This window comes from Hylobates moloch, unplaced genomic scaffold (genome assembly GCF_009828535.3).
Source record: "Hylobates moloch isolate HMO894 unplaced genomic scaffold, HMol_V3 SCAFFOLD_6, whole genome shotgun sequence".
NCBI lineage: Eukaryota > Metazoa > Chordata > Mammalia > Primates > Hylobatidae > Hylobates > Hylobates moloch.
Window position 1 is genome coordinate 105,143,027 of NW_026652281.1, and position 288,358 is coordinate 105,431,384.

The 288,358-nt window shown below is 42.2% G+C and overlaps 5 protein-coding genes and 1 non-coding gene across 12 annotated transcripts in view; 2 read left to right on the forward strand and 4 right to left on the reverse strand.

The window, feature by feature from the left end:
* The first annotated feature begins 52,244 nt into the window (after positions 1-52,244).
* On the forward strand, positions 52,245-182,141 carry NFAT5 (nuclear factor of activated T cells 5). 6 transcript variants are annotated; one of them, XM_032157783.1, is made up of 15 exons: positions 52,245-52,653; positions 54,694-54,747; positions 108,785-108,910; positions 129,391-129,949; positions 135,654-135,846; positions 138,027-138,217; positions 142,125-142,297; positions 147,846-147,980; positions 148,108-148,160; positions 155,012-155,144; positions 162,774-162,857; positions 168,570-168,718; positions 169,388-171,875; positions 172,809-173,052; positions 173,870-182,141. In XM_032157783.1, exons 1-14 carry the CDS (start codon positions 52,581-52,583, stop codon positions 173,042-173,044), a joined length of 4,647 nt encoding a protein of 1,548 aa, XP_032013674.1. In that variant the 5' UTR covers positions 52,245-52,580; the 3' UTR covers positions 173,045-173,052; positions 173,870-182,141. The 6 variants fall into 6 exon arrangements, with proteins under 6 accessions (XP_032013674.1, XP_032013675.1, XP_032013676.1 ...); XM_032157784.2 differs by having other exon boundaries at positions 162,777-162,857; XM_032157785.2 differs by lacking the exon at positions 54,694-54,747.
* A 4,200-nt stretch (positions 182,142-186,341) lies between these two features.
* LOC116472103 (small nucleolar RNA U13) lies at positions 186,342-186,445 on the reverse strand. Its single transcript, XR_004249008.1, has one exon. It is a non-coding gene; the product is annotated as a small nucleolar RNA U13 (small nucleolar RNA).
* Positions 186,446-187,151: 706 nt separating this feature from the next.
* On the reverse strand, positions 187,152-204,349 carry NQO1 (NAD(P)H quinone dehydrogenase 1). Its single transcript, XM_032157788.2, has 6 exons — positions 203,892-204,349; positions 196,379-196,543; positions 196,135-196,265; positions 193,006-193,119; positions 191,080-191,181; positions 187,152-189,342 (listed from the first exon to the last, which is right to left on the reverse strand). The coding sequence occupies exons 1-6, from the start codon at positions 203,896-203,898 to the stop codon at positions 189,037-189,039; spliced, it is 825 nt and encodes a 274-aa protein (XP_032013679.1). The 5' UTR covers positions 203,899-204,349; the 3' UTR covers positions 187,152-189,036.
* A 16,881-nt stretch (positions 204,350-221,230) lies between these two features.
* Positions 221,231-234,277, reverse strand: NOB1 (NIN1 (RPN12) binding protein 1 homolog). The gene is made up of 9 exons (XM_032157789.2): positions 234,152-234,277; positions 233,898-234,030; positions 231,584-231,714; positions 228,839-228,910; positions 228,496-228,621; positions 228,201-228,401; positions 227,525-227,622; positions 224,197-224,341; positions 221,231-221,948 (listed from the first exon to the last, which is right to left on the reverse strand). The coding sequence occupies exons 1-9, from the start codon at positions 234,212-234,214 to the stop codon at positions 221,679-221,681; spliced, it is 1,239 nt and encodes a 412-aa protein (XP_032013680.1). The 5' UTR covers positions 234,215-234,277; the 3' UTR covers positions 221,231-221,678.
* Positions 234,278-236,041: 1,764 nt separating this feature from the next.
* Positions 236,042-237,665, reverse strand: LOC116471449 (non-POU domain-containing octamer-binding protein-like). The gene is given in 2 exon segments (XM_032756003.2): positions 236,042-237,170; positions 237,172-237,665. Coding segments are annotated over 2 exon segments (1,404 nt in total). The 5' UTR covers positions 237,543-237,665; the 3' UTR covers positions 236,042-236,137.
* Positions 237,666-241,426: 3,761 nt separating this feature from the next.
* Positions 241,427-288,358, forward strand: part of WWP2 (WW domain containing E3 ubiquitin protein ligase 2) — a 188,404-nt gene continuing 141,472 nt past the window's right edge. The window contains exons 1-5 of one of the 2 annotated variants that reach the window (XM_032157791.2): positions 241,438-241,497; positions 256,063-256,115; positions 266,759-266,843; positions 278,449-278,596; positions 278,941-279,062. In XM_032157791.2, coding sequence (XP_032013682.1) covers positions 266,774-266,843; positions 278,449-278,596; positions 278,941-279,062 — 340 coding nt within the window. In that variant the 5' untranslated portion in view covers positions 241,438-241,497; positions 256,063-256,115; positions 266,759-266,773. Of the gene's footprint in view, positions 241,498-256,062; positions 256,116-266,758; positions 266,844-278,448; positions 278,597-278,940; positions 279,063-288,358 lie in introns of both variants that reach the window. The other variant, XM_032157790.2, reaches the window with a different exon arrangement.

Sequence of the window (288,358 nt, forward strand, 5' to 3'; positions counted from 1 at the left end):
TGTTGGCATGGATATTGAACAATACTTTCCTATATTGTTGGTGGAAGTGCAAAATCATACAACTCACTTTGAAATAAAGTTCTGGAAGTTTCGTGTAAAACTAAACATACACTTATGACTTAGTGATTTCAGTCCAAGATATTTACCCAAGAGTAATGAAAGCATATGTCCACAAAAAGACTAGATTGAAAATGTTCATAGCATTTTTCTTCATAAGGCCCAAAAACCGGAAACCTTCCAGATGTTGGTCAACGGGGGATGGATAAAGAAATTGTGGTATATTCATACGAGAGAATATTACTCAGCAATAAAGAGGAACAAGTTGTTCATGCAACACCATAAATAAATTTCAAAAGCGCGCTGAGTGAAAGAAGCTGTTGACAAACAAGTGCATATTGTACGATAGTATTTATATGAAGTTCTAAATCTGGCAAAGCTAATCTATGGTGAAAAAAATGAGAACACAATGGTGGTGAGGGATATTGGGTAGGTGCCTGATGGAACTTTCTGGGTGATAATGTTTTATGTTTTGACAGGGGTATAGGTTACATAGGTACATATATTTCTCAAACTCATTGAATGGCACAGTTCACGTACACGCATTTCACTTTGTAGAAATTTTCCCTCAAAGAAAAACTTGTAAATAAATACTAAACCTTTGTGAATGATATTGAAATGTTTGAGGGTAAAGTGGACTGCTGTGTAGAGTTTACTCTACACATGCATTTATTTTTTATTTTTATTTTTGAGACAGAGTCTTGCTCTGTCGCCCAGGCTGGAGTGCAATGGCACGATCTTGGCCCACTGCAACCTCCGCCTCCAGGGTCCAAGTGATTCTTCTGCCTCAGCCTCTTGAGTAGCTGAGATTACACACACCTGCCACCACACTAGCTAATTTTTTGTATTTTTAGTAGAGTTGGGGTTTTAGCATGTTGGCCAGGCTGGTCTCAGACTCCTGACCTCAAGTGATCTGCCCGCCTTGGCCTCCCAAAGTGCTGGATTAAGGCATGAGCCACCGCGCTCTGCCAACACATGCATTTTAAAAATGCATTAAAAAAAAAAAAGATGAATTGGCCAGGCATGGTGGCTCACACCTGTAATCCTAGCACTTTGGGAGACTGAGGTGGCTGGATTGCTTGAGCTCACAGGTTTTGAGATCAGCGTGGGCAACATAGTGAGACCCCCATCTCTAAAAAAAATACAAAAATTCGTCAAATGTGGTTGCATGCACCTGTAGTCCCAGCTACTTAGGAGGCTGAGGTGGGAGGCTGGCTTGAACCTGGGAGGCAGAGGTTGCAGTGAGCTGAGATGGAGCCACTGTACTCCAGCTTGGGTGACAGAGCAGGGCTCTGTTTCAGAAAAAGAAAAAAAAAAGATGAATTGATAAATGGATATAGGATAGATAAGTGATAAAGCAAATATAAAATTTTAATTTAGAATATGAGTGGTTGGTTCATAATAGTTATTGACTGTACAATTATTTCAACATTTCTATATGTTTGAAAAATTTCAAAGTAAACTCTTCGGGGGAAATTGAGTATTAGACATGTCCAAATATGTTTATAGCAGCACCATTTGTAATGGCCCCAAAGTGGAAACCACTTATATGTCCATCAACAATACATTGTGGTATAATCATGTAATGGAAGAGTATATAATAATCAGAGTGAAAGATCTATGAGTATATGCAACAGCATGAATGAATCTCACAAATATAATGCTAAGTGAAAGAAGTCACTTAACATTAAATACAAGACTCATTCATATAAGGTGTAGAAACAGGCAAAACAAGTTCATGCCATTCAAAGTCTCAGGCTAGTGATTGCCCTTGGGCCAAATCATGGCTAGAAGAGGACATGGGGGGCTCCTGGGTGTCCTTGAGTAAGGTTCTGTTGCTTGACTTGGGTGCTGGTTATATGAGTCTGCACAGTTTGTGAAAATTCATTGAGTGGCACATACTTCTCCCTATTATCTATTATATGCTCCAGTGAAAAGTTTTTCAAAAATTAATGTTAGCCCTCACTCCTCCTAAAACAGGTTCCTCAGCCCAGCCCCACCCCTGGGAATTCTTTGCCAGCCGTCTTGCTCCCATCTCCCTTCTCCCAGTTCCCAGGCTCTGACACGCCTGTCTCCCTCACCTGCCAGGGAAAAACTCAGTGCAGAGGAATTTAGTTCTCAACCTCTACCCTCGTCTAGGCTGCAGGATGAATCCAGCTAGAAAAGACTTATTAATGACCTAAACCATGGAGCCATGCAGCCCAGGAGAAATTCCTTTGCTTCCTTACAACTACAAAAATTGCCACGGGCATTTTTATTTTAAAGCAAAATTTGTCTTCCCTTTACAGAGATGTCAGCATATTCCCCTTCTACCACCCTGAGTTATCCCTTCCATCTTCTTTGCTTGAAAGTGGTGGTTGCAGCTCACTTCCTTTGCCAAATCTGGGAAGCAGTGACTTGCCTAAGAGATTGTTCTAGTGCTTCAGCTCAGGCTTGAGGGTCCCTTGGCTGGTAAGCCAATCCTCAGACCTCAGCAAAGCCTGGATGGAGGTGTATGGGGGAATGGGGGTAAGAGGACAGGGGAGGAAGGAACAGAAGTATGGTGGTGAGATGAGAGTAAGATACAGAACTCAAGGACAAAATCCCTGCCCTGCCTAGTCTTACCGAGAAGTCTAGAGGAATCCACATCTAAACTAAGCAAGAGCACTATTTAATTAAGCATTTCTTATTTTCATCTGACGGATCAAGTTTCAGTCCTCTTGTTACTTGACCAATGAGAAGCATTTGACACAGTCAACCTTTCCCTCTATCTTGAAACACTCTTCAAGTAAGTTTCTTCTTACCTCCTTATTTTATTTTATTTTTTTGGTCTGCTCCTGCTGGTTCCTCCTCATCTAAATGTTGGAGTGCCCCAGGGCATGATCCTTAGACCTCTCTTCTTAAGCTACTTTCACTTCCTTGATGACTTCACCCACTTTTGTGACTTTAAAAAATACCATCTATACCCTCATAACTTCCGCATTGGCGTTTCCAGCCAGATCTCTCCCCTAAACTTCAGAACTGCTTATTGAACCACCTACTCATCTCCACCTAGGTCCCTAGTAGGCATCTCAAATGCATCATGTCCAACGCTGAGCTCCTGATCCCTCCTCCAAACCCATTCCTCCCACAGTTATCTCAGTAAATGGCAACTCCATTCTTCCTGACGCTCAGGCCAAAAACCTGGGTGTCATTCCTAACTCCTCCCTTTCTCTCACCTCCCACCTCCAAACTGTCAGGAAATTTTGTTGACTTAACTTCAAAACACAATCCGACTACTCTCGCCACCTTCACTCCCTCCATCCAAGCCACCATCAGCCTCCACCATTATTCACAGCATCCCTGCCTTGTGCTTCCTCAGCCTGCTCTCAACACAACGGCCATAGTCGTACTGTTTTTTTGTTTGTTTTGTTTTGTTTTCTTTGAGTTGGAGACTCGCTCTGTCACCTGGGCCAGAGTGCAATGGCGCGATCTCAGCTCACTGCAACCTCTGCCTCCCGGGTTCAAGTGATTCTCCTGCCTCAGCCTCCCAAGTAGGTGGGATTATACGCACCTGCCACCACACATGGCTAATTTTTGTATTTTTAATAGAGACAGTGTTTCCCGTGTTGGCCAGGCTGGTCTCAAAGTCCTGACCTCAGGTGATCCACCCGCCTCAGCCTCCCAAAGTGCTGGGATTACAGGCGTGACGCACCACACCTGGCCCAGAGTTGTACTTTTAAAATGCAAATGTTAGGGCTCAGAAAATGATACCCCAAAGTATGGTGCTTTGGCAGGCTCAGTACTTTGAACTAAAGGACATTAGAAGGCCTCAGTAGCAAAGTCTCCCTCTGACATTTTCTTGCCCTCCTATATCCTGCCCCTTTTTCTCAACTGAAGTGAGTCATAGGAACCAGAATTCCTCTTTCTCCAAGGCACATCATAAAAACTAGAAACCTGGGTGGGGTGCGGTGGTTCACGCCTATAATCCCAGCACTTTGGGAGGCCAAGGTGGGCGGATCACCTGAGGTCAGGAGTTTGAGACCAGCCTGATCAATATGGTGAAACCCTGTCGCTACACTAAAAATACAAAAATTAGCCAGGCGTGGTGGCACATGCCTGTAATCCCAGCTACTCGGGAGGCTGAGGCAGGAGAATGGCTTGAACTGGGAGGCAGAGGTTGCAGTAAGCCAAGATTGCGCCACTGCACTCCAGCCTGGGCGACAGAGTGAGACTCTATCTCAAAAAACAAAAACAAAACACCCAAAAATGTAGAACCCCTCTCCCCCAAAGCAAGCCATAAAACCTAGAAATATCACGCACTCTAACCTTCGCCCACCTTTCTGTGGAGGAGCTGGCCATTAAGAAATTCTCTGACCTCCCTCATCTGATAGTAAGTCATAAGGCCCTCTTTCCAGAAAGGTCCTACGCTATATCTGAGAGGAAGAAATGCTACACAGAAAGGCCAAGAAGAATTGGCACAGACAGGCCTTGCTAGGTTTCCCCCTCAGTCTGTTTCCATTAGATCATACTCCCCTTGACTAACCACATCTCTACACAGCTGCCCATTCTTCCTTGAATCTAAGCAGAAAAATGGACAGTTTTCCCTGGGTGTTTGGGTCTTCATTTCTGAGGTTCCCTGTGTCATGTAAGACTTTGATTAAATATCATGCTAAAAACTCTCAATAAACTAGGTATTGATGGGACATATCTCAAAATAATAAGAGCTATTTATGACAAACCCACAGCCAATATCATACTGAATGGGCAAAAACTGGAAGCATTCCCTTTGAAAACTGGCACAAGACAGGGATGCCCTCTCTCACCACTCCTATTCAACATAGTGTTGGAAGTTCTGGCCAGGGCAATCAGGCAAGAGAAATAAATAAAGGGTATTCAATTAGGAAAGGAGGAAGTCAAATTGTCCCTGTTCGCAGATGACATGATTGTATATTTAGAAAACTCCATTGTCTCAGCCCAAAATCTCCTTAAGCTGATAAGCAACTTCAGCAAAGTCTCAGGATACAAAATCAATGTGCAAAAATCACAAGCATTCTTATACACCAATAACAGACAAACAGCCAAATCATGAGTGAACTCCCATTCACAGTTGCTTCAAAGAGGGTAAAATACCTAGGAATCCAACTTACAAGGGATGTGAAGGACCTCTTCAAGAACTATAAACCACTGCTCAACAAAATAAAAGAGGACACAAACAAATGGAAGAACATTCCATGCTCATGGATAGGAAGAATCAATATTGTGAAAATGGCCATACTGTCCAAAGTAATTTATAGATTCAATGCCATCCCCATCAAGCTACCAATGACTTTCTTCACGGAATTGGAAAAAACTACTTTAAAATTCATATGGAACCAAAAAAGAGCCTGCATTGCCAAGACAATCCTAAGCCAAAAGAACAAAGCTGGAGGCATCACGCTACCTGACTTCAAACTATACTACAAGGCTACAGTAACCAAAACAGCATGGTACTGGTACCAAAACAGAGATATAGTTCAATGGAACAGAACAGAGCCCTAAGAAATAATACCATCTGATCTTTGACAAACCTGACAAAAACAAGAAATGGGGAAAGGATTCCCTATTTAATAAATGGTGCGGGAAAACTGGCTAGCCATATTTAGAAACCTGAAACTGGATCCGTTCCTTACACCTTATACAAAAATTAATTCAAGAGGGGTTAAAGACTTAAATGTTAGACCTAAAACCATAAAAGCCCTAGAAGAAAACCTAGGCCATACCATTAAGGCCATAGGCACGGGCAAGGACTTCATGACTAAAACACCAAAAGCAATGGCAACAAAAGCCAAAATTGACAAATGGGATCTAATTAAACTAAAGAGCTTCTGCACAGCAAAAGAAACTACCATCAGAGTGAACAGGCAACCTACAGAATGGGAGAAAATTTTTACAATCTACCCATCTGACAAAGGGCTAATATCCAGAATCTACAAAGAACTTAAACAAATATACAAGAAAAAAAATCAAACAACCCCATCAAAAAGTGGGCAAAGGATATGAACAGACATTTCTAAAAAGAAGACATTTATGCAGCCAACAGACACATGAAAACATGCTCATCATCACTGGCCATCAGAGAAATGCAAATCAAAACCACAATGAGATACCATCTCACACTAGTTAGAATGGTGATCATTAAAAAGTCAGGAAACAACAGGTGCTGGAGAGGATGTGGAGAAATAGGAACACTTTTACACTGTTGGTGGGACTGTAAACTAGTTCAACCATTGTGGAAGACAGTGTGGCAATTCCTCAAGGATCTAGAACTAGAAATACCATTTGACCCAGCCATCCCATTACTGGGCATATACCCAGATATAAATCATGCTGCTATAAAGACACATGCACACATATGTTTATTGCAGCACTATTCACAACAGCAAAGACTTGGAACCAACCCAAATGTCCATCAATGATAGACTGGATTAAGAAAATGTAGCACATATACACCATGGAATACTATGCAGCCATAAAAAAGGATGAGTTCATGTCCTTTGTAGGGACATGGATGAAGCTGGAAACCATCATTCTGAGCAAAGTATCACAAGGACAGAAAACCAAACACCACATGTCCTCACTCATGGGTGGGAATTGAACAATGAGAACACTTGGACACAGGGTGGGGAACATCACACACCGGGGCCTGTCATGGCGTGGGGGGAAGGGGGAGGGATAGCATTAGGAGATATACCTAATGTAAATGATGAGTTAATGGGTGCAGCACACCAACATGACACATGTATACATATGTAACAAACCTGCACATTGTGCACATGTACCCTAGAACTTAAAGTATTAAAAAAAAAAAACAACTTTGATTAAATTAATGTGTAAGGGCCAGTTGTGGTGTCTCATGCCTGTAATCCCAGCACTTTAGGAGGCCGAGACAGGCGGATCACTTGAGGTCAGGAGTTCAAGACCAGCCTGGCCAACATGGTGAAACCCCGTGTCTACTAAAAATACAAAGATTAGCTAGGCATGGTGGCGTGCGCCTGTAATCCCAGCTACTCAGGAGGCTGAGACAGGAGAATCGCTTGAACCCAGGAGGCAGAGGTTGCAGTGAGCCGAGATTGTGCCATTGCACTCCAGCCTGGGGGACAAGAACGAAACTCTGTCTCAAACAAACAAACAAACAAACAAACAAACAAACAAACAAACGTGTTATGCTTTTCTCTTGTTAACCTATCTTTTGTTATAGGAGTGTTGGCAGTGACCTTTATGATGGGTGAGGAAAGGCATCACACTTTCCCACCCCACACAAGTCTACTCAGAATCCTCTACGAGCTCCCCATTCCACTCAGAATAAACACCAACACCCTCACCAGGCTCTGCAGGCCTCCGCAGAGGCTGGTCTCCTCTTCTCACCTCTCTCACTGCATTCCTAACTATCCTTGCCTTCACTTGTACTACTCCCATCACACTGGTCCCCTCGTTGTTCCTTGAGTGCAGCATACACACTTTGGCCTCCGTGCCCTTGCAGTTTCCCTTCCCACCATTTCAAATGCCCTTCCCTTTCCATGCCTCAGTCTTCTCCTTAGCTCTGAAGTCTGGTATCACGTTCCCAGTAAGGCCTGCCCTGGCCACTCTGTGTGCAATTCTACCTTTTCTGACACATTCCCTATCTCCTTTCTCTGTCTTATTTCTTAATTTAGCACTTATTGCTAATACAGTTTTTTTTTTTGAGATGGAGTCTCGCTCTGTCGCCTAGGCTGGAGTTCATTGGCATGATCTTGGCTCACTACAACCTCTCCTCCGAGGTTCAAGCGATTCTCCTGCCTCGGCCTCCCAAGTAGGTGGGACAACAGGTGTGTGCTGCCACACCCAGCTAATTTTTGTATTTTTAGTTGAGATAGGGTTTCACCATGGTGGCCAGGCTGGTCTTGAACTCCTGACCTCAGGTGATACACTGCCTTGACCTCCCAAAGTGCTGGGATTACAAGCGTGAGCTACCACGCCTGGCCTTAATATAAATCTTTTATGTATTTATATATATATTTTTTGAGATGGGGTCTCATTCTGTTGTCCAGGCTGGAGTGCAGTGGCATCATCACAGCTCACTGCAGCCTCAAACTCCAGCTTCAGCCACCAGAGTAGCTGGGACTACAGGGACACAGCACCACTCCAGGTTAATTTTTATATTTTTTGTAGAGATGGGGTTTCACCCTGCTGCCCAGGCTGGTCTCTAACTCCTGGGCTCAAGCGATCTACCCGTCTCAGACTCCCAAAGTGTATTTGTATTTTTGCGTGTCGGTCTGCTTCCATAGAATGTAAAGTCCATGAGGGCAAGGACTTTTGTCTGTTCTATTCACAGCTGGGTCTCCTAGAACAGCGTCTGGCATGCATAGGTTCTCAATAATTATTGCACAAATGAATGATGATTTCAAAATGTCCTGTGTGGTGTTAACAGACTAGAGGAAGTCAGTCAGTTAAGGGAGAGCTCAGAGTGGGCTGCAGATATCTGGAAGGGGGTGGAATTTCCTTCAGTCTTTAGAGAATGGGGAGTCCTTGGAAAGGTGAGAAGCAAGGGAGACTCATTTGCACGGTGATTAAGGGTGTGGGCTTTTGGACTTGGTGGCTCACACTTGTAATCCCAGCACTTTGGGAGGCTGAGGCGGGCAGATCACCTGAGGTCAGGAATTTGAGATCAGCCTGATCAACATGGAGAAACCCCATCTCTACTAAAAATACAAAATTAGCTGGGCGTGGTGGCACATGCCTGGAATCCCAGCTACTTGCTTGAACCCGGGAGGTGGAGATTGCGGTGAGCCGAGATTGCACCACTGCACTCCAGCCTGGGCACCAAGAGCAACACTCTATCTCAAAAAAAAAGAAAAAAAAAAAAAAAAAGAGTGTGGGCTTTGTAGTCAGCAGCCTGGGTCCAAGTCCCGCCTCAACTATGCACAAGCCACCTAATTTCTCTGGGCCTCAGTTTTCATATCTATAAAATGGATCTAACCATAGCACCTACCTCATGGGGTGTTTGTTTTCTTAAAGGATCCAGTGAAATACTATATACATAATGTCTAGGCAAGGGCAGAGTACTTAGACTTTGCTCAAAAAGTTGTAGTTATCACTGCCTAGAACTTAGGATACTTAAGAGCTAGGACTTCATGTCAAAGGTATCATGGAACCTCTCAAACAGGGAACAGAGAGATGGAGCTAGTTTAGACTTAAGAGGAACAGCCCCTAATGGGTATAACAGTTTCTGTCTCAGAACTATCAGTTTCTGGCCTCAGCCACCTGGGTTGAACCCAATTCCCATCTCACATTAGTTAAGACGGCTTCGCTTACAAGAAAATAAGGAATCAAAATTAGGCACAAACATGGCATGAGGCCTTTTCTGGGGACCAAGTAGCTGCCTGTCGCTGATGCAATCAGAGTAAAGAGAAACGATTCACTTCAATCCTGCCACCAACCTCAGGATTTTGGCCAAGTGCAGGTTTGGGGTTGGTTGGTGAATTATTTTTTCCCTTCCTGATTTGAAAGACTGACTTTGTGTTCCAAAAAGGCACTTTCTTTATGCAGAGAAACTCTGTGGTGAGGTTTTGCTGAGCTCGGTCTGGGATAGACTACCTTTGCTTATGTCTGGGGAGAGAATGAAATCCAGTGCCCCTATTTTTTCTTTCCCTTCCACCCAGTAAAGACAGAGAGCTGAAAGGTGTCTTTCAGAAGGGCTGGAGACGAGGGAGCTGACTCCCAGGTGAAAGGACACTGTACAGGAGACTGCCAGAGAAGTGGCTTCTTGTTTGTTAGCATGGGTTTGTGGTGAAGAGGTCTGTGAAGCCTTCCCCCAGAGTACCCGGGACTAAACAGAACAAATACAACCTCTATTTGTTCATCTCTACCCTGGCTTTAGATGGTGCTTTATGGCCAGGGTTACGGGGATCAGCTGAAATCCAGGCTGATGTTTATTCCTGCGATTGCAAAGACGGACAAATACCTCTCTGTCCTTTCATTTACCAGGCCAGGAGGGCAGGAGACATTTTTGATCAAGCAGGCAGGCAGTGAAGAGTTATTTTTTAGGTGCCTACTGTGTCCCTGTTGCTGAGCCACGTAAGTATAAATAGAAAAAGTACAAGATTCAGGCTTCAGCCCTGAAGACACATAAAATCCAGTTAATAGGAGGAGGCTTGGTGGGCAAAACAAACTCAAGAGAAACTGTTAACAAACAGTGATGTGAGTTAGTAAGAATTAAACGAGGTAAGGGAGGAGGAAGATGAGCAGGAGATGGTGGGGGGTGGCGCAGCTCTTGGAGGAAGCTTCACAGAGAAGGTTTTTAAGACAATAAGCAACATAAACTCTGGTTTCTCTTCAAAACAAATACATCTTTCCCCTTTTACAATAAGCAACATGGCTACAGAAAGCACATCTGTTTTATTCCCCACAATATCCCAGAACTTAGCATAATGTCTGACACATAGTGGGCATTCAGTAAATGTCTGAAGGAGGGGGCTGATTTAAGAAGGATAAGTAGGTGAAGAAGAGGGAGGAGGGCATTCCAGCATGAGGAAAGGCCCAGAGAAATGAGCCGGATGCCTTGGTGAGACTGGTTTAACCACACTGGAGGGTGTGGAGTGAGGAGTAGGGGTAATGAGGTTAGATACGGGGCCAGATGGGGGAAGGCTGGAAAGCCAGGCAGAGAAATTTAGAGGAGATGAACATTCCTTCATTCTTTCATCAAGCTTTTATTGAGCACAGGCCACGCTCTAGGCACAGAGGCAAGGGAAAGTAGTGGAGACAGAAAGATGAACAAAAAGACAAGACCATCTGTTGGGGATAGGCAGAATATCTATCTTTTATTGTAATAACTGTGATAATCATAGTATGGACAAAATATTTTGATATTCTAATCAATTAAGTTGCATGAAACTGAGGCCATACCAAACTTGCTCAAATAAATTGGGAGTTTATTGAAAGGTGCACCAGACGCCCAAGGCTAAGACATGGATTCAAAAGACACCTGGTAAACTGGACACCGACCCTCCTCCCTCTCTCCTTTCCTCTCTTGCGATCATGCCTCATGGATGGTCTCTTACTTCTGCTCTTTTCTGTACATAGGCTTCATCCTCTGGTTTCTCTCTCGTTAGGATTTTACCTGGTGCAAGCTTGACATCTTAATGCCACAATACTCTCCTGCTCCAGGGCCAACCTTCCTCATTCACTCTCTGAACTATTTAAGTCAGACTCTCAAGGACAAAGAGGCCGATTGGCTCAGTTCGGCCTATGGGCTGGGTCAGGTGATCACTCAGAATCAATCAGCTGTGGCCAAGAAGAAAATCATGTGATTAAAATATGGCTGCCTAAGCCTACCAAGAACTCTGGATGAAGGTCAATTACAAAGAAGGGGTGTGGACCAGGAGACAACAATAGACAAGCTTAATTCCCACAGGTTAACAATGCAGGGAGCAAATCAATTCACTTGGGTTGGGTTACCCCAAGGTAAGGGAGAAGGCCTGATTTAAAGGTCCGATTTAGTCCTAGGGTGGGAGGAAAGACGTTCCTGCTGTCGATGAAAGCAGCATTCTACAGCCACTAGACTGGCTGCAGCTCTTTGAAAGAATTGAAAACATCGAGAAACTGAAGGGACCCAGACCATCAAGAAAGCTTTTGCCTAATCCAGAACGGAGAGTTTAGAGATAAGTCCTTTTTAAAAAATGTAGCGTTTTCGTTGTTAAGGGCAGAATCTGCTTCTCATTTGTTGCTATAACCCCTGGCCACATAGTCAGGCTCAGAGTAGAAACTCACCACACATTTGTTCAATTGAGCTTAAGTCCTCTAAAACCCAGACAATCAACAAACATGTTGCTATTTGTATTCTGTTAGAAACAGAGTCTAGACTAGGAACACAAAACAAAACAAAAGAAAAAATCAAAACATGATTTTTCTGATTACTGATGCAGGACTCGGGTCACTGGATGCAGATTTGATGAGAAGTAAAAATGCAGCAGCGGGAGAGTCTGAGGCAAGGTGCATGGCAGAGAGCTAGATAAACAGATAGTGCTGTGCCTGGTGGCTCCAGGGGCAGATCAAAGCCGGCTTTCCCAGCACAGGTAGCAAGCATGGCAGGAATCTGAGAGACCTCTCACCCAGCCCAACCCACGCTCACAGATGGAAAGCCACACCATTATTGGTCACACCTTTGCGCATTGCCAGCACGCAGGCGTTTGTGACAAATCTTTTATAGTCTAGTATATAGCTCTCTCAGATAGGCAGCTGTGATATGATTGGGCCCTATGATTTCTGGCTAGGCTGCCGGGGTTCAGTTCACAGCTGAAGTCGGGCCCACTTGGCAAGCGTCTCAACTACTTAACTGCTTTGTGTCTTAGTTTCTGAATTTGTAAAACCGGGAGAATAAACTCCCTTAGGGGGTTGTTGAGGGGATTAAATGAGATAATATGTATTTATGCACATGCATTTAATATGCAAAGCAATTAAAATAGTGTCTGGTGCATTGTAAGCAATTATGGTTACTATCACTGCTACCAAAAAAACTAGACTACAGAGAAGAGCTTCCAACCTGGAGGACTCTAAAGATCATTAACACCCACAGAGTGACCTGTTGGTAGATATGATTTGGGCCTGCCTGAAACCCAGCCCTCTTTTCTTCTGGGAACAGACCCTGGATAGGCCCAGGAACAGAAATTCTTGCCTAGGATTTTTCCAACTGGTAGAAAAAAGTGTACTCCCTCTCTCCACATTTCCACCTTTGGGGTTTCAAATAGTAAGGATGTCAGCTCAGAGCTGCCTTTGTTCATTTCCCCTTCCCTGTGGAGAAGCTGGCCTGAGAGAATGAAGCCGATTTGCAGAGAACCTGGAACAGAATTCTGGCTTGAGCAGAACCGGAGTTTCTGAATCCAGTTGACCGTGGATCCAGATACCCACTCCCACTGGTCTGTAATTTGATTACAGAAGTCATTAAATCAGTCTCTCTCCTGAAACTACTTTAGATTTGGTTTCTATTACTTGCAACTAGAATTTGTGCTTGAGGGTCAATTCAAGATGAAAACAGCGGAGTTTAATTTTTTTTTTAATATTGAACAACAACAACGCAAGTTTTATGGCAAACAGTGTAGAGTCTCACTGTTTACATTACTTTGTTTTTTAAGTAAGAACACAAGTAAGAAAATTGATGGTATTTTGCCCAGGCGCAGTGGCTCACATCTGTAATCCCAGCACTTTGGGAGGCCGAGGCGGGTGGATCGCCTGAGGTCAGGAGTTCGAGCCCAGCCTGGCCAACATGGCAAAACCCCGTCTCTACTAAAAATACAAAAATTAGCCAGGCATGGTGGTGTGCACCTGTAATCCCAGCTACTTGGGAGGCTGAGGCAGGAGAATTGCTTGAACCTGGGAGGTGGAGGTTGCAGTGAGCTGAGATTGCACCACTGCACTCCAGCCTGAGCAACAGAGCGAGATCTGTCTCAAAAAAAGAAAAAGAAAATTGATGGTGTTTTGTAGCCACTAAAATATTCCTATCTTGGAACATTTGGAAAGGAGTAACCCAGGGTCAGCTTTTAAAAGTTTCATCTCTTAAGTTTTTGTTTGTTTGTTTTTAGAGACGGGGGTCTCCCGCTGTTGCCCAGGCTGGCCTCTGGAGTAGCTGGGCCTATAGGCACATGCTGCCAAACCTGGATAATTTTAAGAAAATTTTTTTTATAGAGACAGGAGTCTCCCAATGTTGCCCACGCTGGTCTCAAACTCCTGGCCTCAAGCAATCCTTCCACCTTGGCCTCCCAAGTAGCTGGGATTACAGGTGAGAGCCATTGTGCATGGCCATCTCTTAAATTTGTAAGCTCTTCAAAGGCTAGAGTACATTTACCTTAAGGGTTGCAAACTCTAATGCTACAGGAGCCAAGCAGGTAATACCTGGAGTGAAGTGGATGGGTGGATGTAAGACAAGGAGTGATGGGGACTGTGGCAAAGCGGTGAGTGCTTGATCCATTTGGGAGAAGCTGCTACCACTCAACACCAGCCAATTGTTTCCATGTGCAAAATTTGGGTGCAGAGTTACCAAGTTGTCCAGTTTTTAAGAGATTCTGGACATTTGGAATATTTCATGAGAAATCCTCTCAGTTGTGAACGTTGGTTATGAATTTGGTTTTAATAAATGATCATGTAAGAAGGGTGACAAACCATCCCGGTTTGCCCAGGACTCAGTTGTTTCCTGGGATGTCCAGGATAAGGAGTTTCCTGGGATGTGGAACTTTCTTTCTTTTTCTTTTCTTTTCTTTTTTTTTTGAGTTGGAGTTTCACTCTTGTTGCCCAGGCTGGAGTGCAATGGCGCGATCTTGGCTCACCGCAACCTCTACCTCCCAGGCTCAAGCGATTCTCCTGCCTCAGCCTCCTGAGTAGCTGGGATTCCAGGCATGCGCCACCATGCCTGGCTAATTTTTTGTGTTTTTAGTAGAGACGGGGTTTCTCCATGTTGGTCAGGCCGGTCTCGAACTCCCGAGCTCAGGTGATGAGCCCACCTCGGCCTCCCAAAATGCTGGGATTACAGGCATGAGCCATTGCGACCGGCTGAGATGTGGAACTTCCACTGCAAATAAGGATGAGTTGGTCACCCTATGTATGGGCCAAATAGAATTGACGTGAGACTGCTGGCTCATACACAATGGTCTCATTTCACCCCAGTGAAGTATCTATGCCCTCTAGGTCACTATCCCCACAATCCGCTTTATAGAGACTTCTACAATGAGTGTGACACAGAGAATCTATTTATTCTATGACCCAGTGAAACACTCTTTCACGTCCCCTTGTGGGCCTGGCTTTGTGTGATCAATAAGATTCAGGTCTCTTCCAGCTGCGTCTGATAGCTTATCTATGGTTGTAAAATCTTTTCTCTGCTTGGGGTGGGCAAGGCCCTCTGGGTACCCAGGAGATTATAGAGTTTTTTTTTCCTTAATCCCTCCTCTTTTAGCTGAAAGAAAGGCTACATATATAATTATATGCCTTTAATGAACTTGGACCTGCTCCACGTTATGAATGTGGAAACTGCAAGCATTGGAGTAGGAGGTGACTTGCTTGTGGCACGCAGCACATTGGTTTAACCTCCAGTGTCTCGTTTGCTGGCATGGTACCTGACTCTTGTATTAAGCAAAGCGAAGGGGAAGAATATTTGCTGCCTGTCTCCTGGGTGCCAGGCCCCATTCTGGGTGCTCATAGGGCCCTCCTAATTCCTTACAAACTCCCAAGAGAAGGACTGGCGTTCCAGGCCACCACCCTGCCAATCCAGGCGTGCCAGGAGGGCGTATGGAATTGCCAGGTTGTCATTGCACAAGGGGAGGTGTGTGCGGCTCAGAATTGAGGGAAATGCTAAGGGTCATTCATAGGCTTGTGCACGAAGCTTACCAGGTATCCATGGCTCTGTGGGTGGGTTGCAGGGAGAGCCAGGTCCACCCCCCTGTGAAGTTGTTCTTTGATGAGATGATGCATATTAAGTGAACTATAAACTTTTAAGAGCACATTCCATACCCACTCAAAAACATTAGGAATCATTCCGTTTGGGAAAGTTGGTAGGCTCAAGGCGGTAGAGCGTGCTGCCAGCCTAGAGGGGCCCCTGTTAGTATTTCCTCTCACCACTAGTCTGAATTCTTGTAAGGGAGCCAAAATTAGAGAAGTTTGTGTTTTATTAATACCTTTAGCCCTTACAGCTTAGGTGTCTTTGGCTCCTTTGAACATAGTGGCAGGAAGACAGGATCACATCGCCGTTCCCAGCAGAAGGTTTTTTCCTGTCAAATCTGAATTCAGATCCCATCTCTGCCACTTACCCACTGAGTGATGTGGGAGGGCAGGCCACTGAACCTCTCCTGCCCTCAGATTTCCCCTCTAGGATGAGGCTAATGAGTCCAAGTCATGGGGCTATTATAAAGATTAAAAATGAGATGGCCAGGGGCAGTGATGTGTCTGTAATCCCAGCTATTAATACTTGAGAGGCTGAGGTGAGAGGATTGCTTGAGGCCAGAAGTTTCAGGCTACAATGAGCTATTATGGCACCAATGCACTCCAGTTTGGGCCACAGAGTGAGACCCTATCACCAAAAAAACAAACAAACAAACAAACAAACAAAAAACTAGAGAGATTGGCCAGGCAGGGTAGCTCAATGCCTGTAATCCAAGCACTTTGGGAGGCCGAGGCAGGTGAATCACCTGAGGTCAGGAGTTTGAGACCACCCTGGACAACATGGTGAAACCCCGTCTCTACTAAAAATACAAAAAAAAAAAAAAAAAAATCAGCTGGGCATGGTGGTGGGCGCCTGTTGTCCTAGATACTCAGGAGGTTGAGGCAGGAGAATCACTTGAACCCAGGAGGCAGAGGTTACAGTGAGCCGAGATCATGCCATTGCACTCCAGCCTGGGTGACAGAGTGAGACTCTGTCTCAAAAAAAAGAGAAGAGAAGTAATGGAAATGATATCCTCCACCTGCAAGCAACCCAAATGTCCAAATGTCCTTCAACTGATATACAGATAAACAAACTGTGGTACATCCAAATAATGGAATACAACTCGCCAATAACGAGAAACAGACTATTAACATGCACGACATATGCAACAACAACAGAGATGAATCTCAAATGCACTCTGCCAAGTGAGAAAAGCAAGACACAAAAGAGTGCATATTTTTATGGAATGATGTATGATTCCATTTATGAGACATTCTAGAAAACATAAAGCTAGAAGCACAGAGAACATACCAATGGTTGCTAGGGGTTGGGGGTGGCAATAGAGGAGACTGCAAAGGGGCATCAAAGAATTTGGTGGTGGGGGTGGGAGAAGTCTTTTTTATGTTTTTTTTTTTTTTTGAGATGGCGTCTCACTCTGTTGCCCAGGCTGGAGTGCAGTGGTGTGATCTTGGCTGACTGCAACCTCCACCTCCCGGGTTCAAGCAATTCTCCTGTCTCAGCCTCCCGAATAGCTGGGATTACAGGCATGTGCCACCACACCCGGCTAATTTTTGTATTTTTAGTAGAGACGGGGTTTCACCATGTTGGTCAGGCTGGTCTCAAATTCCTGGCGTCAAGTGACCCACCCACCTCAGCCTCCCAAAGTGCTGGGATTACAGGCCTGAGCCACCGCGCTGGGCCCTTTTGCATCTTGATCATACTAGTGGCTGTGAGGCTGTATACATTTGTGACAACTTGTAGAACTGCCCACTAAAAAGGATACATTTTACTGTATGTACATTATGCCTCATTAAACCTGACATTAAAAATGCAAAAGCTGAAAAAAACTGGGGCCTAGTTAGTGGCCCCAGAAAGAAAATACCTATAGATTCCTTTTTGTTTTCTTTTTTTTGAGACAGAGTTTCGCTCTTGTTGCCCATGCTGGAGTGCAGTGGTGCAATCTTGGCTCACAGCAACCTCTGCCTCCTGGGTTCGAGCAATTCTCCTGTGTCAGCCTCCCAAGTAGTTGGGATTACAGGCATGCGCCACCATGCCTGGCTAATTTTGTATTTTTAGTAGAGACAGGGTTTCTCCATGTTGGTCAGGCTGGTCTCCAACTCCCGACCTCAGGTGATCTGCCCGTCTCAGCCTCCCAAAGTGCTGGGATTACAGATGTGAGCCACTGTGCCTGGCTAGATTCCTTTTCATTCAGGTGTTTATAGCAATGTGTTCTTCCCTGTAGCATTTTTACTTTTGTAAAAAGAGCCTGAAACTTTTGTATAAAAAGAAGGGTGGCTGTGTGTGCATCTGTGCATTTATTGTATATGCATAAAGAAACTCTGGAAAGATACACAAGAAACTAATAACATCAGAGACAGTGGGAGTGGGATAAGAATTAGGGAGAAGGAGGACCTGGTAAGAGAAAAAGAAAGAAAATTTTGTGTGTGTGTGTGTAATGTATATAATTTTTGAACCATGTGAACAGATTACCTTTAAAAACATTAAATTACCAAAAAATCAAAAGGTTGAAAAGAAAGAGAAATGCTTAATCCCTAGGCGTGACTCTCCACTGGAGGAATCTGTAGGGGGTGGGATTCTTGTGGTAGCTACATCACATGAGCATCTGCTTCCTGGGCCTTGGCCCCACCCACCTGGTTTAGTAAACTGGAAGCAAGACTGGGTTCCTGAGAAGATGGCCCAGGGTAGCTCGTGGTCTGGTTCAACAGAGAGTAGCACTAAGCACATGCCCTTTCTTCCCCAGACATCTCCCCAGTGTGTCTTCCAGTGGTAGACATTCCTTTTAGTCTTTCACCCCACAATTGAAATAAGACTTCACATTACAGGTTTTCACCAAAGGAGTAATGATGGGCCTAAATTCATACTTTGTTGTAAATGTCTGATATCAGATTCTTAGACTCTTTCCCAGAGACCTGTTTTGTAAGAGAGAGATCAGACCTTATGAGGGTCTCAGGCACCTGAAATCTAGGGCAATGTAGGCTTGGAAGACACAAGTTAATTACTTCCCAGTCTTGGCCGGGCGCGATGGCTCATGGCTGTAATCCCAGCACTTTGGGAGGCCGAGGCGGGTGGATCACGAGGTCAGGAGATGGAGACCATCCTGGCTAACATGTGAAACCCTGTCTCTACTAAAAATACAAAAAAATTAGCCAGGCGTGGTGGCGGGCGCCTGTGGTCCCAGCTACTCGGGAGGCTGAGGCAGGAGAATGGCGTGAACCCAGGAGGCAGATCTTGCAGTGAGCCAAGATCGCGCCACTGCAGTCCAGCCTGGGTGATAGAGCAAGACTCCGTCTCAAAAAAAAAAAAAAAAAAAATTACTTCCCAGTCCTGTTTGTGGCAGACCTAGATGAAAGTTCTAGGAAACCCATGCTTTGGAATCAGCCTGAACTTGAAACTCAGGACCCAGTCTGTTCCTAGCTGTGAGCCCTTGGCCAAGTATTTCACCTCTCTCTGTCTTGTTTTCTCACCTGTGAAATGGGAATGCTAATAACACCTTTGGCGGATGAGTAGGCATGAGAGTAAGAGGTGAGCTTGTGGGTGACCGCAGACAGTGCCATGAATGACCCACTTTAGGTGCTGAGCACCCAGGAGCCCTTCTTAGTGCGATCTGCCTGGGCTGCCTTGAGACCACACATGTGATGCGGGGGTGAGGGGGGAAAGGGTAACAGAGAGGAGCAGTGACATGGAACAATCCCAAGAATGAAAGCAGGGCGGCGGGGCTGACTCACCGGATGACTCATTTCCTTGCCCAGGGATGTTCTGAGCATCCACGGAGCTGCTTCTCATAGTTCTCATACCCTTGGTTCCTTCTCTGTGGGGAAGGCAGGATGAAGATGCCCCTCCCTGCCCAGAGCAGGGATCAGAATGTGGGACCTTCTCCGTCATACCCAGAACCATGGAGACTAGCTAGCACCCCATTTTTTAATTCACAAAATAACAGTCCCTATAAGATGTAATCTTTTTAAGGAAGAATAGTTTTTGCCTCAAGAGTACAGGAGAGATTCTAGACTCCTTTTGCCCTTTTCCAGATTATCACAGGGAGATCTGGACCACACAGAATATTTGAAAGTGCAGAAAAATGCAAAGAAGCAGAAAAAATCACCTATAATCCTATTGTTTAAACTTTATCACAGTGATGAGTTTGGTATTTTTCCATTCTATTTTTTTCTCTGTATTTTTTCATTATATAGTCAAATTTCTGTAGTCTATATCAGCACTATTCAAAGGAAATATGCAAACCACAGGTGTGAACCATATATGTAATTTAAAATGCTTCAGAAGCCTCATTAAAGAAAAATTAAAACAGGTGAAATTGTGTATATATATATTACACATATATATTACACATATATATAACACATATATATTACACACATATATATTACACATATATATTACACATATATATATATTACACATATATATATATATATTTTTTTTTTTTCAAGATGGAGTCTCACCCAGGCTGGAGTGTAGTGGCGTGATCTCGGCTCACTGCAACCTCTGCCTCCTGGGTTCAAGCGATTCTCCTGCCTCAGCCTCCTGAGTAGCTGGGATGACAGGTGCCTGCCACCATGCCTGGATAAATTTTTGTATTTTTAGTGGAGACGGGGTTTCACCATGTTGGTCAGGCTGGTCTTAAACTCCTGACCTCAGGTGATCCGCCCGCCCTGGTCTCCCACAGTTCTGGGATTACAGGTGTGAGCCACCGCACAATATATTATATTTAACCAAATATTCCAAAAATATCATTTTATCATATAATCAATATAAACATTTAGCAATTTTTATGATTATTAAATTAAAAATGAGATATTTTATACGCTTGCACATCTCAATTCAGAGCTAGCCACATTCAAGTGTTCAGTAGGCACATGGGGCTGGTGACTACCATGTTGAACAGTGCAAGCCTGTGCAACCCTTTTTTTTTTTTTTTTTGAGGCAAGGTCTTACTCTGTCACCCAGGCTGAAGTGCAGTGGTATGATAATGGCTCACTGCAGCCTTGACCTTCTGGGCTCAAGTGATCCTCCAGCTTCAGCCTCCCAAGTAGCTGGATTATAGATGTATGCTGCCATACTTGGCTAATTTCTTTTTCATTTTTGGTAGAGGTGGGGTCTCACTGTGTTGTCCAGGCTGGTCTCGAACTCTGGCCTCAAGCAATCCTCCTTCCCAAAGTTCTGGGATTACAGGCATGAGCTTTGCCTGGCAAGTTCATGCAATTTCTATCTTGCTTTTGTTTTTGCTTAAATTGCATCCTAAGTACTTCTCACATCATAAAATCTCTTTTGAAAAAGATAACTTTTATGAGTTTCAATAACGTGTATTTATTATCTAATACCAAAGGTAATATATTGGTTTGTGTTTTGGTTTGGTTTTTGTTTCTGGCCACTCAAGAACAATTTATGTTAGCTGTTTGATATAATTACTTCCCGACTATTTTCTCAGCAGATATTCACATTGAATAAAAATTGGATGCATACAATATGTACTGCTTTATAACCACCCTTTTCATTTAATGATACGTTGTAAACATACAATATCAGAGTTACACATGAGCCTGTATCCAGAGCCAAGCAGTCCAAACACCTGTTCTCTTCTCAGCAGTGGGAGGGGTAGCATTTGCGTCCCTGCTTCTCAAAAGTGGGGACTGAGGCTTAGAAAAGTAAAATGATTTTCATGATTATGAAGTTGAGATTCAACCCAGGTCTTTTGATTTTATCTCCAGAGCCTTTCGTTTTTAACATATGGTCCCCTTCTGGAAGGAGGCAGGGAAGGGATCCAAGATATGCCAAAGAAGCAATTTACAAATTAACGTTTTGGAGTAGGATTCTCAGTAAATTGGGACTGTCTCCACCTATAGTTTTGCCTAACAAGCTTCATAATCACCCAGGTAAATCTTTTTCCCTCCTGCACTCAGGTCTCCGCAAGGCTGCCATCTCCTTGTGGGACACTCCCTCCCCATTCCCACCAAGAAAGGTAACTCTGTAACTTCCTGATAGTCTAAGTCAGAGTTTATCCATCTCAGCACTATTGATATTTGAGCCACATAATTCTTTGTTTTAAGAGGTGTTCTGTACTTTGTCGGATGTTTACTATCCTGACCTTTACCGCTAGGTGCCCGAAGCACTCCTCCCTCGCCCCCCAGATGTGACATTCAAAAATGTCTGCAGACATTGCCAAATGTCCCCTGTGGGGAACATCACCTCACTTGGAGAACCACCCCTCTAAGTATTATCAGATGGAGGAAATCTTTCCTAACTCAGTCATTTGATGCTACCCACAGACTAGATAGAACAATTACTTCTTTGTTTTTCTTTTTTTTCTGAGACAGAGTCTCACTTTGTTGTCCAGGCTGGAGTGCAATGGTGTGACTTCAGCTCACTGCAACCTCCACCTCCCAGGCTCAAGCGATTCCCCTGCCTCAGCCCCCCGAGTAGCTGGGATTACAGGTGTGCACCACCATGCCCAGCTATTTTTTTGTATTTTTGGTAGAGATGGGGTTTCATCATGTTGTCCAGGCTGGTCTTGAACTCCTGACCTCAAGTGATCGCCCACCTCTGCCTCCCAAAGTGCTGGGATTACAGGTGTGAGCCATCGTGCTGGCCAACAATGCCTTCTTATGCAGACTGCATTGCTCAGAAAGATAGGAACGTTTTCTCTCCGTCACTGAGTCTCCAGTGTCTGCGTATAGTAAGCACTCAACAAATGTGTACACAATTAAGGACGCTGGTGATTTTTTTTTTAATCTTACATCAAGCTTTTCAAGACTGAGCTAATTGCACACAAGACATGTCCTATATCATGATGCCCTTTAAAAAGCATTTCCATCTTTTCCTGGACTCCTTTTCTGCTGGAGTCCTGTGCCTTTCAGATTCTGATACTCAATCTATTATTTTCTTATACCAAAGAGAATGATATGGCAATCTTAGCAATTACATCCTTGAATGTCATATTACATTTGTATTGTGCACATATGCCGCATGCTAGATTGATAAATATTTCTATAAGGCAAAAGAAAGATGATTTTTAACATTTGTATCATATGCCATCTTTTGAACATACCGTGATCAATCATTTTCTAATTATGGGCATTTAAATTGTTTCCAATTTTCCACTGTAAATAATACTACAAGCCATGTGTGGTGGCTCATGCCTGTAATCCCAGAACTTTGGGAGGCCAAGGCGGGCAGATCACTTGAGGTCAGGAGTTCGAGACCAGCCAAGGCCAACATGGTGAAACCCCATCTCTACTAAAAATACAAAAATTGGCCAGGCATGGTGGTGCATGCCTGTAGTCCCAGCCACTCGGGAAGCTGAGGCAGGAGAATCACTTAAACCTGGGAGGTAGAAGTTGCAATGAGTGAGATTGAGCCACTGCACTCTAGCCTTGGCGATAGAGGAATACTCTCTGTCTCAAAAAAAGAAAAAAAAAAAAGCAAAGGATTTGGTATGAGCTGAATGTATTTTGTTTTGAATTTGATTTTTATTTTTTTTTATTTTTTTTAGACAGAGTTTCGCTCTTGTCGCCCAGGCTGGAGTGCAGTGGCATGATCTTGGCTCACTGCAACCTCTGCATCCCAGGTTCAAGCAATTCTCCTGCCTCAGCCTCCCGAGTACCTGGGATTACAGGCATGCACCACCACACCCAGCTAATTTTTTGTATTTAGTAGAGAGGGGGTTTCAGCATGTTGGTCAGGCTGGTTTTGAACTCCCAACCTCAGGTAATCTGCCCGCCTTGGCCTTCCAAAGTACTGGGATTACAGTTGTGCACCACCGCACGCAGTGATGTGGAATTGTTTCTTAGCTGGTTGTGGAATATGAACGGGTAAGATACCTCTCCTCTTTGGGCTCAGTTTCCTCATCTGTGAAATGGGCATGATAATTGTACTGAACATTCCTCACAAAGTGATGTGAGGAATAAGTGAGAGCACAGAAAAGTGCTTAATGCAGGGCTTGGCACAGAGTGAAGGACAGTAAGACAGACTGTAGTTTCCTCCTTTCTAAGGTGCAAAACTTAGTTTGTTTTTCTAGGGAATTATTCCGAACACCACTCTGCTATTGTATCCAAAGGTGATTTTTCTGTTGGGAAGGTCACACAGGGCTCAATATCCTGAATTGCCCAGAAGCCAGTGGTGAAAAACTCAGCATATTGTTGTCCTGATTTCCTCCCATTCAGAGGCCCCTGCAAGTGGTGACTGGCCAGATGATTCACAGATCCCTCCCAGAAATTTCATTTTGACCTTAAATGTGTGAAAATTCCATTCCTAGCAAGTGGAGCACATTGCTTTGAGAAAGACAGCTGAATGTATTTTGTTTGGAATCCTCTGCTATTGGTTCACACCAAAGGACCCAAACTGTGCACCCATCATCTGCAGAATATGAGTTTGCTAGAACATATTATGAGATCTCATACTCCTGTGTTTCCTGATATTTACGGAACATACCTCCGTTCGCATCCTTCACCGCTGACAACCTGAAACATTCTCAATCACACTCGTTATTTTCTACAACAATCATGGCCATGGCCAGCATCACCTTCCTCTTGGCATAGGATAGAGGAAAAAGGAGGGCTGGTGCTGTCTGTAGAGAGTGTTCATGCTAAGTAAAGGGTGGCACCTGTCCTTTAAGCAGACACAGCCCCTGCCGGAGTGTGTGGCTTGGAGAGCACAAACGGGCTCCCACTCATCCACTCCACAGTTCTAGTGGACCCTGCAAACGGCATGGCCTTTGGAGTTAGGTAGAGTCAGAGTCTGCTTTGAATCTAGTCCCTGACATTTACTGTTTACTAGCTGTGGCTCTGGGCCAGGTACTTAACCTCTCTGAGCCTCAGTTTCCTCATTGGATTGTCATGCCCATTTCATATAATTGTATCATATGATTATAGCTCATTGTTTAAATGAGATAGAATATTTTAAAACTCTGTCTGTGAATTTGAATTAACATAAATACACCCAAAGACACACTCTGCTATTAAAAGTGGTTGGAACTTAGGGGCAGCATCGTAAGGCAGAAAGAAAGAACTTTAATTCTTTTTTTGGTGGTGGTTTCTTAAAACACTTCTGTTTTGTTTGAACTTGTTTTTATGCACATTTATTACTTCTTTTTTAAATGATATTTTTATTTTGAAATAATTTTAGATGTACAGAACAGATACAAAAATAGTACAGAGATTCTGTATATTCCTCACCCAGTTCCCACTAATGTGATCATCTTATATAACCATGGAACACTTGTCAAAACTAAGAAGCCCTTATTAGTTTATTACTGCTAATTAAACACCAGACTTTATTAGGATTTCACTGGTTTATCCACTAACATCCTTTTTTTGTTCAGGATCCCCACATTGCATATATATCAATATATATGTAAAATATAAATTAATGTGTATATTACATTTTGTTGTTCTCAAATATAGAGGAAAGAGGAGATCAAGATGCTTGAGAATTACTCTGCCACAAATAACTGTGCAGTTTTGTTTTTGTTTATTTTTGTTTTGAGACAGGGTCTTGCTCTATCACCCAGGCTGGAGCGCAGTGGTGCGATCACAGCTCACAGCAGCCTCAGCTTCCTGGGCTTAAGTGATCCTCCTGCCTCAGCCTCCCAAAGTGCTGGAATTACAAGCATGAGCCACTATGCCCAGGCAGCTGTACAATTTTGAGCCAGATACTTCCTCTCTCTGGACCATAGTCTCCTCATCTATAAAAGAAGTGGGTACTGCCAGGCGTGGTGGCTCACGCCTGTAATCCCAGCACTTTGGGAAGTTAAGGCGGGCAGATCACGAGGTCAGGAGATCCAGATCATCCTGACTAACATGGTTAAACTCCGTCTTCACTAAAAATACAAAAAATTAGCCAGGCATGGTGGCACACGCCTGTAGTCCCAGCTACTCGGGAGGCTGAGGCAGGAGAATCACTTGAACCCGGGAGGCAGGGGTTCCAGTGAGCTGAGATCGCGCCACTGCACTCCAGCGTGGGCGACAGAGCGAGACTCTGTCAAAAAAAAAAAAAAAAAAGGGTAGGGCAAGAGATCATTAAGCTCCCTCTCTCACAGTCCAGGCCCACTGATTTTCGGGGGAGACAAAATGAGGAAGTCACAGTAGGATGCAAAGTCATTTAAAACAGAATTCTCAAAACATTAAAATAGATGCCCTAGCTCCAAGGAGTCCCTTTTGGCCTCATTAGGAAACAGTTAAAGATCTGACCACATCTTCCAACTGGGGACTCCTGAATCCCGTGACCACTGAGGATGGAGAGATTTGCTCATCTCACAGGTCTTTTCCCTTTCTCTCTACTAGGATTTATTGTGTTGTAAAAGGCTTGGTGCGAGGCAGAGGGAGCGTTTATCCAAATCCTTTGAGAAATCAGAGAAGGTGGTAAATCCTGATTCTCATTTTGCTCTGTTGTTTATGACGTCCAGATCTCTGGTGAGGAAGACAGCATCTACAGCTGGTCTCCATTTCTTACTAGCTGGTTTAGTCTTAAGTTCATGGCTGCCTGCCCAAGCTGTGCCAGCTGAGTGAGCTTTAGATAGCAGCATCTGAAATGGATAATTATGCATCAAAGCCAGCCTACCTTACCTCTCCTAAAGGAACCTGATGTCTCACTTCCTTTCTCCCAGATCATGGCATACACCTGTTTATGCAGAATTGTGTCCATGGCAGGCATGTTCTGTCCATGCTTGGCTAAAAGAGGAGGCAACATCGTCACATCCCCAGGGAAGCTTTTCTCATCTACCCCTGAAAGATTAGGTCAGGCCCCTTGTTAAAGCTTTCAAAGAATCCCACACATCCCTATCACAGCAGTCAGCACACTTGTCATCATTTAAATAATTTGTTATAATTTGATTAATGTCTGTCTTGTGGTTCTCAATAGGGACAATTTTGTCCCCAGGGAACATTTGCAATGTCTAAAGATATCTTTGGTTGTCACAACTGGAGGGAGGCAGGATGGAGGAATGTTTTTGGCATTTAGTGGATAGAGATCAGGGATTCTGCTAAACATTTAAAAATGTGCAAGACTAGGCCAGGCACAGTGGCTCACGCCTGTAATCCCAGCACGTTGGGAGGCTGAGGTGGGTGGATCACCTGAGGCCAGGAGTTTGAGACCAGCCTGGCCAACATGGTAAAACCCCGCCTCTACTAAAAATACAGAAATCAGCCAGGCATGGTGGCATGAACCTGTAATCCCAGCTACTCTGGAGACTGAGGCAGAAGAACTGCTTAAACCTGGGAGACAGAGGTTGCTGTGAGCCGAGATGGCGCCATTGCACTCCAGCCTGGGCAACAAGAGGGAAACTCCGTCTCAAAAAAAAAAAGAAAGAAAGAAAAGAAAAGAGAGGAAAAAATAGAATGTATAAGACAGCCCCCAGAAGAAAGAATGAGCCATCCAAAATGTCCACAGTGTTGAGAAACCCTACTGCAGATTGTGCATTCCACAAGAAGAGGGATTATGTCTTTTTGTTTGCCACTGAACCCAGTCCTCATACAGAGTCTGTGACAGAAAAGGTATTTGGTGCATAGATGATGACTGACACCTGCCTATTCTGTCCTCTGGGCTTGGGATGGCATCAGATTACATTTTGTTTCCCAAGGGCTGAAACCAGGGTTTAACATATAGTAAGCAAATGATTCCAAATGAATGAAGACTTTGTAAATGAATGAATGAATGAATGAATGAGTCCATCCATCCATCCATTCATTCATCCATCCGTTCATCCATGACCCAAATGGGCCCTCATGCCAAGAATACATCAATAGTAGTTTTCTGACACGAGCTCTGGTTTTACCACTATCCAGCTAAGTGATCTTATGAATTTGGCATGTATTTGTCTAGATCAGCATTGTCCAATAGAACATCCATGGAAATGTTATATATCTGTGTAGTCCGAAACAGAAGCCACTAGCCATAGTTACTAATGGACTCTCAAAATATGGCTAGTGTGCCTAATTCATTTAATTTAAATAGCCACATGTGGCTAGTAGCTACTGTGTTAGACAGCACAGGTCTAGACCTTTTAGAAGATTTTTACGTTCTAGATCATATTACATATATTATACCTATGTAAAATAGTTTTATTGCATGAGTTTTTATACAAATATATGTTTCACAGGTTCTGTAACTTGGCTGTTTCACTCATTCTGTTTTTGACATCTGTCCTGTTAGATCTAGCTCATTCCTTTTATCTACTGCATAGTGCTTCATGGTATGGCTATTTTATGTTTTGGTAGCCATTCTCCTACTGGTGGACATTTTGGCTGTTTCAGGTTTTTTTTTTTTTCATTACAAATAATGCTGCAATGAACATCTTTTTATTGTCTCCTTAGAGGTCTGAGTCCATTTTCTGTTGCTATAACAGGATACCACAGTCTGGGTAATTTATAAAGAAAAAAACTATTTAGCTCACAGTTCTGGAGGCCGGGAAGTTCAAGAGCATGGCTCCAGCCTCTGGTGATGCCTTCTTGCTTCTTCATAACATGGTAGAGGGCATCACATGGCAAGAAGAGAAGAGTGTGTGTGTGTGTGTGTATGTGTGTGTGTGTGTGTGTGTGTGTGTGCTCAGATCTTTCTTCCTCTTCTTATAAAATGACCAGTCCCACTCTGGGGACCCCACCCAGATAATCTTATCTTATCCTAACTACCTCACTAAAGCCCCAATCAACATGCAAATTTGGATTAAATTTTGAACACCTGAAATTTGGGGGGACAGTCAAACCATAGCATTAGGCTCCTCCTGGTTAGCTCTTAAGAGGGAAATTACGTTATAGTATATGCATAAGTGTAATTTTATTAGTTCATAGTATATGCATAAGTGTAATTTTATTAGTTCTGCCAGGAGGGTGCCATAATTTGTAAAACAAGAAGGATTCAGTGATTTCTAAGGTTTCTTCTTCCAGCATAAAACCCAATTATTCTGCAACAATAGAGGTGAGAGACTGACTTTAAACTTTTGGCAATTATCTAGTCTATGCTGTGCTCAATCAGATGCAATGGAAACAGATAATATCCAGGGTCATATGTTCCCAGTTGTCCCCTCTCTGGGTCCCTGGGAAGAGAAAGCTCTATAAAACGTCAGATCAAATTTTCTTTTAATCGTCTAAGTAATAAAGTGGATAAAAGTTTCTGGCAGTGGAAAACTCCAGTTATTTAATTACATTGAAATAAATCTGTCACTAAACTTGGAAACCCAAGCTTTGCTTGCCCAGATAGCAAAAAAGTAAAAAGGTTTCCATGCTACACAGTTTTTCTAACTTCCCCCATGTGGTTGTGACTGAGAGTCATTTTACCCATTCACACCTGCTGTTACCCAATTGTTAATATCAATGCAATGAATAATAATTGTAAGAGAAACTTTATCTAATTCCAGTAAATACCTAATTTCTACTAGTTTGAATGTGTCAGTTTTCTTTGGGCAGGAACCACAATTCAGTATCTTAGAATATACACACATGCAGGCAAATATATATTCTATTCTTTAGAAATTAAGTCTACAATAGACCTTGATGTTTTGTCCATTACTTATGTTCACATGATTTCAATCTTAGGAGAGGGCTTTAATCCACTTATCTGGGTGGGGAAATATTGTTAGAAAAATATGGGCTTGGCCAGGCATGGTGGCTCTTGCCTGTAATCCCAACACTTTGGGAGGCTGAGGTGGGCCGATCACTTGAGGCCAGGAGTTCGAGACCAGCCTGCCCAACATGGCGAAACCCTGTCTCTACTAAAAATACAAAAATTAGCTGGGCATGGCGGCATGTGCCTGTAATCCTAACTACTCCGGAGGCTGAGGTGAGATAATTGCTTAAACCTGGGATGCAGATATTGCAGTGAGTCGAGATCATGCCACTGCGCTCCAGCCTGGGTGACAGAGCGAGACTCCATCTCAAAAAAAAGAAAAAGAAAAAGAAAAATGTGGGCTTTTCCATCACCTATTTAATTGCAGATACTTGTTACTGAGTGTTGATTCTATACTGACGTTAACTAACCTCCAGGTATTAGGATTAAGTTTGCTAAAAACAAAACTTCCCAACAAAACAGAAAGATCTGGTGTTTTCCCTCCCATTACAGATTTGCTTATTATGAAAACTTTGGAAATTATAGAAAAGCAGAAGGAAGAATAAAAGGATGATCACTACTCTATTTTGGTGTAGTTCCTTCCCATTTTTTCTTTTTCTGCTTCTTGTCTTCGTCTCCGTCTCTGTCTCCTCCTTCTTCTTCTCTCTCTCTTTTTTTTTTTTTTTTTTTTTTTTTTTTTTAGAGACGGTTTTGCTCTGTTGTTCAGGCTGGAGTAATCACTGCTCATTGCAGCCTCCACCTCATGGGCTCAAGTGATCCTCCCGCCTCAGCTTCCTGAGTAGCTGGGACTACAGGAGTGTGCCACCATGCCTAGCATGAAAATAATTTTTTTTTATTTTTGAAGAGACAGGGTCTCCCTATGTTGTCCAGGCTGGTCTTGAACTCCTGGGCTTAAGCGATCCTCCCACTTCAGCCTCCCAAAATGCTGGGATTCCAGGTATGAGCCACCATACCCAGACCCATTTTTTCTTTAGAAAATCTTTTATATTTTGAGAATTTTTTTTTTTTGAGATGGAGTTTCGCTCTTGTCACCCAGGCTGAAGTGCAATGACGCGATCTCAGCTCACTGCAACCTCTATCTTCTGGGTTCAAGCGATTCTCCTGCCTCAGCCTCCTGAGTAGCTGGGATTCCAGGCGTGCGCCACCACACCCAGCTAATTTTTGTATGTTTGGTAGAGATGGGGTTTCACCACATTGGCCAGGCTGGTCTCAAACTCCTGACCTCAGGTGATCCACCCACCTCGGCCTCCCAAACTGCTGGGATTACAGGCATGAGCCATTGTGCCCGGCCTCAAGAAATTTTTAAAATACAGAAAAGCACAAAGACTTTAAAAAAAAAATTACACCCATATTCTCACCATCTAGAAATAATCATTAACATTTTGTCATATTTGCTACCAGTGTTTTATTTGTTTCTACCTTTGTAAAACAAAAAACAAAACAAAAAAACCCCCAAAATATTGCAGATAAATCCAAAGACAGATTTAACCACCATCCCCTACAATGAGGTTGAAATTTTTACTTCCATTTCTAAAAAAAAAAAAGTATGTGTAGAGTGTATATATATATATGTACATAAATCATAAACATTCATATAAAGATATATATATATATATATTTTTTTTTTGAGACGGAGTCTTGCTCTGTCGCCCAGGCTGGAGTGCAGTAGCGCAATCTCGGGTCACTGCAACCTCTGCCTCCTAGGTTCAAGCAATTCTCCTGCCTCAGCCTCCCGAGTAGCTGGGATTACAGGCGCCTGCCACTACACCCAGCTAATTTTTGTATTTTTAGTAGAGACAGGGTTTCGCCACGTTGGCCAGGCTTGTCTCAAACTCCTGACTTCAGGTGATCCACCCGCCTCAGCCTCCCAAACTGCTGGGATTACAGGCATGAGCCACAAGATACATATATTTTATATAAAACAGTATGTAGTATTCTTTTGAGTGCTTTTTTTTAAATTGCCCATATTTATAGGTTTGGTTTTTGATATGAGGTCTCACTATGCTGTCCAGGCTGTACATAAACTCCTGGGCTCAAGCAACTCTCCTGCCTCAACCTTCTGAGGACTGGGACTAAGGTTAGCACCACCATGCCCAGCTTATGTAGCTGTTGTTTCAATATATAGTGATCATATAGAGTTGTTTAGATGTATAATATATTGATAGTATACTTGTTGTTTTGCATCTTAATGTCCCTCTTGAGGAATGGGAATCCTGAGCTGTATAGGAGAATAAAACCTCAGTCCTCTCATCTGTAAGATTATAATAATAGTACTGTGATATTGTGAAATATGTGTTTGGTCTTCGTCCAATTTGCTAACATACAACTCCTAAAATCCTTCAAAGTGATGTGTGTTTTTGTGTGCTAGTAAGTTGACTGGTGGCTTGGCAGCCTCTAAGTAGCTTCAGGATGTGGGCTGGTCCCAGAAAGACCCAGGCATGATTGGAGGATTGGGACTTTCAGCCCCACCCTTCAACTTCTGGGGAGGGGTAAGGAGCTGAGGGTTAAATTGATCACCAATGTCCAATGGCTTAATCAATCATGCTTATGTAATGAAGCCTCCATAAAAACCCAAAAAGACAGGGTTCAGAGACCTTCTGATTAGCTGGACACATGGCGGTTCCTGGAGGGTGGCACCCCCAAGAGGACATGGAAACTCTGCCCTTTTCCCCATACCTCATCCAATGCATCTCTTCATCTGTATCCTTTGCAATACCCTTTACAATAAACCAGTAAATGTAAACATTTGTTTCCCTGAGTTCTGTGAGCTACTCTAGAAAATTAATCAAACCTGAGGAGGGGGTTGTGAGAACCCCTATTTATATCTGGTTGGTCAGAAGCACGAGAAAAACAACCTGGGACTTGCATTTGGCATCAGAAAGTGGGGGGCAGACTTGTGGGACTGAGCCCTCAACCTGTGGGATCTGACACTATCTCTAGGTAGACAGTGTTAGAATTGAATTGAATTAGAAGACACCTGACTTGAGGTCAGGAGTTCAAGACCAGCCTGGACAACATGGTGAAACCCTGTCTCTACTAAAAATACAAAAATTAGCTAGGTGTGGTGGCGCGCATCTGTAATCCCAGCTACTCAGGAGGCTGAGATGGAAGGACCACTTGACCCTGGGAGTTTGAGGCTGCAGTGAGCTATGACAGCACAAATGCACTCCAGTCTGGTTGAAAGGGTGAGAACTTATCCTTAAAAAGAAAAAAAAAAATTAAATTAAAAAAAAGGAAAAGGCTCAAATCAATAAGAAAAAAAGATAAAAATATCCTAAATGAAAAAATAAGCAAAGGAAACAAAGAGAAGAGGAAACTTAATGGTCAATAAACATCTGAAAAGATGTCCAGAGTAGTCATAGGAAAATGCAAATTTCAACAATGAGATATGTACATATGTAGTAAAAGTATGAAAACAACCAGATGACACATACCAACTTCAAAATAGTAGTTCCCTTTTTTTTTTTTTTTTGAGATGGAGTCTTGCTCTATTGCCCAGGCTAGAGTGCAGTGGCACGATGCCAGCTCACCACAACCCCCACCTCCTGGATTCAAGCGATTCTCGTGCCTCAGCCTCCCGAGTAGCTGGGACTACAGATGCCTGCTAATTTTTGTATTTTTAGTGGAGATGGGATTTCACCATGTTGGCCAGGCTGGTCTTGAACTCCTCACCTCAGGTGATCCACCTGCCTTGGCCTCCCAAAGTGCTGGGATTACAGGCGTGAGCCACGGTGCCTGACCTAGCATAGTAGTTTCTTAGGGGAAGGAGAAAGGAACAAAGAATAGGGAATGAGACTTAAGTGTTATGTATATATCTTTTTTCTTTCTAAAAAATGTGAAAACAATATGAAGAAATATACGGAACGTTGACATCCGTTAAATCTGGATTGGGGATATGTGGCATCTATTTTCTGTATATTTTAAATACTTACTATTTTATTTATTATTATTATTATTATTGAGACAGGGTCTATCTCTTTCTTTCAGGCTGGAGAGCAGTGACCATCATAGCTCACTGTAACCTTGAACTCCTAGGCTCAGGTGATCCTCCTGTCTCAGCCTCCTGAGTAGTTGGGACTACAGATGCACACCACCACACCCAGCTACTTTTTATTCTTATTTATTTATTTGAGATGGAGTTTCGCTCTGTAGCCCAGGCTGGAGTGCAGTGGCACGATCTCGGGCAACCTCTGCCTCCCGGGTTCGAGCAATTCTTCTGCTTTAGCTTCCAAAGTAACTGGGATTACAGGTGTGTGCCGCCACACCTGGCTACTTTTTAAATTTATTTTTTTTTTTATTTTTAGCAGAGACGGGGTTTCACTCTGTGAGCCAGGATGATCTTGATCTGACCTTCTGATCCGCCTGCCTTGGCCTCCCAAAGTGCTGGGATTGCAGGCGTGAGCCACCACAACCAGTCCTAATTTTTATTTTTTTATTTTTAGTAGGGTCAGGGTCTTGCTGTTGCCTCAGCTGGTCTTGAACTCTGGCCTCAAGCTATCCTTCTGCCTCCCAAAGTGTGGGGATTACAGGTGTGAGCCACTGGGCCCAGCTGAGATATTTCCTATTTTAGAATAAAACAGAAGGCTGGGCACGGTGGCTCATGCCTGTAATCCCCGCACTTTGGGAGGCCGAGGCAGGTGGATCAATGCCAAGGCGGGTGAATCACAAGGTCAGGAGTTCGAGACCAGCCTGGCAAAACCCTATCTCTACTAAAAATACAAAAAATTAGCTGGGCGTGGTGGCGCACACCTGTAGTCCCAGCTACTCAGGAGGATGACGCACAAGAATGGCTTGAACCCGGGAGGCGGAGGTTGCAGTGAGCTGAGATTGTGCCACTGCAGCCCAGCCTGGGTGACAGAGTGAGATTCCATCTCAAAAAAAAAAAAAAAAAATTGAAATAAAACAAAAGGAAAAACTTCACCTTGAGCTGATTTATATGAATATAGAGTTTGTAAGACATTGCTTTATAAAATATCTTCTTCTATTTTAAGCATTGCATTTCTTTCACTTCTTTCATTTGTTGATTTTGTGCTTTGATCAACAGACTTACCTGGAATAGTTTGTACATTGTAAACAGCAGAAATGTTGATTGTCGTGGTTTGATTGGCTTCTGGGGCCTTAAGTCTAGGCATTTTGGCTTTGCTTAATAGTTATGGCCTTTTTCCTTTTATAAAAAACTGAGTGTTGATTTAGATTAACTTGATGATAATTTCTAGATGGGTCAGTCAGGACTCAGTGAGGTTACAAATGACAGAAAAGTCACCTATGCTGGAGTGCAGTGGCTCAATCTCAGCTCACTGCAACCTCCGCCTCCCGGGTTCAAGCGATTCTCCTGGCTCAGCCTCCTGAGTAGCTGGAATTACAGGCATGCGCCACCATGCCCGGCTAATTTTTGTATTTTTAGTAGTGACAGCCTTTCCTTGTATTGGTTATGCTGGTCTCCAACTCCTAACCTCAGGTGATCTGCCCACCTCAGCCTCCCAAAGTGCTGGGATTACAGGCATGAGCCACTGTGCCTGGCTGGCAACAAAGGATTTAGACTATTATGTAAACTTCAGTGACAAAGCAGCAGCAAAATTAGAGATTGACTCCAATTTTCAAAGAAGTTGCACTGTGGGTAAAATGCTATCAAACAGCATCACAAGCTGGGTACAGTGGTGTCCACCTATTGTCTCAGCTACTCAGGAGGCTGAGGAGAAAGAATTGCTTGGGCCCAGGAGTTTGAGGCCAGCCTGGGCAACATAGAGAGACCCCCCCCCCATCTCTAAAACAAACAAACAAACTGTACCACTATGCCCAGCCAGCAATAAAGTATTTTTAAGTTAAAGTATGGGCCAGGCGTGGTGGCTCACACCTGTAATCCCAGCACTTTGGGAGGCTAAGGCAGGCGGATCATCTGAGGTCAGGAATTTGAGACCAGCCTGGCCAACATGACGAAACCCTGTCTCTACTAAAAATACAAAATTAGCCAGGCACAGTGGTGTGCACATGTAATTCCAGCTACTCAGGAGGCTGAGGCAGCAGAATCACTTGAACCGAGGAGGTGGAGGTTGCAGTGAGCCGAGATCGTGCCATTGCACTCTACCCTGGGCAAAAAGAGCAAAACTCTGTTTCAAAAAATAATAATAATAAATTAAATTAATTAAAGTATGTACATAAACTTTATTATGAGTCATAATGGAAATTCGAAAATAAAACAATTCATAAATCTTACAAATATGAAAATACTTTTGGCTGGGCACGGTGGCTTACGCCTGTAATCCCAGCACTTTGGGGGGTTGAGGCGGGAGGATCACCTGAGGTCAGAGCTTGAGACCAGCTTGGCCAACATGGTGAAACCCCATCTCTACTAAACATACAAAAATTAGCTGGGCATGGTGGTGGGCGCCTGTAATCCCAGCTACTTGGGAGGCTGAGGCAGGAGAATCACTTGAACCTGGGAGGCGGAGGTTGCAGTGAACCCAGATCGCACCACTGCACTCCAGCCTGGGAGACAAGAGTGAAACTCTGTCTCAAATAAATAAATAAATATAAAACGACTTTCGGCCAGGCACCGTGGCTCACACCATGGTGTAATCACAGCACTTTGGGAGGCTGAGGCGGTGTATCACCTGAGGTTAGGAGTTCAAGACCAGCCTGGCTAACATGGTGAAACCCTGTCTCTACTAAAAATACAAAAAAAAATTAGCTGGGCATGGTGGTGCATGCCTGTAATCCCAGCTACTCGGGAGGCTGAGGCAGGAGAATCACTTGAACCCGAAGGTGGAGGTAGCAGTGAGCTGAGACCATGCCGTTGCACTCCAGCCTGGGTGACAGAGAGACTCTGTCTCAAAAAAACAAAACAAAACAAAAACAGCTTTTATTTTTGCCTGCTACCTTTTAGTCCCTGTTCATATAACCCTCCCCCAACCAGCTTTTTTTTTTTTTTTTTTGACGGAGCCTCTCTGTCGCCCAGGCTGGGGTGCAGTGGTGCTGTCTCGGCTCACTGAAACCTCCGCCTCCCAGGTTCGAGCAATTCTCCTGCCTCAGCCTCCCAAGTAGCTAGGATGCAGGTGCCCGCCAACATGCCCTGATAATTTTTGTATTTTTAGTAGAGACGGGGGTTTCACCATGTTGGCCAGGCTGGTCTTGAACTTCTGACCTCAAGTGACCTGCCAGTCTCAGCCTCCCAAAGTGCTGGGATTACACGCGTGAGCCACGGCGCCTGGCCAGATCATTACATTCTTATATTTAGGATTTTATTTATGCTGTCAGATCTTTGTTAGAAACTCAGTTCCAATAAAGCCTAAATTTTTCTTTCTTTCTTTCTTTTTGGAGACAGGGTATCACTCTGTCACCCAGGCTGGAGCACAGTGGCACAATCATGGCTTACCACAGCCTCGATCTCCCGGGCTCAGGTGATTCTCCCACCTCAGCCTCCTGAGTAGCTAGGAATATAGGTGCCTGCCACCATACCAGGCTAATTTTTGTATTTTTTCTAGAGATGGGGTTTTGCCATGTTGCCCAGGCTAGTCTCGAACTCCTAGGTGGGGTCAGCCTGCCTCATCCTCCCAAAGTGCTAGGATTACAGTCAATCAAGCCTAAAGTTTTCAATACTTCCTCAACTACAATAACAACTACTGTTAACATTTGTGTCACAGTGTTACGCTTTACAAAGCATTTTCTCACACTTCAGCTCATTTTTTCCACCTATGACGCAGATATTGTTATTAAATCCTTTTGCACAAAGGAAGACTGAGGTTTTGAAGTGATTAGGAGATTTATGTATTTAATAAGTGGCAGAGGCCGGGTGTGGTGGGTCACGCCTGTAATCCCAGCACTTTGGGAGGCTGAATTGGGTGGATCACCTGAGGGTGGGAGTTCGAGACCAGACTGACCAACATGGAGAAGCCCTGTCTCTACTAAAAACACAAAATTAGCCGGGCATGGTGGCACATGCCTATAATCCCAGCTACTCGGGAGGCTGAGGCAGAAGAATTGCTTGAACCCGGGAGGTGGAGGTTGCAGTGAGCCGAGATCATGCCATTGCACTCCAGCCTGGGCAACAAGAGTGAAATTCCGTCTCTGTACCCTAAAACCTAAAGTATAATAATAAAAAATAAAAAAAAAAAGAATTTCAGAATAAGTTAAAATACTCCCTATGGATAATGTTGAGGTTATGTATTTTCTCATTAAGAAATGATAATTTTGAATACACGAAAAAATTCAGCAACTGTTATTGACTGAATTGTTCCCTGCCCACCTCGCCCCCACCCCCGCCAAGTTCATATGCTGAAGCCCTAACCCCCAAGGTGAATACATTTGAAAACAGGACCTTTAGGAGGTAATTAAGACTAAATGAGGTCATAAAGATGGCACCCTAACCTAACAGATTCAGAGTAAATACCATGTGAGGACAAAGTGGCCCACTGTAAGCCAGGAAGAGAGCCCTCACCAGAAGCTGAACTTGATCTTGGACTGCACAGCCTCCAGAGCTGCGAGAAAATAAATTTCTGTTGTTTAAAAAAAAAAAAAAAAAAAAGTGTCAGAGTAGAGACTAAAAATGAAATATTCTGCTTCTTACCACCTGGATTAGTGGTTTTTGAGCTCCACCATGTCAGATTGTACCAGCCGTTTTCTAGTTTAGAGTAGAAAAATAATTAATTAATGGGCCATACTTTCTATTTGTTTTCTTTTTTTTTTTCTTTAGAGATGTGGTTTTGCTCTGTTGCCCAGGCTGGAGTGCAGTGGTGTGATCACAGCTTACTGTAGCCTTGAACTCCCAGGTTTAACTGATCCTCCCACCTCAACCTCCCGTGTAGCTGGGACTACAAGTGAACACCCCCACGCCCAGCTTATTTTTTTATTATTATTTTTGTAGTGATGGGGGTCCCACGATGTTGCCCAGGCTGGTCTCAAACTCCTGGACACAAATAATCCTCCTACCTTGGCCTCTCAAAATGCTGGAATTATAGACCTGAGCCACCATGCCTGGCCATACTTTAGGCCCATTTATGCCTAGTGTTCCATTATTGGAACGCTAAGCATATGGGAGTTATTTATATCCTACTGCTCAAGATCATTGCCAAGGTCTGATTGCAAAAATTCAAAAAATAGAAACCTCAGGCATAAATGGGTTAATTGTTAATTTTTCTCTAACGTGTTTTTCTTAAATGGATACCTCATGCTTGTCTATACTAGATGCTGCAATAGGATGGTATCTGGTTTAGTATGATGTTATATGTTTTAAGATGTTTAAGTTTCCCTATGCAAATTTCTTCAGTGTTCTGCAGAAAGCTCAGATTTCCAGGTGTGGTGCCACGATAATAAATTTTAAAACCATTGCATTAGGTTATGCTGAGTAAGCCCTGGAGCCTGCAAGCCAAATACATTTTAGGTCCCAAAATAATGGTAAAGTACTACTGTGGGTTTGCTTCACTTTCTCCCATTTCATATGAAATGTGTATTGCTCCTCCTTATTGGTCATCAAAATAAATCTTATTGAGGAGCATATCTAAAGGAAATAATTAAGAAAAGGCCACAAGCATAGGTTTAGCTACAAGGATGTTCATTTCAGTGGTATTTACAAAGCTTTCTTCTTTTTTCCTTTTTTATGAGATGGAGTCTCACACTGTGGCCCAGGCTAGAGTGCAGTGGTGTGATCTCAGCTCACTGCAAACTCTGCCTCCCAGGTTCAAGTGATTCTCCTGCGTCAGCCTCCTGAGTAGCTGGGATTACAGGCGTGTGCCATCATGCCTGGGTGATTCTTGTATTTTTAGTAGAGATGGGGTTTCACCATGTTGGCCAGGCTGGTCTTAAACTCCTGACCTCAAGTGATCCACCCACCTTGGTCTCCCAAATTGCTGGGATTACAGGTGTGAACCACCACACCCAGCCTACAAAGGTTTCTGAAAAAGAAAATAAACTAAATGCCAAAAGTAGGAGATTAGCTAAATAAGGTATTTCCTGTAATGGAATAGTCTTCTGCCATCACACATTATTAAGAATATTGACTGATGTGGACTGATGTTCACAGTTAAATCAGGAAAGCAGGATAATAGTATACATAGTATAGCCAATTTTTGTAACACGTAATGCAAAATATACATGAAAAATTCCTGAAAGATATATACTAAATGATCTTCTCTATGTGATAGTTTATGAGTTTTTGAATTACTTATTTATATTTTCAGTGATTTTTGTTTGTTTGTTTGTTTGTTTTTTGAAACGGAGTCTTGCTCTGTCTCCCGGACTGGAGTGCAGTGGCGCGATCTCAGCTCACTGCGAGCTCCGCCTCCCGGGTTCACGCCATTCTCCTGCCTCAGCCTCCCGAGTAGCTGGGACTACAGGTGCCCACCACCACGCCCGGCTAATTTTTTGTATTTTTTTTAGTAGAGACGGGGTTTCACCGTGGTCTCGATCTCCTGACCTCGTGATCCACCCGCCTCGGCCTCCCAAAGTGCTGGGATTACAAGCGTGAGCCACCGCGCCCGGCCAGTGATTATTTTTTGTTTTTACAATGAACACCTATTGTTTTTGAAGTATAACCCCCCACACACCTTATTTTTTATTAGAAAAAACCACTCGGGCCTTTCTAAAGCATTGATAAACATATTACCTGCTGTGTTCTGTCAACTTAGAGAACAAAGGAAGAGGAAATAGCTGTGTACAGAATTTAATTTAAACATAAGGAGAATTTCCTGAAGGTAAGACCTTTAATCTGTTAAAATGGGAAGGGGCCTAGGTGAAACAATTAGGCAAAGGGAAGTGGTCAGGGCACACTTGTGGGGCCAGCTGAATGTATAATGGTGGAGAGGATTTGAGGGCAGAAAATAAAAGGCTTTCTGAAGCTGGCTGCCTAGGATACAAATTGCCTTGATAATGACTCTTAGAGGCGGTCAGTTCACAAGCATGCATGGAAGGCACAGTTCTGGGGAGAGAAAAGACATAGAAACTCAGATTTCAATTATTCATTCATTCATTCATTGCTGAAACATTATCGATTGCTCACTATGAATCCAGCATTGAGCTAAGTGTTGGGTCCTGCTCTAGACAAGTTTACAATCTAGTTGGAGAGATGAAACACAAGAGTATGAAATCATTTGAGAAGGACTGGAAAATTAGAAGGAAAACCCAGGTAACTGAGTTCACTTATTTATTTTATTTATTTATTTATTGAGACATAGTCTTGCTCTGTTCCCCAGGCTGGAGTGCAGCGGCGCAATCTTGGCTCACTGCAACGTCTGCCTCCCAGGCTCAAGCGATTCTCCTGCCTCAGCCTCCTGAGTAGCTGGGATTACAGGTGCGTGCCACCACACCCAACTAATTTTTGTATTTTTTAGTAGAGGTGGGGTTTCACCATGTTAGCCAGTCTGGTCTCCAACTCCTGACCTCAAGTGATCCACCTGCCTCGGCGTCCCAAAGTGTTAGGACTACAGGCGTGAGCCACTGCACCTGGCCAGGACTGGAAAATTAGAAGGAAAATTCAGGTAACTTAGTTCAACAAAAGAAGATATCTGAATAGCTGGGATTAGTGAGAGTAAGTTTCCTGAAGTTTGGAATTTAAAAGTTTAAGAACGTTTCAGGAAAAATATAATAAACGTGAAGCAATTTTGACAGTAATCTGATATCTCATACAAATGTACTGTCATTTAATATGTGAGACATATCTCTACTTCTCCAATACTTTGGATTTTAAAAATATGCTTTCCATAAAATACTTAGCTCTTTTCTATTAGGAAATGATTAAGTTAAATAAAATGGAAAGAAGACTAGAATTACAGAGTTTCTGAGAGAGAGATTACTTTTGGTATTATGTATTCTGTGGCAGATACTGTCATTGTCTACCCAACATCTATTCTCCCCCTACTTCCTTGCAAACTGACCCTCAATTTCGTTCAGAGTATCGATGTACCCATCTACACATTTACAACTTTTACAACACATTTACAGTGTACCCAACTTACACATTTCCCAGTCTCCCTTTCAGATAGTGACCATATGACACAGTCCTGGCCAATGAGATGCAAATCAAAGTCACTGTGTGGGTTAGCCCCTTTCTTCTTCCTTCCTCCTCCTGCCTAGCATGCAGACATGATGCCTAGAGGGGACAGCCATCTCCTGAGTATGAGAACAAATGCCACCTCTCAAGCTGGCTAACAGGGACGCCTATGTGCCTAATGGCATTGTGGGGCTGTGAGACTAGCCCTAGATTGCTGTATTAGTCCGTTTTCATGCTGCTGATAAAGACATACCTGAGACTGGGTAATTTATAAAGAAAAAGAGGTTTAATGGACTCATAGTTCTACATGGCTGGGGAGGAAGGTGAAAGGCACGTCTTACATGGTGGCAGACAAGTGAGAGTGACGACCAAGCAAAAGGGGTCTCCCTTTATAAAACCATCAGATCTCGTGAGACTTATTCACTTCTAGGAGAACAGAATGGGGGAAACCACCTCCATGATTCAATTATCTCCCACCAGGTCCCTCCCACAATACATGGGAATTATGGGAGCTACAATTCAAGATGAGATTTGGGTGGGGACACAGCCAAACCATATCAATTGCCTAGCTCCAGACGTCTTGCATGAGAAAAATAAAACCTCTAAGCCACTGGTGTTTGTTACTAGCAGCCAAACACAATCCTACCCTGATAAATAACCTAACCCGCTTATTTCACAGAGAGGGGACGGAGGCCCAAGGAAGTCCCATAAACCTGGGCAGGTTATGTTGTGCCTTCTGGGTTACTTTAAAATGACAGAAGACCCAATACAAACAACCTCTTAAGCAAAAAAAAAAAAAAAGAAAGAAAAGAAAAAAGGAATTTATCAATTCAGATAATTGAAATCAGGCATGGCTTCCTCCAGAGACTCCAGTGTTGTTTTCTATCAGGTTCTGGTTTTTCTCTCTCCCCATCTCTTGGCTCTTCTTCCTCATAATTAGTCTGCTTCTGGCTCTTTCCTCTTTGTGGCTAGGTGGTGCCAGCAGCTCCAGCCTTACCTCACCCAGCACGAAGTCCTGCAGAAAGCGAAAACTCCTCTCTGGAGGAAAGTCACACTACTCAGGAGAAGCCTCACTTCCTGTGCTCAATAGGGGCCAAAACAGAACTAGAATTTAGGACTCTGCACTCTAAGTCAGTTCACTTTCTTTTTAAATTTCATTTAATCAGTTATTTATTTAGAAACAGGGTCTCACTGTGTTGCCCAGGCTGGAGTGTGCAGTGGTGCAATCATAGCTCGCTGCAGCCTTGAACCCCTGGGCTCAAGGGGTCCTCCCACCTCAACTTCCTGAGTAGCTGGGACTATAGGTGTGCATCACTACACCTGGCTAACTTTTTGCTTTTTTTTTTTTTTTAAAGTGACAGGGTCTTGCTATGTTGCCCAGGCTGGTCTCAAACTCCTGGGCTCAAGAGATCCTCTTGCCTTGGCCTCCCAAAGCACTGGGATAATAGGTGTGAACCACTGTGCCTGGCCCCAAGTCAGTTCACCTTCTACTTTGTCAAATAGCCTCTGAAAAATGTATTCTAAATAGGTATGTGTAGCATCCATGAGAAATATCAGATATTTCCTTCGATCACATGGATGATCACATGTTCCTCTGGAAGCTTATCACCATTAATGTATGTGAGTACCATGGAGAAAATACCAAGTCTATCTAGAATAAATTAGAAATCACTGGGCACCATACCTTAAGATGGCCTCCAACAGTGAAGACCAAGTCTGATCTGAGGTTTAGGGTGGACCTGCTCATGAGTAGTAACACAGATTACATCTTCTCCTTTGCTTCTGGAGGAAAGCCTGCTGGAGCAACTCTCTACAGGCTTTTTCTCTTATTGAACGTTTCTCTCTGAATTTCTCTTTATTTTCAAATTCTGTTTGCACTCAAAAAAAGTATTCATTTGATAGCTCAGAAGCACAGATGATCTACTGATTCCTCCTGATCAGGTCAGGCTGTCAGAGCTGAGTTCAGATTACCCTCGGCCTGTACTGTATCTAGTTTTTAAATGTTTTGGTGCCTAGTCCAGGCCTTACAGAATAACCTTTAGGTCCATTATTACCCAAGTCTTCCATGAATGGAAGGTTTGCAAATTGATCCTCTTTAAAGACATTAGCCATATGGCTGCTTTATTTTTTTTCTACAAGCTTGTTTTCCCTTTCCTTAGAATTGTTGGCCTGTAGGATTCTTGAACTTCTTCCACACTTAGTTATAAAAGTGAGCGTATAAAGGCTTAAATATTAGTGCTCAAGTAGGTTTGGAGCAAAAACTGGGAATGCATGGTCATGCAGATTTGTTTCTTTTTGTTTCTTACCAGTTTACTCTTTCTCTGACTTTCAGCAAGTTATGTTCACTTAAATTTCCTACTGGCAAAGCGTAAGTCTAGGATGATTTCTGAGTAGAGTCTTTGCTGTTCCCAGTAACAAAGTATAAAGTCTTGCTGGGCACTGTGGCTCACGCCTGTAATTCCCAGCACTTTGGGAGGCCAAGGTGGGTGCATAACCTGAGGTCAGAGTTTGAGACCAGCCTGACCAAAGTGGTGAAACCCTGTCTCTACTGAAAATACAAAAATTAGCTGGGCATGGTGGCAGGTGCCTGTAATCCAGCTACTCAAGAGGCTGAGGCAAGAGAATCGCTTGAACCCGGGAGACAGAGGTTGTAGTGAACCGAGATCGGGCCATTGCACTCCAGCCTGGGCGACAGAGCAAGACTCCATCTCAAAAAAACAAAAAACAAACAAAAAAAACAAAGTATAAAGCCTCTCAAGTGATTTATATTTGGTGGTGTTTGCTTCTCTGTTAAATTTTCTTTTGGTGGATTAAGCTATTGGACTCTGCTAGTTTTGCATTGCTATAAAGAAGTATCTGAAACCCAGTGATTTATAAAGAAAAAGAGGTTTAATTGGCTCCAATTCTGCAGGATGTACAAGAAGCATGGTGCTAGCATCTGCTCAGCTTCTGGTGAGGCCTCAGGGAGCTTTTACTCATGGAGGAAGGTAAAGTGGGAGCAGGCATGTCACATGGCAAGAGGGAGCAAGAGAAAGAAGGAGGAGGTGCCAGGCTCTTTAAACAACCAGAGCTTGCATGAATTCAGAGCGAGGACTCACTCATTACCAGGAAGAAGGAGCCTAGCCATTCATGAGGGATCCACCCCCATGACCCAAACACCTCCCACCAGGCCTCACTTCCAACTTTGCAGATTCCATTTTTCTTACTTTTTTGAGACAAGAGTCTCACTCTGTTGCCCAGGCTGGAGTGCAGTGGTGGGATCATACCTCACTGCAGCCTCGAACTCCTGGGCTTAAGTGATTCTCCCACCTCAGCCTCCCAAGAAGCTGAGACTACAGGCATGGGCCACCACACCTAGCTAATCTTTTAATTTTTTTTTTTATAGAGGTGGGTCTTGCTATGTTGCCGAGGCTGGTCTTGAACTCTTGGCTTCAAGCAATCCTCCTGCCTCGGTCTCCCAAAATGCTGGGATTACAGGTATGAGCCGCCATGCCTGGTCTGAGGATTATATTTCAACCTAAGATTTGGAGGGAACAAACATTCAAACGATATCAGACTCCAACGATGAAGAACCTGTTGGTAGAAGTTTCAAACCTTTGACTCATCATCTCCTTTTTTAGACTTTTCTCTCTTCCTTATTCTCAACATTTGAGCAGTTCTGAGTTCTTCTGATTCTACTTGTATGTTTTACAAATACAATTCCTTCTTACATTTTGTTTCCTGCTCTACTCTTTCAGGCCTCATTGGCTCCTGGCTGGTTTCTCTTTCTAGGCTCTCAGCCGCCAGTTTATGCTAGCTCTGGTCAGGTCATTTCTTCTTAAAAAAATCTACACTGGTCCCCAGTGCCTTCAGGATAAAGAACAAAATCCTTGGCCTAATGTTTAAGATCTTTCACCTCTGCCCTTTTCTTACCTTTTGAGTTTCTTACTTCTTCTTCCATTCTCTTCATCTCTGTACCCAATGTCAAACTCTTATTAAAATGTCAACAGATGGCTATTGTAACATTTGTTTCATTCTGTCTGGGTGCTAAAGCTGTGTGCTGGCAATCAATTATAAGCTATTTAAGGCAAGAATTGTGTTTTATTTATTTTTACTTTCTCTGATACTATATGACCAAGTGTGTTCACAATATATCAGAGAGGGGACCAAGGAACTTTAATTCACTGTGATGATTGCTATGCCAGCAATTTGAACAAAATGCTATAGGAACACAGAAGACAGAATGATTAATATTGCTTGGAAAGGTTTGGGATGAATTCACAGAGGAGGTAATATCTGAGCTGGACTTTGAAAATAAAGTAAGATTTTTGCAGGTGGAGAAACTATATTCTCTGTAAGTCCATATTTTATAATTAGATTCTAACACCAGCAGGCAGATCAATCCCTTGTATGTCGCTTCCCATGTTTGGGGCAGTCCACATTTCCTTATGCAGCTGAAACAAATGCTTCTCAGGTGAAATATGTCATTTCTAAAATCAGTCTAGTTTATCCAGTAACTTCAGCTCAGCCCTTTAATTCTGGTGCTTAGTTGTGGATGATCAATTCAATTATTTTATCATTGCATCCTTAACCTGAGTGTTGAACCATAATCCTCCACAAAGCTGAAAAAAAGACACTCAATGTTTCTTTGACCATCCACTGACAAAGTCCAGTGAAGCCCAGGTATTTCATGGAATCTTTGCATCAACAAGTAATATCTGTGATGCATCACACTGTAAACATTTGTATGTCAGGACTTTGCCCTGCAACTGTTTAGCCTTATTTTTTTTGAGATGGAGCCTTGCTCTGTTGCCCTGGCTATAGTGCAGTGGTGCAATCTCGGCTACTGCGGCCTCTCTCTCTGCCTCTGGGGTTCAAGCGATTCTCCTGCGTCAGCCTCCCGAGTAGCTGGGATTACAGGTGCCCTCCACCACGACTGGCTAATTTTTGTATTTTTAGTAGAGACAGGGTTTTACCATGTTGGCCAGGCTGGTCTCAAACTCCTGACCTCGTGACCTGCCTGCCTCGGCCTCTCAAAGTGCTGGGATTACAGGCATGAGTCACCGTGCCCGGGCTGTCTAGCCTCTTTTGACCCCTGTAAGAAACTGCGGTTGAAGTGAAGAGATACCAGCTGTAGTAGTCGGGGGAGAAAAGAGTGTGGTGTGTGAGATGACATTCCTTCTCCTTCCCCTCTCGCAGGTCACTAAGAAAGCAAACTGATCATTTATTTCTAGATATCTGTACAGATTTCTAGCATAGCACCTATCACAATGCTAAGCGTACTTCTTATATTCATCTTTTAAAAATCTTCATATCCTTTTTAAAATTTATTTGAGACAGAGTCTCCCTCTGTCGCCCAGGCTGGAGTGCAGTGGCTCCATCTCGGCTCACTGCAACCTCCACCTCCCCAGTTCAAGCGATTCTCATGCCTCAGCCTCGCAAGTAGCTGGGACAGGCGCGCACCATCACACCTGGCTGATTTTTTTTTTTGTATTTTTAGTAGAGACGGGGTTTTGCCATGTTAGCCAGGCTGGTCTCGAATTCCTGGCCTCCAGTGATCCACCCACCTTGGCCTCTCAAAGTGCTGGGATTACAGGCATGAGCCACGGCCCCTGGCCGTGTAAAATGTTTGTATCTCTTATACCTAGCACAGCTCCCGGCACCCACTGTGGAACGAGAGAAGAATGATTCTGCTACATGTAGAGGAATAGTTTTTTCATCTTTTTTGGGTGATAAGTCTTTCTTTCAGAAAGCTTAAGAAGGCCAAAATTTTAACCTTTGTCCCAAGAAAAGAGATGTTTGTCAAAATTTGCATATAAGTTTAGGAAGATTACAGATGCCTTGAAGCAAACCCATGGACCTCAGAGTTAAAACTCCCTGAATTAAGAGAGAGGGTAATGAGAAATTGTACATTGTACAATCTTTACTAATTCATACTCTTGGTCAAACTAATATCACAGCTGAGGCGGGGTTACTATACATAATAGATACCATGATTACATGGAGGAAAGAGCATTGTAGCAAATGCAATGTGGTGGTCTCCACAATGGTGGTAGGCCAGTGTGAATAAGGACTTGCTTGTAGTTTTCATGTGTAACCTGCCTAGTGATGATCTGGAGACATTATCTTCCTTCCTTTCTTGGGTTAAACGGGATCAACTATTTCTCTTTTCCCATTAAGATTTCTCCTCCCTAATTATCCTTCATATTGCTCTGGCATTGGCTGGGTGTGGTGGTTCACACCTGTAATCCCAGCACTTTGGGAGGCTGAGGAGGGCGGATCACTTGATGTCAGGAGTTTGAGACCAGCCTGGCCACCAACATGGACAAACTCTGTCTCTACTTAAAAAAAAAAAAAAAGCTCTGGTATTTACCTCCTTTCTCCCTGCTCACTGAGTCCTTCAGATTCAAAATGATTGCGCTGTTTCTCAGGACTTGCAATTACTCTTGATCTTGAGAGACTTAATTGGTCTTTTTAAGACTTTAGATGCAAACTCTGACTGAGACCAACTCATAAACTAAAGAAGTATGCCATCAGAGTGAACAAAGTGAATTGGATGCCTGATGCTAAGATTTGGGCACTTTAGAAGATGCCAGGGGTGAGAATGTTTGAAACCTGATGCTAAGTAGTATATAAACTAATTTTGTCTTCACAAATATTTGCGAGGCTAGACACTGTGGCTCACACTTGTAATTCCAACATTTTTGGGAGGCCGAGGAGGGAGGACTGCTTGAACCTAGGAGTTTGAGACCAGCCTGGGCAACATGGTGAGACCCTGTCTCTACAAAAAAAAAAAAAAATTAGGCAGGCATGGCAGCACACACCTGTGGTCACAGCTACTCAGGAGGCTGAGGCAGGAGGATCACTTGAGCCTAGGAGGTTGAGGGTGTAGTGAGCTGTGTTCACACCACAGTACTGCAGCCTGGGCAACAGAGTGAGACCCTGTCTCAAAGAAAAAAAAAAGGAAATATTTGCTAGAACATGTTATATGGGTGGAAATTGACACTTAAACATATTCAAATAGGAATTTGATTACAATTCCAGCACAAATGCTGTCACTACTATTTCCCACCACTATCAATTCTCCATTATTATTAAGGAGTGCTCCCATGGTGGGGCAAAAGTAATTGTGGTCTAAACTTTTTTTTGGTTTTTGACTTGAATTACTCTGGAAATTTTCCTTCCAGATTTTGTGTTTGTTTAGTAGGTTCCTTACAATATATGTGTGACTAAAATTATTTTAACAGCCTTAATTGTATTACAATGACAAAGATTTGTAGATCTTGTGACAGCAAGATTAAATAAACACTGTTCTGTATGAGTTTATTTAATTCCTTTTCAGTGGCTGATATTTGAACCTCTTTCATTTAGAGTCAGTCCAGCTACACAATTCACAAAGTGCCTAAACAAGTCCAGGAGGGATTAAAGTACACACCACTAATACAAAAATTGCCATTCTATTGCATAATCTACAGTCTTGTAGTTGAATCTGGGTTCTTGTGAAATTTTAATCAAGTGACTAGGGAAGGTAATATACGATCGGGAAGTAATATAAAGGAATTCTATAAACTACTAAATCTGCTGTATGTTTTGCTCCATGGTCCCATTATAATTTTCAGTAAGAGGAAATTTCCAAATTTTACATGCTTAAAGTTTTACTTTTTGTTGTGTACAGAGGAAGTTTTATTTTATTTATATATATTTTTTGAGACAGGGTCTCACTCTTGTTGCCCAGGCTGGAGCCAGGGGTGTGATCTTGGCTCACTCAACCTCTGCCTCCCGGGTTCCAGCAATTCTCCTGCCTCAGCCTCCCAAGTAGCTGAGACTACAGGCGCGTGCCAACATGCCCAGCTAATTTTTTTTTTTTTGTTTGTATTTTTAGTAGAGACAGGGTTTCACCTTGTTGGCCAGGCTGGTCTCGAACTCCTGACCTCAAGTGATCTGCCTGCCTCAGCCTCCCAAAGTGCTGGGATTACAGGTGCGAGCCACTGCGGCCAGCCAGAGGAAGTTTTATAAAGGTATATAGTTGAAGGGGTAGTTTTAAAAATATATCATTAGACTATTTCAAATATCAAAGAAAAGGGGATGCAACTGAGATGTAAATGATCACAGAGGGAAATATCATTGGAACTAAAAATGGCGTATAATTTACTAATGACGCAGTGATCAGGTAGTTATTTCTGATAACCTTGAATATCATGCAGGTCACATTTTATTTTGTGATGAGAGGAGAACAAACACTATTTACTAATGAATTTATTTGTGTTTTCAGTCGCTGAAATTTGAAAGACAAAATGAAAATCTAGGTCTCTATGCTGTTGCAAAGTATGGCCAAGAAAACTAGCCATCTAAGCAGTTTTTCAAAGAAGGTGTCTTGGGCCAGGCTCAATGGCTCATGCTTCTAATCTCTGCATTTTGGGAGGTTGAGGAAGGAGGATCGCTTGAAGCCAGGAGTCCAAGACCAGCCTAGGCAATATAGTAAAATCATGTCTCTGCAAAAAAGGAGTTCAAGACTAGCCTGGGTAATATAGTTAAGACCATGTCTCTACAAAAAAAAAAAAATAAATAAATAAATAATAAAATGAATTAGCCAAGTGTGGTGGCACGTGCCTGTAGTCCCAGCTACTTGGGAGGCTGAGGTGGAAGGATCACTTTGAGCCCGGGAGGAGTTTCAGTCTGCAGCTACACTGAGCTATGACGCTGCCACTATACTCCAGCCTGGGCAACAGAACAAGACCCTGTCTCAAAAAAACAAACAAAAAAACCGAAAGAAAAGAAAAGAAAAAACAAAAGAAAAGAATATAGGCCGGGTGCAGTGGCTCATGCCTGTAATCCCACCATTTTGGGAGGCCAAGGCGGGTGGATCACCTGAGGTCAGGAGTTCAAGACCAGCCTGGCCAGTATGGTGAAACCCCATCTCTACTAAAAATACAAAAAATTAGCCGGACATGGTGGTGGGTGCCTGTAATCCCAGCTACTCAGGAGGCTGAAGCAGAAGAATCACTTGAACCGGGGAGGCAGAGATTGCACTGCTGCACTCCAGCCTGGACAACAAGAGTGAAATTCCGTCTTAAAAAAACAAACAAAAAAGACAATATATCTCTGTAAGAAGACAGGTGCAGGGGGTGGGAGTGGACACTGATTTTTCAAATACTGATTTAGATATAATCCATGCTTAATGCAAGACCTAATGAGGTGAGTGAGGCCTGAGCCCACAGAATCCCTCTCAGGGAACTCACAGTTTAGGTCAAGCCACACTTTGGTGGGCCTCTCTTCACTTTGCTCTTACCTAATCAGGGGAAATCTGATTAACATATACAACAAAGCCTCAATGGGGGAAAAAAAGGTCACAAAAGGGCAGAGAAGGATTCAGAGAAAAAGGAAGAGGCCTTGCCAGTTCTTGACTAGTTAATTAGGGTCAGAACTGTACTGGGGATTTCCTATACCCTAAGTTTGTTAAGTGATTACATCAGTCTGGGGAAAAGGGATCTGCTCAGAGCGATTCAGTTAACTTTCTTAGTATCGGGTGGTGAATTGCATTTCCTCTCTGCTACCCTATATACTGACTAATGGATGGGGTATGGGGGGTCTCCAAGAGATGTGTTTACTCCAATGCAGAAGCTATAGGATTTCAGTAGGCCTTGGCCTGTTGGGCAATGTGAGGTTTCAATCTTCCTCTCTCAGATGAATGGGGCTCTTATCAGTTATGAAGGGACTTCCCTTGGGACTTGTCACGACACCATACAGCGGAGATGGAAATTTGAGGGCAGTTTCTTGTTCTGCTTTGCCATCTTGGGGTGGCTCTGAAAAGCTTTCTGAACCTCTGACAAAAGAAAAATGTTCACAGGATTGATTACTACACAGAATTCAGTGAAGACAACTGGGCAACCTGAATCAAATGTTGAGATGAAAGATGGGTGAGCTCTGATGACACACGTTTAAATTCTAGGTCTACAGGTAAAACTTTACTGTAAAGGGCCTTGCCTCAGCGACATCTGTACTGGGCCCTCCTTTGCTGAGAGCTTCTTACCCTAACCCTAGCACTCCAAGTCCCGAGAACTGCTCAATTTCATGGGGAAAAAGCCTCTATAATTATATATATATGTGTGTGTATATATGCACACATATATATACACACACATATTACAACAGACTGATTTTCATGATTTGTAACTATCCTTGTAGATAAAAAACAAAGAAACCAATTCGAATAGCTTAAAAACCTTGCACACGTGGCTACTGGCATCAATATTCCACACAAGATTAAAATTACTTCCCAAGATGCACACCCTGCACTCCAGGTGATATTTCAATAACTTGGTTAAAAATTTCTCGGAAGTCTATTAGAATCAGGAAACGCTCTGCGGTGTGGGTGAGGATTTTAAATTTTTGCAACGGAAAGTTTTGGCTCCACGAACAGAAGAGCAAGAGCAAAAACTCAATTAAATGCGTTCTTCCTCCATCCTTGCCTAGTCCAAAAGTAAAAAAAAAAAAAAGAAAAAAGAAAAACTGTTTGGAAGAGTAGCGTTGAGGTTTGCTTCTTACTTTTTGTTTTTTCTCTAGAACAGCCAGGTGGATTTACATGATCCAATTTTTTAATTGTCTTCTATGTCCCATTCCGAATAACCCGGATGCCCCAGCACAATCAGAGAGATCGCTTCTTTAAAAAAATTTCAGCCTCCAAAGATAGGAGGGGAGTGTTAAGGGAAAGTACTTTAATTAAAAATCAATAACTCGAGGTTTTTGGGATACGGTTTGCCATTTCCCAATTAAGAAATGGGTTTGACAGTCCCTTTGTAGACACTGCTATGCAAACCCCAAAGGGTTGGTGGCTGTCCAGGCGATGACACTCCGGTCCCCTGCGAGACCCCGGGCCAGCCAGGCCCGTCCGCCGCCGGTCTCCGGGGTCCGTCCCCGGCTCGCGCAGACCCCTCTCTTCTCCCGGCTCTGTCTCCTGCGCTCAGCTCGGCTCAGGGGCCGGCCGCCTTAGGCTCGCCGCCACCAGGTCGTTGCAAATACCTTTTCCCTCCCCGGGGCCCCAGCGCGCGGCCACCTCCCAGCCTCCCTCCCTCCCACCCTGGCAGCTGGGCCCTTTCCCAGCTCAGGAACAGCAGCCCGGGCCGCGGCGGCAGGAAGCGAGGCCCTTGTTGCTGCTGTTCCCTGGCGCGCCTCCCCGCCCTCTGGGGGCCGCCGCGGCTCTTCCGCTCTCCCGGGCACCCCCCTCCGCGCCTGCGCTGTGCCCCACGAGGGGCGGGGCTCAGATTCCTGTCAGCGGCGGCGGCGGTGGCGGCGACCGTCAGTTTTCGCTGAGGAGAAACACGAAACGGACCCTTTGCCTCTCCCCCTTCCCCTTTCCCGTCCTGAACCCCTCTCCTGGCCACCGAGAATCAGTCCCCGTGGAGTTCCCCCTCCACCTCGCCATCGTTTCCTCGGTCCTCGGCCCGGTGGAAGTCACTACCCTCGAGGAGGAGGCAGCGGCAGCCGCCCTCGCGTCGCCGCCCCCGGTTCGGTGCCCGCGGTCCCGGAGAGGAGGTGCCGCCGCCACCGCCGCTCCCCCCCTCCCGCTGCCCTCGGGCCGGGCTGGGTCGAGCTGCGATGCCCTCGGACTTCATCTCATTGCTCAGCGCGGACCTAGACCTGGAATCGCCCAAGTCCCTGTACTCGCGAGGTGAGTCAGGCTGGGGGGTGGGGCGTGGGGGCGGGGAGACAGGGCCTGGGGAGGCGAGGGGTCCCTGTCGAGGCCGGGGGCGGCTGAGCCGCGACCCCCATGGCTTCTCTGGCCGGAGCGGGCAGAGGCCGAAAGGGTCAGGGTGACGGTGGAGGGGGCGGGCGGAGCAGTCGCGGCCCCTCCCCCGCGGAGCCGCCGGCCGCTCGGGGCCCAGATTCCGTCGGCCCCCGGGGCTCTGCGGCACCAGTCGCTCCTAGCCGCTCTCAGCCCGTCCGGCCCCGCCAGGCTCCGCGAGCCGCCGGCCCCGGCCTCCCGGGCTCGGGGATGGCCCCAGACTGGGCCCCGCGCTGGGGCCACCGCGATCGGGGCGCCGCGTCTTCTCTTACCGGGACCCTCCTCCCCAGCAAAGTTGCCCCCAAGCGGGCGGCGTGGCCTGGAGCCGGTTCTGGGTGCAGGGTCACCATTTTCCTCCCTTTCCAGCTTGTTTGTGCGCCGTCGTTCCACCCCCTCTCCCTCCGGCCTAGTCCACTCCCTCCCCATGTTGGGACAGCCCCCCTCGACCAGGCGTTCTTCCTTTCCTCGTCATCTTCTTGTTGGAAAGGGCCCGAATTTTCTTTCTTTTTTTTTTTTTCTCTTCCCACCTCCGTGGCATTCTAATTACTTCTCCCTTCTCCTTTGCAAAGATAGGGGTGCCCTCTCTGGATTGGTTTTATTCCTCTCCTCTCCCAGGAGGACCAGCCCAGGCACAGACGCTGTCCTTTGAGAATTTTCTCTGCTTTTCCGTTCAAGGGCTGGTTGCAGGGAGGGAGCTCAGGACAGAGACTTTTCATTTAAGAACTCTTTTGGCCAAGGCCTGCAGGGGATTCCCAGCATCTGAAATATTAGCACTGGAGCTGATCCCTACTCAGGTGAAATTCCTATACTGGACACCACAAGAATGTGTCAGAACAGGTTCCCTGTGCAAGGGGCATCAAAACCAAAATATTCCCACTGCGCTCTTTACCGCTTTTTAAACCGCCGGGAGGGGGCAAAAGACATAACCGGGTTGTTAACTATTCATTTCACCGTATATAAAAAAAAAATGTAGGTGTTTCTTCTGCTTTTGGTTTGATGTATCCATCTGTTTGCTTATTCCACCCCCTCCAAAAAAGGGACTTCACCTTCATACTAGTGTATCTAAATTGTTTAAGTGAATCAGAGTGAGATGGTTTACTCTGAAAGGTACTGGACTTTACAGACTGACCATTAATTTTGTACACAGAGTCCTACTTAGCAACTGTAGCCACTGTCTGTTGCTCCAATGACTTTACTTGGCAGCCACCATCCTGTAGGATGTTTTTCGGGCAACATTACCTGAAGTACTTTAGAAATATTGTAGTTTTGAATGTCAAAAAAAAAAAAAAAGACATATCAAGAGATGATTCTTAGAGCAGGGCTAATGTGTTAGAATTGAGTGCTAAAAATAGCCAAGACATTAACACCATTTGGGGAGTAATCATCAGATAATTTTCCATGAAACATACACGTTATGAAAATCTAAGTTTAGCTTCGAGACAAACGTAGAGACAATTCAGCCTCTTTTGCCGGGAATATATTCACAAATATGGGCTTTAGCCCTTAAAAATACATTGCACTTGGCCGGGCTCGGTGGCTCATGCCTGTATTCCCAGTACTTTGGGAGGCCAAGGCGGTTGGATCACCTGAGGTCGGGAGTTCCAGACCAGCCTGACCAACTTGGAGAAACCCCGTCACCCCGTCACTACTAAAAATACAAAATTAGCCGGGCGTGGTGGTGCATGCCTGTAATCCCAGCTACTCGGGAGGCTGAGGCAGGAGAACCGCTTGAATCCAGGAGGCGGAGGTTGCGGTGAGCCGAGATCGCACCATTGCACTCCAGCCTGGGCAACAAGAACGAAACTCCATCTCAAAAAATATATATATATACACACACATTGCAGTTATATAAGAGATGTATGCTATCCTTGGCATTTTTTTCCTCATTCAGCATAAAAAGTACCTAATGCTTTTTGTGTTTTTCAGATTCTCTGAAGTTACACCCATCACAGAATTTTCATAGAGCTGGACTATTGGAAGGTCAGCAAAGTACCATTTTAAAGCAGATTGTGTTAGTATGCAAAGGCTTTCTCTGAAATGGAGTTTAAATGGGAAAGTATGAAACTTTGCAAACTCACACAATGTAGTTTTCTCCTAAAGAGTCTGATCCTTCTTTTAGAGCAGCTGAATGTTTCAATGGGTTTTGTTGCTGCGTTTGATGTGCTTGTTGGCTGTTCTATCTGCTTTGAGAAACATTGAAAAAAAAATCATTTTAAATTATGTGTTGAGTGTTCTACTTTAGAATTCCAGACCTTCATTTTAGCTTTTTATACACAAAATAGAATGTGAAAAGGCCCAAACATTAGCATGAATATAAAAGAGTGACACCAAACACATAATTAGTTTGAAAATTCAGAATTTAGAACATTTATATGCTGAGCATTTCAAAATGATAATGTTAATTATTTATTGCAAAAGCATTGATGCCATTATTATTGCATTATACTTAAGGGTAAGGAAAGCCAAGTAATAGCGATGATGATTGAGCTATGCTTAGAAGAAAGGGTTTTAGGAAGTTCTGGAAATGTTAATAGAGTCTGTAGATTAGTTTAAACAGCTTACACTTACTTTAGAAAACTTTTGGCTTTGTGTGTGCGTGTTTTAACATTTTAAGACATAAAATATTCTGTGTTTTTGTAGATTTTGAAGTGATTTCACATATATCATCTTTAAATCTTTATAATTCTGGAATTGGACAGCAAAGATACTAATTTCCCCATTGTAGAGAAGAGAAACTAAGGCTGAAATTAAGAAACCAAAAAAAAAAAAAAAGAAAGAAAAAAAAGACCCACAGTAGAAGAAATAATACTTTCTGTGTTTCAGTTAGTGCTCTTTATCCAAAGCCAAGCGGCCACCATGAAATACACATGTAACCAGTAACAAACATTTTAAAAAGGCCCTAAATATTTAAGTTTGACTTGAGAAGATTTTTGCCTCCCTTGGAGGTAGTCTGGGATAGTGGGGGGAGAGTGGGTTTTGTAGTTGAGCTTAAATTTGAATACCAACTTAGCTACTTATTAGTTCTGTGACTTTGGGCAAGTGATTTTACCTTTCTAAACTTTAATATTCTTCCTGTTAAAATGTAGCTGTCTCTTAAATTTAGTGAACCAATGTGTATTAAATTGCCTAGTATAGCGTCTAGCTTAATAAATGTTAGTTTTTTTCCTTTAGTATCAGCTAAATTTTTTAACAGTATAATTTAGAGCATATAAAATGTTCTCAAATAATTGGTTATATTTGTTTTGTGCATATAAGAAGCCCATAGATATATATTAGTATGAAAATCAAGTATTTTTAAAACTACAATTGAAATTTTTAGCAGTGTTTCTTAGTGAAGCAGATTTCTCGTTTTTATTCATATTCAATTTGTGACCGTGTTGTAGAGACATATTTGTCTGTACAAACCCATCTCATTTCCTGGGCAACAAACCATAGAGTGTCATAATCATAGAGATGATCAGGGAGGAGAAAGACATGAAGAAAAAAATGAATGTTAATTATTTAAACAAATATTTTTAGTGAGCTGATGGAAATACAGACAACCATTTAGCATGTTTATTTACATGTTTATGCCTAAATACTTTCGTTAATTTTTCATTTTAGTTAACAGGATTCTCATTTAAAGTAAGCCTACCCTTTTAGAAATCATATATAAAATATAAAATGTATAAGTATCAATTATGTCATATCCTTTAAAATTTTTTGAGACAGGGTGTCTTAAAAAAGTTGTTTGCTTCTGTAATGAAGTGTCTAATCTGTGCCACCTTGTTGCTATTTCTTTTTTATTATTGGCATTTTAAAGAATATATAAAAGTAGAGAGAATAAAATAACCCCCATGTACCCATCACCACAGTTTAACCATTATCTAATCTTGCTTCTTTTATCCCTTCTTCTCTCTCAAGCTGGATTATTTTAAAACAAATATCAAACATCGTGTCACTTCATACATAAGTATTTCTGTATTACAGTGACTTATTATATTAATTATTAATTAATATATCAATATAATTATTGTATTAATTTTAATTACTCTGTATAGTTTATGAACTATTTCTTGGAATATTCTAGTTTATTTCAGCAAAGTCTCTTGTGACTCTCCTGCCCTCTTTTCAAGATAGAGTGCTGCAGGAGGCTACTGCTTCTAGTATATAGTGTATCCTATAACCTGTGTTGAAATTGTAGGCCATGCTGCTAGATTGGAGTTCATATTGTTGCTCTGACATTTACTTGTATGGACTTAGCCTAATAATTTAATCTTTTTTGCTTCAATTTTCTCATCTTTAAATGGGAGCAATAATAGTGCCTCATCCTAGGTTTTTATGAAGATTATTTGAGGCAAATTCATATAAAGCATTTAATTTAGCACATACTAAGTGCTCAGTAAATGTTAGCTAAAGTTAAACAATTTTAAATAACTAAATGCTAGCTATAGAGTGCTTACTGTGTGCCAAGAACTTTACAAATAAGAACTCCTGAGGCGGGCAGATCACTTGAGGTCAGGAGTTTGAGACCAGCCTGGCTAACACAGTGAAACCCCATCTCTACTAAAAAAAAAAAAAAAAAGAAAAAAAAAAAAAATTAGCCAGTCATGATGGCACACACCTGTAATACCAACTACTCGGGATGCTGAGGCAGGAGAATCCCTTGAACCTGGGAGACGGAGGTTGTGGTGAGCCGAGATTACTCCGCTGAACTCCAGCCTGGGTGACAGTGAGACTCTGTCTCAAAAAAAAAAACAAACAAACAAACAAAATAAGAACTCAGTGAATTCTCCTGACTACCCTTTGAGATGGTTATTATTATCCCACTTTAGAGATGAGCAATTGAAGGCATAGGGAGCTTCAATAACTCACCCAGAGTCACAAGCTAGTAAATTGTAGATCCAGGATTCCAACCCAGGTGGTCTAACTTTAGCCTAGCCTCTTGACTACTGTGCTGTACTAACTCCCAATGGTATATACTATCAAGTTCTGTCTAGTAATATTTATGTATGTATGTTTTACTTCAGTAGTCTAGATTTTCATCTATTAATAGTATTTAAAAACTTGGCCCAGAGTGAGGGGAATTTAAGTAACTGATGTGATATAATTTGTTAATTTTTTTATAGAACGTATGTTTTCCAAATTTAAATTTTTTTTTTTTTTTTGGGAAACAAGGTTGGAAAACCTGCACTTGGGTATTATTATTATTATTATTTATTGTTATTATTTTTTTGAGATGGAGTCTTCGTTCTGTCGCCCAGGTTGGAGTGCAGTGGCATGATCTCAACTCACTGAAAGCTCCACCTCCCAGGTTAACACCATTCTCCTGCCTCAGCCTCCTGAGTAGCTGGGACTACAGGCGACTGCCACCATGCCCGGCTAATTTTTTTTGTATTTTTTAGTAGAGACAGGGTTTCACCGTGTTAGCCAGGATGGTCTCGATCTCCTGACCTCGTGATCCGCCCGCCTCGGCCTCCCACAGTGCTGGGATTACAGGCGTGAGCCACCGTGCCCGGCCTGCACTTGGGTATTATTAAACTTTAGAAGTAGATTCAAAATGCCTACTATTCAACTGAGTTTGCATTTAACCTTCCTATCAAAACAGTGCTAGTCTTTCTTGCAACCACTTTTTAAATTTAATGCGATGATTGCCTGACAATGGGAACAGGGTCCTGGCTAATTAATTAATGTTATAATACATGGCCCTTAAATGATGTTTCTGGTAACCCCATAATTAACATGTGACACTCTTAATAAAATAAGTAAATAAAAATTATGCTGTTACAATTATATTCAAAGTAACTTGTATTACAAAAATCCTGAACAAAAGTATACATCACAGATTTTTTATTTTTCAATTCTATTTTTGTATTTTCCTTCTTTAAAGAACATGGTTTATATATATTTTTAAAATAAAATGGTTTGCCATTAATAAGTTCAAATTCGAAGGCTAGGGTTCCTTTTTGAAGTGCCTGGGGAAAAAATTCAGCTGCAGAGAAAAGGCACCATTTGTTATACATTCTATAATGAAAACTATTCATTTTGGCAAATGAAAAACTAAGATAGAAATGAAACTGAATGAATCATTCTAGAAATAGAGAAATATAAGATTATAGAAAAATTATAGATAAAACAGGAAAATAAGAATATAAACAAATTGGAAAAATAGATAAATATAAACAATAGATTGAACAATTTTAATGATTTTAAAAGCATGGAGTTAAGAGATTATATGATATATCAAACGAAAGAACTGGTTAAATAAGAGCTAAATGCTGATCTGATACAATCTTTGTTATTTATTTATTTATTTATTTATTTATTTATTTATTTATTTATTTTTGATACAGAGTCTCACTCTGTCGCCAGGCTGGAGTGCAGTGGCAGGATCTCAGCTCACTGCAACCTCCGCCTCCCGGGTTTAAGTGATTCTCCTGCCTCAGCCTCCTAAGTAGCTGGGACTACAGGCGCATGCCACCACACCCAGCTAATTTTCATATTTTTAGTAGAGACAGGGTTTCACCATATTGGCCAGGATGGTCTCGATCCCTTGACCTCATGATCCACCCTCCATGGCTTCCCAAAGTGCTAGGATTATGGGCATGTGCCACCGCATCCGGTCACAATCTTTGTTTAAATTAAACATATAAGACCAGAAGATTTTTAAAAGAAAATGTAAAATATGATAATGAGTTAAGAGAAAATAAACTATGATTTTTTTTTTAACTGCTGCTAATCTATTTGATATGGTACCATCCAGAATTATACCTTATAGTGCAAAAATGGAAAATCCTAAACATAATAGCAATGTTTTATTGACTTTATAGAATATTTCTGAATTGTATTTCTTCCTAGGGCCCTTGTTATATCATAGTTAGATAATAAATGCCTATAATATTTTATGTACAAAGATACCTTTTTGGAAAGGATTTTTTGAAAACATTTAACATGAAAAATAATCTGTTGAATTCTTTTCTTGTTTAGTATCTCATAATCTTTGTGGATCCATGTCTAGTAAACTAAAAGTATTATGGAAATAATGAAGTTCAAACATGTCAAAAGTCATACCTAGTTCATCCCAGCTTCTTGTCTTTAGATCCATCTCTTTCTGAAACATCTGTTTTTGTGTCCCTTCCTAAACTCTGCTTTCGTTATTTTCACTCAATACTGGAATTCTATTGCTTATTTAACATAAAAGGATATAAATTCATATTCTAATCCAGTGGTTCTTGGCCTGATTTTAATTTACTCTTGACTCTAGTTATTCCAGGAGTCCCCTAAAATTTCAAAGTGGTAGTACAGAAAAACATTTCCCAGTGTGATTAGTATTATATATAAAAAACAGCCACTTTTTTTTTTTTTTTGAGATAGAGTTTCACTCTTGTTGCCCAGGCCGGAGTGCAATGGTGCAATCTCAGCTTACCGCAACCTCCACCTCCAGGTTCAAGTGATTCCCCTGCCTCAGCCTCCCACGTAGCTGGGATTACAAGTGTGCACCACCACACCTGGCTAATATTGTATTTTTGTTAGAGATAGGGTTTCTCCATATTGGTCAGGCTGGTCTCAAACTCGCGACCTCAGGTGATCCACCTGCCTCGGCCCCCCAAAGTGCTGGGATTACAGGTGTGAGCCACTGCACCCGGCCAAAACAGCCACTTTTTATATGAAAAAGTTGACTCCTCAGATTATATTTTATATTAAGAGTAACAGGTAACTAGAAAAAAATAAAGATCAAATTAATCAGAGAGATCAGTTAGACCTGATTATTCAGTGGCATAGGATATAGACCTGTTAACTTTAGAGAGGTAAAAGACATTTTTCCATAGAAATGTTGCTTATTAATTTATATTATTGTCTTTTCTTGCTGTTGCTAAGATTTTATTTCAAGTTACGCAAAGAAGGTTCCTGTGTCTTCTGTTTGCTTTTGTGTTAATAAAAGTCAAGGTTAAATAAACTAACAGAGTATAAAACCAATGATAATTATGTACTTGAGTGAAAAGGTAGAGATTTCCTTTATGAGTTAACTACAGATAATGGATCTAGCTTTCAGAATAAATAAACTTGATGTTGTAATAAAGGATATATATATTTAATGATTTGAACTAAACATTTGTTACATGAGAGTTCAGTTACTTTTATTTGTTCTTAATAACTTTTGAAAAATATATACTTTTCTCTTTTTTATTTTTTTGGTTTTTGAAATGGGGTCATGCTCTGTTGCCCAGGCTGGAGTGCAGTGGCACAATTTTGGCTTATTGCAACCTCTGCCACCCAGGTTCAAGCAATTCTCCCACCAGAGCCTCCCAAGTAGCTGGGATTACAGGCACGCACCACCATGTCCAGCTAATTTTTTGTATTTTTTTTAGTAGAGATAGGGTTTCACCATGTTGTCCAGGATGGTCTCGAACTCCGGAGCTCGGGTGATCTACCTGCCTCAGCCTCCCAAAGTGCTGGGATTACAGGCATGAGCCACCGTGCCCGGCCCATTCTCTTTTATTTTTAATATTTATGTGGTAAATAGGTGATGATCATTATTGCTTCCCACCCATGAATGTTTATCACTTCTTTTTCATTCCGGAAACACTGTGATTAGTCTTTTACTGAATTCGGTATTTAGTTTTGAAGATGAGAGAAGAACAGAAAAGTTTCTAATAGTGAGCTAAGTTGTTGATTATGCTTATTTATTTATTTATTTATTTATTTATTTAGAGACAGAGTCTCTCTGTCGCTTAGGCTAGAGTGCAGTGGTGCGATCTTGGCTCACTGCAACCTCTGTCTATTGGGTTCAAGCAATTCTCCTGCCTAAGCCTCCTGAGTAGCTGGGGCTACAGGTGCACACCACCATGCCCAGCTAATTTTTGTGTTTTTAGTAGAGACAGGGTTTCACCTTACTGGTCAGGCTGGTCTTGAACTCCTGACCTCAGGTGATCTGCCCGAGTCAGCCTCCCAAAGTGCTGGGATTATAGGTGTGAGCCACTGGGCCTGGCTGATTATGCTTATCTTTATTAAATTAGTTTTACAGGAGGCGGAGGTGGGAGGATCATCTGAGCCCAGGAAGTCAAGGCTGCAGTAAGCCTGCATGATCATGGGATCGTGCCACTGCATTCCAGCCTGGGCAAGAGAGCAAGACCCTGTCTTAAAAAATAATAATAATAAAATAAATAAATAAATAAAGCAAGAGAAGAAAAAAATTAGTTTTAATAAAAAAACTGTACCTGAAGCAATCTTTGTAGGACATGCTAGTCAAAAGAATAAATTTAGTGTTAGTAATAATTGAAAACCTTTTTTGAGCAATTTATATGTCAAGCAGTTTATGTTTAACAGCATTTTACATATATTTTTCACATTTAATTCTTAGAAAAATCCTGCGATGTAGTACCAGTATCCCTGTTTCATAAATGAGCAAACTGAGGTACAGAGGGATCCACTAATTTTCCCAAGGACACATATCTCATGGATGAGGCTGGAATTTGAACTTCACCAGTTTTACCCCAGAACTGTGAGATTATACTGACTGTCTTACAGTCAGTAAGAACATTTGAGGCTGGGCGCGGTGGCTCACGGCTGTAATCCCAGCACTTTGGGAGGCCAAGGCGGGCAGACCACAAGGTCAGGAGATCGAGATCATCCTGGCCAACACGGTGAAACCCTGTCTCTACTAAAAAAATACAAAAAAATTAGCCGGGTGTGGTGGGCAGGCACCTGTAGTCCCCTGAGGCAGGAGAATGGCCCGAACCCAGGAGGCGGAGCTTGCAGGGAGCCGAGATGGCGCCTCTGCACTCCAGCCTGGGCGACAGAGTGAGACTCCATCTCAAAAAAAAAAAAAAAAAAAAAAGAACGTTCGAAATTGGCATTTATACTTATACTTGGGCCCTAATAAGATTACACCGTTGTCCAGGGTATAAAAAGAATAGTTTGTGTAGGATTCTTTAGCTAAGCAGCTTCCATAAAGTAATGAGACAAATTTTATAAGCTACATACAAAAATTCATAAAAAATATGATTATGACCCTTTTGGGGAAGATTTTAATACTCAAAACTAGCAAATCATTGCCTGGCTTTGGTGAGTGTCTTTAACATTTAGATGAAGTGATGGCTGATCAAAACACCTATGTTGGCCTAGCTCAGTGGCTTACACCTGTAATCCCAGCACTTTGGGAGGCTGAGGTGGGTGGATCACTTGAACTCAGGAGTTCGAGATCAGCCTGGGCAACGTAGCGATTTTTTCTACAAAAATTAGCCAGGGATGGTGTTACGCACCTGTAGTCCCAGCTACTTGGGAGGCAGGCTGAGGTGAGAGGATCACATGAGCCCAGGAGGTCAAGAAACACCTCTGTCCTGGCTGGTGATGGGACTCAGAAGTGAAAAGTAGGAGAAGGCTAAGCAGAATCCACCACCTAAGGATAATTACTTTAGAAATGAAGGTGCCATGGGGCTCTTGGTTTCTTTGGCAGTAGTTTTAGGGAAGCTGGATGCCATTGTTCCCTATTTCTGCTAGTATGTTTCAGAGACAAAGTAAATTCAAGAAGAGATGAGCAACAGAAGAAATAGTACTAATGTGAGCTATGTGAATAGTGGTATTTTGCATAGAGCCTTTATTAATTTACTTTGGTTCTTTCTGCTTTGTCTTTTTTAATCTGCCCCTTTCACCCCATGTATCCATTTTCTTACAATAGTCTATACATTTTGTTGTTCTGCTATGGCATCTTGTATCCTTTCTCTATTTCCCTTCTTCTGAAAAGCAAACGTCTATAAAGGAGGTTTGCTATTGTAAATTGTAGTTTAGAAGTTAACCCTCACCCTGTAATTTAGTCTCTTCTAATAAGCTATAAGCAACATGGGCCAGAACCTATGTGTAAATTCATCTTGAGTGAATGAATAAACAGCACTATTATGACTAAGTAATCTATACTTGCACATATACATGAAAAATACATGGTTGGCTATATTATGGAATAATATAGGAATCTATAAAAGAACAAAAAATTTAATACCTTTATACCCAGTTTTAAAAATACTGTGTTCCCTTTTAGAAGGTTGTGCTTGAACGACAACAAAAACGTAAAGAGTACGTACTGTATAGACCCATTTATGTGAAATTCTTTAAAAGACAAACCTATGGTAAGAAAAAGCAGATCAGTAGTTGCCTGGGGCTGGAGTGGGCAGGATTAACTACAAAGGACCAAAAGTAGCTTTACCGAATGATTGAAATGTTCTCTGTCTTGACCATGTGGTTATACAAACATACATACTTTTAAAAAAAACTCATGGAACATTTAAAATGAGTGTATTTCTATACTTCTATAAAGGACATGGGTTATACATATTCTGCCAGTGCACTCCAGCCTGGGCAACAGAAGAAATAGTATTAATGTAAGCTATATGAATAGTGATATTTTGCTATTTTGGGAAGCTGAGGTGGGAGGATCACTTGAACCCAGGAGGTAGAGGATGCAGTGAGCAGAGATGGTGCCACTGCCCTCCAGCCTGGGTGACAGTGAAACCCTGTCTCAAAAAAAAAAATTTTTTTTTTTTACCTGTACTGAACATGTACAGACTTCTTTTTCTTGTTGTTATTCCCTAAATGATGCAGTGTAACAGCTGTTTATGTAGCACTTACATTGTATTAGGTATAAGTAATCTAGAGATGATTTAAAGTATATAGGAGGATGTGCATAGGTTATATGCAAATACAAAGCCATTTTATATTAGGGACTTGAGCATCCGGAAATTTTGCGGGAAGTCCTGCAACCCATCTCCAACAGATACCAAGGGACGACTGTACTCTGATATATAGTTTCTATAGTTAAGCATAAAGGTGAAAACAGAATATGAGTTTTTAGTCCCTTACAAGTGAGTACTATCTTGTGCTTAACTATGTATCATAAATACTAATTTTGAGTAAAATTCAGATGTGCCCATAATCATATATATACTGTATTCTGAAAGCTAGTTTGAGACATTAGGCATTAAAATGCTTTTATTAGCAATGCAATAGAACACTTAAAATTTGTTGGTAGAAGACTGATTATATAACTCAAATTATTTGTTGCATTAAAGTTTTCATTACAGTCATCTAAGTCAATAAAACACGTGTTTAAGTGTGTCTTATGGCAGTGACCATAAGCCAAACATAGACTTAAGCCAACAAATAGCTATCCTTTACAATGGAGTTGTGAATTTGTTAATGTTTTTCTTTTCTCCAGTTTATAAGTAGCAACTTGTTGGATTATCATTCTGAAACACTGAAACAAAGATTTGACTTGAAAAAAAATACTGCAGTAAAATGGAATGAATAATTAATTTTCCCAAATGTCAATATTCAACTTATAAACACCTTGATAATTGACATTTGTAAGAACTTTAGAAACACTGTAAAAGTTTCATCTGAATAATATTTTTTTTTTTTTTTTGAGACGGAGTCTGGCTCTGTCACCCAGGCTGGAGTGCAGTGGCGCAATCTCGGCTCACTGCAAGCTCCGCCTCCCAGGCTCAAGTGATTCTCCTGCTTCAGCCTCCCAAGTAGCTGGGACTACAGGCCTGCGCCACCACACCTGGCTAACTTTTTATATTTTTAGTAGAGACGGGGTTTCACCATATTGGCCGGGCTGGTCTGGAACTCCTGACCTTGTGATCCGCCTGTCTCAGCCTCCCAAAGTACTGGGATTGCAGGCGCGAGCCACTGTGCCTGGCCATAAGTTTTAATAAAATTATACTGTGAACTCCAAGACATTTTTCCTGTTCTTTTTTGTGTCTGTTATTAAATTATATTCTCTAGAATATTGGGCTAACGTAGGGTGAATGGATGAGAAAATAAACACAGATGTAATTTTGTAATTATTTTTAAAGAACTTTTCATTTTCTTAGTTAATTTTTGCCTATAATATTGGGTACAGGATGAGAATTTATATGTAATATTTGAATTATAGATGCTTTGGATAAAATGACTACTTCATTCCTTAAAAAACTGATTACTGCTTTTTTTAAAAAAACTAGGTAATTAAGTAGTTGAAAGAATGTCATTAAATTAACTAAATTACCACTGTATTATAGTAAATACAAATAACATGCTTACAGTGTAAACTATGGTAAATAAAAACTAAAAAAACACTTCCTTGAAAGTATTTTTTAACCAAACTTCACAAGGATGGATAGAATTAACACTATAAATTCTGCACAGAAAAAAAATAGTGCATACTAAATTGAGAACAGATGCACAGAAGTGCCATTTTTAGAAATTAAAAATGGTAAAGATGATAATAGGCAGATCAAAAGTCCCACATATTTATCAGGGTTATAAATAAAAACCCAGTTCAAAAACATGCATTACTAACTGGCTGTGTGATTTTTAGGCAAGTTACTGAACCTTTCTGTGACTGTTTGTTCTTGTAAAATAGGAATAATAGATTTATAGAACTGTAACAAGGATTAGATGAGTTAATATTTCTAAACCATTTGGCATAGTGCTTGACACATAGTAAGTGCTATATGAGTGCTTCTTAAATAAGCAAAATAAAAGTATGTATCCAGAGGAAAATTACTTGGCAAACATACTTAGAATGTAGCAAGAAACCAGGATTTTATTAGCATAAGCTTCAGAACAACTCAAGTGTTGCTAAACTTACATTACATTACATATTAATGTAATAATAAGTATTTTAATGTAATATGTATTTTAATATGTAATTACATATTAAATATGTATGTATTACTTTTAATATGTAATGTAACTGTATTATATATTAAAAGTTTAGGGCTGGGCATGGTGGCTCCAGCCTGTAATCCCAGCACTTTGGGAGGCCAAGGTGGGTGGATCACCTGAGGTCAGGAGTTCAAGACCAGCCTGGGCAATACAGTGAAACTGCGTCTCTACTAAAAAATACAAAAAAATTAACCGGGCTTGGTGGCGTGTGCCTGTAGTCCCAGCTACTCAGGAGGCTGAGACAGGAGAAATGCTTGAACCCAGGAGGTGGAGGTTGCGGTGAGCCAAGATCTTGCCAGTGCACTCTAGCCTGGGCGACAAGAGCGAAACTAAAAAAAAAAAAAAAAAGTTTAGGCATGTATAGCACTGTGTTGCACAGGGTTTATCTTCCTAAAATACAAATCCAAACTGATCACTTGCTTAAATAATCCTTTAGTAGTATCCACGGGCTTTAGGATGAAATCCAAATTCTTTTTTCAAATTCTTTTTTTTTTTTTTTTGAGACGGAGTCTCGCTCTGTCACCCAGGGTGGAGCGCAGTGGCATGATCTCGGCTCACTGCAAGCTCTGCCTCCCGGGTTCATGCCATTCTCCTGCCTCAGCCTCCCGAGTAGCTGGGACTACAGGCGCCCACCACCACGCCTGGCTAATTTTCTGTGTTTTTAGTAGAGACAAGGTTTCACCGTGTTAGCCAGGATGGTCTGGATCTCCTGACCTCTTGATCCGCCCACCTTGGCCTCCCGAAGAGCTGGGATTACAGGCCTGAGCTGCTGCGCCCGGCCGAAATCCAAATTCTTAAAACCTGGGTCCTCATTATATTTCTTAAAAAAATTGAGAAAAAATTCAGTTAACAAAGTTCATTTTGTTTGTTTGTTTTGTTTTTGAGACAAGGTCTCACTCTGTCACCTAGGCTGAAATGCAGTGGTGCGATCCTGGCTCACTGCAACCTCCACCTCCCAGGTTCAAGTGATTCTCATGCCTCACCACCTGAGTAGCTGGGACTACAGGAGTGTGCCACCACACCAGGCTAATTTTTTGTATTTTTAGTAGAGGTGGGGTTTCGTTATGTTGACCAGGGTGGTCTCAAACTCCCAATCTCAAGTGATCCGCCTGCCTGTAATCCCTCCCAAAGTGCTGGGATTACAGGCATGAGCTACCGCGCCCAGCTAAAGTTTCTCATTTAACCATTTTAAAGTGTGCAATTCAGTGGTTTTTAGTATATTCAAATGTAGTGCAACCATCATCATTATCACATTCTAGAACATTTTTATCATCCCCACCAAAGAAATCTCTTACCCATTAAGTAGTCATTCTCCATTTGCCTCTTCCCTCAGGTCCTGGCAACCGTTTGTTAACTTTCTGCCTCTATGGATTTACCTGATTCTAGACATTTCATGTAAAAGGAATCCTACAACATGTGGTCCTTAGTGACTGGCTTGTTTGACTTAGCATGATATTTTCAAGTTCATCCATGTTGTAGTATGCATCAGTAATTCATTCCTTTTTTATTGCAGAATAGTATTCCATTTTATGGATATACCACATTTTGTTTATCTGTTCATTAGTTGATGGATATTTGTGTCATTTCCACATTTTGACTGTCATGAACAATGCTGCTGTGAACATTCGTGTACAAGTTTTTGTATAGACAGAGGCTTTCATTTCTCTTGGGTCTGTCTATACATAGGAGTGGAATTATTGGGTCATATGGTAACTCTATATTTAAGTTTTTAAGAAACTGCCAAACTGCTTTCCGTGATGGCTGCACCATTTTTTCATTTTTACCAGCAGTGTATGAGGGTTCTGATTTTTTCACTTTTTTTTGCCAGTACCTATCTGTCTTTTTAATAAAGCCATCCTAGTGGGTATGAATTGGTATTTCTTGTGATTTTGAGTAAATTTCTCTGATGACTAATGATATTGAGCATCCTTTCATGTGATTACTAGACAGTAGTATTAATATATCTTTGGAGAAATGCCTATTCAAGGCTTTTGTGAACTTTTTATGATGAAAAAATCTTAAAAATTATATATTTATCATGTACAACATGTTTTGAAATATGTATACATTGGCTAATTTGAGCTTATTAATATATGCATTTACTTTTTTGGTGAGAACACTTAAAATCTATTTTCTTAGTGATTTTCAAGAATGTAATACATTGTTATTAATTTTTCTCGCTTTAAAATTGGGTTATTAGGCCGGGTGGGCGCAGTGGCTCATGCCTGTAATCCTAGCACTTTGCGAGGCTGAGGAGGGCAGATCATTTGAGGTCAGGAGTTCAAGACCAGGCTGGGCAACATGGTGAAACCCCGTCTCTACTAAAAATACAAAAATTAGCCGGGTGTGGTGGTGCATGCCTGTAATCCCAGCTGCTCAGGAGGCTGAGGCAGGAGAATTGTTTGAACCTGGGAGGGGGATGTTGCAGTGAGTTGAGATCGTGCACCTGTACTCCAGCCTGAGCAACAGAGTGAGACTCTGTCTCAAATAAATAAAATAAAATAAAATTGGGTTGTCGTCTTATTCTTGAATTGTAAGAGTTCTTTATATATCCTGGATATAAGTCTCTTATCAGATACTTGATTTGCAAAAACTTTCTCCCATTCTGTGGGTTGGCTTCACATTCTTGGTAGCGTCATTTGATGCACAAATAATTTTGATAAAAGCCAATTTATTTTTTCTTTGTTGCTCATGCTTTGGTGTCATATTTTAAAAACTATTGCCTAGCCCAGGGTCACAGAGGTATACCTATGTTTTTTCTAAGAACTTTAGAATCTTAGTCTTACATTTAGGTATTTGATCCATTTTGAGCTAAATTTGTATATTGTGTGAGGTAAGAGCCTAACAGCTTCATTGTTTTGCATGTGCATATCTAGTTGCCTGAGCCCTATTTGTTGAAAAGACTTGTTTCCCCATTGAATGGTCTGGGCACTCTTGTCAAAAATTAATTGGGCATAGATGTATGGCTTGTTTTTGTTTTTTTCTTCTGGAGTCTCAGTTCTATTCCATTTATCTCTATGTCTATCCTGCATCAATACCATATTGTCTTAATTACTGTAGCTTTGTAGAAGTTTTGAAATTAGGAAGCGTGAGCCTTCCAACTTTTTTTCTTCTTTTATAGGATTGTTTTGGCTATTTAATGTCTCTTGAATTTTTATGTAAATTTTGGGAACAGCTTCTCAATTTCTGCAAATAAGTCAGCTGTGATTTTAATAAGAATTCTGTTGAATCTGTAGGCTAATCTGAGGAGTATTACCATCTTAATAATATTAAATATTTTTGTCCATGAACATGGGATGTCTTTTTATGTTTTTTTAGATCTTTATTTCAACGATTATTTTAAAAATTTATAAGTATTCCATTCTTTTTTAATCATTGTTTTTTAAGTGTTAATAAAATTATGGAAATAATTTGAAGAAAGGTTTGTCAAAATTTAGGAAAGCCCTTGTATTTATAATTTTCTGTTTTTAAGAGATGGGGTCTCATTCTGTCATCCTGGCTGCTGGAGTGCAGTGGCATAAGCATGAATCACTATAGTCTTGAACTCCTGGGCTAAAGCAATCCTCCTGCCTCAGCCTCCTGAGTAGCTGGGACTACTCAGTGTTTACAGGTGCAAAACACCATGCCCAGCTAATTGAAAAAAAAAAAAAAATTGTAGGGACGGGTTCTTGCTCTGTTGCCCAGGCTGATCTTGAATTCTTGGCCTCAAGTGATCCTCCCATCTCATTCTTCCATTATTCCATTATTATAATTATATAATAATTATATAATATATAATTGTAATATAATTAATATACATATTAATTTGGAGGAAGCTGTTTAGTAAGGGGAAAAGTACAGAATTTCTAGTTAGGAAACATAATCAAATATCTGTTTTAAACTTTGCTAGTTTTATTTCTTTTCCTCTTTTTATCCTCATTTCCTTTTTATCTAGCAAGGTTATCGTGAAGCTTCTATGAACAATTTTTTACATTATGCTAGTGGCTTTAAACATTGTTTGAATATGAATCTCTAACTTGCTCTGAATATTTTGAGAAAAAAGTTGAATCTTTGTTTGAAGAAAAAAGTTGATTTTTCAGGATAAGTAATTCTTTTTGGGTGTTCAAGATATTTTTAACAAAAAAATTTTCAAAAACTGAAAGTTGACTTGACACAGTAGCTCACACCTGTAATTTCAGCACTTCATGGGGCCAAGGCAGTTGACTTAAGGCCAGGAGTTCAAGACCAGCGTGAGCAACATAGCAAGACCCCTTCCTACACAGCCCAGGAGTTTGAGGCTGCAGTGAGCTGTGATTGTGCCACTGCATTTCAGCCTGGGTGACAGAATGAGACCCTGTCTTGATTTAAAAAAAAATTCCAAAAAGTCTTTCCAAAGCTATAAACACTTTAAGCTTTATTCTTTCTCTTTTTCCATGATACTTATTGGCTCTTTTAGGTTTAGTGGTAACTCCTACCAATAATCCTTAAAAGGAAAATGATAATTACTTTTTCTTTTTTTTTTTTTTTGAGAAGGAGGCTCACTCTGTCACCCAGGCTGGAGTGCAGTGACATGATCTCGGCTTACCGCAACCTCTGCCTCCTGAGTTTAAGCGATTTTCATGCCTCAGCCTCCCAAGTAGCTGGGATTACAGGCGCCCACCACCACGCCTGGATAATTTTTGTATTTTTAGTAGAGACGGGGTTTCACCATGTTGGCCAGGCTGGTCTCGAACTCATGACCTCAAGTGATCCACCTGCCTTGGCCTCCAGAGTGCTGGGATTATAGGCGTGAGCCACCATGCTCGGTGGTAATTACTTTTTAGGGATGATACATGGTACTTAGTTGTCATTAATTTTTTTGTTGTTATTGTTCAAAAATTATAGTATCTAAAATCTTGTGAACATGGGAACAGATTGTGAGGAGAAAAATAAATAAATGCTTGTGATTATTTCAAATTCTTATGATCTCAAGTCTTGACTAAAACGTGTGCTTTACAGGGATTAAGATTAAAGTGAAGCTGTTTTTTTCCCTCATGTTTCTAACTTAAATCTTTAAGGGGCATTAATACTTATGAAATTGATAAGTTTTCTCATCTTTTGATTATGCCCCTCAATTCATGCTTCGAAAAATGCATTCTAGTTAAAAATATAAGAATACTTATTAATCATAAAATATATTGGTACTTGTTTAATGTAGAACTAAGGGATTTAGATACATCCTTTAAAGGCAAATAATACATTTGATCATTAAATAGAATAAGTTACATTCAGAGTCGAGTAGGGTTTATTCTTGGGAGTTTGAAGTTGAGCACAGAGGCATGGATATAAGAGTGGATTCACATCTATTTCCTGTCTGGGTGCTTTAGGAATTTAATCCTTTTTAAAACTGGAACTATTGGGAATTTTTTTTTTTTTTTTTTGTGAGGAATCATGAAAATCCCAGGTTTAAGTACATATTGTTTCTAGTTAGATTAGTTGCATTAGTGTCAAAAATGAATAAACTAGTTTTAGGTTTCCTATGTGTTCTGAATATTATATATATATATATATATATACACACACATATATACATATATACACACATACTCTTACTATGAATACATAAATTAGCCAACAGATATTAGTCAATTTTATTTTGATTGGTCAACTTTTAAAACTGTGACTTTTACTGAGTTTCTGTCTTTGTCTTTCTAGATGTTATAGTGAAATGTCTAAGGAGGGAAACTGAAATGAAGTGGTGTCTGCCAAATGAATAACTTTACTTGTGGTATTGTAGCACAGTTACTTCTTTTTAAAAAAATTTTTTTTTTAATTTTAAGACAGGGTCTCACTCTGTCACCCAGGCTGCAGCCTCCACCTCCTAGGCTCAAGCAATGTTCCCACCTCAGCCTTCCAAGTTGCTGGGACCACAGGTGTGCACCACCAGGCCCAACTAATTTTTTTTTTTTTTTTTTTTAAGTGGAGACAGTGTCTCCCTAGGTTGCCCAGGCTTGTCTCAAACTTCTGGGCTCAAGTGATCCTCCTGCCTCAGCCTCCCAAAATGCTGGGATTACAGACAGGAGCCACCATGCCCGGCCTAGTTACATTTCTAACAAACTAATTTTGAGAACACAGGTAAAAGGGATGTGATCCGAAAACTATTTGGTGTGTAAAATGGGGAGATAAAAAGGAAGCAAATTAAATTGAAGGAGGAAATACGGTAAATTTAATTTGAGTTTATTATTGGAAGAAAACATGCCATTTTGTGCAGTATAAGAATATAAGCTTATCAGAATTTTTAAATATTAAGGTTTGTATTTTAACCCATTTTCATATTAGAGCCATTTTTTTCCAGATCCTGTTTTCAGCTGTATCTATTAATGGGGTGATTTTACTCCAGGCTCCCTGGTTATTCATTAACCTATTAGTGCTTGACTACTTTAATAGGTTCAGGAAAATCTGCTTGTTAGTTGAAACTGCTCATAGCTGGAATTGCAACTGTTCTGCAGTCCTTCCTTATCGGTGGGGAATATGTCCTAAGACCTTCTAGTGTATGCCCGAAACTGAGCATAGTACCAAACACTATATATACAGTCGTGTGTAACTTAACGAGGGGGTATGTTCTGAGAAACGCGTCATTAGGTAGTTTGATAATGCATACCTCATAGGGTATACTTACACAAACTTACGTGGTATAGCCTGCTACATATCTAGGCTGTATGATTTAGCCTGTTGCTCCTAGGCTACAAATCTGTACGACATGTTACTGAACTAAAAACTGTAGACAATTGTAACACAATAGTAAGCATTTGTGTATCTGAACAGACGAGGTAACACATGGCATGACATCACTAGGAGATAGGAATTTTTCGTCTGCATTATAATTTTATGGGACCAGTGTTGTATATTAATTATAATTTATAATTATAAGTCTTTATCTATCTTTTATATGGAAAACCAAATGTCCTAGCACCATTGCTGAATATCATCCATTTTCCCTACTTGATCTACAATGTCAGTATTAAGTGCCATATAGCAGGTTTCTGTATATTCTGTATTATGATCTTATGAGACCACTGTCATATATGTGATCCATCCTTGACTGAAACATATGTGGCACGTGACTGTACTATGTTTTTTCCTATACATACATACCTGTGATAAAGTTTATAAATAAGGCACAGTAGGAGATTAATAATAATAACTATTGTATTGTCAGGGTTCTCTAGAGGGACAGAACTAATAGGATAAATGTATATATCTATAGAGGAGTTTATTAAGGAGTATTGACTCACACAATCACAAGGTGAGGTCCCACAATACGTCATCTGCAAGCTGAGGAGCAAGGAAGCCAGTCCAAGTCCCAAAGCTAAAGAACTTGGAGTCCAACATTCGAGGGCAGGAAACATCGAGCATGGGAGAGAGATGTAGGCTGAGAGACTAAGCCAGTTTAGTCTTTTCACATTCTTCTGCCTGCTTTTTTTATGGCTGTGCTGGCAGCTGATTAGATTGTACCCACTCAGATTGAGGGTAGGTCTACCTTTCCCAGTCCACTGACTCAAATGTTAATCTCCTTTGGCAACACCCTCACAAATACATCCAGGAACAATACTTTGCATCCTTCAATCAAGTTGACACTCAATATTAACTATCACAACTATTAATAAATAGAACAATACGGCAACATACTATAATAAAAGTTATGTGAATGTGGTCTCTCAAAATAACTTACTGTTCTGTATTCACCCTTCTTATCATGATGTAAGATGATACAGCGCCAATGTGATGATATTAAGTGAGATGCATCACGTAGGCATTGTGACACAGCATTAGGCTACTGTTGACCTCCTGTATTCCCGAATCTCTGTCAGTCATTTCAGGAGATCCCTTGTTGAAATCTTCCTTTAGGCTCATGGGTTTCTGGTACAACATGTTGCTGTCAGTGGAGGGAAAGGGGGTAGCTATGAAAGATTCGGTAAACCATGTTTTTCATGTCTTTCACCTACAAATTTAATGCCTTTTAAATCTTAACTAAGTACTTATCTTTCTCTGGCTGTAACTTTTGCTGTTCGAGGTGTGGCAGCAAAACTAGCATGAATAATTTCTTTTTCATTCTTTCACAGTTTTACAGATAGAAGACTCATTCTTACCGTAGATCTTAGCAGCCTCAGCATACGATTTTTTCTTTCCTTATTAAGAATTTTCACTTTTTCACTTAAATGAAGCACATTAAAGCTTCACTTTGGCATATCCAAATTGCCAAATGTCACTACTCTTCCACTTTGGGGCCACTGTTAAGTAAAATAAGGGTTACTTGAACACAAACACTGTGATACTTTGACAGTTAATCTGATAATCCATATTGTTACTAAGTGACTAAAGGGTAGTGTGTATAGCATGGATACACTGGATAAAGGGATGATTCATGTCCTGGATGGGATGGAGCTAGACTCGCAGGTCAACAGAAAATTTCATCATGCTACTTAGAATGGTGTTGTATTTAAAATGTGTAAGTTATTTAAATTGGAATTTTTCATTTAATATTTTCTGACCTTGGTTGACCATGGGTAACTGAAACCATGGAAAACAAAAGCATGGATAAAGGAGGACTACTGTATTTACCAGATAAGTTGATTTCATTTTGAGAAAAGTTACTTGTAACTTTAGTAGGCTGACTTAACATGTTATGATAACAGGATTATTTAGATTATAAGAGACTGGGCAGGTAGATATTATAGTAGTCTTGTACTTTGCTCATAATTTTATAGAGCACTTTGATGTATATTTCATTTAATCTTTTTGACATCTGAGAGATATATATTCTCATAGATAATAAAACCCAAACATCCCAGATGATTAAGAGACTTCCTCAAGGCCGGGTGCAGTGGCTCACACTTGTAATCCCAGCACTTTGGGAGGCCAAGGCGGGCTCGGATCACGAGGTCAGGAGATCGAGACCACGGTGAAAAAAAAAAAAAAAAAAGAAAAGAAAAAGTATTCTGACTTCAGTCCATTTTTTTTTTCTCTAACTGCAGCCAAGATAATTTATTTACTGAGTATTTTCAGCTATAATGATAAGAGACATAAATGTGATTTCTTCCCTAATTGAGCTTACTTCATAGTCTGAGAGTCAGACTAGTAAATAATCAATTAAAAACACTATGTTAGATACTTTGAAAGGGAAAGTATAGTTTGATGAGGTGGGAAATAAAGAGGAGTCCCTGTGTGCCAGGGGATCAGGAAGGGCTTTTGATGGAAGGTGAACTTGCTATCAAAATCAGTCCTGAAGTCATAAAAATTAGTCATGTAAAGATTAAAGGGCTGTGTTGGAGGAAGAGTGTTCCAGGCAGAGGAGAGAATACCATGTTAGAAGCTTTGGAGGTAAATGAGAGCTTGGTGTATTGAAGAATTGAAAGAAATTCAGTATGGCTGGATTATAGAGCTAGAGAAAGAGGGAAGGAGAGGGAAAAGGAGGGAAAGGAGGTAGCTATGAAAGATTCGGTAAACCAAAAGCTGGATATGATAAGGTCCTAAATTAGTGACAACTGGGAAGAGAAAAAGAGTACTGCAGGTATCACAGGCTAAATAAATGTGTTAGAAATATTTTAGCCAACAAGTGATATTTTATACACATATATATACACATATATATATACACACACATATATATACACACACACACACACACATATATATATATGCACACACATATATATATATATCTTGTGATTTCCTTGCACAGTAAAGGGCACATTATCCTAAAAGTTGAAAATAGGTTCACAGTGCACTGTTCATCATGGTGAACTCTGGAGATCAGTTTTGGCTATCAGATTGTTTTGCTGTCATTCCTAGCGTGATTTCTTTACTCTGGCTTGTTGAGGTTAATTTTGCTCTAAAGAATTCTAGGGTGGGTCTTGGACCTAATGTTTTCTTTTTTTTTTTTTTTTGAGACAGAGTCTCTCTCTGTCACCCAGGCTGGAGTGCAGTGGCGCGATCTCGGCTCACTGCAAGCTCCGCCTCCTGGGTTCACGCCATTCTCCTGCCTCAGCCTCCTGAGTAGCCAGGACTACAGGTGCTCACCACCAAGCCTGGCTAATTTTTTGTATTTTTTTTTTTTAGTAGAGACGGGGTTTCACCATGTTAGCCAGGATGGTCTCAATCTCCTAACCTCGTGATCCACCTGCCTCGGCCTCCCAAAGTGCTGAGATTACAGACGTGAGCCTGTGAGGATTACCCTTGCTAGGCCTTAGTAACTCTGTTGTCCAGAGAAGAAGATGTTAGGGAAAAGCAAGGGATAAAGTGGATATGAAGGAGTGTAAATTATGACTTGTTGCTATGGTATTTAGTTATTGGTTTAATTTTTACATGTAAGCTTGTCATTGATATACTGAATATTAAGATATTTGGGCGTGGTGGCTCACACCTGTAATTCCAGCACTTTGGAAGCCCGAGGTGGGAGGATAGCTTGAGCCCAGGAGATTGAGAACAGCCTTATGCAACATAACGAGACCCTGTCTATAAATAAAAAATTAGCCTGGCATGGTGTGTGCCTGCAGTCACAGCTACTCAGGAGCCTGAAGTAGGTGGATCACTTGAGGCCAGGAGGTTGAGGCTGCAGTGAGCCATGATTGCACCACTGCACTCCAGCCTGGGTGACAGAGCGAGACACTGTCTCTTTAAAACAAACAAAAAAAAGATATTTGGGAAAGTGGCCATTTATTCAATATACATTTTATGCCCAGTGCTTGAAGTATAAAGAAACTCACCACTGTTAATAGGGAAGACGGGCACACCATATCAACATAGTAAAATAATTGTTTCATGATAAAAATGAACAGTAGAAGATAATAAGTTCAGTTTGGGATATGTTGAAATTGAGATGCTTATGGGAATATTGAACACCTGCTATGCAACACTAAGCTATATGCTGGGGCTACAAAAAGTAAAGAAAATAAAGTCCTTTTCCTTACCAGTTCATATTCTGGTGGTTGGAAACAGACATTAAACAAATGATTATAAAAATGTCAGGGTAGGCCGGGCACGATGGCTCACGCCTGTAATCCCAGCACTTTTGGAGGCTGAGGTGGGTGGGTCACCTGAGGTCAGGATTTCAAGATCAGCCTGGCCAACATGATGAAACCCCGTCTCTACTAAAAATACAAAAATTAGCCAGGCGCAATGGTGTGTGCCTGTAATTCCAGCTACTCAGGAGGCTGAGGCAGGAGAATCACTTGAACCTGGGAGGTGGAGGTTGCAGTGAGCCGAAATGGCGCCACTGTACTCCAGTCTGGGCTCTGGGGGACAGAGTGAGACTCTGTCTCAAAAAAAAAAAAAAAAAAAAAAAAAAAAAGTCAGGGTATTCAGGGTATGGGATTGGCAAGTCCATAGAAACAGAAAGTAAATTAGTGATTGCCAGGGATTCAAGGAATGGAATGGGGGTTGGAGAATGACTGCTAATGGGGATAGCTTTTCTTTTCTGAGGTGATGAAAATGTTCTGGAATCAGGTAGTAGTAATGCCTACGTAACTTTGGGCCTATACTAAAAACCACTGAATCATGCACTTTAAAAGAGTGGAACTTTATGTTATGTGAATTATATCTCAAAAAATGTTGGGAGTTGGCCAGGCGCAGTGGCTCACACCTGCAATCCCAGCACTTTGGGAAGCCGAGGAGGGAGGATCACCTGAGGTCAAGAGTTTGAGACCAGCCTGGGCAATATGGTGAAACCCTGTCTCTACTAAAAATACAATAATTAGCCGGGCATGGTAGCACGTGCCTGTAATCCCAGCTGCTCGGGAGGCTGAGGCAGGAGAATTGCTTGAACCCAGGAGGCGAATGTTGCAGTGAGCCCAGATTGCATCACCGCACTCCAGCCTGGGTGACAGAGCGAGAGTCAGTCTCAAAAAGAATAAAAAAAATGTTGGGAGTGAAAAAAATAAAGCAAAGTTAGGAGGGATAAGAAAATGGTGGGGGCACTATTTTGTAGAGCATGATCATAGTGATTTTTGAGCCTCATTTGAACAGACATCTAAAGGAATCGAAGGAGTAAGCAATGGAGATATATGTGGAAAGAGTTTTCCAGGTGGAGGAAAGGCGAGTACAAAGACATCGAGGCTGTGAAAGTGCTTGGCATGTTTAAGAAGTAGCAATAAAGGCGGTATACCTGGAGCAGAGTGGAAAAGCAGGAGAATTGTAGCAGAGAAAGGGAGAGAGATATTAAGGTGCTAGATCATGTAAGGACTTTGGGTTTTATGCTGAGATGGGTGCTGAGGAGTGATGTCGTCTGAATTAGGTTTTTAATGAATTATTCTGGCTACAGTGTAGATAATAAAGTGTAAGAGTAAAAGAGAAAATCAATTAGGAGGCAATTGAAGTAGTTCAGGTGAGATGATTAGATCAGGATTGTAGTAGTGGAGGTTGTTAAGTGGTGGAATTCTATATTAGAAAAGTGAGAAAGAAAAAGACAGGATTCATTTCTCTTGGAAAAAAAAAAAAAAACCCAAGATATTTCAGGGACATGAAGAGAGGAGCAGACTAAAGAGAAGCCAACAAAGGAAGAAAATAAACAGGAATTCCTGAAAGCAGGAGTAGTCAATTGTGTCAGAAATTGGAAATAAATCAATTAGGAGTTTATTGATAACCAAGCAATTTGAATGGAGAGTGGTTGGAACGGAAGCCAAGTAGTAGTTGGTTGAGTAATAAATGTGAATAGAGGAAGTGGAGGCAGCTAAGAAGACAACTGTAGTACTAAGTAAGGATGGTTGTGAGGGGAAGGAGAGAGTGGAAACTAGAAAGGCATATATAAGAATAGGAATCTTGTGGAATGAGGGAGTTGAAAGGACAGGAATTATTAATAGAGGAAAGTTGGTTCCAAGTCTTTGCTATTGTGAATAGTGCCGCAACAACCCAAATGTCCAACAACAATAGACTGGATTAAGAAAATGTGGCACATATACACCATGGAATACTATGCAGCCATAAAAAATGATGAGTTCATGTCCTTTGTAGGGACATGGATGAAACTGGAAACCATCATTCTCAGTAAACTATTGCAAGGACAAAAAGCCAAACACTGCATGTTCTCACTCAGGTGGGAATTGAACAATGAGAACACATGGACACAGGAAGGGGAACATCACACTCCGGGGACTGTTGTGGGATGTTGGGAGGTGGGAAGGATAGCATTAGGAGATATACCTAATGCTAAATGACGAGTTAATGGGTGCAGCACACCAGCATGGCACATGGATACATATGTAACAAACCTGCACATTGTGCATATGTACCCTAAAACTTTAAGTATAATAATGATAAAAAAAAAAAAAAAACTAGAGGAAAGTTTTGGAGGAGCAATGAAGAAAAAGGGATCTAGTACACATGGTTGCTTCTTTTCTTGAGCCCAAAGAGGTAAGGATAATTTTTATCTGGGAAAGGAAGTATGGGAAATTTATGTCCTATACATTTGCTGTGGAGAAATAAACAGTCATTTGCCAAGAATGATAGATACAGGATAGTAGCCTTAAGAGAATCATCATGAGGAATTGGAGAATAAAGCTGATAAGGAATACTCTGAAAAAAAAAAAAAAGGGATCCTGAGCTACTTTGAGGAAGATCTTGAATTCATAGTGGTACTAGTCCACAATTTTGATTTTTCTCTATCAAAACTTAGAAGCTGTGGTTCAGGAATGTTGAAGATGAGTGCTTAGGATCATTCAGGATTGGGTATGATTAACAGGATGAATATGATCAAAAAATAATAGGGATGGGGTAAAGGAATTCTTCAAGACACAAGCTCAGGCTTCGTCCTTTCCTCGAAGTGGCCCCCATTGGTCTTTTCTCTTTTAATTTTGTACTTCTCTCTGCTATTGCTGCCTTATGTTTAGTCCATTAGAATTTACACACACATACATACACACACACGCACACCCTTAAGCTCTTAAATTTTTTTTAAATATGGAAAACGACAAAACAAGAACAAATCACATGCAGTCCTGCCATATCTAGATATGACCACTGTTAATATGTTGGTGCTTATTCTTTCAGGCGTCTCTATATATGTATACATATCTACTTATTTATACATTTCTGCATAAGTGGGATTATACATCTGTTTTATTTGCCTACTGATGTTATTAAATATAGATACAATTTGTGATAGCTGCAAAGTATTACATGGTAATTTATTTATTTATTTTTGAGAGAGTCTCTCTCTGTTGCCCAGGCTGGAGTGCAGTGGCACAGTCACGGCTCACTGTAGCCTCGACCTCCTGGGCTCAAGTGATTCTCCAGCCTAGGCCTTTCAAGTGGCTAGGACTATAGGTGTGCACCACATAGGTGTGCACCACCATGCTTGGCTAATATTTTTTAAAAATTTTTTTGTAGAGACAGGGTCTCGCTGTGTTGCCAAGGCCAGTCTCAAACTCCTGGGTTCAAGTGATCCTCCTGCCTCGGCCTCCCAAAGTTCTAGGATTACAGGTGTGAGCTACCATGCCAACCAACGTGGTTTAAATAACAAAATTTAGTTAATTAGCCAATCCTTTGGTGATGGACTATTATTCATTTTATTTTTTAACTGTTATAAGTCATTATAATGAACATAGTACAAATGATTTCCCCCTGTACTGGTATGAGTACTGTTCTAAGTACTTAAATTTGTCTTTCATTTCTAAATTTCTTCTGCTGTCATGTTTCGAGGTGAATCCTTCAGACTTGCATTCTTTTAGCTTTCTCTTGAGAATGGATCCAAATGAATAAGACTACCTGCATAATATTAGATAAGACCACCCCCAAACCATCTTGTAATCTATAGTGTTGAGGTTAAGTGAATAGGCTTTGGAGTCAGAACAGATTTGAATTCAAATCTTTGCTCTGCTATTTCACTTAGTTGTGTAGCTTTAAACTTCAGTTTTCCAGTCTATTAAATAAAGAACATTGAAAGCATAGGCTTTTTTTTCATTGGGAGAATTCTATAACTGAGACGAAATAATCATTATTTAAAAATTTTCTAGCTAATTAAAATCCTTTGTGTTACAGTTTAATGTTATTTTCCTTTTCTAGATTAAGGGAAAGTAGGTAAATCTTGGTTATTATCTTTTTTTTTTTTTTTTTTTTTGAAATGGAGTTTCACTCTTGTTGCTCAGGCTGGAGTGCAAGGGTGTGATCTCGGCTCACTGCAACCGCCTCCTGGGTTCAAATGATTCTCCTGCCTCAGCCTCCCGAGTAGCTGTGATTACAGGCATGTGCCACCACGCCTGGCTAATTTTTTGTATTTTTAATAGAGATGAGGGTTCTCCATGTTGGTCAGGCTGGTCTTGAACTCCTGACCTCAGGTGATCCGCCACCTCGGCCTCCCAAAGTGCTGGGATTACAGGTGTGAGCCACCGTGCCCAGACTTTTTCTTTCTTTTTTTTTGAGACAGACTCCAGACTCTCACTCTCAAAATCTATGAGAAAAGATTTTCCAGCCTAGGCTGCAGTGCAGTGGCACGATCTTGGCTCACTGCAGCCTCAACCTACTGGGCTCAAGCAATCCTCCTACCTCAGCCTCCCAAGTAGTTGGGACTACAGGCGTGCAACACCATGCTCAGCTAATTTTTTTGTTTTTGTTTTTGGTAGAGATGAGGTTTTGCCACATTGCCCAGGTTAGTCTCGAACTCCTGAGCTCAAGCAATCCACCCACCTCAGCCTCACAAAGTGCTGGGATTGCAGGCATGCACCACTGCGCCTGGCCTTGATTATCTATTTTTTTTAACAAACCTTCATAAATGAAATCCTGTGTTCCTATTATAAGTCATGTTTACGTATTAAATAAATATGTATTATTATAAATCATGTTACATGTATTCAAAGACTATTTAATGATAGAAGAAAACATTCATGATTGTTACATTTTTTAAAGAAACATACCAAATTATGATTCTAGTTTTATTTTTTAAAAAAACAGGCCTATAGAAAATAGACTAAAATGTTAGAATGGTGATCTGTGGGACTTGAGATTTTAAGTGACTTTTTATTTTCTATCTTAAACTTTTAAAAAATTTCTGAATTTTTATGATATATCACCTTTATATCTCCCTTAAATCCTTTATACATCCTTTTTGTCTATCACTTTTATAACCTAAAGTGTACAAATATTAAAATAGGAGTCTTCATATAGTAGAACATTATAACTGAAACTTTTATGATTATCTTAATTTTTTCTCATAGATTTTAATTTGCAGTGTTTATATTTATGGCAGTCCTCTAAATCTTCTTCAAGTTTTTCATTTATATCACACATTGTTGGAGTTAAAATAGAACATATCAGCCAGGCACAGTGGCTCATGCCTGTAATCCCAGCACTTTGGGAGGTGGGCAGATCACTTAAACTCAAGAGTTCGAGACCAGCCTGGGCAATAAAGTAAGACCTCATCTCTAAAAAAAAATACAAAAATTTGCCGGGTATGGTGGTGCATACCTATGATCCTAGCTACTCAGGAGGCTGAGGTGGGAGGATGGCTTGAGCCTGGGAGGCGGAGGTTGCAGTGAGCTGAGATTACATCACTTCACTCTAGCCTGGGCGACAGAGTCAGACCCTATCCCAAAACAAACAAAAAACACTACAGAACGTATTTCTGTATTGAGGTCTGATTTTGTGATGTGTGTATAATTCTAGGATTATCATTTCCTTTGTATATATACTAAATAGAAAAACTTGAGATTTGAACAATTTCCTTGCCAGTATTATCACATGCAGCAGCTTTTGATGGTGGAGAGACTTAACAGTTAAAAATTTCCAACAACATTAATTTTTAGCTATATTATACTTAATTATATAATTAATTTTAGTAGCTAATATTTGTTTTAATTCTTTATAATAGTCTAGGTCAGTGGATTCTTGGATTATTGCATTTAATCCTCAGAACAACCATATAAAGTCTAGATAGCGTCATTACTCTTATTTTACAGAGAGGAAAACAGACTAAAAGTAACTTGTCCAGGGGCACATAGAAACAAGCAGCAGAGCTGGGATTTAAATGGAGGCAATTTGGTACCAGGACAACATGCACACACAGACTCCGTGCTTCCTGCTATGATAAATTTCTCCCTTGGTTGGGTGAGATTTGCTGAAATAATGTATATTTAAAGGATCTAGCACTGCGCCTGGTACCTTGTAGGTGCTCAATTGAATTTTCTTTTGTAATGGGAAGAGTGATCTCATTGAATTAGGTGGCATATTCCACCTGGTAGTCAAATAAGGAATTCTTATATAGGTAAACTCGGGTTTGGGGTTTGTTGTAAAGATAGAGTATTTCATCACCAAGGTACTAGGCCTAGTATTCAATAGTTATTTTTTCCTGACCCTCTCCCTCCTACCCTCCACCCCCAAGCAGGCCCCAGTGTCTGTTCCCCTCTTTGTGTCCATGAGTAGGAGTTCTTTTTTAAAAAAATTTTTTTGTGGTGAACTGCACAATAAATCAATCATTTTAAAGAAAACCCTGTTGTGCAACCACTACCTCTATCTATCTGTCTGGTTCAAAGCCATTTTTATCATTCCCAGAAGGAAAATCCTGTGTCCGTCTTCAATCTCCCCTGCCCGCCATGAGCCCAATTTATGGCATCCACCAATCTGTGTTCTATTGCTATGGATTTGCCTATTCTGGATTTATATGTGACCTCTTACATTTGACTTCTTTCCCTTAGTATAATATTTTTGAGGTTTATCCACCTTGTAGCATGTACTTCATTTATTCTTGTGGGGGAATACTGTTCCATTCTATGGATACCACAATTTGTGTTACCTATTCATCCACTGATGGACATTCGGGTTATTTCTACCTTCTGGCCATTGTGAATAGTGTTGCTGTTCACATGCTATAGCATGTGTGTACATGTATTTGTTTGACTACCAGCTTTTAATTCTTTTAAGTATAAGAAGTTTTCTTTTTTAAAGGAAAATGTCCTTTATTGGATGTTTAAAAATTCTATAAAAATATTAAAAAAGAAAATGGAGGCCAGGTGCGGTGGCTCACGCCTGTAATCCCAGCACTTTGGGAGGCCAGGGCAGGTGTATCACTTGAGTTCAGGAGTTCGAGATCTGCCTGGCCAACATGGTGAAACCCCATCTCTACTAAAAATACAAAAATTAGCCAGGGGTGGTGATGGGCGCCTGTAATTCTAGCTACTTGGGAGGCTGAGGTAGGAGAATCGCTTGAACCCAGGAAGTGGAGGTTGCAGTGAGCCAAGATCGCACCACTGCACCCTAGCCAGGGCAACAGAGCGAGACTGTCTCAAAAAGAAAATAGAAAAGTAGTATACAGTAAAGAGTACTACTGTATATATTTGTATCATAGCATCTTGCAGGGAGCATGGCTTGGCGCTGGGTAAATGTTTGTTAAATTGAACTTTTGGTTTTTGAGAAACTTCTTTCTAATTCTGATTTTGCTATCAACTATCTGATTTTGGGGAAATCCTCAGTTTCTGTGCCCTAGTTTTTATTTCTATAAAGAAATAGACTAAACTCTTTAAGAGTCTTTTAAGTTCTGTGAAAGTCTATTCTCTTTTTTCTTTTAATAGGAATGTTTTGGTACTATATCATTTTACCCTCTGGAAGCTAGGTACTTACCAGCTGTTGGCTATTGTAGGCAGTTCTTTCTCATTAAATTTGCCTCTGGAAAGGGCTATATGATCAAGAAAGTTGGGACCACTCACTGTTCTCGTCTTTAATCTCTTGCAAGGTTTCTTCAGGAAAGACTCATTTTTCATCTTCCCATCTTCCCCTTCCATATCTTGCAAACCCTAGTGTAGAGATTGAAAAACCAAAGTGCCTATAGGGCACAGACAGCATAGTATCAATTAGAGAAATTGGCTGAACGGTACTTTAGATAACTTGAGAGTACACTAAAGGAGGCAGCTCCAGTTTTCCTTGTGGATTTAGTATTGCCGGATCCTGTGATTCAAGAGAAGCCAAAGGTCTGAGATTTTTATATAAAATCTGATTTTTAAATGTTGGCAATTAATTTTAAATGTTTTTTTAAACTGTGCAGGCGAAACAGAACACTTCTGCAGTCCAGGTACATACTATAGGAAGTACAAGACCTGTAGAAAGGAAAACTGTGGCTGGGTATGGTGGCTTACGGGTGTAATCCCAGCACTTTGGGAGGCCGAGGCGGGTGGGTCGCTTGATGCTAGGAGTTCAAAACCAGCCTGGCCAACATAACGAAATGTCACCCCCACTAAAAATACAAAAAATTAGCTGGGCGTGGTGGTACGCCTGTAATTCCAGTTGCTCAGGAGGCTGAGGCATGAGAATTGCTTGAACTGGGGAGGCAGAGGTTGCAGTGAGCTGAGATGGCGCCATTGCACTCCAGCTTGGGTGATAGAGGGAGACTGTCTCAGACTAACAACAACAACAAAAGGAAAGCTGTGTATTGTGAAGTGAAATCAGAGTCATCTTGAAATGGGCATGAGGTATTCATCAGATTGCCTTTGGAATAAAAGAAATAATGCCCGTGGAATATCTCAGTAACACCTCCTCGTTGCTAACGCTTTTGAGGGCAGAAATTATAGTTTTTATTTATGTTAGTAGCTCCAATTAATATATTAATAATAGTTCTAGGTGTGTTCTACATATTATTGCTAGTGCTTACAACTCTACAAGGTAGATAGGTATTACCACTGTATTATAAATGAGACAGCCAAGGCTTGCCGTGATAAGTAACTTGTCCAGGGTCACACAAAAAATAAGTGATATATTTATGATGAAACCTCAGTTCTGACTACCTTTGTTCTTTCATTATGACATGCTACCTACCTCTTATTTATTATAAACAATATTGATATACTGACACAAGGATCAGATGCTTTGTATAATGGTTGTAGACTTTTCCAAGGAAACTTGTGACTCTTCTTTTTACTTTATCCCCCTTAATGCAAAAAAAGAGAGATTACAATAAATACTTGAAATGCCTCCTAATTATCTGTTATGTATAGTCATGATTGTGACTTTCTGATCAAGCCAAATGAAAATTTGTGTGCTTTTAACAATGATATTGACAACCTCTAATACTAGAATCTTTATCCCCTGAGTCTTAACCCCTTAATTCTTCCATATTTTGTAATTGGCCCTTTAAAGATAAATAGGTGTAGAAGGATTTCTTACATACCTCTTAGGCATCTGCTTCTAGAGCATAGCCACTGGCAAATGGAAACAACTGAATTCTCTTCTAGAGCACATTTGAATCCATCTCACTAAAGCTTCTCAACTTGTGACTTCTTCTGAAAAATTTATTGTGGTCTTCTCATTTTCTATTTTCTTTTTCTCTCATGTCAGTGGAAGAGATTCTCAATCTCTTTTCTAAGGTACTTTCAATTTCCTGACTTGATTCTGTGACATACTTTTTCTATTTTCCACTCTCTCTTTTCATTACTCCCTTTCATGTGTTTGTTTTCCTCATACCAATAGTAGTCAAACTGCTTTTAACTATGATTTCTGAAAAGGTACTTCTGCATCTGATATAATTTCAAAAGGGCCGTGGTGCTTAAAAAGAAATTAGAAAACTAAATGCTTATGGTAGTATAATCCTGTAACAGTGTACTAGAAAAACTAGTTTATTGGCTGGTCATGGTGGCTCACGCCTGTAATCCCAGCACTTTGGGAGGCCAAAGTGGGCGGATCACTTCAGGTCAGGAGTTCGAGACCAGGCTGGCCAAGATGGCAAAACCCCGTCTCTACCAAAAATATAAAAAATTAGCCGGATGTTGTGGCACGCGCCTGTAATCTCAGCTCCTCGAGAGAGGCTGAGGCAAGAGAATCGCTTGAACCCAGGAGTTGGAGGTTGCAGTGAGCCAAGATCGAGCCACTGCACTCCAGCCTGGGAGACAGAGCCAGACTCCGTCTCAAAAAAAAAAGAAAAGAAAAGAAAAACTACTTTATTATACCAGTTGATAAGCTTGTGCTAGTACATTACTAGATCTGATCCAAACGGCACTTTTTAACTACTCAGGACCGTGGTTTCCTGTGTCTTGTCTTTAATTATCACCATTGTCGATATCGTATAGCTTATTTTTATTCTCTAAGAGTGTGTGTGTGTGTGTGTGTGTGTGTGTGTGTGTGTAACCTTATCCCAGCTAGATTTTCAGTTATTTGAGGGCAGGAATTACTGTGTCTTTAATTTCTTTTAAATCCCTTTGCACCTAAAGGATACACTTGTGTGTGCACAGAGTATTTTGTGCTTTTACAAAATTAAGACTAATTTTTTAAGCCTCAAAGGGCTTAACCCAGCATGTTACATAAGGCACATACAATATTTATTGAATATTAAATTAAGTAACCTGAAAATTCTTCAAATCTGTTAAAGGTTGTCAAGTAGAAATGGTAATGTTAATTCTTAATCCTCCCTGAGCAAAGAACATGTTGATATGGGTTAAAATTACAATAGAATAACTTCTGCTTCCAGCCAAGATAAATTAATGAAAAGACTAGGTTTACCTCTTGCCCAGAACAACTAAAAAGCCAGATAAAATATATAAAACAATGATTTTCTTTATATGTAACATCAGGCAATGAAGAATAATGGTCCCTAAGAGAGAAAACAAATGAGATGAGGCCTACAGTTGCCCTGGCTTACTGCCAGGAGAAAGTTCCTGGGCTGTAGTACAGTGCAGTGGCACAATCTCTGCTCACTGCAAGCTCTGCCTCCCGGCTTCACGCCATTCTCCTGCCTCAGCCTCCCAAGTAGCTGGGACTACAGGCACCTGCCAGCACGCCCAGCTAATTTTTTGTATTTTTAGTAGAGATGTGGTTTCACTGTGTTAGCCAGGAATGGTCTTGATCTCCTGACCTTGTGATCCGCCCGCCTCGGCCTCCCAAAGTGCTGGGATTACAGGTGTGAGCCACCGCGCCCGGCCGCCCAGCAGTCTTCTTAAGCTTCTTAAATTGAAGTGGTAGAGCTAGGAGTCTGGGGAAGCCCAGATGGCCGGGGTTCTCAATGCAGAGTACTGGAAAGGAGAGACACGCTCAGAGAGAACTCTGGAGATCTACAGAGGATCTCCTTAGAGTATCTAGTTGAGTAGAGTATCAGTGAGTAGTGATCATTGTATGCATGTGGGGAACTACTCGAGGATGGGGAGTGGGCTGGGGAGGTGGGGGAACTGCCTGAGAGGATTAGAGGGAACAGTTTCCAGAGCTCACAAAGGACTGGATATGATGTCTTTTTGCAACAGCCAGAGTAGAAAATCTCTTATTTTCAGGGGCATTGGGTAGTGTTGAAGGGTCTTGCCTCATTAGTGGGGAAAAATTAGCCCTGGACTAAACACACTTTAGTTCTTGCCAATGAAAGCCTAAAAGCAAAAACCAAGGCCGGGCGTGGTGGCTCATGCCTATAATCCAGCCCTTTGGGAGGCTGAGGCGGGTGGATCACCAGACTAGCCTGGCCAACTGGTGAAACCCCGTCTCTATTAAAAATACAAAAAAATTAGCTGGGCGTGGTGGTGGGCACCTGTAATCCCAGCTATTCGGGAGGCTGAGGGAGGAGACTCACTTGATCCCGGGAAGCGGAGGTTGCAGTGAGCCGGGATTGTACTGTTGCACTCCAGCCTGGGTGACAGTAAGACTCTGTCTCAAAAAAAAAAAAAAAAAACAAAACCAAAAACCAAAAGGATCAAGCTGTTTCCAAGTAACTTAACCATATCCTGAAACAAAGCTCAAGAATATTTATAGGAGTACTAAAATATTCAGCACACAACAAGGTAAAATTCTCAATATCTGGTATCCAATAAAAAAATCACCAGTCATGGAAACACTTAATGAGGAGAAAATTCAATAAATCAAAACTGATCCAAAAATGACTTGTGGCTTTTTTTTTGGTCTACACCCATATCCTGTCTGATTTCTTTTATATAAAATTCAAAAACAGGCAGACTATAATCTGTGATAAAAGCCAGAAGATCTGTCACTTCTGGAAGGGGTGAAGCATGTGGAGGGTTGCTTAATCAGCTGGGTGGTGGTTATGGGTATGTTCACTTTATAAAATTTTGCAAGCTCAAGACTTAAGATTTGTACACTTTACGTATATGTCATGCTTTAATAAAAAGTTAAAACTGGCTGGGTGCAGTGGCTCACGGCTGTAATCGCAGCTCTTTGGGAGACTGAAGCAGGGAGATCACTTGAGCCCAGGAGTCTGAGGTTGCAGTAAGCCATGATCATACTACTGTACTTCAGCTTGGACAACAGAGCCAAGACTTAGTCATTTTAAAAAAAGAAAAAAAAAAACCACTAATAAAAAAGAGTCAATTCTGAAATTATGACCTATAAGATTAGTAATAATTATCCATTTTTGTTTATGTATACTTTATGTCAAAGCACTTTTCACAAATATCAATATTATGATTGTGCATATAAAATAGTTTGTAAACTTTAAGTCATGATACTTCAGTTATTTATTTTTAGAACAATTTTCAACTTTCTAGAGCAGTTTCTCTGTTTCTATTTATGGACCACATTGTGGCACAAAGGACTGCACAAGCTACCTTTTCATTTGCTATTGTAAAATGACAACTGAAAATCATCACAATTCATTTTTTAAAAAATTGCCTTGTGGCTAGGCACAGTGGCTCACACCTGTAATCCCATCACTTTGGGACCTTGAGGCAGTGGATCGCTTGAGCCCCGGCCTTCTAGAACAGGCTGGGCAACATGGTGAAACCCAGTCTCTACAAAATAATACAAAAATTAGCTAGTCGTGGTGGCTTGTGCCTGTAGTCCCAGCGACTAGGGAGGCTGAGTTAGGAGGATTGCTTGAGCCCAGGAGGTTGAGGCTGCAGTGAGCCATGATTATGCTACTGGGCAACAGAGTGAGACCCTGTCTCTAAAAAAAAAAAATTAATGGCCTTTTCCATCAGTAAACTGACCTCTGGTTAATATAGCACAATCAAGATATTCTTTTTTGGTAAGAAACATGTATTAAACTTTTATAGAACAAATATTATTTGTACTAGAGAATAGCCAGGTGGATGATCTGGAGGGTTACCATACACTATCAGTGAGTCAGTTTTACTCATTTAGAATCTAGTCTTTGCCTATAAGGGGTAATTCTAGATAATTTCTCTCAGGCTCAAATAACAGGAGCTCTAATTTGTTTCACTATTTTAGGTATATTCAAGTTTACATTTATCAAATCTAAGTATATTGAAAATTATCTACCACCATGTGAAATAGTAGTTGTCATTTTAGTCAGGAAAAAGATACAACAATTATTTCCCCTTTTTGTTACGTAAATATAATTGTTTTTTCCTCTAGGTTTAAGAATTTAGGTAATCTGGCCAGGCGCGGTGGCTCACACCTGTAATCCCAGCGCTTTGGGAGGCTGAGGTGGGCGGATCACGAGGTCAGGAGATCGAGACCATCCTGGCTAACACGGTGAAACCCTGTCTCTACTAACAATACAAAAAATTAGCCGGGCGTGATGGCAGGTGCCTGTAGTCCCAGCTACTCGGGAGGCTGAGACAGGAGAATGGCGTGAACCCGGGAGGCAGAGCTTGCAGTGAGCCAAGATCGTGCTGCTGCACTCCAGCCTGGGCAACAGAGTGAGACTCTGCCTCAAAAAAAAAAGTATTTAGGTAATCTGCAGAAGAAGGTGGTTCAGGTCTTTGGTTGCTGTTCGTTCCTAGACTCTTCAGAAAAGAAATAACTAGCAATGCTTAAAGAGGTAGTAAATACAAGCCAATCCATTTTCATTCCAGCTGAATTTCATGCTTCAGAGTAATGGCTGTTAGCCAGAATCACTTGTGAAGCTTTATACACATATACATTTTGTGATCTTATTCCCTGTAAACCCTTATTCAGTAGTCGGTCTGTGATGAAATCCCAGGCATCTTCATTCAGGTTAAAAAAAATATACATATGTCTACATGAAATTCTGGTATTCCCTGTTGAAAACCAGTCTTAAGTTAGAGGCATTCTGCAGTTGTACGGGGAGTAAGGGAAACAAAGTTAAAATGGAAAAAATTAAATTAAGAGGCAGAAGTAATGAATTTGGTCATTTGTTCATTGTCACACATCATAAACACTTATTTTTGATCTCTGTAAACATCAGCTTATATCTCAAAGTATGAAGTCTGAATACTTGCTTGTGGGTGATAATCTTTGTGTAGAATAGAAAAGACAAAGTAGGACCAGGTGCAGTAGCTCACACCGTAATACCAGCACTTGGAGAGGCCAAGGTAGTAGAATTGCTTGAGCCCAGGAATTCAAGACCAGCCTGGACAACATGGTGAGACCCTGTCTCCACTAAAAAAGAAAAAAGAAAATATTAGCTGGGCATGGTGGCATGAGCCTGTAGGCCCAGCATATTTGGGACATTGAAGTGTGAGGATCACTTGAGCCTGGGAGGTCGAGGCTGCAATGAGCCATGATTGTGCCACTGCACTCCAATCTGGACAGCAGAGTGAGACGAGGAGAGAGAGAGAGAGACAGACAGAGCCAGTGTCTTGTTGATTTCTTCAGTGTTGGCTCAAAGAAGGGAAAAAAATTGTGTGTATAAATAGAAAAAAAGAAAACTAACTTTTTAAGGCTTTAAAAATAACTGAAAGTGAAGACCCTGAGATATGAAAAGTGATTTTTGTTAATCAGAAAATTGGTGATTTAGTTGATAATGGGGTAGAAGTTGGAAGATAGGACGTGAGGGGACAGGGTATTTGGATTAAATATAACATAGAAGGATAACATTTTTAGTTCAGGTAGTAGGATATTCTGGTAATGACAGAAAGGAAAACAAGATGGGTGTTTTTGGTTTTTGTTTGTCTAATATTTTTGTTTTTCCTCTCTAAGATTATGGTATAAAAACAGGAATTTATGTTTTAGAATTGTTTGGGTAGAATCACTTAAGGTAGATGATTTGCTTATTCATTCGTTTATTTATTAAGCACATTATTGAAATGCCTGTTATGTGCCAGGCACAATAATATAGTAAGTAAAATAGATGGCATTCCTAACCTCAGTGTTAACTCTAATTGCATAGACAGGAATGTTGGGGAAAGAATTTATCTTTCAGCCAGCTATTCTCCTGCCTGGGACCCAGCTTTAACTAGTCTTGGCTCCGCAAAGCAAGTCGTAACCTAATTGGAACATAATTTCTTCTCTGTAAAAACTGAGGGTTACACCAAATACTTTCACCACTTCTACCTCTGAAATTCTGTGTTTTGAATGTGAATTTTAGATTAATTTAGATTAGATTAATCCCTTAAAACTACATTCGTTACATTCATACCATTCTTGCATGGCCCTCTATATATTTCTCCTCTCCTACTACCTTTTTTCCCTCATAGCTCCTGTGTCTTGATACAGTTTTGACTGGCTGTTTATGTGCTTTCAGTCAACCTCACTGGACTGAAAGCTTTTTGGGAACAGACTTGGGTTTCTGTGTACATGTGATTTACTGCGTCTGTATCTATGCACATGAAATGAACAAATGGTGACAAAATTAGTTTTTTCTTGTTTTTGAAAATGCTGTTGATCTTGTGAATTTAATATTACACTGTCTTTCAAGATCAAAAACAAAATAATACATGTAAAATAATATAAATTGTAATTCTGCTTGTTTCTTTTCATTGATAGATTATTGTGTATGTTTACAAGGACATGATTAGTTTAGAAAGGAATGATTATTAAATATATGGTTATGTAATATGGTTAGCTGTTAATAGCCATGGAACAGATCTCTATTCAGTATTGGTTTTATAAGCACTCAGCAAAATTCTGTTTTAAGTATGTGTTCTAAATTTTAAAATGAATGTATGTTGACATTTTTTATTGCTTACATTCCAGAAATGAGCTTATTTTACTGGTAACAATTAAATGTGAGTTTAGTAAGGGTAGAAAATTGGAGGAAACTGGAGTCTCCTTTTCTCTTTAGCAGATGTCTTAGTCTGTTTGTCAGCTATAACAAAATGCCTTAGGCAAGGTAATTTATAAGCAATAGAAATGTATTGCTGATAGTCCGCAGTCTGGAGTCTGGGGAGTCCAAGATAAAGGCACCAACAGATTCTATGTCTGCTGAGGGTTTGCTCTCTGCTTTGAAGATGATGCTTTCTTATTGTGTACCCATGTGGTGAAAGGGCCAAGGCAACGTCCTTCAATCTCTTTTATAAGGGCACTCATTCCATTTTGGGAGGGCAGAGCCCTCATGACTTACTTCCTAAAAGGCCCCACTTCTTAACACTATGACATTGGATGTTAGGTTCCAACACGAATTTTGGCAGGACACTAACACTCAGACTATAGCACCAGACAAGCAAGCAGTCACTGTAATTTAAGCCCATTAGAATGGAAGGTCCATGAAGACAGATTTTTGTCTGTTTTGTTGTTGATGTATCCCCAGCCTGGTGTACATCAGACAGTCCATAAATATTTACTGAGTGAATGAGTACATGAATAAATGAATGAGAATATTTACTGAGCTGTGCTTCATTTTATAGCAGGTACAATGTTTCTTCACCACCAATATATTCATTTATTATCTCTTTTATTTATTAGCAGTGTTTCTGAAATAATATTAAAATTAGAAGTTTTCTTGAAGCTTGTTTTACAACTTAGGATTATTACCCAGTAGCTTTCCTTAATATTTTGATAACCTCATCAACAAACATTGAGTGTCTCTTGTAAGTAGAGTACTGCCGAACCTTAGTTAGAGAAGACATGACATAGTTTTGGTCCATGAAGGGTTTTCAACCCATTTGGAGAAGTAGGAAATAGATATAAAGATGATTTGTAACAACCTGAGGGGTGTCAAAGAAATGGTACATGTAGGAAATTAATGTTATATTCAAGTGAAAATTTGATATTGTTTATGTATATTATTCAACTTTTAAAAAATTTGCATTAAAATATGGAAAGGAAGCATAAGTGTACCATTGTTTTAATGGTTATCTTTGATGAGATTATGGGCAAGTTGAATTTTTATTTCTTACATGTATTTTTAAAAGCAAGCAATAACTCTAAATAAATTAATCTAGGCCACATGCAGTGGTTCATGCCTATAATCCCAGCACTTTGGGAGACTGAGGCAGGAGGACCACTTGAGTCCAAGAATTCGAGACCAGACTGGACAACAAAAGGAGACCCTGTCTCTACAAAGCACATACACACAGACAAACACACACACACACACACACACACACATAGACACACAGACACACACACACACAACAAAAACCTAGCTAGGCCTAGTGGCACACACCTGTGGTCCCAGCTACTCGGGAGGCTGAGGTAGGAGGATCAGTTTAGGTCTGGGAGCTTGAGGCTGCAGTGAGCTGTGATCGTGTCACTATACTCCAGTCTGGGTGACAGGGCGAAATCCTGTCTCAAAAAAAAAAAAAAAAAAAAGCAAAACTCTAGTTCTAGGACAGATTTGATATAAAAAACAAAAGTAAAGCAGGCTATTTGTTTAGTAAAATCAATTGCTACACCTCTCTCCTGTTTATGTATTCACTTGGATGTCCCATAGGCATCCAAATTCATCATTTAAAACTGAATTCTCTTTCCAGGTTTATTCTTAACTCCTATATTCTCTATCACAGGAAATGGCACCACCTTTTATCAATTTTCCCAAGCCAGAGTTCCTATGTGCTACTTGGAACTCTCCTTTTTTTCGCTCTCCCTTCCCCACCGTAGCCAGTCATCCAATTTAGTTCATCCATTTAAACAGCTTTAAATTCGTAGCCTATTGACTATTTCACCGCCACTTCCTTGGTTCAGGATTTCATTATTTCTTGCTTAGGCTATTATTGTAAAAACCTTCTTACTCATCGCCATCTCTAGGACCTGATCTAGTCTCTGTATTCCTGGTAGGATGATCTTCCTCAAATATATGTTTGAGTTTATCATTTCTTTGCCTAAAACCCTCAAAGGCTCCCTGTGTGCTGAGGGATAAAACCCTTACTGCTTAGCATGATACACAAGCCCTGTAATAATCTGGCCTCACCCTGACTTTAGTAGTTTCATCTCATGTTACTGCTTGTAACTTCCATGTTTTGAGTAACTGAGTTACCTAAAAAACTGAGATGAAAATACTCTTTTTGTTCAGGTTTGCTTTTATAGTTTCTCCTTCCTTTTCCCCAGTCTGTCTGCTAAATAGCCATTTCAATATTCAAGGTTGACTTCTGGTGTTACATCCTCTGTGCTGCCTTCTCAGATCCTCTACAGATAACATTAAAGGTTCCCTCTTCTCCAGTTGTGTAACACTTCATACTTTATTAAAGCACATACTGCATTATTTTAAGCTTGACTCATTATCTCTAGATTGTGAACTGCTTAATAAGGGTGACTTTTTTTTGTATTGTGTCCCTAGATCAGTGCAGGTGCTAAATAAATGTTGAATGAATGTTTAATTACTGCTCTGTCAGGTTGAAGGTGATAGTGAAGAGGAGCTGGCATAGACAAAAATACTTAGCCCCTGTGACTGTGGCAAATAAGGTGTCAAACAAGTAATTATATGACCAAGAGAAGACTCATGGTATGTGTTGTAACCAAGATTCTGTTGCCTTTTTCAACTAAAATATTTGGTTTTGTTTGATTTTAAACAGAAAATGTAGCAAAAGTGAGAGAGAGAACAAGGTAGATTGGTCTTTTCTTTTCTCTCTTTTCTTTCTTCTCTTTTTCTTTTTTTTTTTTTCTTTTGAGACAAGGTCTTGCTCTGTCACCTAGCCTAGAATGTAGTGACACAATCACAGCTCACTACAGCCTTGACATCCTGGGCTCAAGCAGTCCTTTAGCTCGGCCTCCCAAAATGCTGCGATTACAGGCACGAGCCACCACTCTCGGCCCTAGATTGGTTTTTGATTGCCAGATACCTAAAAATGAAGACATAAAATAAGTTTGTTTACTCTGATAGATTCATTTCTTTGCAAATTGAGATCTTATAATGTGAAACTACAGTTACATAGCTGAATTTTTGAATCCTTAGTAATTAATAAATTCCTAATGAAACGTATGCCTGTATGCACTGTTTGGAATAATCTTGAACTTACTAAAGAGTTGTGAGTATAGTGCAAATAATTTATTGCTTTTTTTCTGAATCATTTGAGAATAAGTTGCTGACATGGTTCCTCATTGCCTCCCAATACTTTGGTATTTCCAACAAATAAGAATATTCCCTTATGTAGCCACAATGTAGCTACCAAAATGAAAATTAACATCAATACATTTTTTTTCACCTAGTCCTTAGATGCTATTTCGGTTTTGCAAATTGTCCCAATAATTTCCTGTATAGCAAAAGGATCCAGTTTAGAATTATATGTCCATTTAGTTGTCATATCTCTTTAGTTTCTTTCAATCTGAAATCATTCCTTGGTGTTTCCTGGACTTTTATGGTTTTCCTTTTCTTTTTATTTTCTTTTTTTCTTTTTTTTTGAGACAGAATCTTGCTCTGTTACCCAGGCTGGAGTACACCGGTACGATCTTGGCTCACTGCAGCCTCCTCCTCCCGGGTTCAAGCAGTTCTTGTGCCTCAGCCTCCTGAGCAGCTGGGACTGTAGGCACCCGCCACCATTCCCAGCTAATTTTTTTTTTTTTTTTTTTTTTTGAGATGGAGTCTCACTGTCGCTCAGGCTGGAGTGCAGTGGTGTGACCTCGGCTCACTGCAACCTCCTCCTCCTGGGTTCAAGAGATTCTTCTGCCTCAGCCTCCCAAGTAGCTGGGATTACAGGTGCGTGCCACCATGCCTGGCTAATTTTTGTATTTTAGTAGAGACGAGGTTTCGCCATGTTGGCCAGGCTGCTCTCGAACTCGTGACCTCAGGTGATCCGCCCACCTTGGCCTCCCAAAGTGCTGGAATTACAGGCATGAGCCACTGCACCCAACCCATGCTGTCTTTTGTGTCCTTTTGATATGCCCCTGTAATTCTTTGAGTACTTTCTTACCTTTAGCAAAACAAGACATTCCAGGTTCATCTTGTATTTTGCCTGTCCCAGCCCTGATACTACCTATTTCTCTGAAAAGCCCTGGTTACTTTTGGGGTGCTGCTTCTCCTAGGACCTTTCAGAGGACAGAAGCTAGGGAATATATGTATATTTATATGTCTGTACACACACACACACACACACACACACACACACACACATACACATTTATGCCTGTATTTTTCAATCCGTACATATTGACTGATGAGTTCACATCAGTACCTCCCGTTGCAGTGCAATACCGTAGGGTTCCTTCTTCTTTTCTCCCTATGTTTGTAACTCACTGTTTGACAAACTTGATTTTCTTTCATCTTATTGAGAAACTTGATTTCCTTTCATCTTACTATGTTTACTTTTTTGATCAATCTCCTGTTGTAACCAATCTCCCATTGCTACTGCCTCCCGCATTCTGACACGTTAATACCCTAATTACCCAACTTGGCCTCTCATAGCTTGCCTCCTACATGGATGCTCTTGACACCCGGGGCTGTCCTCCTGCTCACCTGTGAATACCCTCCAGTCTACTTGGTTTCTTACTCCCGACTTTGGGCAGCCCTACTAGGTAGATAGCCTCCTATCTTGCTCATCCTGCTAGGATTTTGAATCCTACCTAAAACTGCTCTTTGCTTCTGCTCCCTCAACCCCTATAGATGTCTTCCCTACCCCATTTGAACTCCAACACCCCATGCCAGTCTACCCATCTACAGAAATGCCCTCTTTAGTCAGTCTTCTACTTTCCCACCTTAGGCAACCCCTCTACACAGATGCCCTCCTTATATTCAGCTCAGGCTCCAAGGCCTCACATGCCCTCCTCACCCTGCTTGGATTGTAACTCCCCATGCTAGGCTCCCCCTCTCTTGCCCGGTGAGCACACTATTTATACCTGCCGGGTAACCTCTGATAACCAACCTCAGGCAATCCTTCTATGTGGATATCCTTATTACTACTTAGGTTATGATACCCCCTGTTGGTTGCCCCTTGCATGGATACCCTCCTCACCCTTCTCTGGCTCTGGCATTTTATCCTGGGCTCTCCCTACTCACTCCACAGAGACCCTTCTCATTCTACTCATGCTTTTACTCCTTGTGCTAGGCTGTCCATCCATATGGAGATTTGCATTCTGTTTGGGTTCCAACCTCCCACCCTAGACAGACCCCCTGTACATCAGCTTTCTTTCTTGTGTGGATGCTGTCCTCATCCCACTTCCTTGGGCACTAACATCCTAACCTGAGCCATCCTCCCCTGCACAGATATTAATATATTCTTCACCCTGCTTAGGCTCTGACACCACACACTAGGCTGTCCTATATAGATATTTTCTTCATGTTGCTCAGACTCTGCATCTGGAATATCTCTTGCCCCTCTCATCCACTCATTTATGTCCTCCTCACCCTGCTTAAGCTCTGAAATCCCTTCCCAGGCCTCCCCCTATTCTCTGTAGGTATCCTTCCCCCTCCCCTCTAGGCTTCTGATACCCTCCTCTGAGCCCTCTTATTCCTCTTGGACTCCCTCTGAGTCCAAAGTTCTTTTTTTTTCTTTGGGATGGAGTCTGGCTCTGTCGCCCAGGATGGAGTGCAGTGGCGTGATCTCGGCTCACTGCAAGCTCCGCCTCCTGGGTTCACGCCATTCTCCTGCCTCAGCCTCCCGAGTAGCTGGGACAACAGGTGCCCACCACCACGCCCGGCTAATTTTTCTATTTTTAGTAGAGACGGAGTTTCACCGTGTTAGCCAGGATGGTCTCGATCTCTTGACCTTGTGATCTGCCCGCCTCGGCCTCCCAAAGTGCTGGGATTACAGGCGTGAGCCACCGCGCCTGGCCTCAAAGTTCTTTTTTTTTTTTTTTTTTTGAGACAGAGTCTGGCTCTGTCGCCCAGGCTGGAGTGCAGTGGGCAATCTCGGCTCACTGCAAGCTCCGCCTCCCGGGTTCACGCCATTCTCCTGCCTCAGCCTCTCTGGGTAGCTGGGACTACGGGCGCCCGCCACCACGCCCAGCTAATTTTTTTTGTATTTTTAGTAGAGACGGGGTTTCACCGTGGTCTCGATCTCCTGACCTCATGATCCGCCCGCCTCGGCCTCCCAAAGTGCTGGGATTACAAGCGTGAGCCACCGCGCCCGGCCGCCACAAAGTTCTTAAAGCTCTATTGAAAAGGTACTCTTGTAAGATATCTAAAAATTATAAATAAACCATAAATGTTTTACTCAGTGGTGTATGGATTCTTGATAACTTGAGAGTTTTGTTCCTTCTAGGATAGACTCAAGTAATTTCTTCAGAAAATAACAAATAAATTTAAAATATAGATAATCAGAATAGTTAGGTGACTGGTATATTCCATTCTGTCTTTCATGCTAAGAGGTTATTTAGAGAACAATTTTCTTTCTTTTTTTTTTTTTTCCGAGACAGGGCCTTGCTCTGTCACCCGGGCTGGAATGCAGTGGCACAATCATGGCTCACTGCAGCCTTGACCTCCTGGGCTCAAGCAGTCCTCCTACCTCAGCCTCCCGAGTGGCTGAAACTACAGGCTTGCACCACCTCACCTGGCTAATTTTTGTATTTTTTGTAAAGACAGGATCTTGCTGTGTTGCTTAGGCTGGTCTCAAAACTCCTGGGCTGAAGTGATCCTCCCACCTTGGCCTCCCAAATGCCTGGATTACAGGCATGAGCCACTTTGCCTGGCTGAACATAATTTTAAAGTTTTTAAGTGAAAAATAATACCTAGTAGAAAAAAATATATGGTATACTATATTAAATTGTCTGTGGAAGGCCAGGCACAGTGGCTCATGCCTATAATCCCAGCACTTTGGGAGGCCAAGGTGGGCGGATCACCTGAGGTCGGGAGTTCGAGAACACTCTGACCAACATGGAGAAACCCTGTCTCTACTAAAAATGCAAAATTAGCTGGGCATGGTGGCAAATGCCTGTAATTCCAGCTATCTGGGAGGCTGAGGCAGGAGAATCGCTTGAACCAGGGAGGCGGAGGTTGCGGTGAGCTGAGATTGTGCCATTGCACTCCAGCCTGGGCAACAAGAGCGAAACGCCATCTCAAAAAAAAAAAAAAAAAAGTCTGTAGAATTCAAGTTAGTTTTCCTATTCCCCAAATCGATATAATTTATACTGTCGTATATTATTTAAAATTACTTTAAAACACTAGGTTGTTTTAGGAAAACAGTAATGAAATACAATCTGGAGGAAGTGATACGAATAAGTAAATATGTGGCAGCAGACTAGTAAATTGGCTTAAACTTAGAAATTGAGAAAAATTTGTTAAAACAGAGCATTACCTACCAGTTATTCTTGGACTGCATACTCTTTTAGAAACTGAATATCCAGTGGACCTGCAGCCAGTACATTTTTTCCAGTAGAGATGCCAAGTATGATGACTGTCAAGCTTGAAGTGTTTTTAACAAAATGAATGCTGTCTCTCTTCAATGCAGGACTATGTTGGCACATGGGAGATGCCAGGCATTTTGTTTTAGAATATTTAATATGAAATTATAACCTTGGGATTTACCAGCTGATTGAGATAGTTAATGGAGAGGTGGAAGAGTAAGGCATTTCATTCCCAAACCATTTTCTGAAGGTTTTTTCTAACTCTTTCAGATTCCTAGAGTAGCTTCACATTTAGAGTTTTTTTTTTTTTAAAGTAAAATCTAATATTTAAAACAAGATTAAAATGTTTAGAAATGGATTTTTCAGGATTATAATGTTTGCATTTCATATCAGAGAGCATTCATTGTTTGAGTAACTAATATCTGTTCTGAGCATCAGTTTACTTCTTGTTAGATTTTTAAAGCATTCCCAACACAAAGGAACATTCTTTTTTACCACAGATATTTCTCTTTAGCTGCTTACGTGACAACTAAACAGAAACATCTTATTTACAGAGCTTTTTCCCCCTTTTTTATTATCCATCTCTGTATAGATGCAAGTCTATAGTATTAGTTGTACAATTTTATTTTACTACTTGAAAGTAAATAAGACAGTCTTGAGAAAAGTCATAAAGTAGATGGGCTTTCTGACTATTTTGATTTTTACTCTCTGACCCGAAAGCAGTTGAACACCAAATGCCAGCTCTTAGGTCAACAAGGGTGAGGTAGGGATGAAAATTCTAAGAAAGAATAAGAACTTAGACTCCTTTTCAAGAGATCGACTTATTTAAGCCTTGTAGCATCTCTGTGAGGCTGTGCTCTATCCGTGTATAGCCCTAATTTTGTTGTATCTATTTTATTTGATTATATACTTTAGTAAAAAGAACACCTGTGAACCCATAGTGCAGCTCAGCTTATTTCTACTCCTCCTTGTCTCCCATCAAAGGAAGCCACTGTCCTAAACTTTATCATCTTTCTTTTATCACATGTGTTTTCTTTTTTTACTGTAATACAGATATCACATTCTTTATTGATAAAACCTACCTCATAGGATTGTTTTGAGGTTAAATGAGAAAAATACGTATACTGAGCCTGGCCCTGCAAAGTGCTCAAAAAATAGTAGCTGTAATTATGTCATTACTGTTGTTATTTTGCTGAGTGAGTACAGCATGAAAAGCATGTCTTTTCCCAGCTGTTTCCTGTGGTTTATCTCCTTGCACTCTTGAGGTCTTTTCATCTCTTCCTGGAATGACCAGTAACAGTAAAGCAGTAGAGAAGGGGATTTGGGTGATCATCCGTTTGGGCATAGAGTGCCCAACTGAGAAGAAACAAACAAACAAAAAATTAAGTTGCCCTATTAAATTACCAATTTTTTTCTTCCCTCTCACTGTCCTGTGCCTCAGAATAGGATTTCTGCCTACTTTAAATTTGACCCACTGTAGTGAAATTCTTCCACCCTCTTGTAGACAGTGTTGAATAATAAAGGATTGAATTAACCCAGAAATAATCAGTGACATAAATGGATCTATTAGAGTTTACAGAATGACTAAACAAGCCAACCAGTCAGTGCATTTTTACATTGTTTTCCTTTCCACCCAACATTGGGAAACATTAATTTATTTTCAATATCTGAAAATGTTGATTTCATTCCTCTATTTCCTTTTTCCAGTTGCCCTGGGCTCTATGAGAATGCACCAGCATGAGACAGATTCTTGATCTTCTGAAATTGCTTCCCTTTCTGCCTATCTACTTTTCTTATACACATTTTAATAATTTATGTTAATGGAGTTATTATATCACATTTGCCCTAATTCTACTACATGGATACTTAAGCAGTGCACTTACCTTGGCATTTTGGTCAACTAAAATTTTTAATGAAATTTAGGTGAGTTGATTACACATTATCGCACAAATTATTAGCAGCATTAATAGAAAAAATATATAAGAAAATAATCAGGTCAGGCATGGTGGCTCACGCCTGTAATTCTAGCACTTCGGAAGGCCAAGGCAGGAGGCTTGCTTGAGAACAGGAGTTCAGGACCAGCCTGGCCAACATAGCAAGACCCCATCTCTACAAAAAAATTGAAAAGGTAACTGGGCATAGTGGTATGCACCTGTAGTCCCAGCTACTCGGGAGACAGAGGTGGGAGAATCGCTTGAGCAAGAAGGTCAAGGCTGCAGTGAGCCATGATCACACCACTGCATTCCAGCTTGGGTGACAGAGAACGACCCTGTCTGAGAAAAAATAAATAAATAAAAAGAAAATAATCACCCTAGTCTTGGCCGACTGAAGAAAGAGTTCATTAGAACACGAAAATAAAATCACTTCTAGATTAAAAGAGAGAGAGAGAGAGAGAAATAGAGTGAGTACACGTAAGTTTATTGCACAAGAGCAGATTTTACCAGCTGTTATATTAATCCTTGTTAAGTTTCATCTCATTCCTTTGGGCAGATATTCCAGTCTTTCATGATCTGTGATGAATTATGACATAAGATTTAATTCCTTTTAAGCCTATGTCAGTTGAAAATTCGTATCTTTGTTCAAGTTGTTATATAATGACCACCTTCTTCCAGATTGAACCTATACATTTTTTGGGTACTGTTGTTTAGAAGTCATCTGTTTTATTAAGTCTATATTTCTTCATCTTGTTTACAATAACTTATAAAGATTTTTATCACATATTTTACTGAATTTAGGATAACTATGCCTGCAGCATTTTCCTGATCCTGTAGTAGAAGAGCCTTAAAAGACAAATTAGTTTGCAGCTTGGCCTTCTTCATATATAGAAGCTATGTGAAGAGAGATGGTTTTGTCCATAAAGTTTATCAGAGCACTGTTAGATACCCTGCTTGCTCTTGTCTAATTCTTACTTGTGCTTCTTCTATTACTCTCTTCCTTTTTAAAAAAAAAAAAAAAAAAAAGCTTCATTGATATATAATTTACATACTATAAAGGTTAGCCATTTAGAGGGTACAATTCAGTGGTTATTAATATAAATACAGAATTGTGTAACCATTGCCATTTTTATCACTCCAAAAAGAAACCTTATCTAATACCCATATCCCCTCTCTTTCACTTTCTCTCGCTGTCTTTTCTCTCTCATCTAAAAGTGATTTTGCTTTTGTTTCCTAAGCAAGTCTTTGCTCAGAAGCTGCCTTTCCATTAGGGATTTCCCATTCTGTTTCTTTATATCTTGTGTTTATAAACCTAGAATTTCATTATTCTCATATAGCTGAACTGATTTAAAAGATAACATAAGAAAAATAGATGCTGTGGCATAACATGAAGTAGCTGGCACTTATTTAGGACTGTCATTTTCATAGATTTAAAGTACATATGGGCCAGGTGCAGTAGCTCACGTCTGTAATCCAGGCACTTTGGGAGGCTGAGACAGGAGGATCACTTGAGTCCAAGAGTCTGAGACCAGCCTGGGCAACAGAGGGAGACTCTGTCTCTACAAAAAGCTTAAAAAAAAAAAAATTAGCCAGGTGTGGTGGTGTACATTTGTGGTCCCAGCCACTCGGGAGGCTGCAGCAGGAGGATCTCTTAAGCTCAGGAGTTGGAGGCTGCAGTGAACTTTGATTGTGTCTGTATACTCCAACCTGGATGACAGAGTGAGACCCTGACTCAAATAAAATAAAATAAAATAAAATAAAATAAAATAAAATAAAATAGAATAAAGTATGTGTGCTCTTATTCAGGATTTCTTTCCTTGGCTAGTGGAGACTGTAAAAGCATTTATTTTAGGTTGAATTTAGGGTTGAATAGCAGTATTAATAGCATAATTTGTATTCCTTTAATCTTTAGGTATCCCATGGGAAGCAGATTTAGGAGAAAGGCCAGTGGCTGTGTTCAGATTGTATGGTTATAGTTTAGAGGGAATATCTTTGGGGTACTGGGGTAAAAGAAGAGTTTAAATGATGATTTAAGTCTTAGAGAAGTTATTTAAAGTAGCAGAACCACCCCAGTTATGTCTGAAATAAAATCCTGTGCTGGTAATGACTATATGAACTGTAGCTTCCCTTGGACAGACATGATAAGCTTCTGGCAGGCTGACTTCTTTTATTTCCAAACACTTGAGTCAGTTAATCAGAAAACATCTTTGGTGAAGGAATCCATGCTTCCTATACCTTCCACTTGACCTTGCATTTTACTTGTTTGTTTTGAGGGGCAGACATTGGAGAGGGGTGGAATATAACAAGTTCTGCATTTAATTTCTTTCCATGTACTTTTTAGTAACATTACTATTATACCTCCAGCGGAGACTCAACTTTATACCCTTCTTTGGGAAAGTTAGAGTGTTTTAATCCACAAAGTTTTGCTTTGATTTGATTAGTTTATTTTAATAATTGGAGAAATAGAGATAAAATCCTGATTAGTAGCATGCTGTTAGTGATTGGGCTATTACTAGGATAAATTTTTTTCCATCACGTAAATCATAAATGCATTTGGGTAGATCTTTTTCTCTTTTCATCGAATCTGTTTCTTTCAAATTTCCTTTTTGTTTGGGCAAAAAAAAAAAAAAGAAAAAAATAGACTCAAGGCCGGGTGTGGTGGCTCACGCCTATAATCCCAGCATTTTGGGAGGCCGAGGTGGGCGGATCACCTGAGGTTGGGAGTTCAAGACCAGCCTGACCAACATGTAGAAACCCCATCTCTACTAAAAATACAAAATTAGCCAGGCATAGTGGTGCATGCCTGTAATCCCAGCAACTTGGGAGGCTGAGGCAAGAGAATCGCTTGAACCCGGGAGGCGGAGGTTGTGGTGAGCCAAGATTGCACCATTGCACTCCAGCCTGGGCAACGAGCAAAACTACATCTAAAAAAAAAAAAAGAAAAAAAAATGGACTTGAGTGTGTTTCTCTCTTATGTCTAAGGAACTCTTATTTTCAACCTGGAATGAGAAAGATAATTGTATTACACTGAATATTTGGTGATAATGGCATTTCTGTTTTAATTAGGTTCTCCCTATCTCTACTCCCCCCATATTGTTTGAAAGATGGAAGTAATTTGCTAAAGGCTTTTTTTTTTTTTTAACAATCTTGCTTTGTCGGCCAGGCTGAAGTGCAGTGGCACGATCTCGGCTCACTGCAACCTCCGTCTCCCAGGTTCAAGCAGTTTTCTTGCCTCAGCTTTCCAAGTAGCTGGGATTACAGGTGTGTGTCACCACACCCAGCTAATTATTATTATTATTATTATTGTTTGTTTTTTGAGACGGAGTTTCGCTCTTGTTGCCCAGGCTGGAGTACAATGGTGTGATCTTGGCTCACTGCAACCTCTGCCTCCCAGGTCTAAGCGGTTCTCCTGCCTCAGCCTCCCAAGTAGCTGTGATTACAGGCATGCACCACCACATCTGGCTAATTTTGTGTTTTTAGTAGAGACAGGGTTTCTCCATGTTGGTCAGGCTGGTCTCGAACTCCCAACCTCAATCTGCCTGCCTTGGCCTCCCAAGGTGCTGGGATTACAGGCATGAGCCACCACACCTGGCCTCAAGTCTTTTTTTTCTTTTTTTTGCCCAAACAAAAAGGAAATTTGAAAAAAAAGAAACAGATTCAATAAAAAGGAGAAAAAGATATACCCAAATGCATTTATGATTTATGTGATGGAAAAAAACAGGGTTTCACCATGTTGGCCAGGCTAGTCTCGAACTCTTGACCTCAGGTGATCCACGCGCCTCAGCCTCCCAAAGTGCTGGGATTATAGGCATGAACCACCGTGACCAACCATCTACTTAAGGCTTTTAACAACATTTTAACAAACTGAAAATTTTTAGTCAGGGCATATTATATTCCGACAGAGGCTGAATTTGCCACATGCTTTGAAGATTAACATTTCAAGCATTAGGTAACAACATCTTTCCTTCTTTCTTTTATTTCTTTCATTCTTTTTTTGTTTTTGAGAGGGAGTTTTACTATTATTGCCCAGGCTGGAGTGCAATGGCGTGATCTCGGCTCACTGCAACCTCTGCCTCCTAGGTTGAAGTGATTCTCCTGCCTCGGCCTCCCGAGTAGCTGGGATTACAGGTGCCCACCACCACGCCTGGCTAACTTTTTGTATTTTTAGTAGAGACAGGGTTTCACCATTTTGGCCAGGCTGGTCTTGATCTCCTGACCTCAAGTGATCCTCCCGCCTCGGCCTCCCAAAGTGTTGGGATTACAGGTGTGAGCCACGGTGCCTGGCCCAGGTAACAGCATTTTTCAAAAGAAACTTTTAAGTTTATTCTTTACTGTGAATGAAGATCGTTTAAGAGTACAACTTCTAATTTTAGCTTTCTTTTATGACCTTCCTCCTTATCCCTATCCACCTCAAAGTTAGGATATATACTTTAGTGATTAACTAGGAAGCCCAAAGTATTTATGAATCCAGTAAGCAGTTAACTAGAAATATTGTCTCTTACCACGGATAAAATGTCTTATGGTGCTACCTTTGTATTTTAAAGTACTCATGCAGATAATTAATAATCTTCTTCAATTTTTGGAATGTTGGGTTTCTTGGCATACTAGGCAAGTCCCTTAAACTTAATGCCTCAGTTATTTTGAAAATAAGTATATGTGATATGCTTCTAATTGTTCTTTTTTTTTTTTTTTTTTTAAAGAAGGAGTTTCACTCTTGTTGCCCAGGCTGGAGTGCAATGGCGTGATCTTGGCTCACCGCAGCCTCCATCTCCTGGATTCAAGCGATTCTCCTGCTTCAGCCTCCCGAGTAGCTGGGATTACAGGCGCCCGTCACCACGCCCAGCTAATTTTTTGTATTTTTTAGTGAGATGGGGTTTCACTATGTTGGCCAGGCTGGTCTCGAACTCCTGACTTCAGGTGATCCACCCCCCTCAGCCTCCCAAAGTGCTGGGATTTACAGGCATGACCATCGTGCCCAGCTCTAATTGGTCTTTTGAAGTTCCTTCTAATATTGATTCTACTACCTTTAGAGGGTATTTTGGGAATTATTTCTGTTAAAAACCTATACAATAAGGGATTTTTTAAAAAGTTAAAATATATTTTAATATAATTTTATGGGCAATTATAGTGTTACAAAATATTTTTAAAAGATACAGGATTCTTTAATCTGGAATACAAAAGTAATCGTAACCTAATATAGGTATTTATGCATTAGGCAGTCTGGTTTAAGAGTTTCTTTTACCTTTGCCTTTCCAGGGTTGGAGATGCCTCAAAGAGTAAGAAGTATTTGCTTGAGCCATAACATTCTTTTTTTTTTTTTTAAGCTTCAATCCACAAAGTTTTTCTTTGATTAGATTGATTTATTTTAATAATTGGGAAAAATGAATTATGATAGTGTTGAATTAAAATATTTTCTCAAGGGTGTTGGGTAAAAGAGCAGGATTATACTAATTGACTGGAGAAGCCAATTTAAAGCTGATCCACAGTATATGCCATCTCATATGTAAAGGGTAAGTTTTACTTGTACTATTACAAAGGAAGATACTGGACCATCTTGGGTTATTTAGCATTTCTTCCATTCTGTCTAGTTTTATCCAATTTTCAATGTTAATAACTTTTTCTAGAGACTGTCTTGAACGTAAGGAATAAAGCCAAGATGAAAACAGGGACAGAACTAATGGGAAATTCATTTTTCAGTTCAATAAGATTATATAATAAAAGAAAAAATAAAAAAAAAATTTTTTTTTTTTTTGAGACAAGGTCTCACCCAGGCTGGAGTGCAGTGGCATGATCATGGCTCACTGTAGCCTTGACCTCAAGCAGTTTACCCACCTGAGCCTCCCAAATAGTTGGGACTGTAGGTGTGCACCACCACGCCTGGCTGATTAAAAAAAAAAAAAAAAAATTTTGTAGAGATGGGGGTCACTGTGTTGCTCAGACTGGTCTTGAATTCCTGGCCTCAAGCAATCCTCTCACCTTGGCTTCCCAAAGTCATGGATTACAGGTGTGAGCCACTGTGCTCAGCTGCTAATAGCTCTTTTCATTAATTTTGTGGGATTGTTTGTGAATAATACAGTTCTCCTCATGAGAGAAAAGACATACTCATTTTGTGCATATAATATTAGATTGTTGACTGAATCTCTTTTAAAAATTGTTTTCTCCTCTCTTTCCCCTCCCCACAGAATCTGTCTATGATCTTCTCCCAAAGGAGTTACAGTTACCTCCATCTAGAGAAACATCTGTAGCATCAATGAGTCAGACAAGCGGTGGTGAGGCAGGCTCGCCTCCTCCAGCTGTTGTTGCTGCTGGTATGCATTTCATTTTACTTTATTAAAGAAAACTAGGGCCAACATGAAATCTGGCCAACATGAACAGTGCTGGCAAAATTCATACTAAAAAGAGTGTGATTTGAGGGTTTTAAAAAGAGGCATTAAAATATGTACTTTTAACCTTAAACTTTTTCAATATTATTTTCTTGATGTAATTCTTATTTCTTAAAATTTTACATTGTCTCATCTATAAATGCCATTTCCTAAAATGGACCTTGTCTTCAAATATGGGAACCAGCTTAAACTTGTTTGGTTGACTGCGCTTAAAAAGGTTAAATACCAAGCTGTGAATAGAAAATTATATTTGAGTTTCTATTTAATAATTAATTTTAAAGACTTGCACCAAGGGAAAATATTTTATATGATCTGAAAAATGACTGAAGCACTCAAGTGTCTTTTATATTCATGGCATGTTACTGAAACCTTTTTATTATATTTAAAAATATATGTGACTTCGTAGTTGTTTTCAATTTATTGAAAGTAATGGAGAACGTCAATATAATATTTACATAAAGACATTTTCTTATATTGATGAAAAAGTATAGAAAGTAATGTTTGAAATTTATTAGACTTATTTTTACTCAGCTCTCAAATCATACACTTAATGATATACAATTGGCTCAAATTTTTATTTTACATAAAAATAAAAGATAGACAAGCTAATAGAAAAAAGTCTTATCAGTGACAAATTAGTATCAGTCCTTCCTGTAATATTAGTTTACCCACCTAATATTGGGTTTATAAACGGCTGTGTGTTTGTTTTAAAAAAAGGAAACATATATATATATATAGAAGTTTTATCTGTCCTAATTAGAGGTTTCTGCCTAATATGACACCTCTTGTCTTTAAAAATGATATTTAAAGTTTATCAGAGCGTTGTTTTCAGTAAATTATTTTAGTTTCAAAATGAGAACAGTAAAGTGTAAGGTTGTGGTTTAAATGAGGATATTGGTACTATAGTATAACTTCAGATTTATTTCTCATATGCATTAACCTATGTACCATTAACCTTATGTACCGATCTTTCTCAGGCTGCATAGTGCATTATTGAAGCCTTCCTGGTTGAAGGCAGGAAAACTTTAAATATGGCAAAGAAACTGATCAGCCCTGCTCACTGTTCATGTGTTGCCAGACACTTTCTAGCAGTTTCTGTGGATTTAATTGTGAATTAGTGAACTTTTTAGTAATCAAATTGATAAGATGACCTGGTTTGCTTTATATCCAGTGGGTTCTAAAATGGCTTTGATGATTTTTTTCTGGAATTTTAAGTTTTAAATCTGGTTTTAAAATTGCATCCGATAATAAAATATGACAAAGATAAAATATTTTTTATGAGATACTTCACTTTAAATCCACAAGTAGAAATTGACTAACTGATTTCTTTTGTATCTTTTGAGATTGTTTTTAAAGATACGTTGAATCTATATAGAACTAAAAGTCTGTTTCTTCTGTGCTTTTAACATCTGTTGACGGTAGATCCAGTTCCTTTTAAAAGCTGGAAAAAATGTTAGGTTTAGAAAAAGAAAAATTCTTCCTTTTAAATAATACCAAATTGAATTTTAGAAATTCTTCTATATATAAAAAAAATTAAAAGTTGTTGAATTTGGGTCACTAATGAAATATTAACCTTCTCCCCACCCCAGTATACTTAAGAAAAATCTCTCAAGATAAATTACATTGAAAGCTGTGAGTTGAAAAATCATGAAAATAAAAAATTTAATCAAAAGAAGTATTTTGAAGTAATGCATTCTTATTATCTTGAAATTATTGACATTGTAAAGATGGCAAAGAGAGTAAGAAGGTAAACTTTCTAGTTTTGTTATACTCACACACAGAAAGTTTATATGATCATTAACAAGTCATTTAAAATCTTTTTCAAAATATAAATTTAGCAACCAATGTAGATTATTCTAGGATTCTAATAGCTTAGAAAGAATACTTTATACCTTACCATTATAAACAAGAGAGTTTAAATCACAGAATAATTATTGTAAGGAAATCAGTATATATCATTAGAATTATATTTTTATTTGATGTACTAATATTCTTGGTGATATAACTGTCAGAGATACTTGGAGTATATTACCAAGTTAAAAACATTCAGTATCAAGTTACTGAATGTTTTTCTAGCCAAAAGGCTAGATACATGTCTAGGGAAAGGCATATTAATTTAGACTTGTATGGGTTTTTTAAAAATCTTTAGCATTTTTGAAAAAATATGGGCCAGGCGTGGTGGCTCACACCTGTATTCCCAGCACTTTAAGAGGCCCAGGCGGGCAGATCACCTGAGGTCGGGAGTTCGAGACCAGCCTGGCCAACATGGTGAAACTGCGTCTGTACTAAAAATATAAAAAATTAGCTGGGCGTGGTGGCGGGCGCCTGTAATCCCAGCTACTTTGGAGGCTGAGGCAGGAGAATTGCTTGAACCTGAGAGGCGGAGGCTGTAGTGAACCAAGATCGTGCCATTGCACCCCAGCCTGGTCAACAAGAGTGAAACTCCGTCTCAAAAAGAAAAAAGAAAAAATGTGAAATGCATAAAAATATTGACTCTTGATATAGTTAATTCTTCAGAGTTTTGAAGGAGCTGGATTGGCTGCTCTCAGGTATGAGGGCCTGGTGGGAACAGACTTCTAGTTCTGCCATAAAGGTTTGTGTTTGACAAGTTTTAAATTAATTAAATTTTAAAATTTAAAGACTGGGCGTATGAGTGTTCATGGACATTTTTTGTTGTTTAATTTTTTAAAATGTGTTTCTCAGATTCACCAATCTATAGATTTTTTTCCTCTTCATTTTACTAAGGGAATAAGTAAATATGATGCTGCTAATCCACAATCCAGAATATTGGGTAAAAGTGTCTTTCAAGCCTTTATCTGCTTCTACACAGTTCATACTTTTATGCACTCCAATCAATAATGTATTTTAATCCTCTAATCCCAGGGTCAAGATGTGGGGGAAAGGGGCTTATTTAGACACAATTTCTCCCCTCTTCATGGGGCCAGGTGTCAGAATCTGGGAGGTGAAGTTCAGAGTCACCAATTTTGTTGTCCTCCCCATTTTTTTTTTAAGAGACATGTTCTAGCTCTGTCACCCAGGCTGGAGTGCAAGGTATGATCATAGCTCACTGCAACCTTCAACTACTGGGCTCAAGTGATCCTCCCACCTCAGCTGGGAAATAAGTGCACACTACCACACTGGGCTAATTTTTTTTTTTTTTTTTAAGAGACAGGGTCTGTCACCGAGGCTGAATGCACTGGTGTGACCTTGACACACTGCAGCCTAAACCCCCCTGGGCTCAAGTGATCCTCCCATTTCAGTCTCCTGAGTAGCTGGGAACCACAGGCATACGCCACCACATGGACCTGGCTAATTTTTTTTTTTTTTTTTTTAAACAGAGTCTCACTCTGTCGCCCAGGCTGGAGTGCAGCAGCATGATCTCAGCTAACTGCAACCTCCACCTCTCAGGTTCAAGCAATTCTCCTGCCTCAGCCTCCCAAGTAGCTGGGGTTACAGGTGCACGCCACCATGCCCAGCAAGTTTTTGTATTTTTAGTAGAGATGGGGTTTCACTGTGTTAGCCAGGCTGATCTCAAACTCCTGACTTCAGGTGATAGACCTGGCTAATTTTTGTGTTTTTTGTAGAGACAGGGTCTCCCTATGCTGCTTCTCTAGGAATGGTCTCGAACGAACTCCTGGGCTCAGGTCATCCTCCATGCTTGGCCTCCTAAAGTGCTGGGATTACAGGTGTGAACCACTGTGCTCAGCCCTGGATCGTTTTTTTATTTTTTGTAGAGATGTCTTGCTTGTTGCCCAGGCTGGCCTCAAACCCCTGGCCTCAAGCAGTTCTCCTACCTTGGCCTCCCAAAGCACTGGAATTCCAGGTGTGAGCCACCACACTGGGCCCTCTGCCTCATTTTTAAGAATTCTGTTTTTGTCCCATTGGAAAGGTAGTTAAGCCTTAGATGTTCAATATATCAATGAATAAAAGCTTTAAAAATATAATCTTTCTGAACCATTTTGTAAGTTCTCAGTAGTTAAAAGAGGCCATGCTCCTAAAACATAAAAGTTATCCAAATGAATTGATGACACTTTTTGGCAAAATAAGTTTATTAAGAAGAAGTACAAATCATGAAAAGATTCTTTTGTTTATTTTTTGGATAATCATATAGTATAGTTTATACAGAATTAAAACATAGATATTATTTAGGAGAACTGAATGAGTTATATCAGAATTTGGGGCTTTTGAAAAGATATATGGCAGGTTTGGGGTTTTTTTAAATAACAGCTTTATTGAGACATAATTCACATGCTGTATATTCAAATATTATTCTTAATCTATGTGGTTACAGTTTTAATCATTAAATTTACTTTATTTAGAATAGAAAGTCTTTCATGGAAGTAAACAAACTTTAGTCTTCATTTTAAGAAATCAAGTTATTTTCTTGTTCTATTCTAGACTCGATTTGTTTGGCTTCATTTGGGAATATAGCATTGTGTTTATTAGTTTATTTCAAAATATATTTTTCTAAGTGGACTGTTTCAAGTTTCTTTAAAATTTTTAATTCAAATTCTTGAACTAAACAATGAATTAAACTAGGCCGGGCACGCTGGCTCATGCCAGTAATCCCAGCACTTTGGGAGGCCGAGGTGGGTGGATCACGAGGTCAGGAGTTCAAGACCAGCCTGGCCAAGATGGTGAAACCCCATCTCTACTAAAAATACAAAAATTAGCTGAGCGTGGTGGCAGGCGCCTGTAATCCCAGCTACTTGGGAGGCTGAAGCAGGAGAATTGCTTGAACTCGGGTGGCAGAGGTTGCAGTGAGCCAAGATCACGCCACTGCACTCTAGCCTGGGCGATAGAGTGAGACTCATCTCAAAGAAACAAAACAAAACAAAAAAAAATGAATTAAATTATAGGTTTTATAATTCAGCCAGAGAATCTTAATAACACATTAATAATTCTTTTTTGTATAGTTTCATAATATTGATATTTTGGTTTCAGTAATTATATATTAGTACTTTTTAGAAGTAACAGTGCACTAATACTTCATAGCAGTTGTGTTTTTGTTTTTGGTTTTTATATGGAGTCTTGCTCTTTTGCCAGGCTGGAGTGCAGTGGCGTGATCTTGGCTCACTGCAACCTCCGCCTCCTGGGTTCCAGCGATTCTCCTGCCTCAGCCTCCCGAGTAGCTGGGACTACAAGGCGTGCGCCACCACACCCGGCTAACTTCATAGCAGTTTTTGACATATATAGATAATACACAGTCATAAAGTGTGTACAGTGGAAATCTTGGTTGAATATCTCCATTTGTTGGACCACTGTCAGTTTTTAAGTTCATAACTTGATGTGAAGTGATCCATATAATAAATTTTTCTTTTGGAAGAGCTTCGATATATAGTGCTTTGAGTTCTATGCCATGTCACTTAATAAATCTCAAGTATGTAACAAGTATTTTCTACAAAATTTCATTGAGTGCTGTTTATAAGAGAGGGCACTAGAGATGCAAATTAATGTCCTGTGATCAAATAAGAGCTATATTTTAATTCATTTCATATCTCCTAATCACCTGAATTAAAATCATAGAAATTTCTAAACCACCTATAACAATACACTGTATAAAAACTGAGGTGAAGAAAATATGTTACTCCTTCCTGTAGGAGACAGCTTTTAAAAAATGAAAATATGTTATCACTTTTAAGTTCCTACTATGTGACAAGAATTGTGTTAGATAATTTGCATGTCATCATATCACAATCCTTCTAGCCATAAAGTATCTCTCTTCTTTCCTTTACTTAGTTCTTACTCCTTGCCATTGTGCTTGAGGGAATTTGGCACTGTGTGCTATCACTTCGGTTAGGGAAACACAAGATCCTTAACTAGGCAGTGTATAGACTATTGAGTTGAAAAGCCATACCTCTCCTCTACAAGTGTCAGGATCTTCAAATGGGAATTTGATTTCTAGAATAATAAAAATTTAATAAAAGTGATTTATAGCAACAAAATTTTTTATCCTATTGAATTTATTATAACTTAATTTACTTATGTTAGAAAGTATTTACAGTTATATAATGAAGATTTTCTTGAGTTGACTAAATTTGAGGAAGAAATTTGCCTTTGATTGCTTTCCTGGGTTAACATATTTCAGAATTTTTGCCACCTAATGTAGTATACTATTCATGAAATTAAACCAGAAACCCACTAACAAGAAAGGTAATTCACCTATAGATGTTGTGAGCTAAAATGTTGTGAGTTGATCTTGGTTATTCTTTATGGCCATTTCCTTTTTTCCAAGAAAACTGGACCATTTCTAGAAGGAAGTCAGTTCCTAGTTACAAACATGTTACAAGCAGATTTAAAAATCTCTACTCCCCCTTCTATCTTATTATACTGAAATTACATAGTAAATCTAAATACATACACTTATACATATGGATGGTATGTATGTATGGTTTTATGCTGAAGTCTGCATTATTAGAGAGCAAACTTGGGCCTATAAGCCATTAATTCAGAAACAACTGCTAATTGTTTGACAGTTACAAATTGACATTGCCAAAAAGCAAACTTGGCCTATTATTGCTTTGTTCCTTTAATATTTCTCTTTTTATTGTCCTTTTAATAACACTTTTATAAATATTGTGATTTATTCAGTTTCTAATAAGCATATTTTTATATTACTTGAGTCGACAGAACAGCATTTTGAAACTGTTCACAGATTCTGAAACATTCATAAGCTAAATACTTATAGAAAATAGATACGGTTACTGTTTTTATGCATTCTGTACAATTTTGCCTAAGAAATTAATGCACAGAAGTGGACTTTTTTATATCACCAACAAGATTGAAAATATAAGCAAAAAAGTGTTTATAACTAATTGTTTTATAAGAAAGGAACTTCACCTGTTTCTGTGATATTTTTTCCTCTGGAATTCAGCCATAAAGAAGAATGTAATCTTGTCATTTATGGCAATGTGGATGGAACTGGAGGACATTAAGTGAAATAAGCCAGGAACAGAAAGTTAAACACTGCATGTTCTCACTCATATGTGAAAGCTAAAAAATGCTGATCTCATAGAAGTAAAAAGTAAGACAGAGGATAGATAATAGAGGCTGGGAATGGTAGGGGGAAGGAAGGGATAGGGAGAAATTTGTTGAAGGATACAAAATTTCAGCTAGATAGAAGAAATAAGTTCTAGTGTTCTATACCACTATAGGATGACTGTAGTTAACAATACTATATAGTTTCAAATAGCTGGAAGGAAGATATTGAACATTCCTAACACAAAGAAATGATAAGTATTGAGATAATGGATATGTTAATTACCTTGATTTGATTACTGTACATTATATGTATCAGAACATTACCCCATGAATATGTATGATTATTATTTGTTAATTAAAAAAATAAAATTTAAAAAATCATACATGGGCCAGGCATGGTGGCTCATGTCTGTAATCCCAGCACTTTGGGAGGCCAAGGCGGGTAGATCACTTGAGGTCAGGAGTTTGAGAGCAGCCTAGCCAACATGGTGAAACCCCATCTCTACTAAAAATACAAAAATTAGCTGGGTGTGGTGGCAGGTGCCTGTAATCCCCAGCTCCTCAGGAGGCTGAGGCAGGAGAATCGCTTGAACCTGGGAGGCAGAGGTTATGGTGAGCCAAGATCATGCCACTGCACTCCAGCCTGGGCGACAGTGAGATTCCGACTCACCAAAAAAAAAAAAAAAAAGCATAGTAAAATGGTATCATTTTTTGAATATGAGTGGAAGCTACATGAGTGTTTTAAATATTTTATAATTTTAAAGTCACTGGGTGCAAATGACTAATGAATAAAAGTGTCCAATAAACTGTACTCTTAAAAACTAGCAAAGATATGGGATATATTAGATACTTGATGGATTTATATTTGGCATAATAAGGTTATATTCACTTTTCATCCATCATTGCGTATATGTATCAAGTATATGTGTACTGGCAGTATTTATTTAGCCCACTCAGGTAGAATTTATTCTTCCCATGTAATTACAGGGTATTATCATCAACTAAATTAAATCAGAAAATCAATGAGAAAGCACCTCAAAGTACCAGGTCTATACAGCCATTCTCTAGATCAGACTTACTTACAAACACACACACAACATGTGCATAGTTTTATTTATTTGTTTATTTTTCTCACAGATGAGATTAACATGGGCTTTGGAGTCATAAAGACTGAATTTAAATCTGATTGCTATCATATCATATCTCCTATATAGATGGACTCTTGGGAAAGTTAAATAAATTTCTAATAATATCACCCTTGTAATTAGACAATAATATGAACTTCTTCTTAAGGTTCTTATGAAGATAAATATGTAAAATAACCGAACATTTTCTGACAAGTAGTAATTATTGAGTAAACATTGACCTCCTTCCCCATGTGTTTCTAACTTCCTTTGTTAGTAAAGTTTTTTTTTTTTTTTTTTTTTTTTTTGAGATAGAGTCTCACTTTTGTCATCCAGGCTGGTGTGCAGTGGCGCGATCTCGGCTCACTGAAACCTCCACTTCCCGGGTTCAAGCGATTCTGCTGCCTCAGCCTCCCAAGTAGCTGGGATTACAGGCACCTGCCACCATGCCTGGCTAATTTTTGTATTTTTAGTAGAGATGGGGTTTCACCACGTTGGCCAGGCTGATCTTGAACTCCAGACCTGAGGCGATCCGCCCACCTCAGCCTCCCAAAGTGCTGGTATTACAGGCGTGAGTCACCATGCCCGGCCATTAGTAAGGTTTTTAAAAATAGGTTCGCTTTATAAAAATTAGTTTTGAACTTTATTTTGACTTTTTTTCTTTCCATTCTCACCTGGTCTATTTTTGGTCTTATTTTGAAGTTTCACACACCAGTCAAGATGTATATATATGTGGGCCATGGGATATACTTTCTGACTTTGTTATTCTGTCATGTTGACACTCTCTCAGTGGGAACCTGCATTAGTCTGTTTTCACACTGCTGATAAAGACATACCCGAGACTAGAAAGAAAAAAAGGCTTAATTGGACTTACAGTTCCACATGGCTAGGGAGGCCTCAGAATCATGGCGGGAGGTGAAAGGCACTTCTTACGTGGCGGCAGCAAGAGAAAATGAGGAAGAAGCAAAAGCAGAAACCCCTGATAAACCCATCAGATCTCATGAGACATATTAACTATCACAAGAATAGCACAGGAAAGACCAGCCCCCATGATTCACAACACATGGGAATTCTGGGAGATAAAATTCAAGTTGAGATTTGGGTGGGGACACAGCCAAACCACATCATTCTGCCCCTGGCCCCTCCAAACCTCATGTCCTCACATTTCAAATCCAATCATGCCTTCCCAACAGTCCCCCAAAGTCTTAACTCACTTCAGCATTAACCCAAAAGTCTACAGTCCAAAGTCTCATCTGAGACAAGGCAAGCTCCTTTTGCCTATGAGCCTGTAAAATAAAAAGCAAGCTGATTACTTCCTAGATACAATGTGAGTACAGGTATTGGGTAAATACAGCTGTTCCAAATGGGAGAAATTGGCCAAAACAAAGGGGTTACAGGGCCCATGCAAGTCCGAAATCCAGTGGGACAGTCAAATTTTAAAGCTCCAAAATGATCTCCTTTGACTCCAGGTCTCACATCCAGGTCACACTGATGCAAGAGGTGGGTTCCCATGGTCTTGGGCAGCTCTGTACCTGTGGCTTTGCAGAGTACAGCCTCCCTTCTGGCTGCTTTCATGGGCTGGTGTTGAGTGGCTGCAGCTTTTCTAGGTGCATGGTGCAGGCTGTCAGTGGATCTACCATTCTGGGGTCTGGAAGACAGTGGCCCTCTCCTCACAGCTCTATTAGGTAGTACCCCAGTAGGGACTCTGTATGGGATCTCCAACCTCACATTTTCCTTCTGCACTGCCCTAGCAGAGGTTCTCCATGAGGGCCCCACCCCTGCAGGAAACTTTTGCCAGGGCATCCAGGGGTTTCCATACACCCTCTGAAATCTAGGCGGAGGTTCCCAAATCTCCATTCTTGACTTCTGTGCACCCAGAGGCTCAACACCACATGGAAGCTGCCAAGGTTTGGGGCTTCCACCCTCTGATGCCACAGCTCGAGCTATGTACATTGGCCCCTTTCAGCCATTGCTGGAGCATCTGGGACACAGGGCACCAAGTCCCTAGGCCACACATAGCATGGGGACCCTGGGCCTAGCCCACAAAACCACTTTTTCCTCCTGGGCCTCTGGGCCTATGATGGGAGGGGCTGCCACAAAGGTCTCTGACGTGGCCTGGAGACATTTTCCTCATGGTCTTGGGGATTATTAACATTAGGCTTCTTGCTACTTATGCAGATTTCTGCAGCCAGCTTGAATTTCTCCCCAGAAAATGGGTTTTTCTTTTCTATCGCATAGTTAGGCTGCAAAATTTTCCAAACTTGTATGCTCTGCTTCCCTTATAAAACTGAATGCCTTTAACAGAACCCAAGTCACCTAATGAATACTTTGCTGCTTAGAAATATCTTCCACTAGATACCCTAAATCATCTCTCTCAAGTTCAAAGTTCCACAGATCTCTAGGGCAGGGGCAAAATGCCACCAGTCTCTTTGCTAAAACCTAACAAGAGTCACCTTTCCTCCAGTTTCCAGCAAGTTCTTTATCTCCATCAGAGACCACCTTGGCCTGGACCTTATTGTCCATATCGCTATCAGCATTTTTGGCAAAGCCACTCAACAAGTCTCTAGGAAGTTCCACACTTTCCCACATTTTCCTGTCTTCTTCTAAGCCCTCCAAACTGTTCCAAACTCTGCCTGTTACCCAGTTCCAAAGTCACTTCTACATTTTCAGGTATCTTTTCAGCAACACCCCACTCCTAGTACCAATTTACTGTGTTAGTCCATTTTCATACTGCTGATAAAGACATACCCCAGACTGGGAAGAAAAAATGTTCATTTGGACTTACAGTTCCACATGGTTGGGGAGGCCTCAGAATCAATGGTAGGAGGCAAAAGGCACTTCTTACATAGTGGCAGCAGGAGAAAATGAGGAAGAAGCAAAAGTGGAAACCCCTGATAAACTCATCAGATGTCGTGAGACTTATTATCTGTCAGAAGAATAGCATGGGAAAGACCAGCCACCGTGACTCAAATACCACCTCCTGGGTCCCTCCTGCGACACATGGGAATTCTGGGAGATAAAATTCAAGTTGAGATTTGGGTGGGGACATAGCTAAACCATATCAGAACCTTTGTATATAAAAGGAACATTGATAGAGGATGATGAAATCATAGGAAAGACCAACAGTTCCTGAAGGACTAATTCTAGAAAGTCTGCTGTTTAAGAGTTCTTAATAGTATTTTTTAAATGAAGTGATGTAAGTTGCATGGTTAATGATCAAAACTTCTGGTAGAGGCTGGGCACGGTGGCTCACGCCTGTAATCCCAGCACTTTGGGAGGCTGAGGCCAGCGGATCACAAGGTCAAAAGTTTGAGACCAGTCTGGCCAACATGGTGAAACCCTGGCTCTACTACAAATGCAAAATTTAGCTGGGCAAGGTGGCGGGCACCTATAATCCCAGCTACTCGGGAGGCTGAGGCAGGAGAACCGTTTGAACCCAGGAGGCGGAGGTTGCAGCGAGCCAATATCACACCATTGAACTCCAGCCTGGGCGACAGAGTGAGACTGTCTCAAAAACAAACAAACAAGCAACAACAAAAACAAAAAACAAAAAAACTTCTGGTAGAGCAATTTATGACTTCTGGTTTTTTGTCTAGGCAATTTATTTTGTCTACAATTGGATCTAATGTATACTTTACTCCAGACCTAGGTCTAAAACCTGATTGATTAAATCAGAAGTTTTTAATGATGCTGTAAACTATTTTTTATTATTGTTTTAGTCATATCTTAAAAAAAACAAACGTAGGGTTGGGCGCAGTGGCTCACGCCTGTAATCCCAGCACTTTGGAAGGTCGTGGCACGTGGATCACCTGAGGTCAGGAGTTCAATACCAGCCTGGCCAACATGGTGAAACCCCATCTCTACTAAAAAATACAAAAAATTAGCCAGAGGTGGTAGTGGGTGCCTGTAATCCCAGCGACTCAGGAGGCTGAGGCAGGAGAATCACTTGAACCCGGGAGGCAGAGATTGCAGTGAGCCGAGATCGCACCACTGCATTCCAGTTTGGGCAACAGAGAGAGACTCGTTCTCAAAAAAAAAAAAAAAAAAGTAAAAACATTGGACTAGAATTGGCAGGAATGCCTTTATTTTTTAATCTAAACTATTTAAAATGTATTGAAGTGTCCTTCAGATAATATCCCTTGGAACTGTTTGTTTCTCTAATTTTGAAGTTTAGTGATAGTCTGTTTTTAACTTAAAGTGACATTATCTTTCAGTAGTACAGTATTTGTCTCTGTCTCGCTCTCTTTTTAGCCTGTACTTTCTGGTATATTTGGCAGTGTAATAAATGTAGCTGTCAGCTAGTATAATTATTCCCTTTTGTGTTTAAATTATTGGAGATAGAAGATTACGTCTGGGTATTAGTCTCTTCATTCATTATTGACAAGTGATGCTATCCAGTAGTACTTAAATCATTGGATGATGGAAAACATCTTTTTCTTCCATTAGGAAAGAATTTTACATGGACTTAAAAATCAAATTATTTAATGTGTATATCTAGTACACATTTTATACACTGTGCTTAGATCCTTTGTGTTGAATTTTTGTTTGAATAGAAAAAAAAATTTGTTTGGATAGAAAAAAAATACATTTAAAACATTGCTCTAAGTTTCAGGATTAGCATTTTATTTTTCAGGGAGCACTATTTAGTAAATATTATATGAGTATATTAATGGTACTCTGATAAGGTAGAAATAGTTATGTAAGGAGAATTCAGATTAAAAACTGGAGAGTAATTGTTTTATAATATTAGAACCCTGAATAGCAATTTGATGGACTGGGGAAGAAAAAGATGTCTGCGATAAATCAGTAACAAACCCTTCAGCTTCAGCAGTAGTGCTCATTATTTTTTAAAAAAATAGAGCCTCTAGGATCAAACATATTATACAAAGTAGCATATATCATTAAAAGTATAAATTGGTATCTTTTTTAAGGGGAGCATAAAGAAGTATGTAGGAGTCAATGTGGTCTGAAAAATGAAAAGGTTATTTTGCTGCTAAAATATAGGTATTTTTTACAGTGTAAGTGCATTGCTTAGAACATATCTTCTTCCACGCTTCAAAAGAGTTTGGGTAAGGGAACATCCTGAAAAACACCTGAAAGAGAGAATTCTGGCTTATGGATTAGAGAGCATCTATAAACAGAACAAATTGGTGAATAAGAGTTCACAAAAATTTTGTCTAAGAAATTTCCCCACATGCATTCAGAGGTTAATAATTAAATTTTTTGAAGTTTATTTTAAAACATTGCTTATTTTAACATGTAAACATATGTTGGGTGGGAAAAATACAAATGGGAGATCGAAACTGTTTTAATCATGTAAATTAAATGATCAGCACTACAATTTTTGTTTTTTTTAATAATCTGGAATGCTTATTTTATATGCTGGGATGCTAGTTGTTTTTTCTATTAATACACTTAACTTGCATTCTAGCTTCGCCATTCAGAGACAGGCATCGTGTGGTGGGTTGTGTGACAGTGTCTGTCAATAGTGAAGACAAATAGTGCCAGAGACACTTAACCCATCCAATCTCACCCAGGGTATAGGTCGGTCTCGTTTTCGGACTTCTTCATAAGTCTTTCCTTCTTTCTCTCTTCCTTTCTTTCTTCCTTTCTTACTTTTTGTTTGTTTCTAAATAGTGGATTGGTACTGATTGAAACTAAAACTTTTTGTAAAGTTTTAAACTTTACATTAATATTATAAGAAGAAGAAGAAAAGTAGAAAATGAAGGTTGGCATGTAAGGTGTTGACAAAGCAGGTTTGCAGCCACTTTGTATGTTCTAGATATTTCAGTCTGTTGGCAACATGAGTGTTGGCCTTACAGTTTTTTCTCTGAATATCTTTCTTCTTTAATCTGAAAATATGTCCTTGTATCTGGTGACTTTTATCAGATGAGAACTTCAGAGTTGGTCATTGTTACCAGTAAGAAAAATATAATGCTTAAGAAGAAATAACTAAGGTTGAACATTATGTGTTTTAGATCAGAAATAGTTTCTGGCCAGGCACAGTGGTTCACGCCTGTGATGCCAGCACTATGGCAGGCTGAGGCGGGCAGATCAGCTGAGGTCAGGAGTTCGAGACTAGCCTGACCAACATGGTGAAACCCTGTCTCTACTAAAAATACAGAATTAGCCGGGCGTGGTGGTATATGCCTGTAATCCCAGCTACTTGGGTGGCTGAAGCAGGAGAATTGCTTGACTCCGGGAGGTAGAGGTTGCAGTGAGCCAAAATTGTGCCATTGCACTCCAGCGGGGGCAACAAGAGCGAAACTCCGTCTCAAAAGAAAAAAAAAAAAAAGGCCGGCCACGGTGGCTCACGCCTGTAATCCCAGCACTTTGAGAGGCCAAGGTGGGCAGAACACAAGGTCAGGAGTTTGAGACCAGCCTGGCCAATATGGTGAAACCCTGTCTCTACTAAAAATACAAAAATTAGCCAGGCATGGTGTCGGGTGCCTGTAGTCCCAGCTACTCAGGAGGCTGAGGCAAGAGAATCGCTTTTACCTGGGAGGCAGAGGTTGCAGTGAGCGGAGATTGCGCCACTGCATTCCAGCCTGGGCAACAGAGCGAGACTCCGTCTCAAAAAAAAAAAAAAAAAAGGAAATTGTTTCCAAATATCTTGTTTTTTTTTAATGATTATTTTCTGCGTGGTCAATAATTTATTCCTTCTTTGTTCCACTATTTGTTCACTTAGCATACTTGCAAAATTTTATGGCTTTTTTTAAACTGGCTTTTTTAGAAAACTCAATTTTGCACAGATGTTGAAAAATTATAAAATATGTACATATTCAAATGTTAGGGATCAAATTTTAATCTTGGAAGCTTGGAATTTAAATATCATTTCTGTCATATATTTTAAAGCAGTGAAAGGTATTTCTTTCTTTTGAGACTTCAGCAAATATTTCGAATTTCAAAGTTTTCTATTAAAAGTTTTTAGTTCCATATAAAGTATATCTTTTTAATGATATTTTAAGCACTAATATATTATGGTAGTTAAAATAATTTCTAGTTGACAAATCTAGAGCTGATAGTTCTTAAGTTTAAAATGCAGTTTAAGCAAGGAGTATATAAAATCTACATGGGTTTCTATAAATGGTATCGTTTAAAATCTTTTTTCAGTCTGGGCACGGTGCCTCATGCCTGTAATCCTAGGACTTTGGGAGGCTGAGGTGGGAGGATCCCTTGAGCCTAGGAGTTCAAAACCAGCCTGGGCAACATGGTGAAACCCTATCTCTACAAAAAATACAAAAATTAGCCAGGTACAGTGGCGCACACCTGTAGTCCTAGCTATTCAGGAGGCTGAGGTGGGATGATCGTTTGAGCCCAGGAGGTCGAGGCTGCAGTGGGTTGTGATCGTGCCCCTACACTCCAGCCTGGGCAACAGAGCAAGACTGTCTCAACAAAGAAAAAAAAAAAAAGTAAAGAAAATAAATAAAATCCTGTTTCATCTTTTATTACAGATTCTGGGATATTCATATTCCATGTAGATATTATTTAATATCTGCCAGTCTTTGAATCTCAACTATTTTTGAGTATTTATAGTTTCCATCAATTCTTAAAAGAAGCCATATGTACAATTCAAGTTCACCATCATTACTGGCATTTGGTCTGATAATTGGCTACTGCTAATAGTGGCATATAGACTTAAATACAGGATACTTTACATATGACACTTACCTGCCTCTTTTAAATTTTAAAATTATTCTATTTAAAATAATCTGACATTATAAATTACTATGAGTAAATTATAGAATGGTCTATTAATTTTTCCTTTAGTTTGTTATGCTTTCTGTGGTCACAGAAAATGCTTTAGAAAAAATAAAATTATTCTAGCCCAGGCACAGTGGCTCACACTTGTAATCCCAGCACTTTGGGAGGCTGAGGCGGGCAGAACACAAGGTCAGGAGTTCAAGACCAGCCTGGCCAATATGGTGAAACTCCGTCTCTACTAAAAATACAAAAATTAGCCGGCCGTGGTGGTGGGCACCTGTAGTCCCAGCTACTCGGGAGGCTGAGGCAGGAGAATTGTTTGAACCCGGGAGGTGGAGGTTGCAGTGAGCCAAGATTGTGCCACTGCACTCCAGCCTCGGCAACAGAGCAAGACTGTGTCTCAGAAAAAAAAAAAAAAAAAGGAAAAAAATATTCTATATAAGTTAGACTATAGGTTCAAAGATAATTCCTTCATAAAAGAAAAAAAATCAATAAAATTTATTCACATGGCCATGCACCGTGGCTCACGCCTGTAATCTCAGCACTTCAGGAGGCCGAGGTGGGCGGATCACTTGAGGTCAGGAGTTCAAGACCACCCTGGCCAACATGATGAAATCCCATCTCTACTAAAATACAAAAATTAGTTGGGCGTGGTGGTGGGCACCTGTAATCCCAGCTACTCAGGAGGCTAAGGCGGGAGAATCACTTGAAACCTGGGAGGCAGAGGTTCCAGTGAGCCGAGATTGTGCCACTGCACTCCAGCCTGGGCAACAGAGTGAGAGTCCCTCTCAAAAAAAAAAAAAAAAAAAGAAATATAGACGGGTCAGAATTGCATTCACACTTTAGTTCTATAGAATATCAAGCTGTTTTTTGATATTTTATTTAGTGATACAGTGATATGCCCCGGAGGATTTGTTAGCACTTTTCTGGGAATGCTTGGAAATGACTAGCATTAGAAATTTAAAATGTTCTGATGTCATTATTTTATGTATTTATATTTTAATAGGATATTAAGGATTTTTTTTCATGGTAAATTTATGGATATATAAGTAGGTAATTTGGCTTATTTATAATTTAAGGAAATAAAATTACTAGAGTACTCTTGGTAGTGATATTAAATAGTTACCTCTAGACTCTTAGTATTTTCCCTGTATCAAATAATGCTATCGTAGTAATATGTATTCTAAGTGCTTTGAATTATATTTAAATATAAAAGAATAAAAATTCTTTTATTCTTCAACCTACATTTATTTGCCAGCTTAACTTTAATGTAACTCCAAATACATATCAAATTTTTGGCTTCCCATAAATCAATTTAATAATTTGAATTTTATTACAATGTGGGCACTGTGATAGGTGTTGGGAGGATCTAAGATGAGAAAGATATTGTCAGTGCTTTCGAGGTGCTCACAGTTCTTACCCTCCACTTTGCTACCTCACATGGCATTATTAATTAATGCACTCAGATCTCTTGCTAACCAGAATGTAATGTTTTGATATGAAAGATTTTATACACCATTATCATCATCAGAGTATCAGTAGTACCATGGTAAAGAATTTTAGGCTGGGTGTGGTGGCTCACGCTTATAATCCCAGTACTTTGGGAGGCCGAAGCTGGAGGATTGCTTGAGCCCAAGAATTTGAGACCAGCCTGGGCAGCATGACAAAACTTTGCCTCTACAAATAATTTAAAAAGTAGCCAGGCATGGTGTTGTGTGCCTGTAGTGTCAGTTACTCGGGAAGCTGAGGCAGGAGGACTGCTTGAGCCCAAGAGATCAAGGCTTCAGTGAGCCATGATCGTGCCACTGCACTGTAGCCTGGGCAACAGAGCGAGACCCTGCCTCAAAAAAAAAAAAGAGAATTTTACAGTTAAAAAAAAAATTATTTCATTTGTCTTAAAATGAGTAGAATCTTTGCAATTGAAGTACACTTTACAAAGTAATATTTTTCAATTAAAAGATGCTTACTGTTCTCTTCTGACAGAGTTAATATTTTCAGCATCACAGTTTTGTGCTAACTTTTTCTTTAATAAGTATGCCCAGGATCAATCCTGCAGTTGTGCACACACAATCGTGTGTTAGCTGTCCATGGAAAATGTATAGATATTTAAATTTATGTAGGATATGATATCACAGTTTGGCATACTTATCCTAGAACACACACTTATGTATGACTGTTAAATCAGTTGGGTTTTATAATCATTATGGTTTTGATATTTGATAAGATTTGCAAGATTAAATTTTTTACCTCGGAGAACAAGACAAGGTTATATCGTGCATATTAAATTCATAATACCATATAACTTGCTTTTGGGTTCATGATTGCTTTTCACCTGTACTTTCCATCTGTCATGAACAGGGATCCCTGAGATGTTCATACTCTGCATTCTCATGTGCATGATCCTTAGATTTAAAAAGGGTGAGTGGGAGAAAGCTGCTTTATAGAAATATAAGTTCACAGCATTCATGTTTTGTGTGTTCCACTGCAAATATTGCATGCTGCATACTTGTATGCTGCATACTTGTATTTCTCTGAAAATGAAGAACATAGGCTCATAAGTACACAAAAATTTAGTTTCGTTTTTGCCAATAGTTGGAACAGATGGAGGAATGTTAGATGTAATACCTTTTCTATTTTTTCTAAAATGAATTCTGTAGTATTTTTCAAAAGACAAGGAAAAAATTATATTTAAACTCAAAGTGGCTACAAATCAGCTCCTAAACTGTCACTGACATTAGCATATAGATTTTGTAGTTTTTACAAACTTTTAAAAATATTTATTTACTAAGAAAACATTGCATTAATGCATGATACAAAATTGATAAGTTTTCCTTTAAATTGGAATGCAGTTTAAAGTGACTGAATTTTCCAATTTCAGCTACTGCATTTGAGAAGGATACATACTGGAAAATGGAACTGGTATCATCTAATTTCTTTAGGCTCCTTCACTTAACGGTAGTTGGGAAAAATGTTTCCATGTGGCATTATGTAGATCATATTCTTGATGACTAATATTAATTACTGTGCTTTTTAGCCTTGACAGTGATGAAGAATTCTGGGTGAATATAGTTCATTCAGATAATTTAGGTGTATTTTAAATACATGTTTTCAATTGAAAAAACAGCTCTTTGGCACTTGGCTTTTAATTATGTAAACATTGACATTCTTACATTTTCTTTATATTACAATTGATGTGTATGTTGCATTTCCAATAACTGCACATACAGTTTTATCATACACTTTAAAACAGTGGCATACTTGGTCATAAATACAAATTAATTTTAGATTGGAACATATCTTTGTCTGTCATGTTACCTATTTTTATTTTTGTGTGTGTATATGATGACAAACCTTTCCATATTGTGAACAAGATAAAATGATATCTAAAATGTTAGTCATGACAACTTCCAACCTTAGCAATCAATGCGCCTCTGAGGTTATGCTGTTAAGGGCTAAAGTAATAGTATTTTCAGTGCGCTATTCTGCCAGTTGCCACATATGCTGAAAAGATCTACTTAAATCTTTCTTGCTAGGCATAATAGATAATAGTTTTATAAAAAATATTAATTCTGGTGCTCTCCAGAGATTTTTATGCTTAACTATTTTCTGTTAGATTTCAGCCAGTAAAATTTACCATTGTTCTTATATTGGAAAATTCCCTTACTAGTCACAATCAACCAGGCCCTTTAAAAAGAGAGAAAATGGACAGCTCTAACCAATTGTCAAGCATGTAATCAAGTACTTTATTAAGAGAAATCCATCCATTAATCAGTTCTTCCTTTGCATTTCATTATGTCATAAAGGATGGATTTATTTTAGAGCTTATGGTTTTGAACTACCACTTCCAGCTTCTGGAGACCCAATGATTAACTTGCTTATCTTCTACAACCCAGAATGTTCCAAATCAAACCTTTTTCATCTTGATTCTCCTAGATTTTACAACAAATCATAGTGACAATACCAGTTCCATTTTGCCTCCAATTCAGTTGATTATATATTTTTTCTATTTATTTCTCATTTTATAATTGATATCTGGAATAATCAGCAGCTCTTTTCTCATTTATTTTCTCATATTTTTATTCCAGGATTTGCCTCTGAAGCAGGGAGTGTCTGCATTAAAAATGACCTGTAGTTCTCTGCTTCATAGGTTAGAAACTTATTTTAATATTTTGTGGCTAAGCACAGTCCCACTTTTCAAATTCTATAATGAATTATTTAATTGGCCTTGAATGTGGACCACAAGCATATATTTCATATTGGGGTTTTCTTTATTACTTTAAATGATTAAAATTCAATAGAATGTCCAGCTGAGGCAATAAAAGCTTTATTTTTGCTTTACAGCTTAAAACATTAAATGAGATTTTAAAAATCTATTGATTGTAACACAAGTAAAATAATGCTATTTGGGCATTTTTAAAAATTGCATTTCTTAGGCCTTATATTGCTTGAAGCATTTATATTCTAAAACATAACCAAATTCTGACTATTCATTTTGGGGAAAAACAATCAGTTCACAAATCACATTTTCAATGGGACTGCTAGCCAGCATAGGTGAAAACATGTATAGTGTATTTACTCTTGAATTATACACTGCAGATGCTTCTTCAGCTCCCTCCTCTTCCTCCATGGGCGGTGCTTGCAGCTCCTTTACCACCTCTTCCAGCCCTACCATTTATTCTACCTCAGTCACCGACAGCAAGGCTATGCAAGTGGAGAGCTGCTCCTCAGCTGTGGGGGTAAGTAACAGAGGGGTAAGTGAAAAGCAGTTAACCAGTAACACAGTTCAGCAGCATCCATCAACACCGAAGAGGCACACAGTCTTGTACATCTCACCACCACCTGAGGACTTGCTGGATAACAGTCGGATGTCCTGCCAGGATGAGGGGTGTGGATTGGAATCTGAGCAGAGCTGCAGTATGTGGATGGAGGATTCCCCCTCCAACTTCAGTAACATGAGCACCAGTTCCTACAATGATAACACTGAGGTACCTCGTAAATCACGAAAACGAAATCCAAAGCAGAGGCCGGGGGTCAAACGACGAGATTGTGAAGAATCTAATATGGATATATTTGATGCCGACAGTGCCAAAGCACCTCACTATGTGCTTTCTCAGCTTACCACGGACAACAAAGGCAACTCAAAAGCGGGAAATGGGTTGGTATTCACATTTTTTAAAATTCTATCATCATTATGCAAAACAAACAAACAAAAAACATTCCCAATTTTTCCTAATTGCTCAGCTCAAGTTTGCATATAAAGCAACAGTGCTAATTTTATCATTGAAATACATGAAAATTTTAACTTAAAATTACCAACTTTTACTAGATAGAAAATAAAATAATCATAAGATTCTCGCAATAGATATCTTATTATCAGTATAGTTAGGTAGTAGAAAATGAAAATAATCTGTTTTGAAATAACTTAAATTTCAAATGAATTTATATTTTAAAAGGACTTAAAAATATTTTTACTCAGCCAGGTGCGGTGGCTCACGCCTGTAATCCCAGCACTTTGGGAGGCCGAGGCGGGCGGATCACCTGAGGTCAGGAGTTCGAGACCAGCCTGACCAACATGGTGAAACCCCATCTCTACTAAAAATACAAAAAAAATTAGCCGGGCATTGTGGCGCATGCCTGTAATCCCAGCTACTCGGGAGAACTGAGGCAGGAGAATCGCTTGAACTCAGGAGTCAGAGGTTGCAGTGAGCTGAGATCACGCCACTGTACTCCAGCCTGGGCGACAAGAGCAAAACTCCATCTCAAAAAAAAAAAAAAAAAAAAAAAAAGAACTAACAATGTAATGACTCCATCCAAAACAACTCAAACAGTCACTAAGAGCTGTGTTCTCTTTCACATTGTGTCCTCATACAGTTTACATTTTTTAGAGGATTTTAGACTTAATTTTTTTCTCTTTAGTTGATGAAAACAAGAAAAAACTAAATTGAGAGTTTGATTCTCATCATTTAGATTCATATATCATAAGCTTTTTTCCTTTGATACTAATACATTGATTGTACAGAGTCAATATTTTTTTAAATCACTCATTTCTTTTCTGTGATTCTGGGTTACTTATTTAGAGGGTGATGAAACAGGATCATGGTACATGTTTGAGTTTTCTTTCATCTCTGCCAGTCACACTACTCACTAATTTAGTTCAATAGCTATGTTACAGAATATTCACTGCTATAATGCAGACTAGTATGACTTTTAATTCCTTTAGTAATTTTATTGTAATATTTAATTGCTAGACTTTTAAATTAGATTTTTATATAGTACATTCAAAATAATTTGTTAAAATTTAACTCTCTAGGACCCAGGATCTCCTACAATTTCAGTTTTACACAACAAGTAGTCAAGAAGCTTTAGATTGGTTTACTACTTGATGACATCACTGATCTTTTTTTCGTTAAAAATTCAGTTGAATATTATAGACAATATTCTTAATATATATTAAACTTGCCCTTAAGCACTCCCTCAGTACATTTTAAAAAGTAATATTTACCCTTTAAGCAATAATTACTCTACACTGCTTCTTTACCTCCTTTGGGGTAATGTAGTTAAATGAAAATGAATATTTAAATGCTTTTCAGTTTTAGAAAGTCCAGATTAGTAAATTACCTAAAAGAAAATAAGATATACTCTTTCCTAAAATGTTGCCATTTAATAAAGTCAAGAATTTCAGAACATAATATTTGTAGAACTATTACTTATAAAATAAGGCTCTGAAATGTAATGAATGCAGCAGGTAAATACTTAAGTAACTGTGATAGTAACACAGATCTAAAAGTCTCATGAATATCATTTAATTACATATGTGTGTTTATTTGCACTTTAGTGGAGAAGGTCTTTAATATAAAGTTCCAGAAGACAAATTTTCATTTTTATATCAAAATGAATGTTGAAGGTTCAAATTTAGGGCAAATAGACTTTTTACTTATGGCTAGTAAACACAGTGATTTGCAGTTGCTAATTAAATATCTTGACCTTTATCTTTTCTGCTTCTACTTTTGTATGATAGCTATATCTTAGAAATGATTTGAGGTTACCCAGGGAAAGTATAATGACATTGGTCAAGACAGACTCTTTCATGAAATAATTCATGGAGCAGAAATTCCATCAAGCAGAAGAAATGTCCAGCTTCTTAGGTAATGAAAAAAATATTTGAAACTAGTATATGGAAATGATGGAAGAAGTTTAAAATTGGAATTTATAACAACTATATTGAGGAAAGGATGAAACCATACCTAAATATATAGAAAAATAGGCCTTAAAAATAATTTTTCAGAGCATGTCAAGCTAAAAGCCTGTATTCTTCAACAGTGAAAAAAATCTTAAAATGTTTTGAGAGATAAGGATATATAGCCTTAGATCTAATGTGCCATAAAATTACAATTTATATCATACTAAGTATTTAGAAAATGTACTTTAAAATGTATACAGCAGTTTATTGATTTTCAAGATACCACATAGAAATCTGATAGCTTGTAAATGAAAATGGCACTTTTATATGACTAAAATTTCAGAGTCTAATAAGAGAATAAAACCATTTAAAAAAAAAGCTTAGTATTTGAATATTCCTAGCCATATCATTCTTAAATTTCTCAGCTAAATGTCCTGAGAATCAGTTGCCCCATGTCTCTTCTAGATATTTCTGTAAGTTAAGATAAGATGTCATCTGGATGTGAAACCTACTTTAGGCTTTTTGTAGTGAAAATTATTTTTTTGACATAGGCCACCAGAAGGATTATGCGGCACAAATAAATTAGAATGTCATTTTAAGACTTCTGAATAGAATATGCCATGATGGTGGATTTTCCTTTTTGGTTGTCATTTAGAAGTAAAATCCCATGTAACTGACTGCTACTTTATTTTTTCTTAAGCCATCGTGCCTTAAAAATTAGTAACTTGACTACGTTTCTAAGCATTAGTGGATGTTTTCATGGTTTTACATGTCTATACATCTCAATATGTATGTATTCCATTTTTACATTTTAGAAAATAAAGATAGTTTTAAGGACTTCTAAAGTACCATTTTAGAAATTGCTTAATTACGTATGATATTCTTCTTTAAGCCATAATGTGTATACTCACTCAATAGTCTTCATCCCAAGTGAGATCATTTGTTTTGCTAGACTAGTAAAACTCATTTACATTTATTTGCCCTTACAAATATTAGCTTGACTAGCATAAGTGAGTATAAAAACATGTCTTGCCAAGTTAATCGATATGCTCTGCGAATTTTTCTTGTATTTCAAACTAAAATTTTCCCTTTTCTATTATCAAATTGATACTATCTGAGTTACAAATATTTGAAAAATACAAGAAAACCTCATAATCTAGTCACTCAGTAAATCTGCTATTATCATTTTGCAGTATTTTCTTTCATCTCTTTGTATGTATATTTGGGGGATATTTCTACATAGTTTCAATAAATGAATATTTTTACTCTAAGATTAGTATAAAACAGAGTATCATAGACTTTCATGTGTGAGGAACTGCACACTAGTTAGACCAAATGTTTGAATCTGTACCCAGAATGATGAAAAGAAAAACAGGGTTTACTGCCCATTGTTCCAGCTTCAACTTGATACTTATGTTCATAGAATTTATTCTTCCAGGGCCTTTTAAATGACTTGCACAAGTAATCTTTGATTTACTTATGTCAAATTTACACGAATGGCATTCCTTGTCCAGTTAGGACCTTTCTCATCTTAGGTCTTTCTCATCTTAATATTACAGAAGCTCCTTTATCCCTCTGCTTTCCTTTCTTTGTCCCTTTCTTCTTCTTCTTTGCCTTCATCAACAAACATTTCTTCAGCACCTGTTATGTTTCAGGAACTGTGCAAGGTTCAGGGAATATAAAGATGATTAAGCACAGTATTGCGCCTTGAGAACTTTTCCTCTTATCTATCAGTCTTACTGAATTCCTGTGCTGGTTTCATTCCTTCTTTGCTCCATTCTTTTGCCTCTTTCCCAGCCAAGGATTCAACCTACTCCCCATTTCCATTGAAGATAGTGCCTTTCCTCACTTTGTTCTTGATGATTGAGGCAACAACTTGGTTACAGCTGGAGGGGTAAACATTAGAGCCAGGTTTAAGCCTGCTTAGCTCCTCTGTGTTTGAAGTCATAATATTCCTACTGGGATCTGGTTGCTTTTAGAGGAGATTTTTCTTCACAGTCATCTGGCTCCTGGATCTTCGATGTGAGTCAAAACTTAGGACTAGGAGGGTCACAGAGAAAGCTATGACCCTGACTTTATTTAAAACATACGTGAATTTTTTTTTTTTTTTTTTTTTGAGATGGAGTTTTGCTCTTGCTGACCAGGCTGGAGTGCAATGGCACGATCTGGGCTCACTGCAACCTGCACCTCCTGGGTTCAAGTGATTCTCCTGCCTCAGCCTCCCGAGTAGATGGGATTACAGGTGCCTGCCACCACTCCCGGCTAATTTTTTGTAGTTTTAGTAGAGACAGGGTTTCACCATGTTGGCCAGGGTGGTCTCGAACTCCTGACCTCAGGTGATCCACCCACCCCCCCCCCCCCCGCTCTTCGCCTCCCAAAGTGCTGGAATTACAGGCGTGAGCCACCACACCATTGCTCAGAAGGAAAGATAACTAACAATATTGTTTTTATTTATTTTTATTATGTATTTGCAGTGCTTCAACTATTTTACAGATAAATGTGTTTGCCTGAAGTCATAACCACCATTTGGGATACTGTTTTTCTTTGAACATACATTCCACATAGCAAATGCATTATAAATAAATGTTAAAAAGCATAACTAAAAAAAATAAGGGCCAGGTGCAGTGGCTCACGCTTGTAATCCCAGCACTTTGGGAGACCGAGGCGGGGGGATCACCTGAGGTCAGGAGTTCGAGACCAGCCTGGACAACATGGTGAAACCCCATCTCTAACAAAAATAAAAAATTAGCTGGGCGTGGTAGCACACGCCTGTAACCCCAGCTACTTGGGAGGCTGAGGCAGGAGAATCACTTGAACCCAAGAGACAGAGGTTACAGTGAGCTGAGACTGTGCCACTGCACTCCAGCCTGGATGACAGAGTAAAACTCCATCTCAAAAAAAAAAAAAAGGTAGAATGCTGGTGCTGTAAAGCCCAGATTGTAAAAATTTTTATTGAGGGCTTTAATTACTTAACTAATCACAAATAAAAGTAATCTGAAAAATCACACTCCTAGAAAAGATTGTTTAGAGTAAAGCTAATTTCCCAATAAAAATTGAATCACTAATTTTTTATATAATTTCTTCAGTTAGGTTTACTGAGAAGGATACTCGAAAGAATAAGCTACATATACCTTCATTTGGTTTGTAGGCCATTTTGTATGGGGGTATGTAGGGTTTTTGGGGGTTTGTTTTTTGTTTTCGCTACCCTCACTTTTTTTCTTTTACTTTGCAGTTAAAAAATAACAGTAGTTAATCTTATAGCTTTATATAAATTTTGGAATTTATATATGGAATGCATACATGGAATTTTTAAATCTTGTTTTGACTGAAGTACAATGTTAAAGGTTCTAGTGACATTAACTATTCTTTGCTGCTAGTCTCAGTTTATTGCACTCAATCTTCCTCCCTTCCTCCTACCACTCATATACGTTCATTTTCTTTTCTGTCAAATGTACTTTCTTTTATTTTTGCATCATATGGTAAACTTTTTTATAAAACCTTTTTAAAGATACTTTGCTCATGTATCTTCCTTTAGGCAATATTTTATTTTGCCAGCAAGCTAAATAGTTGTTTTTACTATTATTGCCAGTTCTGTTTCTTCCTTTGTCTTAATGGCTTTTATTTTTTTATCAAAAAACTCTTTTTGATACTTTCTCCATGTTGTGCTTTGATTTCTCAGAACATTGGAAAACCAAAAAGGCACTGGAGTAAAGAAGAGCCCTATGTTGTGTGGACAATATCCTGTTAAAAGTGAGGGAAAGGAGCTGAAGATAGTTGTACAACCTGAGACACAGCACCGAGCTCGGTACCTGACTGAGGGCAGCCGCGGCTCAGTAAAAGATAGAACACAGCAAGGCTTTCCTACAGTAAAGGTATTTACTTTATTTATCATTTGAATTTTAGTTAAAATGTAAAGGGGAATGAGAATATGTCCTGAAAAGTAAAATATTTTCAAATCATGAATTTTCTTCCCTCATGTTTGATATTTGAATTAGATTCATCCCAAACTTTATATTTAGAAAGAATTTTTTTTTTTTTTTGAGACAGAGTCTCACTCTGTCACCCAGGCTGGAGTGCGTGGTGTGATCTCAGCTCACTGCAGCCTCTGCCTCTGGGGTGCAAGTAATCATGCCTCAGCCACCTGAGTAGCTGGGACTACAGGTGTGTGCCATCAGGCCCAGCTAATTTTTGTATTTTAGTAGAGTCGCGGTTTCACCATGTTGGCGAGACTGGTCTCGAACTCCTGATCTCAAGTGATCCTCCTGCCTTGGAGGAAGAAATATTAAAGTGAATTCAAAGAAATATAGTAGAAATTATTAAGAACTTTGAAAATAAGGTTTTTGAGATGGTTATAGTAATCAAGACTATTGGACTGAGAAAAGACTTGATTAATACTTAAGGCTTCAGTTTAAGAAATGGGATATCATTTGCATCCACTCAAGTACAGGGGGAAAGAAGGAAATGAGGGAAAAAAAAGAAATGAGATATCAATTGAGTCTTAATTTTTTCTAAAGTTGAGACTAAAAGTTAAAAGGGACTTAAATTTTAGCACCTAGGATATCTTGGTATAAAGAATATTTGTCTTTGAAGACAAACCTCAAAAAAATGGGGCAATGGGGAGAGGACTTAACAAGTGTCCCTACCCCTTGCAAAATACTAAACAGGGAGGAATTTTGTCTAGTCACATTAGATTCTTATTAAATATAGTTTGTATAAATATGTTAGTTGAACAGTATTTTAAGTTAGGAGTAGAGGTGGACCGCCTTTCATTTCATACTTGAATGAAATTATGATTGAAACTCTGGATCAATCAGGAAACGTGTCTGCCACCATTTATAAGGTTGGTTAATAGTCATGTGTACAATATCAAGTCTACCCTTCTTCACTACCTAGCACCTTAACCCACACCCAATCCTTCAATCCCAGGACCGGTAACAGGCAAGTGAGAAATTTATGTTATGCTTTGTGTAAATATTTGTCTAGCCAGATATTTTGGTAGTTTGGTCATTACGTTTAACCTAATTGCCTTTACTTTAAGTTATGTTTTATCTAGTTGGAAGTATTGTTAGATTAATTGCTTAGCTATGATAGGGAATGAATTGACCTTAAAAGTTTGTTTAGTCATTCATTCAACAAATGCTGCACTCTTCCATGTGCCAGGCACTGTTCTAGATTCTGCTGACCAGAAATTTGACTAGTTTGCTTATTTTCCTCATTATGATACCATTTTATAGAGATATAGCTGTACTGGAATAGAAAAGATGTGTGAATTTTTTAAGCACTTTGTTTGGCATGCATTGTACAATTTACTTTGTGATTTTCTGCATTCTATATTAGGAGCTTCAATGTTTAACAATAAGCCTTATCAAGAATCAGGATTGGAAACATTTGTTCCCAAATGCTGTTTTAAATATTTATTTATTTTTCAGCATACAAATTATAATTTAATTTATGAAGGCTTGCTAGAGACCTGTAATGATCCATAGATCCCCGTTTGAACTAGCAGTCTCTCAGACCATAATGTTTTGTCCCAGGATTTAATGATGTTATATGTATATATCTAGTCCGTGAAAATGAGCTTCATTTCCTTGTTATTCATATAGCTGCACTCATACTTTTCTACTCAAGTAGCTTTAGTAGAATAAAAATTTGGTATATGTACTCTCATTTGATGATGATGATGATGCCACTGATAGTTTTGTGAGTTTTTCCATTAGTTATGGTGGTAGGTCCTGAGCAACCCAAATGCTGCCTGAAGTACTGTGTATTCATTCTCATCTGCTTGTACAAATAAATTATAAACGATAATTTATCATCTAACATCTAAATTTATAATTTAAATATAGTTATTACAGAATTAAAACTATGACTTACTTCAGGAATTTAGCCAACTCTTTTATGAAAATGTTTTATCTCTATTTTTCTTGAAGATTTAAATATTTTTAGATGTAATTCAGTTACAAGTATAGGATTTGGTCTTAAATATTTGATTTTATAATTAGATTATTTGAAATGCTAATTAGTGTTTCTGTTGCATGTTTTCTGGTTTCAGCTGGAAGGCCATAATGAACCTGTAGTGTTGCAAGTGTTTGTGGGTAACGACTCTGGACGAGTGAAACCACATGGATTTTATCAGGCCTGCAGGGTAACTGGACGAAATACAACTCCTTGCAAAGAAGTGGACATTGAAGGCACTACTGTTATAGAAGTCGGCCTTGATCCTAGCAACAACATGACACTGGCGTAAGTACTTTGTAAGAATTTTTCATTATATATTACACTCTTGTGTTAGGCAGGAGAATTGTTCGGCTTCTAATGTATAGAAGATTTTTTTAGTATTGTATTAAAATGTTTTAAATATTATGAATAAAAAAAGACATTACTTCAGAATGGTAATGGGTTAAAATTAACTCTTTTACCATTTGCTAAAGAATTCCCATGGTTGGGCCAGGCGCAGTGGCTCATGCCTATAATCCCAGCGCTTTTGGAGTCTGAGGCTGGTGGATCACCTGAGGTCAGGAGTTAGAGACCAGCCTGGCCAACATGCAAAACCCTGTCTCTACTGAAAGTACAAAAATTAGCTGAGCATGGTGGCACATGCCTGTAATCCCAGCTACTTGGGAGGCTTAGGCAGGAGAATCACTTGAACCCAGGAGGCAGAGTTTGCAGTGAGCCGAGATTGTGCCACTGCCCTCCAAGCTGGGCAACAAAGGGAGACTCCGTCTCAAAAAAAAAAAAAAAAAAAAATTCCGGTGGTAAAGGCAGGGAACTCAAAGTGGAAAGCTGGCCAAGACTTACTTTTTTGGGTTTATAATAGTAACATTGAAAATAAAAACTGCAATTTGATTTGCTTTCCTGAATTCCACTTTCTTAATGTTTGCTTTAAAAACTTTTTTTTTGAGACCAAGTCTCCATCTGTCGCCTAGGCTAGAGCGCAGTGGTGCTATCTCTGCTTACTGCAACTTCTGCCTCCCGGGTTCAAGTGATTCTCCCTGCCTCAGCCTCCCAAGTAGCTGGGATTACAGGCATCCGCCACCACACCCGGCTAATTTTGTATTTTTAGTAGAGTCAGGGTTTCATCATCTCGGCCAGGCTACTCTCCAACTCCTGACCTCAGGTAATCTACCCACCTTGCCCTCCCAAAGTGCCGGGATTACAGGTGTGAGCCACTGCACCCAGCCAAAAAACTGTTCAGCAGAAACTATGAAGTGCCTTATTCCATCTTGATGTGAAACACATATTGCTGGTTTGAATTCACCGTCTGTTGTTATTTTCCTCTGTTTAAAAAATATATATCTTTAGATTTAGATTATGTGTTTTTCATCTTGTACATTTAAATTTTAAAAATTATTTTTCCTTAAGCCTTTTGTAAAGGACCTTTAATCCTAAAATTGAACCGTAACAGCAGGAAATATATTGGTATGGGGTAGACCTACGTTGTAATTATTTGTATATTGGATAGTTGCTAAAGACTTTACTTGGTTTTTGGTTTCCTTTTGAAAGCCATTTTAAATAGATTGGTAAAAGGTTAGTTGGAAAAGACATTTTGGGAAATATTTTGTAAATTTTTTTTTTTGGAGAGGGAGTCTTGCTTTGTTGTCCAAGCTGCAGTGTAGTGGCGCGATCTTGGCTCACTGCAACCTCCATCTCCTGAGTTCAAGTGATTCTCCTCCCTCAGCCTCCTGAGTAGCTTGGATTACAGGCGCCCATCACCGTACCTGGCTAATTTTTGTATTTTAGTAGAGACGGGGTTTCACTATGTAGGTCAAACTGGTCTCGAACTCCTGACCTCAAATGATCCGCCCACCTCAGGCTCCCAAAGTGCTGGGATTACAGGCGTGAGCCACCGCGCCTGGCCTCATAAATATTTTTTAACTTGTAACTTCTGAAAATTACAAAAAAAGGGGCTGGGCGCACGGTGGATCATGCCTGTAATCTCAGCACTTTGGGAGGCCGAGGCAGGTGGATCACTAAGTCAGGAGTTCAAGACCAGGCTGGCCAAGATGGTGGAACCCTGTCTCTACTAAAAATACAAAAAATTAGCTGGGCGTGGTGGCGGGCACCTGTAATCCAAGCTACTTGGAAGGCCGAAGCAGAGAATTGCTTGAAGCCGGGAGGTGGACATTGCAGTGAGCTGAGATCACACCACTGCACTCCAGCCTGGGCAACAGAGCAAGACTCTGTCTCAAAAAAAAAAGACAATTATAAAAATAAATACATATAGGCTGGGCACAGTGGCTCGCGCCTGTAATCCCAGCACTTTGGGAGGCCGAGGCAGGCGGATCACGAGGTCAGGAGATCGAGACCATCCTGGCTAACATGGTGAAACCCCGTCTCTACTAAAAATACAAAAAATTAGCCGGGCGTGGTGGCGAGTGCCTGTAGTCCCAGCTACTCAGGAGGCTGAGGCAGGAGAATGGCGTGAACCCGGGAGGCAGAGCTTGCAGTGAGCCAAGATCGCGCCACTGCACTCCAGCCTGGGCGACAGGGCGAGACTTGTCTCAAAATAAATAAATAAATAAATAAAGTAAAATAAATAAATAAATACATATAGTAGAGGAGGAAAGGAAAGAATTTACTGATTATAAAAATAGTACTTATTCAATATAAGAAAGTTGAAAACAGGCCAGGCGTGGTGGCTCACGCCTGTAATCCCAGTGCTTTGGAAAGCTGAGGCATGCAGATCATCTGAGGCCAGGACTTTGAGACCAGCCTGGCCAGTATGGCAAAACCCCATCTCTACTAAAAATATAGAAATTAGCCAGGAGTGGTGTTGCATGCCTGTAGTCCCAGCTACTTGAGAGGCTGAGGCAGGAAAATCGCTGGAACCCTGGAGGCAGAGGCTGCAGAGCTGAGATTGCAACACTGCACTCCAGCCTGGGCAACAAGAGCAAAACTCTGTCTCAAAAGAAAAAAAAAAAAAAAAAGTTGAAAATACAGGGTAAAAAAAGCTAAAAACATGCCCTTTAAAAACCAACTTCTGGCCTGGCACAGTGGCTCATGCTTGTAATCCCAACACTTTGGGAGGCTGAGGTGGGCGGATCTCTTGAGCCAGGAGTTCAAAACCAACCTAGGCAACATAGTAAGACTCCAACTGTACTAAAAATACAAAAGTGAGCTGGGGTGATGGTGTGCCTCTGTAATCCCAGCTACTCAGGAGGCTGAGGCATAAGAATTACCTGAACCCAGGAGGCAGAGGTTGTAGTGAGCTGAGGTAGCACCATTGCACTCAGGCCTGGGTGGCAGAGCGAGACTCTGTCTCAAAAAAAATAAAATAAAATATAAATAAATAAAAACCAACTTCCTGGAAATAACCACTATTTTAATGTGTATCTTCCCGTCTTTTTTGGACAAAATTGAGAAAATACTGTACCCATTGTTTTGTAATCTGCTTTTTACTTAACATATCATGAGCATTTTTCACATATCATTCAATGTGGTAACGTACTTGTTAGTGGCTAATATTCCATCCTTCTGGAGGCAGCTACTAATTTTTAAAAAGTAAAATCCATTTTATCTGTTTTCTGAGTTAGCTCTGTAAAGAAAGAGACTAAATGTATTTCTTAATTTTTTTGTTTTTATAAAAGGTCTCTGGCCAGGTACGGTGGCTCATACCTGTAATCCCAGCACTTTGGGAGGCCAAGGTGGGTGGATCACTTGAGGACAGGAGTTCAAGACCAGCCTGGCCAACATGGTGTAACCCCATCTTTACTAAAAATACAAAAAATAGCTGGGCATAGTGGCGGCCACCTGTAATCCCAGCTACTCAGGAGGCTGAGGCAGGAGAATCCCTTGAACCCCAGGAGACAGAGGTTACAGTGAGCCAAGATCACGCCACTGCACTCCAGCCTGGGTGACAGACTCCATCTCAAAAAAAAAAAGGTCTCTTATAAGCCATTATGTTCGGATTTTAAAATAGTGATTTTATTTTTTTTACTTTTTATTATTATAAACAAAAGATTGACAGGATTAGGAACAGTGAATGTTTAGAATTTACCCTTTTGTACTTTTTGAACTTGGAACTTTGTAACTTTATTACATATTCACAGAATTAATAGATAAGCAAAATTTTAAAAACAAACTTGTTGATTAAGAACATTATACTATTTATACAACAAAATGTCCCTTTATGTATTTTTTTCTGTATTAGGGTGGACTGCGTAGGGATATTGAAATTGAGGAATGCTGATGTTGAAGCCAGAATAGGAATTGCTGGTTCCAAGAAAAAAAGCACTCGTGCCAGATTGGTTTTTCGAGTTAATATCACAAGGAAAGATGGCTCCACTTTGACACTGCAAACACCCTCTTCTCCAATTTTGTGTAGTAAGTAAGAAGATATGGAGATACTAAACATATGGAGTTTCTTTCATTTTCTGTTAATCTTTTAGACATGTCTAAATTTTAGATATTTCACATACTCTGGCTTGTGATCATGCAAAATTTGAAATATGTTAAAAGCAGTAGTCAGATTTTCTAGACCAAACTAGAGGTGAATAATTGGGATGCAATTCAAAAGATGTGGAACATTTTGTAGTTTCCTATTATCATAATATGCTGATTTAAAAAGTAATTTGGGCCAGGCATGGTGGCTCACACCTGTAATCCCAGCACTTTGGGAGGTCAAGGTGGGAGGATCGCTTCAGTCCAGGAGTTTAAGACCAGCCTGGGCAATGTAGTGAAAATCCTGTCTCTACAAAATAAAAAAATATATATAATAAGTTGGATGTGATGGCTTGTGCCTGTAGTTTCAGCTACTCGGGAAGATGAGGCAAGAGGATCACTTGAGCGCTAGGAGGTCAAGGCTGCAGTGAGCCTTGAGCGTGCCACTGCACTCCAGCCTGGGTGGCAGACTGTGACTGTCTCAAAAGAAAAAAAAAAAAAAAGTAATTTGAGCTGGTTATCAGAAGTAAATTACAAAGCGAAAGCATTTTCTAAGCATCTTCACTGTGTGGTAAATTGCTGTGGTTCTGTTTTGTGTTAGAACATGAGTAAGGTAAGCAGAACTTTGCAAATAACAACATGTCAGAAGTTTCGATTACTAATTATAATATTATAGTATAGTGTTGGGAGTGGGAAATTCAATTCTTATCACTAACCTTGGCATGGATAGAAAATGATGTGTGCGTATTTGTGTGTGTAAATTCAATTATGTTGTTATATATGTCTCACCATAATTGTAGTTTCTCTCTAATGATTATTGTTATAGGTAATAAATAGGAAAAATTTTCCTTTTCACATCTCTCTCTTTTTTTTTTTTTCTTTTTTGAGACGGAGTTTCGCTTGTTGCCCAGGCTGGAGTGCAATGGTGTGATCTCCGCTCACTGCAACCTCCACCTCCCAGGCTCAAGCTATTCTCCTGCCTCAGCCTCCCAAGTAGCTGGGATTACAAGTGTGTGCCACTACCACCTGGCTAATTTTTGTATTTTTGGTAGAGGTGAGGTTTCACCATGTTGGCCAGGCTGGTCTTGAACTCCTGACCTCAAATGATCCACCTCAGCCTCCCAAAGTGCTGAGGTTACAGGCGTGAGCCACCGCACTTGGCCTATTTGACCTATTTTTAAACACAACATATGATGTATTACTAAAAATGTTTATATTAATAAGATCAGTCAGCAAATTTGGCAGGCAGTGAAGTTGTTCAAGGCCAGGCACAGTGGCTCACGCCTGTAATCCCCGCACTTTGGGAAGCCAAGGTAGAAGGATTGCTTGCGGCCAGGAGTTTGAAACCAGCCTGGGCAACATAGTGAGACCTAGTCTCTACAAAAATGAGTGAATGAATAGAATTTTTTTTTTTTTTATTTGAGATGGAATCTTGCTCTGTCACCCACGCTGTCACAGTCTTGGCTTATTGCAACCTCCGCATCCCAGGTTCAAGCAGTCCTCTCACCCAGCCTCCTGAGTAGCTGGGATTACAGGTGTGTGCCACCTGGCCCAGCTAATTTTTTTGTATTTTTAGTAGAGATGGGTTTTCACCCTGTTGGCCAGGCTGGTCTTGAACTCCTGACCTCAAATGATCTGCCCACCGCTCCCAGCACCCCCACCACCCTTTTTTTTTTTTTTTTTTAGAAGAAGGCTGGATACGGTGGCTCATGCCTGTAATACCAGCACTTTGAGAGGCCAAGGCAGGAGGATCGCTTGAGGTCAGGAGTTTGAGACCAGCCGAGGCTGGTCTTCCTGTTTCCTTCTGTCTCCTGTTCCAATCCCAGCTCTTCTTACTAACCAACTTTGTTTTCACCTCTCATTTTACTCCAGCTGTTTAAATCTGCCAAAAAATTCATGGAAACTAACTCAAGCCAGAAACTTATAATGGAAGTGTATTGAACAACATAATGAGAGACCCTGTCTCTACAAAAATTAAAAAAAAAAAAAAAAAAAAAAAAGCCAGGCATGGTGGCATGTGCCTGTAGTCCCAGCTACCCAGGAGGCTGAGGCAGAAGATCACTTGAGCCCAGGAGTTTTGAGAGAGCAGTGAGCTGTGATCACACCACTGCACTCCAGCCTATACAAGAGACCCAGTCTCTAAAAAAAAGAAAAAAAAAAAAAAGGAAATTGTTCAAATGAGTGCTTTTTTTAAAAAATTTTTTATTGTGTTCTGATAACAAAATATGCCTCATTGCTCATTCAGTCACTCATTTAGTCAACATAAATTAAATGTGGTGGTTCTCAATCCTGGGTGTAGGTTCGAGTCACCTGTAGTGCTTTGAAACAAACAAAAAGACATGCCAATTGATGGTTTGTTTTTGGAAAGCTTCATAGTTAATTCAATGGATAGTTACAGTGTGCCTAACTCTGAAATTAAAGATTATAGTTTAAGGAGCTTACAGTTTAGCAGGCTAGGGGAAAAAACAGGCAAGTAAATGTCTAATTTTACTATAAAATTATATTAACTTCCATATATGTGTATATAAAATTTAACTTAAATTAAATAACTTAAAAATAAAACAGTTAATGCTTAAATAATCTTGACTTTAGTTCTGTTTAGTATGGCGTCTGTCGGGGACCCATCTCGTAAACTTTAAAGAAAGGACCTTTTAAAAGGCCAAAAGTTAAATTATCTTGAGAGTAACAGACTAGTTCTTTCTATAATGTAAATACAAATATGTAGAAGATAAATGTATTCTAAACCTTGGGGCCTCATTTGGCCATCTTATGCCTTTAACACATAAATCTAAAAAATGAGATATGGGAAAAAGTTTTACCAGTAATCAGTGAAGTGGAATTTCCACACAATATATTAATATAATTTTGTACCTTTTCTTTTCTTTTTTTTTTTTTTTTGAGACAGAGTCTCGCTCTGTCGCCCAGGCTGGAGTGCAGTGGCGCAATCTCGGCTCACTGCAAGCTCCGCCTCCCGGGTTCACGCCATTCTCCTGCCTCAGCCTCTCCGAGTAGCTGGGACTGCAGGCGCCCGCCACCACGCCCGGCTAATTTTTTGTATTTTTAGTAGAGACGGGGTTTCACCGTGGTCTCGATCTCTTGACCTCGTGATCCGCCCGCCTCGGCCTCCCAAAGTGCTGGGATTACAAGCGTGAGCCACCGCGCCCGGCCGTACCTTTTATTTTCTTATCAGAACAAGATATACCATATGTTTCTGGAATGTTTTTAAAAAACAAGTATCTATTTCCTGTTACTCCAAAAAGTTACCTTTAAATAAACTGATTTAGTTAATTCTTCACTTAAAAGGGTATATAATTGTCAGTGTATGACCAATAACCCTTTCCATTCTGTTCACACATTTACCCTATAGGTTCTAGACAATACTTGTTTTTTGTTTTTTGTTTGTTTCTTTTTTTAGGCAGGATTTCACTTTTGTTGCCCAGGCTAGGGTGCAGTGGTGTGATCTTGGGTCACTGCAACCTCTGCCTCCTGGGTTCAACCGATTCTCCTGCCTCAGCCTCCCGAGTAGCGGGATTGCAAGCATGTGCCAGCATACCCAGCTAATTTTTTGTATTTTTAGTAAAGATGGGGTTTCACCATGTTGGCCAGGCTGGTCTCGAACTCCTGACCTCAGGTGATCTGCCCCCCTCGGTCTCCCAAAGTATTGGGATTACAGGCACGAGCCACCTCACCCGGCCAGTGTATTTGTTTATACATTCACAATTTAAATTCCCCAGCATTGTTGAAAATGTCACTTATCATATACAAACAGGTTAAATATCTCTCATCTTAAATGTTTAGGACCCGAAGTGTTTCAGGTTTTGAATTTCTTTGGACTTTGAATTTCTTTGCATATACATAATGAGGTTTCATGGGAATGGTACCCAAGTGTAAACACAGAATTCATTTATGTTTCGTATACAGCTATACACATAGCTTGAAGGTAATTTTACATAATATTTTAAATAATTTTGTGCATCAAAGTTTCAAAAAGCAAAGGTGTCACTGTTTCAGCCACCTTTGTAAACAATCTCTGTAAATAACCTGTTTGGCATCACCATCATTCCTGACTCTGAATTTATTTTTATTTTTATTTTTGTTTTATTTATTTATTTATTTATTTATTTATTTATTTATTTATTTATTTTTTATTTATTTATTTATTTATTTATTTATTTATTTATTTATTTATTTATTTTTTGAGATGAAGTCTTGCTCTGTCACCCAGGCTGGAGTGCAGTGGCATGATCTTGGCTCACAGCAACCTCCACCTCCCGGGCTCAAGAGATTCTCCTGCCTCAGCCTCCCAAATAGCTGGGATTACAAGCGCCCACCACCATGCCCAGCTAATTTTTTGTATTTTTAGTAGAAACAGGGTTTCACCTGACTCTGAATTTATATGCTACCAATAAGCAATCCTTTTCTTATATTTCTTCACATATAAGTACTTAACAGTGGTGCAATCATGACTCACTGCAGCCTCGACCTCCAGGGTTTAAGTGATCGTCCCACCCCAGCCTCCTAAGTAGCTGGGAATTGCATGTGCACACTACCATGCCCAGCTAATTTTTTTGATTTTTTTGTAGAGACAAGGTCTCACTATTGCCCAGGCTGGTCTCGAACTCCTGGGCTCAAGTGATCCTTCAACCTTAGCCTCCCAAAGTGCTGGGATTACAGGTGTGAACCACTGCACCTGGCCCAGGTGTGTAAATTTTTGAGCATTGTATTGGCACTCAAAAAGTTTTGGATTTTGGAGCATTTAAGATTTTAGATTTTTGGCTGGGCATGGTGGCTGATGCCTGAATCCCAGCATTTGGGAGGCCGAGGTGGGTGGATCACAAGGTTAGGAGTTCGAGACCAGCCTGACCAACATGTTGAAACCCCATCTCTACTAAAAATACAAAAATTAGCTGGGCATGGTGGTGTCCACCTGTAATCTCAGCTACTGAGGAGGCTGAGGTAGGAGAACCGCTTGAGCCCAGGAGGCGGAGGTTGCAGTGAGCTGAGATCCCACCTCTGCACTCTAGCCTGGGCGACAGAGTGAGACTCAGTCTCAAAAAAAAAAAAAAGATTTTAGATTTTTGGATTAGGGATGCTCAACCTGTATTTAACAAAGACAGGATACTTGTTTGTATCAATAGCTGAAGGCTAAATGATACTGCAATAACACACAATTTAAAAGTAGACAATAAAACAAAACTCAGTGGCTTGCAACAACCGAGTTGGTAAAACCATGTGATGACTCTCAAAGTTTTCACTTGGACTTGGCACATTACTTAAGTTCATATTTGATTATCCAAACCAGTCACATGGCCAAGCCTGATGTCAGTAGAGCAAGAATTATAGCCTTTCCAGATAATTGTGTTACTATAAAAATATTTATTACCCCTCCTTCAATAAAGACAACTCATAGAACCAGATGATTGCAAGTTGATTTTAGGTAAGAAATAAGTTTTGGTGGTTCTTGTTATAGAATGCTTATGTATCTCCACAGCTCAGCCAGCAGGAGTGCCAGAAATCTTAAAGAAAAGCTTGCATAGCTGTTCAGTGAAAGGAGAAGAAGAAGTATTTTTAATCGGCAAGAACTTTCTGAAAGGAACTAAAGTTATTTTCCAAGAAAATGTTTCTGGTAAGTACACATGTTTGTGGTACAGATATTTGCATGTTTTCATTTTGTTATATGGATATAGTCATAGCTGCAGAGTAAAAAAAAAAAGTTCAAAAATTTAATAAATCACTGTTTTTATTTCAATCAGATGAAAACTCTTGGAAGTCAGAAGCTGAAATTGATATGGAATTATTTCATCAGGTACAATTTAAGCTTTTTTATAATTTGGTTGTTTACTCTCTGAGCAATTCAATTTTGTTCTGAAATTTTCCTGAATCAATAGATTAAATTTCTTCTTCCTATGGGATTGATACGAATCATTTAAAGTTTCTTTCTTGAGTTTCTTTAACTGAAATAGAATTATTTTCCTAATGGTAAACATGACCGCCTCTATTTTAAAAAGTTAGGATCATTAACAAATGTTTCCATTGTTAATAAACAAAATCTTTCTTTCCTGATATTTATTTTCTCTGAGGTCTTAATCCACTATATAGTTCAATAAAAGGGAAACCAATATTTATTGAGAATCTGTTATGTTTCAGGTGCTTTATATTTGTTAAGCCTTCTTATGTTTAGAAGCACTCATCACACTGATATTAAAGAGTCTGTATTTGTAGGACCTCACCATGTATTGTTTTCCAAATAACAATGAAAACTTGAAAACAAGGATCAAGACCTAACTTAGGAATTAGTATTTAGAGCAGACAGGACCAAACCCCAGAAATTGAGACTAACAGAAGGCCAAATTTATAAGCAAGTTGGAAGGCACATGGAGAAGAGGTAGTATTTACAGGTGTAGACTGGAGACAGAGAAAGAAGAGAGAAACAGGAAGAAGCTAATGTGTAAATTACCCAAAGCCTAAAATTTAGTGTAAGAAGCTGATGGGGAAAGAAAAGAGCACGTGACAGAAGGTAGAAAAATAGAAGAGGCAAAAATTAGACAATCTATAGCCACTTTATCCAAAAAGTTTATAATTTCCTTGTCGTTTTAAAATTTATTTTTTATTCCTTTGTGTATGTTTAAAAACCTAATAAAATTTAAAACATATATCCAATATATTGCCAGACTTAAGGCTCAGGGCACAGCCAAGACTGCTCCCACTTAATGCACCAGACGCAAGTTCAAAGGTCCCCAGGCCCCCCTCTTTTTTTGAATGAGTGGCTCAAACAGTGGTTTTCCTACTGTCCCCTTGGATTTGATAACTTCCTAGAACAATCCACAGAACTCTGGGAAGTGCTGTACTTAGTGCCTGTAGTTTTGTTGTTGTTGTTGTTGTTGTTGTTGTTGTTTTGAGACAGTCTTGCTCTGTCGCCAGGCTGGTGTACAGTGGCGCGATTTCAGCTCACTGCAACCTCTGACTCCCTGGTTCAAGCAATTCTCCTGTCTCAGCATCCTGAGTAACTGGGGCTACAGGCACGTGCCACCATGTCCAGCTAATTTTTGTATTTTTAGAAGAGACAGGGTTTCACCATGTTTGCCAGGATGGTCTCCATCTCCTGACCTCATGATCCGCCCGCCTTGGCCTCCCAAAGTGCTGGGATTACAGGTGTGAACCACTGTGCCTGGCCTAGTACCTATAGTTCTACAACAAAAGGATAGAAATCAGAATCAGCTAAAGGGAGAGATGCATAACACAAGGTCTCGGAGTGTCCCAGGCACCAACCTTCTGTCATCCTCAGGAAGACATTACCATCTTGGCATAGCAATGTGTGATAACAATATGCAGAGAATTACCAACCAGGGAAGCTCACTCAAGCCTTTGGTGTCCAGAGTTATTATTTCAGAGCTGATTATATACTGCCCATGCAGCTACCTTTGGTCTTCACTTCCACAAAATTAGAATTGATATGGTGTGTTCCAAAGCCTCTGTTATAAATCACATTGTTAGACTATCCAGTGACCAAAGCTCTCAAGTAAATATCACTGTCACACAAGACATTGTAGGAACCTAGAGATTACCTCCTCGCAGCCAGAGGTAAAGACCAGAACTCTCTCTGGGTAAAGTTAATTATTTCCTAGACAATATCGTATAGTGTGGAGATTCCTATATATCTAGATAAATGCTATGTGGCAAGTTTTCCTCTGGCCTTATGCTACTACATGTTGTGGAAAAGAGATAGTGGGACTTAACAAACATTCCTTTGTCACACAGACCATTGGGTAATATCTCCTAGGGTTTGTAGTCAGACTAGTCTTAATTGAAGTTCTAATACCTGCTTTGTCATTAGCAGTCTGTGTTAACTAAGTAAGACAAATCACTTTTGTGCCCCAGTTTTCTGATCTGTAAGATAAGCACTTTCATTAGATTATTTGAGACTACTCTGACTCTAGCATTTTATTATTTCTTATATTATTTGATCAGACCATCTCCACTCCCTTGAACCAACAATAGCTTCCTCTGGAGTACTCTTGGAGGTTAGAGGCAATGTATTATAATTCTTCTGTGTTCCTTGTAATACCAAACACTTAATAGATACACAAGAAAAACTTACTAGTTCATTTTATTCACCTTGAAGAAAAAAATGGGTGACTGTGTGGTCTAAGTAAGGTTCATTTGTTCTTTCTGAGGATACTTCAAACCCTAATTTCAGCCAGGTCTTTAAATACCTAGAGTTGTAATCTTAACTGAAACTTAATTTATTCATGCAGTACTTTTGTATGCTATGAACATGTTTTGTTTCTTGACAAATTGGTTAGATTAATGTAGACTCCCTTGCTCGTAATGCTCTATTATGATTGTTATTCTTATGATAAAGATTTATAGATAAGGAGACTATTTCTGAAGATAAAGAGACTTGCCTTATAAATTATACAAAATATCAATGACATAGCCCCAACAAATTATAGTATTAACTTGCTATTTTGTATAGAACTTTATATTCATAAGTTATCCTCCCTCCCTACCTCCATTTTTCTTTCTCTCTCTCTCTTTCCTTTTGAGGCATGGGGTAGTTATATTTTTAAAACACTTTTTTTCAGGGCAGTTATGCCAGCTACAGTAGATTAAAGAAGAATAATCATAAAAATAAGACATGTGGTGGAATGGAAAGGAATTATATCCTTATTTGGTGACTATATCTAGAGGTCCTGGGGTTTTTGCAAGCAAGTATGTAAACAAACTAAATCATAATATAATCTGTCATTATTTCTGTGGTTTTGTTCATTTTTATCTTTTTCAGAGAGAGCTTTTATTTTTTTTTTCTAAAGGGGTTTTCTTGGAAGCCTTTGAGTGGAATCAGAGCTGAGATCCTAGAGAATTGATTCTAGAGATTATATTAAAGGAAGAAAACCCACAAAGTAAACATTTAGGGGGAAGAAAATGTGTTGAGGCTGGGCATGGTGACTCATACCTATAATCCCAGCACTTTGGGAGGTAGAGGCAGGAGGATTGCTTGAAGCTGGGAGTTTAAGACCAGCCTGGGCAACATAATGAGATCCCATCTCTACAAAAAATTTAAAACATAGCCAGGTATGGTGGCACATGCATATAGTTCCAGCTACTTGGGAGGCTGAGGTCAGAGAATCACCTGAGCCCAGGAAGTTGAGTCTGCAGTGAGCCCTGATTCCGCCACTGCACTTCCACGTGGGTGACAGTGAGACCCTGTCTCAAACAAAAAAAAGAGAAAAGACACTTTGGATGTGAGCAGTAAAGAAATATTAGGCCTACACAAAAAAAGTTGAAAGGGAATCTCTACAATATTTAAAAATACCCAGCAGATGGTATAGTAGAAAACACCGTTTAAAGATAATTTCACAAATTGCAATTGTGAAAGATTATAATAGCCATTCAATTGCAAACCCAAAATCAATTCGTCAGATATTACGCTTTTTCTGTTATATTATAAATATTGCCAGGCGTGTGGCTCATGCCTATAATCCCAGAAGTTTGGGAGGCCGAGGTGGGTGGATCACCTGAGGTCAGGAGTTTGCGACCAGCCTAGACAATATGGTGAAACCCCATCTCTACTAAAAATACAAAAATTTGCTGGGTGTGGTGGCGTATGCCTGTAATCCCAGCTACTTAGGAGGCTAAGGCAAGAGAATGACTTGAACCCAGGAGGCGGAGGTTGCAGTGAGCTGAGATCACGCCATTGCACTCCAGCCTGGGCAGCAAGAGTGAAACTCCGTCTCAAAAAAAAAAAAAAAAAATATATATATATAGTATTATAAATATTGACACTAATGAAGTCTAGAAAAACAATACTTTGTTCAATATTTGGCTTTTCTGGTCCATAGTATACCTCATGCTCATGTATACCAAATATGATGGGTACATGGTCGTTCATTATATCTATTTCCTTTTAACAACTGTAGATGAGTTATATATAACATTAATTACCTATTAAAATATATATATAAAGGGATATTCAATCTATATATACAAATATACATAAAAGGATAGCTCAGGGGAAGATGGCATAAACGTGGAAAGAAAATTCTTGAAAGAAGTACAAAAAAAAGATCCTCAGAAGAATTTGTGGGAAGAACTAGACTAAACAAAGACTTGAAAGCTTAGAGGTTATGTTTTTCAAATCGGTTCTAAGAGTAATTTTGTAATGGGTCTTTGGTCAAGTCTAATTATATATATTCCCAGCTGTAAAATTAATGTGACAAAATAAAAAGTATCTCATGGAAGAGCAAAAGATATCTAGCTGGTACACTCTGAAAAGGATTATCTGCTAGGGAAAAAGTTATTTGAATCTAAGCAGATTTTTCTAAGAAATTAAAATTCAATTGTTTTCCTCTTTTTATCCCAAAGAGCATTATACCTGCTCCCAAAGCCTCCCAACCCTTTGCATGCTTTGTATGTACTGTATCCCTAGCTCAGTGATAGTTAATTGATTCTAATTTATGAGAGAGTATTAAAAATAGCTTTTGATCACTAGTCACAGTTTACCTAATTTTTAATTCAGATCAGTTGTAGAATTTCTAGATTCAGATTGAGGAAGTTTGAAGAATTAGTAGCAAAATAGGTTCATTTGTTTTTTAAAAGGTTTCAAAATTAGTTTTACTTAAATATGCTCTCCAAAGCAAGTGGAGTAAAAGTATTTTGATAAAATATGCATCTGATTTGTAGACACCAATCCTGTTACTAATCACCAAGAAACAAGTTTTTATTCAAAAGAATAGTTTGAATTATGGAGTTTGCCAAATAATTTTAAGAGTGGAAGCTCTCACAAGCTGTTCATTCACCCATCTCCTTAACTCTAGGTAGACTGTTTCTGTGACATAGTTGTAGTGTTTAAACAACAGAGTAAAAATGAGGGTAGACAAGATTCAGTAACTCTGTTTCTTAGAAGTTAGATCAATACCAGTGCATTTTTTATGACCTTGTATGTGTTCAGATTTAGCTCCTGCCTCATAACTGTGGATGTGTATGCATATTTGTACATGTTTTTCCACCTAGTTGAAAAGAATGGTTTTTTTGAGATGGCTAAGTTAGGGGGCATTCTGTTAATTCCGTAAATTAGAAGCTAGTTTTTTTTTTTTTTTTTTTTTTTTTTTGAGACAGAGTTGTGCTCTTGTTGCCCAGGCTGGAGTGCAATGACAGCACTCTTGGCTCACCTCAACCTTCACCCCCTTGGGTTCAAGTGATTCTTCTGCCTTAGCCTCCTGAGTAGCTGGGATTACAGGCATGTGCCACCAGGGCCGGCTAATTTTTTGTATTTTTAGTAGAAACAGGGTTTCACCATGTTAACCAGGCTGTTCTCAAACTCCTGACCTCAGGTGATCTGCCCACCTCGGCCTCCCAAAATGTTGGGATTACAGACGTGAGCCACCGCACCCGGCCTAGTTCTTTATTTATAATGTGACTGTATTTCAAAGAGTGTTTTAAGATGGCTCAGAAACAAATTAAATTCTCAGAAATGGTGAAACCTTGACCTTGATCTCATTTGTCCCATGTTTTCTATTCAACTGAGTCAACGAACTATATAGTCTAACTAAATTTTAAATGTCATCAAACTCACATCACTCTCAGCTGTCAGCTTCGGCCTCCTGCAAATCAGATCATTAGTAAAAAAGCATAATCACTACCCTATGATATCCCTTACCATTATAATAATCTACTAGGGAAGAAGAAAAAAAGTTGAATATGGCTCGTATTACCCTCTAAGAAGATATAGTCCCCTTGAGTAAGTACTGGTGAAACATTTATGAACTCTGCTTTTCTCTTATAAGGATGCTTCTGCCACTATTCCAACTAAAAACATCTTTGGTTTACTGAGACGTGGATAAACTGAACCCAGTTTGACTTAAAATGAGAATTATGTTGTTAGGAGTAGTGAACTGCATTGTGAAATACATCTCACATTGAGGTTGTACAGAACGTATGGTAACTGACTTTGCCCTTGGTGGGCATATTTTTTTCTAATAATTTATTCATTCTTTTATTCAATATGTACCTTATGTAAGGTACTATTCTTTACAAGTGAGACAGAGTGAAGAACAAAACAGCCTAGATCCTCATGGAGCTTACATTCTTGTGTTTGGAGAGAGACCAAAAAACAAGCAAATAGGGTAATTTCAGGGGTGATGATAAGTGCTGTTATGGAAATAAACAAGATTATGTTATAAGGTTGGGGAAGGGTTTTGCTTTAAGTAGGATGATCAGGGAAGGCTTCTCTGAGGTGACATTTGTATCTGACCTGATAATGGGTTAGGAACTCACCATTTGAGGAGGTGAAGGAAGAATATTGCAATTGAAGAGAATAACAAGTACAGAGAATCTGAGGTAAAACCGAGTTTAGTATGTTAAAAGAAGGGACCGAGGTCAGTGTGGCTGCAGTATAGTGAGCTAGAAGAGCAGGAATGAGATGAAGTTGACAGGGCAGGGATCTTGACCTTGTAAGCCATTGTAAAACACTTGGATTTTACCTTAAAAGCAGTGTTAAGATTAATATCCTGATGTCTGTGAACCTGAGCTTTAAAATGCATTCTTTTTTTTTTAATCACCTTTTAAACTTTACAGCTAACAGGAAATATACTTAATTTAAAATTTTAAATTTAAGTATTGCTTCTTTTCCAACCCTTGTGCTTTTCTTTACATCAGAATCATCTTATTGTGAAGGTTCCCCCCTATCATGACCAACATATAACTTTGCCTGTGTCAGTGGGAATATATGTAGTGACGAACGCTGGAAGATCTCATGATGTTCAACCATTCACTTACACTCCAGACCCAGGTATGTCAAAATGAAAAATTCAGAACTAAAACAAATAATTAATTTCCAGTTTTTTGAAAGAATATGAAGATGACTAGCCAACCAAAAAGAAAGTTGCTCACTAAGATGAATTGATGTTAGTTTCTTTTGGAAATGACATTATTTTCTAAGAAGACAGCCACCAAATACTGCTTTTACTCTTATTAGTTAAGGAATCATTTCTACCTTATACTATAATAATAAAAGCCAGCAATGCTCTGAAGTCAGATTCTCTGACGCTATCTTACAGGTTACTCTTCCATAAGAATTTCCATGCATTGACTACCGCTTATGTGCAGAAACGTGAAAGTGACAACTTTGGGAAATTGCTAACAGTTTAGCTTGGCTGATTTATAGGGTACATTTTGAGAGAGAGAAGAGATAAACTAGAGTGACAAGTGATAAAATAAAAAATCCCAAAGACTGATGGTGAATAAATTTTTTTTTTCTTTCTATATTGCCCCATAATACCTGATAAATATTTTAAATATAACTTTAAGCGGTTGGGTTAAAACGATATTTTAGGCTGGGTGTGGTGACGCACACCTGTAATCTCAGCACTTTGGGAGGCCGAGGCGGGTGGATCACCTGAGGTCAGGGGTTTGAGATGAGGCTGGCCAACGTGCTGAAACCCTGTCTCTACTAAAAATACAAAAAAAAAAATTAGCTAGGTGTGATGATGGGCGCTTGTAATCCCAGCTGCTGGGGAGGCTGAGGAAGGAGAATTGCTTGAACCTGGGAGGTACAGGTTTCCGTGAGCTGAGATTGTGCCATTGCACTCCAGCCTGGGCGATAGAGTGAGACTGTCTCAAAAACAGAAAACAAAACAAAACAAAAACCTGATTATTTTAGAAATGAGAGGAACTAATTTTTTTTTTTTTTTTTTTTTTTTGCATGTGGGTGGGAGACGGAGTCTCGCTGTGTCACCCAGGCTAGAGTGCAATGGCGCAATCTTGGCTCACTGCAACCTCCGCCTCCTGGGTTCAAGCTATTCTCCTGCCTCAGCCCCCCGAGTAGCTGGTACTACAGGCGTGCACCACCACGCCCAGCTAATTTTTGTTTTTTTAGTAGAAACGAGGTTTCACCATGTTAGCCAGGCTGGTCTCAAATTCCTGACCTTGTAATCCACCTGCCTTGGCCTCCCAAAGTGCTGGGATTACAGGCATGAGCCACCACGTCCGACCCTAAAATGTTAAAAGTTTAGAAGACACCTGTTTATGAAGTATCTCACAAGTATTTGCCTGCATTCATTTAGATGCCTGAAAAAAGAAAAAAGCCTCCTTTTGGCAGAAATGGGAGAACATTTTGGAAATGGAAACTCTTTGCATGCTCCATTGACCTAGGCTTGGCTTCTGCCATGTTTACCATTGGTTCAGTTCAGTCCAGTCTCAAGCATACTTCAGAATTAGCAGTTCTTCTCTATCTGTAGTTTATTAGTATGTTATTTCCATATAGTTCAAGATCCAGTGAGGTAGAAGGTAAAGAAAGGGGCAGAGAAAGAAAGCCCTGGCATCAAAAAGTGAAGAAAACAGTAGCTAGGACAGAATTACAACTAGTTTAAGTTAATTGCTTTCTATCACTTAATTTTTCTATTCCCTATTCTCTTTTCTTTTCTTTTTGAGATGGAGTCTTGTGTTGCCCAGGCTGAGGTGCGGTAGCGTGATCCTGGGTCATTGCAACCTCTGCCTCCCAGGTTCAAGCGATTCTCCTACCTCAGCCTCTCATGAGTAGCTGGCACTACAGGCATGCACCACCACGCATGGCTAATTTTTGTTAGTAGAGACAGGGTTTTGCCATGTTGGCCAGGCTGGTCTCAAACTCCTGACCTCAGGTGATCTGCCCGCCTCGGCCTCCCAAAATGCTGGGATTACAGGCGTGAGCCACCACTCCCAGCCTCCTATTTTATTTTTAATCGTATCTGAATTTTGCAACATTATTTTCTACTGATTTGTTACAAAAGGTGTGCCACAGTACAGCACTGTTAAAATACCCCCTTGAAGGCCTGGCGTGGTGGCTCACGCCTGTAATCCTAGCACTTTGGGAGGCTGAGGTGGGTGAATCTCTTAAGGCCAGGAATTCAAAACCAGCCTGGCCAACATGGTGAAACCCCCTCTCTACTAAAAATACAAAAATTAGCCAGGCGTGGTGGTGGCACCTGTTTACCCAGCTATGTGGGAGGCTGAGACAGGAGAATCTCTTGTACCTGGGAGGTGGAGTTTGCAGTGAGCCAAGATCACACCACTGTACTCTAGCCTGGGCAACAGAGTGAGACTTTGTCAAAAAATAAATAAATAAATAACCTTGATATTTGTCTCCGAATTAAAGATCATGTTTGAAAACTTTGGACCAAAAAGGCAAAGTTTAGAAATAACATCCTGGCTTCAACAAAAATAGGAGAAAGAAGATTGGCTTATTCTCAAAAACCAAATATTTTATTGTTTCCTTTCTAGGAAGGCCTCAAACATCTAAGGACATTTGATATAAAATTAATAATAGTTGGCTGGGCATGGTGGCTCATGCCTGTAATCCCAGCCAGCACTTTGGGAGGCCAAGGCAGGTGGGTCACGAGGTCAGGAGATCGAGACCATCCTGGCTAACACAGTGAAACCCTGTCTCTACTAAAAATACAAAAAAATTAGCCAGACATGGTGGCAGGTACCTGTAGTCCCAGCTACTCGGGAGGCTAAGGCAGGAGAATGGCGTGAACCTGGGAGGCAGAGCTTGCAGTGAGCTGAGATTGCGCCAGTGTACTCCAGCCTGGGTGACAGAGCGAGACTCCGTCTCAAAAAAAAAAAAAAAAAAAAAAAAGGAAAGAAAATTAATGATAGTTAAAGCATTTTAGTAACTGTTAGTTACTAAATATTGACATTTAATGTTTTGCAGGAGCTTGCACAAACGCGAGAAGAAAGATGGTATAATTAATACATAGGATTTGTTTCCTGATGAGCTTCTGCATCAGTTGTGTTGGAAGGGAAAGGAGTTTATGTCAGGGAATAGCCTTAAAGGTTTTGCTATCCTGAAAACACTGAGATTTTCTTGTCTTCACTTGTTTCTTTGTTTTTATTGATATGAGACTTCAGGACTTTGAAGTACTTAGCATCAACACTAAGAATCCTCATTTCTTAGTGATAAATGCTAATTATTAGAAATTGCCCTTTGATAAATTGCTGAATATACAACTTTTAAATATTCTACTTCAAAGGCTATACTAATTGCTTAATTTTGGCCATTCTTAGGCAATTGCCTAAGAATGTATGTTTGCTCTTTCAAGTTTTCCCCCAGCATATTTTGTATGTTACAGATAGCAATCACTCTTAGAAAACCTTGTTTGAGTAAATATAAGGTATGTAAACTTTGTAATACAATCTAATGCCTTAGCTTCTGCCTCTATGATACAGCTAATTAGTCTTCCTGCAATTTTCGTTTTTTTGTTCTTGTTTTTGTTTTTGTTTGAGATGGAATCTTACTCTGTCGCCCAGGCTGGAGTGCAATGGCGTGATCTTGGCTCACTGCAACCTCCACCTCCCAGGTTCAGGCAATTCTCCTGCTACAGCCTCCGAAGTAGCTGAGACTACAGGTGCCCACCACCACACCTGGCTAATTTTTGTATTTTTAGTAGAGACAGGGTTTCACCATGTTGGCCAGGCTGGTCTCTAACTCCTGACCTCAAGTGATCCGCTTGCCTCAGCCTCCCAAAGTATTGGGATTACAGGCATGAGCCACAATTTTACTTTTTTGTATTTTATGAAATGTGATAATCTTTTCAAGTGTCCATGAGAAGTGTCTTGGAAGCCATGAGAGAGAATATGATTTCAGGAAAACTTGGGCACAGAGAATTTGGCCTATCTCAGTAGGACAAACTAATAGCTGTTGTGATTCATTTAGGGACTACTGTTAAATATTTGATTACTCGATAGTGTATTATTATAGCAGCCAAAACAAGGTCCATCCTAATATTTACGGGTTGGAGTTGAAGTGGTGACTGTTAATACTATTCGTTGAAATACTTAAAAGTTATAAATGAAACTAACAAATCATTAAGTGAAATACCTCCTATCTTATTTTGACCAAAATACCCTCATAACAACCTGAAAGGCTAAATTTAAATTTAGAATTTTCAAATTGCTTTGAGTTCTAAGCTGGGCTATGGTAGCATGAGGAGAGAGCATCCCTGCCTGCTACCCTTCTTTTGCCACTTTTTGGCTCCATCCTATACTTGGAAGCCTTTGATACCTTAACCAGTGCTTCCACCTAATATGCCTAAGAGTGTTCACAAAATCTAGGATAGTTGTACAGAAAATCTAGGGATTGGCCGGGCGCGGTGGCTCACGCCTGTAATCCCAGCACTTTGGGAGGCCAATGCGGGCAGATCACGAGGTCAGGAGATCGAGACCATCCTGACTAACACAGTGAAACCCCGTCTCTACTAAAAAAATACAAAAAATTAGCCAGGCGTGGTAGCAAGCACCTGTAGTCCCAGCTACTCGGAAGGCTGAGGCAGGAGAGTGGCATGAACCCAGGAGGCAGAGCTTGCAGTAAGCCGAGATCGCGCCACTGTACTCCAGTCTGGGCAACAGAGCAAGACTCCGTCTCAAAAAAAGAAAAAGAAAGAAAAGAAAATCTAGGTGCCTGTTACATGGTCTAAAGGGATCCTGGGTGCCTGTTACATGGTCTAAAGGTAGGGTCAAGGCAAAGGCTCAAGTGAACATATCCTAGTTCCACACATTCTTCCAGGTACAGAACTTCTAACACCCAGTGGGGCCATACTGCCCCAAATCAAAATGTGTATTCTCTCAGGCACTTAGATACTTTTCAGAGTCATAAAACCTTTGTATTATTGATAGTCTCTGAAGCTTTGCTTAGCCATTAAAACATCTTAATTTTTTTTTTACTTCAGCCTATTCAGACACAGAAATCACACTAGATATTATTTGCTGTAACTCCACAGTGGTGATTTCTATAAGAAATGGGGATGTAATATTTAACATCTTTTTTTTTTTTTTTTTTTTTCTAAAAAGAAATTACTGGCTGGGTGAGGTGGCTCAAATTTGTGGTCCTGACACTTCAGGAGGCCAAGGCAAGAGGATCAGTTGAGCCCAGGAGTTTGAGACCAGCCTGGGCGATATAGTGAGAACCCCCGCCCCATCCCTACAAAGAAAAAATAATACTAAGCTGGGTGTGGTGGCATGTGCCTGTAGTCCCAGCTACTCGGGAGGCTGAGGTGAGAGATCGCTTGAGCCTGAGAGATTGAGGCTGCAGTAAGCCGTGATCATGCCAGTGTACTCCAGGCTGGACAACAGAGCAAGACCCTGTCTCAAAAAAAGAATAATAAGAATTTAAAAATAACTAATAACATGATTTAAAAGTAGAAATTTAAATTTTTTTCAAGGATTAGTTTATATTTTTAAATCTATTGTTACTAGAATTAATGTCATGCATAAATATTTTATGTGTATTTTTTTCCATTCAGTTGCCTATAAATCATTTGTTGGACCTACTGCGAAGCATACTAAGATAAATTATTTAACTTCATTCTCAGGAGATGTGTACAGATTTCTCTCTTTATTTATTTTCGTTATAACTATCATTTGACATGTTAGAAAATATAAAATAAATATATTGAAAAATAGAAATTGCCCGGGCGTGGTGGCTCACACATGGAATCCCAGCACTTTGGGAGACCGAGGTGGGCAGATCACCTGAGGTCAAAAGTTAGAGACCAGCCTGACCAACATGGAGAAACCCCATCTCTACTAAAAATGCAAAATTAGCAGGGTGCGGTGGGGCATGCCTGTAATTCCAGCTACTCGGGAGGCTAAGGCAGGAGAATCGCTTGAACCCTGGAGGCGGAGGTTGCAGTGAGCTGAGATCGTGCCACTGCACTCCAGCCTGGGCAACAAGAGCAAAACTCCGTCTCAAAAGAAAAAAGAAAAAAGAAAAGTAGAAATTAAGGCCAAGCACGGTGGTTCACGCTTGTAATCCCAGCAGTTTGGGCGTTTTAGGTGGGCAGATTGCTTGAGCTCAGCAGTTTGAGACCAACCTGGGCAACATTGCGGAACACCATTTCTACCAAAAATATAAAAATTAGCCTGGTGTGGTGGCATGTGCCTGTAGTTCCAGCTACTCAGGAGGCTGAGATGGGTGATGGCTTGAGCCTGGGAGGTGGAAGTTGCAGTGAGCCATTACCATGCCACTGCACTCCAGCCTGGGTGACAGAGCCCCAGACCCTGTCTCAAAGGAAAAAATAAAATAAAATATATTCAAATAAAATATATAATCATTTGAAGCAAGAACCAATTTATTTGTAATTTATTAAACTTTATTTTTTAAAACTGATTTATATTCTTAGGCACATTAAATTTATAGTTTAAATTTGTTACAGTAGGCTGGGCACTCAAGCCTGTAATCTCAGCACTTTGGGAGGCCAAGGCGGGCAGATCACTTAAAGTCAGAAGTTTGAGACCAGCTTGGCCAACACGGTGAAACCCCATCTCTACTAAAAACACAAAAATTAGCCTGGCAGCCAGTGCGGTGGCTCACGCCTGTAATCCCAGCACTTTGGGAAGCCAAGGTGGGCAGATTGCCTTAGGTCAGGAGTTTGAGACCCGCCTGGCCAACATGGTGAAACCCCATCTGTACTGAAAATACAAAAATTACCTAGGTATGGTGGTGTGCGCCTGTAGTCCCAGCTACTCGGGAGGCTGAGGCATGAGAATCCCTTAAACCTGGGAGGTGGAGGTTGCAGTGAGCTGAGACTGCGCCATTGCACTCCAGCCTGGGTAACAAGAGTGAAGCTCCATCTCAAATAAATAAATAAATAAATAAATAAATAAATAAATAAATAGCCTGGCATGGTGGCGTGCACCTGAAATCCCAGCTACTCAAGAGGCTGAGGCAGGAGAATCACTTGAACCCAGGAGGTGGAGGTTGCAGTGAGCCAAGATCATACCACTGCACTCCTGGGTGACCTAACGAGACTCTGACTCAAAAAAAAAAAAAAAATTGGCTGGGCACGGTGGCTCACACCTGTAATCTCAGCACTTTGGGAGGCCAAGGCAGGTGGATCACGAGGTCAGGGGTTCAAGACCAGCCTGGTCAAGATGGTGAAACCCTGTCTCTACTAAAAATACAAAAAAATTAGCTGGGAGTGGTGGCGGGCGCCTGTAATCCCAGCTACTCAGGAGGCTGAGGCAGAGAATCGCTGGAACCCAGGAGGCAGAGGTTGCAGTGAGCCGAGATCGCGCCACTGCACTCCAGCCTGGGCAACAGAGCGAGACTCTGTCGCAAAAAAAAGGTAGGGTTTCACCATGTTGGTCAGGCTGGTCTTGAACTCCTGACCTCAAGTGATCACCCACCTTGGCTTCCCAAAGTGCTGGGATTACAGACGTGAGCCACTACACCCGGCCTGGTTTTGTTTTGCTAAGTGATCGCATGCTCCGCCCACTTGGAGATTGGAGAATTTAGAGGATAGAAATTTACCTCAACTAGAATTTCTGCTTAACAAATAATTAAATGATACTTTGTGACAAGATATTCTAGTTTAAAATTTTAAGATATAAGGTTTTTAGGATGAGTAAATGTAGATAAATACATTAATCTTTTTTTTAATAGCAGCAGCTGGTGCTTTGAATGTAAATGTGAAGAAGGAAATATCTAGTCCAGCAAGACCTTGCTCTTTTGAAGAGGCCATGAAAGGTAACAAGTAAATTCTTCTAAAAATCGTAATTGGGTGCTGTGTATGTTTTCTCTAGCACATCCTACTATTTTGTTTTCTCTTAGGTACTTAACAATACTTTGCAGGGTATCTTCCATATTGTAAAATAAATATGTGTTTAACTTTACTAAATGTAGAGACTTGTTTTCCAATTTGATATTTTTCTTGCTGAATATGTTTATATATATATATATATATATATTTTTTTTTTTTTTTTTTAAGTATATTGGAGTGGAGGAGTTTTTTTTTTTTTTTTAATTCCCCAATATTAAAAGTATATGAGGCTGGGCACAGTGGTTCATGCCTATAATCCCAGCACTTTGGGAGGCTGAGGCAGGTAGATCATTTGAGGTCAGGACTTCAAGACCTGCCTGGCCAACATGGTGAAACCCTGTCTCTACTAAAAATACAAAAATTAGCCCGGGGTGGTGGCGGGTGCCCATAGTCCCAGCTGCTTGGGAGGCTGAGTCAGGAGAATCTCTTTAATCTGGGAGGCAGAGGTTGCAGTGAGCCAAGGTCATGCCACTGTACTCCAGCCTGGGTGACAGAGCTAGACCCTGTCTTAAAAAAAAAAAAAAGTGAAATAAGGCCAGGCACAGTGGGTCACACCTATAGTCCCAGCACTTTCGGAGGCCAAGGTAGGAAGATAACATGAGTCCAGAAATTTGAGATGATAAATATCCATTGGCTAATAATTAAATGCATCATCTATAGTTATTGCTGAACAGATATGGGCAGCACAGTGAGAAGATTTCTTGTCTCTACAAAAAAATTAAAACAGGCCAGGCGCAGTGGCTCACGCCTGTAATCCCAGCACTTTGGGAGGCCGAGGTGGGCGGATCACCTGAGGTCAGGCATTCAAGACTAGCCTGACCAACATGGAGAAGCCCATTCTCTACTAAAAATACAAAATTAGCCAGGCATGGTGGTGTATGCCTGTAATTCCAGCTACTTGGGAAGCTGAGGCAGGAGAATCGCTTGAACTCAGGAAGCAGAGGTTGCGGTGAGCCGAGATCGTGCCACCACACTCCAGTCTGGGCAACAAGAGCGAAACTCCTATCTCAAAAAAAAAAAAAAAAATTGGCCGGACGCGGTGGCTCATGCCTTTAATCTCAACACTTTGGGAGGCTGAGCTTGGCAGATCATCTGAGGTCAGGAGTTGGAGACCAGCCTGGTCAACATAGCGAAACCCCATCTCCACCAAAAATACAAAAAAAATTAGCCTGGTATGGTGATGTGTGCCTGTAATCCCAGCTACTCTGGAGTCTGAGGCAAGAGAATCACTTGAACCTGGGAGGTGGAGGTTGCAGTGAGCCGAGATTGTGCCACTACTCTCCAGCCTGGGCAACAGAGTGGGACTTGGTCTCAAAAAAAAAAAAAAAAAAAAAAAATTAAAAACATTAACCGGGCATAGTGGCATGCACTTATCATCCTAGCTATTCATGAGACTGAGGTAGGAGGATTACTTGATCTGAAGAGGTCGAAGCTGCATTGAGCTGTGATCGTACCACTGCACTCCAGCATGGGCAAAGGAACAAGACTCTCAAAAACAAAGCAGAAATTTGGTTTGTTTATATACCTTTTTGATAAAAAATTTAAATCAGGCTGGGCACGGTGGCTCACACCTATAATTCCAGCACTTTGTGGGGCTGAGGTGGGTGGATCACCTGAGGTCAGGAGTTTGAGACCAGCCTGGCCAACATGGTGAAACCTCATCTCTACTAAAAATACAAAATTTAGCTGGGCATGGTGGTGCATGCCTGTAATCCCAGCTGCTTGGGAGATTGGGCAGAAGAATTGCTCGAAGCTGGGAGGCGGGGATTGCAGTGAGCCAAGATCATGCCACTGCACTTCATCCTGGGCGACATAGTAAAATTCCACCTCAAAAAAATATATATAAATCACATTTGAGAAATTGTTTGGTAAATAGAGATTACTTGAGAAAAAATGAAAGTGTTGGATTGTAATGCATTGACACCAGCTTGATGTTCTTAGAGCAAATTAATTCTTAGGAGGAGAAAAAAATTAATCTGATATTTTCATTTATAATGTACTAATAAATTGAAGTTGACTAGATTATTATTAAATTAACAAGATGGAACATATCTGACAAACTTAATGTCTGGCCTGGAGACATTTTGGACTGTTTTTGGTGGGACTAGACTTAAATAAAATTGGAACAAGGCCAGATGCAGTGACTCACACCTGTAATCCCAGCACTTTGGGAGGCCAAGACAGTGGATCACCTGAGGTCAGGAGTTTGAGACCTACCTGGCCAACATGGCAAAACCCTGTCTGTACTAAAAATAAAAAAATTAGCCGGGCGTGGTGGTGTGTGCCTGTAATACTAGCTAGTTGGGAGGCTGAGACAGGAGAATCGCTTGAATCCAGGAGGCGAAGGTTGTAGTGAGCCCAGATTGAGTCACTGCACTCCAGCTTGGGCAATAGAGCAAGACTCTGAAAAAAAAAAAAAAAAAAAAAAGGATTGGAACATAAATAAAATTAACCTTTGTGACCTTTGTGCATATGGCCGTAGAAAGACTTATGTCTTTGCATGAGCATTAGACTAAATGTCCTTTTACTGTTTGTCTTTACCAGTAGACATACTTGTCAGTGGTCAACTGAGGATATAGGTAAAAGACTCTTGCTCAACTTTCTCTACCTAGTCTCACTTTCCAGAAAGGGGGAGAAGATAATAAGCATTACTATGTAAATACATGTTAAGAAAAATTGTAGATCTGTTAAGCAGTAACTGTATAGGTGATATATTTATTTATATGTAATTTCTAATTGAATTATAATATAATCTTGTCTGTAAACATGGAAATTTTTAGATCAAAACTACTATTAATAAAAATATGAGCCAGGTACAGTGGCTAGTGCCTATAATCCCAACTACTCAGGAGACTGAGGTGGGAGGATCACTTGAACCCAGGAGTTTGAGGCTGCCGGTACTCACTCCAGCCTGGGTAACAGAGTGAGACCCTGTCTCTAATTGAATGAATGAGTGAGTAAATGAATGAATGAATGAATGAATGAATGTTTTTAAAAAGAAAAATACAGACTGTATATTTTTATTTTTATTTATTATTATTATTATTATTTGAGATGGAGTCTTGCTTTGTTGCCCAGGCTGGAGTGCAGTGGCATGGTCTCGGCTTACTGCAACCTCTGACCTCCGCCTCCTGGATTCCAGAGGCTGAGGTTACAGGTGCCCTCTACCACGCCAGGCTTTTTTTTATTTTTACTTTTTTTGTTTTTTTAGTAGAGACGGGGTTTCACCATGTTGGTCAGGCTGGCGAACTCCTGACCTCGTGGTCCACCTGCCTCTGCCTCCCAAATTGCTGGGATTACAGGCATGAGCCAATGCACCTGGCCCATATTTGTATTTTTATAGGATTAACCAAACAATCCACAACAAACTAAATTGACAGTGATAAAGCTAAAGTAAGATTAATTATTTTCTTCATTCATTCAGTAAACATTTGTTGATTACCTACTGTGCAACAGGTGATAACAACATCTGCCTTCACAGAGCTTATGATCTAATGGAATTCAAAAGCAAGAATAGTAGTTGACTATTACAGGATCAACTTAAGATAACACTAATGGTTTTTCAAAATGTTCTATGGGATATTCTTAGATTACTTTTAAATGCCTGCCCTGTGCATGATCTGAAGTTTTTGTCTCAGTCAAAATTAGGTTGTAGGCCGAGTGTGGTGGCTCACGCCTATAATCTCAGCACTTTGGGAGGCCTAGCGAGGAGGATCACTTGAGCTCAGGAGTTCGAGACCAGCCTAGGCAACGTAATGAGACTCTTGTTTCTACAAAAAAATTTTAAAAATTAGTCAGGCATGGTGGTGTGTGCCTGTAGTCCCAGCTACTTGTGAGACTGAGGTGGGAGGATTGCCTGAGCCCAGGACGTGTAGGTTGCAGTGAGGCCTGATTGTACCACTGCACTCCCACCAACAGAGAGAGACCCTGTCTCAAATAAATAAAATAAAATAAAATAAAATAATAAAAATCTGGTTGTTAGGGGAATTGTATTGATATTAGAATTTAGGTGAAAATAGGTCCAAAGAACTCATGAATAAATGATTCATTTCTCAAACTACTTAGGTAGAATAATAAAACATGGAATGTCAAAAGTTAAATGAGCACTTTCCCCTCTGTCAAAATAATCAGTTTTCTTAGGAATTAGGTTTTTAGCCAAATGGCTGTGAGGCAAGTTGAAGTAAGACAGGAAAATTGAAAATATTTTTAGATGAAAATATTTACTTTCAGCAGATTTTTTTTTTTTTTTTTTTTTGAGACAATCTTGCTCTGTTGCCCAGCCTGCAGTACAGTAGAGCAATCTCGGCTCACTGCAACCTCCTCCTCCTGGATTCAAGCAATTCTTGTGCCTCAGCCTCCCAAGTAGCTGGGATTTACAGGCATGTGCCACCATGCCCTGCTAATTTTTGTATTTTTAGTAGAGACAGAGTTTCACCATGTTGGCCAGGCTGGTCTCGAACCCCTGGCCTCAAGTGACCCGCCTGCCTTGGCCTCCCAAAGTGCTGGGATTACAGGCATGAGCCACCACACTTGGCCTTTCAGCAGCATATTGACTAACAACAACAACAAAAATTTATGAAGGGAGCTATCCAACTTATATACCATGTGCCACTTTAAAAGCTTCTTTATAGCCAGGATTTCTTCTCGATATCAAATTAAGAAATTTAACAGCTATGCTTTCTGAAGACTCTTTCCATAGAACCTCCAAGTGGTAGTAAACTTTAAATCAGGATTTGGCTATGTGCTCAACTCAGAAGACTGTCATTAGCAATAGCAGTAGGTACCACTGAGTGCCACTGCGGACTCAAGTAGACAAAAAAGAAGAAAGAAAAGCAATCAAGGGGAAAAGGTAGATATAGTGAAGTGGTAGAATCTTGCTATATGTTGCCTCTAGGTATAAATCTAGAACTAACTACTCCTGAAAATGGAGGTAGTAGGAGGTGGGAAATAATTTTTCATTTTGCTTGGGAAATTTGGTTTGTAAACCTAAAATAGCCCTTATTTCTGGAAAAAAAAAAAAAAAAAGATGTTTAAAGTCCAGTCTAAAAGAGAATTGTGTCCGTGTGTCAACTTGTCATATTCAAGTTTTCTAATTAATTTAGTTTTCTTTTAATTTAGAAAAGCAAAATTTATTAATCACTGGGTGGTATTTTCTAATGAGAAGCTTGAACTTAGTTTAAGAAAGAAGTACTCTGACAATTTCATCGTCCTTAAGAAGTTCTGAGACTTTATATTGTCAGATAGCTAAATGCTAAGAGGAGAGTGTAGTGGTTGTAATTGAGTAGCTTTATCCTCCTGGAGATTTTTAAGCTGTATCCTATAATATACTCTGGTCAGGTTGGGTGGTATGATTCAAGGCACTTGGAACGGTCTTGGGGAATATAGCTTGGTAATTGAGCTGCTTAAGCTTATTATTAATATTTAAGCTATAGTTCCAGGCTCATTCCAGAATTCCTCCAGCCAATGCACTTCATAAAAGGGAAGATACATCTTAATATACCAGTTTTGTATCTCATGCTACCATTGTAGCATCAAAAAAATAGACATTTAAATCATGACTAATAATCAACAAATTTTAGAATGAAATAGTTGGTAAATTTTGTGATTTTAAACTTTTCTTTTTGTGTGTGTGTATGCAGCAATGAAAACTACTGGATGCAATTTAGATAAGGTAAATATTATCTCTAATGCCCTGATGACTCCACTCATACCAAGCAGTATGATTAAGAGTGAAGATGTTACTCCAATGGAAGTAACAGCAGAAAAAAGATCTTCCACTATTTTTAAGGTAAGCTGTATTGACTAGTGTTACAACTTTTAACCTCCTATATAAAAATTGCTGTCTTTTACTTTTCCTATTTTTTTCACACTGTTTTTACTTTGGATGCACTTAATGAATTTTGCTGTAAAGAGGGAATGCTTTATACTTCAGCAAAATTGCCCACAAAGTGACTTCCAATATACATTTTGACAAGGGAGGAATTAATATGTTATATGAGATATTAATGAAAGTACTAATTTTAACATTTTCAGAATTAGAGATGTTTTTATTTTTTTCCCAGTCTTTTCCCATAACTTCCTTTTTTTTTTACTTGTCTTCTCCCCTGTATTGTTACTGAGGAGCCACAAAATTGAGATAGGGATACCTGCTCTTCATCAACCATAAAATTAGTGTGTTCTGATTACCCTTAATTCACCTAAGCATATCAATAGCCAATTATTCTACTTCCTTGTTTGACTATCTTTGCTTGTCACACTTTTAAAAAATATATCCCAAGGAAAATGAGACATCATGTTATGGAGAATTGTAGTCCTGTACCTGTTTTCTAAATGATAATAATATAGAGTAGAAAACTGGTCCTGCATATATTTTTAGAACAATGGAGATTTTTGATGTATGTTACAAACTTGTTTAATGTTTATATATTCATAATATTTGGGGATTTTTATTTTTTAGACTACAAAGTCAGTTGGATCAACTCAGCAAACATTAGAAAACATCTCAAACATAGCAGGAAATGGCTCTTTTTCATCACCATCATCTTCCCACCTACCTTCTGAAAATGAAAAACAGCAGCAGATTCAGCCCAAGGCGTATAATCCAGAGACCCTGACAACTATTCAAACCCAGGACATCTCACAGCCTGGTACTTTTCCAGCAGTTTCTGCTTCTAGTCAGCTGCCCAACAGCGATGCACTATTGCAGCAGGCTACACAGTTTCAGACAAGAGAAACTCAGTCTAGAGAGGTATTACAGTCAGATGGCACAGTGGTTAATTTGTCACAACTGACTGAGGCGTCACAACAACAGCAGCAGTCACCACTACAAGAACAAGCACAGACTTTACAGCAGCAGATTTCATCAAATATTTTTCCATCACCAAATAGTGTGAGTCAGCTTCAGAATACTATTCAGCAGCTGCAAGCAGGGAGTTTTACAGGCAGTACTGCTGGTGGCAGCAGTGGAAGTGTTGACTTGGTCCAACAAGTTTTAGAGGCACAGCAACAGTTATCTTCAGTTTTATTTTCTGCTCCAGATGGTAATGAGAATGTTCAAGAGCAGCTTAGTGCAGATATTTTTCAACAAGTCAGTCAAATTCAGAGTGGTGTAAGCCCTGGAATGTTTTCCTCAACAGAGCCAACAGTCCATACCAGACCAGATAATTTATTACCTGGAAGAGCTGAAAGTGTTCACCCACAGTCTGAAAACACGTTATCTAATCAACAGCAGCAGCAGCAGCAACAGCAAGTGATGGAATCTTCAGCCGCAATGGTGATGGAGATGCAACAGAGTATCTGCCAGGCAGCTGCTCAGATTCAGTCAGAGTTATTCCCTTCAACTGCTTCAGCAAATGGAAACCTTCAGCAATCGCCAGTTTACCAGCAGACTTCTCACATGATGAGTGCATTGTCTACCAATGAGGATATGCAAATGCAGTGTGAATTGTTTTCTTCTCCTCCTGCAGTTTCTGGAAATGAAACTTCTACAACTACCACACAGCAGGTTGCAACCCCTGGCACTACCATGTTTCAGACATCAAGTTCAGGAGATGGAGAAGAAACTGGAACACAAGCAAAACAGATTCAGAACAGTGTCTTTCAGACCATGGTCCAAATGCAACATAGTGGGGACAATCAACCTCAAGTTAACCTTTTTTCATCCACAAAAAGTATGATGAGTGTTCAGAATAGTGGTACCCAACAACAAGGTAATGGTTTATTCCAGCAAGGGAATGAGATGATGTCACTTCAATCTGGAAATTTTTTGCAGCAGTCTTCTCATTCACAGGCCCAACTTTTTCATCCTCAAAATCCTATTGCTGATGCTCAGAACATTTCCCAGGAAACTCAAGGTTCTCTCTTTCATAGTCCAAATCCTATTGTCCACAGTCAGACTTCTACAACCTCCTCTGAACAAATGCAGCCTCCGATGTTTCACTCTCAAAGTACCATTGCTGTGTTACAGGGCTCTTCAGTTCCTCAAGACCAGCAGTCAACCAACATATTTCTTTCCCAGAGTCCCATGAATAATCTTCAGACTAACACAGTAGCCCAGGAAGCATTTTTTGCAGCACCGAACTCAATTTCTCCACTTCAGTCAACATCAAACACTGAACAACAAGCTGCTTTCCAACAGCAAGCTCCAATATCACACATCCAGACGCCTATGCTTTCCCAAGAACAGGCACAACCCCCCCAGCAGGGTTTATTTCAGCCTCAGGTGTCCCTGGGCTCCCTTCCACCTAATCCAATGCCTCAAAGCCAACAAGGAACCATGTTCCAGTCACAGCACTCAATAGTTGCCATGCAGAGTAACTCTCCATCCCAGGAGCAGCAGCAGCAGCAGCAACAGCAGCAGCAGCAGCAGCAACAACAACAACAGAGCATTTTATTCAGTAATCAGAATACCATGGCTACAATGGCATCTCCAAAGCAACCACCACCAAACATGATATTCAACCCAAATCAAAATCCAATGGCTAATCAGGAGCAACAGAACCAGTCAATTTTTCACCAACAAAGTAACATGGCCCCAATGAATCAAGAGCAACAGCCCATGCAATTTCAGAGTCAGTCCACAGTTTCCTCACTTCAGAACCCAGGTCCTACCCAGTCGGAATCATCACAGACCCCCTTGTTCCATAGCTCTCCTCAGATTCAGTTGGTACAAGGGTCACCTAGTTCTCAAGAGCAGCAAGTAACACTCTTCTTATCTCCAGCATCCATGTCTGCCTTGCAGACCAGTATAAATCAACAAGATATGCAACAGTCTCCTCTTTATTCCCCTCAGAACAACATGCCTGGAATTCAAGGGGCCACATCTTCACCTCAATCACAGGCTACTTTATTTCACAACACAGCAGGAGGCACAATGAACCAACTACAGAATTCTCCTGGCTCATCTCAGCAGACATCAGGAATGTTCTTATTTGGCATTCAAAATAGTAAGAAACTCTAATTTTTCATTACTTAATTGGTCATTATTATTACTAGAAGGAAGCAGAGTGCAGTGGTATGATCTCAGCTCATTGCACCCTCTGCCTCCCAGGTTCAGGTGATTCTCCTGCCTCAGCCTCCCAAGCAGCTGGGATTACACGCGTGCACAACCACTCCTGGCTAATTTTTGTATTTTTGTTAGAGGCGGGGTTTCACCGTGTTGGCCAGGCTGGTGTTGAATTTTTGACCTCAAGTGATCCGCTGGCCTCGGCCTCCCAAAGTGCTGGGATTACAGGCGTGAGCCACCGCACCTGTCCCGTACAGTTGTTTTAAGAGTACAGATTGTAGTTAGAACTCTATCACCTATAGACTATGAGATCTTGTACAAGTTATTTGGCTTTTATGGGTCTCAATTCTCTCATTTAAAATGGTGATAATATTACATACTTTACATGGATTTGGGGAGGATTAAATATGGCAATGTATAAAAGTGTGTGTTTGCCATTTTAAGCTATAAACTTAAAAGGAAAACGAAGTAAGAATGACAGATAATACCTTAGCCAATTGAAGTAAGTAGTTTCTAAGGAGGTAGAAACTCATCTTTAATGTTTATATACCAAGGAATTTATATAGGACTTTTGATATTTAAGCAAAGTTGTATTTTTAGACAGCTTAAAGGAAACCTAAGATGAATTCCAGTGCCAATCTGTAAAAACCTTTTTCTTGGACTATCAGGTGCCTAACTTTTAGTAATATACAAGGAGAATGCAGTAATGAATTTTCCCCAACAACTAATAAATATCTTTTCATGAATCTTTACTAATCAGATAGCTTCTATTTTTAATGTTTCTGCAGACTGTAGTCAGCTTTTAAGCTTCTGTTTTCAATGTCTCTGCAGACTGTAGTCAGCTTTTAAGCTTCTGTTTTCAATGTCTCTACAGACTGTAGTCAGCTTTTAACCTCTGGACCAGCTACATTGCCTGATCAGTTGATGGCCATAAGTCAGCCAGGCCAACCACAAAACGAGGGCCAGCCACCTGTGACAACACTTCTTTCTCAGCAAATGCCAGAGAATTCTCCACTGGCATCCTCTATAAACACCAACCAGAACATCGAAAAGATTGATTTGCTTGTTTCATTGCAAAACCAAGGGAACAACTTGACTGGCTCCTTTTAACTGGATATGTAAGTATTGCATTTTGGCTTCTTATTGAAAAGCATCAAATTTTATTCTTCTTAACAGATTTAGGTTAAGTAATAGTAGTTCTAATCTTTTAAAATGTGGCTTTCTCACAAGATGATACTTTTTTACTTTGAATAAAATTATTCTGAATGATAGCTTATGGTCATATAGTTAATACAGACCAAACATCCCTAGTCCAAAAATCCAAAATGCTCTGAAATCCGAGTCTTTTTGAGCGCTGACATGACATCTCAAGTGGAAAATTCCACACCGGACCTCATATGACAGGGTCATAGTCAAAATGCAGGCTCACAACATGCAGTTTATTCGGTGTCCCCAAGGGTAAAAAAGATCCTCCCAGCTCCCTTCAGCTATGATAGATCTTTTTAGGTGTATATGAAACAGAAGTGAATTTCACGTTTGGACTTGTGTCTTATCCCCAAGATATCTCATTGTGTATATGTCCAGAAAATCCAAAAAAGAAATCGGAAACACTTCTGATCCCAAACATTTTAGATAAGGGATATTTAACCTATATTGGACATTCCTTCTGCCTCTGAGCTTCTTTGCCTTGGAATAACAAAACATCTGATGAGTATGCAAAATGTGTTTCCTTTGTACTATATATTGGATATCATCATGCCTCATTTATCCCTTCCTCCAGAAATAAATATTGAGTCAGAGAAGTCTGTGGAAGATCAAATATGATAAAGTTTTACTTACAGTACCATAATATACTTTAGGATCATTCAGGGTGTCAGAAACTTTATAAATGCTTCCCTCCCTAGTAAGTTACATTAAACTTTTTCTCTTTTTTAGAAATTCCACGAAGAAAATCCTGATTCCAAGATGTCCTGAGATCTTGTGGTTCCATGAGAATTATTACTTTAAAAACAAAATATGAAAAACTGTATTTGAGTAAATTGATAGATTTTACTCTGACTGCAAAAGAGCACACCTATGCTGCTTGTTGCAGTGACTAACCACCAATGTTAACGTCTTCATATTTTGTATTCCTAATAACAGTGATGACTGAGAATCTATTTGAGTTTCCAGCTGGCAGAATTAATTGTTATTATTTTCCTAGGCGCAATTTCCTTAAACGTACAGTTTAAATTTGAGGCTGGACCACTCAGTTATTATTGCTATTAGAAAATAATATATAATGTTTACTTTCGTTCTTCATTATTTTCTTTCCTGCATTGTTTTAGTCAAGTAATGGCTTTTGAAAAAGTAAAGTTCAATAATAACTAAGGCTGTGATTTGTTTCAATATAAAAGGCACAGCTGTTGGCCAAAGTGAAGGAATCTTTTTTCAGTTTTATTGGAGAAACTGAAGGGGTAACATTCTAACAAGTAAGCTGTATATGCAGATAAAAGTACTCTTGATTTAACACAAAGGCAGATGATACACTTATAAAACTGGGAACAGCTGGAATGCTATTGATTTTATTTTTTCAGAGAGCTGTTAGTTCTCCGGGTTTCTACTAAGGGGTTTAGCCATAACTGTGCATAGAAAAATGATTATCTTTATCTGTAAAAAATGAAGGGGATAATATATGATAAATTATGTTCTGATATCCTCCTACAGTAGTTTAAATTGACAGAAAAATTTGAGTGTTTTCTTCTAAATCCAGTCTTAGGCTGGTATTCCCTTTTTATGTGTATCTATATTACTTTTCACCTCTTTTTCACTTTAGAGAACTATTAATATACTACTGGCTTCATGACCCTGTAGCATCTTTGGCCACTTTAATCTAGGGTGACCTAGCAATCCTGCAGCACAGGGCAGAGAGTACTCTCTTAGGAATTATTGGGAGTTGATTCCTGAGAAACAACACATTTTCCCCCATGAACGGTGCTGTTCTGAAGTCTTCAAATTTTTCCCGCTAATAGGAAACAGTATAAATTTTAATTAAAAACAAAAAAGGCAAACTAAAATTTCTTGAAACATCACTTCTCCCTGATCTGCAGTGAGTATAAATTCACTTGTCACCTCAGTGCTTTACAGTTTGAAGTGGTCATTTACCTGATGGTTCCCACAAGCCTTAGGCTTTACAGAGTTGTATCATTGACTTAAAATGAAGAATTAACTTGTGTTACATCTATAAAGAGCAAAATAACACACTCCAGAACTTGGCAGTTGTAGCATTAGTTATACAGTTTTGGGTGTTCTTGCCACCCGTGGGATGCCTGCTTCTCACTACCACCTGTGTCTGGACACATGTTTATGTCTCATTTTCCTTTTGGCATGTGGAAAGCTGTCAATGCAGTGTAAGGCCAACATGTGTGTGGCTTCTATGTGTTGAGATAATGTTTTGGTATCCTTGTCCATTTCATTTATTTTTTAAGTGTACAAAAAATAACCTGTTAATTGTTGAAGGCTACTTTTCTGTTCTTTTTTTGTTGTTGTTCTATCCTGTACATTTAGTTGAACTGTGTGGAATTGTGGTGTTGGTTTTGTTTATACAGCCAGATTTTTCCTTCTTTTTTTTTGTGATGATCTTCCTTTGTTCTTCCAATGTGCTCTTTTGTCTTTTTCTCTTTTTTCTCATGTTTTCTTCCTTCCACTTCCACCCCTTTCTTTCTTTCTCTCTCTGATTGAGAGGCATTGAATTACGTTTTCAGTAGTACAGGCTTCTTGCCGATATGAAGGGAACTTTTCAGAAAGAGACCTACTCTGGGTCATTTAATTTTGAATACAGTTTTCAATCGTTCAAGTTTTGGATGGTTTATATCTAATGTGTGTTTCATTTTTTTGGAAAGCTATATTTTGTATTTAGGAAATGGTATACTATTTTGCTATTTGTACTGAGTGAGTACATTGGCATAAATATAGAAATTTATATATATACATATATATAAACTATTCTTTTTGCCACACATTTTTGTGGTAAATTTGTGAGTTTGTCTGATGTTCTACCACAACGTGGCGTCTGATAACAGTGAGGGGGGGTGGGGTTTGTTATGTCTTTATTGAGTATTTAAGTATCTTTTGAAACAAATGACATGTTCATCTGTGGCCATTCCATCAGGCAGTTCCTTGATGTCAGTAGTGGGCTAAAGGCAGCTTACTGTGTGTTTGCTGGAGCTTTCACTCAGCCAAGTGTTAGAGTCAGGAAACCCATTGAGGCAATGGCGTCAAATGGTGTTTCACAAGAATGAGCCATTCAGTCTTTGCTCACTATATATTTAATATTTTATTATTGTTGTTATTGTTATTATTAATTGGCTTTCTGTATTCTATGCCTTTTATTTATAAAGACACTAAGAAAACCCATGTTTGTAATTTTAATAACATTTTTCCCATCTTGTAATATCCAGAGCTACTTTATAAATTCTCTGAACCAAAAGTATTTTCCTCAATGTATCTCTTCTCCCCCAGCCGCTATTGGGAAAAATTACCCAGTATAGTTCAGGTTATGAGGAGGATCAGCCACACAATCCAGTGCTTCAGTTTGAAAATGTAAAACTCTAACCCTAAAGTAGGGTTGGTTGAAATTTCAGACAAAGCAAACCCAGCAGGTATAAAAAGTAGTAGAAATAAAAATCTGTAAGTTATTTTTGAATTTTCTGAACTTTTTTCTAAGAGATTACATAGGAGACTAAAGAAATCTATCTGTTCACCAAGTTCTAATTAGGATGATTGTTAATACTGCACTGTGGATGAAGTGGCGACTGGCTTGTGTGCTGACTTCTGTGGTTTCGCAAGAGGTTTATTGTTATCAAATGCTGATTGGCAATGCCAAGTCACTGGGACCAATTTTCTGTTTTATAATATCTAAGTTTAGAACAGAATATATACCTGAACTGTAGTGGTTTGATTGGATGGAGGCAGAAAAGCCGATTTTTATTCTCATAAATTTTGTGGTTATTTATACAAGGGCTGTGCTATGCTACCATATTCTTGTTCAATAATAATAGGTTTGTTGTTTTTTTTACATTGTTAAATGTTCCTTACCCCTAAAGGTCAATGTTAAGTACAACATTCTGAAAATACAATTTGGCTACAAAGAGTATTCATCTTCTTTGAAGCTCAGTGGTTGATATTTGTGCTAATAATGCAATTTCCTGATTACTGTTACAAGTTATAGCTACATATGGGAGAGACTCAGTGAGCCAGCAAAGGCCATAGGAACAACAATTTATTAAATGTATTTATGGCAGAAGGACCTAAATAAACTGTGAGCCACCTTTTCTTCTTTATATTATTACATTTAATTGTTCTTGCTTTCAGCAACTCACATTAATGCTTGGAGCTTATCTCTCTCTCTCTCTCTCTCTCTCTGTATGTGTGTGTCTGTGTGTGTATGTGTGTGTGTGATTCCTTATTGTCATTCCATTATATATCCACACCAACATGGGTGAAGATAATTCAAAGTCATATTTTGCCTCTAAGCTTGATCATGTTACCTTTATGATTAAAGTATCATGTTATTTAGCCAATGCAAATCTGTTTTAAAACAAATAGTTTTAAAAAAAGAACAAGTTTTTAAGGGCTTTATTATAGAAGAAGTATTAATGAAGGACTTTCCTTCCTCTCTCCCTTTCCTCCCCTCCCGGCCTCCCTTTCCTTCCTTCTCACCCTCCTCCCTGCCTTCTTCGTTTCTCCTTCCCTTATTCCTCCCTCCCTCCTTCCTCCCTTCCTTCCTTCCATCCATCCTTCCTTGTCTTTTATTTTATTTTTATTTTTTGTAATATCACATGTGCTGTAGTTAGGAATTTTATTCTAGTGCATTTCTTACCCATCAGAACCTCAGCTAATCTACCTAGGAAAAAACAGTATCAAAGGAAATGAGAAAGTTGTATCTGAGTCCCTCCAGAACTAAGATAATTCTTTTTGACCATTTAAGCCTTTATAAATGCTTTTTGACCATTTAAGCCTTTATAAATGCTTGTTTTAGGAAAGTGAATCTGTTAGATGCATCAACAAATAATGAACAGGATAAAATGATTTAATAATTAAAGTCTCAAATTCACCATGGTTATACATTTTCACCAGAAATAATAATCTTACAATTTTTCATTTTTCTGATGAAGATTTCTGTTCCAATATCTGTTTCCTAATTGATTTTTTAAATTAATTAGCTTTCCTCTGCTTTATGACCATAGGTTTTATCCCTAACCAAGACAGCTGTCTTATATCTGCATGCCTTAGACTGTGTGGAGGGACTCCATGAAGAAAGACCATAGGTTAGAAAAATAACTCAGAGTATATACCCTAGTAAGTGGGTTAGTAGAATCTCATAACGTGTTAAAAAGAGGTTTTCTTCTCTGCTTGTTTGTGTTACTAGAGCAAAACTGTAGAGATAATGCGCATAATGTAGTAAATATCAGAATAATATCTACAATATCATTTGTGGATGGTCCCAGTGCTCTAGTTACTTTACTTCTTTTTTGAGACGGAGTCTTGCTCTGTCTCTCAGGCTAGAGCAGTGTGCAATCTGGGCTTACTGCAACCTCTGCCTCCCAGATTCAAGCGATTCTCCTGCCTCAGCCTCCCGAGTAGCCAGGATTACAGGCACCCTCCACTAGGCCTGGCTAATTTTTTTTTATTTTTTTTAGTAGAGACAGGGTTTTGCCGTGTTGGCCAGGCTGGTTTCGAACTCCTAACCTCCAGTGATCCACCTGCCTCAGCCTCCCAAAGTGCTAGGATTACAGGCATGAGCCACCACATCTGGCCTAATTACTTCTTTAATCCCCATTTATTTTTATGCCATTCTAGTCTCATTTATTAATAAAGTTGTGTTTTTACTTTCTCTTTCAGGAAATTTTTTAAATTAATATTTTATATCTAGATCAAATGCTATGGAAAAGTGCCTTTTTATCATTTATAATTTCATTTTTCACTATTTCCAAAAACACATAAATAGTTTCAATAAGTCCCAGCTTTCACTTTTTCCATTTAAACCTTCTTTTCTCCATTTCTTCCCTTTGGCTTAAGAATAAAAGAAAAGGTACATTGCTAGAATTATTTATTTGGGAGAGGGTAAAAGATTACAGAATTAGACTGTTCAGGCTTTATATAAATTAAATTTGTCTTCATCTCAACCAGCTAACGGTAGGTCTTATCTGAATACTGATGAGAATTTTAGCATCTGTGAAACTCCATGCACACAGATGTGTGTAAATTTCCGGAAGAAAGTGTTGAAAGCATTTTCTCTGATATTAATTAGATGGAAATAAATCACTAAAACATAGTTTAGGTAAAGCCTGATTATGTCACTTTTTTTTAACTAGACAGGGCAAAGTTGTTTATATTAGTGTACTTCTTGTCTGTCCTCAGTTAATTTACCTAAAAAAAAAGTGTCAAAGGAAATGAGAAAAAAATTATATCTGAGTCCTTCCAGACCTAAGATAATTCCTTTTGATCAGATACAGTCGGATGGAGTGCCTCGGTTTTTGTTAATTTTGCCTCTGTTCCAGCTGCTTACCACAGTGGTGGTGCTTGAAGAAAGGGCCATCAGCAACAGATCAGGATAGTTTTACCTTTGGGATATGGCTGCTTTCCCCATGCTAGTATTTCTGTGACTGTTAGTGGCACTGAGGACTGCAAACTTTTATGCAATATTCTTAATACCCTATTGATATTATGCACTTTAATCATTCCAAAGAAGCCCAGAATGCTGTATAGTGATGATTCCTTCCTAATGAATTCATCTTAACTATTTAGAATGTTATGTCCCTTTTCTTTTGGATAGCCAACTTGGTATAAATGTTATATGGATTTTTCTAAAATGACTGTATAGGACTTACGACTTTGAAATGTAATTTACTACAAGGGGAAATAATTACGCTTTAGCACATCATTTTAGAAACATCACATTTTAGAAACATTCAGCTTGCTAACCTACATGTTTGGGAATTCATTAAAACCAGTTGTCTTTCTATATATTTTGTGCCATGTATATAAGAACATTACAATATATCTTTTTCTACATATGTAGTATGTGCAAACCAGTGGTTCTCAAGAGTATGGTTCTCAGCCCCACCAGCTAGTATCAGTATCGCCTGGGAACTAGTTAGAAATGTAAATTCTTGGGCCCCATCCTAGACATACTGAGTCAGAAACTCTGGAATAGGGTCCCGCAGTCTGTTTTCACAAGCCCTCCAGGTGATTCTGATGCACACTTTAAAGTTTAGGAACCACTGGTCTAAGACTCTGTTGAGATATAGAGTTTTTCTTGCCCTCAGACTGATACGGTTATACATTGTTCTTTATGTAAATTCAGCTTAACCTGGTTATCTATAATCTTTTATTGGCAAAAGTTTATTCTCAGTACTGCCTATAGAGATACAGTGTATTTTATGTACATACGCAATTAGTCTAATTCTTGATAATTCAGTTAATTTAGTTTGGCATTTTCCTACCACTTACTAAAAAGTTTACATTAAATGACTGATTTAAATATATAGGTGCAATGTTCTATGTTTATTTTAATCTTTATGACATTTAAGTAGCTAATATAATTGACCGGTGCTAAAGTCTCCTGTTTATCCACAAAATGGGTATATTATGGGCAGTGTAATACAAGCTTTCTTTTCATTGCCTAGTACTTTACCAGCAGACCACAGTTTTGCTCTGGCTAGACCAAGCCTCAGAACAAAATCATCATTCCTTGTATTTATATTTGTATCTGAGATAGTAAACAAGATGGCTGGCCAGGTCAACATGGCACCTTAACTTATTTTTTTAATAGGTAAAACTTCTTCAAAAGTAGCTTGCTTTGTATAAGAACTAAGCTATCAGTAGAGATACAGCTATCCTTGGAGCTTATGTTTCAGGCAAGAATTATTTACTAAAATAAATAATAAACAAGATAATGCATTATACAATTTGGACATTTCTCCTTTCTCAAGTGTATGCATCATGGTAAATATAAACTAACCACAAGATAGGTAGATTGATTCATTTCATTTTAATCTCTGTGTAATTCAGTACCTCCATAATTGTTCTAATCTTCTTCCCGCTGTTTACAAATTACCAGTTAATTAACTTGTGAAAGAAAAATTCACATATCAGAATAAAAATAAATGTATATTCACTTTATAAAAATCACCACTGCTGTCTTTCCTTAATACTAGCAGTGGAAATGTAAGTGGCTTACTCTACAAATTTTGGTGCTGGCAAATACATAGGCAAACTGTTGGGAGCTGCTCTAGTTACATTCCTCCCTTATTCCCTTTTTCTCTTCCTCACTTTATTGCATAATATATTCCTGTACCCAAAGCATTCTACCACAGTTCTATTTGACTCCCGCTTGTAATACCTCCTTTAAAAAATTCCGTGTTTAACCATATGACCCTGCTTGCTTACTCATACTCTCCCTTCCTCTCCCCTTCCTTTCTCTCTCTTCCAGAAGTCATTTGCCTGGTTTGAAATATTTTGTAGGAATTGCTTATTATTATTATTTTAGCTGATGAACCTCAGGACAACATATACACACACTTACACACATACATATACGCACACAAAATCTCAGCTGTTGAAGAGCGGGCTTGGAATCAGACTTCTGCGTCCAGTGAAAAACTGCCCTGCACTGAAGTCATTGTGACTTGAGTAGTTACAGACTGATTCCAGTGAACTTGATCTAATTTCTTTTGATCTAATGAATGTATCTGCTCACCTTATTTCCTTTTAATTGATAAGCTCCAAGTAGTTGCTAATTTTTTGACAACTTTAACTGAGTTTCATTCACTTCTTTTACTTAGTGTTTTAAATATACTACCAATAATTTCATTAACCTGTTCTCAAGTGGTTTAGCTACTATTCTGCCATTTTTAATTTTTATTTAATTTTATTTGCTTGAGCACACTGATCAACCACTGAACTGCCTTCTTCCATTGTCCTGCAATGATATAAGGGTTACATTTTTGTGTATATGGCTTTCATAGTTGGGATTTCAGAGGACTGATACCAGATATTTTCAGTTTGTTCTCTGGGGGAATTTCATTTGCATCTATGTTTTTAGCTATCTGTGATAACTTGTTAAATATTAAAAAGATATTTTGCTTCTATTGGAACATTTGTATACTCGCAACTATATTTCTGTAAACAGCTGCAGTCAAAAATAAAACACTGAAAGTTTTCATTTTGCAGTGGATAGCTGTCTTTTTTTCCCTCAAACTTTGTAAATGGAATTGTGTACGTGAATGACAGTTTTGAGCAGCAGGAGTATATGGCTGAAATTATAAAATCATTAGGGAGGAGGTGTGAAATATAGACATATTTCTGAGTAGTTATTTTGTGCCTACCATTTTGCCAGGCAGAGTATAAGTGACTCAGTGTGACAGAATTTTTGTTTTACATATAATTTAAATGTTTCATGTTTAGTAAAGCAATACATATACATGGAGGTGTTTTGATGAAAACCAAGTCTCCCCATCCCTCAGTCCCATGCCCAGAGACAATCTCTGTTTATTCTTTTGGTGGTATTTCTACATCTCTAAATTAGTGCATATCAGAGTGTGGTACACAACTACCCGTGGTATGTGGATAAACACTATTTTTAAACTTACATGTATAAGTGTTTCGATGTGTAATAGAAAAAAATATAGGCTGGACTCAGTGGCTCACGCCTGTAATCCTAGCACCTTGGGAGGCTGAGGCAGGCAGATCACCTGAGGTCAGGAGTTCGAGACCAGCCTAGCCAACATGGTGAAACCCCATCTCTACTAAAAATACAAAAAATAGCTGGGCATAGTGGCGGGCGCCTGTAATCCCAGCTACTTGGGAGACAGAGGCAGGAGAATCGTTTGAACCCGGGAGACGGAGGTTGCAGTGAGCAGAGATCGCACCATTGCACTCCAGCCTGGGCAACAGGGCGAGACTCTGTCTAAAAAATAAAAAAATAAATAATGTGTCTACCTACCAGAGGGAGGGAAAAAGTGAGTCAAATTGAAGAAAAATATTAAATCACTGGGCTCAGTGGCTCATGCCTCTGTAATCCCAGCTACTCAGGAGGCTAAGACAGGAGGATCACTTGAGGTCAGGAGTTGGAGACCAGCCTGAGCAACATAGCAAGACCCTGTCTCTATTTTTTTTTAATGTTTAAATGAAAGGAAAAAGGAAGAAAAATATTAAAAAAGAAAAATAATAAATGCTAATACAGATACATGGGTATCATGAATATGGTGTCTAACTGAATTGTAAAAGACATTGCTTTAGACAGTATACTTTTACCTTCTTATCAAATATAGACAGTATCTGTTGATTCTATGGAGTGACAATTCTTAATACATCTAAATCTATATATATATATCTAAATTGAGTTGTTACTTTTTTTTTTTTTTTTTTTAACAATGCTGCTGTTCTAAATACAGTATGCCTTGCCAAGCATGGTGGCTCATGCCTGTAATCCCAACACTTTGGGAGGTCGAGGCAGGAGGACCACTTGAGCCAGCCCGGGAGTTCAAGACCAGCCTGGGCAACAAAGTGAGACTTCGTATCTACAAAACATAAAGTAATTAGCCAGGCATGTTGGCATGCGCCCATAGTCCCAGCTATTCAGGCGGCTAAGGTGAGAGGATCACTTAAGTCCAGGAGTTTGAGGCTGCCGTGAGCGATCATCATGCCACTGCACTCCAGCCTGGATAACAGAGACTGACACTGTCTTAAAAAAAAAGAAAAGGAAAAAAAGAATAAAAGTTGTCTTTTGCTGTTTATTGACTTCAATGGCACTGAAAATGAGCAATAACCAAATCAAATGTAATAAGTATAAATATCAAATTACATATTTTGGTTCAAAAAAAAGCTTATGTGGGCAAAATACTGATCTGAAGATGGGACTACAATAGGATGGGGCTGCCAGAAAATCTGATGCAATCTCAGTTACATAATTTAAGTACAGTGTCCAGAATAAGGGAGGTAATTGTCCTGCTCTACTCTAAGCTGGTAAGAGCCTTACTCTATTAACTTACAAGAAACAAATTCTCTGCAGCCATCTAAACCTAGAAGAGAACCAAAATATCATTTATCCCTGCCGAGAACACAGTAGGGACTCCAGAAATCAAAAAATAGCTATACCTTCTCAACAGCAACACTAATGGTCTTATTCTCAGAAAAAGAGGTATTGGTTGCTACTCTCATGCTCTATTTCATGGTGCCATCTCTGCTTCTACTGAGGCAATATAACATAGTGTTTAAAAGCATAGGCTCTTGAGTTTGCCTATAATATAATCTCCATTCCTCAATTTCCTTTGCTATAAAGTGAAAACAATAACAGAACCTTCCTTGCAGAGTTGTTGGAATGAGTTAAGCAAGTTAGTCTATGTAAAATTACCTAGTTCCTGGCACACTAAGTGCCTCCTAAGTGTTACCTTGTATTAGTATTACTAGTCCTGATACTACTCTGCTCTTCTAGCTCTTGTGCACTACTTCTCACACCCTTCTGTATTTGTCTGTTTTCTGTTGCTTTTAACAGAATACCTGAAGCTGGGCAATGTATAAAGAAAAAGAATTTCTTACAGCTATGGAGGCTGAGAAGTCCAGGTGGAGGGGCTGCGTTTGGTGAGAGCCTTCTTGCTGGTGAAGACTCCCAAGAATCCCAAGGTGTTGCAAGCTATCACGGCAAGGGGGCTGAGCATGCCCTCCAACCTGGGTGACGGAGTGAAACCATCTCAAAAAAAAAAAAAACATGAGTGAGGGCTCTGTCCTCATGAATAGATTAACCCACTACTCATGGATTAACGAGTTATCATAATTGGGCAACTGGCTGAGCATGCAAAGAACTCAGGTCTCTCTTCCTATTTTAAAGCCACCAGTTGCCCGCTTATGATAACTCATTAATCCATGAGTAGTGGGTTAATCTGTTCATGAGGACAGAGCCCTCTTTCATGATTTTTTTTTTGAGACGGTTTCACTCCGTCACCCAGGTTGGAGTGCAGTAGCACAATCATGGCTCACTGCAGCCTCTTCCAGGCTCAAGCAATCCTCCCACCTCAGTCCCTACCCCAAGTAGCTGGGACTACAGGTACGCCCCCGCTACACCTGGCTAAGTTTTGCTTTTTTTTTTTTTTTTTTTTTTTTTTTTGAGAAGGAGTCTTGCTCTGTCACCCAGGCTGGAGTGCAGTGGCGCAATCTCGGCTCACTGCAGGCTCCGCCCCCCGGGGTTCACGCCATTCTCCTGCCTCAGCCTCACATGTAGCTGGGACTATAGGCGCCCGCCACCTCGCCCGGCTAATTTTTTTTTTTTTGTATTTTTAATAGAGACGGGGTTTCACCATGTTAGCCAGGATGGTCTCCATCTCCTGACCTCGTGATCCGCCCGCCTCGGCCTCTGAAAGTGCTGGGATTACAGGCGTGAGCCACTGCGCCCGGCCAGTTTTGCATTTTTTGTAGAGATAGAGTTTCACCGTGTTGCCAGGCTGGTCTTGAAGTCCAGGGCGCCAGTGATCTGTCTGCCTTACCTCCCAAAGTGCTAGGTAGGATTACAGGTGTGAGCCACCATGCTGGCCCTCAGTCACCTCTTAAAAGGCCCCACCTCTCAATTCTGCCACACTGGGGATTAAATTTCAACTTGAGTTTTGGAGGGGATAAATATACAAACATAGCATTTTGGCTTTTTCAAAGATATCCCTTTGTCATCAGCATCAAAACTTTTCCTTTTTATGAGTCATTTCCACTGATATATAAATTTGTTGTATTGTCTCTGATCTCTTAAAAAAAATTGTTCTTTGATCACACAGCCTCCTCTACACTATTTCTGTTCCTCTCCTTCCATTCTCTCTTAAACCCATTCAAATCAGGCTTTCATCATGCCACTCTACTGAAATGGTGCTTGTCACCAACAAATGGGTTCCACATGGCCAAGTCCAGTGGTCACTTCCCAGGCCTCCTCTTGCTTGGCTTGTCAGCAGTATTTGACACACCTGATCATTCCCTCCTTCAAACACTTTCTTTTTTTTGTTTTTCTTCGAGACGGAGTTTCACTCTTCTTGCCCAAGCTGGAGTGCAATGGCATGATCTCAGCTCACTGCAACCTCCACCTCCTGGGTTCAAGCGATTCTCCTGCTTCAACCTCCCTAGTAGCTGGGATCACAGGCACGCCCCACCATGCCCGGCTAATTTTTTGTATTTTTAGTAGCAACAGGGTTTCACCATGTTAGCCAGGCTGGTCTCGAACTCCTGACCTCAGGTGATCTACTCTCTTCAGCCTCCCAAAATGCTGGGATTACAGGTGTGAGCCACCGCACCCAGCCATCTTCAAACACTTTCTTTGCTTGGCTTTCAGGACACCAGACTCAGCTCTCCTGCATCCCTGAACACTGGTTTTCTTTTTTTTTTTTTTTCATGTCAGACGGGAAATGTACTGACATCATAACAAGATTCAAGGGTGGCACATCTCACACATGCATGTGAACACCCAATCAACGCACTTAGGAACTACAAAAGGATCTGACCACTGCTTTTCACTCCCATCTTCACCTCCTAACATTGTCGAGCCCCAGAGGTAAATCATCAAATCTCTTCTCTCAAAACTCAAAGAGATTGATCCCAGCCAATCTCATTGCTTTAAACACCACCTATATGTTGAAGATTCCCAAATGTGCCTCTCCAGCCATAACTTCTGCCTTAACTCCAGGTTCCTCCTATCCAACTGCCTACTTGTCAGCCTCACCTGCCTGTCTTAATAGACGTCTCTTATTTTTTTGGAGACAGAGTCTCGCTCTTATCACCCAGGCTGGAGTGCAGTGGGACGATCTCAGCTCACTGAAACCTCCGCCTCCTGGGTTCCAGCAATTCTCCTGCCTCAGCCTCCTGAGTAGCTGGGAATACAGGCCCACACCACCACGCCCAGCTAATTTTTTAAATTTTAGTAGAGACGGGGTTTCCTGACCTCAGGTGATCCACCCGCCTCAGCCTCCCAAAGTGCTAGGATTACAGGCGTGAGCCATTGCACCCGGCCTGTTTTTCTTGGTTTCTATACCACTCTCTTTCCTTTAAATTGCCTGAGAGGACTGAATAGGTCGTTCCATTACCATTTAGTAGGAAGCACCCCTGCTGGGTGAGTTGTCAAGCCACGTCACCAAGGGGCTTCCAGCTGCAGTCTATGATTGAATCCTCTGATCTGTCTCCCACTAGATTCCACTATCATTAGCTTCACTGATACCAATGAGTGTGGGTCTGTTTTGTAGAAATGAATTTTATTTATTTAATTCAGATCTTTGAGAAATTTACACAAAATTGCAGTGAAGATGAAGGCAACAGAAAATATTTTCAAACTGAAACACCCAGCCGTCAGCTATTGTAGATACTGTCGAGAGCAAAAACCACCAGTGCCAGTCAGCATCTGGTAAAGGAGGTTCTCCAGCTCGGTCCAATCCCTTCATTTTCTTGGCAAGTAAGAGGCTGTCTCCCATTTTTCAGGCAACCTTTTCATTTCTCATCTCTTCTTTCAATGCACCACAAGAGGGCAGTGTTTTATCATATGCTCCTTGAATTATATCATACTAACAGTGGGATGAGATGACTTCTAGAAGTAGAAATTGACTGTTATGCCAAAACTGTTCACCAAAGTTGATAAAACTCTAGGTTTACAATTGTACCCCAAAGTCATGGGACTGGACCCCATCCCATGGTAAGTCATCAGTTTAGCAATGATAAAGAAAATAACCTTCTGAAAGTTTGTATAGATCAGAAATAAAGTATTTTTGTGGAAGGCTGTTTTTAAGTATTGAAGGTACTATTTCCTTTCTTGAATTCATATTGCAGATGTACAGTGTGGATTTATTGGTTTACCTCTGCAAACCTTAAAGTAGAAGATTGCAAGGGCCAGGTGCAGTGGCTCACGCCTGTAATCCCAGCACTTTGGGAGGCTGAGGCAGGCGGATCACCTGAGGTCAGGAGTTCGAGACCAGCCTGGCCAACATAGTGAAACCCCGTCTCTACTAAAAATTCAAAAATTAGCCAGGCATGATGGCAGGCGCCTGTCATCCCAGCTACTAGGGAGGCTGAGGCAGGAGAATCGCTGGAACTTGGAAGGCAGAGGTTGCAGTGAGCCGAGATCACGCCGCTGCACTCCAGCCTGGGTGACAGAGCAAGACTGCTTCAAAAAAAATTATTTTTAATTAAAAAAAAAAAGTAGGCCGGGCGCGGTGGCTCACGCTTGTAATCCCAGCACTTTGGGAGGCCGAGGCGGGTGGATCACGAGGTCAGAAGATCGAGACCACGGTGAAACCCCGTCTCTACTAAAAATACAAAAAAAAAAATTAGCTGGGCGTGGTGGCGGGCGCCTGTAGTCCCAGCTACTTGGAGAGGCTGAGGCAGGAGAATGGCGTGAACCCGGGAGGCGGAGCTTGCAGTGAGCCGAGATTGCGCCACTGCACTCCAGCCTGGGCGACAGAGCAAGACTCCATCTCAAAAAAAAAAAAAAAAAAAGTAGATGACTGCAGTAAAGAGATTTATTAGCTCTTCCTTTCAAGGTATCTGTGTACTGTATACAAACAACAAAAGTTGACGAAGAGTGATACTTGTGCTAGGCATATTAGTCACTGCATTGTAATTGAAAGCAAGAAATATCATAAACAAGCATTAGATTACTAACTACCAAACAAGTCCCTTAGGGCAGGTAGATTCAGTCTTTTCCTTCTCTGAGCAATTCCCTTCTGCCATAAACTACAGAGAGGTGATTAATAGAACATTGGAGAGTTGAATGATACCCAGCCAAACTTTACCCTAAAACTTTAGCCCTAAAAAGAGGAATTAAATTGTGTAGATGCCTTTAAAGAACATTTTCTAGCATCTTTCTACATCTTTCCCTAAGTGGCCTCTTGAGCCCAGTCGGATTTTGGTTATATGCCATGATAGTAATCATAAGAATCAGTCAAAAATGATCCAAAAATGCACGAATACAGTCGATTCCCTCTCCTATTAATTCCTTGTGGAAAAAGAAAAACCCAAATCTTAAAAACTAAAGCAAGTCAGGGAAGCCTGGAAAGACACCCAGATTTGATAACATGTTAGAAGAAAATCCAGTCTTAGGAATCTCATTTTCTAGCTTTGATCTGGTTGTCAGTTGGGATGGACTTGCCCAAGTGATGGCCCACAGAAAGGCCAAATTTCTTGTTTTTCTCCTCATCCTGTACCTCTCTTTTCATTAAGAATCCTGCCTGGAAGTTTAGGTCAAAGAGGCTGCTTGGAGCAAAATACAGTGGTGTCTCATCCCAAATATTCTCCAGGCGTTTCTTCCATCCTTCCAGGATCTGAATTCGAGCATCTGCTGGAGTGTGCCCAATGCTATATGTCAGTTGAGGTTCTAAGACTTGGAAGCCACAGAAATGCAGAATGCCACTCTGAGGATACAGAAAGCACAGAGAGGTAAGTCAACCAATTCCATGCAGTTGTACTATAAACAACAGAAGTTGGTCTGGGCTTCCCACTAAGACACTCTGATAAGGAGGCCTCAGGCACCTTAGAGAATCAGTTCAGAGCTAGCATCTCTCTCTTACCCTCTACCTAGCCGTTACCAATTTTAGCCTTCTCAGGTGTGTTCTTCTTTAAATGCATAAACCCTTGAAACTGTGCCAACCTGGATCCTTTGCCAAGAAGGCTGGAAGTTCTATTACTTTAGGGAGTCTCAGTTTCTTGGCAGGTGACTCACCAAGACCTGCGTGGGTGCATTTCTCTGCCTCTCCATACAACCAGATGAGTCTTTTTTTTTTTTTTTTTTTGAGGCAGAGTCTCGCTCGGTCACCCAGGCTGGAGTGCCGTGGCACAATCTCGGCTCATTGCAGCTTCCACTTCCTGGGTTCAAGCGGTTCTCCTGCCTCAGCCTCCCAAGGCTGGGACTACAGGCATGTGCCACCATGCCCAGCTGATTTTTATATCTTTAGTAGAGACAGGGTTTCACCATGTTGACCAGGCTGGTCTCGAACTCCTGACCTCAAGTGATCTGCCTGCCTTGGTCTCCCAAAGTGCTGGGATTACAGGCCCAGATGAGTCTTGATAAATGATTTTCATAAGTGGGCATTCATTGGCTCTTCTCTCCAACCTCCCTCTTTATAGAAATTATCTTGAGGGTTTGGTAACACCAATAAGCCCACCCCAGGCTTCAGTTTTATCCATGTGTAAACTGGCTGGACTAAATTATTTCTTTTTTCTTCGAAACAGGGTCTCGCCCTGTATCCCAGGCTAGCATGCAGTGGTGTGATCATAGCTCATTGCAGCCTCGAACTCCTGGGTCTCTCACCTTAGACTCCCAAGTAGCTGGGACCACAGGTGTATGCCACTACACGTGGCTAATTTTTTTTTTTTTTTTTTTGTAGAGATGAGGTCTCACTATGTTGCCCAGGCTGGTCTCAAAGTCCTAGGCTCAAGCGATCCTTCTGCCTCAGCCTCCCGGTAAATCATTTCTTAAATTGTCTTGGGCTCTAATAGTCTGTGGGACTGTATCAGCAACCTGGAGAAGGACGGGAAGGCTGGAGAGAGATGTCAGTCATCTGGCGAGACCAGGGCCCACGGCTATACAAATCAAGGGTAGTGATTCACACTAGTCCTTGGCTGGGAGAGAATGCTGTTTGAACACATGCACACACAGGTGTGTTCACACACAGGCACCCGGGAAGGCAGGCAAGTTCTTAAAGGAGGCTCCCATCATTCTGAATCATGACCATGCTTTCATCTTCACAACTCAAGATCTATTTTCAGATGCTATCTTGAGGTTTTGAACCCCACAGAAGGCTCAATTAATGAATTCCCCTGAAGGTTCGTTGAAAATGAGTACATGGCCGGGTGCAGTGGCTCACGCCTGTAATCCCAGCACTTTGGGAGGCTGAGGCAGAAGGATCATTTGAGGTCAGGAGTTTGAAACCAGCCTGGCTAACATGGCAAGACCCCGTCTCTACTAAAAAATACAAAAATTAGCGGAGCGTGGTGGCGGGCGCCTGTCAGTAGGCTGAGGCAGGAGAATCACTTGAACCCGGTGGGCAGAGCTTGCAGTGAGCTGAGATGGTGTCACTGCACTCCAGCCTAGACGACAGAGCGAGACTCCGTCTCAAAGAAAAAAAAGAAAAGAAAAGAAAATGAGGTACCTGAATTGGCCAGAGAATGACATTCATGTCCCCGTGAATCCCTTGCAGAGAGTACATGGAGCCGCTGCCACCAGTGGTGATGGAAAGCACTGCCTTCTTACTCTGCAAAAGAAAAAGCAATAACAAACTTCACTCCCCTCCACACCCCCTCGGTGACAAGAAGTTAATGCTCCAGGGAAAAGAACGCACAAGTCTGTCCTATTTGCTGTTTATATTACTTCATACTTTGGCTCCCCTGAGCTACATAATATGACTCTACAGGAGTGCCAGCCTAGATGGTCTACAGACCGGTGGCCTGGGGCGAACGAAGGATTCCAAACCCCCACATGTGGCTTAGGACGAGGCTGTCACCATATCCAGAATCAGTGCTGGCTGCTGGCTGCCTAGGTGGAGTTATTGGTTGTTCTTATCCATCCTCCCATGGGCTAGGCATGGCGTAGGACAAGCTCTTTCATCTGGAAGGTCTCGAAGGGTTCCCTCTGCAGGATTTGGGCCTCCAAAATATGAAGACAGGCCTTCTTTTGTTTTTATTACGGAAATTTTTAACACATGTAAATGAGAAAATAGTGCTGCGTCTATCACGCACCTTCACCTCTCAGTATTTTGCTATTCTAGTTTTAGCTTGACCCATGACCCCCTTTTTCTCTGGAGCATTTTATTTTATTATTTCATTTTTTTTTTCCTCTGAGATGGAGTCTGGCTCTGTTGCCCAGGCTGGGGTGCAGTAGCACCATCTCAACTAACTGCAAACTGTCTCCCGGGTTCAAGTGATTCTCCTGCCTCAGCCTCCCAAATAGTTGGGATTACAGGCGCCCACCACCACATCTGGCTAATTTTTGTTTTTGTTTTTGTTTTTGATACGGAGTCTCGCTCTGTCACCTAGGCTGGAGTGCAGTGGCGCCATCTCGGCTCACTGCAACCTCTGCCTCCCGGGTTCAGGCAATTATCTTGCCTCAGCCTCCCGAGTAGCTGGGACTACAGGCACGTGCCACCACACCTGGCTAATTTTTTTTGTATTTTTAGTAGAGACGGGATTTTGCCGTGTTAGCCAGGATAGTCTTGATCTCCTGACCTTGTGATCTGCCCGCCTTGGCCTCCCAAAGTGCTGGGATTACAGGTGTGAGCCACCGCCCTTGGCCTTTTATTTTTTAAGACAGAGTCTTGCTTTGTTGACCAGGCTGGAGTGCAGTGGCGAGGTCTTGGCTCACCGTAACCTCCACCTCCTGGATTTCAAGCAATTCTCCTGGCTCAGCCTCCCGAGTAGCTGGGATTGTAGGTGCCCGCCACCACACCAAGCTAATTTTTGTATTTTTAGTAGAGATGGAGTTTTGTCATATTCACCAGACTGGTCGCAAACTCCTGACCTCAGGTGATCTGCCTGCCTCGGCCTCCCAAAGTGCTGAAATTACAAGTGTGAGCCACTGCGCCCAGCCTCTGGAGTGTTTTAAAACAAATCCCAAACATCATGTCATTCCATCTGTAAAAACTTGATCATGCGTCTCTCGCAAAGGACCCGGAGCCTAGGCTTAAGATCTAATTGTGCTCAAAACTCTGCATCAGAGCCGGGCACAGTGGCTCACGCCTGTAATCCCAGCACTTTGGGTGGCTGAGGCGGGTAGATCACCTGAGGTCAGGAGTTCAAGACCAGCCTGACCAACATGGAGAAACCCTGTCTCTACTAAAAATACAAAATTAGCCAGGCATGGTGGCGCATGCCTGTAATCCCAGCTACTCGGGAGGCTGAGGCAGGAGAATTGCTTGAACCCAGGAGGTGGAGGTTGTGGTGAGCTGAGATCACGCCATTGCACTCCAGCCTGGGCAACAACAGGGAAACTCCATCACAAACAAACAAACAAACAAACACCCCTGCATCAGGACAGACCACCCAGAAGCCGGCTGTCAGAGCATTCAGAACCGTCCACCTACCTGGAAGGGTCCTTTGTCATACATGGCAGTGTACGTGTAAGCAAACTCTCCTACGAACACTCGCTCAAACCAGCCTTTCAGAATGGCAGGGACTCCAAACCACTGCAGGGGGAACTGTGGGACAGAAGACATCATTGAGGTCAGACCAGGGGCTCCGCAAGCCCAGAAGGTGGCTCGGGGTGCTGAGCCACTCCCCGTGATGGCACTGTATGGGAAGCCCCTCTTCACACCTTTCCCATTCCTCCTGGGGAGTTAGCACTTTAAGGAAAGAGATCATTATTGTCCTTGGTCAGCCAACTTGACAGTCTTCTTTTTCCCTGAAAATGCAAATATTGAGTGGGTCCGAGTAAAGCTAGATACACAGAAGACTTGTTGATATGAAACTTGTTTGTATGAAATCACATTTGGCAGCAAAGTCTAAATAGCAAGGATTGCAAACAAGGTTTGCTTCATGGTGTTGCTTCAATCAGTATTTTCCCAAGAGTTTGCTTTAGTAGGTGTGGTATCAACAGTATAACTGTTGGCCAGGTGCAGTGGCTCATGCCTATAATCCCAGCCCTTTGGGAGGCTGAGGTGGGTGGATCACTTGAGGGCATGAGTTTGAGACCAGCCTGGCCAATATGGTGAAACCTCATCTCTACTAAAAATAACAAAATCAACCGGGCGTGGTGGAGCATGCCTGTAGTCCTAGCTACTCGGGCTGTTGAGGCAGGAGAATCACTTGAACCTGGGAGGTGGAGGTTACAGTGAGCCAAGATCGTGCCACTGCACTCCAGTCTGGGTGACAGAGTGAGACCCCATCGTGGAAAAAAATGAAGATAGGCCTTCTTCATTTTATGACTGTCCCTTGTTATCGTGGATGAAAAATCATATCACTTAGAATAAACAAAATCACTCAAAAATGCAAACTGATAATCAGTGTGATGGCCGAGTGCAGTTGCTCATACCTGTAATCCCAGTATTTTTGGGAGGCCAAGGTGGGAGGACCACTTGAGCCCAGGAGTTTGGGACCAGCTTGGGCAACAAAGTGAGACTTTGTCTCTACAAAAAAATTTAAAAATTAGCCTGGTGTGATGGTGCACATCTCTAGCTATGTGAGAGGCTGAGGTAGGAGGATTGCTTGAGCCCAGGAGTTGGAGGCTGCAGGGAGCTGTGATCACCACTGTATTCCAGCCTGGGTGACAGAGCAAGACTCCATCTCTAAATAATAATAATAACAATAATCAATGTGGCTAGGTGCGGTTGCTCATGCCTTTAATTCCAGCACTTTTGGAGGCCAAGGTGGGTGGATCACTTGAGGTCAGGAATTTGAGACCAGCCTGGCCAACATGGTGAAACCCTGTTTCTACTAAAAATACAAAAATTATTCGAGCGTGGTGGCATATGCCTGTAGTCCCAGCTACTTGGGAGGCTGAGGCAGGAGAATGGCTTGAACCCGGGAGGCGGAGGTTGCAGTGAGCCGAGATTGCACCATTGCACTCCAGCCTGGGCAACAGAGCAAGACTCCATCTCAAAAACAAACAAATAAATAAAATGTTAAAAAAATAAAAACAATAATAAATAATAGTTAGTGTGACTAAGGTTCATCAGGGACTTCCCATGAGAAAGTCTTGTCTGACCTCTTATCCTAATAAAAGCAGAGTAAGGACTATACCAGGAGGTTTTCTTATCCTTGATTCATGATTTAAAGATATGAAAGGCACATGCCTATAATCCCAGCCCTTTGGGAGGCCGAGGCAGACGGATCACTTGAGCCCAAGAGTTTGAGACCAGCCTGGGCAACATGGTGAGACTCTATCTGTACAAAAAAATTAAAAAATTAGCAGGGCATGGTGGCGTGCACTGATAGTCCCAGCTATTCAGGAGACTGAGGTGGGAGGATCATTTGAGTCCAGGAGGTTAAGGCAGCAGTGAGCAGAGATCATGCCACTGCACTCCATCCTGGGCGACCATGAGACCTTGTCTCCAATTTAAATTTTTTTTTTAAAGCCATCCTTTGGGGTACTGGCTAGTGGCATGTGGCTTTGATTCTTAGCAACAGGCCTGTGGGTAAAATAAAAGACTTCAAGGATTGGATGTTTTGTAGCTGACTGAATAACTAAAAAAAAAAAAAAAAGAGAGAGAAAAAAAAAAAAAAAACACAGCCTGTACCACCCTCCTCGTGGTTTCCAGGATCATATACATTCTATGTTCAATATCAAAAGACTGGCTGGAATTGTAAAGGCAAAGTCATTGAGTACAGTCACATTTATGGGAAAGATCACTGACGAGATGCACGCACAATCCCAGCATTGTCTGCTAAACGGTAAGGCAGCTTCCCGAAGAAGAAAGGCTGTGGTTTGCTGCAGGAACACATTCAGCAGGGTTTCAAAGCCCCCTTCAGCTGGCAGGCTACAATGGCAGAGAAGTCAATGTCTCATGGATTATTCTACAAATTATTTGGGATTCTTATGGAGAAAGGAGGAGAACTGCAAATTTTGAGAGAGTCCAACAGGAATTGCTAACTGCAGGAATCGGTAACTGAAGGAATCGCTAACTGAAGGGGAGACTAAGTACATGGAAGAAAGCAAGCTCAAGGGTTGTACATCATCTCTGCAGCTGCATTTCTTTCTTTCTTTTTTTTTTTTTTGAGATGGAGTCTCGCTCTGTCGCCATGTCACCACGATGGGGTGCAGTGGCGCAATCTTGGTTCACTTCAACCTCCACCTCCTGGGTTCAAGCAATTCTCCTGCCTCAGCCTCCAGAGTAGCTGGGACTACAGGCGCATGCCACCACGCCCAGCTAATTTTTGTGGTTTTAGTAAAGACGGGGTTTCACCATGTTGGTCAGGATGGTCTTGGTCTCTTGACCCTGTGATTCACCCGCCTCGGCCTCCCAAAGTGCTGGGATTACAGGCGTGAGCCACCGCACCTGGCCTTGCAGTTGCATTTACATATACAATAGTAATACAGCCAGATTCCCAATATCTGTGAAATCCATGTAATACTGCACCTTTAAAAGTCATCACCCTTATTTGCAGAGAATGCAGTAAAGTGGGTGACTGTTTAAGATCCCATAGCTAATTAGGTACATGTCTAGGACAATAAGCACGCAAATGTCCCTGACACCCCTTCTGATGTCCCCCCATACCTGGAATATCACAAGGTCTGCGGCTTCCAGCTTCTTTTGTTCAGCCACAATATCTGGGCTCAGACGGCCTTCTTTATAAGCCAGAACAGACTCGGCAGGATACTGAAAGTTCGCAGGGTCATTCAGTTTACCTGCAGAGAAGAAAAAGAGAGGCTGGGGCCAGAGGGGCCAAAGCTGGGCCAGAGGACCCACAGGCAAGGAGATCCGCAAAGAACTAATTAAAGAGGGGAGGAGGAACTCCTACCTGTGATGTCCTTTCTGGAAATGATGGGATTGAAGTTCATGGCATAGAGGTCTGACTCCACCACCTCCCATCCTTTCTTCTTCAAAGCTGCTACAGCAGCCTCCTTCATGGCATAGTTGAAGGATGTCCTCTCTGAGTGAGCCAGTACGATCAGTGCTCTTCTGCCTACAGAGACACACACAAAGCACACAGGGAAAACCCATTACCAACCAGCAAACCTTCAGCTACAGGGGAGTTGCAGTCTGTAAAGGAGGGGGCAGCTTTGTTCGACATTAGGTTATTGCGTTCCATCTCCTGTAGCCAGAAATGTATTTTCCCCTTAAAGGTACTGAAGATTAAAGGAAGCATTTAAATCAGTGGCTGATTTAATAAATAATGTTGACAACCGGGCTCCGTGGCTCATAATTGTAATCCCAGCACTTTGGGAGGCCAAGGCGGGCAGATCACCTGAGGTCAGGAGTTTGAGACCAGCCTGGCCAACACGGCGAAACCCTGTCTCTACTAAAAATACAAAAATTAGCTGGGTGTGGTGGCAGGCACCTGTAATCCCAGCTACTCGGGAGGCTGAGGCAGGAGAATCACTTGAACTCGGGAGGCAGAGATTGCAGTGAGACAAGATTGCACCATTGCACTCCAGCCTGGGCGACAAAGCGAGACCCCGTCTCAAAAAAAAAAAGATGCTCTGCGTGACCTGTCAGGAAAAGCAAAATTCAAATGAGACATTTACCCATGAGTTTACATGGGTACTGTGTTTACATTTACCATGAGTTTACATTTACCCACAAAATGTAAAACAAATAACACCCAGGGTTATTAAGATTGTACCAACAGAAAAATTGGCGCCTTACTGGTGGGAATATGAATTGCCTCAACCTTTAGGGAAAGTAATCAGGCAGAATCTCTTAAAACTTTAAAGACACATAAATCTTTTATCTCGCTCTCCAATTTGGGGGAATCTGTTCTACAGACTAAAAGCATCAGGCTATAAGAGCAAGGATGGGCTGGGCCCGGTGGCTCACGTCTGTAATCCCAGCACTTTGGGAGGCCGAGGCGGGCAGATCACGAGGTCAGGAGTTCGAGACCAGCCTGACTAACGTGGTGAAACCCCATCTCTACTAAAAACACAAAAAAAATAGCCGGGCGTGGTGGCAGGCGCCTGTAATCCCAGCTACTTGGGGGGCTGAGGCAGGAGAATAGCTTGAACCCAGCAGGCGGAGGTTGCAGTGAGCCGAGACTGCGCCACTGCACTCCAGCCTGGGCGACAGAGCGAGACTCCGTCTCAAAAAAAAAAAAAAGAGCATGCTTTTCATTGGCAAAAATTAGATATAAACTGATTGTCTATGGGGAACATTTTAATAAATTATGGGTACATCCACACTACAGGATATTTTGCTGTTAACAAGAATGAGTTGGCCGGGCATGGTGGCTCGAGCCTGTAATCCCAGCACTTTGGGAGGCTGAGGCGGGCAGGTCACGAGGTCAAGAGATCGAGACCATCCTGGCCAACATGGTGAAACCTTGTCTCTACAAAAACACAAAAATTAGCCGGGTGTGGTAGCGGGCACCTGTAATCCCGGCTATTCGGGAGGCTGAGGCAGGAGAATCGCTTGAACCCGGGAAGCAGAGGTTTCAGTGAGCCGAGATTGTGCCACTGCACTCCAGCCTGGGCGACAGAGTAAGACCCTGTCTCAGAAAAATAAATAAATAAAAGTAAAAGTAAAAAAATATAAAAAAGAATGAGTTAAACTGGCTGGGGACAGTGGCTGGAGCCTGTAATCCAGCTACTTGGAAGGCTGAGGCGGCAAGATCCCTTGAGGCCAGGAGATGGAGACCAGCGTGGGCAGCATAGTGACACCTTGTCACTAAAAAAAAAATTTTTAGAGACTGTTCACCAGGTACAGTTGCTCACGCTTCTAATTCCAGCACTTTGGGAGGCCAAGGCGGGAACAATTTCTTGAGCCCAGGAGTTCGAGACCAGCCTGGGCAACATGACAAAAGTGAAACCCCTTCTCTACAAAAAGTACAAAAATTGGCTGGGCATGGTGGTGCATGCCTGTAGTCCCAACTACTCAGGAGGCTGAGAGATGGAAGGATCACTTGAACCCAGGAGGTTGAGGCTGCAGTGATCCGTGATCGCCACACTGCACTCCAGCCTGGGCAACAGAGGGAGACCCTGTCTCAAATAAACAAATTTTAAAAATCAAAAAAATTAAAATGAAGTAACTATATGTAGTGACTCAAAAAGATATCCATGATATATTATTAACTGATAAAAAAGGAAGTGAATATGAATTCATTTTTATTTAAAATGAAAGAAGTGAGAGGAAGGGAGAGAGAGAGGGAAGGGAAGGAAGAAAAAGAAAATACAACAAGAGAAAAAAAAAAGAAATGACATATATTTGTATGTAGACTTGCAGCACGCTAGTATGAGGGGGAAAAATGTGGATTGATCACATTAAACTTTTTTTTTTTTTTTTGAGACACATTCTTACTCTGTTGCCCAGGATGGAGTGCAGTGGCGTGATCTCAGCTCACTGCAACCTCCGCCTCTCAGGTTCAAGCGATTCTCCTGCCTCAGCATCCCCAGTAGCTAGGGTTACAGGTGTGAGCCACCGTACCAGGCCAATCACACTAAACTATTAACAGCTCAGCTTCCTTTATAAGTAAGAAATGGCAAAGGGGTACAGGTGGAAGGGAAATGGGCCTCTTTTATATTAACAAGGTTGTCAGAGGCAGCATGCTTCAATTTCCAAGAACAGTATTTAGTGGATCCTTACACTGTGCTAGGCACTGCCCTAAGTGCTTTGCATTCCTTTTTTTTCTTTGTCTTTTTCTGAGACAGGGTCTCAATCTGTTGCCCAGGCTGGAATGCAGTGGCATGATCTCAGATCACTGCAGCCTTGACCTCTCAGGCTCAAGCTATCCTCCCACCTCAGCCTCCTGAGTAGCTGGTACTACAGGTGTGCACCACCATACCTAATTTTTTTTTTTTTTTTTGTAGAGACAGGGATTTGCCATGTTGCCCAGGCTGGTCAAATTTGGAGCCATGTTGCCCAGGCTGGAGCAATTTTGCCTGCCTCAGCCTCCTACAGTGTTGGGATTATAGGTGTGAGCAACCACTCCCGGCCTGCACTTTCTTCCTTTGTTTTAAACGTGTCCCCCTCCAAAATTCAGGTGCTGCCAATGTGAGAGTATTAACAGATGGGGCCTGTGAGAGGTGATTAGGCGAGGGGGGTCTTCTTCCTCATGAGCAGGATTAAGGCCCTCATAAAAGAGGCTTCACGCAGGACAGGGTTCACCTGCCCTTCCACCTTCTACCCCCGGCCATCCGTGTAAGGACGCAGCATTCCTCCAAATGCAGCTCTCACCGGACAGCCGAACCTGCCAGCACCTTGATCTTGCACTTCCCAGCTTCCAGAACTGTGAGAAATCAATTTCTCTTTTTTATTAACTACCTAGTCCCAAGTATTATGTATGGCAGCACAAAATAGACTGAGACACACCCTATGAGGTCAATACCATGAGTAGCCCCATGTTATAGATGAGAAAACTGAGGCACAGGAGAGAAGCAAGTTACCAAAGTGTGTAGTCATTAAGTGGTGACGCTGGAATAATTTAAAAATATAGAGAGTGGCTGGGCGTGGTGGCTCACACCTGTAATCCCAGCGCTTTGGGAGGCCGAGGCAGGCAGCTTGCTTGAGCCCAGGAGTTTGAGACCAGCCTGGCTAACATGGAGAAACACCGTTTCTACCAAAAAAAAAAAAAAAAAAAAAAAAAATTAGCGGGGCGTAGTGGTGTGTGCCTGTAGTCCCAGCTACTCAGTAAGCTGAGGTGGGAAAATCATTTGAGCCAGGGAGGTGGAGGTTGCAGTGAGCCGTGATCACACCACTGTACTCCAGCCTGGGCGACAGTGAGACTTACAAACAGTGAGAAACACAAACAACAGCGTGCAAGGGCATAGAGCGAAGTGCCAGAGAAAGGACGCTTATCCCCACAGTTGCTCCTGATAATGTGCGCTGCTACTTCATACCCTACCATGAACAGTGAGTGGAGCTGGGACGGAAGGCATCTGCAACTTTTTTTGGGGGGTGGGGGTGGGGGCGGGGGAGATGGAGTCTTGCTCTGTCACCCAGGCTGGAGTGCAGTGGCGCAATCTCGGCTCACAGCAACTTCCGCCTCCTGGGTTCAAGCGATTCTCCTTCCTCAGCCTCCCAAGTAGCTGGGATTACAGGCAGGTGCCACCATGCCCGGTAATTTTTTGTATTTTTTGTTTTAGTAGAAACGAGGTTTCACCATGTTAGCCAGGATGGTCTTGATGTCCTAACCTCATGATCCACTCGCCTCGACCTCCCAAAGTGCTGGGATTACAGGCATGAGCTACCGCGCCCGGCCAGCATCTGCAACTTTTTTGCACCATCTGAATAACTAGAAATGACTAAAATAACTAGAAAGGCACACTTAAGCCTTGAGCTCTCTTCCTGCTTTTATTATTGACCACATCTAGCAAGGGAAGTGCCTCTTGGGCTAAATTCAGCCAAGTGTAACTTTCAGGGCCCAGTATGCCAAACCAGGGGATTTCCAAACTTGGTCCTAGGGTTTTGGACTCTTGAAACTAAGATTCAAAATTAGCCGGGCGTGGTGGCGGGCGCCTGTAGTCCCAGCTACTTGGAGAGGCTGAGGCAGGAGAATGGCGTGAACCTGGGAGGCGGTGCTTGCAGTGAGCCAAGATTGTGCCACTGCACTCCAGCCTGGGTGACAGAGCAAGACTCCGTCCAAAAAAAAAAAAAAAAAAAAAAGAAACTAAGATTCAGTGGAATAGGTGTTTGATGATGATTTCAATGCGCTGGAAGTGATTGACTTGCTTCGGATAGCTTGGAAAAAGGAAAAGGAAGCTCTGAGGCTGCCTCAACAAATTCCTACCTCTTTAACCCATGGATTTAACATGATTGGGAGGCAAGTGAGCATATTCAGCTCTAACAGCCATTTTCTTTGTAACTTACCTTGCCATTAGTCTTATCAATGTTTACTGACCGCCGCTCTGACAGTTTTTGCTTGTTTTTTTTTTTTGAGACAGAGTCTCGCTCTGCCACCCAGGCTGGAGTGTAGTGGCACGATCTAGGCTCACTGCAAGCTCCGCCTCCTGGGTTCACGCCATTCTCCTGCCTCAGCCTCCGGAGTAGCTGGGACTACAGGCGCCCGCCACCACGCCCGGCTAATTGTTTGTATTTTTAGTAGAGACAGGGTTTCACCGTGTTAGCCAGGATGGTCTCCATTTCCTGACCTCGTGATCCGCCTGTCTCGGCCTCCCAAAGTGCTGGGATTACAGGCGTGAGCCACTGCTCCCGGCCAACAGTTTTTATTTTATTGACTGCTCATCAATGTTAACAAGCATTTTCTAAGTAGTAAGACAGTCAAGGCACTTCTCAGAAAATGAGCAAATCAGGATATCCATCTGTTGCTCTTTCAAGGAGCTCAGACTCTAATAGCTACAAGCATGCCTGTGACTTTACAATTTTTCACGTAAGGCAACACACAAATAGGAATAATATATTTGCAACAAATATAACCACCAAAGTGCAGTACCTGGAATATGTAGATCCCCAAAACAACTCAAAAATGATCAAAAGAAGATTGTGGGTGGGGCGCGGTGGCTCACACCTGTAATCTCAGCACTTTGGGAGGCTGAGGCGGGCAGATCACCTCATGTCAGGAGTTTGAGACCAGCCTGGTCAACATGGTGAAACCCTGTCTCTACTAAAAATACAAAAAAAAAAAAAAAAAAAAATAGCCAGGCATAGTGGCAGGTGCCTGTAATCCCAGCTACTCTGGAGGCTGAGGCAGGAGAATCGCTTGAAGCCAGGAGGCGGAGGTTGCAATGAGCTGAGATCCCACCATTGCACTCCAGCCTGGGCAACAGAGCAAGCCTCTGTCTCAAACAAACAAACAAAAAGATGGTCATGAATAGGCAATTAAAAAGTTTTCTGGGCCTAGAGGGTTCATTTTCCCTTCCTGCCACTTAACTAGCTGAGCAACACGATCTGGAGGAGTTAGACTATTACAGTTTACCCTGAGAGAGGCCACAAGATGCACACACGGATAACCTCTTCAGGGTACAATGGCATTAGTGTGTTAGGAGAGGTAAGGGACAAAGTTCAACAGAAGTCTGGGCGCCGTGGCTCATGCCTGTAATCGTAGCACTTTGGGAGGCCGAATCCCCAGCTTAGTCCCTTTCTCAGAGATCCTGATAATTTCAGTTTGTCAACTGCAAGGGCGATCTCTTCCTCCACTCACTTTGACCAAGATGGGCTTCTCTGTGTGTAGGTGCATTTTTAGAGGCAGGACCGGGTCCACAGGGAAGGAAATTACAAAACGCAGGATTCTGCCCCAGATGAGGCAACAGCTTTCTACATCTTAGTGCTGTCCAATCTCAGAGTGAGATTATTTGGGAAACAGCTCTCAGTCCCTGCAGTTGTCTCAGCTGGTTATTTATGCCTTGGGTGGAGCTGGGGTGACCTCTGAGTTCCCCTAGGGTTGATGGCCGAGTGGGAAGGCTCTATCACTGAAATGGACCCAATACTAGAAACGGATCCAGTACGACCCGATCAGGTTTGCCTAATCCAAGGGCCTCAATGGAAAATACCTCCCAAGGCCAGGCACAGTGGCTCACGTCAGTAATCCCAGCACTTGGGGAGGCTGAGGTGGGTGGATCACCTGAGGTCAGGAGTTCGAGACCACGCTTGGCGAAACCCAGCTCTACTAAAAATATAAAAATTAGCCGCCCATGATGGCACCCTCCTGTAATCCCAGCTACTCGGGAGGCTGAGATGGGAGAATCGCTTGAACCCGGGAGGCAGAAGTTGCGGTGAGCTAAGATAGGGCCATTGCACTACAGCCTGGGCGACAAGTGAGCTGAGATAGCGCCATTGCACTACAGCCTGGGCAACAAGAGCAAAACTCCGTCTCAAACAAAACAAAACAAAACCTGTGCCTGGCAGCCTGGAGCCTGGAGCTGGTTCTGGTCTCTGTCAAACTAAAGGCATCAGTTTCCTCCACTCCTGTCCACCAATCGCCAGATACTCTCATTTTCTTCAGAGGCTCAGAATCCACATTTTTAAGTGAAATCACCCATTTTAATGTTAGCAACTTATTTCAAAGTGTTTTAAATACTATAGATCCAAAGAGGTATGGGCTGTGACCGTAAGCCTGATTTGGCCTCTGACGGCCAGTTTCTGACCACAGTTTTGGAGGGAATTTCTGCTTCCAAGGTCAAGTTTCTCCTTAATGCCCACTAGAGTTCGTGGGGTGGAGTGGGGAAGGATCCGCGACTCCCAATACAAACAGAAGCTCTCCCTCTCCGGGAGTCCGATCAAGGCTCATCCCAGGTCCCTAATCTCTTCCCTTTGTGGGTTTTGAGTCAAGGAACAAAATTCAGGGCCAAGCCCCTACAACCTCCTCCACAGGCACCAGGGCTCCGGAGACAACCGCCAAGCACCTCGCCCTTTGCAGCACTCACCGGCCATGGCTCTGGTGCAGTCCAGGGCGCTGACTGGCTGGGCTCGTGGTTGCCGGGGCGACCCTGGCCGGAACTAGGCTCTCGGTGGGCTGGGCGGCTCCGGCTGCAACAGCGCAGGAGTTGCGTGTGTGGTGCGCGGTGCATTCTCTCTTATATATCCTGCCCGGCCCGTTTGAGGTGGACAGCCTACAAGGGCGGGACCCAACGCCTGAATCCTGGGGTGCTGGGCGGAGGATGCCGAGGCTGCAGCTCCAGGAAGGAAGGGAGCCTGGGGGATGAAGGAGGGGCTTCTCCACTCTCACCTAGCAACTGGTGGAAGTCAAGAAAAGTCTCTGAGAGCTGGGGGAGGGGCTTGTGGGGGGGTGTGACAGAGGCCTCAAAAATCTGGCTGGAGGGGCTAAGGCAAGCCCATCTGCGCACTGTGCCCCGAGGTGCAAGAGGATGCAGGGTGGAAGTTGTCCCAAGAGAGTCTGGGGATCAAGTGGGCATGCCCTTTTAGCCTTGGCACGAAATAGAGCAGAAAAAGAGCCGGATGTGGATTACTGTGGTGCCCTAGTCTCAGATTCTGCTGAGTCACTGTGACTGTGGATTTGGAAGGCTGAGATTCCTGGGGAGACATGCTCCATGGAGACGAATTTCTTTCTTCGTTTGCAAGATTCAGATTCTGTACTTGGGGGCCCATACAACACACTTCCCTGGGTGCATGCCACTGCACCACCCCTGCTCCTCAAGGCAGGTAATGGGGGAACTAATTGGTTTTGTTTCCCATGAGCTAAGGCAAGGCTGGTGTGGAGATAGCAGTTATAGGGAAGCATATTAAAGAATAGCCAAAACGGGGCCAGGCGCGGTGGCTCACGCCTGTAATCCCAGCAATTTGGGAGGCCAAGGTGGGCGGATCACCTGAGGTCAGGAGTTTGAGACCAGCCTGGCCAACCTGGTGAAGCCCTGTCTGTACTGAAAATACAAAAATTAGCCGGGCGTGATGGCGGGCGCCTGTAGTCCCAGCTACTCGGGAGGCTGAGGCAGGAGAATCGCTTGAACCCGGAAAGCGGAGGTTGCAGTGCGTCGAGATCGTGCCATTGCACTCCCGCCTGGGTGACGAAGTGAGACTTCGTCTCAAAAAAAAAAATCTCTGTAAAGTAAAAGTTACAGTAAAGAAGGAGATAGACTGTCAGTAGGTGAAGGAAGGAAAAAGAACTAGAGCTTTAAAGTGGTAATTAACCATCAGAAGAATTACAGATGGGGGAGGTGAGGATGACACAGGGTCCTTCCATTGTCCCTCCAGTGCAAAAGTTAAGGAGCCACCAGAAAACTGGTCTCCAGCTCCTGACCTCAGGTAATCCTACCGCCTCGGCCTCCCAGAGTGCTGGGATGACAGGCATGAGCCACCGCGCCCGACCCCATCGTGACATTTTTGCTTTCATTTTGATGCAACAAGAGAGGACTATATTATTTACACGTATTTACGAATTACTTTGGGAGGCTGAGGCAGGAGGATCACTTGAGCCCAAGAGTTTGAGAAAAGCCTGAGCAACAAAGTGAGACCCCATCTGACAAAACAGTATAAAAGGACCTTTTAAAAAAAGGCTAGGTAGGCAGCCCTGTCCAATAGAACTTGCCCTATCTGTGCTGCCCAAGTAAGGTAGCCACAAGCTTCAAGTAGCTATTGAGCACTGACAATGTGGCCAGCAGCCAGGCGTGGTGGCAGGCGCCTGTGTCCCAGCTACTCAGGATCTGAGGCGAAAAGATTGCTTGAGCCCAGGAGTTCAAGGCCACAGTGGTGGACTCAATAAAAGAAAAAAAATGGAAAAAAAAAAAAAAAAAGTGGCCAGTGGACTGAGGAAGTGAAGTTTTAATTGTAATTAAATTAATTTTTAAAAAATTTATTTTTCGAGGCAGAGTTTCACTGTGTCACCCAGGCTGGAGTGCAGTGGCAGGATCTTGGCTCACTGCAATCTCCATCTCCTGGGTTTAAGCAATTCTTGTACCTCAGCTTCCTGAGTAGCTAGGACTACGGGCATGCGCCACCACACTCAGACACTTTTTGTATTATTCGTAGAGATGGGTTTCACCATGTTAGCCAGGCTGGTCTCAAACTGCTGACCTCAGGTGATCCGCCCACCTCGGCCTCCCAAAGTGCTAGGATTACAGGCATGTGCCACTGCGCCTGGCCTTAATTAATTTAAATTAAATAGCCACATGTCACTAGTGTCTGGAAAGACCTGAGATGGTTCAGATCGAGGCCGCAGTGTGCTGGCCATTCTATCTCTCACTCTTCTAGTGAGATTGTTTTCTCAATCTCCAGTCTCCCTGACCCATCCAGAGGTGGGTCTCAAAGCCCCAAAGCTCGAGTGTCGTGTTCGGTCGTTGGTTTCCAGCATGGCCAGCTCCCATCCTCAGTCATCTTGTTAACATGAACTATATACTGGCCCACCCCAAGTCATCTCATTAGCATAAACCATCAGGAGTGGTCTGAGGGGCCCACAGTGAATAAGATGGACACTCCTATCATTTGAGATTCAGAGGCTCAGGGGCGTGATGGTAGTTCACTGCAGCCTCAACCTTCTGGAGTCGAGCAATCCTCCTGCCCCAGCCTTCTGAGTAGCTGAGATGACAGGTGCATGCCACCATGCCTGGCTAATTTTTATTTTTATTTTTGGTAGAGACAGGGTCTCACTATGTTGCCCAAGCTGCTCTCAAACTCCTGGGCTCATGTGATCCTCCTGCTTTGATCTCCCAAAGTGTTGGAGTTAAAGGTATGTGCCTCCACTCCTGGCCAAATTTGTTACTACACAGTGGTAAAGACAGACATGTGAGGTCGCAGTGAGCCAAGATCATGCCACTGCACTCCAGCCTGGGCAACAGAGGGAGATCCTGTCTCAAAGGAAAAAAAGAAACTTACTGGCCGGGCACAGTGGCTCAGGTCTGTAATCCCAGCGCTTTGGGAGACTGAAGCGGGTGGATCACTTGAGCTCAGGAATTGGAGACCAGCCTGGCCAACATGGTGAAACCCCGTCTCTACTAAAAATACAAAAACCTTAGCTGGGTGTGGTGGTGGGCGCCTGTAGTCCCAGCTACTTGGGAGGCTGAGGCATGAGAATCGCTTGAATTCAGGAGGCAGAGGTTGCAGTGAGCTGAGATTTTGCCACTGCACTCCAGCCTGGGCAACAAGAGAGACTCCATCTCAAGAAAAAAAGAAAAAGAAAAAGCTGCCGTGGAGCATGGGCGAGCTCTGCTGCCTGGACAAAGACTGAGGGTCCTCGGGAGGGCAGTACTGACGTACAGGTTTCCAGCAGGTCGGCGTATGTGTTCTCTCCTGCAGGTCTGCAGCCAGGCATGCCAGGAGATGGGGAGTCTGAGGGATTGGTGTAGGCTGGGAAAGCATGATGAGAGGAGACAGAGTGGTGGCTGTGAAGAAGAGAGTGACTTGATGGTGGCGGTAGTTACACAGGTGTATGTATTTATTAAAATCCACTGAAAAGTGTATTTTAAATACAAGCATTTTATTTTATGCACGTTATTCCTCAACAAAGTCCATTTTTAAAAAGGAGAGTGGTTGGAGTGATGATGAACATTATGAAAGGGCTTATTGGCAGAGAAAAAGTAGAGGGGTCCAGAGACTCGAGTTCCTAATGAGGCTGAAGTAAGAGAGGGGGATTAAATAAGGGCAAGAACTGAGAGAATTAAAAAAAAAAGTGGGTTGTTTGGGGCCGGGTTCGGTGGCTCATACCTGTAATCCCAGCACTTTGGGAGGCCAAGGCAGGGGGATCGCTTGAGCCCATGAGTTCAAGACCAGCCTGGGCAACATAGTGAGACCCCCCACCCCCACCCCCTGCCATCTCTAAAAAAATTAAAAATTAGCCAGGTGTGGTGGTGTGCACCTGTGGTTCCAGCTACCCAGGAGGCTGAGATAGGTGGATCATCTGAGCCCGGGAAGTCAATGCTATAGTGAGCTGTGATTGTACCCCTGCATTCCAACCTGGGCAGCAGAGTGACACCCTATCTAAAAGCAAAAACAAAAAATGAAAACCCAAGTGGGTTGATTGGGAAACACAGGAGATAGAAGTTAAAATCATGGGGAACCATCAGTCAAATCACAGTGTGGGACATTCTATGGGACAACCAACCTGGTTTATCCCATAATTCACTGCCATAAGAAAAATGAAGGAGTGTATATTGATCAAGATTTTCCAGAGAAACAGAACCAATTGAATTTCTATAAATATATAAAAAGCAATATATTGCTGGGTGCAGGGCTCACACCTGGTGATGGTTAATACTGATGTCAACTTGATTGGATCGAAGGATGCAAAGTATTGATCCTGGGTGTGTCTGTGAGGGCGTTACCAAAGGAGGTTAACATTTGAGTCAGTGGGACTGGGAAGGGCAGACCCATCCTCAATCTGGGTGGGCACCATCTAATCAGCTGCCAGTGCGGCCAGAATATAAAGCAGGCAGAAAAATGTGAAAAGACTAGACTAGGCCTGGCGCCGTGGCTCACGCCTGTAATCCCAGCACTTTGGGAGGCCGAGATGGGTGGATCACTTGAAGTCAGGAGTTCAAGACCAGCCTGGCCAATATGGCAAAACCCATCTCTGCTAAAAGTACAAAAAAATTTAGCTGGGTGTTGTGGTGCATGCCTGTAATGCCAGCTACTCAGGAGGCTGAGGCAGGAGAATAGCTTGAACCCAGGAAGCAGAGGTTGCAGTGAGCCGAGATCACACCACTGTACTCCAACCTGGGTGACAGAGACTCACCTCACCAAAAAAAAAAAAAAAAAAAAAAAAAAAGGTGGGGGCTAGACTGGCCTAGCCTCCCAGTCTACATCTTTCTCCTGTGCTGGATGCTTCCTGCTTCCTGCCCTCCAACATCAGACTCCAAGTTCTTCAGTTCTGGGACTCGGACTGGCTTCCTTGCTCCTCAGCTTGCAGATGGCCAATTGTGGGACCTTGTGATTCTGTGAGTTAATACTACTTATGTCTATCTTTTTTTTGTTGTTGTTGTTTTGAGACGGAGTCTTGCTCTTTCACCCAGGCTGGAGTGCAGTGGCGCGATCTCGGCTCACTGCAGGCTCCGCCCCCTGGGGTTCACGCCATTCTCCTGCCTCAGCCTCCCGCGTAGCTGGGACTACAGGCGCCTGCCACCTCGCCCGGCTAATTTTTTGTATTTTTAGTAGAGACGGGGTTTCACCGTGTTAGCCAGGATGGTCTCGATCTCCTGACCTTGTGATCCGCCCGCCTCGGCCTCCCAAAGTGCTGGGATTACAGGCGTGAGCCACCGCACCCGGCCCTACATATGTCTATCTTATTAGTTCTGTCCCTCTACAGAAACCTGACTAATACACACCTGTAATCCCAGCACTTTGGGAGGGCAAGGCAGGCAGATCCCTTGAGGCCAGAAATTAGAGAACAGCCTGGGCAACATAGCAAGACCCTATCTCTACAAAACATAATTGTAAATAAAATTAGGCAGGTGTGTGTCTGTAGTCCCCCTCACTTGGGAGGCTGAGGTGGGAGGATTGCTTGAGCCCAGACAGTGAAGGCTGCAGTGAGCCAAAGATCTCACCATTGCACCCCAGTTTGGGTGGCAGAGCGAGAGCCTGCCTCAAAAACAAAAAAACAAAAAAACAGGTGTGATGGCTCACACCTGTAATCCCAACACTTTGGGAGGCCGGGGCGGGCAGATCACTTGAGGTCAGGAGTTTGAAACCAGCCTGGCCAACATGACGAAAACCCATCTCTACTAAAAATACGAAAATTAGCTGGGCGTGATGGCATGTGCCTGTAATCTCAGCACTTTGGGAGGCCAAGGCAGGCAGATCACGAGGTCAGGAGTTTGAGACCAGCCTGGCCAACAGGGTGAAACCCCGTCTCTATTAAAAATACAAAAATTAGCCAGGCGTGATGGTACATGCCTATAGGCCCAGCTACTCGGGAGGTTGAGGCAGGAGGAGAATTGCTTGAACCCTGGAGACAGAGGTTGCAGCAAGCCGAGATCACACCACTGCACTCCAGCCTGGGCAACAGAGGGAGACTCCATCTCAACAACAACAACAAAAAGCTATATTTTATGAGGGATTGGCTCATTTGATTCTGGAGGCTGGGAAGTCACACAATCTGCTGTCTGTAAGCAGGAGGCCAGGGAAAAGCTGGTGGTGTGGTTTCGGTCCAAACTCAAGAGTGAGAACCAGGGGAGCCAGCATTGCAAGTGCCACTCCCAGTCCAAAGGCCCAAGAACCAGGAACAGCAATGCCCAAGAGCAAGAGAAGATGATGTCCCACCTCAAGAAGAGAGCGAGCAAATTTACCCGGCGTCCTCCTCTCTATTGTACTCGGGCCCTCGGTGGCGTGGATGATGCCTGCCCACCTTGGTGAGGGCGATCTTCCTTATGCAGCCTGCCGATCCAAATGCTCATCTCTCCCAGAAACGCCCTCCCAGACACACCTAGACACAGTGTTCCACCAGCTATCTGAGCATTCCTTGCCCAGTCAAGCTGACATGTAAAGTTAATCATCAGTTAATTGTGTTCAAGAATATAAGAGATTTAACAAGATAAAACAAGCAAATGTCATATGCAGACATTGTTTGGATCTTGATGCAAACAAACAACTATAAAAAGACATCTTTGGACGGGTGCAGTGGCTCACACCTGTCATCCTAGCACTTTGTGAGGCAGAGATAGGCAGATCACCTGAGGTCAGGAGTTCAACACCAGCCTAGACAACATGGTAAAACCCCGTCTCTACTAAAAGTACAAAAATTAGCCAGGCGTGGTGGTGCACACCTGTAATCCCAGCTACTCAGGCTGAGACAGGAGAATCCCTTGAACCTGGGAGGTGGAGGTTGTAGTGAGCCGAGATTGTGCCGCTGTGCTCCAGCCTGGGCGACAGAACAAGATTCTGTCTCAAAAAAAAAAAAAAAAAAGGCTTTGAGAAAATTAGAGAATAGATATTAGATGATATTTAGTTAGACATAATGGGTTTTTTTTTGAAATCAGGTATCAAACATGCATATTGAAGTGTCTAGAGGTAAAATGAAATTATGTCATGGCTGTGTCTTAAAATATTTCAAAAACAACAGATTGGCAAAATGTTTCTGAGTATTGAAATAAAATGTATGGTACATGGGGATTCATTATCTTATTCTTAATTCCATGTATATTTCAACTTTTCCAGTATAAAAAGATTTTATAGTGGTGGTGTGCTTTTGTATTCCCAACTACTTGGGAGGGTGAAGTGAGAGATCTCTTTAGCCCAAGAGTTTGAGGCCAGCCTGGGCAACATAGTGAGACACTGTCTCTTAAAAACAACAACAAAACATTTTACACAAAGAAAAAGAAACTAGGCTGTGTGTTTGAAGTTTTTAAATAAACATTTTATTTTTGAGTAGTTCAAAATTTACAGGAAAATTGCAATGCTTACATTTTATATAATATTTACATAAATGTGAAATGTGGTACGTTTGTCAAAACTATGAAATAAACTAAATATTTTAGGCTCACTGAGTCCTGATTCTCACATCTGTAGAAGGAGAATTGAGACTATTAGTTTTGTTTTTACTTTTTTAGTTATTGAAGTAATACACAGATAAATTATCTTTTTTGTTTTGTTTTGTTTTGTTTTTTTTGTTTTTTGAGACGGAGTCTCACTCTGTAGCCCAGGCTGGAGTGCAGTGGCGCAATCTCGGCTCACTGCAAGCTCCGCCTCCCGGGTTCACGCCATTCTCCTGCCTCAGCCTCTCCGAGTAGCTGGGACTACAGGCGCCCGCCACCACGCCCGGCTAATTTTTTTTTTTGTATTTTTAGTAGAGACGGGGTTTCACCGTGGTCTCGATCTCCTGACCTCGTGATCCGCCCGCCTCGGCCTCCCAAAGTGCTGGGATTACAAGCGTGAGCCACCACGCCCGGCCACGCCCGGCCTAAATTATCTTTTAAAAAATATTTTTGGCCAGGTGCAGTGGCTCATGGGTCGAGTTGGGATGAACAACCTGAATGACGATTGACTTTCCAGGCAACAGGAAATCCATGCACCTTAATTTAATCTAAAGCTTGTATAAAATTTTAAGAGTCACATAATTTCCAGGCTGGGCATGGTGGCTCACACCTGTAATCCTAGCACTTTGGGAGGCCGAGGTGGGCAGATCACGAGGTCATGAGATCAAGACCATCCTAACACGGTGAAACCCCGTCCGTACTAAAAATACAAAAAAATTAGCTAGGCGTGGTGGCGGGCGCCTGTAGTCCCAGCTACTCGGGAGGCTGAGGCAGGAGAATGGCGTCAACCTGGGAGGCGGAGCTTGCAGTGAGCCGAGATTGCAACACTGCACTCCAGCCTCGGCAACAGAGCAAGACTCCCTCTCAAAAAAAAAAAAAAAAAAAAAAAAGAGTCCATAATTTCCTGAGGCTTATGATAAACAGCATCCCCCACTCCAACCTTCCTGAATTGTCTCCTTCCCAACACTTTTTTTTTTTTTTGGAGACGGAGTCTCACTCTGTCACCCAGGCTGGAGTGCAGTGGTGCGATCTTGGGTTCAAGTGATTCTCCTGCCTCAGCCTCCCAAGAAGCTGGGATTACAGGTGCCCGTCACCATGCCCAGCTAATTTTTGTACTTTTAGTAGAGATGGGGTTTCACCATGTTGACTTGGATGGTCTCAAACTCCTGACCTCAAGTGATCTGCCCACCTTGGCCTCCCAAAGTGCTGGGATTACAGGGGTGAACCACCACGCCCAGCCCCAACACTCTCTTTAGTGGTGCCTTGTGGTATTTACCTCCACGTTTCTAAGTAATATGCTGGTTTTTATTTATCATTTTTAGACATTATTGATTCATATCTACTATGAAAGATGAGAATAAGCACCTTAACACTCCCCCTCGCCTTCACCTTTTCTCCTTTTCTTCCCAATATGGCAATATCCAAATTTTTGGCTAAATCAATATTTAGATTTTATTTATGCTGTTGTAACAATGAGCCATGCAGTGAATTATAATTACATTTCCTTCTACAACCTTTTGTTTTCCTAGGGTTAATAATTGCTTCTTTTTTTCTTTTTCTTTTGAGATGGAGTCTCGCTGTGTCACCAGGCTGGAGTGCAGTTATGCTCTCTTAGCTCATTGCAACTTCTGCCTCCTGGGCTCAAGCATTTCTCCTGCCTCAGTCTCCAGAGTAGCTGGGATTACAGGTGCATGCCACCACACCGAGCTAATTTTTGTATTTTTAGTAGGGACAGGGTTTCACCATGTTGTCCGGGCGGGTCTCGAACTCCTGACCTCATAATCGGCCCACCTTGGCCTCCCAAAGTTCTGAGATTACAGGCGTGAGCCATTGCGCCCGGCCTTCCCTTTAGTTTTCTATGCCACCAGCACTAATTGTTCCCAAACCATCTAAATTGTAAAAAACAAATAAGCACACCGTGTCCCCCAAGCTGGAATGCAGTGATGTGATCATAGCTCACTGCAGCCTGGAACTCCCACACTCAAGTAATACTGTCGCATTAGCCTCCTGAGTAGCTGGGACTACAGGCACTCACCACCATGCCTGACTGATTTTTAAATTTTTTTTTTTTTTTTTTTGGTGGGGAGGGGACAGAATCCCACCCTGTCGCCCAGGCTGGAGTGCAGTGGTACTATCTCGGCTCACTGCAACCTATGACTCCCGGGTTCAAGTGATTCTCTTGCCTCAGCCTCCCGAGTAGCTGTGATTACAGGCACATACCACCATGCCTGGCTAATTTTTTTGTATTTTTAGTAGAGACGGGGTTTTACCATGTTGGCCAGGCTGGTCTGGAACTCCTGACCTCAGGTGATCGGCCTGCCTTGGCCTCCCAAAGTGCTGGGATTACAGATGTGAGCCACCACATCCAACCTGATTTTATTTTATTTTATTTTATTTTATTTTTGAGACAGAGTTTTGCTCTTGTTGCCTAGGCTGGAGTGCAGTGGCATGATCTCAGCTCACTGCAACCTTTGCCTCCCGGGTTCAAGCGATTCTCCTGCCTCAGCCTCCCGAGTAGCTGGGATTATAGGTGCCACCACAACCAGCTAATTTTGTATTTTTAGTAGAGATGGGGTTTCTCCATGTTGGTCAGGCTGGTCTCAAACTCCCGACCTCAGGTGATCCGCCCAGCTTGGCCTCCCAAAGTGCTGGGATTACAAGTGTGAGCCACGGCGCCCAGCCCCAGCCTGATTTTTTAATTTTTTTTTTTTTGTAGAGAAGTTATCTCCCTATGTTGCTCAGGCTGGTCTCGAGCTACTGAGCTCAAACAATCTGCCCACCTCAGCCTCCCCACGTGCTGGGATTACAGGTATGCACCACTGTGCCTGGCCTACTTTTCATTTGGCCAAACTCATCGGGTTTCTCATCAGTTTTATTCTTCTAGAAAAAGTCTTTCTGGAAGCCTTCTCTCCCAGTGTGGGCTCATCATTCTCTAGGTTTGCCGCACTGCTGTCTTTCTGGGGTTCTTTTTGCCTTTTCTCTTATATTGGATCTCATATTTCCTCTTTGGTTTACTCCTCCCCCACTTTTTGTTTTCTTTTCTCTCTTTTTTTTTTTTTCTGGATTATATTCTCCAGTAGTTCCTAAGAAAGGATAAGTGAGGCCAGGTGCAGTGGCTCACATCTGTAATCCCAGCACTTTGGGAGGCCAAAGCGGGTGGATCACTTGAGGTCAGGAGTTAGAAACCAGCCTGGCCAACATGGTGAAACCCTGTCTCTACTAAAACTACAGAAATTATCTGGGTGTAGTGATACATGCCTGTAATCCCAGCTATTCGGAAGGCTCAGGCAGGAGAATCGCTTGAACCCGGGAGGAGGGGTTGCAGTGAGCCGAGATCGCGCCACTGCACTCCAGCCTGGGTGACAGAGCGAGACTGTCTCAAGAGAGAGAAAAAAAAAAAGGATAAATGGAAATAAGTTTTCTGATACGTCCTATATCTGTTTGGCTGTGTGTAGAATTCTAGGTTGAAAGTTGTCGCCTCTTGGAATTTTGAAGGCATTGATCTATGTTCTCCAGTTTTCAGGGAGAATTTCTTATCACTTGCTTCCTGACCATTTGGATGTGATCTGCTTTTTCTCTCCGTAAGCACCTGAGGTCTTTGTATTCCGTCTGTTCTAGCTTATCAATCTTCTCCTTTTTTTTTTTTTTTTTGAGATGGAGTCTCTTTCTGTTGCCCAGGCTGGAGTACAGTGGTGCGATCTCAGCTCACTGCAGCCTCTGCCTCCTGGGTTCAAGTGATTCTCCTCCCTCAGCCTCCCAAGTAGCTGGGATTACAGGCATGTGCCACCATGCCCAGCTGATTTTTTGTATTTTTAGTTCAGATGGGGTTTTATCCTGTTGGCCAGGCTGGTCTGGAATTCCTGACCTCAAGTGATCCGTCTGCCTCAGCCTCCCAAACTACTGGGATGACAAGCATGAGCCACTGCGCCCGCTCCCTGCCCCGTTTTTTTTGTTTGTTTGTTTGTTTGTTTTTTTTTTTTAAGACAGAGTCTCACTCTGTCGCCCATGTTGGAGTGCAGTGGCGAGATCTAGGCTCATTGCAGCTTTGAGACCTCCCCAGCTCAAGCAATCCTCCCACCTCTGCTTCCCAAGAAGCTGGGATTACAAGTGCCCACCACCATGCTGGCTAATTTTTGTATTTTTAGTAGAGACAGGGTTTCACCATGTTGGTCAGGCTGGTCTTGAACTCTTGACCGCAGGTGATCTGCTCACCTCAGCCTCTTAAAGTGCTGGGATTACAAGTGTGAGCCACTGTGCCTGGCCTCAACTTTTTTTTTTTTTTTTTTTTGAGACAGAGTCTTGCTCTATCACCCAGGCTGGAGTGCAGTGGCATGATCTTGGCTCACTGTAACCTCCTCCTCCCAGGTTCAAGTAATTCTCTTGCCTCAGCCTCATGAGTAGCTGGAATTACAGGCGTGCGCCACCAGGCCCGGCTAATTTTTTTCTGTGTTTTTAGTAGAGACGGGGTTTCACCATATTGGCCAGGCTGGTCTCAAACTCCTGACCTCAGGCAATCTGCCTGCCTCAGCCTCCCAAAGTGCTGGAATTACAGGCGTGAGCCACTGCACCCGGCCAAACTTCTTTTATCAGTTGTGCTTTTGGTGTCATATTTAAGAAACCATTGCCTAACTCAAGGTGATGAAAATTTATATGTATGTGTTTGTATAAGAGTTCTATAGTTTTTACTCTTTTATTTAGGTGTATTATCCCCTTTGAGTGAATCTCTGTGTGTGGTGTGAGGTAGGGAATAACATCCCCATTTTACAGATAAGGAAACTGAGACACCAGTTGGTTATGTGACTTGTCTGTGGTTACACAGCCAGTCAGTGATGTAGTCCAGAATTTGTACCCAGGCCACTGGGCTCCACAGTTGGCTGCCAGCCCTTAACTTGTTCTCAGAGTTAGAGTAAGAATTCTTGAGTTTCATTCGCAGTCAGCTGCTAATGCTCTTCTCTGTCTTCATGGTTTCTTCCAGCTTTAATTTGCTCTCAGTACCAAGACTGTACATTTCCCCTGGTCTTTTCTGAAGCAGGCCTCTATCCCAGGAGTATGTACCAGGCATTATGTATCAACAGTGTCCTCAGGGTCCCCTGTGTCCCCAGGGAGCAGGCCAGGACCTCAGAGCTGTAGGAAGCTTTGTTGTCTTCATTATCTAGAAATTAAAAGCCGGGAGTTGGAGAATTCTCAGGAGCCCTCTCTCCTTCTGATGAAAGAACACAAACATCCTCATGAGCCACCTGCTAATGCATGGTGTCCACCTGGGTGGCTGCTTTTCCGCACAAGGAGAAGTCTCCAAAGCCCCCTTCCTTTTCTCTGTGCTGTGGATGATGGACTTTGTACATTAGCTCAGAGCCATTGTTGAGCCTGTCTGGGGACCTGGGTATCTTTTGTCCTCAGTGGTTCCCGTGGATACCAGCCAAGCATTCCTGGGGGGAGAAGATTCTTGGTATTAGGGTAGAAGAGATTCTTCTACTAGAAACTCCATCCATCCCTTCCTGTCCTCCTACCCACCACCACTATCGCTATTACACAGCACTCACACCATTGTGTTGGGCTTCCTGTGTTTTGGTGTATCCTGCTCTAATTTATGTATTGCCTGAATTAGGCCATCCTTTCCTGGGCTGAGAACACTCTGATTAAACTTAAATTTCTGCCAGTCACAGTGACTCACTCCTATAATCCCAGCACTTTGGGAGGCCAAAGCAGGTGGATCACCTGAGGTGAGGAGTTTAAGACCAGCCTGGCCAACATGGTAAAACCCCATCTTTACTAAAAATACAAAAGTTAGCCATTTGTGGTGGTGTACACCTGTAGCCCCAGCTACTCGGGAGGCTGAGGTAGGAGAATCGCTTGAACCTGGGAGACGGAGGTTGCAGTGAGCCGAGATTGTGCCACTGTACTCTAGCCTGGGTGACAGAGCAAGACTCCATTTCAAAAAAAAACAAAAACAACAAAACCCTAATTTCTCTCAAAAAGGACATTCATTTGTTCTGAAGAGACTTGTTTCAAGGTAGCAAACTGAGTCATGTTTTTTGTTGTTGTTGTTTTTTTTTTTTTTTTTTTTTTTTTTTTTTTTTTTATGGAGACTTGCTCTGTCGCCCATGCTGGAGTGCAGTCGTGTGATCTTGGCTCACTGCAGTCTTGACCTCCTGGGCTCAAGCAATCTTTCTGCTTCAGCCTCCCGAGTAGCTAGGACTATAGGGACATGCCACCACAACCAGCTTACTTTTTGTATTTTTTGTAGAGATGGGGTTTCACCATGTTGCCCAGGCTGGTCTCGAACTCCTGAGCTCAAGCTATCTGCTTGCCCAGGCCTCCCAAAGTGTTGGGATTACAGGCATGAGCTACTGAGCCTGGCCTGTAGTTGTTTTTGAAATCTATTCAAAACCTGATTAGTTTGTATCTTTCTACTATTGAACCCCAAATCAAAGATTTCATTACAGCCAAATATTATTATGTCACATTTAATTAAAATAATCGTGTGCTAGAATCTTGGGTTTTTGAGATTAAAGGTTATTTATTTACTTATTTATATTTGAGAGATAGCCCTATCACCCAGACTGAAGTGCAGTGGTGCCATCATAGCTCACTGTAGCCTCGAACTCCAGGGCTCACGCCATCCTTTCACTTCAGCTTCCCAAGTAGCTCACAATACAGGTGGGAGCTTTAATATAATTTTTTTGTTTTTATTTATTAATTTTTGAGACAGAGTCCTTGCTGTTTTGCCCAGGTTGGAGTGCAGTAGCACCATCTTGGCTCACTGCAACCTCTGCCTCCCGGGTTCAAGCGATTCTCCTGTAGGCACATACCACCAGGCCCAGCTAATTTTTGTATTTTTAGTACAGATGGGATTTCAGCTTGTTGGCCAGGGTGGTTTCAAACTCCTGACCTCAAGTGATCCACTGGCCTTGGCCTCCTAAAGTGCTGAGATTACAGGTGTGAGCCACCATGCCCAGCCTGGTTATTTGGTTATTCTTATTTTTATCTCTATGTATGTATGTATGTATGTATGAATGACACAGTCTCGCTCTGTCGCCCAGGCTAGAGTGCAGTGGCACCATCTCAGCTCACTGCAACCTCTGCCTCCCGGGTTCAAGCGATTCTCCTGCCTCAGCCTTGTTGAGTAGCTGGGATTACAGGTGCCCACCACCACGCCCAGCCAATTTTCATATTTTTAGTAGAGACAGGGTTTCACCATGTTGGCCAACCATGTAGCTAGGACTACAGGTGTGTGCCACCATGCCTGGCATTTTTTTTAGTAGAGATGGGTTTCGCCATGTTGGCCAGGCTGGTCTCAAACTCCTGACCTCAAGTGATCCGCCCACCTTGGCCTCCCAAAGTGCTAGGATTACAGGTGTAAGCCACTGTGCCATGCTTTTTTTTTTTTGAGACAGGCAGGGTCTTGCTCTGTCACCCAGGCTCGAGTTTGGTGGCAGGATCTCAGCTGCAATCCCCTCCTCCTCCCGAGCCCAAGTGATCCTCCTACCTCAGCCTCCCAAGTAGCTGGGACTACAAGCGGCACCATGTGCAACTGATTTGTTTCACTAATTTTTGTTTGTTTGCAGGGTTTTGCTATGTTGGCCAGGCTGGTATTGGACTCCTGAGCTAAAGTGATCTGCCTGCCTCAGCCTCTCAAAACGTTGGGATTACTGGTCTGAATCACTGCATCCAGGCAGTAAGTTTTTCTTCTTTTGAGACAGTCTCTCTCCGTCACCCAGGCTGGAGTGCAGTGGCATGATCTCAACTCATTGCAACCTCACCCTCTCAGGCTTACGCAATCCTCCCACCTCAGCCTCCCAAGTAGCTGGGACTGTAGGTGTGTATCACCATACATGTTAATTTTTGTATATTTTATAGAGATGGGGTCTATGTTGCCCAAGCTGGTCTCAAGTTCCTGGACTCGAGCAATCCTCCCACTTTGGCCTCCCAAAGTGTTGGGATTATAGGCGTGAACCACAGCAACTGGCCCATCACTTCTTTTTTTTTTTTTTTTTTTTTTGAGACGGAGTCTCGCTCTTGTTACCCAGGCTGGAGTGCAATGGCACGATCTTGGCTCACCGCAATCTCCGCCTCCCAGGTTCAAGTGATTCGCCTGCCTCAGCCTCCCAAGTAGCTGGGATTACAGGCGCCCGCCATCACACCAGGCTAATTTTGTATTTTTAGCAGAGACAGGGTTTCTCCGTGTTGCTCAGGTTAATCTCGAACTCCCGACCTCAGGTGATCCGCCTGCCTCGGCCTCCCAAAGTGCTGGGATTACAGAAGTGAGCCACTGTGCCTGGCCCTGGTCCAAGACTTTTTAAAATTACATGTGAGGCCCGGCGTGGTAGCTCATGCCTGTAATCCCATCACTTTGTGAGGCCAAGGCAGGCAGATCACCTGTCAGGTATTTGAGAACAGTCTGGCCAACATGGCAAAACCCCATCTCTACCAAATAAAATTTGATGGGCGTGGTGGCGCACACCTATAGTCCAAGATACTCCAGAGGCTGAGGCAGGAGAATCACTTGAACCTGAGAGGCGGAGGCTGCATTGAGCTGAGATTGCACCACTGCACTCCAGCCTGAGTGACAATCTCAAAAAGAAAAAAAAAATTACATATAGACTGTTAGCCAAATCCTGACTAGTCTTATTTAGTAGTCTTACGGCTACTAAATACAGAATGAAATGGGTGGGACTGAGGAGAAAGGGAAGGAATTCCAAGATGAGAAACAGGGGTGCAATTAAGCTAAAAGCCTTACCCTCTTGTGTTCTCTGTAGACATTCTTTTGACCTAGGCTGTTCTCCATGTCCTGGGCTCAAGTGGTCCTGCCTCGGCTTCCCAAAATGCTGGAGTTATAGGCATGAGTCACCGTGCTCGGCCTAACTTTCTCTTATGTCTGACAGAACAGAGTATGGGGAGAAATGGAAAGGGCACGTTGGAGTCACCCAGGCTCTAACCCCTACTCACCTCTCCTCCGGTACCCTGTGCTCCAGGTGGGTGTCAATCCATCAATCCTCCCAAGAGCGGGAGTTTCACAAAGATGGGGACAGAAAGCGGGCAGTGTTCACCCTCCTTCCTACCATCTCCACTGGTACACTTGTTGCTTAAAAGCACAGATGGAGGCCAGGTGCGGTGTCTCACGCCTGTAATCCCAGCACTTTGGGAGGCTCAGACAGGTGGATCACGAGGTCAGGAGATCGAGACCATCCTGGCTAACATGGTGAAACCCTGTCTCTACTAAAAATACAAAAAATTAGTTGGGCACGGTGGCACTTGCCTGTAATCCTAGCTACTCAGGAGGCTGAGGCAGAAGAACCTCTTAAGCCTGGGAGGCAGAGGTTGCACTGAGCCGAGACTGAGCCATAGTACTTCAGCCTGGCGACAGAGCGAGACTGTCTCAAAAAAAAAAAAAAAGCTGAAATCTTGGCCCAGCCACTCACATGCTGTGTCACTTACCTCTTGTAGCTCAGGACTGGTTGAAAATAACAGCAGCCATACCCTGTATTAACGTTCTATGGATTAAATGGGCTAATCTAGAGTAAGAACTTAACAGAGTTTGTTTCATAGCTCTTCGCAATGCAACATTAGGCAGCTGAAGAACGAACTGATACAGGGTGAGTTCCAGTGCTGTCACGTTACATAATAGTAATGGACCAATGTGGTATTTCTTGAATTTGCTAACTCTACCGTGGTTATGTAAAAGAATATCCCTTTCCTAGACGACTCATACTTTGTGACCGTGTGAGCAGAAAAAGATGAGGCAGAACCGTGGGGAATCCAGGTGAAAGGCCGTCAGGGAGCTCACCACATTGCACTTACTTTCCAGACAAATGGAAACTATTTTCAAAAAAAGAAGAGGTTGAAAGAAATGGTAGTTCTTAGTTTTATTATAACCTTGTATTTTCTGGCAAAAAGATAAATCTAAACTGGGCACACAGCTCAAGTGTCAGCCTTGAGATGACCTAAGCAGCAAAAATTTGGCCTATTTAATAAAATGCACAGGAGCTTGCAGCCGCATTTATTAGAAAAATATTATCCTTTGGAAATTCCTTTCTTGAAGATTGGCTCCAGGCATTGTTCTTTTTGTTTTTATCCAATTCCCCTTCCTTGGCAGGCAGCCAGGCGCTCCGATGCTCACAGGCCATGGGACAGTCCGGTTCCCTGCAGACCCAGCAGCAGGGCGTGGGCGGGCAGAGCCGCACCGTGAAGTCCGCCTGTTACTTCCATCGGGTGGTCCTGGAGACGACTCGGGAAATGGGTCACCGGAACTCCACAGCGGCCAGACGCCCATCCAATTTGCCTGCGGGAACTTGCTCTTCACCTTTTCTTCACAAACTTCTTTCTGGAAGCGTTGGGATTTAAGCGTCTCCGCCCAGCTCCCAAGGTGCTGTCCCGGACCTGCAGGGTAGCTGAGCGGCTGGAGATGTCGTTCTCGACAAAGGGCGACACCCCGGCGATGTAGTCAGGGGCGAACACGTTGGTTTTCTGCCTGGCCTTTCGGGAGAGTCGCAGCTGAGGGAAGCGCTGATCCTCGGTGAGATGGGGGTTGATGGCGTATTTGCCCCCTTTGGGAGTGGGAAGCGAGTACTGGAAATAAGACAAGGAAGGGCCATTAGAAGAAGGGGAGCCACAGTCACACAAGGCCACGGCTGGTAAGGTGCAGCCGACCTTGCAGATCCTGGTGCAGGCAGATGACAGCGGGTGGTAACTGACTGCCTACCATGTGCCACGTGTGACATGCCGCCGCCTCCCACCTGATTCCCACCTCAATTCACACATGAAAAACCCAACACGGTATTTTGACTACATACGTTCAGCTAAAGACAATACAGAAATAGAAACAAAAAACATTCCAGTGTGTATTTACACATACATGTATGTATTTCCTAGCTCTGTCCATTGTAGCCAAGATGCAATGACACCACAGGGCAACAGACACACCCAGTCCCCAGATCTTTACTTCTAAAAACCATCCTGCATCAAAAACCAGAGCTCCTGAGAGAAATGGCAGATTCTGGGGCAGAGGCAGGAGACGGCTGAGTGTCTGGGAACTTCTTGTTGTGCCATAAAGTTGTGTTCAAAGAGTACCTGGGATCTGTCAAAAGAACACAGGCTCCCGCTGGCCACACATGGCACAACCAGAGGCTCAAAATGACAGGGACAGATCACAACCTGTAGACTATAACAAAAATCCACAAGACCACACTCATACAAATCAATAAATGGGACTAAAAGGAAAGTTGTTCTTTAGAATACCAGGTCATAAACACGGAAGGAATGACAGAAAATCACCATTTGGCAATAATCACTATAATAACTGTTTCAGGCAACTGAAACAGAGAAATAATATATACATAGTCTCAGTCTCTTTCTACAAATTAAGTATTATAAATAACTTTACAGGGGATGAAGGTAGCAGAAGCCACTGAACCAAGTGATCAAAGTATCACCAGTAAATGAGACAATTATCATTTACCCACTGATGTGTCCTGAGAAGGACACATCAGGGGTGTTCCTGCCAAAACTGCATAGCCCCCATCTAATCCAATCCTGAGGAAATATCAGACACACCCAAGGAGAGGGATGTTCTACAAAGGAACGGGCTCATACTCTTCAAAACCGTCAAGGTCATCTAAGACAAAGGACTGAGAAAGGACCCCAGTCGAAAAAAGACGAGATGACAAAATGCAACGTTTCATCCTAGACTGGATTCTGGTCCCAAAAAATCCCCTTCTTTTGTCAGAAAGGAAATTTGTGGAATAACTGGCAAAATCTGGATTTGGGTCTGCAGATTACACATTGGTATCACAGCAATGCTGATTTCTTGATTTTGATAATTATACTGTGGTTACATAAGATAAAGTCCTTGTTTCAAGGCAAAAGGGCATTATGTGTACAATTTACTCTCAGGTGGTTCAGGAAAAAAGTATGTACATGTATAAAGAGAAGGCAGATGTGGTACATGATTAAACCTGGGAAATCCGGGTGACGGGTAAACAGGAATTATTAGCCGGGCGCGGTGGCTCGTGCCTGTAATCCCAGCACTTTGGGAGGCTGAGGTGGGTGAATCACCTGAGGTCAGGAGTTTGAGAACATCCTGGCCAACATGGCAAAACTCCATCTCTACTAAAGATAAATTAGCCAAGCATGGTGGCGTGTGCCTGTAGTCCCAGCTACTTGGGAGGCTGAGGCAGGAGAATCGCTTGAACCCAGGAGGTGGAGTTTCAGTGAGCCAAGATTGCGCCACTGCATTCCAGCCTGGGTGAGAGTGAGACCCTTTCTCAAACAACAGAAAAACCCCAGGAATTGTTTGTACTGTTTTTACCACTTTTCTGTAAGTTGAAAATTATTTCAAAATTGAAAGTAAAGGTTCTTCTCATGCACATGTGGCTGTTTTACTGCTGGGAGAGGCCAGTGCCACTCATTGGTCCTCCAATCCTTCCCTCCCGATTCTCTGCGTCGGCAGCTGCTGTGCATCTAGCCCGTCTGGCCCTCTCTTCTGTGCTGTGCTTTCCACACTCGTTCCTCTCTGCATCATGGGCTTCCCGAGACCCTGCCCATCCTTCAACTCCTGCACAAAGCTAACCTCCGCCGTACTCCAAATGAGCTCCCCCTTCGTGAGCCGCTACCGTAGCCTTTCACAGCTACTGCCCGAATGACTGGTCGCTTCTCATGAGATGGCATCTGTCACACACTCTCCCCGCTCCGTCTTGGTACCTACGTCACAGGCTTTCAATCCTCGATCTTGCAGAAACGACTAGACTAGGTTTTCTTTTGTCCTTTCTGTTCTTTTTGACTCTGGTGTTGGGAGGGGACTGGGAGAGGCGCCACTCACCCGGAGGCCACGGGGGTTCAGCACCTTGGGGTTGCGGGAGAAGTGCATGTGCAGGGTGCCGTCGTCGCTGATGGTCACGGACACTTTCTTCAGGGTCTTGTTCCCACAGTGTGAACAGAACACTCGGCTCATGTCAGACGTTGTCCTGGGAGACACAAAAGGAGATGATCTGTACCAAAGCCACAGGCAGCAAACGCCTCCCCAGAGCACAAGGTGGGTCTCGGGCCTCAGAAGAAGAAACAGGGAAGGGCTGAACTGCACCACACACGTCACAAAAACGGAGGCCACTGAAGCTGTCAGCAGAGGGCCACCGCGTCCCTCTGAGGGACAGATAAACCACAGGAGGGGCGGGTAAGGAAGTGTGCAAGCGAGCAGGATGCAGTTAGGTGAATCCCGAACCCTTCCTACACACCGCCCTGTTCTGTAGGGTTCACATCACTAGTCCTGGGAGGATGGCACCATCTCCATTTTACAGATGGGAAAACTGAGGCAAGTTAAGGCAGCTTGCTCAAGGTCACCCAGCTGGTCCATGGCAGATAAACCCAGGCAGTATGGCTCCAGAATCAATGCCCTTCACATCACGGCACTTTCTCGAGGGGCACCTCGTCACACCACGAGCTACCTTCTCTCCAAATGTCAGCCTGGGTGTTAACTCTGGAGCAGCTCTGGAGGCGGCAGAGCATATTAATGAGTGAGACAGGAAACACGCTGCTGTGGCTGAACTAAGCCCGGGCACTGAAGGCAGAACCAAGGCTTCCCCCGCCTATGCACTCAAGCCCCGACAGTGGACCCTCGACAGGAGAAAGCTGCTGCTGTCAACGGCAAAGCAGTGGCCCTGGTCCCTGTCCTTCTGGAGTTCTCCATCAATTCCCAATGGTCAAGACACAAGAGCTGTGTGGAACGGCTGGAGAAGCCAAATGCCTCATCTGAAGTCTCTTGTGAGTGAACTAAGCACCTCGTAGCAAGTGTTGGGACCTAATTATTTTGTACATCAAACTGTGCACTCACGGGGCTAATCTGACAAGAATGAAGAACATTCCAAGTGTTTCTAAGAATTGAGTGTTAATCTGGTGAATTTAGTGCTTCTATAACAAAGGACGTTGGAGAAAATGGAATTTTATAAAGCCAGGAGCTTTACTGTCATGAGCCTGAAACAGCAAAGGGACGTGAAGCTTCAGAGGAAGGTACAGGCCGCTCTGAGTGGCTGGCGGCCACTAGCAGAGCCACGGTGGCTGGCGGGATGGGGCCCCAAGCCTGAGTGCTCGGTTATGCTCAGGCCTTCAGGGAATGAGGCTTCACACAGGCAACTCCCCGCCCAGCGGAAGAGCTGGGGACCCAGAGAGGCAACTCTGATGATTCAGAAAGTTCCTCATGGGCCTCTACAACAAGGGGCACCACCAGATGATCTATGTGATGCCCCCAGACCCAGCCTGAGCCTGCAGAATGGCAGATGCCACCCTAAAATAGGTCCCTAGGCCACACTCCACCAGCAAGGCTGCGGCAGAGGCTCTTCCACGCCTACCTGGCGGTCTCCAGGGTCCCAGAGGCCTCTCTACAGAACACCAGCCCTCACCACAGGAACCAACTCAGGAGTCAGAAAAGCAACGAGAGGTCAGTGGTCAAGAAATTAACAGTTCACCCGATAGGCACGCTGCGTATGTATCAGATACCACAGAGTCCTTGACACGACTGTCTTCCTAGTTCCTCACAACCACCTTCTCAATCTTATTAAGCATCTGATAGGGCCGGTTGTGGTGGTTCATGCCTGCAATCCCAGCTCTTTGGGAGGCCGAGGCAGGCAGATCACTTGAGCTCAGGCATTTGAGATCAGCTTAGCCAACACAGTGAAACCCTGTCACTACTAAAAATATAAAAAGTTAGCCAGATGTGGTAGCGGGTGCCTGTCGTCCCAGCTACTCAGGAGGCTGGGGCAGGAGAATCACTTGAACCTGGGAGGCAGAGATTGCAGTGAGCCTAGACTGTGCCACTGCACTCCAGGCAACAGACAGACTCTGTCTCAGAAAAAAAAAACAAAAAACCCAAAAAACCAAAAGCAAGAATCTGGGTCGGGCACAGTGGCTCATGCCTGTAATCTCAGCACTTTGGGAGGCTAAGTTCAGCGGATCAGAGGTCAGGAGATCAAGACCATCCTGGCTAACATGGTGAAACCCCGTCTCTACTAAAAATACAAAAAATTAGCCAGGCGTGGTGGCGGGCACCTGTAGTCCCAGCTACTCGGAGGCTGAGGCAGGAGAATCACTTGAATCCGGGAGGCAAAGGTTGCAGTGAGTAGAGATCACGCCACTGCACTCCAGCCTGGGCAACAAGAGAGAAACTCTGTCTCCAAAAAAAAAACAGAAAAAAAGAATCTGATAGGTGGATGGCTCACACCTGTAATCCCATCACTTGAGGAGGACAAGATAAGAGGATTGCTTGAAGCCAGGAGTTAAAGACCAGCCTGGGCAACATAGTGAGACCTCGTCTCAAAGAAAAGAATCTGAAGCACAAAGAAGTGAATCAGCTTTTGCAAAATCACACCGGCAGCTGGATTTGAACCCATGTACTCTTCTTTTTGTAAATAGAACACCTCTCAAGTAAAAGCAAACAAAACACAACAAACCTCCGTGTATCCGTCACCCCCCAGCTTCAAAAACTATCAATTCACGGCCAATCTTTTTCATCTCCACCCCCACCCACTCCTTCTACTTGTGGATTATGTCAAAGCAAATCCCAGACATTCCAAGGACAAACATTTCAGTATGTACCGCTAAAGAATGAGGCTCACTGTTCCACAACCCATGTCCCTAACCCCATGCCACTGAGATATGCTGGGAGGTCACTGGCAACCTCTGTCCCCAAGTTCTCAGTGCCCAGGTGGAGACAGAACCCAGGCCCCAGAGGAATGATGAGGTGGAAGAAACACACATAACGTAGGGCTCTCTTTAAACAAGTCTGTAGAAGAAACAGGAAGAGTGGGCCGGGCGTGGTGGCTCAGACCTATAATCCCAGCTCTTTGGGAGGCTGAGGTGGATGGATCATTTGGAGTCAGGAGTTCAAGACCAGCCTGACGAACATGGTGAAACCCCGCCTCTACTAGAAACATACAGAAATTAAATTAGTCGGGTGCAGTGGAATGTGCCTCTAGTCCCAGCTACTTGGGAGGCTGAGGCAGAATTGCTTGAACCCAGGAGGCAGAGGTTGCAGTGAGCTGAGACTGCACCATTGCACTCCAGCCTGGGTGACAGAGCGAGACTGTGTCTCAAAACAAAAAAAGAAACAGGAAGAGTGTTCCACAGAGGGCACCAGGGCCAGGTCACCAGCCACATACTTGAAACAGCCGTGGCAGCGCAAGATGTAGCTCCGGGCCTCACGAATCAGCATGCCGTTCACCGCCAGCACGTGCAGCCCCATCTGCAGCAGAACATTCTACAACCACAAGTTAAAGAAGAACTCAGTTTTCTTTTCACATTAATTTTGTAATTACAGTTAAAGGAACTTCACAAAACCTGCGTTGCCCATATTCCTTGGCCTTTGAAAAGGAAACTCAGCCTGGGGAGGCCTCTCAAGATGTGTAAACGAGGACGAAGACCCAGGTGTCTCTCTAACACCATCCTGGAGCCTGTGTTCGTCATTTTCCATGACCTGTCATTAGCAAGCTCTCTCAACAGACATTTTATTTTGTCAGGGCCAAATATACTCATTGCTGGGCTGAAAACCCTCTCTCCCTGTGTTAAGAACCTGACTGACCACATGGCATTATATATACTGAAAAAAAAAAATCATAAATAGCAAACTTTAAACATTTAATGTAGTATACAAATGTTGTCATTATATCACGATTGTCTAGCCTCTAAGCAAGACCAAGAATCACCAAATGGCACAGGTGGTTTCCAGAACCAAGAAAAGCAGCACTGCACAGTATCAGCTCCGTGTACATCTGTACACTTCGGTAGGACCACTGCTGATGACGTGTGTGACACACGGCTCAGGCCCACCCTACCCACCTGCATGGCGAAGTCTGTGGTCACGCAGCCAACCCGCACGTCCTTGGGGACGTCACACTGCTCCAGCTCCTGCTGGATCTGCTTGATGTTACTGGGGGTTATCCAGCCACCCCCGTCGTCATCGCTGTCATCTTTTCTGTCTTCCAACCCGTTTTCTTCCTCCTCCTCCTCCTCACTTGGAACGTCCTCACCTCTGTCAATCTGAAACATCAACAGACCTTTCAAACCCCCAGCCCACAGCAGCAGCGTGGGAGAAGTTGAGCTGTCGTCAGAAGACCAAAAGTCAAGGCCTCACCAGCAGCTCCTGCAGTTCATGATCGATGTTGGGCAGAGGGTTTCTCCAGAACATGAAGGAACTAAATTCCAAGTTCTCAGGCTCACAAGCTGGGTGTCCTTTTTCTGTTCCTTGTAGGGGTTTAGGCTGAAATTAAAAGAAACAATTTTAAAACCTGAAAATTCATCTGTAGCCTCTCAGGTTACAGATGAAATCACATATGTCATATAAGTCAGATCAGACAGGGCTGGATAAACTATGTTATTGGTCCACGTAAATTTAGTTCACTGTGAACAGATAACTTAGAGAGATGTGACATGTTTCAGAAAAGAGCATTTAGAGCCTGGCTTGCCTAAGAAATTACCTTGGTGGGCAGATGGAAACCAGAAATGTGCAGAGGTGTTTCTGGGTGCTGAATCGATGAGCTCACTTTAACCTTTAAAAAAACAAAAAACATATTTTACCTCTTTATCAAAATTAAAGATATCCAGTTTTTTTTTTTTTTGGCCGGGCACGATGGCTCACGCCTGTAATCCCAGCACTTCGGGAGGCCGAGGCAGGCGGATCACCCAAGGTCAGAAATTGGAGACCAGCCTGGCCAACGTGGCGAAACCCTGTCTCTACTAAAAATACAAAAATTAGCCGGGCGTGGTGGCAGGCACCTGTAATCCCAGCTACTCAGGAGGCTGAAGCAGGAGAATCGCTTGAACCCGGGAAGCGAAGGTTGCAGTGAGCTGAGATCATGCCACTGCATTCCAGCCTGGGCGACAAGAGTGAGACTCTGTCTCAAAAAAAAAAAGGATGTCCAATTTTTTTTTTTTTTTTTTGAGATAGGGTCTTGCTCTGTCACCCAGGCTGGAGGGGAGTGGCACAATCTCGGCTCACTGCAACCTAACCTCCGACTCCCAGGTTCAAGCGATTCTCATGCTTCAGCCTCCCAAGTAGCTGGGATTACAGGTGTGTGCCACCATGCCCCACTGATTTTCATACTTTTTAGTAGAGATGGGATTTCGCCATGTTGTCCAGGCTGGTCTCAAACTCCCAGCCTCAAGTGATCTGCCCATCTCAGCCTCCCAAAGCGCTGGGATTACACACAGGAGCCACTGCACCTGGCTGACATCCAATGTTTAAAAAAATCAGAGAATAAAAATAAAAAAATAGCTGGGTGCAGTGGCTTAGGAAGGCTGAGGTAGGAGGATTGTTTTGGGCCAGGATTTTAAGACCAGCCTGGACAAAAGTGACACCCTGTCTCTATAAAATAATTTTAAAATTAGCCAGGCATGGTGGTGTACACCTATAGTCCCAGCTACTCGGGAGGCTGAGGTAGGAGGACTGCTTGTGCTCAGGAGTTTGATGCTGCAGTGAGCTGTGATCAGCGCCACTGTACTCCAGCCCAGGTGATGACAGGATCCTGTCTCATTAAAAAACAAACAAACAAAGAAAAAACAAGTGTGGTAGTTCATGCCTGTAATCTCAGCATTCTGGGAGGCCAAGGTGGGAGGATGGCTTGAGCCCAGGAGTTTGAGACCAGTCTGGGCAGCACAGTGAGACCCCATCTCTCTTAAAAAAATTTGAGGGTAGTTTCAACTAGTGCAAAAATATGAGTCCACCATATTTTTGATGACTTTAGGCAGAGAAGATTAAGCAACTATTTGTCAACACTACTGAAAATGAATTATTATTAGGTTAAAATTTTTAACTGCTAAAATCCTCTGGCTTAGAAATAGACAATGGGCGCAGGCACAAATTTATCAGTCTCTTCAACCTAGCCACAGTGGGTAAGACCCTAAAAGCACAATAGGAAGTCAAAGTTTTGAAGGAAGCAAGGTTTGAAAAAACACAAGTACTTAGTGTTCCTTCTTTTTTACCTGCAGAAGGCTCTCTTTTTTTGAGACAGGGTCTCACTGTCACCCAGTCTAGAGTGCGGTGGTATGATCACAACTCACCGCAGCCTCAATCTCCTGGGCCGAAGTCATCCTCCTGACTCAGCCTCTCAAGTAGCTGGGACTAAAGGTGCACACCACCATGCCCGGCTAGCTTTTTTTTTTTTTTTTTTTTGTAGAGAGGGGGTTGCCCAGGCTGGTCTCAAATGCCTAGGCTCAAGTGATGCTCCTGCCTTGGCCTCCCAAAGCCCTGGGATTACAGGCATAAGCCACAGCACCTGGCCAGAAAGAATTCTGTTTTTTTAAAAAATTATTATATACAGATATATAGATTTTTATTCTTTTTGCATTTTCCAAATTTAAACAACCTTTCCCAAAAACCTACAGATCCAAAGAGACTAATCAGGAGGCTGAGGTGGGAGGATCACTTGAGCCCAGGAGTTCTGAGACCAGCCTGGGCAACACAGCTAGACCCTGGATCAAGGAGAGAAAAAAAAAAGGGACTGAGACACATTTGCCAATTGCAATGTATGAACCTCATTGGGCTCCTGATCCAAACAAACAAACTCTTTAACATTTACAAAATAACTGGGGAATGTGAACGTTGACTGGGTATTTGATAACAGGCATTACTATTAATTTTGTGTAGGTGTAATGATGGCTTTAAAGTTTTTAAGAGTCTTGATCTTTAGAGACATACCAAGAAATATCAATCAGTGAAATAGTATACGATGTCAGAGTTTAAAATACTCAGGGCTGAGGCCGGGCACAATGGCTCACGCCTATAATCCCAGCACTTTGGAAGGCCGAGGCGGGTGCATCACCTGAGGTCAGGAGTTCGAGACCAGCCTGACCAACATGGCGAAACCCCGTCTCTACTAAAAATACAAAAATTAGCCGGGTGTGGTGGTGGGCGCCTGTAATTCCACCAACTACTCGCGAGGCTGAGGCAAGAGAATTGCTTGAACCCGGGAGGCAGAGGCTGCAGTGAGCCGAGATCACGCCGTTGCACTCTAGCCTGGGTGACAGAGCGAGATTCCATCTCAAAAAAAAAAAAAAAAAAGTACTCAGGGCTGTGGATCAGTGTAGATGAATACAGACTAGCTATGAGATAATTGGAGGGGGGATGATGGGGACCCTGGGTCCATTACATTAGTCCTTCTACTTTTGTATACCTGACAGTTCCCATAATACAAAGCTTTTAAAAACCCATCCCCTTGATTTACCTTCTGTGGTTCTTGTTTTAGGTGAGACACCCCAACAAACTCTGCTTCCAACTGGTATGTGAGCGCAAGCACTTGGATGTCTGTGGCAGAGAGGCTGGGGTAGTCTCCTGTTTTCTTTGAAAACTCAGTCACTGTAAACAACAGATTTACATCTTCAGTTAGAGGTTAAAAGCCATATGACCTTGGATAACCAATGGAAGTATCAAAACAATTTAGAACGGATCACTATGTCATGAATTAACACTTTCATCCATTTTCTGACCTTTTCCTACTCGCAGTTGAAAAATTTGTATTCTCCACCACCAAGATTCATGCCAGTTAGATTTACTGTAACACCCTTATCAAATGCAGAGGAAGGAGCAGAAAGTTGGCTGTGGCCAGGCGTGGTGGCTCACGCCTGTAATCCCAACACTTTGGGAGGCCGAGGTGGGCAGATCACTTGAGGTCAGGAGACCAGCCTGGCTAACGTGGTGAAACCTGTCTCTAATAAATATACAAAAATTATCCAGGTGTGGTAGTGGGGGCCTGTAATCCCAGCTAGTCGGGAGGCTGAGGCAGGAGAATCGTTTGAACCTGGGAGGCGGAGGTTGCAGTGAGTCAAGATTGCGCCACTGCACTCCAGCTTGGGCGACAGAGTGAGACTCGTTTTCAAAAAGAAAGAAAGTTGGGGTGTGGTGGCTCACGCCTCACTACAGGAGGCTGAGGTGGGTAGATCACTTGAGGTCAGGAGTTCGAGACCAGCCTGGCCAACATGGTGAAACCCCTTGTCTCCTAAAAATACAAAAGTTAGCCAGGTGTGGTGGCATGTGCCTGTAGTCCCAGCTACTCGGGAGGCTGAGGCAGAAGAATCACTGGAACCCGGGAGCTGGAGGCTGCAGTGAGCCAAGATCGTGCTACCGCACTCCAGGCTAGGCAACACAGCCAGACTCCCATCTCAAAAAAAAAAAAAAAAAAAAGTTTCAGATTTAGGAGCATTCTGGATTTCAGATCCAGTATGCTCAACTTGTAATTGTAGTAGTCTATGAGGAAACAAAAAGCATGTGCTTAATGCATAATAAATGTCAGACTGCTGTTATTCTCCAGAGTCATCCATAATAAACCCTTAAAATTTCCTGAAATTAACAGAAAGATGTCTCCTGCTACCCTGGTACAAGGAACACTAGGTATACTGCTCTTATTTCCTAAAAAACAGACATTAGCAGCAACGAAAATTTACTGTGCACTTACTGTGTACTAGGCACTGCATTAAAAGCTTTATGTGTTAATTCATTTCATCCTTTGCCAATCTTCAGAAGTACTATTAGTATTTCCTCGGAAAGATTTAGTAAGTTGGCAAAGATCACAGAGCTACTAAGTTGGTGGAGAAAATTGTAGAAATCACAAACAGAGGAGGTAACATCATCTCCACTATCAGCCTCTAACCTCTAAAACACTTCCAACCACTGAGGGGCCTTTCCTGGGTATCACCTTGATTCCCAACAAGAGAACAACGCTGACTCCTAAGCCAAGAGGCAATTTTTAAATTTTCTTTTTATTTTTTTTGAGACGGAGTCTCACTCTGTCGCCCAGGCTGGAGTGCAGTGGTGTGATCTCGGCTCACTGCAACCTCCACCTCCAGGTTCAAGCAATTCTCCTGCCTCAGCCTCCCAAGTAGCTGGGATTACAGGAGCACACCACCACGCCCAGCTAATTTTGTATTTTTAGTAGAGGCAGGGTTTCACCATGTTGGTCAGGCTGGTCTCGAACTCCTGACCTCAGGTGATGCGCCCGCCTCGGCCTCCCAGTGCTGGGATTACAGGCCGTAAGCCACCGCGCCCAGCTTAATTTTCGTTCACATTAATACAATGCCTTAAAAGCATTCCCTTTTTAAAGCTCTGCCAGGTGCAGATCTTTATATCCAGTCATCAGCCTAACCTACTGAAAAGAAATGGACGAGAGTAATAGCAAGAGATCCAAGCTCTTATTTTAAATCCAAATAAATTTATTGCGTGTCTGCAAAGTGCTTGACACTGTGCTGACTGCCATATTCCTCAGTTCATGCTCACTGCAACCTTGGAGACAGATACAATTTTTATTCCCATTTTGCAGATGAGGTAAACGAGGCCCAAACTTGAATGCTATGCCCGAGGGCATACAGCTAGTTACTGGCTGACTCCAGACCCAGGAAGCCTCTCCCCTATCACGATCTCCTAGAAAGTGCTGGCTCTAAATCTACTGCTCTGATAAGGCAGCTAGACCCCAACTCGCACCCAACTGCGTGCCACCTGCGCCCTGGACCCCAGCTTCCCGTCAACACTAGGGCAGAGGCACTCACCCAGCCGCACGTATTCCGGTAAGGGCTCCTTGAACCGCAGCTCGTAGGGCAGGACAGCGAGCCGCCTGCGTGTGGCCTTGTCCCGAATCTCAGTGACCACCTCCCGAATGGTGTAAATGTTCTTCCCGATGTCCTGCGGACAGAACGCCCCTGCTCAGACCCGCCCGCACCAAGCAACGCTCCGCCCGACTCCACGCACTCCCGGAGGGGCGGCCAGCCTAGATCTCTCTCGTCCCGGAGGGAGCTCCCCGTACCTGCAGAGCCGCATCCCGCAGGAAAGCCCCAGCATCCGCCACAACGTGCTCCACTGGAGCCATGTTGGCTGCGTGAGCGGGGAGCGCGCATGCGCACGGAGTTTGCGCCGGCTCCTATGTCCAAGTCTGGGCCTCTGGGAACCAGGAAGAGCAGCCGCGACTTGGCTGCGCCTCCTGGCGGCCGCGCCAGCACCTCCCGGCTCTCCCCGCGCGCATGCGCAGCGACACCGCCCGCATAGCCAGAGAAATGTGGGCGGGGTCAAACCTTGGGGGACACCTGGGAAATCGGCTTCAGCTTCTAGACCTTAGCGCCTTCTTTACCTTTGAAGATAAAACCTGCCAGGTGTAGTGGTGCGCGCCTAGAGTCCCAGCTATTAATGAGGCTGAGGCGAAAGGATTGCCTGAGTCCTGGAATGTGAAACCAGCCTGGGCAACATAGCGAGACCCCCATCTCTTCAATAAATAAATAAATGTAAAACCTGTATATATTCTTATGGTTAAAAGTCAATCAATACAGATTACCTAATTTCGTTATCACAGCACCCCTATGAGATAGGTAGTTTTTTTTTAAAGTCTTAAAATGTATTTTAATAGGTCGATGCTGCATTACTGCTCCAGTTCTCAGAAAAATTCCAAATATATCAGAGACAAATAAAATACAGTACACCAATGAAAAAAAGGCACAGCATGACTACCTAAGATAGGCGAGTCTAAGAGCTACTGTCAGACCTTTAGTATACAGTAACCCGGTTCCCAAGATTGTACTAGGCCTATCAAGAAAAGCTGTGAACAGCAATATCATAGACACAAAAGGGTCACTCCTGGGTGTCCTCACCCAAGAAAAAGATGGAGGCAAGTTAACACAAGTTTTTTTTTTTAAAGATATACTAAAATGAAAATCTCTAAGAGAAAATGTCTTCTTTAGGACATAAAGGGGTAATATATGGGATATAAAAGAACCATATGTATGTTGCTTGTGAACTTTGTGGACGTTTGCCTGAATTCTCACCTGGGAGTGAATGGAGCAGTGGGGCTAAGGTCATTGGGGGATGTTTGTTTTTTTTTTTGTTTGTTTGTTTTGTTTTTTTTTGAGACGGAGTCTCGCTCTCTCACCCAGGCTGGAGTGCAGTGGCGCGATCTCGGCTCACTGCAAGCTCCGCCTCCCAGGTTCACGCCATTCTCCTGCCTCAGCCTCTCCGAGTAGCTGGGACTACAGGCGCCCGCCACCACGCCCGGCTAATTTTTTGTATTTTTTTAGTAGAGACGGGGTTTCACCGTGGTCTCGATCTCCTGACCTCGTGATCCACCCGCCTCGGCCTCCCAAAGTGCTGGGATTACAAGCGTGAGCCACCGCGCCCGGCCGGGATGTTTGGTTTTTGTGATGTATGTGGCAGTTTCTCTGGGACTGGGGGAGTGTAAGGATAAGAAAGCAAGTGAGATTGGGCACGGTGGCTCACCCCTGTAATCCCAGCATTTTGGGAGGCCGAGGCGGGGGATCACGAGGTCAGGAGTTCAAGATCAGCCTGCACAAGCTTGAACCTGGGAGGCAGAGACTGCAGTGAGCTGAGATCGTGCCACTACACTCCAGCTTGGGCGACAGAGTAAGACTCCATCTCGGGGGTGGGGCAAGCAAATGAAACAAGATGGACAAAACAAAAAACAAAAAACAAAAAACACGGAATGATCAAGATTAATGGGCTCTAACTGGATCTACTTTGCCATGGTTTCCCCAGGCCCTCAACAATCACATCTGAGACTTCAGGAATGCACCACACAGAACTGATTAAACAATATACCACATAGAATTGACTTGTTTAATACCATCCCTCCCTTGTCCTCTGCCTCCAGCATACTCCCTAGAGTAGTACAGGCAGGGTAGATCTAACTATTGGAAGGAATCCCTAACACTTTTCCAGGGTAGAATTCTGGCTAGTCCAAAAAAGGTCCTTCTTTTAAGGGTTTTGAGAAACTAGACACTGCAACTTATTAGTATCGGCGACGTTTGTTTGGAGCAAATTCAGCTCCAGGAGCTGCATGGTTGAATGCAGGAGGAGTTCCACCAATTGCCCCAATTCCTTCCATTGTAGCAGCCTGACCAAAACGTTCAGTTGTTGATAGGTTCAACCCCAAAGTTCCATCTGGCATCATAGCGGCAGGTCGTGGAGGAGCTGGGGTACCAGCTGGCACAGGAGCAGGGGGCAAGGCACCTCTGCTGTTTATGCCCATAGCACCTCCCATAGCCATCTGACTCATCCGAATCTCCTGCTCTCTCACATCAGGGAAGGTTCCCTTGAATCCTTTCTGCTGCCGCCGCGTCATTTCTTCTTGCTGCCGCCGCATCTCTTCTTCGTGGTTCCTGTGCTCTTCCTCCTGCCTGAGCTCCAGTTGCTTTAGCTTTTGCACCTCTTGGTTGTGCAGCTCTTCCATCCTCCGAAGTTCTTCTTGGCGCCTCATCAAATCCTGTCTCATTAGCATGACCTGGTGCTCATGGTGTGCAGCCTCCATCTCCGTCTCAGGCTTCTCACGAGCCTCCTTGATGTTGTGGTCCACTTGGTCCTGCTGCTGCTTCTCCATCTCAATGAGTGCCTTCCAGGGCATGGCATATTCATACTCAAAGGAGCCAGGCTGTGCAAATCTGGGTGGTTGCTCTCGTTCTTTGTGAAATTGCTGGTTTTTTATAACCACCTTCTCTGGAAGTCCCTCTTCATCATCTAACTGGTCCGTGGGCTCCACAGTCACAGGACGAGGAAATGTGGTTAGCCGGAAGGAGCTTTCACTGCATCTGTGCAGAGTTTTCTGAGCAGCTGGCTGCCCTGAGAACTCAACAATGCCTTTTCCTGAGGGCCTTCCTTGATCATCCACAATGACCACAGCCCTCTCTACCTGGCCAAACACAGAAAAGGCATCTTCCAGCAGTTCGTTGGACACATACTGAGGAAGGTTTCGACCTGTAAGGGATGCACTATGGCAGGAAGAGCGCACACGCAGCTGCTTTCCACAGGGTGGCATATTGTCCAGCAATCTCCGCTAGGGTTCGTGTTTCCAAGCGGATAAAGCCAAATCCTTTATCCTTATGAATGAAGACTTCGCCTGCCTTTCCATATTTCTCAAATAGTTTGCTCATTTCTTCCTCAGTGATGTCGGGAGGAAGATTTCCCACAAAAAGATGGCTTCGCTGGGTGAAGGTCTTCTCTCCTGGTTTTCTAGAATTCTTCAGGTCTATAGTCAAGCCTTCACTTTGGCTGCTGGCCTGTTGCCCATTTGCAGGTATTGGAGGTGGTGGCAGCTGCTGCTGTTGCTGCTGGTGGTGCTGCTGCTGGTGGTGATGTTGTTGCTGCTTTCTTGGAGTATGGTTTTGCTTCTCCAAGTTAAAAGTTTTATTACTCTGCATTTTTGCACCCTCAACTTCGATTGAAGACAGCAAAGTACCTCCCAGTTCCCTCTAACCTTGACTTCTCCTCTACCGATTGGTCTCTGGAGTAACAGCGACGCTACACGTCCTCTCCCGTCCCGAGAAAAGCTTTTTTTTTTTTTTTTTTTTTTTGAAACGGAGTCTTGCTCTGTCGCCCAGGCTGGAGGGCAGTGGCATGATCATAGTTCACTGCAACCTTGAACTCCCAGACTCAAGTGAGCCTCCTACCTCAGCCTCTCGAGTAGCTGGGACCACAGGCCCACACCACCATGCCCAGCTAATTTTTTCATTTTTACTTTTGTAGAGACGAGGGTCTCATCATATTGCCCAGGCTGGTCTGAAACTCCCGGGTTCAAGCAATCCTTTAGCCTTGGCCTCCCAAAGTGCTGGGATTATAGGCGTGAGCCATGGTGCTGTTCCTGAGCCACGTAATTACCCATTCTGTTATACTGACTGCTGCTTATATGCCTTAACTTCATTTTGAGCAACGTGGGGCCAGAGTCTCTCTAATTTGTCTTAATAGTCTCACCCCATCTCCCTAAGCAACACACATAATTTGGTAGCAAATAATTCCTTGCTGAATTGAACAGAAGGTGTATTTAGTGACTTCTAGGTTTCCTTGCAAATCTGAAATTTTATGATTATAAGATCCGGTGAATTTTGCTGAATGTTGACTTGGGTCTTCATCCAAACTTTCTTCATTAAGTCTTCACTCCAATTGTATTCCTCAATTGTCATTGATCTGTCCTACCCCAAAAATCCTTCAGTGCTTCTGAAGGTCGCCTTTCAGCAATTACCCAAACTCGGTCTTTCTCTTTTTTTGAGGTGGCGGGGAGGGGACTGAGTTTTGCTCTTGTCGCCCAGGCTGGAGCACAGTGGTGCGATCTCAGCTCACTGCCACCTCTGCCTCCCAGGTTCAACAATTCTCCTGCCTCAGCCTCCTGTGTAGCTGAGATTATGGGTGCCCGCCACCATGCCTGGCTAATTTTTGTATTTTTAGTAGAGATGGGCTTTCACCATATTGGCCAGATGGTCTTGAACTCCTGATGTCTGGTGATCCACCTGCCTTAGCCTCCCAAAGTGCTAGAATTACAGGAGTGAGCCACTGCACCTGGCTCAACCTTTCTCACCACTCAGTCTTTTCATTATCTGGAACGTGCCTGTGCTACCTGTCCTAACAGAGTATGGCTGGAGGCTATTTCTCATTTTCTAGTTTATCATATCAATTTTTTTTTGAGACAGAGTCTCACCCTGTCATCCACGCTGGAGTCTAGTGCGCAATCTTGGCTCACTGCAACCTCCGCCTCCCAGGTTCAAGCGATTCTCAAGCCTCAGGCTCCTGATTAGCTGGGACTACGGGCGTGCGCCACCATGCCCGGCTAATACTTGTATTTTTTGTAGAGATGGGTTTTCAGCATGTTGTCCAGTCTGATCTCGAGCCCCTGACAGTCTGATCTGCCTGCCTTGGCCTCCCAAAGTGCAGGGATTACAGGTGCCAGCCACCGCACCCTGTCAGATTTTATTCTTTTAATGTGCAGTGCGTGCTCTTTGCCTGTCCCTTCTCCTGTTTGGTGAACACTTACTCAGATGCCACTAAATCTTTTCTACAGGTTGTTAAAAAAAAAAGCAACAAAAGATAAAAGATGAAATATGAAAGAAGAAAACAAACCAAAACCAACAAATGCTAGTAAGTCAAGGAAATAGTCTCTAATTTATCTAGAACAGAATTAGTAAAACTGCCATCAATGGAACTGGAGAAGTTTTAGTTATAGTAGTTTTATAAATGAGACTAATATAGGGTTTATTGTACAAAGACAGGACTGTATCTCCTTGAAAGTTAATCTCTTGGATTTGGAGTGGTACTAGAAAAAGTAGAGACTAAGTGTTCAACCTATTTATTTATTTAGATACAGAGTCTCACTCTGTCGCCCAGGCTGGAGTGCAGAGGCACTATCATGGCTCACTGCCACCTCCGCCTCCTGGGTTCAAGAGATTCTCCTGCCTCGGGTTGTGGAGTACCTGGGATTACCTGCCCCCGGACCACGCCCAGCGGATTTTTTTTTTTTTTTTTTTTGTAGTTTTAGTTGAGATGGGGTTTCACCAGGTTGGCCAAGCGGGTTTCGAACTCCCGACCTCAGGTAATCCACCTGCCTCTGCCTCCCAAAGTGCTGGGATTACAGGCGTGAGCCTCCGTGCCCCACCAACCAACTTAGTTTGTATGCATGATAGAATCCATCCAAATTCGAAGACCCAAAAATAACAGAATAATTAGTAAAAGTCTTTGAGGCTAATTACAGCATTAGTATTAATTTTAATCAATGGTGATTAAACTGAGCCTTCATTCAACTCGCCCAGAACATCAGTCAAGAATGTCGATTTAAAATGTTCTTGGAGGTTGGGAGCATTGGGTCACACCTGTAATCTGAGCACTTTGGGAGGCCAAGGCAGGTGGATCACCTGAGGTTAGGAGTTTGAGACCAGCCTGGCCAACATGGTGAAACCCCATCTCTATTAAAAATACAAAAATTAGCCAGGCATGGTGGTGGGTGCCTGTAGTCCCAGCTACTCGGGAGGCCGATGAAGGAGAATTGCTTGAACCTGGGAGGCAGAGGTTGCAGTGAGCCAAGATTGAGCCACTGCACTCCTGCCTGGGCTATAAGAGTGAAACTCTGTCTCAAGCAAACAAATAAATAAATAAATGAAGTTATTGGGCAGGCACAGTGGCATTCGCCTGTAGTCTCAGCTACTTGGGAGGCTGAAGCAAGAGGATTGCTTGAAGCTGGGAGTTCAAGCCCAGCCGAAGCAACCTATCCAGACCCATCTCTTAAAAAAAAATATTTCTCTGCTGGGTGCAGTGGTTCATGCCTGTAATCCCACCACTTTGGGAGGCCAAGGTGGGCGGATCATTTGAAGTGAGGTGTTTGAGACCAGACTGGTCAACATGGGGAAACTCTGTCTCTACTAAAAATGCAAAAATTAGCCAGGCGTGGTGGTGCACGCTGGTAATCCCAGCTACTCGGGAGGCTGAGGCAGGAGAATCGCATGAACTGGGGAGGCGGAGGTTGCAGTCAGCTGAGATTGCACCACTGCACTCCAGCCTGGGCGACAGAGCGAGGCTCCATCTCAAAAAAAAAAAAAAAAAAAAATTATCATCTATCTATCCACCTACCTACCTACCTGGAGTATAATTCATTAAGTTCTCTGTGCCCTGTAGTTGTAGATTAAGGGAATGCGATTAGATTAGTGTGTAGCGGCGTTTTATGGAGCCAAGCAGGAGTTTTTAAGCTTTTGTACTTTTGCTTCATGTCACAAGGACAGATGCCCCACAAAAGTTGAGATGTTTGTGGATCTTAGAAAAGTGCCTGGCACATAATAGGCGTAAGGTTGCCAGGAAATAGAAATACAGATACTCAATTCAATTTGATCTTCAGATAATCAACAAATACTTTTTAGTATAAATATGTCCCATTCTGTATTTGGGACATACATATTACACTGTTGTTTATCTGAAATTCAAATTTAAGTGGGTGTCCTGTACTTTATCTGGCAACCCTACTAAAGGAGCTCAATTAAGTATTTCCTGACTTAATAGACTGAAGGTCTCGTTTCACCTGTAAAATGGGGCTAGTACTTGTCCCTGCCTCCATAAGGTTGATGGGCAGAGTAAATGGCATTCAGTGAGCCCTCAATTTATTTGATTGCCTGGAACCATCCGGTGAGCAGAAAGCCCTTCCACTTTCAAATACAGAGACGATAAAAACGCCTCCTCGAGGCCAGATGTGCCCAGGCCAGGCCTAGGTTGCCCGCACCTGCGAGCGTGGCCAGCCTCTTCCGGGTCAGGTGACCGCGCGCGGTCACGTGACCCGGCCCGAGTGCGGGCGGTGGAAGGCGGAAGTAGGAGAGGAGTTGGGCGCCGCTTCTGTGGCCACGGCAGGTAGCGAGCGCTGGCGCGGGGGGCGCGGCGGGCTGGCTGCCTGCGCGGGGCGGGCCGGGGGCGGCGGGCGGCGCGGAGTGGGCCGGGGGCGGCGCGGCCCGGGCGCCGGGGGGCGGCGGCTTCCTGTGGGAGGGGCCTGGCGCGGCGGTTCCGGCCTCCGAGGAGGGGTGTCCCGGCTCCCGCCCGAGCGGGGTGGGCGCGCCGCGGCCGGCGCTGGGGGCTGCTCCGAAATGGGTGCCCCGGCCGCCAAGGGTGCAGCTGGAGCGAGCCCTCCCGGAAGGGGAGAGGAGCTTAGGTGCCCAGGCATGGAGAGGAGCGATCTTTGTGGAGGGATCGGGACCAGGGGAAGGGGCGACTTGGAACTGAGCTGGAAGGGGGTGCCTGAAAATGGGTTTATGGCGTGGAGCCAGAGGGAAGAAGATGCTGCCAGGACCCCGTCTGAGAGTCTCTCCCTTCCTTCCTCTTTGGAAATGATTGTTACCCGAGACTTTGATGACGGTCCCATTCAGATTTTAAACTTCAGGAGGGATCACAGAATCTTGATCGTCTTGCTTCCCTCGCGCCCACTTAGTCCTGCGTGGATAGGGTTCCACTTCTTGGAAGCCTAGCCTTTCAGCTCATTTTTCTTTGAGATTTTCCCTGAACGGGCCATCATCGAGGCTTTAAAAAACAAAAAAAGAAAATAAATTAAAAAAAGAAGTGTGGGCACTCTGCTCTGCGCGTAAAAATGGCTTTTAGCTTACACTGTTGACCTAGCCCAGCGTTACCTCAGCAACATAGTGACTGCTGAAATCTTGGACAGAGAAGTGTCTACCTAGACTGCTTTATGACTTTTTCTTCCGTTTAAATTATTCAGTTTCCCTTAGCTTATCTTGTGACTGCTTATCTTGACGAACTGTAACTAGGTAGGGTGGCTGAGAGGTCTGTGTTATGTTCCTTAGAACTGTGACCTGGATCATGATTTTGAGATTGAATACTTTGTTAAAGCCTGTTCATCCTCCTGTTTCTCATGTTTACTAAAATTTGCAGAAGCGAAAGGGGTTTGATGAGTGCGTTGTAACTGGAACGAATGTTCAAACTGGACATTCACAGCAGCCAGCATCGTTTTGGGTTACAAGTAGGAAAAAGTACTTTCCTAATGTATTTATTATGAGTTCAACTTTTTGGAGTTATTTGACAAACATTTAAAAATTAGTTTTTGTAGCAGCGCCTATGAGTGAGGTTGGGAAGGTGTATTCTCATTTCACAGGGAACAAACAGACTTAAGAGAGACGACTTGATTTTTAAAACAATTTATCGCTCTTTCTTGTTTGCTGGCCTCTTTTCTTCCTGCTAGATTGCAAATCCTTCAGTGGCAGGTTTCATGTTTTGTTTGGCTACTAGCCTAGTGCCTGGCATGTTGTGGGCACTTGATAAATATTTGGTGAATAAATGCATTTCTAAAAGTCACACCGGCGTAAGTGGTGACAAGGGATTTGAACCCAGGTTTTCTACTCTTTTTCTTGTCAGAGAAGCTTGTGATTATCTGTGTCATTGGTCCATATGAAAATAGGCTCGAGAGAAAGCTTCGATTGGCTTCTCAGTCTCTTTCACTTCATGATTACTTTCCCATTTACAAAGAGTGTATACCAACATCTCACTTAACCTTCCCTGTGAAATTGGGATGGTCAGTGTTGTCCCTATATCAGATGAAGAGACTGAGGCTTAGTGAAGTCCTTACTTTAGATTCCAGAGCTAGTAAATGAGTAGGGACTCAAGCCCAGGCCCTTAATCCTTATATCCATTCATTTTCATTTATTGACACAACAGAAAATTTTATTTTTGTTTTCTTTTGAGACAGGATCTCACTCTGTTGCCCAGGCTGGAGTACAGTGGCACGATCACGGCTCACTGTAACGTTGACCTGCCTGGGCTCGGGTGATCCTCCCGTGTCTGCCTCCCAAACAGCTGGGACTACAGGTGGGTGCCACCTCACCTGGCTAATTTTTGTAGAGACAGGGGTTTTGCTATGTTGCCCAGGCTGTTTTCAAACTCCTGGGCTCAAGCGATCCTCCCACCTCGGCCTCTCAAAGTGTTGCAATTACAGGCATAAGCCACCATGCCCAACTGAAAGTTTTATTTTTACATAATTTTTCAGGAATAAAAAGTGTGACATTTTAAGGAAAAAGATCACACAGAAAAAGTTGTGAATGTAGAATATGAGTAAATGAAGTTTAGAAAACGCTGTACTCTACCATACCTTCCTCTTCCTGGGAAAACATTCTTTCATTCAATGAATATTTGTAAGTACCCACTCTGTCTTGGCCAGGCATTGTTGTAGAGTCCAGTGTGGTGTACACTAGCCACATGGGGCTGTTGAGCACTGGAGCTATGCTGTGAGCATAAAATACATTCTGGATTTTGAAGACTTAGCATGAAGAAAAGTAAAATGTCTCATTGATACTTTTTATGTTATAGTAAACGATCATATAATGTATAAACATGTATGATAACATTTTGGATTTATTGAGTCAAATACAACATAATTATAAATAGTTGGTCTAGGCTGGGCGTGGTGGCTCAAGCCTGTAATCCCAGCACTTTGGGAGGCCGAGGCGGGCGGATCACAAGGTCAGGAGATCGAGACCATCCTGGCTAACACGGTGAAACCCCGTCTCTACTAAAAATACAAAAAATTAGCCGGGCGTGTTGGCAGGCGCCTGTAGTCCCAGCTACTCGGGAGACTGAGGCAGGAGAATGGCGTGAACCCAGGAGGCGGAGCTTGCAGTGAGCCGAGATCGCGCCACTGCACTCCAGCCTGGGTTCAAAAAAAAAAAAAAAAAAAAAAAAAAAAAAATAGTTGGTCGGACATGGTGGCTCATGCCTGTAATTCCAGCACTTTGGGAGGCCGAGGTGGATAGATTGCTTGAGCCCAGGAATTTGGGACCAGCCTGGGCAACATGGTGAAACCCTGTCTCTACAAAAAATACAAAAATTAGCCAGGTGCAGTGGCGCCCACCTCAGGAGGCTGAGGTGGGAGGATCACCCAAGCCTCGGCAGGTGGAGGCTGCAGTGAGTTGTGATCATGCCACTCACTGCACTCTAGCCTAGGTGACAGAGTGAGACCCTGTTTCAAAAAAAAAGAAAAAGAAAAGTTTCACCTTTTTGCCTGCCTCACCTTCCAGTACTGGGATACAGGCCCCCACCAGCCTGGTAATTTTTTTTTTTTTTTTTTGTTTTTTATAAGAGGGGTCTGACCTCGTGATCCGCCTGCCTCGGCCTCCCAAAGTGCTGGGATTACAAGCGTGAGCCACCACGCCCGGCCCCTTTTTGTCTTTTTTTTTTCCCACTTAACCTTGACTTGAAACCCAGCACTTTTTTCTTTTTAAAATGTGTTTCCTAGAAAAATAAAAAATTATAAATGTGGCTTGCACTTGTGGCTCTCATCTTATTTCTATTGGACAAACCTGTTCTGAATGCCAGGAATATAGCAGTACAAGAAAGGCAAGGATCCCCACCCTTGTGGATCTTCAATTTTATTAGAGAAGGGCACATTGATAACTAAGTATGATATGTATTATGTTGTAATAAAACAGGGAAGAGGGATGTAGGTTGCAGTTTAAATAGGATCCTGGTCAGGTGTGGTGGCTCACGCCTGTAATTCCAGCACTTTTGGAGGCTGAGACGGGTGGATCACTTGAGGTCAGGATTTCAAGACCAGCCTGACCAACATGGCGAAACCCCATCTCTACCCAAAATACAAAAATTAGCTGGGGGTGGTGGCACATGTGTGTAATTCCAGCTACTCGGGAGGCTGAGGCACGAGAATTGCTTGAGCTCGGGAGATGGAGGTTGCAGTGAACCAAGATCGCGCCACTGCACTCCAGCCTGGGTGACAAAGCGAGACTCCATCTTGCTTTTTGGAGAGATAGGGAGTTGGTGGGGGGTCTCACTTTTGCCCAGGCTGGTCTTGAAAACTTGGCCTCAAGCCATCCTCCTGCCTCAGCCTCCCAAAGTGCTGAGATTACAGGCATGAACCATTGCAGCTGGCTCAGTCTCTTAACTCTAAATACTGTGCACATGCTAACAGCTTCCATATGTGTATGTCTAGCCTAGGCCTGTCTCCAGACGTCTAGATTTAATTGCCCACAATATCTTCACGTGGATTCCTATCAGGCATTTTATAATCAACATCAACAAAATTGAGCCCCAACCCTGCCCATCTCAGTTAATGAAAATTCCATTCCTCCAGTTGTTCAAGCCAAAGATCCTGGAGTCACCCTTGACTTGTCTCTTCTTCTCACACCCCACATCGAACTCAGCTTGTCCACAAAGCCTACTGGCTGTACTGGAGAGTACACCCTGGATGCATCTTTCCCCTGGATGATGGCAACAGCCTCCTAACTTGTCTCCCTCTTCCACCCTGGCTGGCCTTCACTTTCTCCACACGGGACCCAGGGCAAGTCTGTTAATAGGCAGGGTGGATCCTGTCCACTCCACTGCCCAACTCAAACCCTCCAATTGTCCCAGCTTAACCAGAGTGAAAACCAATACCCTACAATGACCTGCAAGCCTTCCATGACCTGATCTCTCCCACACCCACCACCACCCTGACCTCCTCTCTCCACTCCTGCTTACTCAATCCCCCCCAGCCACACTGGCCTCCTGACTGGTCCCAAAACCTGCCAGTGGTACTCCTGCTTTGGGGCTTTTGAACTCTGCCTGGACCACTTCGCCCCTATTCAGCCACATGGCCCCTTCCTTCCCTCACCTCCTCAGATCTTTACTCAGCCGTCACCTTCAGAGAGAGGCTTTTCTAGGGATCCTATAATGTTATGTTATGTTATGTTATGTTATGTTATGTTATGTTATGTTATGTTATATGTTATGTTATGTTATGTTATGTTATGTTATGTTATGTTATGTTATTATTTTTGGAGTCTTGTTCTGTTGCCCAGGCTGGAGTACTGTGGTACGATCTTGGCTCACTGCAACCTTCGCCTCCCAGATTCAAGTGACTCTCCTGCCTCAGCCTCCCGAGTAGCTGGGATTACAGGCATCTGCCACTGTGTCCAACTAATTTTTGTATTTTTAGTAGAGATGGAGTTTCACCAGGTTGGCAAGGCTAGCCTCAAAATCCTGACCTCAAGTGATCTGCCTGCCTCGGCCTCCCAAAGTGCTGGAATAGTGTTTTTTTTTTTTTTTTTAATCTTTTTGAAAACCACAAGCTAATGGGTTTCTTTTTTTCTTAATGAGGCTACTCTTCCAACTGTGCATCTTTATAGCACCCCTGAAATCAATTTGAGTGCCAATTTCTGGAATTAGTCTGGCTTCCTGGGTTGGCATCCAGTTTAAAGGCCTCCAGGATGGATGGATAATGGGCTTTTTATGTTTAAAATATGTATTGGTTTTTTCAAACATGTATTGAATGCATGTTGTTTGTCAGACATCCCACCATTTTATACATTTAACCTTGGTGAGGTGAAGTGACCCTCACGAGGTCAGATAGCTAAGAAATGAAAGAGATGGCCATTTGAATCTTGGTCTTCAGAGTCCAGATCTGGTCCTTCTACCACTTATCATTAGTAAGATGGGTGGAGTGGCTATATAAACTCCCACTGGCATCAAATCAGTGAGTTGCTTTTGAGCGACTTTGAGTCCCTTAGGACTATTATGTGTCACAGGCAGAAAGGGAATTTACCATTAAGAAAGGCAGATTTATTAAAGTGTGAAAACACGTTGCAAGAAAGCAATGGGCAGCACAGCAGAGAAAGGGCTGTCTGCAAAGAGGCAGGGGATGGAGGGAAGTTTTACAGGGTCGTGTTGGAGGGGGCTATGTGGGGATCGATGCTTCTGAGGGCTGTTTGTGATTAATCATTTCTCAGAACAACTGTCCATGGTTTTCCCCCACCTGAGGCCCCTTCCTCTTTGTTGCTTACTTATCTTATTAGGACTCCACATTATGGACTCTGAAATTTCTTTTCTTTCTTCTATATTTGTTTTGTTTTTGAGACAAGGTCTCATTCTGTCACCCAGGCTGAAGTACAGTGGCATGATCATGGCTCACTGCAGCCTCAACCTTTTGAGCTCAAGTGATCCTCCCATCTTAGCCTTCCAAGTAGCTGAGAATATAGGCATGTGCCACCATGCCTAGCTAATTTTTAACTTTTTTGTAGAGATGGGGTCCCACTATGTTACTCAGACTGGTCTTGAACTCCTGGGCTCAAGTGATCCTCCTGCCTCAGCCTCCCAAAGTGTTTGGGATTACAGGTGTGAGCCACCACACCTGGCTAGGGCTCTGGAATTTCTGAGAGATGGGAACAAAAGGGAAGATGTTTCCCCTAGATGATGGGACAGGTTAGATTCTAACCAAAATCTTTTTAGAAGGTTGCAGTTCCCTGTTTTTCACCCCACCGCAGTTTATAGCAAATATTCAGTGATTTAAATCATTACTACTGATAATAACTGTTAAGAAAATACCAGCCAGGCACGGTGGCTCACGCCTATAATCCCAGCACTTTGGGAGGCTGAGGTGGGTGGATCACCTGAAGTCAGGAGTTTAAGACCAGCCTGGCCAACATGGTGTAACCCCGTCTCTACTAAAAATACAAAAAATTAGCTAGGCGTGGTGGCCGACACCTGTAATCCCAGCTACTTGGGAGCCTGAGGCAGGAGAATCGCTTGAACCCAGGAGGCGGAGGTTGCAGTGAGCCGAGATTGCGTCACTGCCCTCCAGCCTGGGCAACAAGAGCGAAACTCCATCTCAAAAATAATTAAATAAAAAATAACAAGTACCAAGACATGGCAGTCCTGACCTAGGGCCCGTCCTCTTCCTCAAGGCACCCACGCCTTTTGCTTCTTGTTTTGTCTTCAGATCTGCTTTCCAGTCAGCCTCTTTTATTCTTAGCCTATAATTCCACGGGGCTTCCAATAGCGTACCTCCCTGCTCCCTCCCGTTTTCTCTTTTTCCGTGCTTAGTCTTTGTAAGGATGTGATTTGCCAAAGTTGATTCTGTTTGATTGTTTTTCAATATGGGCCTTTGGAGAATGGAAGGTAGTAACTCAATGCTGGACAGAGGAGGGAGGCCAAGAAAGAAGCATTAGTGTTGGAGTAGCATGAGCCTGTGAAGAAAAGGAGAATCTTTTGGACAGAGCTTTTCCTTGTATATCTTTCAAGAAATGGGTGCAGGTCCGGCGCAGTGGCTCACGCCTGTAATCCCACCACTTTGGGAGGCCGAGGCGGGTGGATCACGAGGTCAGGAGATCGAGCCCATCCTGGCTAACGTGGTGAAACCCATCTCTACTAAAAATACAAAAAGCTAGCCGGGTGTGGTGGCAGGCACCTGTAATCCCAGCTACTCGGAAGGCTGAGGCAAGAGAATTGCTTGAACCCGGGAGGTGGAGGTTTGCAGTGAGCCGAGATTGTGACAGAGCGAGACTCCATCTCAAAAAAAACTAAAAACGCTGGGCGCGGTGGCTCATGCCTGTAATCCTAGCACTTTGGGAGGCCGAGTGAGCAGATCACAAGGTCAAGAGATCGAGACCATCCTGGCTAACACGGTGAAACCCCATCTCTACTAAAAATACAAAAAATTAGCCGGGCCTGGTGGCGGGTGCCTGTAGTCCCAGCTACTCGGTAGGCTGAGGCAGGAGAATGGCGTGAACCCGGGAGGCGGAGCTGGCAGTGAGCGGAGATGGTGCCACTGCACTCCAGCCTGGGTGACAGAGCAAGACTCCGTCTCAAAAAAAAAAAGAAGTGGGTGCAAGGTTGATCTCTAGTTAGAAATAAGCTCTGCCTGTTTCTACAGCTGGTTAATTAGAAATAAAATCTTTGTGAACCCATGGGTTATATCGAAAAAAATTTTTTAAAACAAGAAATAAAATCTTGATACTGGTGAGTAATTTCTGCTTTTCCCTGGCTCCTTCTACACAGGTCTTCTCATCTCAAGAGCAGTGTTCACTGGTTTCTTGACTCAAAGCTGGGTCAAGAATTTTATGAATTGAGGTGCTTGTAATGCCAGAGCCAAGAATTTCAGTATCGAGAAGTGGTTTCGTTTGTAGTTGATATTTGAAGAGCTCTTACTGTGTGTCCTCTGCTTTACCTGAATTCATGTAGTCAGTACAATAATCTTATAAAGTAAGTACTATTATTGGGTTCATTTCACCGATGAGAAAACTGAGATTTAGAGAGGGTAGGTATGATTTTGTGAAATATATATTTAGTCTTCCTCCCATTTCCTGGCCTATAACTCCTAAAATCATTGAAATCTCCCAAATGATCAGTGTCTTTTTTTTTTTTTAGGATAGAATCTCGCTGTGTCCCCCAGGCTAGAGTGCAGTGGCATAATCTCGGCTCGCTGCAGCCTCTAAGCGATTCCCGTGCCTCAGCCTCCCAAGTAGCTGGGGCTACAGGCACATGCCACCACACCCAGCTCATGTTTGTATTTTTAGTAGAGATGGGATTTCGCCATGTTGGCCAGGCTGGTCTCGAACTCCTGAGCTCAGGTGATCTGTCTGCCTTGGCCTCACAAAGTGCTGAGATTACAGGTGTGAGCTACCACACCTGGTCAGTGTCTTTTTGTGTGCTAATAATTGACCTTTGGTTGGGGACTCCTGGATAGTCTCAGGATTTGGGGGCCAGTGGCCAGGGAAACCAGCTTTGTGGTTAGAGGGTTGGCACTTTTAGTTCTACACCCAGCCTCTGGGACAGGGAGAGGGACTGAAGGTTGACTTGATCTGCAGTGGCAGTGACTTAATTGATCATGCCTGCATAATGAAGCTTCCATAAAAACCCTGAAGGACTGGGTTTGGGGAGCTTCTGGATGGCTGAACATGTGGAGGTTCTTAGAGGATGGCACCCTCAGAGAGGGCTTAGAGGCTCTGTGCCCCTTCTCACATGCCTCGCCCTAGCGTCTCTTCATTTGTATCCTTCATAATATCCTTTATAATAGATCAGTAAATGCAAATAAAGTGTTTCCTTGAGTCCTGTGAGCTGCTCTAGCAAATTTATCAATCCTAAGAACCTCGATTTATAGCTGGTTGGTCAGAAGCACCGGCAAAACAACCTGGAGCTTGCAATTGACGTCGCAAGTCAGGGGCAGTCTTGGGGAACTAAACCTGTGGGATCTGATGCTACTTCCAGGTGGATAGTGTAGGAACTGAATTAGAGGACGCCCAGCTGGTGTCTGCCAGCTGCAGAATTGATTGCTTGCTTGGTGTATGGGGCTCCCACACATCTGGTGTCAGAAGTATTCTGTGGGGCTGGGCACGGTGGCTCACACCTGTAATCTCAGCACTTTGGGAGGCAGAGGTAGGAGGATCGCTTGAGCCCAGGAGTTTGAGACCAACCCGGGCAGCATAGTGAAATCCTGTCTCTAAATATTAAAAAAAAAAAAAAAAAAGAGGTAGTATTCTGTGTTGTGAGAGTATAGCAGGAAGAAACTTAGTTTGCTTTTTCCTCTCCATCCTCTCGGTAAGTAACTTGCTCTGGATCACTCAAAGGCAAATGAGTGGTTCAGCTTATTAGCCTCCAGAAGACTGTCAGGTCTGAAAGGTTGTTGCTTAGGTAGGGTGATAAAAGTGATCAGGTGCTTCAGATATTGCAGGAGCTGCCACTTGCTCAGTCTGATGTGATGTTGTTTTCTCCTGTCAAAAGTTCTTTAATAATAATTATTATTTTTCTTTTTGAGATGAAATCTCGCTGTGTCTCCCAGGCTGGAGTGCAGTGTGCTATCTCAGCTCACTGCAACCTCTGCCTCCTGGGTTCAAGCGATTCTCTTGCCTCGGCTCCTGAGTGAGCTGGGTTTACAGGTGCCTGCCACCATGCCTGGCTAATTTTTGTATTTTTAGTAGAGACGGGGTTTCACCATGTTGGCCAGGCTGGTCTCGAAATCCTGACCTCAAGTGATCCACCCGCCTGGGCCTCCTAAAGTGCTGGGAGCCACTGAGCCTGAAGGACTGTAGCTTTGTATTAAGTTTTAAAATTGGAAAGTGTTAGTCATCCAACTTTGTTCTTTTTCAAGATTGTTTTGGTGATTCTGGGTTCCTTGCATTTCCTTACTTTAGGGTCAGCTTGTCAATTGTTGAAAAAAAATTCTCTTTTTCTCTTTGTTTGTTTCTGTATCTGGCTTTTTGGCCAAGGACTTCCTCAATGGTTGTTGACATTTAGGTGTGTAGGACCCAAGTGCAGGACAGTGAGTTGGGTGGGGGAAATTGACCTTTTCAGTTTATAATGTAGACTTTCACTGTCTCGCTGGGTCAATATGGTGCCTTATCCCTATTGTCAACTGTGCCTGAAGTCTTGAGTTTGGTTTCACCTATTGAGAACTAAAAGTCTTTTTAGTCTTTTTTATTTTTATTTTTTTTTTTGAGACGGAGTCTTGCTCTTGTTGCCCAGGCTGGAGTGTAATGGTGTGATCTTAGCTCACCACAACCTGTCTCCTGGGTTCAAGCTATTCTCCTGCCTCGGCCTATCCCAAGTAGCTGGGATTATAGGCATGCACCACCACGCCTGGCTAATTTTGTATTTTTAGTAAAGACAGGGTTTCATCATGTTGGTCAGGCTGGTCTCGAACTCCCAAACTTGGGTGATCCGCCTGTCTCGGCCTCCCAAAGTGCTGGACTAAAAGTCACTGCTTGGGATTAGGAAGGGGCAACTGCTTAGTTGAACTGGGTGGGGAGGGGACTCTGGGACTCTAATCGTTCCCAAGATAGGCTTTTGCTAGTCCTTCTGTTTTTAGCCCCACTTCTGCCCTTACTTTCAGAGGTAACTGGCACCACTGATTCAGGGCAGGTGAGCCCCAAAACTGGGGGTTAGTCTGGGTGGGTTCTTGGCTTTGCCCTGGAAAGAATTCAAGGGCAAGCTGGTAGTAGAAGAAAACAGCTTTACTGAGGCCGCAGAGTTACAGCTTCGTGACTGCTCCTGCAGAGCAGGGCTACGCTATAGGCAGTGTGTCCCAAGTAGCAGCTCAGGGGCAGTTTTGCTGTCATATTTATACCCAGTTTTAATTATATGTAAATTAAAGGGTGGGCGATTAGATATTTCTAGAAAAGTGGTAACTTCTGGGGCATTACCATGGCATTGGCACACTGTCATGGCACTGGTGCGTGTGTCTTGTGGGGAGGTGCTTTTGGTGCCTCTTCCCTGTTCCAGCCAGTCTTCAGTCTGGTCCTGAGTCGAGTTCTCCCTCCTGCCTCACCACCAGTGATTGACCCTTTCTGGAATTCTTCATTGCCAGTCCAGTTGCCTTCTGTTGACCTCTCTTGTGGGCAGCTAAGTTTCAGTTTTGACACACTGGAACCATTTTCCAAAATTTTGCTGCTATTTCTGTTGTGTTTTTTTCCCTCTTTCTGTGGGTTTTCACCTTTTTGTATTGCTTTCCTGTCATTTCGATGGAGTTTGAGAAGGGAACAAAGATAAATGTATGTGTAATCTGCTGTGTGTATTGAGAGCTCCTGGAAGGCTAAGGGAAGAACTGGCCTCTAGGAAGTCGCTAGTGTCGCTACTACTTTGTTTCCTTAGCAACAGTCCTGACGGGGAGCTCCTTCATTGTATTCTGTTCCTACCGATACACATTGCTCCTTTTTTTTTTTTTTTTGAGGTGAGTCTCACGCTGTCGCTCGGGCTGGAACGCAATGGCACGATCTCGGCTCACTGCAACCTTCGCCTCCCAGGTTCAAGTGATTCTCCTGCCTCAGCCTCCCGAGTAGCTGAGATTACAGGCGCCCACTACATGCCCAGATAATTTTTTTATTTTTAGTAGAGATTGGGTTTCACTATGTTGGCCAGGCTGATCTCGAACTCTTGACCTCATGTGGTCTACCCACCTCGGCCTCCCAAAGTGCTAGGATTACAGGCATGAGCCACCATGCCCAGCCTCCTTTTTTTTTTCTTTTGAAACAGGGTCTTCCTCTGTTGCTCAGGCTGGAGTGCAGTGGAGTGATTACGGCTCACTGCAGCCTCGACTTCTTGGGTTCTGGTGATTTCCCACCTCAGCCTCCCGAGTAGCGGAGACTACAGGCATGCATCACCATGTCTGACTAATTTTTTGTATTTTTTGTAGAAATGGGGTTTCTCCATGTTGCCTAGACTGGTCTCGAATTCCTGGGCTCAAGCAGTCTGCCCGCATCAGCCTCCCAAAGTGCTTGGATTACAGGCATGAGCCACTATACCCGGCTGCCCCAGTTTTTCATTTGCATAATTCTCTATGCAAATTTTTTGCATCTTTTTTAGTTCAGCCAAATTAGCTGAGGTCTAAAGTACTCCTTTTAGTGCAGTCACATTAGTTGAGGTTTCAACAAATTCGTTAACACTAAACCAGTGGTCCTCAACCCAGCTTCACGTTAGGATCACTTGGGGAATTTTTAAATAACACAGCTGTCCCTGGCCCACCCCAGACCAATTAAATGGGAATCTCTGAGGGTAGGGTTTGGTGGTCAGTGTTGTTTTTTTTTTAATGCTCCCCAGATAATTCAGATGTCTAGAAAGCATGGAGAACCACTGCTCCAAGGCATTTGATCCTTCATTAAGGATAATTTAACCTAACTCTACACATTCAATTACATCTGTTATCTTATTGTTATTCTTCCCGTCTTACGTTTCCCCCCAACATTGACCCCTTTCCTTCCTTGTATTCCCCAGACATGCTGTCATCTCAACAGCATTTTTTTTTTTGAGACAGGGTCTTGCTCTGTCACCTGTGCTGGAGTGCAGTGGCATGATCATAGCTCATTGCAGCCTCGACCTCCCAGGCTCAAGCGATCCTCCCACCTCAGCCTCCTGAGTAACTGTGACTACAGGCATGTGCCACCATGGCTAATTTTTGTGGTTTTTGTTGAGACGAGGTTTTGCCGTATTGTTCAGGCTGGTCTCGAACTCCTGGACTCAAGTGATCCACCTGACTTGGCCTCCTAAGGTGCTGGGATTACATGCATGAGCCACCACAGCTGGCCATTATACCCTTTTATCTATCTGAATGTTTTGCAGATACTCTCAGTTTCTTCCTTCAGCTTCTTCAGATCTTTGCTCAAATGTCAACTTCTCAGTGAGATCTTCCTGTTTGTGCCTTTTTAATTTCTGTTTTGGCCGGGTGCTGTGGCTTAAGTTTATAATCCCATCACTTTGGGAGGCCAAGGCAGGAGGATGGCTTGAGCCTAGGAGTTCAAGACCAGTCTGGCCAACTTGGTAAAATCCTATCTCTACTAAAAATACCAAAATTAGGTGGGCATGGTGGCATGTGCCTGTAACCCTAGCTACTCAGGAGGCTGAGGCATGAGAATCACTTGAATCTGGGAGGTGGAGGTTGCAGTGAGCTAAGATCACGCCACAGCACTCCAGCCTGGGTGACAGAGCAAGACTCTGTCTCAAAAAAAAAAAAAAAGAAAGAAAAGAAAAAGTGAAAAGCATGCAAATTTATATAATATAAATTTACATGACTAAGACTTGGAGAAACATATAATGTGTATTTATGTTTAGGTTTGATGAAGAGTGGACAATCATGGAGAAATATGATTGGACAAAAGGGGTATGATTGACTGGTAATACACTGGGGGAAATTTAACAAGTCCTATTTGTTCAGATTCTTCTCTGTGTCCTTCCTTTTGTCTTCAGAGAAGGATATTCCTTTCCTTGTGGTATAAGGAGGGCATCTCTCAAAGGAGGGTCATATGACCTGTTTCAGGGGAAGGTCAGAAAATCTTTCATAGGCTTTATGACCTGCTTTATGGGAGAAGGGTGAGAGGAAGCTGAGAGTGACTTCCTGCTTTTCCTGCTTTCTTAAATGCCAAGGTGTCATGTTTTGGGGTAAGGTATCTTAAACCCCATCAGCCATGTCCTGTCTACTGATGAGCCCATCGAGGCTTTCTTCACTTCTATTATAGTGTTTATGATTTCTAGCATTTTTTGTTGACTCTTACAGTTTCTGTATCTCTCCTTACATTGCCCATCTATTCTTGTGTGTTGTCTGCTGTTTCCGTTAGAGCCCTGAACCTAGTAATCATAGTTATTTTGCATTACCTGTTTGATTATTCTAAAATGTGTCCTATCTGAGTCAGGTTCTGATGCTTGTTTTATCTCTTTTTCACACTGTTTCTTCTTGCCTTTTAGTGTGTTTTGTAATTTTTAATTGAGAGCTAGACATTGACCTTCTTCCTGCTGACCAGCTCCTCTTCCTTACCCCTCCCTAGTTCTTGTTTAAAAAGAAAGCTGGACATGCTGTATTAGGTAATAGGAAATGAGGTAAATAGGCCATTAGTATTGTTAGTATGGCGTTTCATGTTAATCTGGCTAAGAGTTGGTCTGTGTTTTATGATTGCTGTAACTGTAGGTATCTGAGGCTTCAAATTCCTCTAGTGTCCTTGTTTCTGTCTCCCCTGTTATCTTTGGTTTTCCCTAGAAACTCCTTCTTAAATACAGTGTATGCCTTTCAGCCCTAATTCCCTGTTATTGTACTGGAGCCCTGTTGGTGTGACAGCAAAGTATGGGGGAGGGGAAGCATTCTATAGCCTCATGGTCAAATCCTCGTCTTTTAGTGGGCCTGTGTCCCAGGCTATGACTGTCCCTTGTATTTAACTGTTTTTCTTCCCTTAGATGAAACAGAAAGGCCAAAGAGGGCTGGAGTCAGGGGAATTCTCTTCCACCAGGTAGGATAAGGCTCTGGTAAAGTCTTTTTCCCTGGAGAGTAGGCCATTGCTCTGAGCATATTTCACTATGGTTACTTCCCACAACTAGAGCTAGGAGGGGATCTTTCCTGACTCTACCAGGAGAATCTTGTAAAGAAGGATTTTTTTTTTCTGTTTTATTCACCAGTATATCACTAGCACCAAAACCAGTGCAGAGTACATAATAGATGCTCAATAAATATTTGTCAAATGAACGAATGCCTCTTATCTAAGCTCTAGAGATTGTTTTACCTAGATGTGGGAAATTTCTTAACTTATAATGATAATAGGCCGGGCATGGTGGCTCACGCCTGTAATCCCAGCACTTTGGGAGGCTGAGGCGGGCGGATCACCTGAGGTCAGGAGTTCGAGACCAGCCTCAACATGGAGATACCCCATCTCTACTAAAAATACAAAAAATTAGCCGGGCATGGTGGTGCATGCCTGTAATCCCAGCTACTCTGGAGGGTGAGGCGGGAGAATTGCTTGAACCTGGGAGGCGGAGGTTGTGGTGAGCCGAGATCATGCCATCACACTCCAGCCTGGGCAACAAGAGCGAAATTCTGTCTCAAAATAAAATAAAATAAAATAAAATAATGATAATAAACTGATGACATTTCTCTGAATGAAGTTAGTCCCCAGTGTAGTATTTGCTTATTGGGTTCTGTAGTGTTTGTTTAATCTAAAACCCTACCTTAGATGGGATTGTTGTAGACAAGTAGTCTCAAGCTTTTTTGACTGCAACCTTTAGTAAGACATACATTTTATATCTTAAAACAGTATATGTGTGTGTGTGTATATATATGTATATATATTTATCTTAAAACATATGGATTTATATATACATGTGTGTATATACAATATACATATATCATATATGCACATATTTTGTATATGTACATGTATATTTATTTGGTAAAACTTTTTGTGAAATAATACTTTCCTTAATGTGTGATATACTTTTATATTTTCTTTTTTTTTAAACGGAGTCTCACTCTGTCACCCAGGCTGGAGTGCAGTTGTGCGGTCTTGGCTCATTGCAACCTCCGCCTCCTGGGTTCAAGCAATTCTTCTGCCTCAGCCTCCTTAGTAACTGGGATTACAGGCACCTGCCACCATGACCAGCTAATTTTTGTGTTTTTAGTAGAGATGGGGTTTCACCCTGTTGGCCAGGCTGGTCTCGAACTCCTGACCTCAAGCAATTCACCTGCCTCAGCCTCCCAAAGTGTTGGGATTACAGGCGTGAGCCACTGTGCTTGGCCTATATTTTCTTTTTAAAAAATCTTTTTATTTATTATACTTTGGTATACAACTTTTATAGTTTCTATCCTATTAGTTTATATTTTATTTTTAAAATGCTTGTCAAGATTTATGTAGAGGATAAGTTCAGAGGAAATATGTTGTTTGTATTCATATTATATATAAATATTTGTATTTTTGAGACCAAGTGTGGTAGCTCATGCTTGTAATCCCATCACTTTGGGAGGCTGAGATGGGAGGATCGCCTGAGCTCAAGAGTTCCAGATCAGCCTGAACAACATAGGGACCCCCTTCATCTGTACAAAAAATTTAAAAAATTAGGTGAGTCTGGTGGCTGGTGCCTGTAGTCCCAGCCTTTTAGAAGGCTGAGGTGAGAGGATTGCTTGAGCCCAGGAGGTTGAGGCTGCAGTGAGGCATGATTGTGCCACTGCACTCTAGCTTGGGGTGACAGAGTGAAACCCTGTCTGAAATATGTGTGTGTGTGTGTATACACACACACACACACACACACATATATACATAGATATACACACACACATATATACATACACACACATACTTATACTATAAATATATATATATATTTTTTTTTTTGAGAAATTTCAGTAGATCTACCAGACTTAGTAAAGGGGGACATTTTGACTTTCCCGTCCCCCTCCCAATAAGTCCATTAGTTTCTTCAATAATGAAATACTTTGTTCATCTGGTAACCCTTAGTTATATTTTAAACATTGACCCCCTTCTCCCTCTTCCAGCAAAGCTTATGCTCACTCAGAGTTTTGGAGTGATTAGGATGCAATTACTTTCCATGGCTATTAGCAGGGGAGAAATTACTTGAGTACACGTACAGAGTCATCTGTTTGTGTTGCTGAGACAGAGTGTAAAGTCTGGACCTCAGGTTTCCTAAGCTTCTTGTAGTGGATAGTGGGGATTTGGACCTAATACGCATTAGGAACCTTGTCTAAGATGGGAGGCAAAAGCTAAGAGGTCGAAAGTACTTTGATGGGGATGGGATCTGTTTCTTTCTATAGTTACAGTTATTTTTCTTGAGACAGAGTCTTGCTCTGTCACCCAGGCTAGAGTGCAGTGGCGCGATCTCGGCTCACTGCAATGTCCGCCTCCTGGGTTCAAGTGATTCTCCTGCCTCAGCCTCCCGAGTAGCTGGGATTATAATTGTGCCACCACTCCTGGCTAATTTTTGTGTTTTTCATAGAGACAGGGTCTCACCATGTTGGCCAGGCTGGTCTCGAACTCCTGCCCTCAAGTGATCCGCCTGCCTGAGCCTCCCAAAGTGCTGGGATTACAGGTGTGAGCTATCACACCTGGCTGGTTATTTATTTATTTATTTTTTGAGATGGAGTCTTTCTCTGTTGCCCAGGCTGGAGTGCAATGGTGCAATCTTGGCTCACTGCAACCTCCACCTCCTGGGTTCAAGCAATTCTCCTGCCTCAGCCTCCCAAATAGCTGGGATTACAGGCGCCCGCCACCGCGCCCGGCTAATTTGTTATATTTTTAGTAGAGATGGGGTTTCGCCATGTTGGCCAGGCTGGTCTCAAACTTCTGACCTCAGGTGATCCACCTGCCTCAGCCTCCCAAAGTTCTGGGATTACAGGCGTGAGCCACTGTGCGTGGCCCCGGCCAGTTATTTTTCTTTATGCATCAACTGGAAAGGTTTTACAATTCCAAATGCCTACATTATGTAATGTCAGGGTGGTATCTTGCTCATTAGATCTGGAACTCCAGACAAAGCTCTATAGAATAACATGGATTACTGTTAATAAGCAGTGGACTGCAATTTTAAAAGACACTGGAGAAAGAAAACATGGTGATGTTATCTACCCTGTTTCTCCTGCCTTCCCAGTTGGCTTTGTTCCTTCTGAGCCTTCTTTAGAATTTATCTGATTGTTTTAGTTTTGCGGCCCTGAAGTGTAGATCAAAAAGTCTGGTCTTTCTCCTGTTGAACAGGCCATGTATGGGCTTCGAGTTTCATTCTCTAAGAGTCAGGACCAAAGGCTCAAAACTGCTACAGTTCAGGAGAAAAAGGTAGTTGAAAAACTACCATTAGTTGAGTTGCCTTAGGAAAGAAAGAGTACCAATAGAAGTAAAGATTTCTAAAATATTCTTTTATTTTTAAAGTCTGTAAATAATGGATTTCTAGCTTTTAGTGCTTTAACCCCTGTTAACTAAAAGCCCCAAGGCTCAATTTATAATATTTATTATCTTTCCTGCATTATTCAAGATATGATCTTTTGCTTCCCCTTAAAATTATTGTTCAATTATGAAAGAGATCAAACATATAAAATGGTTAGAGATGAAGATAACAAACAGTCATAAAAACCACCATCTGGATTTAATGAATATGAACATTTTGCCATATTTGCTCCAGAACTTTTTTCTTTGAAAGATAAAATGTTGCAGATACAGTTGAGGTTCCTTTGGTCTCTTTCCTCACTCCAGTTCTCTGCTCCCTCCTCCCCAACCCTAGAGGGAACTTTTGTTCTGAACTTGGTGTGGTTCCTTCCCGTCGTGCTTTTATACTTTTAAACATTTGTGTGTCCACAACAACAACATATACAGTTGTTTTATGTAAGTTCAAGTGTACACCAAAGACATCGTACTAAGGCTGCCACCTGCCTTTTTTTTTTTTTTCCCTCTTGGCATTATCGTTTGGGATTTGTACATGTGGATTAAATTCATGTATTTCAGGTACTATATAGCATTCCATTTTAGAAATATATCACAATTTATCCATTCCCTCACTGATGGGTATTTAAGTTGTTTATAATTTTTTACCATTACAAATACTGCTATGATGAACATCCTTGAACATGGCCTCGTCTGTGTGTGTTGGAGAATTTCTCCCCCTGCAAATGCCTGGGAGTAGAATCCTGGTACGTCCAGAATTACGTGTCTTTAACTCTGCCGGAGGTCGTCAGTTGCCATCTAATGTGCGCTGCCTCCACAGGCATGTGAGACTTCTCTGCAACACTAATTGTCAGGCTTCTCATCTCTTTCTAATCTGATGGGTAGCAAAGAGAGTTGATCTTTTTACTGCTTTGCCGAGACAAATTTAGTCTAAGGGAGTCAAAACATCATCTTTTTGGCCTGGTGAAATGGCTCATGCCTGTAATCCCAGCACTTTGGAAGGTGGGGCTGGGAGGATTGCCTGAGGCCAGGAGTTCAAGACTGGCCTGGGCAAGATGGTGAGATCCTATCTCTACAAAAAATAAATACATAAATAAATAAAAAAGGAAAAAAATTAGCTGGATGTGGTGGCAAATGCCTGTAGTCCCAGCTACTCAGGAGGCTGAGGCGGAAGGATCACTGGAACCCAGGAGGTCAAGGTTGTAGTGAGCTATGATCGTGTCACTGCACTCCATCCTGGGTAACAGAGCCAGACCCTGTCTCAAAAAAACAGGTTGGTCCCATGGTAGTGGGTTATCAGAACTTATTAACATTAGTGTCACTAAAGTTTGTATACAACCCCCGAGTGCTAAATTTGACTTTAAAAAAGGAAAAAAAAGAACTGAGATGGGAGTCTGTCTGCACGTTCAAGGGATAGTTGAACAGTGAGGAGGCCTGTGTGGCAGTAGTCACAGCATGATGAGGGTGGGGGGATACTGGGGAGCAGGAAGTGGGCCGTGAGGTCAGAGAGGGGTGTGGAAATGGGGGGAAGGTATTGCATAGGACGTCAAAGGTCATTTGCGGGTCTTTGGCTTTTACTCTTTTTTGTTTGTTTGTTTTTCAAACAGGGTCTCACTGTGTCACCTAGGCTGGAGTGCGGTGGCACAATCGTGGCTCACTGCAGCCTTGACCTCCTGGGCTCAAGTGATCCTCCCAACTCTGTGGTCCTGATTAGCTGGGTCCGCAGGCATGTGCCATCACACCCAGCTAATTTTTGTATTTTCTTTGGAGAGATGGAGTTTGACCATGTTGCCCAGGCTGGTCTTGAACTCCTGAGCACAGGGTGATCCGCCCGCCTCAGCCTCCCGAAGTGCTGGGATTATAGGTGCCCGCTGGCTTTTACTCTGAGTTAGACGGTGTCTTAGTTCATTTTGTGTTTCCATAACTGGGTAATAGAAACGGGATAATTTATAAAGAGACTAGGTAATTTATAAAGAAAAGAGATTTATTCTTTGTATTTGAGTCTGAGAAGTCTAAGGTGGAGGGCCCATATCCTGGCGAGGGCCTTTGTACTCCACATCCCAAGTGGAAGGAAAGGCAGGAGAGCTAGAGAGAAATGTGAGGGGCTGAACTTGCTTTTATAACAAACCTGCTCTTGAGATAATGGCCCCAGCCCTGAAGTAACATCAATCTGCCCTCATGATCCAATCGCCTCTTCAAGGCCCCACCTCTCAATACTGTTAAGATTAAATTTCCGGAACCGGGCGTGGTGGCTCATGCCTGTAATCCCAGCACTTTGGGAGGCTGAGGTGGGTGGATCACCTGAGGTCAGGAGTTCGAGACCAGCCTGGCCAACATGGTGAAACCCTGTCTTTACTAAAAATACAAAAATTAGCTGGGCATGGTAGCGGGTGCCTGTAATCCCAGCTACTCGGGATGCTGAGGCAGGAGAATCTCTCAAATCTGGGAGGCAGAGGTTGCAGTGAGCCGAGATAATGCCACTGCACTCCAGCCTGGGTGACAGAGCGAGACTCCATCTCAAACAAACAGACAGACAGACAAACAAACAAAGGGATGACATTCAAAGCCTGAGACAGGATGAGGTAACTGAGAAGAGGTAGAACATTGATTGCTTGAGGTTGAGGAGGGGGCAGGAGCCAACGAAGAAGGCTCAGGTGGGGCAGGAGGAGGGTGAGGCAGGACTGGTGTCCTGAGAGCTGAGGGAAAAAAGCGGTTAAAGAATGAAAGGGTGATCAGTTGTGTCAGATGCTGCCAGTAGGTCAGTCATGTAAGAGGAGACGGAGAATCGCTATGGGATCTGGTAACCTGGAGGTCTCTCTGGAGCTCTTGATAAGAAGAGTTTGGTATTGTATTCCATTTGCTAAGTACCATTTCAGAGGTTTCCACTGGAAGTGAAACGCTTATTACAGACTAGTCTAGAAAAACTAGCCACTTTAAATCTTTTTGGAAACTGGATATATCACATAAATAAGACAAATTCTGTTCGAGTTTGCTAAAAATCTTGGAGCGTGACATTGTTTGACTTTAGCTATGGAAAATGTCAAAATCATTGTCACTTAGCCGTAGCTACATTTATTTAAGTTTAAATTAAATTATAAAATAGAGCCAAGGTCTCACTATGTTGCTCAGGCTGGTCTTGAATTCCTGGGCTCACATGATCCTCTTGCTTCAGCCTCCCAGTGTGCTGGGATTACAAATGTGAGCTACTGTGCCTCTCCTGTAGCTATATTTAATTCTCATATAAAGGGCTTTTGTCCTTTTTTTTTTTTTTTTGAGATGGAGTTTCACTCTCTCCCCCAGGCTGGAGTGCATTGGCGTGATCTCAGCTCACTCCAACCTCTGCTTCCCAGGTTCAGGCGATTCTCCTGCCTCAGCCTCCAGATAGCTGGGATTACAGGCGCGTGCCACCATGTCCGGCTAATTCTTGTATTTTTAGTACAGATGGGGTTTCATCATGTTGGCTGGGTTGGTCTCGAACTCCTGACCTCAAGTGATCTGCCTGCGTTGGCCTCCCAAAGTGCTGGGATTACAGGCGTGAGCCACCTTGCCTGGCCAAGGGCTTTCATTCTTAGAGTAATATGGTGAGTTAATAACCATGTTTTAAAGCTGAACAACTCTTTAAGATAAGTCAGGCACTGGGCTTGGTGGTCCGATCCTGTATTTCCAGCTACTCAGGAGGCTGAGGCAGGGAGATCCTTTGAGTGCCGAAGTTCGAGGCTGCTGTGAGCCATGATTATGCCTGTGAATAGCCACTGTACTCTAGCCTGGGCAATACAGCCAGACCCTGTGTCTAAATAGTAACAATAATAATATTGAAGAAAAAAAAGAAAATGGGAAGTCAGGGAGAGAGGTCACATACAAATAGAGTGACAGAAGGTATTAATGATGTTGAATAGAACAGGAATTTTGGCCAGGCTTGGTGGCTCATGCTTGTAGTCCCAGCACTTTGGGAGGCTGCGGCAGAAGGATAGCTTGAAGCCAGGAGTTTGAGACTAGCCTGGGCAACGTAGTGAGACCCCGTCTCTACAACAACAACAACAAAATACTAGAGTTGTGGTGGCACATCTGTAGTCCCAGCTATTCAGGAGGCCAAGGTGAGAGGATTGCTCGAGTCTAGGAATTCAAGGCTGCACTGAGCATGTTCATGCCACTGCACTCCTAGCATGAGCGACAGAGTGAGATACCATCTCTAAAAAACATAAGATACAAAGGCACAAGAATTTAACAGCATCAGTTCTCAAGTGTGGTCCTCAGACATTGGGAGGCCTCCCAGACTCTTTTAGGGTTTTGCAAGGTTAAAACTATTTTCTTTTTCTTTCTTTTCTTTTTTCTTTTTTTTTTTTTTTTTTCTGAGACGGAGTCTTGCTGTCGCCCGGGCTGGAGTGCAGTGGCATGATCTCGGCACACTGCAACCTCTGCCTCCCAGGTTCAAGTGATTCTCCTGCCTCAGCCTCCCAAATAGCTGAGATTACAGGCGCCCGCCACCATGCCCGGCTAAATTTTGTATTTTTAGTAGAGACGGGGTTTCACCATGTTGGTCAGGCTGGTCTCGAACTCCTAACCTCAGGTGATCCACCCACCTTGGCCTCCCAAAGCGCTGGGAATACAGGCGTGAGCCACTGTGCCTGGCCAAACTATTTTCATAATGACATTAACATTTGCCTTTTCACTGTGATCCCATTTGCACCAATGTTCCAGAAGCAACGGTGAGTAAAGCAGTTGGTGCTAGCACCAGTTGGGCTGTTGCTGTGATCATGGTATCCTTCACCACACATACTCTCAGTATAAAGAAAAGAAAAAGCCAGGTTCGCCTGAGAATGTCCTTGATAAAGTGGTAAAATTCATTAATTTTGTGAAGTCTTGACTCCTGAGCACGTCTTTTTAATATTCTGTGTGCTGAAATGGGCAGTACTCCAAAAGCTCTTCTGCCGCCTGTTGAAGTATAATGGTGTGTTGGGAAAAAGCACGGTTGTTTGAATTGAGAGCTGAATTAATTGCTTTTTGGGTGAAGTACCATTTTTACTTAAACATCTAACAGACAAACGTGTTACTAGATTTGGGTGTTTGGCAAGCCTTTTCTTGAAAACGAATGAAGTGAGCCCGACACTTCGAGGAAAACAACACAGTATTTGTTACCAATGATAAAATGTGAGTTTTTTTTTTTTTAAAGAAAGAGTGGTCGAGTGCAGTGGCTCACACCTGTAATCCCAGCACTTTGGGAGGTTGAGGCAGGCGGATCACTTGAGGTTAGGAGTTCGAGACCAGCTTGGCCAACGTGGCGAAACCCCATCTCTACTAAAAATACAAAAATTAGCCAGGTGGTGCTGGTGCCTCTAATTCCAGCTACTCAGAAGGCTGAGGCACAAGAATCACTTCAACTTGGGAGGTAGAGGTTGCAGTGAGCCGAGATCATGCTACTGTACCACTCCAGCTTAGGTGACGGAGTGAGACTCTGTCTCAAAAAAAAAAAAAAAAAAAAAAAAGACAAAAGACAAGGTAGCAGAGATGATGGAAGGAGGGAGGAAGGGGAGCGGATATGAGTTTTTAAGTGAAAGGTTTCAAGTGAAAGTTAGACTTTTGGAATGCTTTTACCTACTACCAAGAGCTCAGTGGCTTCCCAATGCTTAAAGACTTGTCTGATGAGATCAGTGGTGACATTCACAAATGTGACTTTTGGATATTGCATAATGAAATGTGTCAACATTTGGAAAATCTGCAGAACTCAATGAACCAATATTTTTCAAATGTCAAATGATGATGTTCCAAAATCACATACAAGTAAAAGATCCATTCAAAGTACAAGATAGACTTGCTTCTAGCCAAGACAGAATGACAGGGACACCTCATGGCGAATGATGCTGCACATCTTTTTGTTTTTTTTTGAGACAGAGTCTCACTCTATCATCCAGGCTGGAGTGCAGTGGCACAGTCTCGGCCCACTGCAACCTCCGCTTTGCGAGTTCAAGCGATTCTCCTGCCTCAGCCTCCCGAGTAGCTGGGATTACAGGCACCCACTACCATGCCTGATAGATTTTTTGTTTTTTAGTATAGATGGGATTTCATCATTATGGCCAGGCTGGTCTCGAGCTCCTGACCTCAGATGATCCACCTGTCTTGGCCTCCCAAAGTGCTGGGATTACAGACATGAGCCACTGCACCCAGCCTACCCATTTAAAGAATTGTGTTAGTTGTCTTCTTTTTCTCTTTCCCCCTTTTTTTTTTGCCTTATACTTTTAGCAAGGATTACTATCAGATTCTACTCATTTGGCCAGAGACCCTCCTTGAGATGTTTGCAGCAAACTTGCTCCACAGGTAGCACACTAGATTAGCTGTCTTTCTGCTGTGAATCTGTGATGTTCTTTTTGGAGATGTCTTTTTTTTTTCTTCTTTTTTTGAGACAGTCTTGCTCTGTCGCCCAGGCTGGAGTGCAGTGGCACGATCTTGGCTCACTGCACCCTCCACCTCCCGGGATCAAGCAGTTCTTTGCCTCACCCTCCTGAGTAGCTGGGATTACAGGCACCCATCACCACACTTGGCTAATTTTTTTGTATTTTTAGTAGAGATGGGATTTCATCATCTTGGCCAGACTGGTCTTGAACTCCTGACCTCGTAATCCACCCACCTCCCAAAGTGCTGGGATTACAGGCGTGACCACCGCGCCCAGCCAATCTTTTTTTTTTTTTTTTTTTTTTTTGAGATGGAGTTTCGCTCTTGTCGCCCAGGCTGGAGTGCAATGGCTGATCTTGGCTCACTGCAACCTCCGCCTCCTGGGTTCAAGTGATTCTCCTGCCTCAGCCTCTGGAGTTGCTGGGATTACAGGCATGCGCCACCATGCCTGGATAATTTTGTATTTTTTAGTAGAGACGGAGTTTTGCCATGTTGGTCAGGCTGGTCTCAAACTCCTGACCTCAGGTGATCTGGTCGTCTCGGCCTCCCAAAGTGCTGGAATTACAGACGTGAGTCACCACGCCTGGCGGAGATGTCTCAGTAGACTCTGCCTCCTCTAGACTTTGCTATAACAGTCCTGTGTCCTTTCTAGTCTCTCCTAAGACCTGTCCAGGTTCATTAAGTCATTATAAGACAAACTATACCCTGGTTGCAGTTGCTTGGACGTTTCTATTTTCTTGCCTCTGTTTCTTTAAGCTTAAATATTAAAATTGAGTTCAACTCCTCTGTCTTATCAGATATTCTCTAAATTCTCTTTTCTGTTTGTCTTACAGCTTCACGGTGATGATATGGCATCTGCCAGCTCTAGCCGGGCAGGAGTGGCCCTGCCTTTTGAGAAGTCTCAGCTCACTTTGAAAGGTGAGTGGCACTGTATAATATCTTTATCTTGTCTATGCCCAGGGAAGAGGGGGAATCTAACCACACCTTCGTCTGGGGAGCCAAATTTTGTGAAATAGTTTACATGTGTTAATTATTTATTCTCATGGGATTGTCATCTTGTAGCTGTAATTCTTGAAGAAGAAAGAAAATAAAGGAGCAGGAACATAAGGAACTTTTGGCTAAAATTGTCTAAAATGGTGATTTCAGGCCAGGTACAGTGGCTTACGCCTGTAATTCAGCACTTTGGGAGGCTGAGGCAGGAGGATCCCTTAAGCCCAGAAGTTCAAGACCAGCCTGGGAAACGTAGGGAAGCCCTGTCTCTACAGAACATAAAATAATTAGCCAGGCATAGTGGTGCATGCTAACTGGTCCCAGCTACTAAGGAGGCTGAAGTGGGAGGATCGCTTGAACCTGGGAGTTCAAGGCTGCAGTGAGCTGTGATCGCACCACTGCACTCAGCCTGGGCGACAGGGTGAGACCCTGTCCCAAAAACAAAATAAAATGAAAACTGAATAAAATAAAATGGTGATCTCTTCATGCCCTGGGGCTCGTTGCTACCTACACTCACTCCCTGGGTGCTTCATCCAACCTCTGGCTTTAAATGCCACCAGTAGAAGATCACTCCTCTGGGCTTTTCCTCTGAACTCCTGATTTATAACCAGTAGCCAGTTTGTTACCTTCACTTGAATATTTAGTAAACATCTAAAATTTAGTCTGTCTGTAGCTGAGGTCCTGGTTTTTCTTCCTCATTGTCTGTATCAACCCATCAGCATATCTGATGACTCACTCTTCAAAATGTATCACTCAAAATTTAGCCACTTCTCACCATCCCTAGGTCCCAGCCTAGTCCAGGCCACCATTGTCTCCACCCTGAGTTAAGGCAGTAGCCTCCTGTCCTGTCTCTCTGCTTCTGCACTTTGCCCTCCTTCAGTCTGTTGGTCACTCAGCAGCCAGTGATCTTGTTAAAATGTAAACTGGGGCCAGGAGTGGTGGCTCATGCCTGTAATATCAGCACTTTGGGAGGCCAAAGCAGGAGGATCACCTGAGCTCAGGAGTTTGAGACCAGCCTGAGCAACAGAGCAAGACCCCCATCTCTAAAAAAAAAAAATCAGAGGCTGAGGCAGGAGGATCACTTGAACCTAGGAGTTCGAGGCTGCAGTAAGCTGTGATTGTGCCACTGCACTCCAGCACAGGCAACAGAGCGGAGCGAGACCACGTCTCAAAAAAAAAAAAAAAAAAATGTAAGCTGGCTCTTGTCACTCCTCTGCTCAAACCATTCAAGGGTGCTCCATTTCACAGTAGAAGCCAAAGCTCCCATGTGATGTGACCCTTCCCCACCCCGCATTTCTCATCTCCTGTTCCTGGTCTACATTCTCTCTGCACCAGCCTCCTTGCTCTTCAGTGAATACACTGGGCAGGCTTCTGCCTCTGGGCCTTTGCACTTGCCGTTCCCTCTGAGTGAAATGCTTTTTGCTTCCTTACTTCCTTAGGCCTTTTCTCAAAAGCCACCCTCTTCCTGATCCCCTGATCTAAAGCCACCTTCCTCATTGACTTCATCACATCTATTTCCCTCCCTTCTTTATATTTTTCTTCTCAGCCCTTGTCCCTGTTTAATTAATTTATTTCATTTGTTGACTGTCTCCTTCAATAGAGTGTAAGAGCCACAGTAAGAGATTTTTGTCTGCTTTGGTCACTGTTAACTACCCCAGCCACTAGAACAGTGCCTGACACATAGTGGGCCCTCAGTAAATAGTGCCTGAACGAGAGAATGTTGCTTTGGGTTCCATAGCTGTGCAGCCGTCACAGATGGGAGAGTGGCTCTCAGTATCTGAGCTCAGACCCCTCAGCCTGGTCCTCCAGAGGCCAAATTGTGTCTCTTGGGAATATTTTTCTTGAGTATTTTTGAAATGCAAATGTTATTTATATAATATGCTCATGTAGTTTAAAAATCTTAATTTTTAATTTTTTTATTATTATATTTTGAGACAGAGTCTCGCTCTGTCACCCAGGCTGGAGTGCAGTGGCTCTATCTCGGCTCACTGCAACTTCTTCCTCCCAGGTTAAAGCCATTCTCCTGTCTCAGCCTCCCAGGTAGCTGGGCTTACAGTTGTGTGCCACCATGCCTGGCTAACTTTTTTGTTTGTTTGTTTGTTTGTTTTTTTGAGATGGAGTCTTGCTCTGTTGCTCAGGATGGAGTGCAGTGGCACGATCTTGGCTCACTGCAACCTCCGCCTCCCGGGTTCAAGCAATTCTTCTGCCTCAGCCTCCTGAGTAGCTGAGACTACAGGCATGCGCCACCACGCCTGGCTACTTTATGTATTTTTAGTAGAGATGGGGTTTCACCATATTGGGCAGGCTGGCTTCAAACTCATGACCTCATGATCTCCCTGCCTTGGCCTCCCAAAGTGCTGGGATTACAGGTGTGAGCCACTGTGCCTGGGCTCTTGTAGTTCAAAATTCTTTCCTGCAGTCCTTCAGTGCTCTTGCTTGGAAGAAACCAGTATTATGTTTCTTGTGCGTCTCTTCCAAGATACACCACAAGGGATGCTTTTTTGTAATTTTGAGAGCCAGATTGCCTTCCTTGGAAGGAATACTCTCCTAGCAATGTGCGAGAGTGCCTGTTTCCCTGCATCTTTACCAGCACAATGTTGTGAGACTTTTAACTTTTGCCTGTTTCATTGGTGCAAGCTTGTGTTCTCAGTGTAGTTTTATTTCCCACTTCTTTACTTATGCATTTGACCCTTGAACAGCATGAGGGTCAGGGGTGCTGATTCCCTGCTCAGTAAAAAAATCCACATGTAACTTTTGACTCCCCCAAAACTTTACTAACACCCTACTGTTGACTGAAAGCCTTGCCAATAACAGAAACAGTTGATTGGCTGGGTACGGTGGCTCACGCCTGTAATCCCAGCACTTTGAGAGGCTGAGGCAGACAGATTTCCTGAGGTCAGGAGTTCGAGACCACCCTGGCCAACATGGTGAAACCCTGCCTCTACTAAAAATACACAAAAAAATTAGTCAGGTGTGGTGGCGGGTGCATGTAATCCCAGCTACTTGGGAGGCTGAGGCAGGGGAACCGCCTCAACCCAGGAGGCCGAGGTTGCTGTGAGCCAAAACCACACCATTGCACTCCAGCCTGGGCAACAAGAACGAAATTCCGTCTCAAAGAAAACAACAACAAAAAAACAGAAACAGTTGATTAACACGTATTTTGTATGTTACATGTATTATATACTGTATTTTTACAATAAAATAAGCTAGAGAAAAGAAAATCATAAGGAGGAAAAACAATTTACTATTGATTCAGTGGAAGTGGATCACCATAAAGGTCTTCATCCTCATCATTTTCATGTTGAGTAGCTGAGGAGGAGGAGGAAGAGGAAGGATTGGTTTTGTTGTCTCTGGGGTGGCAAAGGTAGGAGAAAATCCATGTAAAAGTGGACCCTCATAGTTCAAACCTCTCTTGTTTAAAGGTCAACTGTATGATGTTTAGCATCTTTTTTTTTGTTTGTTTTTGAGACAGAGTCTCACTCTGTCACCCAGGCTGGGGTGCAGTGGTGTGATCTTGGCTCACTGCGATCTCTGTCTCCTGGGTTCAAGCGATTCTCATGCCTCAGCCTCCCAAGGAGCTGGGTTTACAGGCATGTGCCACCACACCTGGCTAATTTTTGCATTTTTAGTAAGATGGGGTTTTGCTATGTTGGCCAGGCTGGTCTCGAACTTCTGATCTCAAGTGATCCGCCTGCCTCAGCCCCCGAAAGTGCTGGGATTACATGTGTGAACCACTGCACCCGGCCAGTGTTTAGCATCTTATATATTTAAGGGCAGGTGTATTTCCTTTTCTATGGATTGCCTGTTCATGTTCTTTGCCTGTTTCTTATTACATTATTGATTTTTTTTTGTAGTCTTGAAATATTTTAATTATATTTCTTGGAGTCTTTTGTCTGCTTCTGCCCTTTTGAGTAGGGAGATGAGTTAGAGTGAACTGATATGGTTTTAAACTGGGGACTACAGACTTTATTACCTTAGCTAATAATTAGCAAGTCTATCTAGGTCAAAGCAGAAGTCGGCCTATTGGACCTGGTAACATCCTGAGGTCCCTGTTTTGGGGCCATATTATTCAGCCACACACACTTATTTCTTTTCTTTTTTTCTTTCTTTTTTTTTTTTTTTGAGATGGAGTCTCGCTCTATTGCCCAGGCTGGAGTGCAGTGGTGTGATGCTGGCTCACTGCAACCTCTGCCTCTCAGGTTCAAGCAATTCTCCTGCCTCAGCCTCCAAAGAAGCTGGGATTACAGGCACCCGCCACCACACCCGGCTAATTTTCATATTTTTAGTAGAGACGGGGTTTCACATATTGGTCAGGCTGGTCTCAAACTCCCGACCTCAGGTGATCCACCCACCTCGGCCTGCCAAAGTGCTGGGATTACAGGCATAAGGCACTGCACCTGGCCTCTTTTTTTGAGACAGAGTCTTTCTCTGTTGCTCAGGCTGGAGTGTAGTGGCATGATTACAGCTCACTGCAGCCTCAAAATGGTCTCAAGCAATCCTCCTGCCTCAGCCTCCTGAGTAGCTAGGACTCTAGGCATACACCACCATACTTAGCTAATTCTTAAATTTTTTTTATAGAGATAGGTCTTGCTGTGCTGTCCAGGCTGGTTTCAAACTCCTGGACTCAAGCAGTTCTCCCACCTTGGCCTCTTAAAGTGCTGGGATTAGAGGTGTGAGCCACTGCACCTGGCTCCCACCTCAGCCTCTTAAAGTGGTGGGATTACAGGTGTGAGCCTCTGCACCTGGCCAGCACATACTTATTTCTAAAGGCTTTTCTGTTGCCTTTCCTCAAGGTGAATTTTCTTACCAGGGTGGAAAGAGCCAGCATGATAATACTGGTGTATCTCATTATACACATATTTAACCTACACAGATTTGGTAATACCATTCAGGAAAATGGTGGCGGGAAAGAGAAAGAGAGAAATAACCGTTTAAATAGTGCAGGTGGTTCTTTTTCCCGTGCATTTCATGAAGAAAGCTGATAGTGTAACCTGTGGGGTGTGACTGTGCGGTTTCCAGTTCCCTTGTGCCTGCCCACACACAGTGTGATGCTGGTGTTTTAAGGTATATTTTTAAATGCATCGGGGCCCTTAAACGTAGGCCAGCTGTTTTATTTGATATTTTACTAGAGAAACACTGAAAAACTGATCTCTGAAAAGCATAGTATAAAACAAGAAACGAGCTGTTTGGAACTTATTGAGAGAGCAGATGCCAGACTCTATTGTGGTCCCTTCTTAAGAGCTTTTTCAGTGTATAATTTTGTCATTATGTGATTTTTGCCTGATTTGTTGACTTTAAAAGCTAAATCTCACATAAAGTCGCGACTCTGTGTATAAAGATACATTTCGTGTAAGAGACTTTCTAGATAAACTTGCTCATATCTTTATTTTGGCCTGTCTTTTAAGAACAAGAAATATTCAAAATATCACCCTGCCAATTAACTGTAGGTTACAAATGTGTCAGTGGAGAGACCTGGCCAACTCCACATTAAGCAGGTGTTCAAACTTAGTATCCCCAATGGCAGGACAACCTAATGTATGTGATAAGAGGTACACGACATAACTTATGTAGTATTCTTCTTTCTTTTGAGTCAGGGTCTCACTCTGTCACCTAGGCTAGAGTGCAGTGGCAAAATTACAGCTCACTACAGCCTCGACCTCCTGGGCTCCAGGGGTCCTCCTATCTCAGCCTCTCGAGTAACTGGAGCTACAGGTGTGAGCCACTACACCTGGCTAATATTTTATTTTTTTGTAGATTTGGGGTCTTACTGTGGTGCCCAGGCTTGTCTCGAACTCCTGGGCTCAGGTGGCCCTTCTGCCTCGGCCTCCCAAAGTGTTGCATTTACAGGGTGAGCCACTGTGCCTGGCCTTTAAACCGAATCTAATCATGAGGAAACAATTGTAATCACCCGGTGGGTTCTTCTTGCCCACTGCACAGACAAAATAAATTCACTGCTGGGCGCGGTGGCTCATGCCTGTAATCCGAGCACTTTGGGAGGCCTAGGTGGGTAGATCACGAGGTCAGGAGTTCAAGACCAGCCTCGCCAAGATTGTGAAATCCTGTCTCTACTAAAAATACAAAAAAATTAGCCGGGTGTGGTGGCAGGCGCCTGTAATCCCAGCTACTCTGGAGGCTGAGGCAGAAAATTGCTTGAACCCAGGAGGCAGAGGTTGCAGTGAGTCGAGATTGCACCACTGCACTCCAGCCTGGGCAACAGAGCGAGACTCCATCTAAAAAAATAAAAAAATAAAAAATAAATTCACTGAGACTGTAGCATTGTATTAGAGAAAGAGTTTAATTGACACAAAACAGGCCGTATGGGAGACAGAGTTATCAGTCAGATCAGTCTTCCTGGAGGCTCAGAGGTTAGAGTTTTTATAGACAATTTGACAGGCAGGGGACTAGGGAATGGGTGCCGCTTATTGGTTGGGGATGAGATTATAGAGGTGTGGAAAATGGTCCTTCTTTGCTGAGTCCACTTCTGGGTGGGGCCGCAGGATAATTTGTTTCACGAGTCAAGTCACAAGCCCAGGCAAGGTCAGTAGATTGCCAGAAAGTCAGAAAAAATCGCAAAAGACCAACCTTAGGTTCTGCAATAGTGATGTTATCTATGGGAGCAATTGGGGAAGTCACAAATCTTGTGACCTCTGTCTGCATGACTCCCGAGCAGTAAGGGATTATAGAAACTATACCTACCTCTTATTAGAATTCAAGCTCCTCCCATAATCCTAACCTTGTGGCTGTTGATTAGTTTTACAAAGGTGGCTTCGTTTTGGGAAGGGCTGTTATTATCCTTGCTTTTTTTTTTTTTTTGAGACAGGGTCTTGCTCTGTCACCCAGGCTGGAGTGCATTGGCGCAATCTCAGCTTACTGCACTTTCTGCCTCCTGGGTTCAAGTGATTCTCGTGTCTCAGCCTACCGAGTAGCTGGGACTACGGGCGTGCGCCACCACGCTTGGCTAAGTTTTGTATTTGTAGTAGGGACGGGGTTTAACCAAGTTGGCCAGGCTGGTTTCAAACTCCTGATCTCAAGTGATCTGCCTCCCTTAGCCTCTCAAAGTGTTGGGATTACAGGCATAAGCCACCATGCCCAGCTAGCCTTGCTTTAAGATTAAACTATAGGCTGGGTGTGGTGGCTCATGCCTGTAATCCCAGTACTTTGGGAGGCTGAGGCGGGTGGATGGCTTTGAGCTCAGGCTTAAAGTTTGAGACCAGCCTGGGCAACATGGAAACGCTGTCTCTACAAAAAATACAAATATGAGCCAGGCATGGTGGCGCACACCCGTAGTCCTAGCTACTTGAGAGGCTGAGGTGGGAAGATTGCTTGAGCCCCAGAGGTGGAGGCTGCAGTGAGATGAGATTGCACCACTGCACTCCAGCCTGGGCAGCAGAGGAAGACCCTGTCTCAAAAAAAAAAAAAAAAAAAAGAAACTATAAACTAAATTTCTCCCAAAATTAGCTTGGCCCATGCCCAGGAATGACCAAGGACAGCTTAGAAATCAGAAGTAAGATGGAATCAACTATGTCCCGATTTCTCTGTCATAATTTTGCAAAGGCAGTTTCACAATCAGAAAAATGTAGAATTTGCTGCATTCTTTATAACAGCTGGTGGAAGTCTTTAAAAATCATTGTTGCCTTGGCAAAGCTGCTGGGATTATAAAAGAAAAAAACCAAAAAGTTAAACAAACAAAAATCATTGCCATGGAAAAGAAGGAAGGATGTTCTAGATTTTAAAAGATTAAGGAGATAGTAGCCACAGGCAATTTGTATATATTGATTAGGTACCGAATTGGGGGAAAAATGTCTTTAAAAATATGTTTGGGGACTGGGCAGTGGCTCATGTTTGTAATCCAAGTGTTTTGGAAAGCTCTAGCGGGTGGATTGCTTGAGTCCAGGCAGATTCCTTGAGCCCAGGAGTTCGAGATCAGCCTGGCCAATGGGGTGAAACCTCGTCTCTACAAAAAAAATTAAAAAGTTAGCCAGGCGTGGTGTTGTGCGCTGGTAGTCCCAGCTACTCAGGAAGCTGAGGTGGGAGGATTGCTTCACCTGGGGAGGTCGAGGCTGCAGTGAGCCGTGATCGTGCCACTGCACTCCAGCTGGTCTACAACTTACTTTTAAATGGTTTTACCTAGGAAAAAAAATGTGGATATATACACACACACACATGCATAGAGACATAGATGGCATTTATCTATAACCTGTGGTGTCCAATAGGATAGTCACTGTAGCCACATAGAACTGTTTACACTTAAATTACAATTATATAGCATTTAAAAATCGTATCCTTATTTGCACTAGCCATATTTCAAGTGTCAATAGCCACATGTGTCTCATGGCAATGTACTGGGCAGCACAGATGTGGAACATTTTCGTCATGATGGAAGTTCTCGTGGGTAGTGATGCTATAGACACATAGAACAGAAAGCAAATGTGGCAAAATGATAACAATTGGTGAAGAGTATGTAGTATTTATTGTTCTATTTCAATTTTTCTATAGATTGGAAACTTCAAAATAGGAGGTTTTTTTTTTTTTTTTTTTTGAAAGTCTCGCTCCATCACCCAGGCTGGAGTGTGGTCTCAGCTCACTGTAACCTCCGCCTCCTGGGTTCAAACAATTCTCATGCCTCAGCCTCCTGAGTAGCTGGGACTACTGTTGTGCCCCACCACGCCCAGCTAGTTTTTGTATTTTTGGTAGAGACAGGGTTTAGCCATGTTGCCCGGGCTGGTCTCAAACTCCTGGCCTCAAGTGATCTGCCTGCCTCAGCCTCCCAAAGAGCTGGGATTACAGGCGTGAGCCACCATGCCCTGCTTCAAAATAAGAGTACTAAATGCCACATATGATTCTAGATTGGGGCCTGGATCAGAACAAATTTTTTTTCTTAATATTTTTTTTTTGCTATGTTGAGCATTGATAGGACAATTGGCAAAATATGAATAAAGTCTGTAAATTAAATCTTAGTATTATAAAAAGTTAAATGTCCTGATTTTGATAATTGTGCTATTGGTTATGTTAGAAAATGTGTTTGTTGGGAAATACACCCAGAAGTATTTAGGAGTAAAGGGGCACAACATCTATAGCTTACTCTCAGAGTTTCAGGAAAAAATGTGTATGTGTATCAGCGCAGATACTCCTCAACTTACAGTGGGGTTACGTCCTGAAAAATCCATCATAAGTTGAACATATCGCAAGTTGAAAATGCATCTGATACTCCTAATCTGCCGAGCATGATAGCTTAGCCTAGCCTACCTTAAATGTGCTCAGGACACTTCGATAGCCTGCAGCTAGGTGAGATCATCTGGCGAAGGGGTACACGGCAGAGTATCAATTGTTTGCCCCTGTGACCACGTGGCTGAGTGGTGTTGCGGCTCACTGCCGCTGCCCAGTAGTACCGCATATGACTATTCTGCGAAAAGACCAAAATTCAAAATTTAAAGTACAGTTTTTACTGAATGCATATCGCTTTCCCACCACTGTAAAGTCAAAAGTCCCAAGTCGTGCACTGTTTGTAGTCCCTATTTTTTTAAAGGCATGTAGATTCATGCTCTTACCACCAGGTGGCCTCAGTTAACCTTGGTCCGTGTGCAAATCACTGCACCTCATTTTTCTACCATGCCTCAGTACCACAAACCTTTATTCCTAGTACTATTCCCTTGTCGCTTCTGAATCTTAGCCACAGCTGATTTTTTATCTGTTGCCTTCCTCCCTTCTGTTCCTTTGGGGCCTGAGGAAGACAGTTACAGCTATAAAAAATCTGAAGGTGAATTTGGCCTTTGCCAAGTTGTAGACACCATTGTAGGACTGTCACCTTTCAGAAGAGTCTTGGGAGGGAGGGATTTGCTTATACGCAAACAGGGAAGCTCAGGCTAGGATAGACTTGCCATTACGGGCAAGGGAGCATCAGTTGTATCTGTGATTTGGGGCAGGATGGGAGACATCTAGATGTGTTTTACCCTAGCGACCTGGCGTTTCCACCGGGGTAATATACAATAGGATGTCTGTCTAGCTCCTCGGCGTGATGCTTGCGTAGCTTTGTGCTCCATGAGTCTTTGGCTTGCTGTTCCCAAACGAACATCAGAATTGTTGCCACATGAAGGCTATGAGCGGAAGAAGAAATGTAGATGACTAATGACACATGGCAAAAATATTCAACCTCGCTGGTAATTGAAGAACAGCAATAGAACAAATAAGTAAAGTTCAATAATAATATGCAGCATGATGTGGAATCAGGCCGGCCGGGTGCACAGTCTGGCTTGTAGCTCCCTGGCTATGTAGAATGGGACAGTGACCTTGCTTCTCAAGCCTGTTTTCTCCTGGGTAAAATGGGGTGATGATATATTCCCTGCCTCATGGGTTTGTTGTGAGGATTCAGTTAGATAATGTGTGCACATGGCAGAGGGTCTTTAATAATTACTCATAAAATCTTAAATATTATCTTTATTTATTTCAATTAAAATTTATAAATTGGCCAGGTGCGGTGGCTCACGCCTGTAATCCCAGCACTTTGGGAGGCCAAGGTAGGCAGATCATCTGAGGTCAGGAGTTTGAGACCAGCCTGGCCAACGTGGTGAAACCCTGTCTCTACTAAAAATACAAAAATTAGCCGGGCATCGTGGCAGGCGCCTGTAATCCCAGCTACTCAGGAGGCTGAGGCAGGAGAATCGCTTGAACCTGGGAGGCAGAGGTTGCAGTGAGCCGAGATTGCAGCATTACACTCCAGCCTGGGCAACAAGAGCGAAACTCTATCTCAGAAAAAAAAAAAATTATAAATTTTGTTATGTTCCCAGGCTGGTCTTGAACTCCTGGGCTGCAGCAGTCCTCCCACCTTGGCCTCCCAAAGTGCTCGGATTCCAGGCATGAGCCACCACGCCTGGCCTTAGCTGTTATCTTTACACTGTGTTTTTAACCCACGTGATTTGCAAAAAGTGAACAAGCATATCCCTTAGCACTCTGTGATGTCTGGTAAAATGAATATTCTCCTGTAGCACTGATGGGAGGCTACATGGGTTTACCTTTCTTGGAAAGGAATGGGCAGTTTTAAGAACTTTAAAAAGTGTTCATATCCTTTGGAGGAATACTCAAGAAAGGCATGCAGATGTATATGTTCACGGTAATTTCCCCAGAGCGAACAATTGCAAGCAGTCTATTCGACAATGAAAGAATAGTTAACATATACCATTATGGGCTTGTATTGCAGTCATTTAAGAGTGACTTATGGGGGTGAAGAATTTTTAAAGAATTGAATTAATAAAGGATGAAAATCTGGAAGGCAATTTACCAATGATAAATTGGTAATGATGATCACTGGCAGTTATCCCAGTGGTTTCAGGTTAGGGATGTTTTTTTTTTCTTACACTTCGTATTTTTTTGGTGTGTGTACTCACATTTCTTTAAAAAGTTTTTAGAATCAAGACAAAACAAAATGTATTGATTTATTTTTTAAAGAAATAACTAAAAAGAGCCGGAACATCTGCCACAGGGGGGCATCTGGGAGCCCTGGGACTCAACTTTGACTTTTTCTTTCTTTCTCTCCCAGTGGTGTCCGCAAAGCCCAAGGTGCATAATCGTCAACCTCGAATTAACTCCTACGTGGAGGTGGCGGTGGATGGACTCCCCAGTGAGACCAAGAAGACTGGGAAGCGCATTGGGAGCTCTGAGCTTCTCTGGAATGAGATCATCATTTTGTAAGAGAAAGCCCCTTCTTTTTGAATGCAGCAAGATGGGGAAAGAGAGAGGGTGCTCCGAGGGGGTTGTGGGAGGTAGAGATTCCCTGTGGCACCTCCGACTTTTTCTGCCTATGGTACCCAAGGTGGCTCTCTTTAGTCGTTCCTACACTACTGAGCTCATAGAGCGTTCATTATTAGCTAGAGGGTTACAGGGTCAGCTTTGAGGGGGGAAAGGATATATGTGGGTGTCTGCTTGTTTTGGTTACCCCTCCCCAAGATGTCAGCAGTTTAGTTTAAATGTTTTCTTCTAAGTTATAGGAATGATCTGCTTGGATGTAATGAATCAGATATTTGTTTTCCAGGAATGTCACGGCCCAGAGTCATTTAGATTTAAAGGTCTGGAGCTGCCATACCTTGAGAAATGAACTGCTAGGCACTGCATCTGTCAACCTCTCCAATGTCTTGAAGAACAATGGGGGCAAAAGTACGTATGATGAAGGGGGCGCCGACGTGATGCCTTGGTGGGGATGGGAGGACCTGGCAGATCAACCTGGTGTTGCAGTTTCCCCCAGGACTAGGGGCTGCGGTACCTCTGTTCTCCTTGGATACTGTCTTTGGAGTTTTAGGAAGGCTGAGGGCTCCTCTCTGCCTCTACTACAGAGTTTAGCCCTCTTTGTCCAGGGCCTCTAGTAATGTGATGCAGTGGTGTGTTGCCCTTGATCCTTCCTTAGGGACTGGAAACTTTCTGTCTGCCTCTGCTTCTCTTCCCGTTGCAGGAGATGTGTGATATGTTGAATGAAACTGCCAAATGCCTCTAGCCTAAATCATTGCTTTTCTAGCCTCAGCCCTAAAACAGAACAAAGGAGCGTGTGTATATGTATATGTGTGTATGTGCATGCCTGTGTGCGTGTGTGCACGTGTGTGTCTGGGATAGTATTACAAATAGTGCCCTGTGCTTACTCAGCACTCAGTAAACATTTACTGGATGTTGGAACGTGATGGACACGCCATCTGAATTAGCCAGTGTGCCTCTACGTCACGGACATATAAATCCTCATCTATTTATTGCTGTTTGTGGTCAGTGGCGTGGCCCATGGCTGTGGTATTGGACCCTCCTTCATAAGGCCTCTATTCAGAGCAGTACCATATGTGGCGAATGAATGGCATGGAAAGAAAGGCTCCTTTTTCTCTTGATGTCTAGAAAGTATTTTCTGAAAGTGGATGTAGCTTAGGAAAGAGGTGGGGGCGGGGAGCGTTGTGTTCCAGCGAGCGTGTTACATTGATTTAAGAGTCTTTCTTTTCTCTCCAAGCCTGTCCTTTTAAGCGATGGGCCACTTGAAAGCTCTTTGAGCCTCCTCTGGTCTTTTCTTTTCGGCTGGGCACATAGAGATGTGCTGAACCCACCCTGGCCTGAGGAATTGTTTAAAACCAGAGATGCGCCTCCACTTTAATCCTGCAGAGAACTCCCTGATTGCTTTGTCTTCTGAATTGGTGTTTATTTTCCCAAACCCTAGCCAGCCTTTTGTAATTTGATCATCAGGGAGAATTCTATTTATTGCAATATTTGGAAATATACTTGTGGATAGCCTCACATTAGGATGCAGCAACCAGCATGAGGGTCCTTTTTTCTTCTTCATTCGCCCAGCCAATATACTTTTGCTTTTGGTTAGCAAAAGTCCTTGTAGAAATTGTAAATTACAGAAGGAAAACAAAATTTGCCCGTAAGCACAGCACCTAGTAATAGTTATTGTTTTTTCTTTTTTTTTTTTTGAGATGGAGTCTTACTCTGTTGCCCAGGCTGGAGTGTAGTGGCGCAGTCTCGGCTCACTGCAACCTCCGCCTCCCAGGTTCAAGCGACCCTACCACCTCAGCCTCCCAAGTAGCTGGGATTACAGGTGTGTGCCACCATTCCCAGCTAATTTTTGTATTTTTAGTAGACATGAGGTTTCTTTTTTTTTTTTTACATTATTTTTTATTTTATTTATTTTTTATTAATTTTTTTTGCATACAAAACAATAAACATTTTCCAAAAATACATACAAACAAAAAGATGCATATCAAACATTAGGAAGGTTGCACATGGGAAGACGGGGAATAGAAATGGGGAGTGGGAGTTAAAGAAAATAAATGAGAGAGGGACTTTGTATGCATCAATAATAATAACTCAATCCTCTATTTGACGAAGGAGAAGGAAGAGGAAGAAAAAGAAAGTGGGATAAAGGATCAGAAAGGGAGGAAAATAGAAAAAATTAGAGTATGACTCCAGGGTAGACCTGTTTTGTTGTCGCTGGGTTGGTTGGTTTGTTTGTCTGTTGTATTTTTCATATGTTTCGCCATGTTGGCCAGGCTGGTCTTGAACTCCTAGCCCCAAGTGATCAACCCGCCTCAGCCTCCCAGAGTGCTGGGACTACAGGCGTGAGCCACCACGTCCAGCCCCCACGTTGCTTCTGGCCTCCGTGGTAGACCTCCCAAACGGGGCGGCCGGGCAGAGGCGCTCCCCACATCCCAGACGGGGTGGCCGGGCAGAGGCGCTCCTCACTTCCCAGACGGGGCGGCTAGGCAGAGATGCTGCTCACTTCCTAGACGGGGTGGTGGCCGGGCAGAGGCGCTCCTCACATCCCAGACAATGGGTGGCCGGGCAGAGGCGCTCCTCACTTCCCAGACGGGGTGGCCGGGCAGAGGCGCTCCTCACTTCCCAGACGGGGCGACCGGGCAGAGGCGCTCCTCACTTCCCAGACGGGGCGGCCGGGCAGAGGCGCTCCTCACTTCCCAGACGGGGCGGCCGGGCAGAGGCGCTCCTCACATCCCAGACGGGGCGGCCAGGCAGAGGTGCTCCTCACTTCTTCCCAGACGGGGCGGCCGGGCAGAGGCGCTCCTCACTTCCCAGACGATGGGCAGCCGGGCAGAGGCGCTCCTAACATCCCAGACGATGGGCAGCCGGGCAGAGGCGCTCCTCACTTCTTCCCAGACGGGGCGGCCGGGCAGAGGCACTCCTCACTTCTTCCCAGACAGGGTGGCCGGGTCACTTCTTCCCAGACGGGGCGGCCGGGCAGAGGCACTCCTCACTTCTTCCCAGACAGGGTGGCCGGGTAGAAGCGCTCCTCACTTCCCAGACGGGGCGGCTTCCCAGACGAGGCGGCCGGGCAGAGGCGCTCCTCACTTCCCAGACGGGGTGGCCAGGCAGAGGCGCTCCTCACCTCCCAGACGGGGCGGTGGCCGGGCAGAGGCTGCAATCCCAGCAACCTGGGAGGCCAAAGGCAGGCGGCTGGGAGGCGGAGGCTGCAGCGAGCCAAGACCACGCCACCGCACTCCAGCCCGGGCAACACCGAGCACCGAGTGAGCGAGACTCTGTCTGCAGTCCCAGCACCTCGGGAGGCCGAGGCGGGCAGAGCACTCCGGGTCAGGAGCTGGAGACCAGCCTGGCCAACAAGGCGAAACCGCGCCTCCAGCCAAAGGAGAGCAGGCAGCGGTGGTGGTGCGCGCCGGCAATCCCAGGCAGCCCGCAGCCCGGGGCAGGAGAATCACGGGAGCCGGAGGCAGGGAGTCTGCAGTGAGCCGAGTCGATTCCAGCCTGGGCCACAGAAGGAAGAAAAGAGAAGAAAAGAAAGAAGAAGAAGGGAGGGAGGGAGGGAGGGAGGAAGGAAGGAAGGAAGGAAGGAAGGCATGAGGTTTCACCATGTTGGTCAGGCTGGTCTTGAACTCCTGACCTCAGGTGATCTGCCCGCCTCATCCTCCCAAAGTGTTGGGATTACAGGCGTGAGCCACGCGCCCAGCCTGATAGTTATTCTTAATGTTTTTCCTTCTTTTTTTTTTTTTTCTTTGTATTTTTAGTAGAGACAGGGTTTCACCGTGGCCTCGATCTCCTGACCTCGTGATCCGCCCGCCTCGGCCTCCCAAAGTGCTGGGATTACAAGCGTGAACCACCGCGCCCGGCCGGTTTAATGTTTTTTTAAAAGCAATTTTATGGCTGGGTGCGGTGGCTCACGCCTGTAATCCCAGTACTTTGGGAGGCTGAGGCGGGTGGATCACCTGAGGTCAGGAGTTCGTGACCAGCCTGGCCAACATGGGGAAACCCTGTTTCTACTAAGAAAAATACAACAATTACCCGGGGATGGTGGTGGGTGCCTGTAATCCCAGCTACTCAGGATGCTGAGACAGGAGAATCCCTTGAACCTGGGAGGTGGGGGTTCTAGTGAGCCGAGATTGCACCACTGCACTCCAGCCTGGGTGACAGAGCAAGTCTTAAAAAAAAAAAAAAAAGCAATTTTACTTTAATTAATTAATTTTTATTTTTATATTTTATATATTTTTTGAGACAGGTTTCTCAGTTTGTCACTCAGGTGGAGTGAAGTGGTGCGATCTTGGCTCACTGCAGCCTCTGCTCCTGGGCTCAAGTGATCCTCCCACCTCAGCCCCCACCCCTAGTAGCTGGGACTACAGGCACACGCCACCATGGCCTGGCCGTATTTCATATTTTTGGTAGAGAGTAGGTCTCACTATGTTGCCAGGATGGTCTGGAACTCCTGAGCTCAAGTGATCTGCCTGCCTTGGCCTTCCAAAGTGCTGGGATTACAGATGTGAGCCACTGCGTCTGGCCAATTAATTAAATTTTAGATTGAGATGAGATCTCACTATATTGCTCAGGCTGGAGTGTAGTGGCTATTTATAGGCACGATCACAGCTCACTGTAGCCTCAAACTCCCAGCCTCAAGCCATCTCCTGCCTCAGCCTCCGGAGTAGCTGGAACCACAGGCGTGCACCACTATACCTGACTACTGTTAACATTTTGATGTATACATTTTTGAGCTTTTTAATTTTATCTTTCAAATAATTATTTCTCCTCAGATCCTTATTCTGATCTTTTTTTTTATATTTGTAGACGTATATTGATGTTTATGACATCAGTGAAACTAAATTGAGATTATACATGAACATATTATTTTGCAATATGCCTTTTTCTCTTTAAAAATGTATCAATATGTATTTATTTTTATTTATTTATTTTTTTTCTGAGACGGAGTCTTGCCCTGTTGCCCAGGCTGGAGTGCAGTCGCACGATCTTGGCTCACCACAACCTTCGCCTTCTGGGTTCAAGCGATTCTCCTGCCTCAGTCTCACGAGTAGCTGGGACTACAGGCGCCCACCACCGTGCCCGGCTAATTTTCGTATTTTTAGTAGAGACAGGGTTTCACTATGTTGGCCAGGCTGGTCTCGATCTCCTGACCTCGTGATCTGCCCGCCTCGGCCTCCCAAAGTGCCGTGATTACAGGCATGAGCCACTGTGCCCAGCCTATATTTATTTTTAGTTGTGATAAAATACACATGATGTAAAATTAATCATGTTAATAGTTTTTAGGCGTACAGTTAATGACGTTAATAATTTTTAGGTGTACAGTTTAGTGGTGTTAAGTACATTCACCTTGTACAACCATCACCACCATCTATCCCCAGAACTCTTTTCACCTTGCAAAACTGAAATTTTGTGCCCATTAAACCATGACTCCCCCTCCTCCCCTCGCACCTGGCAGCTACCACTCTGTTTTCTGCTTCTGTGAATTTGGCTTTTCCAGGTAGCTTATGTTAGTGGAACCATACAGTATTTGTCCTTTTATGACTGGCTTATTTCAGTCAACATAATGTCCTCAAGGCTTGTTCATGTTGTAACATGCGTCAGAAGATTTTTCTTTTCTTTTCTTTTTTGAGACAGGGTCTCGCACTGTCGCTCAGGCTGGACTACAGTGGTGCGATCTTGGCTCACTGCAACCCCTGTCTTCTGGGTTCAAGTGATTCTCCTGCCTCAGATTATGACAGGTGCCTGCCACCATGCCCGGCTAATTTTTGTATTTTTAGTAGAGACGGGAGTGTCACCATGTTGGCCAGGCTGGTCTCGAACTCCTGACCTCAAGTGATCTGCCCATCTTGGCCTCCCAAAGTGTTGGGATTACAGGCATGAGCCACAATTTTACTTTTTTGTATTTTATGAAATGTGATAATCTTTTCAAGTGTCCATGAGAAATGTCTTGGAAGCCATGAGAGAGAATGTGATTTCAGTAAAACTTGGGCACAGAGAATTTGGCCTATCTCAGTAGGACAAACTAATAGCTGTTGTGATTCATTTGGGACTATTGTTAAATATTTGATTACTTTTTGTGCCCAGTACGAATAGGGATCTAATTCATTTTTTTCCCTAATATGTAGCTGATTGGTTTAGCACTACTTATTGAATAATCCATCTATTTCCCCAATGACTTGAGTTGCTTCAGCTTATATTAAAAACATATGTGTACTTGGGCCTGCTTAGGGACTTTCCATTTAATCCATCGTTTTATTAGCCTTTCCAAATCACTCTGTGTAAGCTATTGTAAAACTATGTTTTAATACCTGGCAGTTAAGTTTCTCTTTTTTTTTTTCAAAGTCTTCATGCTTCTTTTCTTTGTGTATATCACATCTCTAGATGAACCTTAACAGTTTCATCAGATTCTCTCCTCTTCCTACTCCCCATGCCCCCCAAAAAATCTCTTGAGATTTTATGGAGTCCTGTCATATGTAAAGTTAACGTAATGGGGAATTTTCATACTGAATCTCCCCACCTAGGAACATGGGATGTTTCTAAATTAATTCAAATAATTTTGAAGTTATCTTTAAATAGATTCCACTTTAAATTTTAAAAACCTTTGGTATTATTTTCAGTGGGATCTTTTCTTTTTTTTTTTTTTTTTTTGAGACGGAGTCTCGCTCTGTCTCCCAGGCTGGAGTGCAGTGGCGCGATCTCGGCTCACTGCAAGCTCCGCCTCCCGGGTTCACGCCATTCTCCTGCCTCAGCCTCTCCGAGTAGCTGGGACTACAGGCGCCCGCCACCACGCCCGGCTAATTTTTTGTATTTTTAGTAGAGACGGGGTTTCACCGTGGTCTCGATCTTCTGACCTCGTGATCCGCCCGCCTCGGCCTCCCAAAGTGCTGGGATTACAAGCGTGAGCCACCGCGCCCGGCCCTCAGTGGGATCTTTTCTTATTCTGTCTTCTAACTCAGTATTGTTGGTAGATGGCTGTTTCTGCATTTTCTTTTGTCATCTGACTGAGTCCTTTAGTATAGGTTTGCAGTAGTTTCTTTTGAGTTTGCTTGGTAGACTTTTTTTTTTTTTTTTTGAGATGGAGTCTCACTCTGTCACCCAGGCTGGAGTACAGTGGCATAATCTTGGCTCACTGCAACCTCCGCCACCCGGGTTCAAGCGATTCTCATGCCTCAGCCTCCTGAGTAGCTGGGATTACAGGCACTCAACACCATGCCTAATTTTTGTATTTTTGGTATAGACGGGGTTTCATCATGAAGGCCAGGCTGGTCTCCAACTCTTGACCTCAGGCGATTTGCCTGCCTTGGCCTCCCAAAGTGCTGGGATTACAGGCGTGAGTCACTGCGTCCAGCCTGCTTGGTAGACGTTTATGTGGATTGTGACACTGATAATTTTGTTAATCCTAAGAGATAATTATATTTCTATTTCGTGTTAGTTGCTTTGCATAAAACTTTCTGTTTTAGTGATGATAGAGAAATGCCCTCTAGTAAATAACTTCTAGGTATAAGGTTGGGTGTTAGTAACCTTTTTGCTTTATTCTTTTTATTTTATTTTATTTTTTGGCACCTTTCTGACTGGGAATCTTTTTGATTTATTAATCATTGCAGGTTAAAAAAAAAATAAGGAAGGATGTTGAGTTTTTTTTGAGACAGGATCTTGCTTTGTTGCCCAGGCTGGAGTGCAGTGGCATGATCACTGCTCACTGTGGCCTCTGCCTCCCAGGCTCAAGCAATCCTCCCGTCTCAGTCTCTGGAGTAGCTGGGACTATAGGTGTGTTACTAATTTAAATTTTTTTTTCTTTTTTTTTTTTTTTTTTTTAGAGGTGATATCTCACTGTGTTGCCTGGGTTGGGTGTTGACTTTTTATCAAATATCTGTTAAGCAACTATTGGAATGATTATATGATTTTTCTTCTTTAAATTACTGTATTAATTTCTACAACTGGGCACACTGGCTCATACCTGTAATCTCAGCACTTTGAGAGGCTGAAGCAGAAGGATCACTTGAGGCCAGTAGTTTGAGACCAGACAGGGCAACATAACAAGACCCTGTCTCTACTAAAAATTAAAAAAAAAATTAGCCAGGTGTGATGGTGTATGCCTGTAGTCCCACCTACTTGGGTGACTGAGGCAGGAGGATCACTTGAGTCCAGGATCCTGAGGCTGCAGTGAGCTATGATTGTGCCAGTGCACTCTAGGCTGGACAGCAGAGTGAGACCCTGTCTCTAGAAAAGATTTTAAAAAATATATTAATTTCCTAATAGTAATTATCTTAGAATTTCTAGAATATACCTAGTTGCTCAAGATAGACTATTCCTTGAAAATTTTGTTAGAATTGTTTGTTAATATTTTATATTGGGGTTTTCCATCTGTATTCATTAGTGGTATTTGTCTGTAGCTTTGGTCTATTTTTGTCAGCTTTGGAATCAAGACCAAGCTAATTTTATAAAGTAAATTGATGTGCTTTCCAACTTTGGGAACAGTCTCTATAACATGGGAATTATCTGTTCCATGAGTGCAGCAAAGAGCTCACCCATAAAACCAACTGGGTCTGGCATCTTGCTTTGAAATAATTCTTTGATGACTTTTTTTTTCAGTCCCCCCCCCCATAATTACTGGTTTGTTCAGCTTTTTTGTTTCGTCTTGACTCAATTTTGTTAACTCATTTTTTTATGAGAAAATCGGTTCATGAGATTTTCAAATTTATTAGAATAATGGTTTTAAATATCATTCTCAGTTTAAAAACGTCTGTAGTATTTTTTACTTTAAATTTTTGCTATTTGTATGTTTCCCCAGTTTTTTTCTTGACTAACTTAAACATTTTTGTTTTTAATTTTTGCTTTTAAATTTACTTTTCATGGAACAACTTCTTGGATTTGTCAGATACACCATATTTTGTAATATTAATTTCTGTCTTTAACTTTATTAACTTTTGCTACTATTTGCCCTAGATCTGTTTTATTCATTCATTCATTCATTTATAGCTTTTCAGGTTGAAAGCTTACTGCATTTATCTGTGTCTTTTTTTTTTTTTTTTTTGAGATGGAGTTTATCTCTTTTTGCCCAGGCTGGAATGCAATGGCATGATCTTGGCTCACTCCAACCTCTGCCTCCTGGGTTCAAGTGATTCTCCTGCCTCAGACTCCTGAATAGCTGGTAGCTGGGGTTACAGGCACACGTCACCATGCCCGGCTAATTTTGTATTTTTAGTAGAGATGGGGTTTCACCATGTTGGCTAGGCTGATCTCGAACTCCTGACCTCAGGTGATCCACCTGCCTCAGTCTCCCATACTGCTGGGATTACAGGCGTGAGCCACCGCGCCCAGCCTATCCTTGTCCATTTTTATTTAATAATGAAAACATGTTTGCTTTATACTTGTCTTTGAATTTCCCCCCCTGGATATTGAATTTTTTTTCTTTCAATGTAGCAGTGAAAACTCATCTCTACAAAAAATTTAAAAAATTAGCTAGGTGTGGTGGCGTGTGCCTGTGGTCCCAGCTACTCGGGAGGCTGAGTCGGGAGGATTGCTTGAGCCCAGGAGGCTGAGGCTGCAGCAAGTTGTTATTGTGATACTCCACCCCTGCCTGGGTGACAGAGCAAGACCCTTTCTCCAAAAAAAAAAAAGAAGAAAAGAAAAAAGAAAAAGAAAAGGCAGCCAGGTGCAGTGGCTTATGTCTGTAATCCTAGCACTTTGGGAGGCTGAGGTGGTAG

Excerpts from the sequence above, each read along its gene's own strand:
- NFAT5 (XM_032157783.1), top strand. The coding sequence starts at position 52,581 with ATGCCCTCGGACTTCATCTCATTGCTCAGCGCGGACCTAGACCTGGAA. Across the intron at positions 138,218-142,124 it reads AGCAACAACATGACACTGGC|GGTGGACTGCGTAGGGATAT; the intron begins GTAAGTACTTTG and ends TTTCTGTATTAG. Across the intron at positions 168,719-169,387 it reads GATCTTCCACTATTTTTAAG|ACTACAAAGTCAGTTGGATC; the intron begins GTAAGCTGTATT and ends TTTATTTTTTAG.
- NQO1 (XM_032157788.2), bottom strand. Across the intron at positions 196,266-196,378 it reads TTCCAGAAAGGACATCACAG|GTAAACTGAATGACCCTGCG; the intron begins GTAGGAGTTCCT and ends TCTTCTCTGCAG. Across the intron at positions 191,182-193,005 it reads ATGACAAAGGACCCTTCCAG|AGTAAGAAGGCAGTGCTTTC; the intron begins GTAGGTGGACGG and ends TTTCTTTTGCAG.
- NOB1 (XM_032157789.2), bottom strand. The coding sequence starts at position 234,214 with ATGGCTCCAGTGGAGCACGTTGTGGCGGATGCTGGGGCTTTCCTGCGG. Across the intron at positions 228,622-228,838 it reads GTTTCCATCTGCCCACCAAG|CCTAAACCCCTACAAGGAAC; the intron begins GTAATTTCTTAG and ends TTTTAATTTCAG. Across the intron at positions 227,623-228,200 it reads CCACAGACTTCGCCATGCAG|AATGTTCTGCTGCAGATGGG; the intron begins GTGGGTAGGGTG and ends TTGTGGTTGTAG.